The following is a 245,547-nucleotide window of genomic DNA, read 5'->3' as shown; positions in this document are numbered from 1 at the left end:
TTGTTTTTGTTTTTGTTTTTGTTTTTGTTTTTGTTTTTGTTTTTGTTTTTGTTTTTGTTTTTGTTTTTGTTTTTGTTTTTGTTTTTGTTTTTGTTTTTGTTTTTGTTTTTGTTTTTGTTTTTGTTTTTGTTTTTGTTTTTGTTTTTGTTTTTGTTTTTGTTTTTGTTTTTGTTTTTGTTTTGTTTTTGTTTTTGTTTTTGTTTTTGTTTTTGTTTTTGTTTTTGTTTTTGTTTTTGTTTTTGTTTTTGTTTTTGTTTTTGTTTTTGTTTTTGTTTTTGTTTTTGTTTTTGTTTTTGTTTTTGTTTTTGTTTTTGTTTTTGTTTTTGTTTTTGTTTTTGTTTTTGTTTTTGTTTTTGTTTTTGTTTTTGTTTTTGTTTTTGTTTTTGTTTTTGTTTTTGTTTTTGTTTTTGTTTTTGTTTTTGTTTTTGTTTTTGTTTTTGTTTTTGTTTTTGTTTTTGTTTTTGTTTTTGTTTTTGTTTTTGTTTTTGTTTTTGTTTTGTTTTTGTTTTTGTTTTTGTTTTTGTTTTTGTTTTTGTTTTTGTTTTTGTTTTTGTTTTTGTTTTTGTTTTTGTTTTTGTTTTTGTTTTTGTTTTTGTTTTTGTTTTTGTTTTTGTTTTTGTTTTTGTTTTTGTTTTTGTTTTTGTTTTTGTTTTTGTTTTTGTTTTTGTTTTTGTTTTTGTTTTTGTTTTTGTTTTTGTTTTTGTTTTTGTTTTTGTTTTTGTTTTTGTTTTTGTTTTTGTTTTTGTTTTTGTTTTTGTTTTTGTTTTTGTTTTTGTTTTTGTTTTTGTTTTTGTTTTTGTTTTTGTTTTTGTTTTTGTTTTTGTTTTTGTTTTTGTTTTTGTTTTTGTTTTTGTTTTTGTTTTTGTTTTTGTTTTTGTTTTTGTTTTTGTTTTTGTTTTTGTTTTTGTTTTTGTTTTTGTTTTTGTTTTTGTTTTTGTTTTTGTTTTTGTTTTTGTTTTTGTTTTTGTTTTTGTTTTTGTTTTTGTTTTTGTTTTTGTTTTTGTTTTTGTTTTTGTTTTTGTTTTTGTTTTTGTTTTTGTTTTTGTTTTTGTTTTTGTTTTTGTTTTTGTTTTTGTTTTTGTTTTTGTTTTTGTTTTTGTTTTTGTTTTTGTTTTTGTTTTTGTTTTTGTTTTTGTTTTTGTTTTTGTTTTTGTTTTTGTTTTTGTTTTTGTTTTTGTTTTTGTTTTTGTTTTTGTTTTTGTTTTTGTTTTTGTTTTTGTTTTTGTTTTTGTTTTTGTTTTTGTTTTTGTTTTTGTTTTTGTTTTTGTTTTTGTTTTTGTTTTTGTTTTTGTTTTTGTTTTTGTTTTTGTTTTTGTTTTTGTTTTTGTTTTTGTTTTTGTTTTTGTTTTTGTTTTTGTTTTTGTTTTTGTTTTTGTTTTTGTTTTTGTTTTTGTTTTTGTTTTTGTTTTTGTTTTTGTTTTTGTTTTTGTTTTTGTTTTTATTTTAGATAGAGGAAATGAGGAATTAGAACCTAGAAATCCAACATAAAAAATGGAACTGGGAGAAATTTGAGTAATTATTTTTATTAAAAATCGTTCAATCAAGAGTTTATTTTTGTTAAATCAACATACGACTTCCGTTCAACGTTTCGTCATTGAAAATCTAGAACGAAAAGTTGAAATTGAACAATCAACTTCTAACAAAGCTTCCTGTACCAGGAATCGGGACGTGTTCTTTTCCGAAGCGTTTTCAAGTTTTCCAAGTTGTCTCACAGTTTTCTTTTCTTGTCTCCATTTATTTTCAGCAGCCAGGTCATGTCTTAACGAGAGCTACAGTTGTGTCCTGTACGTTCAAAGTTTTCCCACCAACGACGACGACGGCTTCGTCGCACGCATCGGTCTTTCTTCCTCGGCCTTTTTCCATTGCCGTTATGTAACGTGACTTGCGAGGAGGCGGCAGAAGAGAGATAAACAAAAGTCTAATTTCCGGATGTTCGCCCACCAACCAGCAGCTGCTGGGTCACTCACGTCGTCCCGGATCTCAGTAGAGCAGCCAGCAGATGTCGACTTTCTTTGTTTTGACAGCTGCGCGAGTTCCCGTGAAACGGTGAAACGGTCGACATGCGCACTGCTCACGTGACAAGCAGAACAAGTGAGCACCCCGTTCGTTATGGCAACCACCACCGCCGCCAAGAGCCGGAGAGGCAGCCGCGACAGAATTCGAGCAGTTGAGAGTCGGTCCGAAGTGCGGTGGTTCGGGTTTGCGAGTTTAGCTAAAAAATCACGGCCAGCCACCGGACGTATCTCAGTTCCGCGTTATCCTCGTTCGTGTGTGCTCTTCGCAAAGTCAGAAAGCAACGGATTTTTTTTTGGTGTGTTGTTGCTCTTGTGTATTTCTGATACCCAATCGACCGACCGACCGACCCGCTGGAGTATGATGTGCATGGTCAGTGCCAGTTTGTAGGATGTGGATTCCGTTTTATTGACTCGCTTTGGGCGTACGGCAAACAAGCAAGCAGGCAAGCAAAAAAAATTGGCTACTGAAATGTGGAGGTTCGAAGTAATTGAGTCGATGATTAGCCGCGAGTAGGGTGGGTGGATTTAGGACGACGGCCAAGCTCGGCTTCTGGTGCACTGGGTTACGGTGTTAGTAAGGTCGGAGGATTCTAACTCATCGTTCGATCGTTTCAACGGAAGTGGATTAAGTAATTATCGCTCTTGGCGGTGTGAAGCACTGGAACATGAACAGAGACCGCGTAGCGTAGCGAAGGCCCTGATTGGTGAAGTAGGAAATTAATGATAATGATGATGTGTGGCGTGATTTAATGCCGGTGCTGGTGTTGGTGCTGCTGCTGCAATCGAAGGAAATATGTAATTGCATTTCCGTCATTTAATTCCCTTCGACGTTGCCACCAACCGGATGCAACACCTTCCCCTCCCTTTCCCGTCGTCAAACCAACCAAACCAAACCAAAGCGAGCAATCCGTGAATAGTCCGAATAAAGACGAAATTTGCATATAATTATAGCCGTGTGTCTATGTGGGAGTGTGGAAGTGTGGGCTGGTTGTGAAAATGGCACAAAAATGAATAAAATTCTGAAACGTCGACAATTACGTAAAGTGCTAGCCGTCACAAGTTGCGGTGGCGGCGGCAGTCCTACGGGAAAATAATCGCATCGCATCGCAAACAATAACGGTTCGATTTGCTTTAACGAATCTCAGTAGGCGGATGCGACGACTATACAAATATCGACAATATTCCGGAAAAGGTAGAGACAGTAGTTTCTGACAGACGAGAGAAAACGGAACCAGAACGAACGAAGGAAGAGTGCGAAACACACAATTGAAATTCATTAGTGCCGGGGGTTGTGTGTGTGTGTGTGTGTGGCGGTTTGTCTTCCTGCAAGAGCCGATAGTGGTGTATCCGTCAAGACAAGGCTATCAAACTGTTTTGGGGCCGGCCGAAGAATGGCGAAATGACGGAAGAATCAGAGAAGATTCTTGGATTAACAGCAAATAGTGCGCGAATAGAAGGACGAGGTGGTCGAAAAGACGCGGTAGTGGCGGTCGTGCAGGAGTCGGTAGTGTTTGTGATTGTTTGCAATACGACAGGCTAGAGGACCGACGGCCGGATCGTTCTCGTCGTCGTCGTCGTCATCGTCATCATCATCATTCAAGTAGGCGGTGGTTGAGAGGTTGAGCCTGAAGGGATTGGCTTTAGCGCAGTGTTTTGTGTGAAAGAGGAGGAAATCATCAAGAATTAGCTGCTAGTGGGTTTTGGCTGGTGGTGGTGCTAGTAGCAGTAGTAGTAGTAGTAGTAGTAATCGTACCAGGCAGTGATAGAAGCATCGTGTGAAGCTGAAAGCAATAACAAAGGAAGAAAACCTATAGAGAAAAGAAGCAGCATGATGAGCTTCCGTAGAGCCAGCGCTAATCTGGGATTCATTTTCTGTGGATTAATTTTCGCGTCGTTCGACGGCTGTTCGTGCACCAGAATTTTCGGTAAGTGAATACAACGAGTATTGTTCGGTGAATAGAAAGTCTACAAAAGAGTAATTATTTACTCGGGGTGAACGAGAGTGGGAGGGAACAAAAAGAAAGATACACGAAAACGTAGAGGAGGGGGGAGGTAGGGGTTTTGTCATGAAACTGGTTTTTGGGTGCAGCAGACAGATAAGCGCCGTTCATTTCGGCGTTGCTGCAAGTGGATAAAGTTTGGGTTTTTACGGCTTCAAAAGATGGCACTGGTAGTTCATATAAATAATTCAAAACGAAGAAACTGCACCGGCAGCTAGTGGTGACCCATTTTTTAGGAATGCCGTTGTTACAAATTATGCTCTTCTTCAACTGTCTTTTCATGATTACGAAATTTGTGAACTACTCTCATTCGGTCGTTAAACTCTTCAGTTTATACTCCGACGGAAGCTTCATATGATTTGATTCACTAGAACATTAACTAATCATCAACTTAGTTAACAGTTCGGCTGAAAAGTTCGTATCGTTTAATAGAAACACACATTTTTTTTTGCCAAAATTCGTTTTTATTATTCAACATAATTCCCATCAGAGTGAGTGAAGTGATGGAGCCATGTTTCGTCCATTGTTTTATATCGACGAAAAAAATCGGTTTTATTTCGATATAACAGCTCCAAACACTGCTCAGAATCATCAATTCGTTGTTGTTTTTGATCGATTGTGAGCTCACGCGGCACCCATTTTGCACAAAGCTTTCTCATATCCAAATATTCGTGAATAAAATGTCCAACACGTTCCTTTGATATCTTTAGGGTGTCAGCTATCTCGATCAACTTCACTTTACGGTCATTGAAAATCATTCTGTGGAATTTTTTCACGTTTTCACGCCTCTTTTGGACGTCCACTGCGTTCATCGTCTTCGGTGCTCATATGACCAGTACGAAATTTTGCAAACCACTTACGAATTGTTGCTTCGCCCGGTGCAGAGTCTGGATAACACTCATCAAGCCATTTTTTGGTATCGGCGGCACTTTTTTTCATCAAAAAGTAGTGTTTCATCAACACACGAAATTCCTTTTTTTCCATTTTTTTTCACAATAACAAAAGTAGCTTCACTCAAAATGCAATATCTCACAAACTAATAATCAGACAGCTGTCAAATTTATACACGTATCTTTTGGAGGTTGGTACTAACTGAAAATGGTATGGATTTAATTCTAGTGGCGCCCTCTCATAGAAACGATACGAACTTTTCAGCCGATCTGTTAAGTGTTCCGAGATCCATCGACCAGCCCCGCCTAAATGCAATGTTTGCATCAAATGGATTCAAACATGCCGGAAAGACTTTCGATCCCTTGCTGGATTTGCAAGCAATCGATGCGTTTTTTCATTTTCCAGTTTTATCAATACTCGAGTGAGTTGGCATTCAATGTTTCATTTCTTACCGTATCGAATCCTTCCAAACCGTCAGTCTTCTGAACCAGTCAATTTCACCCTTGGAACATAGTGTGTGGTTGTACACTTCTGAATATTTTTTTTCTGTACGCGCTTCTGCATAAAACACTAACAATAAGAATAGAATTATTATTTATACATAAAAAATTATTCTCCTTTTGTTTAATGCGTCAAATTATAAAATAATTACCCGGGTTGGTGGTTCAATGCATAGGGCGCTGGTCTTACAAGCCTAGTTGTCGTATGTTCGAGCCCCGACCTGGAAGGATTCCTAGTGTCAGTAGGATCGTAGTACCGGTCATGCAATGATTCTGTACGCTATAAATTTCTTGTGCACAATAGCTAGTTGCTTGCTGGGGAATAGCTAGTAAATCTAACCTGGAAGGAGTTGAAAGTTTAACAAAATCGTTTCCTTAGAACTGTTCTAGGACACTATAGCTTACACCCAGGACCTCCGAGAGAAAAAAAAAACAGCTCCGGGAGGAATGTAATACGGGCCCCGTTTGCCTAGTGACCAACGGGAAAAAGACTACTCCATCTGCAGATTGAACTAGCAAAAGATAAAAATAAGAAACACTTTTCAGTCGGTGTTGAACAGTCGTTCGCACCGCACGCGTATAGCTCTTGGCTCCTGGAATTTTTTTCTGGCTACCTAGAGTTTCATTGATTCAAGGCTTCAGTCTTTTTCAAGGCTACCTGAATCACTAACTAAGTGATTAAGTGATACAAAGAGTGATATTAGAGTGACTAAGTGATATTAGAGTGACTAAGAAATTAATCAGCCTTTTTTAAGGCTAGCTAGGAGTCTAATCGAAGACTAATTTAGCCTAGTTAATTTAATTTAAAATTTCATTAATTTCAAAAATGCCTGCGTCCAACCGGAAAGGCAACAAGCCTAAGGCTAAAAATAATTCAATACGGAATAAATCACAATCCGTTATTCAACATTTTTCTAATAACATTCACGATCTTATAGAATCTGAATGTAAAAATAAAAGACAACGGACGGATTTCCCTTCCGTTGATCCTATGCCGTCTAACAATATTTACGAGATTCTTCCTGAATCCGATTGTAGTGACATAGAAGAAAATTCTTCAAAAATTCCCAAAATGGACGCTTGTCGTTCTGGGAAGAAACATCAATCTATGCCACCAGTGACGGTGATGATTTCCGACTTCAAAGCATTCCGTACTGAGCTTTCTACTTTTCTCCCGGAAGTAAAAGTCTCATTTCAAATCGGACGAAGAGGAGAATGTCGAGTCTTGGTGGATGGATTGGAAGATTACGAACGTCTTATTCGATATTTGTCCGAAAAACTTCATAAATTTTATTCATATGATATAAAATCAGACAGACCCTTCAAGGCTGTCTTGAAAGGATTATCAAATGATCAAAGTATTGATGAAATTAAAAATGAACTAAAAGAATTGCTTGGTTTTGCCCCTTCCCAAGTAATACTTATGAAAAAAAGAGCGAATGGTACTTCTAAACCACGCTCTGGAATTTCCCATGAACTTTACCTAATACACTTCAATCGAAGTGATGTAAACAATTTGAAAACTTTAGAAAAAGTACGTTTCATTTCCCACATTAAAATTCATTGGGAACATTATAAACGGCATAATCGTATTGCTAACTTAACGCAATGTCGTCGTTGCCAAGGCTTCGGTCATGGAACCAAAAATTGTCATATGGATATACGGTGTTTGAATTGTGGTGAATCGCATTCGAAAGACGTTTGTCCAATGAATGAAACCACTGATAAATTTTCATGTTCAAATTGCAATGGAAATCATAAATCCAATTATTTGAAATGTCCTGTCAGGGAAAAAATTTTAAACGCTCGTTCGCTTAGACAACAAGTCAAATCAACGACCTTAAATTTACAGAATATACCTGAAAATTCTTCTAAGGCACCTGCCAATTCGTCTTCTAACGAAAACAATTTATTGACAGGTAGATCGACCTCGTCATCATCTTCTTCTAATGTCAGTTATGCTGGTATATTAGGTAGAAATCTATCTCCTATTTCTTCTAATGTAAATAATCAAAACACAGGACCGCCTTGCAGTTCTTCTTCTAACGAAAACAATTTATTAATAGGTAGACCGGCCAAATCATCTTCTTCTAATGGCAGTCTACCTACAAATATTCCTTCAATGCCATTCGCTTCTTTAAATGAAGTCGATTTAGGCGATATAACTGAAAATAAAATGATCTACCTACAAGATCAACTTTTTCAAATGATCATCCAAATGAATTCGACTTCATCACTTTTTGAAGCATTTCAAATCGGATGGAAATTTGCAAATAATATTATAATGAATTTAAAATTTAACAGTGATGTTAAATAATTATTTGAATATTTTAAATTGGAATGCTCGATCTTTGAAATCGAGTGAAGATGAATTTTATAATTTTCTCAAAGTTCACAAAATTCATATTGCCATTGTGACAGAAACTTTTCTTAAACCAAATGTAAAATTGAAAAGTAATCCACATTATGTGGTTCATCGATTTGACAGGTTTACTGGAATTGGTGGTGGAGTTGCCATTTTTGTCCAACGGCAAATTAAACATCGAATTTTACCTTCTTTCAATACTAAAGTTATTGAAAGCTTGGGAATCGAAGTTGAAACCATTCATGGAATTTATTTCATCGCTGGAGCATATTTGCCATTCCAATGCACCGGCGAACAATTAAATTTCTTTAAAGGCGATTTGCAAAAACTTACAAGATATCGATCGAAATTTTTCGTAATAGGGGACTTAAATGCTAAGCATGTCCAGTGGAATTGTAGGCAAAATAACAGTAATGGTAAAATACTTCATAATCAACTCTCAGCTGGTTACTTTACAGTTCTTCATCCCAGTAATCCTACTTGTTTCTCTTCCGTGAAAAACCCGTCTACAATTGATCTGGTTCTAACAGATCAAAGTCACATTTGTAGTGAACCGATTACACATGCTGACTTTGACTCAGATCATCTTCCTGTAACATTCAGACTTTCCAACGAAGCTATAATTAATCCAATTAGTTCTATTTTCAACTATCATAGAGCTAATTGGTTGGATTACAGATCTCACATTGAAAATCACGTGGATCATGAAACTATTTTAGAAAATTCTGCGGACATCGACACAGCAATTGATAATTTGAATCATTATATTATCGAAGCTAGAAATCTTTCAGTTCCCAAAGCTCAAACTAAATTAAATTCTCCTATCATCGATGACAATCTTCAACTGCTCATTCGGTTGAAGAATGTTCGTCGACGACAATATCAACGTTCTCGTGATCCTGCTATGAAAAACATAGTTAAGGATTTACAAAAAGAAATTAAACATAGATTTACTCTTTTGCGAAATGAAAATTTCGCTAAAGAAGTTGAACAAATTAAACCATATTCTAAACCTTTCTGGAAACTTTCTAAGGTTCTTAAGAAACCTCAGAAACCAATTCCTGCTCTCAAGGAAGGAAATCAAATACTTCTTACAAATGGTGAAAAAGCTCAAAAACTAGCTCAGCAGTTCGAGAGTGTCCACAATTTTAATTTAAACGTTGTGAGTCCTATTGAAAATGAAGTCTCACTGAAGTATGATCATATTTCAACCCAAGTGTTATCACACGATGACATTATTGAGACGAATTTTGATGAAATTAAATCAATTATTAGGAAACTCAAAAACATGAAGGCTCCTGGTAATGATGGAATTTTTAATATTCTTATTAAAAATCTTCCCGATGTTGCCTTGAGACTCCTGGTTAAAATTTTCAACAAGTGTTTTTCATTAGCTTACTTCCCAAAAAGATGGAAAAACGCTAAAGTAATTCCTATCCTAAAACCTGATAAAAACCCAGCAGAAACATCAAGTTATCGCCCAATTAGCTTACTTTCTTCTATCAGTAAACTTTTTGAAAAAACTATCTTGTTAAGAATGATGACTCATATTAATGAGAATTCAATTTTTTTACCAGAGCAGTTTGGATTTCGTCATGAACATTCAACTACTCATCAACTTGTCAGAGTAACAAACATGATAAAATCAAATAAATCTTCTGGGTTATCCACTGGAGTTGCTCTTCTAGACATAGAAAAAGCATTCGACAGTGTTTGGCACAAAGGTTTAATAGCAAAAATGTCTGATTTCCAGTTTCCTATTTATTTGATCAAAATGATTCAAAATTATTTAACTGATCGTACTCTTCAGGTTAGCTATCAGAATTGTAAATCTGAATTGCTACCCGTACGAGCCGGTGTTCCGCAGGGTTCGAGTGTAGCTCCAATCTTGTATAATATTTTCACTTCTGATCTTCCAAATCTACCCGTTGGTTGTCAGAAATCGCTATTCTGTGACGACACAAGTCTGTTAGCCACAGGTAGAAATCTAAGAGTGATCTGCAGTCGCCTACAAAGAAGTTTAAATATTTTCAGTGATTATCTGTCAAAATGGAAAATTAAACCAAATGCAGCAAAAACGCAATTAATTATCTTTCCTCACAAGCCAAGAGCTTCTTTTCTAAAACCAAACAATAATCACATTCTCAAATTGAATGGCTTGGAATTGACATGGTCTGATCAAGCTAAATACTTAGGTTTAACGTATGACAAAAAACTCACTTTCAAGGATCACATTGAAGGAATCCAGGCAAAGTGTAATAAATATATTAAATGTTTATATCCTCTTATAAACAGAAATTCTAAGCTCTGTCTAAAAAACAAATTGTTAATTTATAAACAAATTTTCAGACCAGCCATGCTTTATGCGGTACCAATTTGGTCAAGCTGTTGTTCCACCAGGAAGAAAACGCTTCAAAGGATTCAGAATAAAATTCTGAAAATGATTCTGAAGCGTCCTCCCTGGTTTAGTACAAATGAGTTACACAGACTCACAAATATAGAACCATTAGATGTAATGTCACATAATATTATAAGCAAATTCCGACAAAAATCGATGCAATCTTCAATTGAATCGATTCGCTCTCTGTATTAGTTAGTAAGTTAGTATATAAGTTCCTTTTCCCCATTACACAATACAAGTAGGTTTAGAATTTTCCCTACACAAAAATCTCAGAATTGCGGAAGCAAATGATGTCTTCATGGTAATAACCAAATCATATATATAACAGGGCTGAAAAGTCACCACATGTGGCTGAACACCCAATTTAAATCTTAATAATTTAATTTTAACTCATATTCCAATAAATAGTTATTTAAAAAAAAAAAAAAAAAAAAAGAAACACTTTTAAATCTTCGAATTTCCGGGCTCCCTGAAAAAGCCCGGGGGGACTCCCTCCTTTCCTTTTTATGATATTTGATAACAAATAAACTGATATGATATTTGTTTCTATACAAAACTTGAGCATTCCATCTGGATCTAACTTCTGATTCCAGATAAAGAGTGTTGAACATTTCAAGCAGTTATACATAGTGGTCACAAACTCACTTTTCTCATCGATGGCTTGACCGATTTTTACGAACTTAGGTTCGAATGAAAGACCTTATGATTCCACACACAACTTGCGAATTTTACCAGGATCTGATTTTCGGTTCCGAAATTACAAAGTGATGTATGTCAAAAAATTCAAACCGCCTAATGAAACGCACAAGGTCGGAAGAAAAAAGGAAACACAACACCGTCTCTACGAACGAAGCTCGCAGTGTGTGGTGTTCGATTTCAAACACGTGGCAAAAAAACGAAAACCAACACTGAAGCTCGTTTTCGAAAATCCAAGCAAGTCCATCGGCACCGAGTACACATGAGCAAGAATTTTAAAACCGTTTAAAAAAAAGTCGGATGGGTAATGTCAGAGACATTACTGGATGTCGTGAATACGAAAACAACTGACATGTTCCTTCCTATTATTTGTCAGATGAATTATTTTCAACAACTAAACAAACACTTCCGAGTATTAATTAGTTGATCATTTGTATGAATTATGCAAGCATTCCTTTTTTTCACATTTTTCGCTAAAACAAAAAAGGCTTCAGTTGATCTAGATTACTGTGAATTTCACACAGCGAAAAGTGCACGAATCAAATCAAACAGTTCTAGATTTGCACTAAACTGAGGATATTAACCTTGGATTTGCGAACAACATATCCTAATAGTTTTTGAGAAACTTTTAGAGCCATTAGAACGGCTGATTTAGTGTGATGCTCTCCACCGTTGTCCTCTTTTCGTTGTTTTTTCACGAATGCAAACGACTGGCAGCTGTGACGTAATCGCTCTTGTCGGAAGCGAAATTAGCTTTGCAAACGATACACAACACATCTGCTAGCAATGGCGATAGAATCCAAACTGAACAAATTTTTGTTAAGAGGTTTCTTCTTACGTGATTTCGTCTGTAGCTTTTTCACTAATGGCTATAAAAATAGCAGCACATAGAAATTTAATTTCGATTATTTCATTTCGGATTTGCATTTCATTGGGAGAAACTATCAGGATGCTGTACGGGATTCGATCCTGCCTTTCAGAAGGACCAAATTGTGGAACTCACTACGATATTAAACATTGTTCGGAACTGCTCGAACGATTTGTTGTACAGCAGCAGATATTTTGTTCTCTTCCTCAGAACGCGTTCTGATTGGCTGGCGTTGACATGGGTCAAATGAGACAGGTTTTTCAATAGTATACTATTGAAATACTTCAATGCTGTTGCTATACACGTTTAAGTTGAAAAATTCCGACTCTATTGGTAGTTAAATTATATAAATCCTTTCACAGATCACTGAGCTATGAGCTTTAAAAATACGAGAAAGGCAAACGCGCCTTATGAATTATCCCCTTTGATACTCGTTTATACCAAACATTTCAGAAAAGTTTAATTTTGAATTATTCGAGATTATGTCACACAACTGAATATTTTATCATAAAATTGTGATCATATTTCCGATGGCATGTAGCAAAAATTATGTTGATTCGTTAGATACAACAAGAGATATTCACGATCAAAAATTCATCACTCTCTTAGAGGATAAATTTTGAAAAGGCATCCCATAGTAAAGTAAGTCGTATTCACGACAAAAATCAGAATTACGATGCAGGCACGAATGTCTGTTACCGGTGTGTGATTTTCGTTGAATACGGTGTTGAGAAAGACACAAATCATAGCCACTTTACGAGATATACGCTCTAAAGAAAGAGAAAATGAGTTTCAGTTGATTCAAGTTAATTTGAAAATATATTCGTATCGGATTTACTTGCTTCGTGATGTGATACGAATTTTTTACAGCCGCTCAGTAATCACTAATAACGTACTGGTGGAGCAGTGATATCAATGAAAACTGCAAATAATATTTCGACATAACACATGGGCTGAAAAGTTCCAAGCCTAACAAAGAGAACACGATTTTTTCGGCTCTAAATTAACTTTTTTCATCAACGTGATCTCCATCAAGAGCAACGCAATCATTCCAGCACCGCTCTAACATTTCAATACCACTTTTGTGGAACGATTTATCTTTTGCCTCACAATAGGCCTCCGTTTCAGCGATAACCTCTTCATTCGTGCGAAATTTCTTACCGGTGAACGTTTTTTCAGGTTTGCGGACAACCAGTAGTCGCGGGGAGCCAAATCTGGTGAATACGGGGGATGTGGGAGCAATTCGAAGTTGAACTCATGTAGCTTTGTCATTGTTTCAATTGACTTGTGACATGGCGCGTTGTATTGGTAAAAAAATTATTATTTGCCATTTCAGCCTTCAAATACTTCAATAACGCTGTATAATATTCACTGTTAATGGTATTTCCTTTTTCAGGATAGTCGATAAATATAACACTACGCACATCCCAAAATATCAAGGCCATAATCTTTCCAGCCGATTGTTGTGCTTCCGGACGGTTTGGACGAGATTCACCAGTTGCTGTCCACTCAGATGACGATCGTTTTGATTTCGGAGTGAAGTGATGAATCCATGTTTCATCCATTGTAACATATCGACGCAAAAAATTCCGGTTTGTTACGTTTAAACATGGCCAAACACTACTCAGAATCATCAACACGTTCTTGTTTTTTGGTCAACAGTGAGCAAACGCGGCACCCACTTTGAACAGAGCTTACCCCCAGCCAAATGCTCATGCAATATAAAGCCAACCGTTTCTTTTGATATCTTTAAGATGTCTGGTGTTTCTGGTGTTACCGCCTCATTTGGACGTCCACTGCGTTCTGCATCATCGATGTCTCTACGACTACGTTAGAAGTCAGCAGCCCAACGTTTTATTATTGTTTCTGATGGAGCGGAGTCTACATAACACTTTTCAAGGCATTGCTTCGCTTGAGGGGTATTTTTTCCCATCAAGAAGCAGTGTAAAATTAAAACACGAAAGTAGCGTCACTCTTAGCACAATAGCAAACTAATGAATAGAATATCATGAAATTTAAACAGCAGTCTTTTAAAGGTTAGTATTAACTGAAAAAAGGTGATTGCAATAAAGCTAGTGCCATCTATGTGTTAGGCTCGGGACTTTTCAGTGTTACATGCTGTGACCAAAACTGATTTAAAATCGAATCGCAAAAAATGTGTAATGCAGCTGATTCAAAGATATTACCATGTTTAGCTAGAATTTCATATATCAGGTGTACAACTTTGCTTCTGCCGTTTTTTTCCAAAATTAAAATCTTTATTGCGAAAAAGTGCTTACAGATGTATTATTCAAAGTATTGTCCGTCGCTAGCGACAACTTTCTCCCATCTTTCCGGCAATTTTCGGATCCCGGCTCGAAAAAATGAGTCCTCTTTTGGCGCTATCCATGAAGCAATCCATTTTTCCAACTCTTCGAAGGATTGAAAATGTTGATCTGCCAGGCCGTGTGCCATCGAACGGAATAGGTGGAAGTCAGAAGAGGCGACATCTGAGGAATACGGTGGGTGGGGCCAGACTTCCCATTTCAGCGTTTCCAGGTACTTTTTGACCACTTTTGCGACGTGAGGCCGAGCATTGTCGTGTTGGAGGATGACTTTGTCAAGTCGCTCTTGATATTGTGGCCGCTTTTCTTCAGGCGCGCGACTAAGGCGCATCAGTTGCGTTCGGTAGCGATCTCCTGTGATGGTTTTACCCGGGTTTTAAGAGCTCGTAGTAAATCACACCGAGCTGATCCCACCAAATACAAATCATAACCTTGGCGCCGTGAATATTCGGTTTTGCCTTCGACGAAGTAGCATGCGCGGGCTTTCCCCATGATTTTCTGCAATTAGGATTATCGTATCGAACCCACTTTTCATCACCGGTTACGATTCGATGTGAAAATCCCTTACGATTTTGTCTTTGAAGCAGTTGCTCACATACACATACCTTATGATCAAAAAAGAACCGGAATTTTATTAAAAAAAAACGCAAAATTTCAATTTTTAATAAATTTCTTTATTATCACCTTCAAAGTACTCTCCTCCTGCGGCAATACATGCATGCCAACGCTTGATCCAATTTTCCATACAAGTTTTATAGGCCGCCGAAGGTATGGCCATTAGTTCACGCAGCGAATTCTTTTTTATGGTCTCTATGGTCTCAAAACGCGTTCCCCGCAATGGCAATTTGAGTCTGGGGAAAAGGGAAAAAGTCACACGGGGCCATATCTGGAGAGTACGGTGCTTGGTTGAGTTTTTGGCCAAAAACTGCGAAACAATCAACGCTGTTTTTGAATGAAATTCAGCTTTTTTGGCACCAGCCGAGAAGCGACGGGTTTCAAACCCAAAACATCAGTTAAAATGTGTTCGGCTGATCCATAAGAGATGCCCAACAACACAGCAATCTCTCTAATCGGTACAGAACGATTTTGCAACACGATTTGCTTCGCCGATTCAATGTTTTCTTCAGTAGCAGATGTTGTTGGGCGGCAAGGGATCTCATCATGATCCAAGCTTGTACGACCACCTTTGAAGCGTTTATACCACTCGTATGCCTGTGTTTTTCCTAGACACGATTCACCAAAGGCCTTTTCTAACATTTTCAACGTTTCGGAACACTTAAATCCATTTGCAACACAAAATTTGATGCACGCACGTTGTTCTAAATTTTCATCCATTATAAAAATCGCCACACGAAAATTTTTCAACTTCTTTGTATAGACGCCAAACAAAAACTAATCGTACGATATGCTTAAAAATTTGACAGAATGTGCATAAAAGTGTTGCCAACGTTGAGAGAATAAAAGTTTACCGATTGGACAAGCGCGGGAATTTTGAAATGAAAATTCCGGTTCTTTTTTGATCATAAGGTAGACGGCGCTCGATGTGCCTCGGTTTCAACTCGTACGGCACCCAGTTTCCTTCTTTCTGAATCATGCCCAGGGCCTTGAGACGTTTTGAAACGGCTTGCAGACTCACTCTCAACGATTCGGCAGGCTCTTCTTGGGTTTGGCACGAATCTTCATCAAGCAATGTTTCTAGTTGTTCATCTTTGAAGATTTGTTCTGTTCCACCACCATGTTTGTCTTCGACATCGAAATCACCTTTTTTAAAACGTCGAAACCACTCCCGACACGTTCTTTTACTGAGAGCAGCATCACCGTAATTGTAACAGAAAAGTAAAACATCCCTGAAATGGCGAGAATTGGGCACATAAACCGACATTTTCGAGCGTGAATAATTCGAAAACAAGAACAACTGTCACTGAAACGGCGGTGACAATGCGTTAGACACTGTGCACACTCACTTTAAAGGCATTATCACCTGATAGAAAAGTAACAGAAGTGCAAGATTTCGCTTGGACCGTTTGTTTTGGAATAATTGGTAACATTGGAATAAAACATGAGAGGTAATTCAAACAACTGGAATTAAAACAAATCCTCAAAAATAGCCCGTAAATTCTTCTAGTATGCAGGTCTTATTAGCTTATAATCAAACAAACTTATCCTGACTGAACCGGGCGAACGTCGATTCAAACAAATGTCTTATTATCCTATTGAATGAGGTTGAATTTTATCCGGATCCGACTTCCACGAAAATGAAAGATAAAAATGTCTATCCTTTCATATAGTTGACGAAACAAAAAAGTACGATATTTTTAAAGCAGATTGTGAAACTATTTGAACTTTTAAGTCTAGTTATTTAATGGCCCTGAAAATTTACTGCAACTGCGCGACAGTCTCCAGATTCCGGTTCCGGAAATGTTAATGAGAAAGGCACCTTTACATAACTAGGTGGATTAAAACAGTTTTTATTTTTCCTGCAATTCTGTTAACTTTTTTCTAGAGAAAGGCAAAATTGTACCTGCAGGGCCACATTCAACCAAGAAGCGTGGTTGTGGACTCTGAAATGACACCAAATTGACGCTAAAACTGACCGAGAGAACCACCCTTCGGACTACTCTGATCATCAAACAAACACTGCGTAAGTTAACAAGTGTCGAAAAAAACGCTGTTGGTAACCATGCGTTTACGTATGATTTCCATCCACGCCTGCTAGATCGTGCAAAATGAATTGTCAATAAGTTACCATGCGTCTGCAGGATTCTCCAGTCAAAAAAAGCAAACGCCCGGTAGATTGTGACGAAAAGATGGTGTTCCTTGCTTGGGTAATTGGATTTTCATGGTTTCACTAAATTTGTTCGGAAACGGTATTTTGTTTTTATTCATTCTCCAATTGAATGTAATTCAAACGATGACTGAGGATGGTCGAACCGAATCATCTGGGAGTACCGTTCCGACTGACTGTGTTTTCAAAATCAATCCTACTATTTGAGAACTGTAAACAAATCGTTCGACGGCAGGCTGATTGATGTATCGACGAAAACCGGGTCTTTCAATCCTGGGTTGGTGTTCCTAAAAAAAAATCATTCGACTGGTTCAGGCTCATTTCCTGGGAAATGAAAAAAAAGAAACCTTCGACGAATCGATTACAGTCGAAAGAAATAATCGCTTCCAGCGTTTCCGATTTAATGGGACGGCGCATGAATCTTGATTCGAGACTACCGAAACAATCGTAATTGGATTGGCTTTGAGTGCCGCCGGCAGCGGAGGCGTGTCGGTTGTTCGATTCCGGAAGTCTTTCTGGTTTTCTAGTCATAATCCATTAAGCTTCGTTCCCCCAAAGTCCCACTCCGACTATTAAAAAGTTCTGCACAGAGTGGCTCACACTCTGCTCCTGGCATTCGGGAATAATTTCATTTTGAAGCTATCGAAGATCTCTCGCTCCGGTTTGGGATTGTTTCCCCTTAATCATCGACGGCTTAGCATCCAGAGGAGCAGCCCCGACAGCAGCAGAGCTGAAACAAAATCGTTTATTGCATTTCACACTCCCTCCCCTCTTCTACACTACACTGGAACGGGCAGATCGAATTGTGCAAAATTTGTCAGAATGAATCATTTGAAGTGCCGGTGATTTTTTGTTGCTTCCGATTCCTCCGGGTGAGCTTCGGATTCGTTTCGGGAAAATCATTAATTTCCACAATGGTTGGCCGGCTTCTTCCTTATCCGGTCCGCGTATCAACCCGGAATACCGTGAGAGTGCACGTGTCACGCCTAAACAGCACCTCTCCCTCTTCGGCCTGTATCTCCGTATGTGACCAATGTGTGGCCACCGGGCCGACTGGTTTTAGATGATAAAAATTGCTTTTCTCCGACCGAACGCCTCACCCCACTCCAAATGCAAGAGCAGCTAGCCTAGGCCAGTCGTTGTTATCGATCCAATTCCCGATGGTGGCCTTTGATGCTGATGGCAGCAACAAGCATCGGCCCACAAACATTCTACCTACCGTGGCTAGAAAGTAGGAATCGAGCAAATAGAGACACCGGTCGGAATCGGAACACACCACCGGGAACACGAACCACCAGTTCACGGCACGTACTCCGGACTCTCGGATCCGGAACACCAAGAACACGGGTTACCTCGAATGAATGTGATTCGGTTTTGTAAATACAAAAATAGATACCGAGAGAGAGAAAAAATAGTATTACCTCTTTCGTGTCGGTATCTTAGTCAAAGATTCAAATTTTGATTCTGCCGAGTATCGCACAGGAGGACTTCGGAAGAGGTTTTATTTGTACACACACACACACACACTTGTGGCACCACTTAGTTTTCTGGCAAAGAGGCACGATTTAATGGGAAATTGCTCTTAATAGGTAGCTCGGTTTTTATACCCTTGAGTTTGCTACTTTCGAGTTCCAGCAGAAAGGCTCTTATTTTCCTGTAGATGCCATAACCGATTACGATTGTATTAAGTTGTTCATTTTTCCTTTATTTTATTTGATTATATTTAATTTATTGAAAAATAAAGCACAGCTGCTTTGTGTAATGTATCGAAGCTGTTTGAAATTATAGTTCTGGATGTTATAACATATCTGAGACTCAGCTGCGTTCGACAAAGTCAAACATCACATAACGATCTCCAAGTTAAGTAGATTTGGGATTTAACGAATCCTTTTTTAATTGGCAGCGATCATATCTAACTGTTCATGAAAAAAATAGGAGAAATAGGTGAATAGGAGACTGCACAACCTCACCATTTGCTGTTACGTCTGGAGTTCCTCAAGGAAGTCACCTTGGACCGTTTGTATTTTTATTGTATCTCAACGATCTAAATTTTTTCGTTCAGGTGTACGAAACTATCGTTCGACGATGACTTTGAAATATTTCTCATAATCAAATCTGCTGCTGACTCAGAGTTTACAGGGTGCGGCACTCGAAGTGTAACCAATTAAAAAGGCCATAAATTCAGTTTGGAAAATTACTTTTACCTAATTCAAAGTACAAAACGTGTAAAAATAATACAAAATTCAGAATCAATTCACTTTTGCTCAATATGACCACCTTTTGCCTTGACTATGGCCTTGAGACGGTCAAAAAACGAATCGCAAGCTGCCCGAATGTGACTTGCAGGTGTATTTTGGCCCACTCGCGGACAATAACTTTTTTCAGCGCCTCGAGACTGGTGTATCTTTTAGTTCGGACTTTGCTCTCCAAAATGGCCCAAAGAGAATAATCCATTGGATTCGCATCTGGTGAATTCGAGAGCCATTGTGTGGACGTGATGAAGTTCGGAACGTTGTTTTTCAGCCATTCTTGGTTCACTCGAGCTTTGTGAGACGGTGCCGAGTCCTGCTGAAACGTCCATGGTCTGCCACCGAAATGTTTGTCTGCCCACGGCTTCAAAGCAACCTCCAGAATACTTTCCCGATAATATATCGCATTTACCTTGACGCCAGGCTCGATGAAAACGAGTTGGTTACACTTCGAGTGCCGGACCCTGTATACAGGAAATAGTTGTATAATTTAACTAATTGGTGTAACATCAACAAAATGGTTTTGAATGCCCCTAAATGTTCCGTCATCTTTTTCAGTCGCAAGTGACGTCTGTATTCAAGTTCGACTATAATATTTCACGAACAGTTCTCGAACACGCATCGTCTTTGTTTGTTTTTCTGGATTCCAAGTTAAATTTTAAGGAGCACATAGAGTTTACTATTTTCAAAGCCAGTGAAGTCTCGTGCCAAAATTTTCGGGTTTTGCACAGAATGTGTAATATGATACAGATGTAATAGCCCGTTGTAAGTGAAAACTAAAAAATTAGGAATGCATATTCACTTGTGTTTGTCAAATAACAATATGCACTGAAGTCTTTTTTATGCGAGGTTACGTACCGCATAAAAACCGCATTTTTTTGATGAAAAAAAGTGCCGCCGATACCAAAAAATGGCTTGATGAGTGTTATCCAGACTCTGCACCGGGCGAAGCAACAATTCGTAAGTGGTTTGCAAAATTTCGTACTGGTCATATGAGCACCGAAGACGATGAACGCAGTGGACGTCCAAAAGAGGCTGTTACCGATGAAAACGTGAAAAAAAATCCACAAAATGATTTTCAATGACCGTAAAGTGCAGTTGATCGAGATAGCTGACACCCTAAAGATATCAAAGGAACGTGTTGGACATATTATTCACGAATATTTGGATATGAAAAAGCTTTGTGCAAAATGGGTGCCGCGTGAGCTCACAATCGATCAAAAACAACAACGAATTGATGATTCTGAGCAGTGTTTGGAGCTGTTATATCGAAATTAAACCGATTTTTTTCGTCGATATATAACAATGGACGAAACATGGCTCCATCACTTCACTCCGGAGTCCAATCGACAGTCAGCTGAGTGGACTGCACGCGATGAACCGAACCCAAAGCGTGGAAAGACTCAACAATCGGCCGGTAAGGTTATGGCGTCTGTATTTTGGGATTCGCATGGTATAATTTTCATCGACTACCTTGAAAAGGGAAAACCATCAGCAGTGACTATTATATAGCGTTATTAGAGCGTTTGAAGGACGAAATTTAAAAAAAACGGCCTCATTTGAAGAAGAAAAAAGTTTTGTTTCATCAAGACAATGCACCGTGTCACAAGTCGATGAAAACCATGCTGAAATTGAACGAATTGGGCTTCGAATTGCTCCCTCATCTACCGTATTCTCCAGATTTGGCCCCCAGTGACTTTTTCCTGTTCTCAGACCTCAAGAGAATGCTCGCTGGTAAAAAATTTAGAAGCAATGAAGAGGTAATCGCTGAAACTGAGGCCTATTTTGAGGCAAAGGACAAATCGTACTACAAAAATGGTATCGAAAAGTTGGAAGATCGCTATAATCGCTGTATCGCCTCTGATGGCAATTATGTTGAATAATAAAAACGAATTTTGGCAAAAAAATGTGTGTTTCTATTAAACGATACGAACTTTTCAGCCGAACTTACCGATGACTTTCATATTTCATATTTCAAAATAGTTTTAAATGCTACTAAATGCTCTGTCATCTCTTTTATCAACAAAAAGTCTGTATTCAAGTCCGACTATAATATTTCACAAACTGTTCTCGAACACGCATCGTTTGTTAAGGACCTGGGTGTTCTTCTGGATTCAAGTTAAATTTTAAAGAGCACATAGAGCTTACTATGTTCTAAACCTCTAAGCTATTAGGATTCATTATTCGCGTTACTAAAAAAAATCTCTGATGTACATTGCTTGTAAGCTCCGTATTGCGCTTTAGTTCACTGAACTGGAATATGCTGCGGTTATCGGGTCACCTTATTACCAAAACGATATCCAACGTATTGAAACGATTCAACGCAAATTTGTCCGATTAGCTCTCCTACGTCTTCCATGGAGATATCCTTTAAACTTACCGAGTTATCATGACCGCTGCAAACTGATTGGTAATACGTTTATTTCTTAAGGCAGTTTACATAAGTTTTTCTTCGCCGTAGCATCACTTTTACATAAAATTCTTATCCTAATTTAATTCTAACATAGTCACAACGATTTGAATTTATTAAAACATATTCCTCTTATTACTTAAACATCATGTTAGGTAACTCGTCATTAATTATGAAATCTACTCGGAAATATTATTTGAACCAAACGATTAACTTCTATAAATTATAAAATAAGCTGATATTTTCAGACATTTTGTTGATAATTTCATAAACTGTTTCGAGTTTGTTTGTATCATTACATAATTTTTATTCTAATTTAGCTATTGGTTGAACTCATGGACGCAGCTGGAATCAGAACTAAGTCTTAAAAGGGGCCTTTATCAAATTGAAACTCCAATTTTCTTTATGAAATGATAAATAAGTTTCATGTACGAAAGGTCACGACAAGCAAGTATGTCTCGAACTGGGACATTGGATAGTCTACGATTTATTATTTGTCATTCGATATGTTTGTAAGGCTAGTTTTGTGGCAGACCTACTTCAGTCGCAGATCGATTGCTCCGAGTAATTGCAATTGTTACAATTTGTCATTCGATGTCGTAATCTTCGATCCTATTTTTTTTCTTCGGATTCCCTATGTTAGAACTAATTATGCATATAACGAGCACATTGCTAGCATGTGCCGCATATTTAAAAACTGATTCAATTCTTTCGACTTTCATTTATCAGGAAATGTTATCAAGAAACCGTTTCTTATGTTACTGTCTCATTAGATTTAGTTACTATAGAAGCACTAGATTTAAGGAAATGTATTATTTGGATGATTTTAATCTATTAATGCAAAAGATGAGGAGGTTTTATGCCTGCTGGAGAACAGATACTAATTCCAGTGGGCTTTTTCCTGATCCAAATAAAAGAGCAAAAGATGAGGAGGAACAGAAAGACATTCAGAGTAAAATCTGACAACAGGAGAAGGCTCTATTATAATTGAAACTGAAAGTAAAAAGATGTGGTCTACTTAAAAATTCTTCTTACCAAGAAGGAAACGCTGGCCGAGCAAGATGTTGAAGCAAAAAAAATGTCTTCGTTGAAATCTGTCTAACTTCTTTCAATATTACAATTGTAAGCATTTTTTTTAAATAATTAACTAAGAACATCGAAAAAGCTGTAGAATAAAAATGCAATCATTTTCATGGGATCTCTCGAAGTGACGTGTTGTATGCGGACTTATTTATTGCGTTCATATGACAAACTTATGCAGATTTTTAAATTATATTTAGGTGAATTTTCAGGTTCTGCGGAAATTATCACTTGCATAAAAATAGTTGTCTAACGCTTCACTCTAATATCGCGATTTTCAGTTTTCAATTTTGCGCAGATTTAGCGCGTTTTAGTTTTTGACCTCGCGCGGATTTCGCGCGTTTTGATTTTGAATTTTTTCGTAACAACCCAGATCGTCTTTGTTCGTTTTTCTGGATTCCAAGTTAAATTTTAAGGAGCACATAGAGTTTACTATCTTCAAAGCCAGTGAAGTCTCGTGCCGAAAATGTGCACAGAATGTGTAATATGATACAGATGTAATAGTCCGTTGTAAGTGAAAACTAAAAAATTAGGAATGCATATTCACTTGTGTTTGTCAAATAACACTGAAGTCTTTTTTTATGCGAGTTTACTTACGTACCGCATAAAAAAACCGCATAAATGAAAATCCGCATAAAAAACGCATGTAAAAAACCGCATGAAAAAAGACCGCATAAAAAAAGATTTTAGTGTACTTTTGGAAGGGATTTTTTTTTATTCAACCTATTTCGTATCATCGATACAATAAATGAATTCGACGTGACATTTCAGAAAGTCACCTAAATCAATGAGAATTTCTCTCTTTGTTTACTTTATTTTCTTTTAATAACTCCTTAGTTTTCAAGTTGACTTACAAAATATTCGTGTAGAATGATACCAACAATACCAGATATGTAACGTATATTTTGTAATAATGCAGATATAGTTGAAAAAGAAAATAAACAAAAATATTCTGTCAATGGCTCACAGGCCCTTTTGAAATGTTTACGTCGAATTCGGTGCGCTCCATGTCAAGCAAATCTGTGAGAAATGATTGAACGTACTTGTTAGTTGTTACTTCCAAAATACCATTTACCAACGAGTCCCTTGTATCGTGTCGGCCATTGTATATTTTGTGGGTAAGAGAATTTTACGACCACGGCGTTTTTCGCTGGGTCACCGGAAAGTGCAAGTGCTGACATTTTAGTTGGCTTCACGTAGGTAATGTTTTTATTTTTTTTTGTAGGTTTCTAAGTTTTCGTGGAAGGGTGCTTTTACGGAATTTTTTTAAGTGCGTGTGGTCTGTGAAAGATTTAGTCTTAAATATTCATATTACATGGCCTGGGATGCGTGAGGAGATTTAGTCTTAAAGGCTAATATTACACCTGTCAATAACTCCACCGATAAAACCGCTTCGAGGTTGCAACTGAGATAGCAATTTGTATTCTACTGCCATAAGCATAAGCCAAGGATGCCAGGTTTTTTTTTCAAAAATCTGACTCGCTACTTTCAAACGCTTAGCCGGAAATATAATTTTCACTTCTCTCTCTACATTCTACAAAGGAATCATTTTGTAATTGCTGGTGGACCTTAATTGATATGGTTTTCAAAAACTAATCCAAAAAAATTGTAAGGAGCTAAACTGAATAAAAAAAATATCACTTATAGATATCGGGTGTTTTTCTCAAAGTTATTCAAAGTCAACATACCGACATAAAAGATGAAGCACCCTGTAGCTAGTTCTGAGTGTTGCCCAATCGCCATTTGAAAAATATATGCGATTTTCTGACAAAAAGTTGTGCGAATAATTATTTACAACCGCTGGAAATCCATGTTGGTGGAGCTTGTCTGAAAGAACATCAATGGAAACTGATTCAATGAATGTACCTTTAATGTCCAAAAATACAGATGCCATTTGTTGTTTTTGAGCGAAAGCAATTTGGATGTCAGACGAAAGCAATGCAAGGCAATTATTCGTCCCTCTATTTCTACGGAAACTAAACTGAGTATCTGACAAACCGTTCGTCTCGAATAATTTTATCGAACAATTTTCTGATGCAGGACACAACATTGCGCGCTGGGCCTATATGAGTTGAAATTGGAAGCTCGTTTCCCCGGCTTTTGAATGTCGATAACTTCCACTTGCATCCAGTCAATTTTTGCTCAAGAAACTTGTTGAACAATTTCAAAAAACGTCTTTTTGCAAGGTCGGTCAAATTCTTCACCAAGTTGAATTTAATTCTGTCCAACCCAGGAGCGTTATTGTTACAAGACAAGAGTGCTATAGAAAATTCTATCATTGAAAAGGGGCTATCAAGAGAATCATTATTTGGGATAGACTACCGAATAATGCTTTGCGTAGGAAAAGAATCTGGGCAAACTTTACCAGCAAAGTAAAGGAAAAATCGTAAACCTACTTGTAATGTGTAATGGAGTAAAAGAACTTACACACTAGTTCACTAATTAATACAGAGTGCGAATCGATTCAATTTTAGATTGTATCGATTTTTGTCGGAGTTTACTTATAATATTTTGTGAGTCTGTGTAACTCACCTATACTAAACCAGGGAGGACGCTTGAAAATCATTTTCAGAATTTTGTTCTGAATCCTTTGAAGCGTTTTCTTCCTGATGGAACAATAACTTAACCAAATTGGTTCTGCACGGCAGCATGGCTGGTTTGAAAATTTGTTCATAAATCAATAATTTGTTCCTAAGACAGAGCTAAGAATTTCTGTTTATAAGAGATGAAAATATTATTAATGAAATTCTAAAAATTTGTATGGGACCGACCATAAGACCTAAGTTTGTGAATATCGAAACCCTGTAACTCCGGAACTGAAATTTTGAAATTTTTTATGTCATCTTAAGATCTTTTTTTTTTATTCTAAAGTTGAGAGAATCGGGTCGGCCATCTCCGAGAAAAGACATTTTGCGTACTCAACGAATGGTATATGACAATCGGTCCACCGGGTCTCGGTACAAAGATCAATTCATTGACATTCTTCTATTCTTTCGGTCGCAATTATCGCAAAATAGTTCAGATCTGGTGTAATCCCTTGGACTTGGAAAAATTTGGAGATTTCCGATATCGAAAATAATGCCAAATGTCTTAGAAATGCATGAAACGTTGAGATCTTGTGTAAGCAAATTTTTTTTTTTTGAGAATCGAAAATTGTTTATGTGTCAGAGTTGAAGCAATCCGCATAGGAACCAGTTCAGCTGCGGGACGTTCGCAGTGCGAGTTTCGCTTCATACAAAAGCGCGATTTCATCATCTATGCATGCATTTTTTTAATTTCTGGTTTTCTTTCCAAATGTTCAATCTTATTGTCAATACAATTTTGGGAAACTTTGTTCCAATGTGCCTATTACAGGGTTGTTACGGTCGCGCGGATTTCGCGGTTTTAGCGGATTTCGCGATTTTCGCAGATTTAGCGCGGTTTCTGCTCAGATTTTAATGCGATGGCGCGGATTTCGCACGAATTTCAAGAAACAACATTTCACATTTGTGAATCATTTGTTCGAAGAAAAAAAAAGTTCTTTATAAATTTTTGAAGCTTGTGAGTTTTAAGAAACCCAACAAAATTAAAGATGAGCGAACGTTTCAGCAATTGGTCGAGCTGGCCGAAATGGTGAATTTTCACCTTGATAAAATCAAAATTTACGAGAAGGCGGTTCTAGAAAATGTTCTCTTCAGAGGACAAAATTTTGAAATTCTAGTTCTGGATTTTATAACACATAATTGCTCTGACTACATGTCTGAGAGTCAGCATGGATTCAAGCCAAATCGTTCAACTTCCACAAATTAAGTAACCTACACTTCTTTCATCATACCTTCTTCACAAGTATGACTACAAGTAGATTCTATATACCCTGATTTCGCTGATGCGTTCGACGAAATCTTTCATCACATAACGATCTCCAAGTTAAGTAGACTGGGATTGAACGGATAATTTTTGAATTGGCTTCGATCATATCTAACTAGTCATGAAATGATAGTGAAAATATAAGACTGTACAACATCATCATTTGCTGTTACCTCTGGAGTTCCTCAAGGAAGTCACCTTGGACCGTTTATAATTTTATTGTATGTCAACAATCTAATTTTTTCGATCAAGTCTATGAAACTATCGTTCGTTTTTGATTTTAAATAATTTCATACAATCACATCTGCAGCTGACTCAGAGCTTCTACAAGAACAGTTGGTGTAACATCAACAAAATGGAAACATACTAAATGCCACTAAATGCTCCGTCAGCTCTTTTTGATTTCACAAACTGTTCTCGAACGCACATCGTCTGTTAAGGACCTGGATTCCAAGTTAAATTTTAAGAAGCGCATAGAGTTTAGTATCACCAAATCCTCTAAGCTATTCGGATTTATTTTCCGCGTTACTAAAATATTCTCTGTCGTACATGTTTGAAAGCTCCGTATTTCACTTTAGTTCGCTCAACTCTTAAATATGCTGCTGTTATCTGGTCACCTTATTACCAAAAGGATATCCAACGCATTGAAGCGACTCAAAATCGTTCCTCATGTTATTGTCTCATTGGATTTAGTTACTATAGAAGAACTAGATTTAAGGGAATGTATCATTTGGATGATTGTAATCTGTTGATGCAAAAGATGAGGAGGTTTTATGCCTGCTGGAGAGCAACGCTGTACAGTCAGCGCAAAGTGACGTGTTGTATGCGGACTTATTTATTGTGTTTATATGAGAAACTTATGCAGATTTTTAAATTATATGTAAGTGGATTTTAAAGTTCTGCGGAAAGACTCACCTGGATTAAAAATAGTAGTGTAATGCTTCGCACGAATATCGCGCGTTTTAGCCTTCCACTTTGCGCGGATTTCGTGCGTTTTGATTTTGAAATTTTTCATAACAACCCTGCTATTAATAACACCACCCAGTGTTTAGTAATTAATTTAAATTAGGAATGCGCAGTCTTCAAGTTTCCTAATTTTCATGCATGAGAAACAAAAACCCACTCGTGTCGCTGCCAGCAAGAACCCTTGGTAAGTCCCAAGCAAAATGCAGTCTTTCCGCGTGAGCTGGTATCTCTAATTAATCTTCTTAAAAGTATCAAAAAAAAAAAAAAGCAAGCAACGACCGTCAAGACAAAGCAAGCACAAGAAAGCACAGGGAAAAAACCGGTCCCGTCGAGTACGGCTTCACTCATTTCCGGTGGTGGGTCCCGAATTTAAAACCTTTATCGACGACCAGCTTCCGAGTAGGGTTGCGTCTTCGTGTTCTAGCGACGTACCGACCGTTTGTACCGCAAATGCATCTCCTCGGTTCGGTGTTGCACCTGTCAAAGTTCTCTCTGTATGCCTCCTCTTCCTCCTCACTTCTGGAGGTGCTTTTGACGACGCCATTGCTTCTATTGAACAAAGAAGGCACAAAGGTCAACGAAACACGGAACGATGAAAGATGATGGTCTGGGCGACCACCGGAAAACAGCGGGAACGGGAAGAAGAAAATATATTTCCATAAATCTTCCAGTTTATTGTCTGCTGTCGTCTGTTTTGCGCCGGAGGAAGATTTTCCGAGGGAAATTTTATTCTATTTGCTTTAATTGAGATGCATGCCCGAAACGTAGGCGTAGGCGTCGAAGCGGACGACGACGACGACGATCGGAAACTGGGAGTTCTGATTCGTTAATTCGGGTGACTGATTTGACAGTATTGACAGTAATTTGACAGTATCAAGTGAGATTCACAGTTGGCTGGTTCGAATCTGCCCGAAAATTTGCTTTGACACATTGATATTGATAGCGGGCGCCAATGGGAAAAGCCGTCGGTAGGCTTGACAACCGATTCGATTCGATTCCAGTCGATTCGGAGTCTCCTTGGAAGGCTTCCGCCGACGCTACGAGTTCTGATGTTTCCGAAATAACCGTCAATCCAAGTGAAACCAAAAAAAAAAAACAACAACAAAATTCCGCGCAACGAATCCAAGAAAATAGCTTCACTTCAAACAAATCAACGCTTCGGTAACCATCCAAGCAGGCATCGAAGTAGCTTCGGTGTGTGTGTGTTGATTTTAGGTGCGACCCCGACCGAGAAGCAACCGCTTGCTTTGATAGCTCGTTGGTTACCTGGTCGTAAATAATGTGTTTGTTTTGGTGCGGTTCGGCACGCTCTTTCCTGCGATCTTTCTTGATGTCGCGCGTTTTCTGTGTCCGATCCGCGGTGCGTTCCTCTTTTCCTTACAAAAAAGGGGAAGCTGTGGTGGTGACGGCAACCAGAAGTAGAAAGTTGCGCTTGATGAAAATTTAATCAATTACGTGCTGCCAATGCTGAAAACACACCCCGACAGACCCAGCAGCCCCCCGCTGCAAGACAGTTCGTTTGTTTGTTGTTGGCCGCGAAAACCCGAAAAACCCTGAACGCCCGCGAATGGCAACTCCGCGTGAGCAGAATTTATTCGTTTAACGTGATTATGCGCTGTGGTTTTTCGTTTTGCCGGCGGAATATTACAGGAAGCACAGAACGTGTGATTCTATTCGCAGAAAACGTTGGAAAAAAAATTCGGAATTCGGAATTCGGAATTAGATTTTTCGTTTTGTTGCCCCGCGTGCCAAACAAAGCTCGCATCATTTTCGGGGAGCACCGTTTCCGACTTTCGTTCTTTGATCGTGTCCACTGTCAATTGGTGCCGAATGAACAATGAACATTCTTCAGCAGTTTTCACTCGGTGTCTGCTTATCAATTTTTTTGCTCGGGGTTTTTTTGACGTTGGACTACGTCTACGAAAAATAGTGGTCTGGTTTTGCACTCGTACTCGTGAACAGATTTTTAAGTAGTGACTACATGGAATGTGAAATTCCAGGCCTAACAAAGAAAACAGTCGATTTTTAAACGTGAAAAATTTATTATGCAGTATAATTTCTATCTAGAGCGATACACTTATAATTGTTATAAATATCTGTGCGATTACGAAAAAATTCGAAATATTTTCCCTTAAATTCCTGTTTCCAAACATTTACTAAACACTAAACTTTTTCTCATTATCAATCGAGTTCATCTTATATAAATTAGAAATAAGTTTAAGCACTCAAAATTTACCCTAGAGTTGTTTCAGGCAAAACGACATAATATGGAATTTCACCTGAGCTTGCATAACACAAGATCAGAGCATACCAATTAAAGCTTCAAATCACTTTTTGTCTTGCTGTCTAGCAACAACCTACCTATAGCATGCTACGCGTAGGACTAAAACGTTAGCTATCATTTTGCTTCTATTTATAGATTCGCGTGGTTCCAACAGCTTCGCTTTTGGCATCGTTTGACTAATCAGAGCGATGCTTTCCCATTGATATATCGCCTACTCCTTCGAAACCGTCGTCTATGGCAGGGAAATCCTCTATGCCGGAGATTTTTAGCAGACAAAATAGGACATTGCTCGCTACTAATCAAAAATTCAATCATATATATTTCAAAATATGAGGCTTGATACATTCAAATCGAAACTTAGAAATATTTCCAATCAAATGATGAAATAATTTTAATAATTGATACAAAATAGACTGAGCCGTAAGTGTTTCAAACCTGACCACATTTCTACGTGTATTTCTCCTTGAGTTTCTGATTTGCACCCCTGTATAGAATATAAAGATGTGTTCCACATCAAAAGTACCTGTGTCAAGTTTGGTGGCAATCCGTTCAATAGTTCCAGAGTTATGGCGCTACAAACATACAAACTTACATTAATTTTTTTAAATATAGATTCAACAAATTTTATACTTTAAACTGAGATCCTTCACTTATCTGAGAATTCGACTAAATTAAAACAGTTTCGTTTGGATTCCTGCCACCTTGGCACCACTGTGCGCTGGGTAAAGATATGTGAGATTTTATTGAGTCTTACAATTTCCACTTTGGTACACCAACTTCCCCATCAACTTGATGATCACACTGCTGGCATGTAGAAGTTTAGATTTTACATTAAAAAAAACCTGTTTTAATCCACCTATGTAATGTGTAATGATGCCTTTTTCATATCAATCATACCATCATATATAATACTGTGATATTGTTCGAAATATTTTTTTTAAATTCTTGAAAAAATAACCGAAATCAGTTTGTTTGACCGTCCACTGATAAGAACTATCAATTGGAGAAGATTTGAGATCGATTTAGAAAATTTCACGGTTTTTCGCCCTTTTCAGTGATAATATAAAATTTTAACTACACCCTTTATTTCCGGATCCGGAAGTCGGATCCGAATGAATTGCAGGAATTTTGTATAGGTCCACAGGACTTTTCATTTGAACCTAAGTTTGTCGCGCCATCTATGAGAAAAGTTAGAACACATATTTTAATTTTTTTTGCACATTTTACCCCATAACTCCGGAACCGGAAGTCGGATCCAAATAATATTCAGGAACTTTGTATGGGTCCACAAGACCTTTCATTTGAATCTAAGTTTGTGAAAATCGGTTCAGCCATTTCCGAAAAAAGTTAGTGCAAAAAATAAAAGGTGGGTGGGTAATGTCAGAGACATAACTGGATGTCGTGAATACGAAAAAACTGACACGCTCCCATCACTTTTCCGAATATCAGTTAGTTGACTGATGGTCCCGGGTTGGCAGTTCAATGCATAGGGCGCTGGTCTTACAAACCAGTTGTCGTATGTTCGAGCCCCGACCTGGAAGGATTCGTAGTGTCAGTAGAATCGTAGCACTAGCCATGCAATGGTTCTGTATACTCTGAATCGGCTGCGAAGTCTGTTGAAACAGAAGGTCAAATTCCACTACATGAATGTAATACCAAGGCTTTGCTTTGATTGATTGTAGGAATTGTGCAAGCTTTCTCCTTTTTCACTAATAGAATTTGAAGCGATGCACCTACATTAAGGTAGTTTTTAGTTACATGAAACAGCTACTATTCTACAACTATATATTCCAAACTTGAAACAATTCCTTTTTAATTTGCTGTATTTTTTTTATTGAAGCTATGAAGTTCGAAGATATCAGATTCTTTTCGAAATTTCAGTACGAGACAATTGCAATGGCCTGGTCTGAAATGTATCGACGATCTTCAGTATGCAAGAGTAATTTTAATACTAATAATGATAATAATAATAATAATAATTATAATAATAAAGATTAATCTGTATATATGGCAACCCTGTTTCGCATGGCATATTTTCACAAGACCCCATACTAGTATGAATATGTGTTCAACATCATCACTTTCGCTTTCGCATTGTCGTTCGTAATTGAAGGTGTTAGTGACGGTACAAATCTGCCTTTCTACCGGTTTTTGGTGCCATCGTGCTGACGGTGTATCGTACGTTCAGAGTAGCTGCTTTAACTTAAATGACGCTATTTCTCACATCACATTTCATTTTATACCTGCTACTGGTAGCGGTGTACGGACAGCCCCTTTTCCTGTTCGCAGAACGGGAAACAGTGAGACGACAGATCCTCGATGTTGCTCTCGCTTGTCTTGTTTCGGGAACAGTTGGTCAGCAAATGGTAGGAAAAATGAACCACTCAACTTTTTTATGGATGCTCTTGTATTGATGCAGACATCTCGCGTTCTGATTGGCTGGTGCTGTCATGGGTTAAATCAAACAGGTTTTTCAATAGTGTACTATTGAAAAACTTCAATGTTGTTGCAATACACGTTCAAGTTGAAAATTTTCGATTCTATTGGTAGTTAGATTATATAAATCTTTTCACAGATCACTGGGATATGAGCTTTCAAAATACGAGAAAAGCAAACGCGCCTTATGAATTATCTTCTTTGATACTCGTTTATACCAAACATTCCAGAAAAGTTTAGTTTTGAATTATTTGAGATTATGTCACACAACTGAAAATTTTATCTTAAAATTGTGATCATATTTCCGATGGCATGTAGCAAGAATTATGTTAACTCGTTAGATACAACAAGAGATATTCACGATCAAAAACTTATCACTCTCTCAGAGGGTAAATTTTGAAAAGGCGCCCCATAGTAAAGTAAGTCGTATTCACGACAAAACGTTACATACACACATACACACACAGACATTTTGCGTACTCAACGAACTGAGTCGGTTCAAAAGTCGGTTTTCACAGTGATTGCATAACCTTTCTATACGAGAAAGGCAAAAACGGATTAAATTTACGTTTCGGTCCTCTTCAAAAAAAAAGGGTTCCTCATCAGCATCAACTTGAAACTATCCGGAACAGTAACCTGCCTACCGAATGAAACTAATTTCCGTGCATCTCAATCGCAGTAATTCAACCCCTCAGCCTCACGCGTTAGGTCATTTCTCAACCTGATTCCAACAGCTGAAATCCATCATCCGGCCTGGCAGGCCAATATTTCCCACTGGCACGATAAACACATACACCTGGCCTGACCGCACCGCTTCAATTCGCAGCCAGCCGTATCGGCCGGGGTGGAGGAAATCTGCCAGGTCCAGAAAACAAAGAGAACAGCGTATTGTTGTCGCGAGGAATGCAATCTATGCAAATGTTGCGAGTTCCGATGCACCAGAATGCATCTCCCGGCACTGAGTAGTAATAGTAGCTCGGGATCAGGATCAGGATCAGGCGGTGGCACCACCGCAGCCGAAGCGTGCTAATCTCCCGTATAGTAATTAAAATTTAACCCCGCACACATCATCCGGGTGGTGGACTTACCGGGCGTAGATTAGATCCAACGGCTTCAACGGTGCCCGTTCCCGTTCGGATTTGCGTTCCGGAATCGGTAGTGCACAATTTACATATTAACGCTTCGTTTGCGCGTAGGGAGGCGGCACTGTGAAAAGTAAACCCGTGAGTTCTTCCGAGTGGCGGTTGGCGTTTCTGACGATTGATTCCTCACAGTGCTTTTCGGACCGATCGGACGACCGACGAGCCAACGATTACGATAAACTGCCTCTCGATAGTTTGTGACCGCAGGAGCTATCCAACCCCGCCACACACACACACACAACACGCGGTGCTCATTCCCGGATATAATGAGCAAATGGGCTTGGCACCTCCTTTGGCAAAGTGGCACTAAAGCTCGGTTGGCATGAGAGATACCGATGCACCGCACCGGGTGTTGTCAGACCTCCGTGGGGTCTGAGATAATAGAACCCTTCTTCGGCCCTTCGGTTGGCTATTGTTTTCCGTCTGCAATCAATCCCGTTTGCTTGTGCTGATGTCAAATAATATTGAATGAAATTAACGCAAGCACAAACGGAGGAAAGGACATTCCGACACGGTCCCCCGGACGGACAAAGCAACGTTTGTTTTGGGTGGTCGATTTTCGGAACGATTGAGACCGTTTCGTTTCACATGGCAGCAGCTTTGTTGTCAATTAGTTGGCACCGGTACCGGAAGTGGATCCGACCGCATTTCCGGTACGGACCAAACTGTGATCCCTCGATTCTCATCACCCTTCTCCACCTGCGGGGGGATTACAAAGCGCTTCAACATCAGCGGCAGTGTCAACGAATATAATTGCACTTGAAAATGGCTTCGCGAACAACTTTTGCTATTCATTGAAAAGTTTTCCTGTGCTCACACACACACACACACACGCGAACACAAAAAGCACCAACCGAACCGAAGCGCGGCTTTTCTTCCAACAAACTAGCGAGAAACTAGAAATCGGGGATAAAAGAAAACAAAGGTCCTTTTCTGTGAAGGCAAAGTCTGCGACAGAAAACTTTATCAAACACAAACAGAAATAAACTTAAATTAATGCGAAGTTTCAATTAGAGCTCAACCGAAATGTGCCGATTTCAGTGTGTGTGTGCTGGTATGTGATGTACTTTTCCCGCGGGTGCTGCAGCTCTGCTGGTGCTGGTCCTGCTACGGCAAGCGTCTCCTCTCGATCGGAGAGGGCGGCGGCGGCGGGAAAGTTTGGTTTGCCTTTGGAAGGTGTCTTTGTTTGGTTGTACTTTTCTGTAGAACGAAGGTGAAGGAAGGGGGCAAAGAGGATGCTGGCGATGAATAGTTTTGGGAGTAATTAAACAGCATCTCACGGGGTAAAATAGTACCGGGGAGTTGGTATGTTTCTGTCATGCTGAGAACTGAAGCTCCATGCTAATTGGTTAATGATTCATGGCAGCTATCGCGTGTAGAAGTTGTTTTCCTAAAGCCCCTGAATTGTGGGTTTTAATTGGTTAGTGAAATTCAAGCACAAAGTTTTCAGAAAACTAGTGTTGTTGTCACAAACGCCACCGTTCGTTCGGTTCGGTGTGCTAAATTCAGGAATGATTTTTAGCATTTCCAAAAAATGTGTAACAAGTCATCGGACTTCACACACTGCTGTTTGAATCAATCATTGTACACGTCTTCAGTATGGCAAACCATTTGTTTTGCACGGATGAAGAGACCAATTCGACTCAAGCCCAGTTATTGGAAAGGTCGGATGTATTTTGTTTATTTGTTTATTTGGATCAGGGAAAAGTCCGGTGGAGTTAGTTTTGGGTCAAACTTGTTCTCCAACGGGCATAAAACCTCCTCATCTTTTGCATCAACAGATTACAATCATCCAAATGATACATTTCAGTTAAACATAGTATTTCTAAACTTACTAAAACTAAAACTAATTAGATAGTAACCCTAGGAACAATTTCTGGACGCGATAGATTAAAGTCGAATGAATTGGAACAGTGGTTGAATGCTCGGCACATGCTGGCAAAAGGCTCAATACCCGATATTAGTTCTAGCATAGGGGATCCTAAGAAAAGAATAAAGACTGTCCCAGAATGTATGGACGCAACCAAAAACCGCTGCCATTTCGCAATGGTTCAGAATCTGTCAATTTTTATGGCTGCGTCCTGTTGTTTACAATCTTCTCTAACCACTTGTGCAGTTGTTTATTCGTTTTCATTAGTTTGTTTCGAAATGCGTAGACTTTCAGCAGAGCAACGTCGAAAAATTGTGTACAAATGGTGCACAGAACGCGGACTGTCACTGAGAAAGATAGCAAAATTGGAAGGAGTAAGTGAAAAAGTCGTGTGAAATGCAATCAGGAAGTTCGGTGAGGATAACACCTTTGAGGATAAACCGAAAACGGGTCGAAAAAAAGGTCCTGCTAACCCTCAGTTGAATTAACGTATACTGAAGGCGTTCGAGCAAACGAAGGAGGTGTCAGTTCGGGATGTGGCCAACAAAGTGAGCACTTCGAAGTCAAATGTTCTTCGTGCTAAAGAACGTTTGAATCTTTAAAACCTAGAGGAAGCAGAAACAACCAAAACGTAGTCCGAAACAAGAAGCATCGATCAGGCCGAGGGTTCGAAAGCTGTACAATACGATTCTTGCTTGAAATTTGAACTGCATAATCATGGACGACGAAACCTACGTGAAACTCGATTACAAATCCTTGCCGGGACCACAATATTGTACGATGCGAGAAGGGCAAGTGTTAAACCAGTCCGAGACATCGATTGAAGTCGAAAAATTTGGTAAGAGCCATGGTCTGGCAAGCAATTTGTAGCTGCGGTAAGATTTCGAAACCTTTCATCACCACTGCTTCAATGAACAGCGAAATATACATCAAGAAATGTTTACAAAAATCACTTCTACCCATGATTCGAAGCCACAAGGATCCTGTTGTCTTCTGGTTAGATCTTGCTTCTTGCCACTACTCGAAATCAACGGTAGAATGGTATACTACAAAAATGTCACTTTCGTCCCAAAAGTCATGAATCCAAATTGCCCACAACTTCGACCAATTGAGGAATTTTGGGCATTACCGAAGGGACATCTTAGGAAACATGTCTCGGCAGCCGAAACTATTCAACAGTTCGGAAAGGATTGGAAAAAAGTGTCAAAACTTGTCGCCAAAAAGTCTGTACGAAATTTAATGAGGAACGTCTGCAAGAAGGTGCGCCAGCTAGTCTACAATGGCTAAGTAGCAAATTTTGAGAATAATATTCTGTTGTTGTAGTCGTCGTTAAAGGGTTATTATTTCTCACCGAAAAGAATCAATAAAACAACAAAATTTAACGAAGTTGCCGTTGACTTTAAAGAAGATAAGATTTAAACATTAAATAAAACAAAAATTAGGAGAACTGAATTAATCAAAAAAGTGAGGGGAAACAAAAGAAATAAGAATATTGAAAATGTTAATAAGACTGAAAGAAAAGGAAACATTGAAAAAGATTTGAGTAATCAAAAAAAATGAAATATATTGAGTAAGCTGCGAATTCAAAATAGTTTAGTAGTTAAAAATGTTAAAACATATGCAAATATTCCGGGAATTGAAAAAATTTTCTAATAAAATGAAGAATTGAATGATTTGAAGAATAAAAAATAATTGAATATTTAAAAAAATATGGAAAGGAAGAAACGTGATTCAATTGACAGCATCGAAAATATAGAAAATAAACAAGACAAATTAAAAGAATTTAAACAACAGTGCATGTTTTAAATTTTTGTGCAGCTGAACATGAACCGCTAAGCAGAAGTAAAGCTATTGCTATTTACATTATATTTAAAGAAATGGAAAGTATCGACAACATTAAAAGGGTGATAACACTACAAAAAATAATACTGTAAAAAATAATAATGCTAAAAAAAATTGGAAAAAAATCTGAAAAGTTTTTGGATTTGAAATTAATATAATAAATTATCATAAAAAATAAATTCAAAAATTGAAAAAAGGATGAAATAATAAAATTAGAATAAATTTATAAAAATTGAAAAAAAATGGAAAAACTGAACATCGATCTGGAAACCCAATTGGAAAAGAATTAACTGTATATCAGAAATGAAAATCGCCAAAAAAAAAAAAAATAATCTCAGAAACCGGACTTGAACCCGTAACTTTTCCCATCCGAGGAAGTTACGTATTCGAGTCCCGGGGTTTGTAGTTATTTTGTAGGGAATGTCCACCTCGGATTCTACACCGTTTGGACTGCCCCGTTCTCTACCAGCCACCATGTACTTAGTCTTGGTAGAGTTTATCGTCAACCCTATTCTCGAAGTTTCTTTCTTGACGGGGAACGAAAACCTCTTCCACAGCTCTACGATCCACAGCAATAATATCAACGTCGTCCGCAAACCCAAGAATCCAATATTTTTTTTAAGCAATCGACTTTCTGGTACATGAGATTTCCAAAATCGAGAAAATAATCTTTATGCCAAATACCTTAGAATTGTTTGAAACGTCGAGATCCAGTCATTTTGAGATTTCCGAAACAAAAAAAAATGGGTTTTGATGTCATATGTCTTAGAACTATATCAAACGTCAAAATTTTGTGTGATTTCGAAAAAAAGGTTTGTTTTGAAAAATTGCGACTTTGGGACTTGAGAATTTTGAGATTTTTAAATCGAAAAAAATCAATTTTTTTTTCCCTGGCGAAGTAGTAGCTCACTCCTCGCGGCTCAAAGGAGTGAGCTCCAGACCTGTCGAATTGATTTTTATTTTGAAGATTACACTTGATCTCGACGTGCCGTGCATTTCTAAAACGAAATAAAAAAAAAACCGCATAAAAAAAGAGCGATTGTGTATTAGCCTTTGCCGCACAGTATCATGACAAAAAGGCGGGGCTTACGCGAAGAAAATTATAAAAAATCACTATTACTGGATTCATTGTTTTACTGCCAATTCATTCATTGCAATTGAAGATAATATCCTACTTACAGTTGCAGAAGATCACAACAACCTGCCAGGATAATACTTAATTCTGGGAATCCTACTCTTCTAGCCAGAGGGAAAAAATATATATAATCTTATTTGCCCTCTCGTAAAATATCTTGTTCATGTTTCTGTTTCGCCTTCGTCTCAGTTGATAAACTGTGGTCATTAAACTTTCGGGGGCAAAAAAAAAAACTGCAATCTATTCGAAACCGATTCCTGCACGAGTTTGAGTACGGTCACGGAAGCCACAGCCACAGAGCACGACGGGAAGAAAAAGCACGAATGATAGTCCTTCTTTTCATTCCAAATCGAATGAAAAGCTTCTCGATCTTGAAATGTTTCTGCACTTTAAAGCAGGGAAGCGCAAGAGTTCGGAGTTTCATTTGGTAAAATCGTAATTCTTTTTTATTTTTGTTATTTGCTCTGTTTCTGTTCCACCGGTTGACTCGGATCTTTGCCATCCCTTTTGGCATCGGGACCAATCCGAACAACACAAGATATGGCACAGTGCATTTATCTTAGAAACCCCCCTCCATTCCTCTACCCCCCTCCCTTTCCATCCTTCCGTTCGGTCAGAGGATACAAAACGAAGGCCAGAAAAGGTTGTTTGATTTTTCTTTTCTTTGCCCAACCATTATTTGAAATGGATTTGTTGCAGCTGGCTTCGTCTTGATGGATTCAAATATGCATGAAATATGGGATTACGGTAACAAGGAAATGGTTTAAATTGAATTGAATCGGAACGAGTTGTTGAAAAACCCGGCTAGTGATCCGATCCGGAATCGGATTATGTTGGCAGCCGGGAGGACGACGTTGTTTAAGCAACCTAGAGATCTCTCATGTCCGAACATTGTTCGACAATCGGAGACAGTCCTGGAGAAAGTCGTGAACATGGGAACGTAACACAGCCAGCTTGTTGAACTATTCAAGTACATTTCCCAAACAAGATGGTAAAGATTTGAGTCTAGCAAAAGATAAAAAAAATGGGGAGCATATTTTCAGTTAAGCAAAAATTCCAAATTCTCAACAAATTTGCAGCAATTTAGGTTGAATATTTTAATGAAGTCCTATTCCTAGCATCCAACAGCCGTAGTTTAATGAGGAAAGTTAAAACTAGCTCGTGAAGTGAAAGCTTATTATTATTATTATTGCTACTGACATCACTACACCACCGTCACGGTGGTATTACTGCACTACCGACTGCGTAAATTGCATATTTTTGCAAATAAATTTCAATTCATTGACATTCTTTTATTCTTTCGATCGCACTTATCATAAAAAAGCTACAATTTTTAAGCACCGTCTTTTACCAATATCACACACTAGTAGCAGACATCCGTAACCGTTTCGTTTTCTTTATAGCGTGTACAAAATAGAAAAACCAGTTTCATTCCACCTAGTGGTGATGCCTTTCTCATATCAATCATACTATCAAATATAATACTGTGGTATTCTTCAAAATAATTTTCTTCGATTCTTAAAACAATAACCGAAATCGGTCTGATTTTCTCAGGAACGGTAACGAATATAAAAAAAAAACAACTAACAATCTCTTAGAAAATTAGTTTAGTTTAGGGGTTGTCGCGATAAAAATGAAGTGAATGTTATTTTAGTGAAGGTAAGTCGCACCATTTTTTCTGCTCTTGTTTGTTAGCAACGTGACGAAACATGAGAGAGAAATAAAATCGGCTCAGAAAGGCTGCCAAACAAGCGGTAGCTTTATTGGATTTTATGTGATGTAGTCAAACTTGTAATCGAAAATATCAAAATTTTCTTGGCCACCCGGCCACATCGAGAATCATTTTGCACATTTGCGAGAGAGCATGGAGAAAAATGTATTGTCCCGGGTTGGCGGTTCAATGCATAGGGCGCTGGTCTTACAAACCAGTTGTCGTATGTTCGAGCCCCGACCTGGAAGGATTCGTAGTGTCAGTAGAATCGTAGCACTAGCCAGGCACTGGTTCTGTACACTCTGAATCGGCTGCGAAGTCTGTTGAAACAGAAGGTCAAATTCCACTACAGGAATGTAATACCCAAAACTTTGCTTTATGGAGAAAAATGTAATACGCAGAGCGAACCACGTGGCTATACGCGACCTACTGGCCTCAGCCCTTAACACGCTTTAGTTCTGGAACCGGAAGTCTGATCCGGATAAAATGTTCTGGCAATTTATAGAAAACTATAAGACCGTTAATTTAAATCTTAGTTTGTGAAAATCAGTTTAGCCGTTTCAAAGAAAAATTAGTGCACACTTTTTCTCTGATTTTTACAAATTATCATGCAACTCCGGAACCGGTAGTTGGATCCAAATGAAATACAATAGCAGGCTAAAACCTTTTATTTGAATCTTAGTTTGTGAAAATCGGTTAAGCCATCTCTGAAAAAAGTGAGTACATATTTTTGTTACACACACATACACACACACACACAGAGAGAGAAAGAGAGAGAGAGAGAGAGAGAGAGAGAACGTTTGCTCATTTCGTCGAGCTGATTCGAATGGTATATGATCCTCCGGGCCTCGGTTAAGTTAAAAAGTCGGTTTTCACAGTGATTGCATAGCCTTTCTATATCAGAACGGCAAAAACTAAACAGAGACGATTTAAGCCTATTCCAAGAACCGGGAATTTTTATCTTGCAAACCGGGAAATTGAAATCGACAATTCACTCGCCCCACCATGTTATTTTATAGTAATTTCTGTTGTTAAAATCAACTAATTCCTAAAACAGCAATACGAATTAGGCGCAGAGCGAATTTCGGACTTTTCTAAAAAATGAACGAAAAGGAGTTATTTTGAGAGGCTATTGAAAAACACACCGCACTCAAGAATGTGGAAGAACATAAACCTAACACATGGATCAATAAGTTCCTGATTCCTGAACAATGGAAACAACATTTTTTTTGCAAAATTTTTTTTATTCATCAACATAATCACCTTTTGGGTGATACAATGGTTCCAACGTTTTTCCAATTTTTCAATACCATGTTTATAAAAAAATTTATCTTTCGCTTCAAAATAAGCTTCAATTTCAGCGATGACCTCCTCATTTGAGCCAAATCTTTTTCCCTGGAGCATTTTTTTAAGATCAGCAAAGAGCCAGTACTCACTGGGGGCTAAATCTGGCGAGTATGGGGGGGGGGGACCTTTTTCACTTGGAAAAAACCTTTTTCATGCTCAATTTTTCATGAAGGATAGTAAATACACTTCCATATGATATCTGTGTCATCTCAGCAATCTCACGGAGCTTCACTTTACGATCTTTCATTATGATTTTTGTCACTTCACTCACATTTTCCGGTGTAACGGCTTCCACAGGTCTACCCGAGCGTTCCGCGTCATTTGTGTCGGTACGACCACGTTTAAACTCGGCGAACCACCGACAAATCGTTGCTTTTGATGGACAAGAGTCCGGATAACATTTTTCAATCCATTGTTTCGCTTGCACGGTGTTTTTACCCAATAAAAAACAATGTTTTATCAAAACACGAAACTCGGTTTTTTCCATTTTTTAAACAAACTACAAAACGACTTTACTCCAACCTCGATAACTCAGCTGTTTCTGGTCGGATCGACTTAAAATTTTGACCCGTTTCAAGCAAAGGTTAGTACTCTAGAAAGACGTGGTTTATGGTTTACTACGAGCGCCATCTCTGCTTTAGTCCTGGCCCTGATCTTATTCCAGCAAAAATAATAAAAAAAACAATGCCGAATCCTTTTCTCGGATCTTATCTGACTCATTTAACTTGATGATACAAGGAGGATTCTACACAGACTGCCCTAAAGTTGCTAAAGTTGTTCCAATTCTAAAATCTGGTGACTCTGCAATACCCGATAATTATCGACCTATAGCGACACTTTCAGTTTTTAACAAAATTGCTGATAAGTCGTATAGGTTGTTTCCTAGAATATCACAAAATACTCTATAGCATGCAATATGGTTTCCGAAGCGGAAGTAGCACAACCGTTGCTATAACTGAGCTCATAGATACTATTCTAGAAATAACGGACTCCAGAAGATATGTGGGTGCTTTATTTTTAGACTTAAAAGAGGCCTTCGACACTCTGAACCATGAAATACTACTCCGTAAACTGGACAAGTATGGAATTAGAGGGATTGCTAATAACATAATCCGAAGCTATTTAGAAAACAGAATCCAATATGGTGCAATCGATGGAGAAAGCAAGTTCTTCAAAACTAGTAAGCATTGGCGTACCACAGGGAAGTAGTATCGGGCCCTTACTGTTCTTGCTATATGTTAACGATATATGCAAGATTAATCTCTCTGGTATTGTTTTATCCGAATGCCAATACAAGTTCTATTATAACAAACATGAATAACGACTTGCTAATTTTAAAACAATACTTCTCCAAAAATCTGTTCTCTTCGAATCTACAAAAAACTAAATATGTCATGTTCCGATCACCTAGGATTGTTCCAACTTAATTATTGAAGAAAATGTTATAGAAAGAGTAGAAGTTTTTAAATATTTGGGCATCTATCTGGATTCTACGTTGTCTTGGGAACATCATGTAAAAGAAATCAAAAAAAAATCTCATTATTGTGTGTAATTTTAAAACGTGTATGTCATTCTCTACCACGGAAGACACTTATTCTGTTCTATATCGCTCATATTCATCCTCGCAAGTCAAAATTGCAAATATTGCAAAATCGTTCTATCAGAATAATATTCGATCTACCGTTTCTATTTCCTACAGTTTAGCTTTATACAGATCTTCGTCATAAAATCTTACCCATTCTAGGTATCTGCGATGAGCAAACATTAATCTTAATCCACAACATAATACATAATCCGGAGACTTTTCACAATATAACAATAAATACAATACCTCGAATGGACAACATAAGGCAAGTTAATCATCTAGCGCAATCCCGTGCATTTTTAAATTTTGGTCAGAAACGAATTACATTCATTGGTCCAGCAATATATAACAAACTGCCCAGAGAAATACAGAACATTACACATCGTCACTCATTCAAATCCAGCATCAAAAACTACTTAGGAACTCGTATACGCCAATTACCAATCTAAGTTACTTATGTATTCCTGTCAAGAGTTCAGATCTATAACCCAGGACCAAAATGCAGGCTTAAAATTCGGATCCCGGTAAAAAATTGCTGTCAATAATGTTGGTCCAGAATCTGAATCCAACTTCAGAATTCAGATCCAGAATAAGAATTCCGGTCCAGAATCGAAGTGCCGATTTTATGTTCAGAGGTTAGGTCAAGTTACTCAATTCTGGTTGTGAGTTCCAATTATAGTGCGGAATCCTGGTCTGGAATTCAGATCTTGGCTTAGAATCCATGTACAGAATCCAGGTCCAGATTCAGAATCCAAATAAAGAATTCTGTATCAGTTTCAGAAAACAGAATCAGGATCCAAGGTCGGAATGCAGGTTCGGAACTCAGATCCAGAAACCAGGTCCTCAATCATCTAGTACTGAATTCTGCTTCAAGTTCAGAATCGATATTCGGATAAAGAATCTATTTCACGAATCCTTCAGTTCAGATTCTCCAGTATTCTGATCCAGAAATCTTGTTCGATAGTTCAATATTCTAATCCAGTGTTCAGGACCTGAATCCAGATCTAGATATCGCTTGGTTATTACTGGGTGAGTTTTTCTAACAATCATAGAACCAAATACTAACAAGTGTAATAAACACAATGGTCGCTTTAGAGTCACAAATAAACTGTTTGACCTCAAATAAACTGTTTGATTTAAAACTGTTTTCGTTTTTGTCTCTCACACAAGAAGTAAAACCAGAACTGGAAATGACTCGAAAAGTTACTTGTGAGTGAGCTTTTAAAAAAATCATAGTGTTGTCCACACACGCCACAAAAAAAAACACTGTAATCAATTACTGGTATGGCAAGCAATATGTTCCTGTGGTTTGAAGTAGAGATGGTCGGGTATCGGGTATTTTACCCGAAACCCGACCCGTAGCCGTACCCGACGGGTTTTTGGTCGGGTACGGGTAAAAATTTTTATTTTCAAACGGGTACGGGTCGGGTACGGGTAAAAAAATTTACTGCTTACTCGGGTACGGGTCGGGTATGGGTAAAAAAATTTACTTCTCACTCGGGTACGGGTAATTTTTTTCTCTGATCGATTGCTCGACCATTTGTACTTCACATAAATATGTTTACACGTAGACGAGAATTTTTTCCGAAAAATAAACAATTTGATTCAAGGGGTTTGTAGTAAAATTTTGCTTTGTAGTAAAAAATTGTAACCAAAAAAAATTTCTCACGAATGTTCAAACTACTTACACTTGAAGGACTCACTGTTCACCATTTTTAAAATTGAATTTTTCACACCGGGAATACACGTACATCATTTGATGTTTGGTCAATTCACGTAAACGAACCGATGATGCTCTATTCATTCTAGAAGATGTTCGAATAACATTAATTTTCGTCACGTAAAAAAATCAATTTGACATTTGGAACCGTTTTACGTGATTTTTCAAGTGATTCGAATGTGGATTTTTTTTTGTGTGTGTCAAGCTAATGAGCACGCTTACTTGTAGTTCTAAAGAATTGGATCAAAAGTCGCACTGTTTCGTAAAAACCATACCTACCCAAAATAGAATACAGCGGGTATTACGGCATTTTGGATAAATATGCTTCTCGAAAAATTTGAGTAGATATTACTCCCTTTTGTTGACATTTGTAAATGAGTATAAAGTACCAAAGACATTGGCAAATCTATTCATGCTTCACAGTGTATTTATATGTTTAAATGTAAACAAGCATTTTAATGTATTTTACTTACCAACTAGAGCCTGATACGGCTCGCTATCTAAAAAACATTATTTTCTCCATCCTGAATTTTGGTAAAATTTTTACTACTCATTCGGGTCGGGTACGGGTACAGGTAATTTTTTTTTTATTTTTCATCGGGTACGGGTCGGGTACGAGCAGTTTTTTTAATTTTTAATCGGGTACGGGTCGGGTTCGGGTATAAGATTTTCTATATCCGACCATCTCTAGTTTGAAGTCAACCATTTTTTACACTACAGGAACTATACACGCAGCAATCTATCGAACTGAGTGCCTCCAGAAGAGATTGCTGCCTTGATATAAGAAGCATAGTACACCTCCACTGTTTTGGTCGGATTTAGCGTCGGCTCACTAAGCCAAAACCACTCTCAATTGGCTTTCGGAAAAGGGCATGATAGAAAAAAAAAATAGTTGGGCTATTTTGAAATAAAACTGGCTAAAATCCAGCGAAGAGTTCATCATGCAGAACTCGTAATTTCTTCTTCTGATTACTCCACGAGTGATGCCTAGCATTTGGAATCTTGTTAGGTAAAAATGGATCGATATCTTGTAAAATGGTGCATTTCAAAAATGGGAAGAGTAATCATGTGCCATTATGCCGTTTGTAATTTTTCCATCGAACTGAAATTTGCACGTTTCTCTTCCGGAAGGAACGAAACGAAACCTTAGTACGAAATGTTTTGAACTTGCAGGCATAGATTGTTGTTGGTTTTCTAGGGTGACAAGCGTTCATTTGAGGGATTGTTGTTCCTTGTTGATTTATTTCCATGTGCGCTCGGAAGAAATTCGTTACGTGTGACCAAAAGGCCTAGATGACTAGAAAAATGCCGAAAAATTGAAATCTGCAATTCACTTGCCACCCTGTAATTTAATAGTTAAATTTGTTGTTAAAATCAACTAATTCCTAAAGCAGTAATACGAATTAGACGCAGAACTAATTTCGGTCTTTCCGTGCAGCGGAAGCGATCAAAGCATGCCACCGCAACGAGTGCTTCTTCTCTGTTGCTGTTTTTCCCTTGGCGTCGTTTTTTCAATGCCTCCTGCGATTTTTCAGTTTCTTGAAAGTTGCCTAAATTGATTCGGTAAAATATATACTACGTATATTTAAGCTTTCACCGGCGCTGATTTCGATCGGAACTCGATTTGTTTCGATGGTAGAGAGATTGGGGTTTTTTTTTTATCCTAGGATTTTAGTTTTGCGAGGTCACATCACACCAACAACCTACCAACCGAATTAATCTTCAATCTGGTGGCTTTGGCGTTCGCGGAAGCAGAATTCTATCAAATCCAATGAATTTTGCAGAGGCAGCTACATTTCTGCTATTCGTTGCAAAGAGAGGATTCATCAGAAACTAATAAACAAACGAAAACAAAAAAAAATCCCCATCCTGGAAGCTTTTTCCCCGGCACATTAACTTACCCCGGATCAGCAACCGCAACCGGAGTTCGGATGCCCGTCGTCGTCCTCGTTGCTGTTGCCGTTGCACATCTGAGCGGGTTGCGATGTGTGGGTGTGTGTGCCCGTATGTGTTCCCATTTCGTTCAGTGCGAAGTTCTGCAATGACCAAAATAAACCCGACCATAATTGGATCATGTATTCGCCATACTACTCTATGGCATGAAAGCGGCCCGAACCGAAAATGCATTTTCTCCACCACCACCACCATGTCAGTGTCGATTCCAGGAGGGGGTTCGTTTCGTCGTCGTCCAGTGAAACGTGAGTTTCTGGGTATTATATCTCGTTCGGGAGGGTTTTTTTTCCCAACCCGGACCGTTCCGGTAAATATATAGTGAATATCCTGCTGGCGAATGGAAAATAAACGCATAGTGCAGCAAAAGGATGGCTTTTAGAAAGTTTGTTGTGTGTGTGTGTGTTCATTTTTTTTCTTCTTGGATGATCTATTTTTAATGGGAATGTTTCGACAGAAGAGGCCGTTCGGTGGTAATCTGTTGAATGCAATTTCCATTTTAACTCACCTGCTGATGCAGAAATGAACGCCGTCAAAATCGGAAAAGTTTTTAATTAGTAAACAGAAATCTGTTCGGGGCAATTTGTAGTTGCCCTGTCAGTTGCCAGATTAGAATTTTCTGTGTCCATTTTTACTGACATTCCACGAATTTGATGGTAATGATGGTAATCAGTGGAGGAACACAATTGCACGGCGGCACCAACCGCTCTGTAATGAGTTTTTTCTTCGGGCATTTTACGCTTTGAGTTGTCGGTAAATAATCAATGTTCATGTTGACCCATTTTGCAGACAAATTCCACGAATTTCTTCGTAAGCCTGAATCGCGTCAACAAATCACGCGGAGAGCTAGCTAGCGCCCTTCGCCCGTCATCATCCCTCAATTCCATTACAGCTGAAATTGATTGCATAACCGCGGGCGCACGCCGTCGCCCGCCTCCCCCATCATTCCAACATTCGCCCAATTTACGAACTGGAAACTGGCAGCACAGGTAAACAGATTGCGAAAATAGACAAAACAGAAAAAAGCGATGTTTGCTTGGATGCGAAATCATGCACAGTGGGTCTGCTGTACGGAAAAAACAGAACAAACCAAAAAAAAGCTTTCAACCAGGGATCAAAGAAAATCAATCAAAGTGAGATCGATCAGGTGACACTACCGGCGGCGGCAGCAGCAGTGTCCGTTTGTCTGTGCTGTCGCCTGTGACACACCGAACTCACGCGTTCATTTCGTTCTGCTGGTGCGTTTCACGTTCCGATTGCGATTTCCGCTTCCGCCAGCACACAAATGTTGGTCGTGCTATATTTCGAAAGTTGATTAAACTTTTAGCTCACTTCTCAACGAACGGCCTCGTATTCGTTCGTTCGTTCGTTCGTACACAAAAACAGCCCGCATCTGCCAGTATTTGATTGCTGGCTGTAAATATGCTGTCAGTGTCACGCAAAACTGGTGGAAACGATGACAATCGTGATCGAATGAAACACCCGTTTCACTTCGTGAGAAAATCGATACTGGGTAGGTGAGTAAATGTTCTGTCAATCTGTCTCTGTCAACACCGAGAAAACACTTAAACCAACAGTATGTCAAACAAAGAATCTGACCTTGATCTTCCCCGTCTTCTTCTTCATCTGCTCTCATCGGTGCGGGAAATTCCGGTGCAAGCGCCCTCCTAATGTGTATGTGTGTGTGTGTCATTATTTCACGAGTCATATGCCACCCGAAGTGGTGCGCTTTTTATCCCGGCTTTGTGCTTCCTTCACATTTTGCATGGTGGCCGGATATTTTTACTTTTCTCAGTAAGGAAAGGTTATACAACGACCGGAACGATGGTTTGTTTCATACGCCAAAATCGCATTTAAAAAAGGGACTAGTAGTTTCACATAATACATGGACTGAAAAGTCCCGGGTAGAAAACATAGATGGCGCTAGTTTTATTGCGGTTATTTTTTTTCAGTTAGTTAATACTAACCTTTAAAAGACAGCCGTTAAAATTGCATGATATTCTATTCATTAGATTGTGAGTTATTGTGCTAAAAGTGACGCTACTTTAGTTTTTTGTTTTAATTTGACACTGGTTCTTGAATGAAAAAAAAATACCGTTCAAGCGAAACAATGGCTTGAAAAGGCAATAAAACGTTGGTTTGCTGACTTCAAACGCAGAGGGACGACATCCAAATGAGGCGGTGGTAACACCAGAAAAATTTAAAAAAATCCACAAAATCGAAAAGTGAAGTTGCGAGAGTTAGCAGCTGACATCGTAAAGATATCCAAAGAACGTGTTGACATTATACTTATGTTCAAAGTTGGTGCCGCGTTTGCGCACTGTTGACCAGAAACGAGAACGTGTTGATGATTCTGAGAAGTGTTTGGCCACGTTTAAACGCAATAAAGCGGAATTTTTGCGTCGATATGTGACAATGGATGAAACATGGATTCATCACTTCACTCTGGAATCAAAACGGTCGTCCTCTGAGTGGACAACAACTGGCGAAACTCGTCCAAAGCGTCCAACAATCGGCTGCAAAGGTTATGTCATCGATATTTTGAAATGTGCGTGGTGTAATGTTTATCGACTATCTTGAGAAAGAAAATACCATAAACAATGAATTAATATAGTGTTACTAGAGCGTTTGAGGGCTCAAATTTCAAAGAAACGACCGCATATGGCAAAGAAATGTTTTTTGACAATGCACCATGTCACAAGTCAATCAAGATAATGGCAAAACTACATCAATTGAACTTAGAATTGCTCCCACAACCATCGTATTCGTGAGATTTGGCTCCCAGCGACTATCTAAAAAAAACTGGCCGGTGAGACATTTCGCACGAATGCAGAGGTTATCGTTGAAACAGAGGCCTATTTTGAAGCAAAAAAATGAATCGTTCTACAAAAGCGGTTTTGTGGTGCTGGAATGATTGCGTTGCTCTTGCTGGAGATTACGTTGATGAATAGAGTTCATTTTGAACCAAAAAAAAATCGGGTTCTCTTTGTTAGACCCGGGACTTTTCAGCCCATGTGTTATTTCTTTTTTTTAAAGATATTGATACTTAAATAACAGATCGGCTGAAAAGTTCGTATCGTTTCTATGAGAGGGCGCCACTAGAATTAAATCCATATCATTTTCAGTTAGTACCAACCTTCAAAAGATACGTGTATAAATTTGACAGCTGTCTGATTATTAGTTTGTGAGATATTGCATTCTGAGTGAAGCTACTTTTGTTATTGTGAAAAAAATGGAAAAAAGGAATTTCGTGTGTTGTTGAAACACTACTTTTTGATGAAAAAAAGTGCCGCCTATACCAAAAAATGGCTTGATGAGTGTTATCCAGACTCTGCACTGGGCGAAGCAACAATTCGTAAGTGGTTTGCAAAATTTCGTACTGGTCATATGAGCACCGAAGACGATGAACGCAGTGGACGTCCAAAAGAGGCTGTTACCGATGAAAACGTGAAAAAAAATCCACAAAATGATTTTCAATGACCGTAAAGTGAAGTTGATCGAGATAGTTGACACCCTAAAGATATCAAAGGAACGTGTTGGATATATTATTCACGAATATTTGGATATGAGAAAGCTTTGTGCAAAATGGGTGCTGTGTGAGCTCACAATCGATCAAAAACAACAACGAATTGTTGATTCTGAGCAGTGTTTGGAGCTGTTATATCGAAATAAAACCGATTTTTTTCGTCGATATATAACAATGGACGAAACATGGCTCCATCACTTCACTCCGGAGTTCAATCGACAGTCAGCTGAGTGGACTGCACGCGATGAACCGAACCCAAAGCGTGGAAAGACTCAACAATCGGCCGGTAAGGTTATGGCGTCTGTATTTTGGGATTCGCATGGTATAATTTTCATCGACCACCTTGAAAAGGGAAAAACCATCAACAGTGACTATTATATAGCGTTATTAGAGCGTTTGAAGGACGAAATTTAAAAAAACGGCCTCATTTGAAGAAGAAAAAAGTTTTGTTTCATCAAGACAATGCACCGTGTCACAAGTCGATGAAAACCATGCTGAAATTTAACGAATTGGGCTTCGAATTGCTCCCTCATCCATCGTATTCTCCAGATTTGGCCCCCAGTGACTTTTTCCTGTTCTCAGACCTCAAGAGAATGCTCGCTGGTAAAAAATTTAGAAGCAATGAAGAGGTAATCGCTGAAACTGAGACCTATTTTGAGGCAAAGGGCAAATCGTACTACAAAAATGGTATCGAAAAGTTGGAAGATCGCTATAATCGCTGTATCGCCTCTGATGGCAAATATGTTGAATAATAAAAACGAATTTTGGCAAAAAAATGTGTGTTTCTATTAAACGATACGAACTTTTCAGCCGAACTGTTATGCAGTCTTTTGTAATTATTTTTGTTCAAAATATGCAACATTTGACAAAAAAAAGGTATTTTGATAGTTAAATTACATTTGTAGAACATTTGAAAATTCTAAAAATTCACTGAAAAAAGTTCTGGTTAACAAGTGGGTACAAATAAAATAAAAGAAAATTTCAAGTATGGTAATCACTACAAATGGCTTCATCAGTTCGCTTTCACATCTCATCCAAGTCAGTCGATAAAACAAAACCGCTTACGTCCGGGACGGAAGAAACCAAGTACAGTGTTGTGTAGTGAACAATAGAACGACCTCGAAATGAGTGAACTAAACGAACAAAAGCTACCGCCGCTACGAAAGAATACAATTATTGTTGACTCCAGGCGGTGCAAAATTCGACCTTCGATACGAGAACTTGAACATTAAACGTGTGCATTTACTTCAATGCAGTAAAACAAATAATGTTGTTTACATTCAGTTTTATAAAGAGTTGGATGCAATTCAATACGCAAAAGATAATAACATTCCAGTATATATGGACGATACTGCTATAAAAGTGCGTGTGCATGATCTACTCTCAAGCATCTCCGATCCTTATATTCGCAAAACTATGTCCCAACACGAAGAGAGATTTTCTCTATCGAAAAAGAAAAGTGGAAGAACTTTTTCCCCGGTATTCTAAATGGCATAAGTTTATTACGCATGCGCTTGAAGAGGCCTATACCTTCTTATGTAACTTTCGGTCAGGATACAAGAATCCCGTGCAAATCACTTTGACAATCAGATGGCCACATGTCAATATTGCCAAAAAGCTGTTCACTACGGTAAGCCATGTGAAAAACTGGACAAGAAGACATCTACATCAAAGGACAACGGTGCTTCCTTCATACCAACCCCAAGCGACCCCAGTACACCTGTGACAGCCACCAACAACAATGAACCATCCTCCTCAATAAAACCGTCAGTCGTATCTCATGCAGAACAAGGTATGCTGCAGCGGCAGCTAACAACGTACCCAACACCTGAGCTAATAGAAGTAATAACAACGATTCCGCCAACAACAGTGATACCCGTACCAATGGACGGGAACGTGAATAGCGAACCACTGTTCCCCCTTCTTTCATAGCGATGAAAACGCGTCTCTTCCAAGGAAGAAGATGACTACTAGATCCAGCTGTAAGAAAAAAAAATTAACTTTTTTTTATTGCTGTAGAACGGCCACGTTGAGCATAAGTGCGTATGAGCCGAAATAAAAATCTTTATGAATAATTTTATAAGATTTTCATATACAGAGTTTTAATACAGAATTTTTAGTCTCCCGATACAGATTTTCCTTCTAAAAAATATAGATTTGATTTTGACAACCCTGAACGCTGTACGAAATTGAATAAAGCACGCTGCGTGCTTCGTTCGCAAAGGCGGTGGTGTTTTTTTCTTTCGTACCAGCACATAGCCATGCGTACCGGTTTTCCATCGTCATTTTGTATGACGGTTTGAAAGTTTTGACACTCATCGTCCTATAATTTCGGAATCGGAAGTCCGATCTGGGTGAAATTGCATAGTATGTTTTTGAGGTTTCAATTTGAATCCTGATTTGTGAACATCGGTTTAACCGTTGCTGAGAGAACGAAGTGAGTTTCGTTTTTGGAGTTTTCTCCACTATTATCGGTATTATCGGTCGGAAACCCTCGGACTAGTAGTCTCAAAGTAGGTTTATATATCTACTAACTAACAAGGTCTGCTAACTAGATGAATTTCCCAGTAGGTTGTATAAAAAATTGCACCTCGTTTCGCCAGCAATAATAAATAATAAATAATAATCAGAAATTTAACATTTTTCAATTATCGCACTGTAATACCGGAACCGGAAGTCAAATCCGGATCAACTTTTCGGTAACATTTTGAAGAATTTTAAGACCTTTCATTTGAATCTGAGTTTGTGAAAATCGGTTCAGCTATCTCTGAGAAAATTGAGTGACATTATTTGTCACATACATACAGCCATACATAAACACAGACATTTTGTGATCTCGACGAACTGAGTCGAATGATATATGACACTCGGTTGTAAAGTCGATTTTCACAGTGCACAGTGGTCTGAAACGGGAAATTAGCGTGACAAAAATATTTTTACTATTAAATATTAGTTTTTTGTAGTTAGCGTCTTCACAAAAGTTGTATGTAATCAAATGTCGCTCTTTTTGATGAAAAAAAACTACTAGGGTGGTTCTTATTTAAATTTTAATCTAAAATCTTACTTTCTTAAGTGAACTCAAATATGATTTTGTTGTACAATAAAGTTGTAGGAAATTTTATTTTGAGCAACTTTGCTGAAAAAAAGCACTTCTCTAGCTTTTCATTTGATCGAGTTACATGAATTTTCCCGAGTAAACGTAGTAGGGTGGCTCCTGAAAATCACTTCTTTTGTTCTAACTTTTTTGTGAAACGTTCTATGGAAAAGTTGTCTTCAAAAGAGTTGTTCAACTAATTATTGCGCACAATTTTGCTGAACCAAGCTTTTTCATATGAGCTACCAGTAAAAAGTTATGGCAAAACTTTTGAAATTCGCATTAAAATCGCATAAAAAGGGCTTAGGTATATGAAATTAAAATGTGCTCTCGGTTTCCACTAATATGAATGGCCTGTCATAGCCTGCTATCATATTTTATCCAGATCCGACTTCTGGTTCCGGAATAACGAGGTAAATTGTGCAAAAAAATGGAAAATAAGAAGTTTTCTCGTAGAGCACTCAACACATTTACAAAAATTATAGTTTATAACTGGATAAGCATGTGAAATCATGTTTCGGTTTCATATTTCGACCATAATATTCGATTTTTTTTCTAAAAAAAAATTAATCAACCATGCTTTTCCATTCAAACACTATTAGAACAAAACGGCTGGGGCTTAGTTCCAGTATTTATGCCCCTTGCGTTTGCTTCTAATAGAGAATGGAGACGCATTGTTGAGTGTAGATTTTTAAAAAAAGTAAAAAATTGTGTTTTTCCACGTTATTGAAGAATAAGCACTTCAGCGTGTCCAAAAATTATTTATGTATCACTAAAACAAAATCGAAAGTGTAAAATAATAAGTTTCAACATTTTTAAGTATTTTTAATGTAAAATATAATATATTCCAAATAAATAGAAAAAACTGAAAACCTTTCCGACAATACCTAAAATATCTTCGTTTTTTTCAATTTCTTCAAAAAAAAAACAAATAAAAAAGATCAATAAAACCGGTCCAGTTACTTCAATTGTGTGAAAATCGTCTCCAGTTCAAGCTCTTTCAAACGTGGTATAACAATATGAGTACCCTTACCGATCAACGTATCGTATCTGAGCTATTTCTCTTTTTGATACTTGTTAGAAAATTTTAATACTTTAACTATTAACAAGACCCGACTTATATCAGCACATGCTGCGAAAACATTTTTTTTGTTATAAACTTGTTAGGTCTTGATGATCGGGTTTTGGGAACAATTTTCCCATACTTACCCGGCTATAGTCTTTTGTCCAAATCTGATTTTCGGTTCCGGAGTAATGTGCTATGAAATTTAAAATAATAAAAAAAACAATTTCTCGTTCTTAGAGACCGCTGGATCAATTTTCATAACTTAGATTCGAATCAAAGGTTTCATTGTCGTCTCAGATGCCTCAAAGCCCTGTATTGAATTTTATCCAGATTTGACTTCCGGTTCCGGAGTAACGAGGTAAATTGCGCAAAAATTTAAAATTAAATGCACTCGATTTTCTCTCTCTTTGTGCGGTGTTTTATGAGACTTTTTTTGTGAATTTTCAAAGGCATGCGTTTTTTTCATGCGAATTTCGAAAATTGTGCAAGATTCGTGAAACGTTGCAATCTTGTGGAACCACTAGAACATATTACTTTCTTATTATCGACTCTTCGGGGACTCTTTGAGAAGTCCAAAATTGAAATCTATTGTTTGATGTCAGACATTTTGGAAGTGCGTGAAACGTCGAGATTTGGTGTACACTCGAAAAAAAAATCATTCGACTTGAGTAGGACTTTTTTGATTCATAATTAGTTTGAAAAAAAATTTCTTTTTCAACAAGTAATTTTTTTTCTGGATTTCATGCATTTCAAAAACATCGGGCATCAAAAACAAATTTCGATTTTGGAAACCTTAGAAAGTCCCGAAGAATCAGCATGGAAAAACAAATTTTTCTATTATTTTTTACGTTTCGTCTTCGACTCGTCAGTGCAGAGCAGTTCAAATTGAACTGCTTACTGCAAAATCTTAAACAGCTCAATTTGAACCGCTAAGCAGACGGAAAGTTAATACTTTTTTATAGTGCGCCGAAGCGCAGTGTCCTTTCTGACGTCCCGAGCGAAAAAAAAATTATTTTGAAAAAATTATATCGTTTAAATTTTGAAAAAATCTTTCTTGGACTTTTGAGAAATCCAAAATCGAGTTTTTATGCCAAATGCTTTAAAATTATCTGAAACGTCGAGAACAATTTTTTTTTAAATTCGACTGAGAATTATTTTTTGAAAAAATTTACTGGGACTTTTTTTTTTGTTTCAATAATAGAGGTTATAACCTTAAGGTCATTCGCCTCTTCGGATCAGAAATGTTTCCTGACCCTATATGCGGGGTTGGGAATCGAACCCAGCTGGGCTGCGTGAAAGGCATCGACTATCCTATTACGCTATACCCGTCCCCTCTGGGACTTTTGAGGTTTTCGAAATCGAAAAATTATTTTTGTTGCCAATTGTCTTGGAGTTACATGAAACGTCAAGATTTTGTGTTATCTCGAATAAAAAAAAAATTTTTTTTTTGAGAAATCTCGACTCTGAGACCCATTGATTTTGAAAAATCTTGATTCTAAGACTTTCGACTTGAAAAAAAAATTTTTTTTCGATTTTGGAAATCTCAAAAGTTTCAGAAAGTCGACTAAAAAAATTTCCCGAATCGAATTTAAAGAAAAATCGAGATGACATCAGATTTCAACGACTACAGAGAGAGAAACAAAAAACCAAAATCTCATATCAGTGACTGGCGGCAAAGCAGAATAGCGAGGATTGACTTGTGACGCAGCGTGTGTTTGTTTTCCATAGATATAGAACCATAATTGAATACTGTGATGGCCAAGTAAAGCGTACCACACTTGGTTCTTCTAGTAAATTAGGATTTCTCTTCATAAGTTTAAATTTAGAACTAACTCAGCACGGCTCTACGTTTTAACAAGACTAAAACAAATCGATAAAAAATTGCATTTTTAATGTCATCATGATCGGTCGTGCCTCGTAAAACCCTTAAACCCTTTTTAAAACGATACATAGTTGGAATCAGTTAGGTGAAGTATTGTCACCATGTCAAAGATTTTGATCTGTAACAAAGAATAAATAATTTCGCTAGAGGCGAGAAACTAATTATAAGAGCGTTTTGGATATAAATTGACCGTCTCAAACAAACATGCACAAATATGTTTTCCTCATAATACTCACGAATCATAGATCTTTATGGCCAAACTCATCGGTTTTGGTTTTGCGGATCCCCGGTTTCCGGTTCCAATAGTACCAAAAATTTTACCCTAAAACTCTAAAAAACGGTACTCGGAAATATTCCGGGTAGTTGAATCCATTTTTTACACACTTGAGCTATTATGAGAAAGGCATCATCACCCGGCTAGGTGAATTAAAGCAGATTTTTTTCTACCGTTTCCATTTGTTCAAGCTTCACATCAGCGAGAATGTGGATAAAATTTGGACAATTTAATTTTTTCAAATGAGTGAATTTGCTTGCCGTTTGAAGTGGCTCCTGATGGCGGTTTCCGCTTGGAGAAGCACAATCCGTAGAGCACCGTCCCAGTTCCAGTCACTGGTGAATTAGGCTAGGACAGTAGCAAACAAAACAAAAAAGAAAAATACATCAAATCCCTCCTCCTCCTCATGCTGACCTAGTTCTCTCCTGGTGCGTGTCACACTGAAAACGCCCCTTCAATCACCGTGCAGTCCCGTGACGAAGGATGAATAGACCTCGAAAGTCGCCGTCACCAGCGTCATTAGAAACAATAGGCCGACAGAAGAAGAAGAAGAAACCCAAGTTGACAAGAAGAGGGCAAAAGTCAAATCTCATTACCCGGCTACTGCCGCCTACCGGTGGACTGACGGACTGACTGACTGAGGCACAAGAATGACAGTTTTGTACTACCTACGGTCATGGGCACGGACGGGTGACGCATGTCGCACCGCGTTTTTCCGTCTGGCATGGCCTACTACTGGTTGGGAAGGTTGACGTTGAGCGCTCGCCCACAAACGAATTTCCAGACATGACAGTCACGAACTTTTTTTGGCGCACATCTACGGTCCTCCGTGAAACTGGCATCAATAGTGATAAATTGGTTGCACTGCTGAGTTCCCATCATACATTCATAATGCAAATGTCAAACCGTGAGAACCCTTTCGATTCGGTAGCTCATTTGTATATATTGAGATTTTATGGCACACTTTGATTGAAATGATAACAATGCAATTAATCTCGCGCTCCACCAAGTGGTGAGTGCGGTCATTTCAGAAGGTACCGGGAACGAACCACATTTTTTAAAAATATTTATATGCACGTACATGTCTTTATTATTTATCTTTGGCTCGCCGTCGCATAAGGACGGATCAGTAATGAGTTTCCTAGCACATTGGCGGTTCATTTTGGGGTGGATTGTTTTTTCTTCGTTTTTTTTTTCGTTTTGCCCATGATGATGGGAAATACAAGGGATCCAAAGAGTTTCAGTTCGGTAGAATTGTTTCGTGTTCTGTGCTGTGGAAATGTGTTTCATCTAATCTGACAATGACAGGTCCTTCAGTCTTTGTACGTCGTCGGGGTTCATTTCGGTTTCTTGCCTGCTGCTGCTGCTGTAGTCACATTTTTAAATCAGTCCGTAACCTGCCACTCGGTCGGAAACAATACAGTGTAAGTGAAACGTGACTTGATTGAAAAGAGTACATCTTAAGAGGAGGGAAGTAAAACCATTCTTCGGCCCAGCAGTGATCGATTTCAAAAGAAAATGCAGTTTTCCTGTACATCAGTTTCTATTCTTATTTATGCCATTTCTGGTGTGACTGACAGTTTAACAGAGCTAAATAAATTTGTCAGAACCAATCCCGATTTAGCCAACTGATTTATTCAATTGAGTATGAATAAAAGTTTTGAAAAATTCGCCCATGTTCAATGAATCAACGTAACACTTTTCTTTCAGTGTATGGTTTTGCTGTCAGCAAGTTTCTACATACAAAAAATCTCGCCTAGATGATAGAGTACTAAACAAAATGAACCCGAAAGCTAAATGATTCGTTGTTAACAAACCTGCAGGTTACGTCGTAAAGGACGATGAAACATGCGTGAAAGATGACTTTTTGTAAAACTCTGGTAATAAATTCAACACTACCAAAGGCAAAAGAAGTCTAGATTTTTAATTTAAAGAAAAGAGGGAAAGAAAATTTACACAAACGTAATTGTTTGGCAAGCTATCTGTACAAGCCGTCGAACCAGCGGCGTTTGTTCCGTCTAGTAGAATAATATAACTCAAATATTAATAACTCGTACTGTAATGTTGTAACAAATTTTTCACTGGGTTTCGATGCTCATCTAAGAGAGGTGCTTCGTTAACTTCATAATTGAGCATAATGAAGCATTCCGAAAAATTATAAAAAAAGGCGAATGGGTTATGTCAGTAGCATAACTGAAAGACGCGAATGCGAACAAAACTGACATGTTTCCTCCATACTTCCAAATACCAATAATCGTTCATATTTGTTGATTAGTTGTGTGAATTTGGCAAACTTTTAATACGTCAAACGGAGACCTGCAAGCTGCAAAATACGAATCGAAAACCTAACTGAAATCTGAGATCCGAAACGATAAAAAAAAATCAAAATTTTTAAATGAAAAGTGAAAAGTAAAAAAAACATCAGAAGTATTGAAAAAAAAGGAAAACTGTACCTTTTTTTTTACCTGGCTGTAAAACACAAAAACTGAAAATCAAAAAAAAAAGGTTAAGAAATAAAAATCTTTAACTGGAATCAGAAAACTAAAATATAAATAAATCAAAACTCAAGACCAGAAATCTTAAAATGGAAGCTAAAAAACGAATCGGAACTGAAATCTGAGATCCGAAAGTATAAAAAAGAAAGCAAAATTTTAAAACGGAAAGTGAAAGGATAAAGGAAACTCTAAAAACTGGAATAAAAAATACCAAAACATTCGAGAACTCAAAGAATTGAAAATAAAAAATTGAAAATATAAAACCTAAAGGCAAAACTGTACTTCGAAACTGTAAAACAAAAACTGGAAACTGAAAACGAAAATTGAAAATCAAAAAAAAAACTAAAGAAAAAAATTCTAAATAATTGAAAACCTAATAAAAAATGAAAATAAAAGGTGATTTTTTTGAGGTTAGGATTTTCATGCATTAGTATTTGCTCAGATTTTTTGAGGTTATGATTTTCATGCATTATTATTTGCTCAGTATGCTCTGACATTTCATCATGAATAGACTTACTAACGAGCAACGCTTGCAAATCATTGAATTTTATTACCAAAATCAGTGTTCGGTTCGAAATGTGTTTCGCGCTTTACGCCCGATTTATGGTCTACATAATCGACCAAGTGAGCAAACAATTAATGCGATTGTGACCAAGTTTCGCACTCAGTTTACTTTATTGGACATTAAACCAACCACACGAATGCGTACAGTGCGTACAGAAGAGAATATTGCGTCTGTTTCTGAGAGTGTTGCTGAAGACCGTGAAATGTCTATTCGTCGCCGTTCGCAGCAATTGGGTTTGTGTTATTCGACCATATGGAAGATTTTACGCAAAGATCTTGGTGTAAAACCGTATAAAATACAGCTCCTGCAAGAACTGAAGCCGAACGATCTGCCACAACGTCGAATTTTCAGTGAATGGGCCCTAGAAAAGTTGGCAGAAAATCCGCTTTTTTATCGACAAATTTTGTTCAGCGATGAGGCTCATTTCTGGTTGAATGGCTACGTAAATAAGCAAAATTGCCGCATTTGGAGTGAAGAGCAACCAGAAGCCGTTCAAGAACTGCCCATGCATCCCGAAAAATGCACTGTTTGGTGTGGTTTGTACGCTGGTGGAATCATTGGACCGTATTTTTTCAAAGATGCTGTTGGACGCAACGTTACAGTGAATGGCGATCGCTATCGTTCGATGCTAACAAACTTTTTGTTGCCAAAAATGGAAGAACTGAACTTGGTTGACATGTGGTTTCAACAAGATGGCGCTACATGCCACACAGCTCGCGATTCTATGGCCATTTTGAGGGAAAACTTCGGAGAACAATTCATCTCAAGAAATGGACCGGTAAGTTGGCCACCAAGATCATGCGATTTGACGCCTTTAGACTATTTTTTGTGGGGCTACGTCAAGTCTAAAGTCTACAGAAATAAGCCAGTAACTATTCCAGCATTGGAAGACAACATTTCCGAAGAAATTTGGGCTATTCCGGCCGAAATGCTCGAAAAAGTTGCCCAAAATTGGACTTTCCGAATGGACCACCTAAGACGCAGCCGCGGTCAACATTTAAATGAAATTATCTTCAAAAAGTAAATGTCATGTACCAATCTAACGTTTAAAATAAAGAACCGATGAGATTTTGCAAATTTTTTGCGTTTTATTGTTTAAAAAAGTTCTCAAGCTCTTAAAAAATCACCCTGTATGAAACTGCAAGCAGAAATCTTAAAGTGGTAGTTGAAAAATGCGAATTACAAACGGAACTGAGATCTGAGATCTGATTGTATGAAAAAATGTTAAATTTGAAACTGGAAAGTGGAAAACGAATAATAACAGCTGAAAACTGAGATCTAAGATCCGAAAGCATAAGAATTTATAAACGAAAATTGAAAAAGAAAAATAAACATTAAAAACTAGAATAAAAAATACCAAAACTTAAAGAAAAGAAAATTTAAAAAATTGAAAACATCAAACTTGATAGCAAAACTGTATCTCGAAACTGTAAAACAAAAAGCTGGAAACTAAAAACGGAAATTGAAAATCAATAAAAAAAAAACTAAAGCGAAAAATTCTGAATAGAAAATTGTAAATTAAAAAAAAATTCAGAATCATGAATCTTAAAGTAGAAGCAGAAAAAATGCGAATTGAAAACGGAACTGAGATCTGAGATCAATAGCAAAAAATTCTAAATAGAAAATTTTAAACTGGAAGTAGAAAACTAAAATTTATCAAAAACTGGAATTTCAAGGTCAGAAATCTTGGAGTGGAAGCTGAAGAATGCGAATTGAAAACAGAACTGGGATCCGAAAGTATAGAACAAATGGTAAATTTGGAACTGAAAAGTGAAAATGAAAAAATGTTAAATTTTAAACTCAAAAGTGATACTAAACATTGAAAACTGAGATCAGAGATCCGAAATCATAATAATTTATAAACTAAAAGTAAAAAGGAAAAATAAACGGTAAAAACTAGGATAACAAATACCAAAACTCAAAAAACTGAAAATTGAAAAAATTGAAAACATAAAACCTGAGGGCAAAACTGTTACACGAAACTGTAAAACAAAAACTGGAAACTGAAAACGGAAATTGAAAATAAAAAAAAAACTGAAGCAAAAAATTCTAAATAGAAAATCGAAAACCTAATAAAAAATGAAAATCTGAAATTGCAAGCAGAAATCTTAAAGTGGAAGCTGAAAAATGCGAATTGAACTGAGATCTGAGATCTGATAGTATGAAAAATGTTAAATTTGAAACTGGAAAGTGGAAAACTAATACTAAAAACTGAAAACTGAGATTCAAGATCCGAAAGCATAAAAATTTATAAACGAAAAGTGAAAAAGAAAAATAAACAATAAAAACTAGAATAAAAAAATACCAAAACTTAAAGAGTAGAAAATTTAAAAAATTTAAAACATCAAACTTGAAAACAAAACTGTATCTCGAAACTGTAAAACAAAAGCTGGAAACTAAAAACGGAAATTGAAAATCAATAAAAAAAAACTAAAGCGACAAATTCTGAATAGAAAATTGTAAACTCAAAAAAATTCAGAACCAGGAATCTTAAAGTAGAAGCCGAAAAATGCGAATTGAAAACGGAACTGAGATCTGAGATCCGATTGTATAAAAAAATGTTAAATTTGAAACTGGAAAGTGAAAAACGAATACTAAACATTGAAAGCTTAAAGAATTAAAATTTAAAAAACTCGATAAATTGAAAATTAAAAAAATTGGGAATAAAATACCTGAAAACAATAAAGTAGTATCTCGAAACAGGAAAATAAGAACAAAAACAGAAAATCGAGAGAAAAGCTATAAAACAAAAATTCTGAGCAGAAATTGAATATCTTATTTCTCATAAATTTATCGCCCCAATTAAATGCTTCACTATGCATAAAATATTTGCCACTAATTGATTGGCTTGATCTCGGATTGGATTTAATAATAATTATTTGTAAATTTCCCCATATGTCTAACTAAACTGGTCAAGAATAGCATTTGCTCTGAGACTTTCTCGGATAGTTTTTTTTCTCAAGTGGCTTGGTCTATTATTTACGATTGATTGGTAATCGGTTAATCGCAATGCGGGAAACATGAAAGCAGATGCTCAGTTGGAAGTTGGGAAGGCTTCTACGAATGACCATAATTAGTCTGAAGCCTGGTCAAAATAAACGATATAATATAAAAAATAATTTGTTTTTCGAGGGCAATTTACCAAAAGTTACTTGGTGTGGAAGGCGATCTGTTGGTGCGGCAAATTCAGAAAGCCGAACATAATGACCAGATGGCTAAATATATGAAGAAGAAGGTACACTACTGTTGTTCCTTCAGGTCCCACGAAGGTGATACCCTGATTTGTTGGGATTTGGCATCGTGCCATTACGTGAAACCGGAAATAGAGTGGTACTCGCCTCAACTTCATCCAAAAGAAAAATTTACGAGCGATTATGAAAGGAATGCTTCGGAAAACAGGGAAGATCTTTAAAAAATAACAAGAATTTGAAAAATCTGTGAATGAAAGTGTGTAAAACAAGGTGGGAGGGTAATGTCAGAGACATAACTAGATAGCGTGGATACGAGTAAACCTGACATACTTTTTCCACACACCCGAATATCCAGTTGATTGATTGAGTGAATTTCGCCAACTTTCAATGCGTCACTTGCAAAATTGTAACGTCACAATTATAAAAATACGGGGATGTGTAGAAGACAAGACCGATTAAATCAAAAACTGAAATGTTCAAACTGATTCATAAATTGATAAATCCATAGCAAATCGTAGCATCCACAATACATAGTACTTTTAACCTAATACATTTCGAATACAGTCACCATGGTTAATATTAAAAAAAACATATTATTACACTGAAGTCTTTTTTTATGCGAGTTTACGTACTGCATACAAAAAACGCATAACTCTGAAAATTCACATAAAAAAGACGCATAAAAAACCGCATAAAAAAGACCTTAGTGTATATTACTACCGGTTTTCTGAAGTATCATATTATTATGTCGGAATTCATTAGTTAATCTAAATACTGTTTTTATCAAGCGATGTGCATCTAACGTGTAGTGATTGCACATGAGTCTGGACATTACACGAATGAAGTCCCTACTCACGTCCGGCCTCCTGAAGCATGCCTCTGTCGATATTTTAGGAATAATTGAGTGCATCCACCGTCCCAGATCATCTTTATCCCAAGAAGCTTGCCAGCTGGCAAGTGTTCTTTGGCGAGACGCGCTATAGAGTTCGTTGAAAGCAATCGTTCGCTCATAAATTTCACCCTCAATAGCACCACATTTGGCTAAATTATCGGCTTTGTCATTGCTTTGAATAAAGCAATGAGCCTGGACCCAAACTATTGTGATTTAATCATTATTATTCAATATGTCGTTTAGGTATTGTTTTATTTTGCCCAAGAAAAACGGTTTATTTTTGCGTTTGAGCGAATGGCTTCAATTGCACTCAGACTATCTGTGAAGAGAAAATAATGGTTTGGAGATAATGTGACGATTACACTCAAACTATAATGAACTGCTGCTAACTCTGCTATATAAACAGATGCAGGTTCTTGAAGCCTAAATGAGGCCGAAACATTATTGTTGAATATACCAAACCCAGTAGCCTCTTCAATTCGTGATCCGTCCGTGTAAAATATTTTCTCAGAGTCAATATGCCTGAACTTACTTGTAAATAATTTTGGGATTTCCATCGGGCGTAGGTGTTCCGGGATTCCACGCACTTCGCGCTGCATGGATGTGTCGAAAAATAAAGTTGAATCAGGAACATTTAGGAGGCTGACACAGATAGGAATATACCTTGAAGGGTTTATTTCCTGTGACATGTGGTTAAAATATACTGTCATGAATCTTGTTTTATGATTGAAGCTCAACTAGCCTTTCGAAGTTATTAATAACCAGAGGATTCAGTACCTCACATCTTATTAGCAGTCGCGATGAAAGCTCCCAAAACGATCTTTCAATGGAAGAACTCCCGCCAGAACTTCAAGACTCATTGTATGTGTCGAATGCATGCAGCCTAAGGCAATTCGCAAACAATGATACTGAATTCGCTCAAGTTTGATAATATGAGAGTTTGCAGCGGAACAAAAGCAAACGCATCCCTATTCCATCACTGAAAGTATCGTTGTCTGATACAATTTTGTTAAATCTTCCGGATGAGCACCCCACCAAGATCCGGTTATTGTTCGAAGAAAATTTACTCTTTGTTAGCATTTTGTTATCGGATACTATTTGGAATCAATTTTGAAAGTCAAAACCTGCGTGATAATTTTTCTCATCATATGAAACTGAAACTGCGCGAGATCGTGCTTTCTTGAAAAGACAACCAGCTTTGTTTTCTTCGCAGAGAATTCGATACCCAGATGAACAGCCCAAACGGACAAGTTATCTAAGGTTGCAATGGTTTTTGCAGATCAATAGCTTCGGGTCCAGTACTGGTTACTAGACAGCTGTCAATGTCGTTTACATAGAAATTATACAGGAGCGGACTGAGGCATGAGCCTTGCGGGAGATCCATGTAGCTAATTCTGAATGTTGCCAAATCGCCATGTGAAAAATACATGCGTTTCTCTGACAAAAGGTTGTGCAAATAATTATTTATAACCGCTGGGAGTCCATGTTGGTGGAGATTGTCTGAAAGAACATCAATGGAAACTGAATCAAATGCTCCTTTAATGTCTAAAAATACAGATGCCATTTGTTGTGTTTTGAGCGAAGGCCTTTATTTCTACGGAAACCAAACTGAGTATCTGAAAAAAGCCGTTCGTCTTGATCCAGAACAATTTTCTGATGCAGGACAACATTGCAATGGGTCTATATGAGTTGTGATTGGAATCTGGTTTCCCTGGCTTTTGGCGATGGCGATAACTTTCACTTGCCTCCAGTCAGGTGGGACCGTATTTTGCTCAAGAAACTTGTTGAACAATTCCAACAAACGTATTTTTGCAAGGTCGGGCAGATTCTTTACCAAGTTGAATTGAACTCTGTCCAACCCAGGAGCGTTATTGTTACAAATGAAGAGTGCAATAGAAAATTCCATCATTGAAAAGGGGCTATCAATGGAACCATTATTTGGAATAGACTCCCGAATAATGCTCGCTCTATGCTTTGGAAAAGTTAAAGAAACTAACATAACATTGAAAATATCAGAATCAAAATATTTGGTTCTCAGTTGGATATTTCCTCGATCGAGTCGAAAAAAACCAAGTCACTCCAGCATCGATTTCTCTGTGCGGCGCAAATTTCCGCCGAACAAGCAAACATCAAGAACTCAAATTCCCTCCTCCCCCCACCAAAATGGCCCAAATGGAAAACCCTTCCGAACTCTGTTTATCGCAAAAGGGCGAAACAATAGCATTATGCAAGCAATAAATTTCTTTATTACCGGCAATAGTCGCAAACGGTAATGGGACTGCCGGTTCTGTTGTCGACGCCGGTGGAGTCCAAAGGCACCGTCACCGCCATTTACGGTGTAACGTCTCACGTAGCCGCCAGCTGACTGGCTGACGTCGAACAGAACGAAAAACCGAAAGTGTCCAAGTCATCAAAAGCTCTTTTCTGCTACTGCTCTGGTAGATGCCGACACCAACCACCAGAAGAAAAAGAATAACCCCGAACGATGCGATGATGATTTGAATGGGCCCGGAGGAGGCACGTAGCATAAATAACACGAATGTTTGCGGGTTTCCTCGCCTCCCTACCTCACCCCATCTCGGTTGTTTCGAAGCCATCAGCCATCAACGAATAGAGGGGGGAAGGTGTAGCAGACCACCAGCGCGCGTTGTCCGAGAAATCGGTCTCAGGTAGTCCGTCGTCGTAGTAGTGCGACGTGTTTCGGGGCAAGCTCAAGCTCCTAGAGTAACTTTTTATGCTGTAATGATGCCTATCTGAATATATTATTGCGAAATCGATTCGGACGCTGTCGGCTGTTTGGGGTGTTTTTTTCTTCTTGTTTCGTTTGCTAGGAGAATGAGTGAGAAGGAAGCTGGAAGGTGTAACCTTGGAAGTGAGTTTCACACTTCATTCGTCTTCCGGTTGGGGGCCAGCAGCAGCAGTTGGAAAATTGTTCTTCTGCCTGAGGCCAGCTGATCATGACTTTGATGGATAACGGCGGAACGAGGAGGAGAGAGAAAGAGAGAGGGAGAGGGGATTAAACTTCCGGAGGCTGCAAGAGTCCGGTAGCAACTCAGCAGATGTTAATAATGAGGACTATCCTCCCGTTGTTGCGAAATGTGAGCTGCTAGTTGTTTTGGGACGCGTGTTGAATTGCGTTTCGGAGGAGTTTCTTCCGAAAATTGATTGACGCAGGTCGTGAAAGTTTTAGCATGCTAAACCCGAAGTCTAGTGTTTCAGCGAGCGAGCCCAGGAAACATAAAAACAGTTGCCTACCATCTTGTATTGGAACGATTAGTTTCCATTTTTCCGAGCTGTCAACTTTGGAATTTCCTCAGCGTCGTCAACTATCAGAAAGATGACATCCAGGTGACCGGATTCCTACGAACTGATTTCCCTCCGGTATCATTTTCTCACAGTTTTCAGTGTAAAACTTGGAATGCCTCAGCCATCAAATTCTTAACGATGATCAATCGATTTAGTTACCGTTCCATTGAATTATTTGTCACACATCCGGGCTGTAGTAGTGCATCTTTTGCGAGCTTCGGACCGGGTTTTTCTTCGCCTTTGGCCTAGAATTTTCCTCCCCAGCAGTAGAGGCAGCCGTCACAGTCGATTTTCTATTTTGTCGACTTGAATCAGTGGTGGAACCCGTTTCGAAATCCGAAATCCGGCCGCATTTCGCCCGTGTCCCCGTCGTCGAAACGGGGGAACAATTTATGGCTCGGTTTTATGGCCGGTGGCAGTTTTAGGTTGCCTGCTGCCATACGGAGTTATCGGTCTCGGCATATGGGTCACTAATGTGAGCAACGGAAGCGAACAGAAAAATACAGACAAGAAAAAAAATGCCCGTGAAGAAAGAGAAGAAGAAAAAATAATGCACTGGGATTTACGTTCGTGTCAGACGCTCATTTTTTTATTGGATTTCAAAGCGTTTCCTGTTTTTGTTCCAGTTTTCATTTTTCTCGTCACTTCTTCGAAAAGCTCCGGGAAATGGCCGATGAGTTGGGCCGATAAGCTCCGGTTGGTTTGCGAGTGTTGTTTGCATTTTTTTCTTTTCCATCAGACACGCAGTTGGTTTAGGACGGAATTTGCTTTCGAGCGTTATGCAATTTGGACGTGGCTTTCGAACACATTATGATTCACAAAGGTGGGTGGGTAATGTCAGAGCCATATCGGATTGATGAGAGTGTGAATGAGGCTAACACGTTTTTTTTTGTTTTTCAGATTGCACGTCGACCAATAAGTTCTCGGTCTAACAAGCAGATACTCATTTACAAAAAAAAATCCTCTAGCGACATCCCTCAGATGTTATCTGTCAAAATTTTATGGTATTCGGTTCATCAATATATTTAGTAGTTATTGTGCTTTCAGTAAAGACTGTTCCAGAAAGTATGGACGCACTTTGATTTCGCTGTAAATATTAATAATAGTAATAGTGCTAGATATTCAAATTTTATTCGATATACTGATAATATTAGACTACAACAACAGAATATTATTCTCAACATTTTCTACTTAGCCATTGTAGACTAGCTGGCGCTCCTTCTTGCGAACGTTTCTCATTAAATTCCGTACAGACTTCTTGGCGACAAGTTTTGACACTTTTTTCCAATCTTTTTCGAACTGTTGAAGACATGTTTCCTAAGATGTGCCTTCGTTAATGCCCATAATTCCTCAATTGGTCGAAGTTGTGGGCAATTTAGTGGATTCATGTCTTTCGGGACGAAAGTGACATTTTTGGTAGTATGCCATTCTACCGTTGATTTCGAGTAGTGGCAAGAAGCAAGATCTAACCAGAAGACAACAGGATCCTTGTGACTTCGAATTATGGGTAGAAGTCATTTTTGTAAACATTCCTTGATGTATATTTCGCTGTTCATTGAAGCATTGGTGATTAAAGGGTTTCGAAATCATACCGCAGCAACAAATTGCTTGCCAGATCATAGCTTTCTTACCAAATTTGTCGACTTCAATCAATGTCTCGGACTGGTATAACACTTGTCCTTCTCGCACCGTATAATATTGTGGTCCCGGCAAGGATTTGTAATCTAGTTTCACATAGGTTTCGTCGTCCATGATTATGCAGTTTAAATTTCCAGCAAGAATCGTATTGTACAGCTTTCGAACCCTCGGCCTGATCGACTACGTTTCGGACTACGTTTTGGTTTTTTCTGCTTCTTTTAGGTTCGAAGATTCAAACGTTATTTAGTATGAAGAACATTTGACTTCTAAGTGCCCACTTTTTTGGCCACATCCCGAACTGAAACCTCCTTCTTTTGCTCAAACGCCTTCAGTATACGTTTATCCAACTAAGGGTTAGCAGGACCTTTTTTCGACCCGTTTTAGTTATCCTCACCGAACTTCCTGATTGCATTTCGCACGGCTATCTTTCTCAGTGACAGTCCGCGTTCGGTGCACCATTTTTACACAATTTTTCGACGTTGTTCTGCTGAAAGTCCACGCATATCGAAACAAACTAATGAAAACGAATAAACAACTGCACAAGTGGTTAGAGAAAGGTGTAAACAACAGGAGGCAGCTATAAAAATTGACAGATTCTGAACCATTGCGAAATGGCAGCGGTTCTTGGTTGCGTCCATACTTTCTGGGACAGACTTTAACGTTACTTTTCGGAAAATTAGAAAACAATTGAATCTCGTGTGTTGATAAAACACTGAATGAAATTTCTTTCCGAAATTGAAAACTTGTTTTTGATGCCAAAAGTCTTGGAATTTCATAAAACGTCAAGATTTACTGTCAGCTCAAAAAAAAAATCTGATTTGGTAAGCGATTTGCAGTTGCGGACATAAAAGTCTCAAAACCCCGGTTAAGTTTTGGCGAGATTTTGTTCATAAGGCGGTACTGTTCAAAGATTTAAACACCTCAAAAAAGTAAATTTTGAGCTAAATCAGATATGGGTAAGTGTTGTTGAGTGTTAAAGTTTGATTATTTTCTTTTTTGAAAAATCACCATAGGGGGGGGGGGGGAGGGGGGTTGCTTTACAGCATTTTCGGCAGCCGACTGCCGAATTTATGACATCTTGCATTCAACGGTTCAATTTTTTCTCTTTCTGATCACTTTCCCGGCTGCTCGATCATCAATGGAAATTGATCTTAGATGTCAATTTCTCTTTCTAAGCAGCCTAGATAACCGGTGTAGTGTCGGTAGCGGTTCTCAACTGGCTAAGAATAACACTACGATCCACCTGCCTCTGTATTATAAGTCCACCAAACAGATGAGCCGTGGAATTGACCCACTGGTTTCCTGTTCCATGTCGTAAAAGGCCACTAAAAAAAAGGAGCTCGCAAGTCAAGGTGTATTTCGGTGCCGATTACTCAATGACTGCTGGAGCATAAAAAAGGCAGTCGTTCACAGAACATTTGTGAGCTTTGCCCTTGCGGAGCTGAACTCTCCGTGGCAAAGTTAGACTGACTAAATGAAGGCAAAGACAGAACATATTATTGTGCTTTCAGTGACGCTACTTTTGGAAAATTAGAATACAATTGAATCTCGTGTTTTGATAAAATTAAATGATTTTTTTTAATAAAATGAGCCACTTTTTAAACCACCTTTCTTTTGTCATTCAAACAGCCGTATTAAAATATATATTTTCTCGTTAAGATAATTCCAGCCACGAATTTGTTCTGATTTCTGACACAAATTCATTCAAATTGATTCGGGTAATGCACAAATGCGTGCTTCAGCGTTTATGTCACATATTTGGCTACATTTCTTCAGACCAAGCATATTTGCTATACTACATTTGAACGTGATTATTAGGGTGCCACACTAATTTCGTCAACCGATTGTGCTCTAAATCAGCTTTTTTTCGATCTTGAAAAATCATGCAAAAAAATCATGTTAATGCCGAAAGACTTAGATTTGCATGAAATGTAGAGATTTTGTGTCATTAAAAAAAACATTTTTTAATGAATAAAAAAAACATTTTTTTTAATTGACTTTTTTGACATCGAAAAATTTTGAGATTTCCAGAATCGAAAAAAAAAATTTGTGGATACCGAATGTCTTAGAATTATGTAAAACTTCAAGATTTTGTGTTATCTCTGAAAAATAAATCTTCAATTTCGACTCGGGACTTCAGGGACAAATTTTGAGATAACCATAATTGGAAAAAAAATTGTGGCATAAGACTTAGAATTGCCCAAAACGTCGAGATTTGGTGTCATCTCGAAAAAGAATTTTTTTGAAGAAATCGATTTCCTGGGATTTAGATTTCTGAAATCGATTTTTTTCTTGTCTCAAAATTGCATAAAATTTTTTTTATGATGACACAAGGAATCTCCACGTTTCATGCAATTCTAAGACATTTGACTTTAAAAAATTTTGTTTTTGGAAATTTCAAAATTTTCGAAGTCTCAGGAAGTCGATTTAAAAAAAAATCTTGACCCTACCCTGCAACTTTATCGTAATCTCGAAAAAATATTTTTTTTTTTAAATGAACTTCCTGGGAAAAGTTCTAAGATATTCAAAATTTGAAAAAATCATGTCAAAAGACTTAGATTTGTATGAAATGTCGAGATTTGGTGTCATCTCAAAAAAACTGTTTTTTTTTTTTAAATTGACTTTTGGGAACATCGAAAAAATTTTCTATAATCGAAAATTTTTTTTGTCCAAATGTCTTAGAACTATACAAAGCGTCAAGATTTATTGTTATCTCTAATTTTTTTTCATTTCGACTCTGGGACTTTAGGTGTCATCTCGAAAAAAAGATTATTTTGAAAAAATCGACTGAAATAAAATTGATGCTATACGACTTAGATTTGCATGAAATGTTGAGATTAAGTGTCATCTCAAAAAAAACTTTTTTAAATCGATTTTTGCGACTTTTTGAGATTTTCATAATCGAGTTTTTTAAATGCCAAATATTTTAGAATTATACAAAACGTCAAAATTTTGTGTTATCTCGAAAAACGAAATTCGATCTCGACACTAGGACTCGAGAAACATATTTTGTTTTGAAAAAATCGACTTCCTGGAGAAAAATTTGAGATCTTCAAAATTTGAAAATCATTTTTTTTTTGATGTCAAATATCTTAGAATTGCAAAAAACGTCAAGATTTTGTGCTATCTCTAAAAAAATAACCCGTTCTTAACCTCAGCGTCATCTCGAAAATATTTTTTTCAAATCCTGGGAAAAGTTTTGAGATTTCCAAAATCGAAACAAAAATTGATGCAAAATGTATTAGAATTGCATGAAATGACGAGGTTTAGTCTAAGCTCGAATAATTTTTTTTTAATAAATCGACTTTCTGGAATTACATAAAACGTCAAGATTTTGTGTTATATCGAGAAAAATTTCGATCTCGGCTCTGGGACTTGAGTGTCATCTAAAAAAAATATTTTTCGTTTTTAAATCAACTTGCTTGGAAAAATTTTGAAATGACCAAAAAGGGAAAAAATAATTTTGTTGCTAAAAGTCTTAGAACTGCGCGAAACGTCGAGATTTGGTGTCATCTCGAAAAAGATTTTTTTTTTGAAAAAATCGATTTTTTGGAATTTTTTTTAAATCGATTTTTTGGGATTTATTTTGAAAAAATCGATTTTTTTGGGAAAACTTAGATTTCCGACATCTACTTTTGTTGTTGACGAATGTCTTAACATTGAATGCAATTTATTTTATGATAACACAAGATCTTCACGTTTCATGCAATTCTAAGACTTTAAAAATTTCGATTTTGGAAATCTCCAAACTTTCGAAGTCCCAGAAAGTCGATTTTTTTCAAAAAAGAGATTTCCGCAATCGAAATTTTTTTTAGTGTCATTTATCTTAGAATTAAATGAAATTTTCAGATTTTGTGTTATCCCAAAAAGAAATTTTGTTTGATCTCGACTCTGCAACTTCGGTGTCATCTCGAAAAAAATTTTTATATGAAAAAATTGACTTTCTGGGATATTTTTGGGATTTCCGTAATCAAAAATTTTGTTTTAATGCTAAAAGTCTTGAAACGTCGAGATTTAGTGTCATCTTTCTAAGGACGTCGAAAATTTTGGAGATTTCCACAATCGACATTTTTTTTGGATTGATGCCAAACTTTTTTCCGAAATCGACTTTTTTTTATTGACGATTGTCTTAAAATTGCATGAATTGTTTTTTAGATAACACCAGATCTCCACGTTTCAAGCAACTCTAAGATACTTGACTTTAAAAATATTTCGATTTTGGAAATGTTAAAAGTCACAAAAAAGGCGATTTTTTCCGAAATCGAAGTTTTTTTATTGTTGATGCCGAATGTCTTAGAATTACATGATTTTTTGATTTTGTGCTATCTCTAAACTTTTTTTTTTTCATGATCAGCCTCTGCAACTTCAGTATCATCTCGAGAAAAAAAAACTTTTTTTGAAAAAATCAACTTCCAGAGAAAAATTTTGAGATTTCCAGAATCGAAAAAAAAATTGATGCCAAAAGTATTAGAATTGGATGAAACGTCGAGATTTAGTGTTATCTTGAAGAAAATATTTTTCGAAAAACTCGACTTTCTGGGACTTTTTTGTTTTGTTCGACTGTTTTTTGTTGTCGAAATCGACTTTTTTGTTGTCGAATGTCTTAAAATTGCATGATATTTTTTCGAGATAACACCAGATTCTCAACTGTCCCAGAAAGACGATTTTTTCCCAGAGATTTCAGAAATTGAAGTTTGTTTTTTGATGTCGAATGTCTTAGAATTACACGAAACGTCAAGATTTTGTGCTATCCCTATAAAAAATGTGCAACTTCAGTGTCATCTCGAACATAATTTTTTTTTTGGAATAAATCGACTTTATGGGATTGCATAAGAACGCAGGTTCGAGTCCTGCCTCTGAGCATATCTTTTTTTTATTCATTTTTTTTCTGTGAACTTCTCATTTATTTAATTTAATAGCGATGCTCATATGCTTCAAGTAGGATCATTTCACTGCGATTTCGTTCTTCAATCGCTCCATTAATGCACGCTAATACTTGCTTTTCTGATTTTTAAAGGAATTTTCAATAGAAGTATAACATGACAATCCCAGAAATCTTGGCGACCCATTAAATCTTTTTTTAGGCACTCGTTCCAACTTCAGTCCATTGTCGGATAAACATTCTGTTCCCTGATCCATCCCTGATGTATCCAGCCAAACATGTAGTCGAAGTGCGCTTGCGTTCGTATTATTAGTCCTAGTCAAATTCCATTTTTTTTTCTTTTTTTTTATGCCAAATGTCTTAGAAATGCATGAAACGTCCAGATCTGGTGTAATCTGAATTTCGGGATAACACCACATCTCGAAGTTACATGCATTTCTAAGACAAAACAAAAAACACCACGTAGCTTAGGGAATCCGCGTAAATAAACTGCGTAATTTCGGAAAATCGGCGTAAAAAAGAACCGCATAAAAAGAGCCGCGTAAAAAGAAACCGCGTTAAAAAGGCCCCAGTGTATGTAGTTTTGACACTGTCAGGGGCAATGGAATTTCGACCATCACGAAACTCTTAAAATCACTATTTTACGGTATAATCATCAGGATCAACAGCTCCATAATTTTCAATTGACCTTTTTTTCTGATTTCGGCAGCGGCCAGGGTTTCCACTCTGGGTACGTGCCTGATTATGCCAGGTATATCATGGAAAGTTCGTAATTCCATCAAAACCAAAACGAAATGAGACGGACGATTTATTCCCTGAAAGTGTGAACCAAGTGATAAAAAGTTAAGTAAATGAATCAAATTTTCGGTACTATCAATCTCTCGGCAGCCGACTGCTCAGAGGCAATGAAGCAAAAGAAAAATTGTTTTTTTCTCATGACATCTCGCATTCAGAGGTTAAATTTTTGCCCTTTCTGATCACTAATCACGCGGTACTAATGAAAGAGTCAGATGGGTGGTTGTCCTTCCGTTAAGTGGGTACAAGTGTGTTTTGTAGACATCTTGTACTGTGAAATTTTCGAAAACAACATCAAATTTAAACACTTCGGGGAGCTTCGAATGTGTCCCAAATCACAAAATTTCCTAGCCTTGCGAAACAAATAATCCTCTTCATGTCGAACATATTTCGCCTACCGATTGCTGCCACATAAGTAGCGTTTTATTCATGAGCAGTGTGGAAAACAAGTCCTCCTCCGCACTTCAACCATCTCGCTAACGTCACCCGACTAGCGAATCAACGGAAAGAGGGGTCGAGAGAGACGGAACCTAACTAACAACTCAACTGTGAATTAATGCGTGACACTAAATTCGAGGGAAAAGGTGACCGTTTCATTAGGGCGCCGTAGCTTCTGGAGCGGGGAACAAAACTTTCACCTGAATGTTTAATGAAATTAATAAAAATACTGCTCCTCGTTAAATTTTCATTACAACTTTGTGAAGCAGCAAACTTTTGTTGTCGCTTCTTCGGTTGTTTTGCGCGCGTGGATCGGCTCGGTTTCGGTTCGGCTACCAGGACCTGGCCATCTGCCAGCAAAACCCTGCCAGAAGAAGCAGCTATTAAACGCCGCAGCCCGGGGGGTGTATTTCAGGTAACGCTCAAGGGTGAGAAGCTTGTTTACAGCGATACCGAGAAGAGCTAAGTTTGATGGAGACAAATTGGGCATTGTTAAACTTGGCGCTTCCTGACACCGACCGAACAAACCACCACCGGTCCCGGTCTGCCGGGGAGCAAACAAATATGATTTGTTTGAAGCTTGTTTGTTGTTGTCAGTGTCATGAGGGGAACGAGCAGTAGACGACGATTTATGCTGGTTAAGTGTGATGAACTTGGCCCGGGAAATTTCGAGTTGTTTCAAACATTGTTTGTCGGGAAATGGAAATTAATTCCGACCCACTTTGCCCCGGCAATCAAAACCTCGCTTGTAAATCATTTAATTCAAGAGCCGGGACAACCTCTCTAATTAAATATTATTCACAACTGAAAATTGAACAATAATAATTATAATAATCCGGTATCCCGGTGTGTTATCCAAGTCCCCTCCCCAGTTTGTCCATCACTTCCGAAACAACCAAAAAAGTGATTTAGTTAAACGACTAGCTCATTCATATGAAACAAAGGACACATTTGAAGCTAGCACCAGTAGCCAGCCAGGCCAGCCAGCAGTTCCCTCCTCCGGCTACTGCTGCCCAATTCGTAGACGGGGACTCATTAGTTTCTATTTAGTGTAGCAATTTAGCTGACCACACACTAGAACACTCCTCCGGCCTCCGGTGAGAGGGGTATGATCCAGGGGCGGAGAGGTGTGTGTGTGTGTGATTGAAGAGGGGTGAGTTTCGCACGATACAACAGGACGCATTCGGATATGAAGTTGCCCGGGTAGGTCCCCTAGTGTCAGTGGCGTGATAAAAATTAATGAACACAGCAAGCGCCTCGGTCGCCGTTCGGAATCGCTGCTGTTGGCAACCACGTTCGGTCAGTCTCCTACGAGTACACATTTAGGGATGTCCGAATAATTGGCCCAGAAAACCAAATGAAATCTAATCGATTAGAGTATGTTGTGATTTGTAATTCTCTTCGTTTAAACCTGCCCAAAACAAAGGAAGAATGGGACATACCTGGATATGTGGTTTAGAACAAGACGGTGCCACATCCCACACGGCACGCGAAACAATGACCAAATCAATTGGTCGCCTAGATCGTGTGATTTAACGCCTTTGGACTATTCCGTGTGGGGTCATGTTTGCGCTCATGTCAACAAGGATAGACCAGCAATGATTAACGTACTAATAGAAGCATTTAGTTGAGAAATACCGGCCGATATGTTGCAGAGAATGTGCCAAAATTGGACCTTGCGCATGGGCTATCTAAGGCGGAGCCGAGGCCAGCATTTGCATGAAATCATCTTCAAACATGAAATTATATTGATCGTTCTATCCAATTGAAAATCAAATCCTACATCTCTTAAAAAATTACCCTTTATGTGGCTGTAATTTACAGAGAACTCAACTGGGTGCATTTTCAAAATTTCACACTTCGAAAGCGTTACGAAAATTTCCCAGACTTGATTTGAGTTTTTCTTCAATTTTTTCATTAAACGAACGGAATAAGCTGTAAAATTGTTGTTAATATCCGGTTTATTAGGAAAACGTTGTTTAGATAGTGAAAAGATAGTTCCAAACACAAAACCAAATCTATTTATAGACCTTGCTGTTGCACGTTCGCTAGCTTTAGTGTATGATAATCCACGGAAAAAAAAACACATCGAGTGCGCCGTCCGCCATCTACGTCAAGACAATGGAACTACACCTGGCATTATTCAACTGATGCTTCTCCAATCATTGTGCGAATATGAGATTCCGTTCCACAAACCTAAACGCAGAAAACGCACAGAAACAACCGATTATGCTGTGAGCAATTCTGCTGCGGGGCAGTCTCAGTCTTGCTTAAAACAGGAACGATTACATCATCATCCAGCTGCTGGTCGTTTGCAATCCACGGAGTCATTTGCCCGAATCAGCCCTTCGAAGGCCTATGAATGTTTATTCAACTGTTAAAATTTTCGAATCGGAAGTAAAAATTATTTTAGTGCATCGTTCGCAGTACGAACTTAACATCTAACAAATCACCATCAAGCTGCTTTGCGCTACAGCAAAATGCACCGGACAGTGTTCAAATATCGTAGAGAAATTTCACCATCCGACCCTTCCGGAAGCCTGAAATGACAAATTCGAAAATTATTTCTTCAAAATTCAGTATGTTACTATTTTTGCAGCAGTTAGTATCGCTCATTTGTCGAAAAGTTGCAAACGAAATTACGTAAAAAAGAAACCTCTGACAAAATTGTTTCAGTATTGAATCAATCCACACTACGAGCAGTTCTCCTGCGGGACGGATGAGGAAAGTGAACTGTAAGCATTTTCCTGCGTTAGTAGAAATCGGTCGATTGGAATTTGCTTTGTTCACTTCAGGGTGCTTCAGAGCGATTAGATCCATCGTTCAGCTGCTAGTCGTTTGCATTCGGGTAAAATTAATCGAAATGTGATCAAAAAACGGGAAAAAAAATCAATTAATCGGCCCTTATAAAGGCCACAAAACTTTCCCAAAGAGCTATAATAAGAGATATTCTGCCATTGAAATATGTATGCAAATTTGAAGTTTAGTGTGTTTAGCTTAGTGCAAATCCATTACAACATTATCAGTTTAGTGCGCCGTTCGCAATGCGAACTTCGCATCAAACAAAATCATAAAACATGTCTTCTCATGAAATGTGGTGAGGAAAACGATTGAAGTCATCAAAAATCATTTTGCTCATGAAATCAAGAATAATAAAGCATGTTACTGCAGTGTGTTTTAAACTCTGCTTCTGACATGCAATAAAAAAGCTCCGATGTGAGACAGAATAAAAGAAAATTTAATTTTTCAAGAAATTTCACCAAACCTGAAAACGGAAGTCCGCGTAAAAAAACGCGTAACTTCGAAAATCCGCGTTGAAAACACCCGCAAAACTAAAGATATCTTTCTTAAACTCCAAATGTTATAGAAATGCATTTTTCTCTTCGACTCCAAATGTATTAGAAATGCATGAAACGAAATCTCAAAATAAAGTTTTGATAAATATCGACTTTGGGACTTGAAATAGTTTCTAAATTTATGAAATCGATTTTTGTTCGATTTTAAATGTCTTAGAAATTCATAATACGTCGAGATCTGGTGTAATCTGAAAAAAATTGATAACAATCGGCTTAGAGACTTGGAATAACTTTTAGATTTTCGAAATCGAAACTTTTTTTCGATTCCAAATGTCTTCGAAATGCATAAAACATTGAGAGATCTGAAGTAATCTCACAATTTTTTTGCAAAAAACTGGTGTTGGGACTTTTAATTTAATTTAATTTAATAATTTTGGAAATTTATGAAATCGATTTTTTTTCGATTTTAATGTCTTAAAAGTTCATGAAGCGTCGAGATCTACTGTAGTCTAACAATTTTTTTAAATAAAAATCGGCTTTGGGAAAATGAATATTTTCAACTGTGCTTCTAACATGCAACAAAAAAGCTCCGAGGTGCGACAGAATAAAATTTATTTTTTCGAAAAATTTCACCACATCTGTTGAACGAAGGTCAATAAATTTACACTGAGGTCTTTTTTTACGCGAGAAATATGTACCGCGTAAAAACACCGCGCCAGAGAAAACCGCGTAGAAAAAAACACAAACCTGAAAAAAACCTTGTTTGTTTAATGCCAAATGTCTTAGAAATGCGTGGAACGTCCAGATCTGATGTAATCTCAAAAAAAACAGTTTTGAAAGACATCGACTTTGGGACTTGAAATAATTTTGAAATTCATGAAATCGATTTTTCTAAGATCTTAGAAATTCATGAAACGTCGAGATCTAGTGTAATCTGGAACAATTTTTTTTGGAAACAATCGGCTTTGGAAAAATTAATATTTTTAACTCTGCTTCTAACATGCAACAAAAAAGCTCCGAGGTAAGACAGAAAAAATAAATGAATTTTTCGAAAAATTTCACAAAACCTGAAAATGAACAAAAATGAATTTACATTGAGGTTTCTTTTTCGCTGCGGTAACTTAGGAAAACTAAAGTAATTTATTGTTGATGCCAATAGTCTTAGAAATGTATGAAACGTCGAGATAGATTATAGATAATTATAGACGATTATTCAATCAAATGGATAGATGTGTGACAATGATATTCGACTATTGAATAATTCAAATAAATACGACATCCCTACACATTCTTGGCTCTGCTGGGCAAGCGATTTTCCACTTGCTGCAGTTCGAATTTGTGTGTCTGTGTATGTACACACACACACACACACACACACACACACACACACACACATATATATATATATATCTCATCAGTGCCAGCAGGAGGAATGATTTTCCCAAGTGAATATTTTACTATTCCTGACCCCCCTCCCTCTTCGTACCTCTTCCCAGCCTAAACGGTAAAGCGATATACGGACAAGTTTGGGAGGGGAGTCGATCCAGGCCTGCTGTGGTTGCACTCCGGATTGCATGCATTCAACAACCGACGTCCGATGTCCGGTGCGTTGTTGGGCCGTGTTAAAAATACGCTCCCGTCGTTCGTCCGATTGAAGCTCGATGAAAAGTGTTTTGATTTCCTATGTCCGCGACGTTGAAAACGGTTCAGCCTGTCGGAGTTCAGTTGAATCGGAAATCGGAAATATTCTTCGAACTGAAGCGAGATTTTTCAAACAATTACATAAGAGAATTGGCAGTTCCGCCTACTATTCCTACTGAATTCGAACGATTTCCTAGAGTGGAAAAAAACCCCTTTATTATTTTACCACTTTAATTAGTTCGCTGATAACTTCGACCGAAAAAGCCAAGCCCCGTCTAGTTTGATAAAGTTCGGACGTAATTAGGAGTTTGCTGAAAGTTTTCGGCTAGAATATCAATGAGGCCCCGAAGCTGAAACATTAGAGCCCGGACACAACGAAAGTGATCTCGATTATGCTTCCACTAATTAAAACAGAAATTCAAATTTTCCTATCTGCCCGTCAGGTATTCGGGTTTTCTGCGAAGGGAGGGAGGGAGGCGGGGGAGGGGAGAGTTTTCCGTTCACGGTAAGAATATTACCGCGCCGAAGTCTGTCACCGGATCGCAAATCGGTCCTGCCTCTGTCTGATTGGTCGGCCAAAACCAAAGCGCGCTGACTGCTTTGCTTCATTTTGAGGAGATGGCGTGAATCCAATTAGCAGTGCCCGGATCCGCCTACTACCACCCACCACACACACACACACACTACCCAAGCTCAGACGACACGCGGAGGAGGTGGTGGGGGAATGTGTTTAATTGACAATGGCATTATTCATGCGGTCACATGATTATTCACATAAAACTATCAAAGTTATTTCCCGGCTAGTGGGGTTCTTGCTATCCTGGCTTGGCGCGGGCTGGCTGGGGAACACCGGAAAGTGATAGCAGATGGTTTTCAGGAGAAGGGGAGGGGATCGGTGGTTGGGAGCTACAGCGGAAGCAGAAGTAGTTTGTTTAATAAAACATAAAACGGTAGAATGATAGAATCAAGCGGTTGCAGTCTATTGAGCTGGCGGCTGATTGACAGATGTCAAAACGTTTAACGGCTGAAGTGTGAAGTAGGTAATTGAACAAAAACAACAGCTAATCGCTAGCTTGCTTTGATGTCAATTTCAAACTGGAATTCTGATCAGCTATCAATTTTTACTTTTTTTTACGTTTCGTCTTAGACTCATCAGTGTAGAGCAGTTCAAATTGAACTGCTTAGTGCAAACTTAAACAGTTCAATTTGAACCGCTAAGCAGACGTAAAGTTAATGCTACATGCAAAACACTTTTTCAATTGGCACCGAAGTGCCATGTCTTTTCTGACGTGCCGAACGAAAACGTCTTTTTCGACTAATACTGGCCAATTGAAAAAGTGTTTAGCAAGTAGCATTAACTTTACGTCTGCTTAGCGGTTCAAATTGAACTGTTTAAGTTTGCACTAAGCAGTTCAATTTGAACTGCTCTGCACTGACGAGTCTAAGACGAAACGTAAAGAAAAGTAAAAACGGTTATGTGCCCAAAGCACAAACATAGGATAACCCCTAAATGATATCAATTTTTGTTAGTTTTTTGACGTGGGGTATTACTTTCGAGGATATCTCTCAGATGTTGATCAATTTAGAGTAAAATGTTAAATTTTCTATACTGATTTAAGCTCTGAACACCATCTATCCACAAAAATGGTTGGGTAATAACAACGACATAACCGGACTGACATCGACACTTTCAATAAGGAAAAAACCTGTTTTAATCCACCTAGTGATGAAATAATACCTTTCCCATCTTTCCTCAATCGCACAGAGGGAGATATAAAGGATTACGTCTTTTGCATAGTCCTTCTGAATGATGATCTTGAAAACACTTTACCCTGTAACTCCCTAGATGGTAATCGGTTTGGATATTCAATATTACCCTATGGCGGCACTATAAAACCAGTCCAACCATCTTTGAGAAAATGAAATGAGTGTGGAACAGAGAGCCAAGTAATATTATAGCGTTCGATTCAGTTCGTCGAATACGATAAATTTCGGGTGCTGGTCGGGTTTGGGCTCAGAAAAAAGATGATTGTCGGGTTCGGATCGAGTACGGGTGACGATTTGTTTTTTTTTTAATTATCAACGGGTATGGGTCGGGTTCGTGCTCAAAAATTTGATCGGGCTTCGAATATTTGAACCCGAATACTTGATTTTCTTTCGGGTTCGGGTCGAGTTCGGTTTATGAAGAAAAATTATACACTGATATCTTGTTTTACGCGTTTTTTTATGCACTTTTTTGTGCCTTTTGACGTGAATTTGCAAAATTATCCAGTGTTCTTGTTTTGTCTTAGAAATGCATGAAATTTTCTTCAGTTTTGCGGTTTTTTACGGTTCGGGTCGAGTACGGGTAAAAGTTTTTTATTTTCGATCGGGCACCGGTCGGGTTCGGGTTTACGAAATTCCTCATTATCTCTAGTGTGTGTGTGTGTGTGTTTTACAAGGTGAAATACCTTATGTACTTTCCCAGCTCACGCGCTCGGTAGTTGTCAAGCTACCGCTATTATGAACCAGCGAGTGGGACTGGCTGAACCTTACCCATGCACTTCTTCGTTTGGGTGAAAATGAGCTCCTGCGTTTCTCTCTTTATCCATCTCGATCCACCTTTGGCGCCTCGACGACCCAATGCCGCTACGTCGCGCCACACTACTCGACTGATCCCCGACGATGGATCTAGCCTACACCGACGGAGAGTTTCTCCTTTTACGCCACGCGGGACATCCGAAGGAGTGCCGAGGTCGGCTCCGCGATTCCGGTTGGAGCATGGCGTCCGGTTCGCTGATGCCCCGACGACTCGAATCGGTGTTGTGGCGTCTACTCGACTAGTCCCCGGTAATGGATCTAGCCTACACCAACAGAGAGTTCCCCGACGATGGAAGTTCTCCCGAAACCGACGTTTTCGATACCCGTCCACGGTCGGGCGACCGTAAGGATGCCTGGGTCGATCCAATGATGCCGGTTGGAGGATGGCTTCCGGTTCACTGGTGCCCCGACTATCTTAACGGTGCTACGCCACGATCTACTCGTCTAATCCCCGATGAAAGATCTAGACTACACCGACGGAGAGTTCCCCGGCGAAAGAGGCTCTCCCGAAACCGAGTCCCCTGTTACAGCACACGGGACACACGAGAGAGTGCCGAGGTCGGTCCGGCGGTTCCAGTTGGAGCATAGCTTCTGGTTCGCTGGCGCCCCGACGACACAAGTCGGTGTTGTGGTGGCTACTCGACTAGTCCCCGCCGAAGGATCTAGCCAACCGCGACAGAGAGTTCCCCGACGCTGGAGGTTCTCTCGAAACCGACGTTTTCGATACCCGTATACGACCCGACCGAAAGGATGCCAAGGTCGGTCCAGTGGTTCCGGTTGGAAGATGGCGTCCGGTTCCACGACGATCCTTACGATGCTTTGACGTAGTCATCTTGTCCCCGACGACGGATCAAGACTACACCGACACAGTGTGTGTGTGTGTGTGTGTGTGTGTGTGTGTGTGTGTGTGTGTGTGTGTGTGTGTGTGTGTGTGTGTGTGTGTGTGTGTGTGTGTGACAAACACAATCACTCGATTTTCTCGGAGCTTAAATTTCATTCAAATCAAGAAGCAGTGCTTTTTGTAATTTGATTTTAAATTTTAAAATTCGATTTCATTTAGAGGGGTAGAACTCGATATGAAATTTTGTCAATATTGAAAATTTTGCTGATTTTGTAAACATAAATAGTACAATGGGTTTTTTTTCATACGTTTTTTATGCGGATTTCCGAAGTTATGCAGTTTTTGACGTAGGACTACGTCTTACTTTACAATGCTCATCTGGCTGCATTTTCAAAATTTCACAACACGAAAGTGTAACGAAATTACTCTAGATTTGATTTCCTCATAACTTTTTGCCTGTTTGAGTATTTTCTCTGATTCTTTTAAGAAGGTGTAAGATTATGGTTAACATCACGTTTATTACGTAAGCACAATGGCGTCTCGTGAAAAAATTTACCGGTTGATTACGTGGTATGACATATGATACGGTTTTTTTCAATTAAAGCTCATTTTTGTCAATAATAATATGAATTAATAATCGATACAATAGAAGAATTCGGCACTCTGACGTCGAGCAAATCTGTCAAAAACTTCATCAAAAAATCGCTTCGACGTTGCAACTGAAGCAGCAATTTGTTTTCAACTGCCATAAGCATAAGACACTGAACCATCTCCTGAAGGTGTCCAAACAAGTTTTCACAGAGTCAAACGTGACAGAGAGCATCAAATCTCAGAACAGAACTAAGTAATTCCGTGTGTTTTTGAATCTGAACAGTAACTCATGTGTACGGAGGTATAAAGTTAATTTCTTCAATTTGTCCGGTTGTGCAGTTCACGAGGTGCCCATAAGGATGGGACACCCCTGCGTAAACATTGTTTGAATAGTGACGAAATAGGTCCAAACACGAAACATCAAAATCAACCGAATCTATAAATAGACCATGTTTGCTAGCTTGCTAGTTCCGGCGGTTGGCGGTTCAATGCATAGGACTCTGGTTTTACAAGCCAGTTTATGTTATGTTCGAGCACCGTCAAGACAATGAGACTACACCCGACATTATTTAACTGGTGCTTCAGTCAAAAGGCGAATATGAGGTTCCGTTCCTTAAGCCTAAAAACAGATAAACAATCGCAGTTTGAGTTTCGCTTCAAAAAAGAGCGATTGCGTCATCCAGCTACTGATCGTCTGCATTGGAGAAAAAAAAACGAAAAGTGGACAACGATGGGGAACATTATACAATATCAGCCATTCTAATGGCTCTCAATGTTATCTGAAGAACTATTGAGATTACTTCTTTGCAAATTGGACGTAGAAATCATCAGTTTAGTGCAAATCTTGAATAATTTGATTAGCTTTGCGCTATTTTCGCAGTGCGAAATTTGCATCAAAAGAACGTTTCATGTAATGATTTCCTCTGGGTCAAGGCTCATACTTACAACTGACTTTGACTGGCGCCCTTCTTCCTAGAATACACACGCAATCTTCAACCCGAAACCGAATGGTTCTTTTCAGCACTACAAAATCCTCAACGGTATCAAATCAGTTAATATCGATACACATCTCGAATGCAGTCCTACGTCTTTATCACCTCTAGCACCGGATCACTCGAAAGTGCTAGAGTATTTTTCTCCGATATTGAGCACTATTCGGTGCATTTTTATCAAACGCACAGCAATTGAATGTTGATGATCAAAATTCATGAAATCATTAAACATAACTTCTTATGAAATCATGCTTTATTATTCATGATTTCATGAGCAACATGATTTTTGTTGACACCAATCTTTTTCCTCACTACATTTCATGAGAAGACATGTTTTATGATTTTGCTTGATGCGAAGTTTGCATACATATTTCAATGGCAGAATATCTCTTATAGCTCTTTAGGAAAGTTTTGTGACCTTTAGAAGGGCCGATTAATTGATTTCTTTCCCGTTTCTGATCACATTTCGATTAATTTTACCCAAATGCAAACGACTAGCAGCTGAAAGATGGATCTAATCGCCATGAAGCACTCTGAAGTGAACAAAGCAGATTCCAATCGACCGATTTTTACTAACGCAGGAAAGTGCTTACAGTTCACTTTTCTTATCCGTCCCGCAGCAGAACTGCTCGCAGTGTGGATTGATTCAATACTGAAACAATTTTGTCAGAGGCTTCCTTTTTACGTGATTTCGTTTGCAGCTTTTTGACAAATGAGCGACCGTAACGGTTGCAATAATAGTAACATACTGTATTTTGAAAGGATAATTTTCGAATTTGTCTGTTTCAACAATTTCATAATGCTATATGGGGTTCATTTCAGGCCTCCGGAAGGGTGCATTTTGCTGTAGCGCAAAGCAGCTGAATGTTGGTTTGTTTGGTGTAAAGTTCGCACTGCGAACGATGCACTAAAATAATGATTTTCACTTCCGATCCGAAAATTTTAACACTTGAATAAACTTTTAAAGCCCTTAGAAGGACTGATTCGGGCAAATTTCTCCGTTCCACTTTTTACAGTACTTATATTTTGCTTCTGTCTGTATTCTGTATTCTTCTGTCTCACCTCGGAGCTTTTTTGTTGCATGAAAGAAAAGCAGAGTTTGAAATATTCAAATTGTAAACTTTCATTGACTTAATATTCTGCACCGTCGTCATTGGAATAGGTAACTAGAAATCACTTCTGTGAAATTCATTGATTATTACGATGCAAATTTTAAGTTAGAACGGATAGTCAGTTTCATTCCGCACGGGTAAATTTTAAATTTAAGTTCTTCGAGCAGTCATTTTCGATCACTTCTTTGAGCAATTTTTTCGATCAGTTCTTCGAGCAGTTTTTCCGATCAGTTTTTCGAGCAGTTTTTTTCGAACAGTTCTTTGAGCAATTTTTTTAACAGTTCTTTGAGCAGTTTTTTCGATCAGTACTTAGAGAATTTCTTTTCGAACAGTTCTTTGAGCAATTTTTTCGAACAGTTCTGCGAGCAATTTTTTCTATCAGTTCTTCGAGTAATTTCCAAGCAGACATTCGATTTTTCCAGTAGTTTTTCGAGCAATTTTCAGATTTTTCGAGCAGTTTTTTTTTCAAGTAGTTTTCTCGAGCACTTTTTCAAGCGGTTCGTTAGATTAGTTTTTCGGGTAGTTTTGTTTGTTGTTCAAAGTTGAAAATTTAATCTTCAGATTTTAAAGCTTGGATTTTTAATTTTAGATCGCAGTTCTTAAGCTGATATTTGAATTTTGTGGTTTGAATTTCGGCTTTTGCAATTGGCGTTAAAAGTTTGTTCTCCATTTTTTAGAGTTTGAACTTTGAAGCTAGACGATTCTGAAAGTGAATTTTGAATCTGAATTCTGAATCTGGATTCTGTTCCTGAAAGCTGGATTCTGGACCTGAACCCAAATTCTGACTGGTTCCTGGACCTTGATTATGAACCCGGGATTGTGGACTTTGCAGCTAAATTTTGAATTTGAATTTTGGACCTTGCTTCTGAACCTGGAATTTTTATGGTTTCGTCCTGTCGGGGAAACGGGGTACCACGTCAAGTGCCACGATCGGTTCCCTCGAATCGGACAGAAACTGGGATAATTTGCGGGATAAACTAAACGTATTCTATTCGTTTAATTGCAATTACTTTCTGAAGTTTTTTTCATTACGAGAACTGTATTCAGACGGTGCAGAACTCGGTTTTTGCGCTGAGTTTTGCAACCATGGACAAGTTTCAGCAGGCAAAACATTCTTCATCTCATCATCATCGTGTTTGTCGTCCTCCGCCACTTGAATAATCTAATTTATGTTTATTTCATTCATCGTAAAATTTTTACTTCATCATTTACATTCAACACTACGCAGTTAAAGTGTTTTTTTTTCTTCAAAGCTGCTCTATCAATGCAAGTTTGTGTGCAGCAGCATCAGGTGGATGTATGGGGGAGTATACGAATGTGAGTGTGTGTGTCAATTTGTACTCCAGTGCCGCTACCGAGCGACGTTAGCCTTTTCAATCCGTCTTTCAATGGAACTGAAAAAAAACGTACAGAGGACTTTTGTTTCTTCTGAATGGGAAGAATGGGAGGAAAACACGCCACTGCTGAGCGAAAGATGGCGTGACGGAGCACCATAAAAGCTCTCGTTCCACGCCAACCGGCAGCCAGGCCGGCAGTAGTGAGTGGCTTTCGTCCATGGTGACGAGGACGAAACGACGAATGGTTCTGTGTCTGTGCACAAAAAGTTTATTTCGTTGGTTGTCAAAGAGCTGTGTACAGTCGAGAGAGAGAGAGAAAGAGATGACGGACCAACGACGGAATCTGGGAATCCGGGCTGGATAGTGGCCGGATGCTCAACATGAAAGATACGGATCGACGGAGATTCTGTTTTTTTTATTTTGATGGGTTTGCAACTGCTGCCCTGTGGATTTGTCGAGGCGTTTCAGGAGCAAGCCAGGGTCGAACCGTGGGATGTGATTGGAAATGTTCCTCAGTTTCAAAGACACAGGACCCAATTCCCAGCCGACCAGTCCGGCTCTGCCCCCTGGATCATTGTGTTCCGACAGCACGCCTCACAACGATGAGCTTCAAATTGGCCCAATAAAACTGTGCTTGTGTGTCTGTCTCTGAAAACACGTTCCTCTCTATTACCGAGTGGACACAGGAGTAGTACCGGAGCCAGTAGCCCATCAGTCTATTCGTCGTCGCTGTATCGCACAACCGTCCGGGGCGACACGGGAAAGCATGCCAAGGGATTCTTTTTCTCTACGCTATGGACAGACAACAACAAAAAAAAAACGAGCGTTCCAATTTCCTGGCAGTCACCAGTCAGTAGTCTCGTTTGCACTTAATTCGAGTAAATCAAGTTTCCCATATGGTTTCACACACCGGAGAAGGACCGCTCACTGCTCCGGGCTAGATTATATTCCGTCCGGGGAAGCGAAGGGATTCTTTGTCCCGATGAAGGACCCGTGTTCCCCTGGCCGTCTCGTGGATCCCCCGGTTTTTATTGGCTCTTTAAAATGGCCTATTAACGGTCGAGGAGCGAATGGTGCTGTGGAAAATTATGGCCAAGTCATTTATTTTGGTTGTTTTTATATATACCATTCCCTCTTGCCCGCCAAGGTCGTTCCCGGTCGCGTTCTCAGCACAAACCGACGGCTGTGAGGCGGTAAGAAATATGGTCTCGGACCAAATGGCGGCGCAACCATTTCGGCAAAGAAAAGGATTTGGAATGGTTTATGGGTTTGCGAATGCTGGCGCTAGACAAATGTCGTAATAAATTGATTCGTGTGAGGTTTAATGGAGGTTGTATTGATTTGTTCTGTTGAACTTGGCCCTGGAAATTGAGTTCACAATACAGTTGACAGAGCCGATGTGATTTGCAGTACAATGTACGCGTATTTTACATCTGTGCTGTGTAAATAGCACGAAATTTAAGATACGAGCATGAAAGTCAAAACTACATCCTTCAACTTTAAAACCTTTTTAAATTTCAACCTTAAGATTAAATCCCAAAATTCATAGCTTACTTCTAACTGTTTCTATATTTCGTACTTTTAATTCCAAACATCCAACTTCAAAGTTCAAACTCTAAAAAATGGAGAACAAATTTTTAACGCCAATTGTAAAAGCCGAAATTCAAACCACAAAATTCAAATTTCAGCTTAAGAACTGCGATCTAAGATTAAAAATCCAAGCTTTAAAATCTGAAGACTAAATTTTCAACTTCGAACAACAAACAAAACTACCCGAAAAACTACTCTTACGAACCGCTTGAAAAAGTGCTCGAGAAAACTATCTGAAAAAAAAACTGCTCAAAAAACTACTGGAAAAATCGGATGTCTGCTATTCGAAGAATTGATAGAAAAAATTGCTCGCAGAACTGTTCGAAAAAATTGCTCAAAGAACTAATCGAAAAAAAAACTGCTCGAAGAACTGATCGAAAAAAAAACTGCTCAAAGAACTGTTCGAAAAAATTGCTCAAAGAACTGTCGAAAAAACTGCTTGAAGAACTGATTGAAAAAACTGCTCAAAGAACTTCGAAAAAATTGCTCAAACACTGATCGAAACAAAATTGCTCGAAGAACTATTCGAAAAAAACTGCTCAAAGAACTGTTCGAAGTACTGATCGAAAAAACTGCTCAAAGAACTGTTCGAAAAACTGATCGAAAAAATTGCTCAAAGAACTGTTCAAAAAAATTGCTCAAAGAAGTGATCGAAAAAAACTGCTCGAAGAACTGATCAAAAAAACTGCTCAAAGAATTGTTCGAAAAAATTGCTCAAAGAACTGTTCGAAAAAACTGCTCGAAGAACTGATTGAAAAAACTGCTCGAAGAATTGTTCGAAAAAATTGCTCAAAGAACTGTTCGAAAAAACTGCTCGAAAAACTGATCGAAAAGAAAACGAAGAACTGATTCAAAAAACTGCTCAAAGAACTGTTCGAAAAAAAAACTGCTCGAAGAACTGATCGAAAAAAACTGCTCGAAGAACTGATTGAAAAAACTGCTCAAAGAACTTCGAAAAAATTGCTCAAAAACTGATTGAAACAAAACTGCTCGAAGAACTATTCGAAAAAACTGCTCAAAGAACTGTTCGAAAAAGCTGCTCGAAGAACTGATCAAAAAAACTGATTGAAAAAAACTGCTCGAAGAACTAATCGAAAAAAATTGCTCAAAAAACTGATCGAAAAAAACTGCTCGAAGACCTGTCCGAAAAAAACTGCTCAAAGAACTGATCGAAAAAATTGCTCAAAGAACTTTGTCGAAAAAACTGCTCGAAGAACTGATTATCGAAAAAATTGCCTATTAAACGCTTGAAAAACTGATTGAAAAAACTTTGCTCGAAAATCTATTTGAAAAAAAACTGATGGAAAACCCGTACCAAAAAATTTCTCGATATACAGCAAAATTGTTTGAAAAAAATGTAAGAAAAACCTCTCGAAAAAACAGCTGGGAAAATTTCTCGCAGAACGAAGATCGAGAAAACTGCTAAAAAACCGTTTGAAAAAATTCTTCAAAAGTATTCTAAAAACTGCTGAAAGCATCCGCTCGAAAAACTGCTTGAAAGCAACTCAAAGAACTGATCGAAAAAACTACTCGAAAAAATTCGGATATGGTTCGATAAACTGCTTGAAAACTATTCGAAAAGCTGATCGAAAAAAACCACCACTAAAAACCGTTTGAAAACTACAGAAAAAAATCACTCGAAAAACTGCTTGAAAGCAACTCGAACTGATCGAAAAAACTGCTTGAAAATTTTCGAACATGGTTCGATACACTGCTTGAAAACTATTCAAAGAACTGATCGAAAAAACTTCTAAAAACCGTTTGAAAAACTGCTAGGAAAAAATCGATCGAAAAAACTGCTTGAAAAACTGCTCGAAAAAATTCGAACACTTCAACTGCTTGAAAACTATTCGAAAAGCTGATCGAAAAAAACCGTTTGAAAAACAAAAAAATCACTCGAAAAACTGCTTGAAGGCAACTCGAACTGATCGAAAAAACTGCTCGGAAAAATTCGACCATGGTTCGATAAACTGCTTCAAAACTATTCGAAGAACTGATCGGAAAAAACTTCTAAAAATCGTTTGTAAAACTGCTAAGAATAAATCGATCGAAAAAACTGCTTGAAAAACTGCTCGAAAAAATTCGAACATGGTTCGATAAACTGCTTGAAAACTATTCGAAAAGCTGATCGAAAAAAAAACGGTTGAAAAATTACTGAAAAAAATCACTCGAAAAACTGCTTGAAAGCAACTCAAAGAACTGATCGAAAAAACTGCTCGGAAAAATCCGAACATGGTTCGATAAACTGCTTGAAAACTATTCGAAGAACTGATCGAAACTTCTAAAAACCGTTTGAAAAACTGCTAAGAAAAAATCGATCGAAGAACTGCCTGAAAATTACTAGGATCGCGGAAAAAAACATCATAAACTGCTTGAAAAGAAGTATATTTAAGGTGTTTTTTTATGCGGTCTTTTTCATGCGGTTTTTTTATACGACTTTTTTATGCGAATTTTCCGAGTTATGCGGTTTTTTTATGCGGTACGTAAACTCGCTTAAAAAAAAACTTCAGCGTACTTGAAAAACTGCTGGAAACATTCGCTTGAAAAAAACACTGCTTGAAAAAACTGTTCGAAACCAAATCTGTCGATAAAATCCGCTCACAATAAACTGTCTGAAAATAATAGTTTTGTTGTAATTTGAAGACAAAAGACTGCTTGGGTAAACTGCTCAAAGAGCTGCTGGAAAAAACTGCTGGTAAAACACTTAAACGTCCGAAAAAACTAATCGAAAAACTGCCTGGAAAAATCGCTCGAAAAATTGTTTAGAACCTATTAGAAACTGGACTGGAAAAAAATCGCTACTGGAAAGTCATTCGAAAAACCGCTCGAAAAAATTACTCAAAGGGTTGGATAACTGATTTAAACCCGCTCGAAAAACAACTTCAAAACTACTCGAGAATGATAAAAAAATTGTTTTTTAAACCTCTAAAAATATGACTGTCTAAAAACCGCCTGAAAAAACTACTTGAAATCACCACTTAAAAAACTGCTTGAAAATTACTCGAACGACGAACTACTTGAAACTGTTAGCAAGTATCTCGAAAAACTGCTTGAAAATCGACTCCACAACATTGTTTGAAAAACTGCTGAAAAACATCGTATGAAAACCTGCTTTAAAACTACACTAAGAACATTTTCAAATATCTTTGAAAAAAACCATCACCTGCTGAAAAAAAACCGATCGAAAAAACTACTTAAGAAAAAATCGCTTGAAAAACCAGTTTGAAGTATGCTTGAACACTGCTTCAAGAATTAATCGAAAAAAGTGTTTGAAAATTGCTCGAAAAGGTACTGAAAAAAACTTCTCGAAAAGCATTCGACAAAATTGCTTACTGCTTGTATAACTGATTGAAAAAACTTTGCTCGAAGAATTGCGCGAAAAAAACTGATGGAAAAAACCGCCCCAAAAAATTCCTCGATAAACTGCTAAAAAAAGCCTTAAGAAAAACTGATTAAAAAACTGCTGGGAAAATCCCTCGAAGAACTGATCGACAAAACTGCAAAAAAACATTTGAAAAGTTGCTGAAAAAATTGCCCGAAAAACTGTCTAAAAATTACTCGGATCGATAAAAAAAACTTACTAAACTGCTTGAAAAGTATTCCAAAAACTGCTAGAAACATCCGCTCGAAAAAAACTGTTTGAAAGTTATCTTCTAAAAAAAACACAATGAATTGCTTGATAAGCCGCTCGAATAACTACTTGAAAAAACCGCTCAAAAAACTGCACAAATAAACTGCTTGGAAAAGCTCGAAGAATTGCTCGAAAAAACTGCTCGAGTAAACCGGTCAAAGACTTGTTGGAAAAAGTCCCTCGAAAAACTGCTTGAAAACTACTCAAAGAACAGATCGAAAAAGCTGCTAAAAACTGCTGGAAAATCAACTGCTGCTGATCGAGAAAAAAAAACTGCTTGAAAAGAAGTACTCGAAAAACTGCTGAAAACATCTGCTTTAAGAAAAAAAAACTGTGAAACAAAATCTGTTCGATAAAACCAGCTCAATAAACTGATTGAAAGAGCAGCTCCAAAATCTGCTCGAAAAAGCTACTTGAAAATAATGGTTTTGTTGTAATTTGAAGAGATAAACCGCTTAAAAACTGCACGAAAAAGCTCAAAGAGGTGATCGAAATAGAGCTGCTGGAAAAAAAACTGCAGCTGAAACACTGGAAACCGCCGGAAAAAACTACTTTCAAACTACTTACTCGAATAACTGCTTGAAAAAATCACTCGAAAAATTGTTTAAAACCTGTAAGAACCTGGACTGGAAAAAAAAATCGCTCGAAAAACTACTGGAAAAAGTCATTCGAAAAACTGCTCAAAAATATATATTCGATAAAATGTTCGAAAAATTGATCGAGTAAATTTGAAACAAAAAACGTGTTTAATCCACCTAGCAGTGAGATGATACCTATTTTTATCAAACCGCATGTGTTTTTTGCATGAATATTCTTCGGTGTTTAAGTTTTCATGACATTATTTTAATGACCCTCGTTTTAAGCGACAATTTGAGATTTTAATCACTCATTACTCTGTAATGTCGAAACTGCAAATCGGATCGAATTTGAATCTAGAAGTGTGATAATCGATTAAACATGCCATGATATGTAAGTTCCACTCTAGAGTTTACGGTAATTCAAGGTACTTCCAGAGCCGGTATTCAGGAACCAGCATAACCCAAACCGATTCGTATGGCCATATGACGAATAAATTACAACAGTTTTGAGTTCAACTTTGAAGCTTTTCGGGATTGTCATCTTCTATATCGGTTTGAATTTTAAAAATTCATCATCATGTAATTCGAGAACCGGAAGTCATAATTGGATAAAATAATTAATTTTTGTATATAAGTTTGCTTTAATTAAAATTTTTGTTTCTGAAATTTGATTAGGCTTTTTTTGAGAAAACGATTGAGCTTTGAGAAACGATTTTATACTGGAACCGGAATTCTAAAAGCGGTATGGCCGAAGTCAGATAAATTCACCTGAGTAGCTGTATAGTTTACATTTGTTTCAAAATATTTGAAATCCAGTGAAGACATCTTTGAGAAATCATAGCATGAATTAAATTTTTAGGTGCCTTCTGAATCGACAACTGAATACCACTAAAACTGAAAAAATTTAATTTTTTTTATCGACTATCCAAATATGCTAACCCGATAAACCTGATTAATTTATGTGGAATAGACATTTTTATACAATCCCCGAAACCAGAAGTTGGATCTGACTGAAAAGCAAGATGTTTTATAGAACTTTGAAACTTTTCATTTGAATCTTAGATGATTCTTAGATTTCATTTGCATCTTAGATCGGTTCAGCCATCTTCAAGAAAAATGAGTTACACAATTTTGATTTCGTTTCACATATCATCCTGTAGTTCCGAAACCAGAGGTCGGAACCAAACATAATGCAGGAACTTTGTTTGGGAGCATACGACTTTTCGTATGAATCTGAATTTGTAGAAAAGAAATTTTCCGAGAAAATTAATTGAAGTTATTTGTCACACACGCATTTGCTGATCTCGACGAACTGATTCGAATGGTATATGGATGTTATGTTGTTCCAGCATTTATTGCTGTAAGTAGTTTAAAACAAAATAATTAAAAAAAATTCTGCCATCATCTGGTTTATATATGTCATATTCGAACGATTATGTTGCCAAAAACGAGCCGTGCCAAAATCGGTCCGAGGCTAAATGTCATGAAAAAGAATGCTGTACACAATCCTTTTGGTTCTTAGAAAAAATTGTATGTAACAGTATAAAAAATCGTGTTTTCCGTTGCTCCCAAGCATTTCTTTGTCATACAGCGCTCAAAACTCCTACTGCTGGAATAGGGGGAAAAGTCGCTTACAGAAAAATTTCGATATCTCCGTTAAAAATGGACGGATTTTAACAATCTATGGCTTGTTGGATAGGTATTACCGTGCGGAATCTAAGTCTGAAAACATATTCTGTTTTCAAGGTCAATTGTGACAGATACTGTCGAAAAACTGAAAATTTTGACATAAAACTTTGTATAACTCAAAAAGTAAACATCCGATCTCAAAACCATTCAATAGCGTTTTGGGTGACGGGGAGACCTTTCATTTGCGACTAGTTTGATGAAAATCGGTCCAGCCATCTCTGAGATCTCGACCTCTTAGTTGACAACACACATACGGACACACACACACACACACACACACACACACACACACAGACATTTGCTCAGTTCGTCGAGCTGAATCGATTGGTATATGTCATTCGGCCCTCCGGGCCTCGGAAAAATTTTCGAAAGTTTGAGCGAATTCTATACCTATTTTTTATATATATAAAAATAGGTAAAAAGAGAAACGAATTAAGAGCCAACCAAAAATCGAGATTCAATCTTTCAGCTACATAATGAAAAATCCTTTTACCTCTTAACTCCAAGCTGGTTCTTGGAGTCGAAAATATGAATCCCAGGGTTGTTACGGTCGCGCGGATTTCGCGATTTTCGCGGACTTGGCGCAGTTTCTGCTAAGATTTTGATGCTATGGCGCGGATTTCGCGTGAATTTCAAAAAACATCATTCCACAAAATTCTTTGCAAATTTTTGAAGCTTGTGAGTTTTATGAAACCCTAAAAAATTAAAAATGGGCGAACGTTTCAGCAATTGGTCGAGATGGCCGAATTTTCACCTTGATAAAACTAAAATTTACTAGAAGACGGTTCTAGCCAATGTTTCCTTCAGTGGACAAAATTTCGATTTTATGTTTTTCGATCTCGAGTGATTCAAGTTGCTATTTCAACATTTTGCACTCAAGGATATTGAGATAATTTACACGACATGCTTACGAAGCGAAGTCTGACAATAAAAGAAACGAAGAAGTTCTGAGATTCCATCCATGGTGATAGGAAAGTGTTCTAATAGCTTGTTGGTTCCACTATCCAACATTTTCAATTGTTCTTTGCGTTCTGGAATTTTTCCTGAAATATGGAAGAAATCCTAGGTGAACAAGGGCATAGTATCCAACTACCGTGGAATTGTTTCTTTGTGCGCTGTATCGAAGCTGTTTGAAATTATAGTTCTGGATTTTATAACAGATAGTTGCTCTGACTAGATACTACATATCAGAGACTCAGCTTGGATCCATGCCAAAGCTTTAAACTTCCCCTGCTGCGTTCGACGAATCAATCATCACATAACGATCTCCAAGTTAAGTAGACTGGGATTAAATGGATCATTTTTTAATTGGCTTCGATGATATCTAACTGGTAATGAAATGATAGTGAAAATAGGAGCCTGTATAACCTCATCATGCGCTGTTACATCTGGAGTTCGTCAAAGAAGTACCCTTGGACCGTTCATAATTTTATTGTATCTCAACGATCTAAATTTTTCGATCAAGTGTATGAAACTATCCTTTGCCGATGACTTTCGTATTTCATATTTCAAAATGGTTTAAATGCCACTAAATGTTCCGTCGTCTATTTTTGTAGCAAAAAGTCTGTATTCTAGTTCGACTATAATATGCCACAAACTGTTCTCGAACGCGCATTGTCTGTTAAGGACCTGGGAGTTCTGGAAACCAAGTTAAATTTTAAAGAGCACATAGAGCTTTCAATTGTTACAAGTTGACATTCGACATCGTAGTTTTCCTATTTTTTTCTTCGGATTCCCTATGTTAGAACTAATTATGGATATAACGAGCCCATTGCTAGCATGTGCCGCATATTTAACAAATGTTTCAATTCTTTCGATTTTCATTTATCACGTAATCAAGAAATCGTTTTCTATGTTACTGTCTCATTAGATTTAGTTACTATAGAAGCACTAGATTTAAGGAAATGTATCATTTGGACGATTTTGATCTATTGATGCAAAAGATGAGGAGGTTTTATGCCTACTGGAGAACAAGTTTGACAGAAGGTCGTCAAATGGTGAGATAACTTAGTCCTCACAAGTCCCTATCTCATGCCTCCCCGAGCGTCTATGATGACATTTGGTCAATAGAACGGCGTCGACTGGGTGCTATCGCCTTCTGCGTTAGTAGCAGAATGAGAGGGTGCGAAATGGCTTGTAGGTTGAAGCCCATCCTAAAATGCAGTGTTTATCATAGTATATTACAACATATAATTCTGTTGTTTATTACATCATGTATTATTATTATTATTATTATTATTATTATTAGAAGAGCGTAACTTACACTGCGACATTAACTGTTATATTGTATCATAGCATATTATTTCATATATTATCGTCTTACACTATTTTATGTTATTATATACTATGTTGTATGGTATTATACTGCATTGCATTATATCACATTATATTGTATTATATTATAATATATTTTATTATATTATATTATATTGTATTCTATTATATTATGTTATATTGTATTGCATTATGTTGTATTATATTATATTATATTGTAGGGTTTATTATGAGTAGTACTACGTACCTCTGCGCAAAATATAAATTTGTTTTCCTTATAAGTTATCATTTTTAAAGTAACTCAATTAAATATCAAGGTCGTCACAAGGTGAGCTTGGTTCTCACTGGTTCCTGTGTCATGCCTACACGTGTGTCTGTGGTGACAAATGGTCTATGGAAGGCATTGATGGCAGAATGAGAGGATGAGAAATGACATATAAATTCAAGTAATATAATATCATAGCATATCGCAACATATCATTTTATTTGTTCTATTATTTGTTACATAATTCATTGTACTATATTATATTGTTTTTTTATTGTTATTTTCATAATTATATTTATTGTTATTATTATTAATTTGTCATCAATAATAATAATATATATTATTTTTATAGATGTAGAGATTATTATTGTTATTAGAAGAGAAATATTCTACTTCCTGCAGTATTGCGAAGATAGAAGAGCATAACTGACACTCTACATTGACTGTTATTTTATATCGTGTTTTGTAATATATTATATTATATTGTATGACATTGTATTATATTATAATTAATTAAAATATATTATATTATATTATGTAATATTATATTATTTTGTAATCTATTATATCATTTTATGTTATATTAATTTCATTACACTATGTTTCATTGTATTTATCAATATAAAATATTTTGCACGGGGGCGTAAAGAGGAGGGAGCATCAGGGCATCGGACGAATTGATGACTGGACGAGGGATTGTGGATAGCCAGCCCAAGTCACTTGAAGGAAACTTGTTTCCTTCTGAAGGTTTGACATGAGTCTGACGCGCCCTTCTCAAACAAACCATCAGGCGGGTTCAAGCATGTATAGCGATATGCTTCATCCATGCACTGGATATTATGGTTGGAAGAGCATCTTTTACTCCCGCGGAATACGAGTAAGTGACTCTACTTACGTATCCGCCCAACCCTTTTTGTTCGCTTTTCGGTAACAGCTATAGTAAGAAGGTGAATGGATGAGTCATATCGGGGCTACTGTAAGTCTACCCGCATCCACTGGCAAGTCCTTGAACTGATGGTGGCTTCACTTCACATCACATCACATCACATCACTGGAGAACAAGTTTGACAGAAATTAATTCCAGTGGGCTTTTCCCTGATCCAAATAAAAGAATAAAAGATGAGGAGGAAAAGAAAGACATTCAGAGTATAATCTGACAACGGAAGAAAGCGCTATTATCAGTGGCGTCCCGTCCTTATGTGCACCTCGTGCACTGCACAACCAATCAAATTGAAGAAATTAACTGCATCTCTATTCCTCCGTACAAATGAGTTACTGCACGGATTCAAATACAGACGGAATTACTCAGCTCAGCTCTGAGTTTTGTTGCTCTCTCTCACGTTTGACTCTGTAAGAACTTGTTTGCGCACCTTAAGGAGAGGCTTTAGTGGCTTATGCTTATGGCAGTTGAAAACAAATTGCTGTTTCAGTTACGACGTCCAAGCGATTTTTTGATGATGTTTGTGACAGATTTTCTCGACGTGCAGAGTGACGAATTCTATTATTGACAAAAATGAGCTTTATTGAAAAAAGGTATCCAAAAGTTATTGTTATTTCGTTGTATTGAAAAACACAATCGAGTAGATATTCCTCGATTTTTAGTTTTCACTTAAAACGAACTGTTACATCATATGTCATTTCACATAATCAGTGCACAACGCCACTGGCTATTATAATTGAAACAGAAATTAAAAAGAGTGAATCAGATCATCCTGATGTGGTCTACCTTAAAATTCTTCTTACCAAGAAGGAAATGTTTGCCGAGCAAAAAGATGTCGAAGCAAAAAAAAAAATATCTTCGATGAAATCTGTTTAACTTCTTTCAAAATCACAATTGTAAGCATTTTTATTTTTACTGTAACATTTTCCGTACATCAGAGAGTATTAATTAAGGATCAATAGTAAACCAAGTTAACTTGTGTTGGTAATTTGTGTATTACGTACATTTTATTCAGTACGTATGTCATAGATTGATATATGCAGTGTAACAAGTTTATTAAAGTGACTTGCAGGATTGAGTTTCAAACAAACCTTTTTAACAATAATTTATTCTCAAATGAATGTTTAGCCTGACATTTTGTATAAAATATCAATAATTGAACAATTTTTCACTAACGTTTGATGGAAAATTGCTTACATTTTATGAATGTAGATTTTAATAATAAAAAAAAAGTTGGCAACACTGCTTCAAAGCGTTTGTGTTAGATTGCGCTACAAAAAACAAGTAAAACTAAATATTTTCTGTTACAAAAGTAGTTTTCCGGAAAAATAAATAGATTTACGACAACATGCCATTTCCATTGTATTTCGCGTGTTAAATTGAAGGTTCCTATTTTACGGGTTTACTTATAGAAGCTACGAAAAAAAAATTCTGCAAGAGAAAATCCATATAGGAATGTGTTTTTTTTTTTGCCTTAAAAATAGTTGTCTAACGCTTCACTCGAATATTGCGCGTTTTAGTTTTCGACTTCGCGCGTTTTGATTTTGAAATTTTTCGTAACAACCCTGGCAATCCGAATTCCGCACTTCAAACACAAAAATCCAAACATCTTATGAACATTTTAAGTGCATTATTCCCTTTTCTAACTGCTAGTGAATGCCAATTAAATGGAAAATGGGTTTCCGTTTGCATCTGATTGACGAAAGTCTTTACTAGCACATGTGAAAAAAGAGAGAGCGCCCCATTCTGATCAGATTGAGAAGTTTGTAAGTAATAGCACAATTCTTTGCCATTGATTGTGTGTGTGTATTCAATGCACAACTTTTCTAGCTCATGCAAATAATGACTGTTCCAATCGTTCGGGAAGCAAAATGGAATAAACAAGCAGGCGGCTGATCCGGCTGTACCACCGGTCCCATGACAACCGGGGGAGATTTAGATAATAAATAGAGAAAAAAAGTAACATTCCGTTCAAACACGAACGGAGTTTCATGCACAATCAAAACCGACTGATTTCGTATAACGACTTTTGGTGCTGTTCCGTTTTTTTTTTCTCTTCATTTACTTCCGCACCGGGGTCTGGGATTCGTTCGCACACAAAACATTCTCCTCCAGTTTGGTCACGAACCGAAAGTCCTTTCAAAAAATTGAAACTTTTAGAAAGTTCTTAATTCGGATTTTCACTTGGCATACAGAAAAAAAGCGTAAAACTTTCCGTCGAAAAGCGTAAGTGGATTTGGTTCGTTTCTGATTCTCTATCAAAGGCCTGTCTGCCTGTCTGCCTGCCTGCCGGCCGGTTATGCCACCAGATTTCGGAGTTGGAACGATGGCGCACAGGCGAAAAAAAAGAAACTTTCCTGATTTTTAGTTTGAAGACGATTTCGCACTGATTACATTGGTTCCGACACTTGCCTTCTTTATGCGCGCCTTTGGTGAAAAAAAAAAGAGTTCATCCGATCCACCTGCCAGTGTGTGACATCGGGGCGTAGCGCGCCCGGGCCCCCGGAAACTATCTTCTTCGGGTGCTTCGGGCGCTGTTCCCTTCGGAAAAACTGTTCGTTGAAACTGTTTCAAAAACCCAAGCAGGCGGTGAATTAATGTTTTCAACCGATTGCGTGGTATTTCTGTGGGCATGCAAAAACAAAAAAAAAACTCAAAGGTTACTGTGTGCAGGTAACAAACGGAGAGCACTTTCTTCATGGCAAAGTGCCACCATCGAATCCTGGAATGTGAATGGACGGGAATTGAAGGGCGAAGGAAATCTCGTTGATTGTAGAACTTTCGCTGAACCGTGTCGGTTTTGAGGAAAACGGGGGACACCGAGGGGGCACTTCAAAGGCGGCGGCGTCGGTGGGCAAGGCAAAACTTTACACCGGGTCTCACCCCGTCCATCCAGATTCGTTCGCGTTCCGTTGGTTGGTTGGATGTTCGCTCTTGTTTGCTAATCGAAAAGTTCAATAGAAGAAAATTTATCCACTCTCGTTTCACGCCGGTTGATTGCAAACAGCCTGCACTGTGCGAGTAATTCTCGGTCTGTGGTTCCTGGGTTCCGGGATCCGGTTTTGTTCACTTGCCACATGGGGGCACACGCAGCAACAAACTTGTTCTCTTCTAGAAAAAGTTCCGTCCCGCTTGGTCTTCACGCATTCACGCTTCCACGGAAACGCTATTCGAGCGGCGAGTTTTAATTGTGTGACAAAGGACAAAGGGACCAGGAAGCAGAGGGGGGAGGAGAGGAGAGAAGAGGTAAACGGATCACTCCGGGAATAGTTGAGAAAGGTGTAGCAGCATCGTCGCCTTCGCCACTCGAAGAACCGCTTCAGTGGTTGTGTCACGGGATCTGAAGTTTGCGATGATTGGAAGTGCACCGAAGCGGAAGACTTTTGAAGCCTTTGAAGAAAGTCACAGTTGGTCAATTTAGTACTTCGTGGAACAGACGTTTTTCATCTCAACAAACACACACACTCACGCAGAGGGTTCACTGGTAATGTTCGGACTTCATTTCATGTTCCGAACTACAGTCAGCACGAAAAAAACCCTCAATTTCTCCCGTTGTGGAAGCGACTCCATAAGCTAAGCAACATTCAAATAATTTATGCTTTTAATTTCCTTCGAATTCCTGCGCATTTATAAACATAACAAATCATTTCATCGTTGGGTCTTGCTGACGAATAAATTTGCGAAACGTTACAATCTGAATCCCGAATCAAAATCAACATACCACGTCGACCAATAAGTTCCCAATCTTACAGATAGATGGCGCCTCTAATTAAAATCATAACATTTGATTCGCAAGAGTGTCAGTTAGTTTAGTTACGCCTCTTTTTGAAATAATAGAAACAATGGAGAAAACAATTTTCGCATGTTTGAGCGGCCGTGAATGCAATGGTCGTCCAAATGAGGCTGTCGTTCCGGAAAACGTTTCAAAAGTTAAGAAAAAAAACTGATGGATAAAACCACTCCAAAAAAATACTTGATAAACTCGAATCGCTCGAAGAACTGCCTAAAAACTACTCGAGAACTGGTCGGAAAAAAATCATGAAAAACCCGATCGAAAAACTGCTTGAAATTTTCTCTATAAACTGCTTGAAAATTACTCGAAGAATTGATAAAAAATCTCCTGGAAAAAAGCTACTTGAAAAACCGCTTGAAAAACTATTTGAAAATTGCTCGAAAAATTGATGGAAAAAATCGCTCGATAAAATATTTTTAAAAGACTCGCAACTGATCGAAAAAACTGCTTGAAGAAAAGTGCTCGAAAAATTGCTGGAAACCCAGCTCGAAGTATTCGAGATGATCATACTACTTGAAAAAATCGTTCGTTAAACTGCTTGGATACTGCTGGAAAAACTGGTTGAATAAAAGAAACGCACAAAAACACCGATAAAAAAATCGCTTGGAAAATTGTTTGATTAAAAATCTCCAGCAAAAACCTTTCTAAAAAAAACGACTATTAATAATCGCTGAAAAAAAGCTACTTGATGGAAAAAATCGCTCGAAAAACTGTTTGAAAACAACTCGAAAACAGAAAAATTTCTGAAAAACTAGTTCGAAGATCATCTTGAATACTACTTGAAAAAACCGCTTGAAAAAATCGCTCGAGAAACTGTTTGGAGATTGCTAAAAAAAAATGCTCGAAAAAAAAATCGCACGAAAAACTGCTCGAAGAATTGATAAAAAAATGTGATTGAAAACCCGATCCAAAAAAGCACTCGAAGAACTACTGGAAAAAACACTCGAAAAATTACTTTAAAAAATCACTTGAAAAACTGCTTGAATAAAAATCTGCAGCAAAAAACTCTAAAAAAATGGCTGTTGAAAATCGCTGGAAAAAACCTACTTGAAAACTGCTCGAAAAATTGATGGAAAAAGTCGCTCGAAAAACTGTTTGAAAACAACTCGAAAACTGCTTGAAGTAAAGTGCTCGAAAAATTGCTGGAAAACCAGCTCGAATACTACTTTAAAAAACCGCTTGAAAAAATCGCTCGAGAAACTGCTTGGAGATTGCTGGAAATACTGCTTGAAAAAAATCGCACGAAAAACGGCTCGAGGAATTTACCATAAAATATGCTTGAAAAAACCGATAAAAAAAATCATTCGAAGAACTGCTGAAAAAAACACTCGAAAAATTACTTTACAAAATCTCTTGAAAAACTGCAGCAAAAACATCTAAAAAATCGCTGGAAAAAAGCTGCTTGAAAACTGCTCTAAAAATCGATGGAAAAAATCACTCGAAAAACGAAACGACTCGAAGAACTGATCGAAAACGACTCGAAGAACTGATCGAAAAAACTGTTTGAAGAAAAGTGCTCGAAAAATTGTTAGAAGATCAGCTCGAAGATCATCCCGAATACTACTTCAAAAACCCGTTTGAAAAAATCGCTCGAGAAACTGTTTGGAGACTGCTCGAAGAAATTACCATAAAATGTGCTTGAAAAAACCGATAAAAAAATCACTCGAAGAACTGCTGAAAAAAAACACTCGAAACATTACTTTAAAAAAATCGCTTGAAAAACTGCTTGATTAAAAATCTCCTGCAAAAACCTAGAAAAACGGCTGTTCAAAATCGCTAGAAAAAAAATCTACTTGAAAATTGCTCGAAGACTGATCGAAAATACTCGAAGAACTGATCGAAAAAACTGTTTGAATAAAAGTGCTCGATAAATTGTTAGAAAACCAGCTCGAAGAGCATCCCGAATACTACTTGAAAAAACCGCTTGAAAAAATCGCTCGAGAAACTGCTTGGAGACCGCTGGAAAAACTGCTTGAATAAAAAATTGCACCAGAAACTGCTCGAGGAATTTACCATAAAATGTGGTTGAACAAACCGATAAAAAAAACCACCCGCAGAACTTCTGAAAAAAAAACACTCGAAAGATTACTTGAAAATTGCTTGAAAAACTGCTTGATTAAAAATCTGCAGCAAAAACCTCTCAAAAATATGGCTGCTGAAAATCGCTGGAAAAAAGCTACTTGAAAACTGCTCGAAAAATTGAGGGAAAAAATCGCTCGAAAAACTGTTTGAAAATAACTCGAAAAACTGTTTGAAAACAACTCGAATAACTGCTTGAAGAAAACTGCTCGAAAAATTGTTGGAAAACCAGTTCGTCGAAGATCATCTTGAATACTACTTGAAAAATCCGCTTGTAAAAATCGCTGAAGAATTTACCGTATAATGTGCCTGAAAAACCAATAAAATCACTCGAAGAACTGCTGGAAAAAAAACATTTAAAAAATCGCTTGAAAGATTGCTTGATTAAAAATCTGCAAAAACCTCTAGAGAACGGCTGTTGAAAATCACTGAAAAAAGCTACTTGAAAATTACTCGAAAAATTGATGGAATTAATCGCTCGAAAAACGGTTTGAAAACGACTCGGAAAAACTGTTTGAAGAAAAGTGCTCGAAAAACTGCTAGAAAATCAGCTCGAAGATCATCCCAAATACTGCATAAAAAACCGCTTGAAAAAATCACTCGAGAAACTGCTTGAAAAAAATCGCACGAAAAACTGCTCGAAGAATTTACCATAAAATGTGCTTGAAAAAAACGATCAAAAAATCACTCGAAGAACTGTTTGAAAAACACTCGGAACATTACTTTAAAAAAATCGCTTGAAAAACTGCTTGATTAAAAATCTTCTGCAAAAAACTCTAAAAAAAACGACTTCTGAAAATCGCTGGAAAAAAAGCTACTTGAAAATCGATGGAAAAAACGACTCGATGAACTGATCGAAGAAAACAACTCGAAAAATTGCTAGATAACCAGCTCGAAGATCATCTCGATTACTACTTGAAAAACCCGCTTGAAAAAATCGCTCGAGAAACTGTTTGGAGATTGCTAAAAAAATGCTCGAAAAAAAAATCGCACGAGAAACTGCTCGAAGAATTTATCAAAAAATGTGATTGAAAACCCGATCCAAAAAAGCACTCGAAGAACTACTGGAAAAAACACTCGAAAAATTACTTTAAAAAATCACTTGAAAAACTGCTTGATTAAAAATCTCCTGCAAAAACTTCACAAAATAACGGCTGTTGTAAATCGCTGGAAAAAAGCTGCTTGAAAACTGCTCGTGAAATTGATGGAAAAAATCGCTCGAGAACGGTTTGAAAACAACTCGAAGAACTGATCGAAGAAAACAACTCGTAGAAGTGCTCGAAAAATTGCTGGAATACCAGCTCGAAGATCATCTCGAATATTACTTGCAAAAACCGTTTGAAAAAATCGCTCGAAGAACTGCTTAAAAACTACTCGAGAACAGGTCGGAAAAATTTCATGGAAAACCCGATTGAAAAACTGCTTGAAAATTACTCGAAGAATTGATTACAAATCGCCTGCAAAAACCTCTAAAAAACGGCTGTTGAAAATCGCTGAAAAAAAAGCTACTTGAAAAAACCGCTTGAAAAACTATTTGAAAATTGATGGAAAAAATCGCTAGAAAAAATGTTTTTAAAAGACTCCCAGAACTGATCCAAAATACTGCTTAAAGAAAAGTGCTCGAAAAATTGCTGGAAAACCAGCTCGAAGTATTCAACCAGCGTATTGATCATACTACTTGAAAAAATCATTCGATAAACTGCTTGGAGACGGCTGGAGAAACTACTTGAAAAAAAAATCGCACGAAAAACTGCTCAAAGAATTTCTCATGAAATGTGCTTGAAAAACCGATAAAAAAAATCACTCGAAGAACTGCTGGAAAAAAACTCGAAAAATTACTTTAAAAAGTCGCTTGAAAAACTGCTTGATTAAAAATCTCCTGCAAAAACGGCTGTTGAAAATCGCTGGAAAAAAGCTACTTGAAAATTGTTCGAAAAATTGATGGAAAAAATCGCTGGAAAAACTGTTTGAAAACGACTCGAAGAACTGATTGAAAAAACTGTTTGAAGTGCTCGAAAAATTGCTGGAAAACCAGCTCGAAGATCATCTCGAATACTACTTGAAAAAATCGCTCGAGAAACTGCTGGAAAAAAAACACTCGAAAAATTACTTTAAAAAATCACTAGAAAAACTGCTTGATTTAAAATCACCTGCAAAAACCTCTCAAAAAACGGCTGCTGAATATCGCTGGAAAAAACCTACTTGAAAATTGCTCGAAAAATGGATGGAATTAATCGCTCAAACGACTGAAAACGACTCGAAATACTACTGATCGAAAAAACTGTTTGAAGAAAAGTGCTCGAAAAATTGCTGGAAAACCAGTTCGAAGATCTCTACTACTTGAAAAAATCGCTCGAAAAACTGCTTGGAGACTGCCGGAAAAACTGCTTGAAAAAAAGAAACGCACGAAAAACTGCTCGAAGAATTTACCATAAAATGTACTTGAAAAACCGATTTAAAAATTCACTCGAAAATCACTGCTGGAAAAAAACACTCGAAAAATTTCTTGAAAAATTGTTTGATTAAAATCTCCTGCGAAAACCTCTTAAAAACGGCTATTGAAAATCAATGGAAAAAAGCTACTTAAAAATTACTCGAAAAATTGATAGAAAAAATCGCTCGAAAAACTGTTCAAAAAAACTGTTCGAAGCAAAGTGCTAGAAAAATTTCTGGAAAACCAGTTCGAAGATCTGTACTACTTGAAAAAACCGTGTGAAAAAATCTCTCGAGAAACTGCTTAGAGACTTCTGAAAAAACTGCTTGAAAAAAAGAAACGCACGAAAAACTGCTCGAAGAATTTACCATAAAATGTGCTTGAAAAACCTATCAAAAAATCATTCGAAGAACTGCTGGAAAAAATCTCGAAAAATTACCTTGAAAAATTGCTTGATTGAAAATCTGCAAAAACCTCTAAAAAAAAACGGCTGTTGAAAATCGCTGGAAAAAAGGTACTTGAAAATTGCTCGAAAAATTTAAGGAAAAAATTGCTGGAAAACCAGCTTGAAGATCATCTCGAATACTACTTGAAAAAAAAAATTTATCAAAAAAATCACTGGATGAACTGCTAGAAAACAACACTCGATAAATTTCTTCAAAAATCGCCTAAAAACTGCTTGAAAAAAAAACCTTTGAAACTTGCTTGAACAGTGATCAAAGAACTAATGGAAAAACTTGCTTGAAAATCGCTTGAAAAAAATTTCACGGAAAATTAGCCCCGAAAAATTACTCGATAAACTACTTAAAAAAGCTATTCGAAAAAATGCTTGAAAAAAAAATGAGAAAACCGCTCGAACAAACTACTGGGAAAATCGCTCGAAGAACTGCTTGGAGACTGCTCGAAAAACAAACTACTCGAAAAACTGCTTGAAAACAAATCGCAAAACTGGTCAAAGAATTTATTATAAAATTTGCATGAAAAACCGATAAAAAAAAATCACTCGAAAAACTGCTGGAAAAAAACACTCGGAAAAACTATTTGAAAAAATCGCTTCAAAAACTGCTTGAAAAAAACCGTTTGAAAACTGCCTGCACACTGCTTCAAGAACTAATAGAAAAAATTACTTCAAAATCGCATCAAAACAAATTCTCAAAAAATTAGCTCCAAGAAATTACTCGATAAACTACTTGAGAAGGCCATTCGTAAAACTGCTTTAAAAAAAAAGAGAAACCGCTCGAAAAATCTGCTAGGAAAATCGGTCGAAAAACTGCTTTGAAACTTCTCGAAAACTAATAAAAAACTACATGATAACTGCTTGAAAATCATTCGATAAACTGCTTGAAAACTACTCGAGAAAGTGGTCGACAAAACTGCTTAAAACACCGTTTGAAAACTGCTGAAAAAATCGCTCGAAATACTACCTGAAAATTACTCGGATCGAAGAAAAAACTTCCAAAACTGCTTGAAAATTCCAATTACTTACTCAGTTTGCTCAGAGATGGCGTAACCGATTTTTACAAACTTAGATTCTAATGAATGGTTTTATGGTTCTATACAAAACTTCTGAATTCCATCTGGATCAGACTGCCGGAATTACAGGATAAAGAGTGTTGAACATTTTAAGCAGTCATACGGAGCAGTGATCCAAGAACACGGCAAAAAGGGGTTACAGAAGGCTCAAATCAGTTTCAATCGATAGGCCGTGTCAGTTGACTGCCAAAGCAAGCACCAGAAGTAGTGGTCACAAAATCTGAAATGTAACGACCTCACTTTTCTCAGCGATGGTTTGGCCGATTTTTACAAACTCAGGTCAAATTAACGGTCTTATAATTCCATTCATCCAGAATTTCAAGGTGATGAATGTTCATAAATTCAAACCGTTCAAAGTGATACGGAAGAAAAAAAAACACAACACCGCCTCTACGAACGAAGCACACAGCGTGCGAAAACCAGTACTGAAGCTCGATTTTAGCAACACAAACAAGTCCATCGACACCGGGCATACATGAGAATGAGTTTTCAACAGTTTTGAAGAAAACAGAATCACGGCGTAAGGTAAAAACAGATTGTAAAACTATTCGAACTTTTTCTGTTAGTTATGAATATTCTTTTTTTGTTGTAGTACTCCTGGTCCCGGAACTTCTACTGGTTTTATTTTAAAAAAAATAACAGTAAACTGCAATCAACTTACGGAAATCACTTTAAAGTAATTAAACGCCACCTGAGGAGAACCGACAGGTTCGCGCAAGAAACTAGCACACCACAACGTTCAAACACTAATCGATCCCAAATGGCGAACGAACTAACATGCTGTACAAGAAACGACAAAGTTTAACTGCCATCTGGGATCCGGTGGGAGCGCTGTGAACACGACACCCCATCCCGGGGTGGTCATGTCCCGGTCAATACAAATAGTTACCCCCTACAAACCCGGCCTCGGACTACTGGTCAGTGCTTCCGAAGAACTCCCATTCCATCCTGAGCTGTTTGCTTCCTTGTTCGTTGTTCTGTTCGTTGGGAACTGGACAAAATGTGAATATTAGACAGCAAAGTGATATCCTGGATCCAATGGGAGTCGTCCCCCGTCGTCCTGTCTGTGCGGAGTGGAGATATGGCAATGCACGGAACAAATGCATGGTTTCAAGAAATCGAAACAGTTCTTTTTCCGTGTCCGGGTCCGGGTCCAGAGCAAATCTCGAAAGCAGGGTGTTGTAAATGGAAAACATGCAACATGAAAGCAAATGGTTTTTGTGTAGCCTTTTGAGCTTCGGGTAGTTCATCGATCCATCGGGAGAACCGAATTGAGAGGACGAGTCAGGCAAAATTTATTGTTTCGATTTGTAATTCCGACGCAAACAAGTTTCCATCGAGGTTAGAATATCTCAGCGCACTTCAAAATTACTGTCGGAAAAATATCACTGTCACTGTCAGCAGTCTGGAGTATCATCGTCTTTATCACCTTTCCAAACAACCGGACCAAAAAAAGTCCTAACTGACGGTATTCAATTACCTTTGCCAACGCAGAAAAACCATTTCCCACAAGGGGCCTGCTCCTCCCGGCCACGACGGTACTCGTCAAGTGGAAAATTTAATAAAACAACACCTCTCCACCTCTGCGCGCACCCCCCGGAACGTAACGCATCCGAAAAGCACAAAAAGGTAATCCGTAATTACCGTTCCGCTGTAAAACCGACCGACCGAATGGACCTGGCCCAAACCTGGCCAGAATGAACCAACTCGAACCGAAAGAAAAGATGGAACAGCGGAGGGAAATATTTTTTACACAACCGGAGCACCACCACAAGGGTCTCAACTCGGCAGCTAATTGATGACGGATCTGTTTACTGCGGCTATTATCCAATTCGGCCGGAAAGTCCGTTGAATAGAGGAGAACAGATGGAACCCCGAACTGCTCGTACATGCGGAAATTACTGGCTGGCGGGTCAGTTAATTCGATTCGTTGCGAACCTCGTTGCGCTCCGTTGGTTTCGGGTTTTGTTTTAACTCAATTACGTAATCTGCAATAAGCGAATTAAAAAATATGCAACAATCCGTTCCAGGCTAGGAGGCTAGGCCAAAATGGGCCACTTTTTGCACTTGACAACCACGTCGAGTTTTCCGCTATCCACTCGGGAGCTCCTGGGATTCAATTCGCCGTACTCGAAAATGTCACTTCTAGCAAGCACTTGACATGTGTTTGCAAAGGAAACGACGCCGTCGTCGCGATCAAAGCAGCCCACTTCAAATAATTGAAACCGAAACCAATCAACCGAGTAGGCTTGGGGCACGGAATTACTCTGCCGGAGCCGAGCCGAGCAGAGCAGCCATCGTCTAACGGCTTTTTTTTTTCTTATTTCGTTTTTTTTTCACGCGTGTCAAACGCTCCGATTGCTTTCGAAGGACTGCGGATGCGATGCTAGAATTGCCTTTGATCCTTCAAACTCAGCGATGTTGCTGCTCAGGTGAGTGGGACCGATTTCCTAAAGCCCGCAGCAAACCGTTGAATGCGCACGGGTCTAAAGGAAATACAGCCACGTATCCGGTTTGGCCGTGTTCCTGTAACCATTCCTCTCATTTTCGTCGTCTATCGTCGACTTTCGCATTCGTTTTAGGTCTTTGGTCTCTTGTGTTAAACCTTTCGACTTCCGCCTTCTATCGTCCATATTTTTACGTTTCGTCTTCGATTCATCACTGCATAGGCAGTTTATGCTGAACTAGGGTAACAATCTGATGACGGCCAAAAAGCCGTCACTCGATTTCGTTCAGTACGTCAGCAAAGACTTTGGACTACGGTGCAAGATTTGTTTTTGAATTTTGAAGTCTTCTGCCAACTAACAATTTTGTGCCTTAGTTCAGCGGTTTTTATGCGAATTTTTGGTGAATTTTTTATTTTTGGTGAAAATTGTAATTTATAGTAAAATTCGTAATATTTAGTAAAATTGTAATATTCTATAAAATTTGCAATTTTTAGCAAAATTTCTAATGTTTAGTAAAATTTGTAATTTTTAATAAAATTTGTACATTTTAGTACAATTTGTATATTAGTAGAATTAGTAATTTTTGATAAAATTTGTAATGTTTAGTAAAATTTGTAAATTTGTAATTTATAGTAAAATTTGTAATTTTTAGTAAAATTTGTATTTTTTAGTAAAATTTGTAATTTTTAGTAAAATTTGTAATTTTTAGTAAAATTTGTAATTGTTAGTAAAGTTTGTAATTTTTAGTGACATTTGTAATTTTTAATAAATTTTCAATTTTTAGTAAAATTTGTAATTTTAGTGAAATTTGTAATTATTAGTAAAATTTGTAATTTTTAGTAAAGTTTGTAAATTTTAGTGAAATTTGTAATTTTTAATAAAATTTGTATATTTTAGTACAATTTGTATTTTAGTAAAATTAGTAATTTTTGATAAAATTTGTGATGTTTAGTAAAATTTGTAATATTTAGTAAAATTTGTAATTTTTAGTAAAATTTGTAATATTTAGTGAAATTTGTTATTTCTAGTAAAATTAGTAATATTTAGTAAAATTTGTAATTTTTAGTAAAATTTGTAATTGTTAGTAAAGTTTGTAATTTTTAGTGACATTTGTAATTTTTAATTTTTAGTAAAATTTGTAATTTTTAGTGAAATTTGTAATTTTTAGTAAAATATGTAATTTTTATTAAAGTTTGTAATTTTTAGTGAAATTTGTAATTTTTAATAAATTTTCAATTGTTATTAAAATTTGTAATTTTTAGTGAAATTTGTACATATTAGTAAAATTAATAATTCTTAATAAAATTTGTAATTTTTAATAAAATTTGTAATTTTTAGTAATATTTGTAATTTTTAGCAAAATCTGTAATTTTAAGTAAAATTTGTGATTCTTAGTAAAATTTGTGATTCTTAGTAAAATTTGTACATTTTAGTAAAATTAGTAATTTTTAGTAAATTTTGTAATTTTTAGCAAAATTTGTAAATTTTTAGAACTCGCACGAACTTTTCGGGTAAAATGAAACTTCACGAAGAACTGCTCGAAAAACTACTACAAAATCTGCTCATTTGAACTGCTCGGAATACTGTTCCAGAAATCTATTTCAAAAACAGTTAAAAAAAAACTGCTCTAAAAACTGCTTGAAAACTGCTCAAAAAACTACTCAAAACACTGCTCGAAAGAAATGCTCGATAGAACTGTTAGAATAACTGTAAGTATAACAGATTTTAAAACTACTGCAAAGTAAACTGCTCGAAAAATTTCACTAAACTACCCAAATAAACTGCTCTAAAAGTGCACGTAAATCCGCTTGAAAAACTGCAATATAAACTGCTCGAAATATTGCACCTAAACATTGCTAACTGTTCGATAAACTGCACGTAAACCTGCTCGAAACAAAAAACTACTGCTTAAATAAAAACGTGGAAAATACTGAAAAACTTAAAAAAACTGCTCGAAAACACTACTTGAAAAGATATTCGCATGAGCTTCCCGAAAAAAAAGTTCTAATAAACTGCTTGAAAAACTAAAACTGCTAACTATGAAAATAGCTAAAAAAAACTAGTCAACAAACTGCATGAAAACTACTAAAAAGCTACTCAGTTCGAAAGAACTGCTCGACAAACCTCAGGTAAAACTAATCGAAAAACTGCACGTAAATCTGTTTAAGAAAAACAATACAAAAAACTGCTCGAAAAAATTGCTTAAAAACTTGGAGAGAAAAAGCTTAAACATCTATCCAAAAAGTGCACGTAGACCTGCTAAAAAAATTGCTACAATATAAACTGGTCGAAAAACTACTATAAAAGTTGCTAAAACAAGCTGCTCGAAAAAACTTTGAAAACCACTAAAAAATACTCGAAAAACTGCTTATTTGGTTATTTGTTTATTTTGGGGAGCAGGGAAAAGCCCGATGGAGATGAAATATAGCAATTTCTCTCTCCAGCAGGCATAAAACCTCCTCATCTTTTGTATCAACAGATTACAATGATCCAACAGATACATTTGCGTTTAAAACTAACAATTAAAACTAACAGTTAAAGCTAAACCACTAACTATATAACTAGTTGATGACACAATATTACAGCATTACAGAGCAGCTTCCTTGAAAGGCGGGATAGAAGAGAAAAGTGGATATAAAGATGGAAGAAGAAGGTTAGTTGAGGGAGCAATGAGTGAGCGTGGACGAACGACGGGGTTAGAACCGGCATGTAGATCTAATTAGTGAACAAAAAGATGGTGGAAGACGGAGAAAATGAGAGGGAGGACGAACAGGTTAGTTTCGGCGAATCTGATTAGTTTCCAATGAAGATGGTGAACAATTATTTACTGGATAGTTAAGGAATCGTTGAATAAGCGTTTCATCGCATTACGCGAGAGATGAAAATCAAAGACCTGCGAGCAACTGTTAAATAAACGACACATACTGAGAAACGGTTCATTATAACCGTAGTTAGTTCTAGCACGAGGGATTCGTAATTTCCAAGAAGGATTTCTGTTTGAAAAATTGATAAAAAAAACTACTCCGATACTGTTCGAAAGATCTGTTCGAACAACTGCATGCAAAACTGATCAAAAAACTGCTCGTAAATCTTAAAAAAACAACTCAAAAAACTGCCTAAAAAAACTAATGCAAAAAACTTGAAAAAACACTGCATGGAAAAGTGCACGTATAACTAGAAAACACTACTAAAATGCTACTCGCATGAACTTTACGGATAACTTGCATCGATAAAGTGCATGTAAAACTTAACGCAAAACTGCTCCTAAAACTGTACTTAAACCTGCTTAAAAAAACTGCTGCAATATAAACTGTTCGAAAAATTGCACGTAAAACTGCTATAAAAGCTGCTTGAAATAACTGAAAGCTTCTTGGAAACTGCTTAAAAAATTACTCAGTTACTGCTCGAAAGAACGAACTAAAAACAACTCGAAAAACTGCTCGTAAAAACTGCTTAGAGAAGTGCTCGTATAACTACTCGAAAACACTAATGCCGTTTTTCATTGAAAAACACTGGTGGCGTGGATTGCTCTGGTTTTGCACTTTAGAGCAGAAATGCAACATTCTGACAGTGTTTCATTGCCATTTCTGCTCGAAAGTGCAAAACCAGAGCAATCCACTCCACCAGTGTTTTTCAATGAAAAACGATATAAATTGTTCCATTAAAATGCTTGTAAACTACTCGAAAAACTGTACATAAACCTACTAAAAACTACTGCAATATAAACTGCTCGAAAAACTATAAAAATTGCTCAAATAAAAACAACACGAAAAACTGCTCGTTAAAACTGTTTGAAATAAACTATTGAAAAAAACTATTGAAAAAAACTATTGAAAAAAACTTCTCGTAGAATTGCACATATACCTGTTCGAATAAACAACTCGAAAAACTGCTCGAAAAAACTGCAAATAAAACTGATCGAAAAACTACACGTTAACCTGCTCGAAAAAAACAACTTTAATAATACTCGGAAAGACTGCTTGAAATAAAACTTACAACTACTCGAAAACACTCCTCAAAAAGCTGCTCGCATGAACTTCTCGAATAAAATGCTTCAATCAACTGCTTGCAAAACTTCACGTGAAACTGTTCGAAAAACTGCTGAAATAATCTGCTTGACATAACTGAAAACAGCTACTACTCGAAAAACTGCTTGAAAACTGCATTAGAAACTGCTAAAAAACACTACTCAGATACTGTTCGAAAGAACTGCTCGAAGAACTGCAGGTAAAACCTAAACCTGCTAAAAAAACTCGCAAACTGCTCCGAAAAACTATTGCACAAAACTGTCCAAAAACTGTTTGGAAAAGTGGTTACTGAAATGCTTCTCACATAAACTTTTCGGATAAATTGATACATTAAACTGCTTGTAAAGCTTAACGTAAAACTGCTCGAAAAGCTGTGCGTGAACCTGCTAAAAAATTACTGTAATACAAACTGATGGAAAAATAGAACGTAAAACCGCTCGAAAAACTACTGTGAAAACTGCTCAAATAAATTGAAATAACTCTTAAAACATCTAAAAAAACTGCTCAAAAAATTGTTTTAAAACTGCATCAAAAACCTGCTAAAAACTGCTCAGATACTATTCGAAACAACTGCACAAAAAACGGCAAGCAAAACTGCTTGTAAAACTGCTCTAAAAACTGTACGTAAATGCTCGAAAAAATCAGGTGAAACTACTATAAAATCTGCTGAAATGAACTGCACGAAATAGCATTGAAAATAGTTTAAAAACTGCTCAAAACAACTGCTAGAGAAAAATTATTGGAAAAAAACTGATCGAAAAACTGTACTTTTCGGATAAAATTCTTCAATAAACTGCTTGTAAAATTTAATGTAAAATTACTCGAAAACTACGTAAATCTGCCAAAAAACTGCTGCAATATGAACTGATCGAAAAATTGCACGTAAAACTGTTTCAATAAACTGCTTGAAATAGCTTTGTCGTCAGTTTAAAAACTGTTTGAAAATTTCATAAAAACTGATTAAAAAGCTTCTGTTACTGTAAAAAGAAAACTCGAAAAACGGCTTGATAAAAACTATTCGAAAAAACTGCTAAAAATCTGTCAAAAAACTGCTAGAAAAAGTGCACGTATAACTACTCGAAAACACTAAACACTACTCGAAAAGCTGCTCAAATAACCTGTTCCAACAAATTCTCGAATTTTTGCTCCAATAAACTAGTGGAAAAACTTTACGTAAACTGTTCGAAAAATTGCATGTAAACCTGGTCAACTCGAAAAAACAGCTCTATCATGAACTGCTCGAAAAAGTACATGAAAACTACTCAAAAACTTTTATGTAGAACAGTTCGAAGAACTACATTTTTTTGGTCGAAGCTGGGTTGGTTTCGACTCCATGCGGAGAACAAAACAATACTCAGTTTCGATATTTCCAGCATTTTCGTGCTGGATTGTAGTTTTAACGATGAATTTTGGATTCAGTTCTAGGAATTAGAATGTAGAGTTTGACATTTGAAAATTCGAAATTTATAGTTTTTTGGTTCGAAGTGAGGAGTTTAAAATTTGGAGTTTTGATTTCACATTCTGGTTTTTGGAGCATGGAAATTAAATTCTGAAGTTGTGAAGTGCTGAGTTTATTTTTACTTAGAATTTGTAAATCGAATTTCATCTCCGATCTTGCAAAGAAAACAATATTCTTTTTTCAAATTTCACTTTTTTATTCATCAATGTATTCTTCTTCAAGAGCAATACAATTGTTCCATCAGCATTCCTACATTTCTGCACTCCTTTTATACTACAACTTCACCTTGGCCTTGGAAAATGCTTCCCTCTCATCGATGACGTAAATCATTTTGCAAGCTTCCTTTTTAAAATTCAAGAACAAAAATAGTCATTGGGAGCTAAACCGGGTGAATATGGTGGATTCTAAATTTCATTGATTAGAATTCAGCCAACAAAACGATCGATCAGCTGTTTTTTTTATCAATTCGACGAAAAGGCCTTCGTCGAAACGGCTTCCCATAATTTTCTTGTTGGGTAGTAGAGATACATATCAAATAGATAGCAATGAAACTCGGGACGTCTTTACCAGGGAGTACGATAGAAAAGAAATAATTCAATGAATCAACCGAAACTATGAACGGCTAAATCGAAAACCGATAAACAAATTACGGCTGTCCAATTTTAAACCGTCCATTACCAAACCCCGTTAGAACAAATACCGCGCGAAGTGGAAAACAAAGCTGTTGTACATTTTCGGAGATATTATCTACCGAAACCGTGAAGCAAACTTTCCCGTTTTTTGCGAGAGCGCGCACCATCCAAGCTTTCATTCCTGCCCGGTAGAAGAGTGTCTGCCCGGTGCAAAACGGTGCAATCTGGATCGAAAGTTTGTTTTGTCGGAAATATTGGCAGCTTTCAGCGTTTTCAGCCACAACGGCGGGATCGGAACCGAATTGGATGGAAGGCAGTGAAAGTAGATAAATTTTAATAAATGCCATCAGCAATAAGTTTCAATTGAAGTTTCCTTGCCAACTTGGCTGCTAGGTTTCCTACTGTGAAAGAACCGAAAGTCTCGGATCGGTTGGGAATGGCTGGCTGTCGATTATCGGTACTGGTGGCTATACTGGAACTGAGAATGCGAGAAGTTGTTGTTGTTGTTATTTTCAAACGGTAATTAGCTGCAATGGGTTGTTGCCGAAAAATAAAACGAAGTTCGACAATTGATCGCGTTCGATTTTTTTTCTGTTCATTGAACCTGAAGAGGCGCAGTTTTTCGTAAAATTTATTATTTTTAATTTTTCGGTTTTTTAACGATATTAAACTAACTAGAGATTATAAGAGGAGAAAGAATATGAAATCATAGAGCCATAGTACTCAAGGAAGAGCAAGGATGTGAAGAATAAAGTGCGGAAAAGTGAGACGTGACAAGGGTCATTTAAGTAAGCAGAAGGCTTCTCGTATCTAAACTTTTACCTTCTACCAGAGGAGTCGAACTTAGGCATCTTAGCGATACGAGTTATCCGAGTCTCTGATATGTCAGAAAGTAAAGGCAAAGGTCGTTTGCCATTTACTGTCCGAACCGGCAAAAGTAAAGTTACGAGAAGTTGTCACATTCTGCCCACGACGGTTTCTCACACAATGTGTTTCATTGTGTTGATATTTTCTCATACAGTTAGTTATAACACCGGAATGGAAGATTTATCCGAAACTATTGCTTGAGTGCCTGGAGTTGTAGCGTATGGCTATGCGTCCCAGGGTGCAAGCGGCGCACGGACAGCGCTCCATTCATCGCTGTGTGTGATGGAATACCATCAATCTTTGTTTTCTATTTTCTTTTTAATCTTTGTTTTCTATATAGGAGTCAATACTCAAAATACGAAAAATAAAACCGGTAAACAGTTCTTTTAAGAACCTTAACATAATTCCCAAAGTACAAATTACGATATTTTCTCCAACAAACTAATGGTCATTTTCGGCGCAATCCAAATTTTAGCTTTTTTTTCTCGAAATGAAAATATGTGACTAATAATAATGTTAGATCTAGTTTTAGTCGCAACCACCAATTTGAATTCAAACAGTGGAAATTAGATCCACAATTTCATTAACGCTGAGGGATTGCGTATTGATAACGCATAATTGAACTTCCCACATTTTTCTTTGTTATCTCTCTCAGTTGTTATCTCGTTCTCTTTTACCAACGGTAGCCGGATGATATAGTCGCCTAATTCCAGTTTAGTTCCGCATAATAAATAATCGTTTAACCGTACGAAAAATAAAGTTTTGATGCAGCAATAAAGTGAAATGTTTAACTCCAACCAATAAACGCTCCTCCAACAAAAACTAGACGAATCAAATAATAATAATTTGTAATTTGTAGCGAAATTGGTGAGTTGTAGTAAAATTTGTACATTTTTGTAAAATTTGTACATTTTAGTAAAATTTGTATTTTTTTTGGCAAAATTGAAATTTTTAGTACATTTTGTGCACTTAATAATATTTGTAATTTTAAGTCAAAGTTGTAATTTCTTGTAAAAGTTGTAATTTATAGTAAAATTAGTAATTTCAAGTAAAATTTGTAATTTCAAATAAAATTTGTAATTTCAAGTAAAATTTGTAACTTTAAATAAAATTTGTAACATTTTATAATATTTATAAATTTGTAATTTTCAGTAAAATTTTTATTTTCTAGCAAAATTTGTTATTTTTAGTGAAATTCGTAGTTAGTCAAATTTGTAATTTTCAATTAAATTTGTAATTTTAGGTCAAATTCGTAATTTTTAGTCAAATTTGTAATTTCTTGTAAAAATTGTAATTTATAGTAAAATTTGTAATTTCAAGTAAAATTTGTAACTTTAATCAAAATTTGTAAATTGTAGTCAAATTTATAATATTTATAAATTTGTTATTTTTATTAAAATTTGCATTTTTTTGAAAAATTGCTATTTGTAGTAAAATTCGTAAATTTTTGGTAATTTTTAGTAAAATTTGTAATTTATTGTAAAATTTGTAATTTTTAGTACAATTTGTAATTTTTAGTAAAATTTGTAATTTTTAGTAAAATTTTTATTTAATAACAAAATTTTTAATTTTTAGTAAAATTCGCACTTAGTAAAATGTGTAATTTTCAATTAAACTTGTAATTTTAAGTAAAATTCTTAATTTTCAGTCAAATTTGGAATTTCTTGTAAAAATTGTAATTTATAGTTAAACTTGTAATTTCAAGTAAAATTTGTAACTTTAATTAAAATGTGTAAATTTAAGACCATTTTATAATATTTATAAATTTGTAATATTTAGCAAAATTGTTATTTTTAGTCAAATTCGCAGTTAGTCAAATTTTGAATTTTGGAAAATTTTTTAAATTTTTAGAAAAATTCGAAATTTATTGTAAAATTTGTAATATTTAGTAAAATTTGTAATTTTTAGTAAAATTTTTATGTTTTAGAAAAATTTGTTATTTTTAGTAGAATTCGCAGTTAGTCAAATTTGTAATTTTCAATTCAATTTGTAATTTTATGTCAAATTCGTAATTTTTAGTCAAATTTGTAATTTCTTGTAAAAATTGTAATTTATAGTAAAATTTGTAATTTCAAATAAAATTTGTATCTCTAATTAAAATTTGTAAATTTAAGAACATTTTATAATGTTTATAAATTTGTAATTTTTAGTAAAATTTGTATTTTTTAGCAAAATTTGTTATTTTTAGTGAAATTTGTAAATTTGGTAGTTTTTAGAAAAATTCGTAATTATTGTAAAATTTGTAATATTTAGTAAAATTTGAAATTTTTAGTAAAATTTGTAATTTTTAGTAAATCTTGTAATTTTTAGTAAAATTGGTAATTTTTAGTAAAATTTGTAATTTTTAGTGAAATTTGCAATCTTTAGTAAAATTTATTGTTTAGAAAAATTTGTATTATATAACAAAATTTTTGATTTTTAGTAAAATTCGCACTTGGTAAAATGTGCAATTTTCAATTAAATTTTTTAATTTTAAGTTAAATTCGTAATATTTAGTCAAATTTGTAATTTCTTGTAAAAATTGTAAATTTGTAATTTCAAGTAAAATTTGTAACTTTAATTAAAATTTGTAAATTTAAGAACATTTTATAATATTTATAAATTTGTAACTTTTAGTAAAATTTGAAATTTATTGTCTGTAAAATTTACAATTTCTGCAAAAATTTGTCATATAGTAAAATTTGCATTTATTAGTAAAATGTATAATTTTTATTAAACATTATTTAATTATTATTTATTATCCAAATATTATTATTGATAATTATTTAATAATTATTCTAATGAAACATTTCAAGAATGTTTTGTCAAGTTTTGAAGTCAATCGAAGTAGAACTCTTGGGCCTGTGCGCCGAGTTCTTGCTTCTTCGCAGTATAAGATAAGAAGATATGAAGGTCCATTACTTCCAGAGTTTTGTTCCGATTGGCTTGAAAATTTGACAAAACATTCTTGAAATGAACGCCTTTTGAAGCAAACCATACACACAATTTTTAATTTCTTTGCTGGAAGTGCTGCTCAGCCAATGCGTGACCCATCTATGCAAGCAAATGATAGTTGTATGCGTTTTTGAAGCAAAATTTTACAAGTGTTCTTTAGGTTTTCCATCTGTCTTTCATTCAATTCATGTGGCACCCATTTTCCACACTTTTGGACGGGAAACCGTAGCTTCCTAAACGGCCAGAAATTATTTGTTGTGTACCTTTTTAACATTGCTGCCATTCGCTTTGACTGACAGGAGGTATTGCTTGCAATTCGACGTCTTCAATTTTGTTATGGCCGTCTACGTTGACTTGATGTATTTTCAATAGGTTTATGAACACCAAGTGTTTATTATCGACACATTTATACCTTAAAGTTTTACTTAAAATTTTAGGAAAACAGCCATTGTTGAGAAACGTGAAAGCAGTTTTCTCCGCCATTGCTTGATGAATCGTCAAGAAAAAAACATCAGTTTGTTTGGTGCTGTTTTTCTAAACAAACTGATGTTTTTTAATGACTGCTTTCGCGTTTTTCAACAATGGCTGTTTTTTTTTCTTCTGAGATTGTAAGTAGAACCAGAACGCTTAATATCAATCACTGTGCCAAACTGGGCCGTTCAGGCCTAAAAGCAAGTATTAGGCGAGCTTACGTTCGGATGTAAGAACCCGAGTGTAATTACAATGTTTGCACTCTGATCGTCAGACTGAAATGTTTGAATGTTTGTTGTTATACTGCAGAACAATTCGGAATTTGCCAGCCTGTGTTTTCGAATGAACTTCCCGGAATGGCACCGTCGGTGCTCTTTTCACCGACGGTAATTTGTTCATCGTATGCGACTGAAGTTTCTTGAGTGGTATCATTGACCGAGAGTAAATACAGGCAACTGTTTTGATTTAAACTACATTTTAGCCATCCAAAAGATTGGAATACAAATTGCAATCTTTTCAGCACATTTTCGACTCGATTGCCGTTTTTTTTTCTTCTCCCTAACTGTACTTGGGTAGCAACGATCACGAACACAAAAACATTCGAGCAAATTTGATAAAGACACTTTTTTTCCAGTTAAAGTTATTCAACCCCCCTCATTCATTGACCGACTGGGCCCTGCTCGGATCACAGTACCCGGTCCTTCACAGCCACCCTCCCATCAGTTCTAGCCGGATAGCTTTCCATCAAAATCGTCCCACCCTTCCTGCGTTCTCATTCTCTCTCTCGCTTCGGAAGCAGCTTCTCATTCCAGGCAGCATTCAGTACCGAAAGCGTTCTAACACCAGAAACAAACTCCAATTCCGGTGAAAACTTCCATTTTATGGCCAGCTTTTTTTTTACCCAACCCGTTTCCGACTAGAAAATCGAGTAGAGGCAGAAAAAAAAACAAACCGAAACGAACGGATGAATAGTTGATGAAATGTTAATTTTTTACGACCATTGACCAGACCGGAGCGAACGGACCGTGAACCAGTCCGTTCTCGTTTTTTTTGTCGTCGTTGTCCTCGTCGCCATCCTCGTCGACGGGAATCAGTTGAGTTGTATTTTTTTTTCAAATTTTATTTCTACTCTTCATTATTTTTGACCCATTCGCGAAAACATTTACTTCCAAAATGCCACGGTCACCGGGCTCGGCCGGGACCTGTAAAATTACTGGCTGATTTGGCTTTTGTTGTACATCGATGCAGGCCGGGACCAGCCGGACTTTCGTCGGCTTCGGCTACCGGAGTCGATTTAGGGAGTTGTTTATTTAGGCCCGGGCAAACAAACAAAAGCCACCGGTTCTTCGGTTGGGGCTTTTCAACTCAACGGGTGGTTGTGTTGTGTTGTGTTTGTTGGCCGTTTGCGTCCTTTGTGCGAACAATTCAAACAAAGGGGTAAATTATTGATGCCGTGGTCGTGGCCTGGTGCCATTTTCTGTCGCTTCTGTTAAGTGCTTGCTATTTCGATCGACTCTTGAGTTTGAGCTTCTTGCTGATAGTTTGGGCTTTCTAATCGATGGAAATGTTTTGCAATTGTTGCTTTCACTCAAATCCTTCATTGGAATCTCGTATCGAAAGTGGTTCAAGTTGAACTACTAAGTGTGCTAGCAAATCAATTTGAACGGCTATCCTCGGATGACTCGAAGACGAAAAGTGGAGCAAAATGAAAATTATTACAATAACAAAAACCCTTCAATATTCATTCCATCAAGATTGCCATCGTTAAAACCGGAACCTTGCCCGCATGTAAGCGACAACCTACAAGAATGCAAAACGACACCCTGTCAGCTTTTCTGGAAACGGTCATCAAACGGCTTCTGATTATGGCCCTCGAACCGAAGGGGATCCGATCCAATCCATAACTCATGCAACAATTTCTTCGGCTGACCCTCATTGTTATCTCGCCAATGAACCAAATAAAATCCTTCTTTTCAAGAAACCGAAAAAAATACATCCCACCAGACAGTAACGAAGGATAACACACCAGGCGATAGGTCAGCAGTAGCCGCCGCATCCTCACTGTGATAAGGACCAAAATAACTACCTGCCTGTGCGCCCTTTTTGTCATATTTGTTCGAAACAGGTTGTCCCCTCGTTCCACCCTCGGTTGACCCGAAAAACACTGGTCGCACCGAAACACAATGGTCGAATAAAAACGGTGTCACCACACCCCATTCGAATCCTTGTCCGGACGAATCTCGATCTCGGAATGGGGAAAGAATTTTCAGATTTTTCGATAGCATCTTGGAACAAACAAAGAAAGTATCGGACGATGTCGTCACACATTGTTTTCGGTGCTTTTCAGCCTCGATCAAAGCCGCAGTGTGTTGTCAGTCGGCACCCGATTGATATCGTTTTACTACTGATTCTTTTTTATCGGCGCCGCTCTGAAAACGGACGATACAATTGTTGCGAACCAGGCCACCCCCTTTATTTTTATCGCTTCGAATGATTCAGCTGCAATCATCATTTTCTCTAATCACGAGGTAATTTTTATTGTCTTTTCAACAGAATAATGCTTAGCTACTATCGAAACCAATGTCTTTTGAACGAAAATCTAGATGAAGCGGTTTCAGATTTTCCTACATATACAGATGCCCTGCTAAACTGAGCATTTGTGAGGGGTTTTGGATTTACTTGAGTGGAACTGTTCTAGGATGCAGTATCACAGAACGTTTGTAAGTGAGACATGTCCAAACTTCGGTACTCAACAAGAAACAGAATGATAAGGAGACAAGAATAGCGTGATTCCGACTGTTTTCAATGATTAAGATTAATTTCACGAGAAATTGAGAATGAAAATGGCTAAAGGAAGTAACAAAAATAAACGAATCTTGAACTTCAGTAAACGTTAAGGACTTTTTAAATAGTCTAGCATTTTAAGATAACCATTCCCCGAGGAATCTGGTAAATAACCTGGCAAACCAATTTTTAATACACTGGGGTCTCTTTTTACGCGGTTTTTTTTATCCGGTTTCTTTTTACGCAGATTTCCGAAGTTACGCGGTTTTTTTTGCGCGTTTTTTTACGCGGTACGTATCCCCCGCGAAAAAGAGACCTCAGTGTAAACTCAGATCATGTACGAACATTCGAAGATCACAAACAAGAGAACACATCTAAATTAGAGAGCATCGAAATGAATTCAAAAGAACACGAAAAAAGAGTAAGTTAACCAGCAGAGTCCTGAAATCCGCCGGCATGCTCTGACTTCAAATCAATGAAATGCAGAGAATTTAGCCGAATTTTGAATAAATTCAAACATTCTATGAATTTTTTCCTTACGATCAGTCACAATTTCAACAATAAAATTTCTACCAACTTGAGAAGGTATAAACATTTCATAAACTTTATAAAACAGAAATTTTTTGCAAAAACTCGGTGTTTCACAAAAATTTAAACAAAAATTTGCCTATGTAAAAGTTGTAGCAAATTATAAAAACCAAAACTTGAAAAAAAAAACCATAAATTGTAAGTTTTGCTACTTTTATAGCAGCTCAAAATTTCTACAAAGAATTCGACATTTTGTAGAACATTTCGAAATTTTTCAAAATATTTGAAATTTTATAAAAACTTTAAAAAAACAAAAACTTAGGAACTCCAAAAAATAAGAAACTACAAAATTTTTAACAATGACTGAGTAGAAACACTTATTGAAGAAGCTCAGAGGCAGGACTCGAACCTGCGTTCTTATACAATCCGTTCATACGCGTTTACCATTTCCGCCACCCTGATCAATGGTAGACACAGTTCTACAACAGCACCGAGGTTGGTAACCCGATCCGATAGGAATAACAGAATTAGAACAACTGAAGTGATTTATTTCAGAAATATTTTGTAACAAATTTTGAAATATTTCTGGCTGGTAAGCTGTTAAAATAACAAAAATCATAACAAAAAAGACTCTAGCGGGAACAAAATCGTAACAGATTTTGAAACGTTTGTATCACAATTATTATTGAATTTGATATAACTACAGAAGTCCGAAAGCAGGAATTTATAACATTGTAATAAATTGGATATCAAATTTAACACAGAAAAACTATATCACAGCCAACTGTTAGCATCGTTTCAATCCAAAATTGTTGAATGATTTTTTTTATTAAATGAATAATTTATTTAGTGATCCGATTGCTTCTTTTAGTTTTTTGAAATTCTGATCATTATTGTTCGATATAAAGCAACGGAAGAACTCATTTTTCTTCTAATAATGAACGTTGTCATGAGTCTTGTAAATGAAAATAAAACATCATAACTGATTTTGTTATTATATTGTTTTCATAAGTTTTAACTTTCAACAGTTTTCATTTGTTAAATATCTCAAAATAACACAAATTGTTATACATATCAACTGTTGATATTGTACTTGTGTAATGATTTAGTTATGTGCATCCTATCGGGAAGCGTACATCGAACAATGATCTAAATCCAACCTAATTACATCATTACACTTTACATCAAGCCAATTAAAAATTAATAAATCGTTAAAAACAATTGCGGTTTAGTTTTCCGTAGCAATCTGCTTCTGGTAGTATCAAAACAGTCTTCAAAGGGTCTGTCGCTGACGATAGCCAGGCAGTGACTGGCACAGCAGAGAAGACAAAAGGCGATTCTAAATATACTATCCTATCTAGTGCTTGAGCAGAAAACAGGTATAGAGCGAGAGGACTAAGGAGTGTAACGAAAATAAGCTATCCACATACATTTGTGCTGTACGCATGTTTTTGTGATGGTTTTTTATGCTCAGATCACAGCATGCTGTGCGTTTGATTGTCAGCTTTCGTTTGTTTACTTGTTTGAGCGGTTGAAATTCTGCGTTTTCAAAATGTCGCGCATTGAAAAGGAAGTGATAATTAAGGTTCTGGACACATGGCTAAGTGAGAAGAGGATTACTATGCGAAAATTGGCGAAGCGGTTTGGAATTCATCATGTCAGTGTTGAAACCATCATTAATAAGCTACCACGAAGAGGCAAAAAACCCGGTTCTTCCAACCCGAAACTGGATCAAAAAGTGGTATCTCTAATCATGAAGAACAAATCAGTGTTCAGTACGTGATTTGGCCAAAAAAGCAGGAACGAGTGTCGGAATGATCCAGCATAGCAAGAGGGGGGGCCCGGAAATTGTATTCGCGTCTTTTGCAGTATCCGGATGCATGCGTTTTGATGGACGATGAGACTTATGTAAAGCAGGACTCAAAACCTCTTCCAGGTCCACAATACTTTACTGTCGTCGTTGGGGAGGATGTGAGCGATGCGGACAGGTCGATTCAAGTGGAGAAACTCGGTCGAAAGGTGCTGGTATGGCAAGCAATATGTTCCTGTGGTTTGAAGTCAACCATTGTTTACACTACCGGAACTATAAATGCATAAATCTATCGATCTGAGTGTCTCCAGAAGAGATTGCTGCCTTCATATAAGTAGCATAGTACACCTCCATTGTTTTGGCCGGATTTAGCGTCGGCTCACTATGCCCAAACCACTCTTATTTGGATTGTGGAAAAGAGTTTAAATTTCGTTGAGAAAAATATCAATTCATCAAACTGCCCCCAGCTTCGACCCATCAAACGTCGAACGGTCTTCAATGAGACTGGTAAGGCAGCTGGGAACATGCAGAAGTTAAAAAAAGGGCTTATGCGTCCAAAAGCTGCGATGTAATACTTGTCCGGAACTTGATGAAGAGCGTTCGATCAAAAGTTCGAAAATTCGTGAAGGAATAACATGAATTTCATCCGGTTTTCATTATGCTCAAGTTTAACCTCGTACGATAATGGACCAATTTTTGTTCGAATAAAATATCGTTTTTTATCATTATTTGAAAGAAAAATGTTCTAATAACTTATTTTCGATACACTACCACACACACACACACACACACACACACACACACACACACACACACACACACCAACATTTGCTCAGTTCGTCTAAATGATATCGCCCTTATTCTGAATAACGACGTATTGATTTTTCGATCGAAGCTACCTTTGATTTGCTAGCGTTATGAGGAATACAAATGAAATACGAGCGAAAAAACGATACGACGTTATTCAGAATAAGGGCGTATATATATCTGAGAAAGGCAAAAAACAACTGGAAATTCTTCAAATTTCAGAACAATACCTCAATTCCACATTCTTAAAATCATCATCATCAACGCTAATAATTAAAAAAGCTCTAGTTTACCTTAGAAATGTCAGATTTTTTCGCGAATCTGGTAGCACTGTAGAACAAACGAATCAGCGAAATTGGCTTTCTTAGTCGAGTAGTTGGTGGTCTGGTGGCCAAGTTGCATTTTCAAATTTACATACCATAAGAATGAAACAAAATGTAGATTTATGTAAATTTAGCCTCCACCCAACGGTTTTCAACAACTTCGGATGGGGATACTTCAGCGGGTTTCATTTGACACAAAGCTTCCGCGCTTGGTACTCTCTATCGGTGGGAAACCATGGAAACGCGTGGTTGCTTGTTAGCTGCTGGCGAAAGCAACAATCAAATAATGAAAACAAAGTACTTCTCCATCCTGGACAAGGACTGCGGAAACGAAACGATCGGAAATCAATCGTCAGTTTGTAACGTATCGCGATACTTCATCCGTCATACTTGCGGTGCTTGCTTTTTTTCTTCTTCTTTCTTTCCTTTCCTTTCACCAATGCGCCCGTTTATTTGCGTTACAAAATAGGGCTTCATTGTAGGGTACCGGTTTCCACTGCTCACCCAATTTGAAAAGCAAATATGCCAGCCGTTTTCCCTGCTGATTGCAAACGAAAACAACGACGCGTAGACGACGGTGGAGGTGGTGGTGGTGGTGGTGAAGAAAAACGCCACCGCGCTGGGATCTGAATTAAATAAATGTTATTTCAAATATGTAAATTTCCTAACGAGAAGAAAATCGAACGTTTTTGAGCTTCGGGAATCCTTTTCGTTTTTTTTTTTCTGTTTGTCTCACTCACTCACTCAATCATTCATTATTTATAACGAACGATTCTAATGTTGATGTTTTCTTTCCATCTTTCCATGGCCGGGCCTCTTCCCGTCGGCGGAATCGTACGCGTTCGTACATACGAAAAACCATGCACGCACAGATATCGAAAGCATTCCGTTGGTGCGGTACGTGGCAGTGGCAGGACGAAACGTGATTCTCAGCTGTCCGGGAGTGAACGAGCATTCGCTGGTCGATTCGCTGATCTGGAGGACGACCCAGACGGTGGCGGAGTACATGAACGGGGTGCCGCTGGTTAGCAATCAGAGGGTGAGTATTTTCTTCAAAAAAAAAAAATGATTGGTTTGAGCTGGAAAGAACGAAGAAAGGAGGCGGGGTACGAATTCGATGAATGCGACCGGCAGTGGTTTAATTTTTCCGGACGGTTTCCAATGTATGGGAAAAAGATAGCGAAAAAGGGGATGTGGTGGAGATGGAAATGGTTAACTGTACAACTATTTAAATTCTGTTGCCAATAAAACAAAGTAAAAAAAAAACGAAGATCCTTGCGAATTGATATTACCAAATTTTATACTCCAGAATTCAGAATTTTTACTCCAGAATTCAGATCCAGAATCCACCCCGGTGAACTATCAAAAGGTTAAAACCGAGGTAATACAAATTATATAAATCATTATAATAAGATCTAGAATCCAAGTTCAAGCCCAGAACCCACATCTGGAATTTTCAGTTTCAAAATTCAGAACTCGAAACTAGATCCATGGTCCCGGTTCAGATGCATAATCTAGGTTTAGAAATCCAGTCGTATTCCAGGATATGATAAATCGGTTCAGAATCCATGTTCCGAATTCTGTGTTAGGTTCAGTATTCAAGTCCTGAATTGAAAATTAGAGTTTAGATACAGAATCCAGGCTTATAATTCTCATTGAGAATCACATGTCCTGGTTCAAAATTAAGGTCTAAAATCTAAATTCATAATCTCGCTTCAGAATCCCGGTCGAAATCCTGAAAGCAGCCACAGAGTTCAGCTTCAAAACTCAGACTCAGATTCGGAATTCTTGTTCAGAAATCCGATCCAGATTCGAAATCTAGAATCCCGAATTCATATCTCGAATTCAAGTCCAGAATATAGGTCTAGAATCCAATTCCACAATTCAGATCCAGAATCCAGGTACTAGAACCAATCACAGAATTCAGCAAAATTCAAATCAAAGCCCATAATGCAGGTTCAAAATCCAAGTCCAGAACTCAGGTATAGGTTCAGAGTTCAAATTCAGAGTGCAAGTTCCGAATTCGCATTAGGAATCTTGATTCAGGGTCCTTGTCCCGAATCCAATTCAGACATATGGTCCGGAATTCAGGTACGAAATTCCGATGTAGAATCCAAGCTCAGAATTCATACTCAGAATCCTGGTCTAGAAAAAAAAATCTTAGAATCCCAGTTTAGAATCCGTGTCAAAATCCCGGCCCAGAATCTAGCTCCAAAACCCAAGAACCGAATTCAGGACCAGGTCAAAAACTCAGTACTAGATCTAGAATTCCTCAGAATCCCGGCTCCGAATTCCGGGTCAGATCTAGAATTTGGGTTCAGAATTCAGATCCAGAATCTAAGTCCAGAACTTATGTCTAGATACAAAATCCCGTTCCAGATCTAGAATCCAGCTTCAGAAATCAGGTGCAGAATCTAGGTTACAAGTCCCGAATTCAGGTCTAGGTTCAGAACTCATGTCTAGAATCCCAGTTCAGTGTCAGAGTTCATGTTTAGATTCAGAATCCAGAATCAGCATTCAGACACAGAATCCAGGTTCAGAATCCCAATCTTAATCTGTAATTCAAGTTTAAAATACCGATTCTGTTTCAAAATTTAGGTTAGGGAACTCATGTTCAGAATCCCATATCAATTTCAGTTCGAATATGCCGATTCTGAACAGAGAATTCAGAAACAAAATTCCTAAATCTATGTTTGAAATCCAAATCCCGAATTCAGTTCTAGGTCAGAATTCATGTCCGGAACCCAATTTCACATTCAGAATCCCGGTTCAAATTTAGAATACTCAGATCTAGAGTACAAGTCCAAGGGGCTGGGGTCCACTAGAGAAATTGATAGTACCTATTAGCTCTCTCCGGACAGTACCAGACTAGATGCCGTGTGGAATCCGGCGGAAAAAAATTAACCAAGAATAGATCCACTGGGTTCCTGCTTCCATGTCGTAAAAGGCGACAATTGCAGGAGTTTATTTTTCCTTTCAGTTATCAGATATTTTCAATGTTTCACTTCTGATTACTCTATTTTACTAAATTATCTCTTCATTCAACCTATCAATTTCCGTCTAGCTTCGGAGAAAAATTTTATTTCGAATGTTCTATGTTATTGATTGTCTTTCAGGATTATAAATTGAATGATAAAAATCAACTATTGCGCAAATCCGCAATTGATATTACAAAGTAAATAACAAAGATAACATATATCGGTGTATTGAATACATAGTAAAAAACACTTGATATTAATATTTAAAACAATAAATTAAAATTTTTCTCGGTAGCCGGCTGCCCAGATCAACCAATATAACTAACTTGACCTTTATTTGGCGATGTAAAATGATTTTATAACAACTGTTTAGAATATGTCAATGCAATGAATCAACTATTTTGTCTAAATCCTATTCACTCGTTTATTTTGTATCAAGTTTGTATTCTTCAATATAGGATATTGTTGAAACGTTCACTCGGGAAGTCAGTGAGTTTAGTGGTGCATCCGAGCATCTTGAAACCGGAACATACTGAGTCGCGCGCGAATAATACCAATACTGAAATTTTTACTAACAAATACCCTTCTCCCGTGACACTTGTGGAGTGCGCAGTAGTATATACGGCCTCTAGTAACAACAAGTGTTGGACTAACATCCCTTCACATTCTTTAGACGATCTACGTTCGGGCCTGGCCGGCGCCGGCACTGATCAAAGAATTCTGGGATTACCAGAAGATATACATTGAAGGATGATTTACCAGTCCCAGGTCGGATCATCTAGAAAATCCCTGTACAATTTCAGCTAATTCCGATCAGTAACGGAGTAGCAACCAGGGGTGGTCGCTCAAGCTCAAGCTCAAGCTCAGATCTAGAGTACAAGTCCAAGTTCTGAACTCTGGATCAAAACTCTGATCCTGAGTCTCATTTCCTGGTTCCAAATCCAGGCCCAACATCCAGATCCAAAGTTCTGATTCAGAATCCAGGTCCTAAAACAGAATTCAAGAAACTCAAGTCCAGAATCTAAGCTCCAGTTTAGAATTCATGTCCAAAATCTAGATCTCTGATTCTGGATCCAGAATCCAAGTCCAGGTTCAGAATCCCGGTCCAGAATCCAGGTTTAGAATTCTGGTTCAGATTTTTGGTTCTGGTCCAGAATCAACAATCACCACAGAATCCAGATTCAGAATTCCAATCTAAATCTAGACTTTAAGTTGAAAATACCAATTCTGATTAAAAATTTAGGTCCTGAATTCGAATCTATGCTCAAAATCCATGGTACCGAATCTAGGTTTAAAATCCAAATGCCGAATTCAGTTCTAGCTCAGAATTCACGTCCAGAAACCAATTTCACATTCAGAATCTCGATTCAAATTTAGAATACTGGTTCAGCACTCAGACCTAGAGTTCAAGTCCAAATTCAGATCCTGAATCTCAGTTCAGTAGCCAGATCCTAGCTTTAAATTCAGACCCAGAAGTAAGGTGCAAAGTTCAGTTTCAGAACTCAAGTCCAGAATCCAAGTGCTGATTGAGAATTCATGTCCAAAATCTAGATCTAGAATCTCGGTTCAAAAAACCAGGTCGAAGACCAGCCAAAAATTCAGGTCCAGGTTAAGAACTCTGATTCAGGATTTACGGTCAGAATCTACAGTTCACAATCAAAGTTCAGAGCTCAGGTGCAGAATCTAGGTGCAAATTTGGAAGCCAGCCACAGATTTCAGACTCAGAGACAATTTCAGGCCTAGAATTTAGGTCCAGAAATTTGATTCAGGTCCAGAAATTAGTTTGACCTCAGGACTAGATTCAGAATTCATGCCAAATCCAAGCTGAGAGCCCAAGATCAGCATTCTGGTTCAGTAATTCGGCCAAGGCTTAAAAGACTGTTTCAGATCTGAAATCCAGCTCCGGACTTCAATCCATATTCCGAAAATTCAAAAAGTTTAGGTTTAACATTCAAGCTTTAGATTACATAAAGTCCAGTCCAGAGCTCAGGGTCGAGTTTAGAATTCTGACTCAGAATTAAGGTCCAGAATCCAATTGAAGGTTTCGAATCCGTGTAAAAATAATCGCGTAACTTCGGAAATCGTAGTAAAAAATATCGCATAACTTCGGAAATCCGAATAAAAAAAATCGCGTAATTTCGAAAGTTCGAATAAAAAAAATCGCGTGGTTTCGAAAGTTTGAGTAAAAAAAAATCGCGTAACTTCGGAAATCCGAGTAAAGAAATTCGCGTAACTTCGGAAATGCGAGTAAAAAAAATCGCGTAACTTCGGAAGCTCGAGTAAAAAAAATCGCGTAACTTCGGAAGTTCGAGTAAAAAAAATCGCGTAATTTCGAAAATTCGATTAAAAAAAATCGCGTAATTTCGAAAGTTCGAATAAAAAAATCGCGTAACTTCGAAAGTTCGAATAAAAAAAATCGCGTAACTTCGGAAGTTCGAATAAAAAAAAATCGAGTGACTTCGGGAGTTTGAGTGAAAAAATCGCGTAATCTCGGAAATCCGAGTAAAAAAAATCGCGTAACTTCGGAAATGAGAGTAAAAAAAATCGCGTAACTTCGGAAGTTCGAGTAAAAAAAAAATCGCGTAATTTCGACAGTTCGAATAAAAAAAATCGCGTAAATTCGGAAATGCGAATAAAAAAATCGCGTAGCTTCGAAAATCCGAGTAAAAAAAAGCGTAATTTCGGAAATCCGAGTAAAAAAAATCGCGTAACTTCGGAAGTTCGAGTAAAAAAAATCGCGTAACTTCGAAAATCCGAGTAAAAAAAATCGCGTAATTTCGGAAATCCGAGTAAAATAAATCGTGTAACTTCGAGTTACGAGAAGTTCGAATAAAAAAAATCGTGTAGCTTCGAAAGTTCGAATAAAAAAAAATCGCGTAACTTCGGAAATTCGAGTAAAAAAATCGCGTAACTTCGGAAGTTCGAGTAAAAAAAATCGCGTAACTTCGGAAGTCCGACTAAAAAAAAACCCGTGTAACTTCAGAAGTTAGAGTAAAAAAATCGCGTAACTTCAGAAATAACTTCGGAAGTTAGAGTAAAAAAATCGCGTAACTTCGGAAATCCGAGTAAAAAAAAATCGCGTAACTTCGGAAATCCGAGTAAAAAAAAATCCCGTAACTTCGGAAGACTGACTAAAAAAAAACGCTTAACTTCGGAAGTCCGATTAAAAAAAACGCGTAACTTCGAAAATCTGAGTAAAAAAATTGCAAAACTTTAGAATTTTTTTTATGATGCCAAATATCTTAGAAATGCATGAAACATCGTCCAGATCTGGGGTGGCATTATGTATCTCGATTCGACTGAAATTTCATCTAATCGACCTTGTTTCGTATTATGGTTCTCGATTCGAAGTCGATCATCGAGCTTCGTTCGACTTCACTCGAAGAAGTATTAGATTATCGAGAAGTTTTGGCATTATAGAACCAAAACAATCGAGCTCGTAAACGACTGAACTCGATAAGAAATGGTCGAAAGCCTTATTATTATCGACTATGAGTTTTCGAATACGTTTCTTTTTTATTTAGGTAGTTATCGATGACATCCTAGATTTTCATAAACATATTAGTATTGATAATCTTTATTTTAATGCATTGTTTTGTATATCGTTATATATATTTTGTGTGTTTGGCATATTATGTAAAAGTCGAACTGTTTAGAAAGCATATTAATTGAAAGCTGCGTGGTGTTTACTTAAAATAACAAAAGTAAGTCGTAACTAACCTATGCCCAGTAACTGTAGTTTGTAATAAAATTTCTGAATCCTGTGGAATGAAAACGTCGCTCAAACGGATTGTAGGAAAAAGCTTATTCGCTCGATAACAATGAGCAAATAATGTTTTTACCCATATATCTAACTCAAGTAAATTGAAAAATTTTTTCAAACACCTTGAAAGTATTTAGAATATGCCAAAAGCATCACAATCTCGTGCTATTAGCGTGTATTTGACTCTTCAATAGTATCTAAATAGATTATGAATACTACAAAGGATGGGTTGCTCCTGGTATATTAGCTAAAGCAATGTCTCCTATGATAAAATACTACAAAGAAAGCTGCAAAACCTAAAAGCTTTTGATTAAAACTACACATATGGATGACGTAAGTTGTATTAGACTTGAAACAATACATGAAAAATACAGATTTTTTTTTATTATAATTTCAAAAGTTCATCAATAAATTGTGTACAAAAACACGCTTGAAAAAATTCTTTACGTTTTCAAATGAAGTGGAAACGAATCTGCTTCTTGATTTAAATTTCAGAAATGTGTTCATGTTAATTTCGTGCGGCAACTTAAAACCGCAGTATTACAAACAGTTTACTTCTTTTCAGTACTTGAAACAATAATTCAGTTTGATTTTTTTCATGATTGCAATGTATATGGGTTTGTTTACCTATGTATGTTATGACCAGAGATGCCAGATATTTTCATAGAAAATCTGTATTGATTCGTATAAAATATCTGTATTTATCTGTATTCGCTAATAAAATGAAATGTCTACAATACAATTATGTTAAAAGGTGTCATTCCAATAGATTATGGTTATAGAGTGGTAGATTAAATTTCATATCTTATATTATATTCATCGACGAAATTTTATAGTTTTTTCCTATCAACAACAATTGAATTATGGTGCTATATACTTGTCTATTTTGAAAATGTTCACTTCATAAGTTGAGATGGATTTCCAAAACCCAATATGCAACGTTAAGTCAGGTAATACAACTGTCAGTCTGGGAATAATGTTTCATGATGCCAAGACTTGTCTAACTTTTAAGTTCAATTTAGTTACAAATTTTAATATAAATGGATTTCAGTGTTCTTCATCAAATATCTGCACAAAAAATATATATTTTAAAAAGTGATTTGTACGTTGATTCCTAAACGTTTATCTCGTCATTGCAATCAAATACTAATAGATAGCTCAAATACTAATAGATAGTTTAATTTTTTCCTTAATACTTTTGGTGAAATCTGTATAAATCTGTATTAAATTTAAGAAATTTGTACTCTGTATTAAATCTGTATGCGCATGTAAAAATCTGTATAATACAGATAAATCTGTATAAATGGCATCTCTGGTTATGACAGTTCGAGCAGCGTCAGTCGAAATCTAGTACCACATTGTTAGGATCTCGATCACGAGGTCGAAAGCGATACGTAATGCCTCAGTTCAGTCGAATCGACTTCAAAAATAATCGTTTCGAGCAACTCGATTCGAGATGCATAATGTCAGCCCTGATGTAACCTCAAAACAAAATTTTCTTGAAAAAAATCGACTGAGATTGAGATTTGATTTTTTTAATCTAAATTTATTAGAAATGCATGACTCGTTGAGATATGGTGTGATCTCAAAAAAAATATTGGGAGAAAACATCTTTGGGAGTTAGAAATGTCTTAGAAATGACATTAGACTTTTGGACTTAAAATTTTATTTGAGAATTCCGAAATCGAAAATTTTGTTTTTTGATATTAACTGTCTTAGAAATGCATGAAACGCTAAGAAACGATGGTATAATCTCAAGAAATAAAATTTTCTCAAAAGAACGATTTTGGGACTTAAACCGCGTAACTTCGGAAATCCGCACAGAAAAAAGAATCGCAAAATTAAAGAAAGGGACTTGGAATAATTTTGAAATTTCCGAGATCTAACATTTTTTTTTTGAGGCCGAAAGCCTTAGAATTGCTTGAAACATAAAGATCTGGTGTAATTAAAATTCTGCAAAGAGTTGACTTAAAAAAAAATTTACGGACATCGCCAGATCTCGACTTTTCATGTTTCTCTAAAACAAAACAAGAAAACCAGATAACTTTGAAAATTCGTGAAAAAAACCGCGTAATTTCGGAAATTTTTGTAGCTTCTGAGATCCGCGTGAAAAAAAAGCACATAAAAAATCACGTAAAAAAGATCTAAGTGTATTTTTCAAACTGCCCGACGTTTCGGCTGTTTTTGGTGGCCTTTTCCAGGGGAAATTTAGTCTCGTACTTCGCTTTCTATGCGCACAATTTCCTCCGAGATGGCTCAACGAATTTCGATCAAGTTAGGTTGGTTAAAAATTCCAATTTTAAGTCAATGTTTCCGGAATGCAAATTTTATTTCGTATTTCGGTCACTACCTATAATACGTAAGTAATGGCTGAAATACGTAAATTGTGAAAGACCGATCTTAAAAAGTTTCCGACCGTTCCAAAAGCCTCAGAAACGTAACTAAAGCTAAATAAAGGGCGCTCCGATCGAGTTTAAATTGTTCTTTCGAGATAAGTTTGTTTGCAGTTTACTCACCAGATCTAGCCCTTACAGATTATCATCGATTTGCGTTGATGCGATTTGGAATCTGAATTTCTATTTTTTTCCCAGATTTTCCCAAAATTAATTGTATACAAAACAGCAATAATGTAGTTTAGCCAACTTGGAATGTTAGTTCCCATGAGTTGACTTCGGTGATTTATCACCAACTAAAAGAAGGGGAAATATTGGTAGCATCGGGAGTAGAGTTCATTATCGGCAAGTAAACTGTCGCAATGTCGAACAGCTTTGAGGGAACGTTGCCGCAAAATGCAATCTTTCTCACTGCAATTAAGTACGTGTCTGGTTGGCTGGTTGGCTGGCTGTCTGGCCGGGCACAGAACCTGAATTCAGTCCGCGCCATTGATCGTTTCGGTTCGGTTCGGGCCGAGGTAGAGCAAGTTATGAAACCGACTAATAAATTACTATCACTGTCGCACATCGAGGTTCATCGAAGCCCACCATTCATCGTTCAAAAAGAGCCGTCCGTACGTCGTCTACTAATTACCTTTTTCTGTGTTGAATATTTTCTCCCAACCTCGACTCAACTCGACTTGACTCGACGCAGATAACGCTGCTACCTGACAATTTTAGTCTCCACATCAGGCCAACCACGGCCTCGGATACGGCCGAGTACAGCTGCCTGGTGAACGACCGGCACAGCCCGGAAGCCATCGTAGATTTATTAGTCCAAGGTGGGTACTTCACTGTGCTAGCTAGCTAGCTAGCTAGCCACAAACCCTTCGATGAATGACGCCAGGTCCGGTGCCGATACATTCCGAAGCACTAACGTTTCCCTTTCTGTTTTTCTCTCTCTCTCTCTTTCCCGCAACATCATCACGAGCAGACGTTCCGGAACCGCCGGGTCGGCCGCTTGTGCTGAGCTTCACGTCACGTTCGGTCCATTTATCGTGGGCCCACTCACAGGATCCGAGGAATGCACCCGTTGCCAATTTTATCATCGAAACAAGGTAAGAGCCTGGCATGGCCCGGAGAACGGCGACACGGGCCCCCAGGTCCGGTGTCATCCGGTGTCCGCCGTTTTGTGTGGCGTTTGAAACCTCCGATAGTGTTTAAATTGATTTTCGTCCACTGTTTCTCCTGACCAATTGATTTACACATCCGAACCCTTCCGACTGGCCTCTGGACTGGACTGGCATCCAGTCCGGAATGGTTTTCGTTCGATTGACCACCACCAGCACCACCACAGTGCGTTTCGTTTTTGCTACCAGTGACTTATTTTTTTCACTTTTGTTTACTTTGTATCCAGTCGCAACCATGGCAACCCTAACCCTTGCCCGTGGCAAAGGCTACTGTAATCATAATGATTTATTCAACAGCAGGTGTCGCATAAACACCTTTCAGCAAGAAACGGAAAAGGGGCAAAATATTCCATTGCAACGTGTTTTTGCTTGCACAGACCGACACCCGGTTCTCGGTTTTCCTGTTTGATGTTCGACATTAATCTAATTACAAACACTGCAAATGGTCTTCTTTCATCTTGGTCCTAACCTCATCATCAATGCATGGAAAATCTTGCCATCTTTCTGGAGTGGCTCATTCATTACGTACGCATGTCGACTGTGTTTTTATGGGGGGAGGGCTGTCACGCATACACTTCAAGACGTCGCACTCTGGAAGCCGAGTTTCTCCTCCCTGGGTCATTAATTTACTGTTACAACTCACAGAAAGAAAACTATCTCCGTTGGACTCGAGACTCCAACCATCAAACGAAAACGTCGAAGGGCCTTCCCTTACTGTCTGCTACCACAAGCCCAGAACATTACCATCCATCACCGAGCCAAGGAACCGACCGGAATGTCATACAGCACTTCCGAGGGGTTCACCCATTATTGAGTAGTTGAATTGATAGCTTGCACTTCCCATTTACCGACACTCGTCTTCTTCCTCTCGACTCGGGCAACTGTCTAAACAAACACGTGGCCCTACCGACATCAAAACCTCGTCCGAACAAAGACAAAGAATGGGGCTGCATCAGCAAAAGTTGATTTTCGTTCCAAACCAATCTCCTCCGTCTCGAGCAAGTGTTTGTTATGCCCTTTCAATTTATGAGGCTGCAAAATAAACATTACAATGAATGTGGGGACATACCCCCCCCCCCAACCCTCCAACGACGACGACGCCTCTTGACGAAAGGTAGAAAGGAAAGGAAAGGAAAGGAACGGATCCGGTCACGTCCGTTCAGTTGCTCACATTTCACTCAAGTGTTTACGGGGGCGGGAGGGGGCACACGCTTCGGCAGCTGTCTTGGCTTGGAGTTCAGTGCATTGCTACTTTCTCTATTGGATGCTGAATTATTTACCGCATCCGTATTCACTGTACTGTACTTGTACTGCACAACAGGTCGTGTGTCTTGGTTTTGACATTTTCCGGTCATATTTGCTTCCGAGTTTCGGGATCAGGGCTGCGCTCTTCGGATGTAGCGAGACATCCATTCACCGGAACTTTATTCGTCTAGTCTAGTCTAGCCGAGTAAATATTCGATTGAATCCGATTTATACAAAGTAGGGATTAGTTTTCTCTACATAAATTTGGATTTTATAACTAATCGCGCCACTGTATCTCGGTCACTACTCATGATTTACATCGGTATTTAACGATTCAATGATGATTTCAATTGTTGTCTAATCATGTATTTCTCAATCCACTTAGATCAAAATTTCGAGATCTTCGGAGCTGCTCAGGTGACGTTGTCAGTTCCACCGAAACTGCTAATGCACTGAGTAATCGAAGACGAAACGTTCATAAGAAAACTGAGCACAAAGTGGTACCCCAAGGATACCCAAACTTCTAAATGACTTTTTCGCTAAGTTTTCTAAGTTTTTTCTTCACAATTATCCACACCTACGATTCGACGAGGTTCGGCGCATTCAAGACATCCGGCGGAAAAATCTACGTTACATCGATTCGATACAATTGAAATCCATGGCAATATTGTGAGTACAGCTGAATATCAGCAAATGAAAGCCGTAGTCTATTCCGAGCACAACTCACATCGTTGATGTACTGTAAAATTATCAGCGGTTCTAGATGACTTCTTTGTGGGATTCCTGCTAGAGCACGAAACTCTTCACATATACAATCACTGTTTCTCAAAAGTTTCTCAGACGACAACTTTGATAATTTCTGCATTGCCTATTAAGTAGGTAAAAGTTGGAACTGAATTCTGAATTGAATCTTGGACCTGAATTCGGAAGCTGAATTCTGGACTTGAATTCTTCCACAGTTTCTGGAATTTAATCTTGAAACTACATTTTAAGCTGAATTCCTAACCTTGAGAGGAGAAGTGCAGAAGTGTTACCTTCGAAAAAAGGCAGATTTCAATGTGTATCAAATAATTTATAGTGAAGCAATTGGTCGATTTAGGTGTTGGTTAGTGAAAAGTGTTGATATTCGCGAAACAAGAAAAATATTCAAGCGACGGATACTGCGAATTTACCGCCCAAAATTAAGCGATGTCAGCCGATCGAAACGCCATCTGTATATCATTGCCGGTGTTATCAGATTTACAGCTGTTGAGAAGCTACACGAGAAATGCTCAAAACTGATTGTCCAATTTTGAAAATGTCCCAAATGGTGCAAATAAACAAGATAACATAATAAAAAATACTACAAAACTGTTAAAAAAACTTGAAAATGTTCAAAAAACAATTAAAAATACTACTCTAAATAACTAGTTGAAAAACTGTTTGAAGACATCACATCTCGAAAAAGTGCTCTAAGATTGCTCGAAAAGCTGTTAAAAAGAAGAAGAACGCTGAAAAAAGCTGCTGGAACCAAACATAAAATTTCAAAAAAAAAAAACAAACAAAATCGTCCTAAAACTGCCTAAAAACCATTCGGAAAATGCCTAAAAACTGAACAAGAAACTGTGAAATAACACTTCGAAAGCTTTTAAAAACCTACTTGACAAATGCTAAAAAAAAACAGCTTCACAAACTTTAGAAATGCTTTATTTGATTTGATTAAAACACTATTCTAAATAAATTGTTTGAAACGCTACTATAAATCTGCTCGGAAAAATAGTTAAAAATTGTTCGACAAACTTGACAAATGCTAATAAAATAGTCAAATAACTGCCCGGAAAACTGTTTGAAGACATCTGGAACAAGTGCCCTGAAACTGTTAAAAAAAACTGCCAAAAATCTACCCGAAGAATGCTCAGAAAAGCTCCTGAAACTGAACGATTAAAAATTCGAAAGTTATCCAAAAACTGAACTACTCGAAAAAATGCTCAAAAATTGTACAGAAAACTACGAGAAAAAACTATTTGTTGAAAATTGTTAGAATGCTCGACAAACCATAAAAAAAAACTCGAAATGTCACAAAAACTACTCCGAATAAACTGTTTGAAAAGCTGTTATAAATCTGCTCGAAAAAATAGTTAAAAACAGCACGAAATAAATGCTTGAAAATGCTAATGAAATAGTCAAAATACTACTAAAATAACTGCTTTAAAAACTGTCCAAAATTCAGTTGCAGAATGCAGCTCTTGAATCCCGGTTTAGAATTCAAATTCAGAATTTAATTCCAGTATAATGGTCCAGAAATCCGTTCAAGACTTTAGTTCGCAAATAAACAGAAAACAGTTTCCGAATCCAGGTCCAGAATTTTTTTCCCCGAATCAAGGTCCAGAATTTTGATTCAGTTGCAAAGTCTGATTTCGAAAATAAGGCCCGGCGAACGACCGTAACTATGTTAAAGCCGGGTATAAATAAACGATATAAATTAAACTAATTGGTTATAAAATTTTAGTCTTTGAATTCATAATTCCCTGAAATCAAATTCATAATCAGAAATCAGGTCCTGAATCGAGGCTCAGAATTTATTTATTTATTTATTTATTTATTTATTTGTCGTCAAACTATAGTAGACCATTACATTGTATTGATTACATTTTAACACGTGTGATATTTTCTAAAATAAACATTAATGTGCATTATGTTCTAGGACCTAGGTCGTATTGAATTAAAATATTGTTTGAGCTGGGCTGTTGTCATTGTAAAGTCAATTGCTCCGCAATGCTTATTATAAGTTGACATCATTTGATTTAATGGACCAAATTTAGCATAGTTGGTACGATAATGACTTATATAGAATATAGCTCGGTTTCGTAATTGTCGGGAAGGTATATAAAAATTAAGTTTAGACAGAAGTAAAGATGAATCAACCCGATGTGTAACGATGTTATGTATGAATGAAACCATTAATTGTTCTCGACGCTCTTCTAATGTGTGGATGTCAATGAGCATGCAACGAGCTTTGTATGATGGTAGAGGAAATCTTGCCCAACCTAACTTACGGAGTGCAAATAATAGGAATTGCTTTTGAACTGATTCTATACGTTCCTTGTGAGTGATTGAGAATGGGGACCAAACAATGCTACAATATTCAAGTATAGACCTTACGTAGGCAATATATAATGTTTTAATCGTGTAAGGATCGCAAAAATTATAGCTGAAGCGTTTTATAAATGCAAGCATGTTATTAGCTTTGCCTATTATCGTATTATAGTGATCGATGAAAGTCAACTTTTTATCTAAAATTACTCCTAGATCTCTAATTCTAATACATCTTTCTACTGTTTGATCGCCTAGTTTAATTGTGATATCTGGTGTGTTTTGTTTCCTACTGAAAGCTATTACTTTACATTTATTGACGTTTAGTTTCAAAAGGCTTTTGTTACACCAGACATGGAACGTTTGCACTTCATCTTGAAATACCACCTTGTCTACATCACTTTTTATTTCTAGGAAGAGCTTCATGTCATCGGCATAAATTAACACTTTTATATGCCATTGCCGTTTCAACCTTCCGAGCGAACAGACGTGATTTGGATTTACTGCGAAAGCATTGAAAACCAGTTGTGTGTGTGTGATAAAGTGGTCGGACGATATTGTGTGATAGACAATAGTGCTTTTTCCTCTGAGAGGTTTTTTTTCGCATTATATAATAGAACAGTGCCTTATTGTGAGCGGTCGATCGAAACGGTACCGTTAGCCGGTTATTGTTCCGCCGATCAAGGCCAAGTGTGCGGATTATAAACAAGCGGCCATTGTTCCCTGTGTCGATTGTGATCGAACATTGAAGTGAAGTGATACCGTTAGTCCATACAAACTATAAACAATTTATTTGTGCCTTTTCCTCGGTGAGGTTTTTTGCACCTTCGCACCGAACCGTTAGCTGGTGCTTTGTGCTTTTCCTCGTAGAGGTTTTTTGGCGACCGTTCCTTGCAACTGTACAACAAGCTAAGTATTGCTTTTTTCTTTATTCTGCCCTTATTACAGTTTATTGTTGCATCCCTCTTATAATTTACCACTTGCCTAAATATAACCTCGTGCTACAGTAAGCACAATGAGTCCTCCCCCTCCAGACGAAGAAATGAAGACAGATCCTAATCCGCCTGTTGTTGACAGTAATAAAACCCCCCGGATTAAGGAATATTCCGATGAACCCTCGCTATCGACCGGTCCATATGTGGTGTACTTCCGGACCAAATCTAAAGATAAAGCATTGAATTTATTGACATTAAATAAGAACCTGACGTCACATTACCCGACTATCACACAAATAGTAAAAATGCGCTCCGACAAACTCAGGGTCTCGTTGACCAGCTTAAAGCAGGCTAATGAGATCGTTCGAAATGAGCTCTTTACGCGGGATTATCGCGTATATGTACCAGCCCGCGAAGTCGAAATAGACGGCGTGGTCACAGATGCAGGTTTGACTTGCGCAGATATTCTTGAGCACGGGGTTGGCGGTTTCAAAAACCCCTTACTCAAGAATCTGAAGATACCGGATTGCAAACGCTTGCATTCAGTATCGATCGCCGAGGATGGGTCAAAATCTTATCCTCAATCGAACTCGTATCGTGTGACCTTCGCTGGTTCGGCTTTGCCAAATTATGTCCTTCTGGACAGGGTTCGTCTACCCGTACGTCTCTTCGTGCCGCGGGTTATGAACTGTACTAATTGCCAGCAATTAGGACACACAGCCTCCCATTGTGCGAATCAGCCCCGTTGTTCGAAGTGTGGAGAGCGTCATGCGGATGGCTCTTGCGGAAGAGACATTGAAAAGTGTCTCTACTGCAGTGAGGGTCCGCATGATCTCTCAGCATGTCCCACCTACAAATTGCGTGGAGATAAGCTAAAGCACTCTTTGAGGGAACGCTCCAAGCGCACATTTGCAGAAATGCTAAAGAGTGCTACACCACCAAGCCCATCTGCAAATCCCTATGCTTGCTTGTCAACAGACGAGTGCGATTCAGACGACCCTCTCGAAGGCACATCTTCGGCCATCCCTCGTAGCAACAGGAAAAGGAGAAATATTTCCTCTCATAAGCTACCTAGTAAGGGTTCGAAGGTGGCCCTTGAGGGGCCTCCAAAAGTAACAGCTAATGGTAGTGTTAGTAAAACACCGAAGCAAAGAATAGCTCCTGATCTAGAAAAACTGAGATCTGATAAGGAGTTTCCAACACTTCCTAAGACAAACAAAAACTCAATTGCCCCTAAAGACCAGTCAAAGAATCAACCAAATGCTGGATTTATTAAATTCTCTGATATAGTGGACTGGATTTTTAAAACTTTCAATATCTCTGACCCCTTGAAAGGTATTTTGATGACCTTTGTACCCGTAGCTGAGACGTTTTTGAAACAGTTGACTGTAAAATGGCCCCTTCTTTCAGCGATTGTATCCTTCGATGGCTAATTTATCCAATGAGGTCAAGGATTTGATCACTGTTTTACAATGGAATTGCAGAAGTATCATCCCAAAAATTGATTCCTTCAAACATTTATTATATACCACGAATTGCGATGCATTTGCATTGTGCGAAACTTGGTTAACTTCTGAAATATCTCTCAACTTCCACAATTTTAATATTATTCGTTTGGATCGAGAAACCCCCTATGGAGGAGTACTTTTGGGAATCAAAAAGTGCTATTCCTTTTATCGAATTAACCTCCTCTCGATACCAGGTATTGAAGTTGTCGCATGTCATGTTACAATCAAAGGTAAGGACCTTTGTATTGCTTCCATCTACATTCCCCCTAGAGCCTCGATTGGGCATCAGCGGCTCAGTGATATCATAGAACTCCTTCCCGCACCAACGTTGGTTTTAGGAGACTTTAACTCACACGGTACGGGATGGGGTTGTCTTCATGACGATAACAGATCAGCTATGATCCATGATATTTGTGACAACTTCAATATGACAATATTGAATACGGGAGAAATGACACGGATTCCTGCACCACCAGCAAGACCAAGTGCGCTGGATTTATCCCTTTGCTCGACATCGCTACGGTTGGATTGCAAGTGGAAGGTAATCCCCGATCCCCACGGTAGCGATCATTTACCTATCGTAATTTCAATCGCCAACGGATTAAGACCATCGGAGACAATCAATGTTTCGTATGACCTCACACGAAATATTGATTGGAAATATTACGCAAATTCGATGTCTGAGAAACTGGAAACAACACAAGAACTTCCTCCGGAGGAACAGTACACGCTTTTGGCTGGCTTGATTCTCGACTCCGCGATTCAAGCTCAGACGAAACGTGTACCCGGCGCGAAAACTAACATCCTTCCCCCCAATCCGTGGTGGGACAAAGAGTGCTCATCACTGAACGCGGAAAGATCTTTAGCATTCAAAAAGTTCAGAAAATATGGAACACCTGATAATTATAGAAATTACGCAGCGCTAGATAAGCAAATGAAGAACTTAGTTAAAGCAAAGAAACTAGGTTACTGGCGACGGTTTGTTGACGGATTAACCAAAGAAACATCGATGAGCACTCTTTGGAACACAGCCCGACGAATGCGAAACCAAAACACCACGAACGAAAGCGACGAATATTCCAACCGTTGGATATTCGATTTCGCTAAAAAAGTATGTCCAGACTCTGTTCCGGCACAGAAGATCTCCCGCGCCGCGACATCAAATACAAACGAAACACCGTTTTCGATGGTAGAGTTCTCACTTGCGCTCTTGTCATGTAACAATAAGGCCCCGGGATTAGACAGAATCAAATTCAACTTGTTGAAGAATCTGCCTGACACCGCCAAAAGACGCTTGCTGAATTTATTCAACAAGTTCCTCGAGGGTAATATTGTCCCACACGACTGGAGACAAGTGAGAGTTATCGCCATTCAAAAACCTGGGAAACCAGCCTCCGAACACAATTCGTATCGGCCGATTGCTATGCTTTCCTGTATCCGGAAGTTGTTCGAAAAAATGATTCTCTTCCGTCTAGACAATTGGGTCGAAACTAATGGCTTTCTTTCAGATACACAATTTGGTTTCCGCAGGGGTAAAGGAACGAACGATTGTCTTGCGTTGCTCTCAACAGAAATTCAAATGGCATTTGCTCGTAAAGAACAAATGGCATCAGTATTTCTAGACATCAAGGGGGCTTTTGATTCAGTTTCTATAAATATCCTATCTAAGAAGCTGCACCAGCATGGTCTTTCGCCGGTTTTGAACACCTTTTTATATAATCTATTGTCCGAGAAACACATGTATTTCGCACATGGTGATTTGTCGACAATACGATTTAGCTACATGGGTCTTCCTCAGGGCTCATGCTTAAGCCCCCTTTTATACAATTTTTACGTAAAAGATATCGATGAATATATCAACACATCTTGCACGCTAAGACAACTTGCCGACGACAGCGTTGTGTCCATTATAGGATCCAAAACTGCCGATCTGCAAGGACCATTACAAGATACACTCCACAACTTGTCCACGTGGGCTCTTCAACTTGGTATCGACTTCTCTACGGAGAAAACTGAGCTGGTTGTATTTTCAAGGAAGCGAGAACCAGCACAACCACAGCTTCAACTAAGGGGTGAAACCATAGCTCAGGTCTTCACATTCAAATATCTCGGGGTCTGGTTCGACTCCAAAGGCACCTGGGGATGTCATATTAGGTATCTGAAACAAAAATGCCAACAGAGAATTAACTTTCTTCGTACAATAACCGGATCATGGTGGGGTGCCCACCCAGGAGACCTGATCAGGCTGTACCAAACAACGATATTGTCCGTAATGGAATATGGATGCTTCTGCTTCCGATCCGCCGCGAACACCCATTTCATTAAACTGGAAAGAATTCAGTATCGTTGTTTGCGTATTGCCTTAGGTTGCATGCAGTCGACTCATACGATGAGTCTCGAAGTGCTTGCTGGCGTCTTACCGTTGAAAAATCGATTCTGGGATCTCTCATATCGATTGCTAATCCGATGCGATATCTTAAATCCGATGGTGATTGAAAACTTCGAAAGGCTTGTCGAGCTCAATTCTCAGACCCGTTTTATGTCCTTGTATTTTGATTACATGGCTCAGAATATTAATCCTTCTTCGTTTATTTCCAACCGTGCTCATTTGTTGGATACTTCTGATTCTACTGTGTTTTTCGACACATCCATGAGAGAAGAGATTCGTGGAATTCCGGAACACGTGCGCCCTCAAGTGGCCCCAAATATTTTTTATAATAAATTTAGAACAGTCAACTGTGAAAAGATGTTTTACACTGACGGATCAAACATCAACGAGTCCACAGGCTTCGGCATCTTCAATCAGAACATCACCGCTTCGTACAAACTCAGTGATCCGGCTTCAGTTTACGTCGCAGAATTAGCTGCTATTCAGTACACCCTCGAGATCATTGAAACGTTGCCCAAAGACCATTACTTCATTGTCACGGACAGTCTAAGCTCAATAGAAGCTCTCCGGGCAATGAAGCCAGGAAAGTATCCCCCATATTTCCTGGGGAAAATACGGGAACACTTGCGAACTTTATCTGAACGGTCTTATTCAATATCGTTAGTCTGGGTCCCTTCACATTGTTCCATTCCGGGAAATGAAAAGGCAGACTCATTGGCTAAAGTGGGCGCATTAGAAGGTGATATTTATGAAAGACCAATCTGCTTCAATGAATTTTTCAGTATTTCTCGTCGAAGAGCACTTGAAAGTTGGCAAACTTCATGGAGTAATGACGAACTGGGACGATGGCTACATTCCATTATCCCTAGGGTATCGACGAAACCTTGGTTCAGGAGGATGAACGTGAGTCGCGATTTCATTCGTGTTATGTCTCGGCTCATGTCTAATCACTACACATTCAACGCACATCTTCGGCGTATTGGGGTCATGGAGAGCGGTCTCTGCACCTGTGGCAACGGTTATCAGGACATCGAGCATGTCGTATGGTCATGTGTGGGGTATTGTGACGCCAGGTCTGTTTTAAAGGACTCCCTCAGGGCCCGAGGTAGACCACCTGATGTTCCGGTTCGAGATGTGTTGGCGAGTCGGGATATATCATATATGTTACTCATATATAAATTCCTTAAACACATTAATATACAAGTGTAATCTGCGTTAGTTACCCCTGTTCCTCGACTGATGCTAAGAAGAAACTCCACCCACAGGTTCGACACTAACATCCGCCCGAATCTCCCCATCCCTCGTCTGTCCACCATCTTCATTGGAACTAACAAGATCTTTCTGCTGTCACTAAATTTTCTGCTTCCCCCTCCCACGTTTTTTCACCATCTCGATGTCAACTAATTAGATCTTTGTCGTTCTTAGTCATTTTGTTCCCATATCCCCTTTTTACTCTGTTCTCCGTAATATTTACTTCTCTGTATATTTTTTTTTTTTTTCATTTTCCTCCGTAACATCATCATCATTGCCCACGGACGGCCGCTGTAGTCTATGAGATGAATATGGGCCACCCGCCTGGTATTCGTAGCCTGGGGGTGTTCCCCGCGAACCCACACGGACAGAAAAAAGCGGCTAATACCAAGATACTTACCAACGTGTTACATTCAGTACGCCGGCCGGTGCCGATTGCCAGCTGAAGGCGGGATCTGCCAAAGTCATTACATTATCTTAATATACTATCCTAGTTTTAAGTTATTTGTCAATTAAAATTAGAAAAAGCCCTTGGCATCTTAGAGCTTAAGCAGTGTGCCTTAATAAATTATATAATTGAAAAAAAAAAAAAAAAAACACTTTTATGTGTTTTAAAATAAGAGATATATCGTTTACAAATAAAATGAATAAGAGAGGGCCTAGATGAGAACCTTGTGGAACTCCTGAGGTTACTAGGACATGGCTGGATATCCTCCCTTTAAATCGAACCATTTGCTGACGATCAGTCAGATACGACTCAAGCCATTTGAGTAGTTCAGGACCAGTTCCTATTTTTTGTAGTTTGAATAATAACATAGGTATATCAATGCGATCAAATGCTTTGCTGAAGTCAGTATAGAGAGCTTCTATGTAATTACCCTTATCCATAGCAGCCAGTGAGTAATTAACAAATTCGAGTAAATTTGTATTAGTCGAGCGACCCTTAAAAAATCCATGCTGCATATTAGTGATTCTATTTTTAACTTGATAAAACATTTTTTCATTGATTATCGCTTCTAAAAGTTTAGGAATGCAGGAGATAATTGCAATTCCTCGATAATTACACACATCTGATTTTTTTCCACTTTTGTAAATCGGTACCAAATAGGAGTCCTTCCATATTTTAGGAAAAATACCGGTCATGAGTGATTTATTGAAAAGCCAAAACAAGGGTGTGGCTAGTTCTAACGATAGTTTTTTCATGAATATGGGAGGAATTCCATCAGGTCCGGGACCTTTAGAGATATCTAATTTATTGAGCGTTTGCATAATATCTTGGACGCTAATGTGATGAATATTGATGTCACAAGCATGTTCAGGGAAGAAATTAAAATATTCACGGTCTCGATCCTCTTCGGAAAATGTAGTATAGGTTTCTTGGAAGTAATTTGCAAATAGTGTACAAATATCTTCCGAATTGTCAGCAGTTTTACCCTTGAAAAACATTTTTGAGGGAAAATTATTAGATTTCAGTTTATGTTTTACGTAATTGAAGAAATTCTTCGGGCAAGATTTAATTTCACTCTCCGTTTTTGAATAGTACTCCTCGGAAGCGATTTCAATTGCCAGATTCAATTGATCACAAGTTTGTAAGTAATTTCCTAAGTTGACGCTACTACTGTCTCTTTTATATTTTTTATGGGCCTTCTGTTTTCGATTTTTCAGATTTTTAATGTTATCATTATACCATATTGGCTATTTATAGTTAAGTCGTCGTGTGATTCTCTTAAAAGGTACCTGATCATTAATAGTATCAAATAAAATCTTATAAAACATTTCCACAGAAGTTTCAACATTAGACTGCCTGAAAATGGTTTGCCAATCAATGTTACTTAATTTTAACTTTATGCTATCATAATTTGCCAAGTCTTACTGAAAGACATCGTCATACTCATATTCATCGGGTCTATTATACTCATGAACAAATATGGACAACTCAATTGCAGTGTGAAATCTTTCATTTTTCCATAAGGGGGTAAGGGATTCGGTAAGACAGAAGTCTTCTTGTGAATTTGTTAGTAAAAAATCTAAGTAACAGTTTTGCTGATTTTTAACGTGATAATTTGGTTGAGTCCTAAGCATGCAACTTGATCAAAGATATATTGGAGAGTTTCATTCTCTCCTACCACTGGTAGTAGGATGCTCTCATTTTCAGAGTCTGGGAAAAAGTCAATGTCACGTTGATTGAAGTCACCATAAATGTGTACTTTCACTTCGGAAGGAAGGTTAGTTATGATTTCTTCAGCAATCTGGAAAAACTTTTCATATATGTACTTCTTTACGGGTGTTGTTTGGGGGAAAATACACTAAGCAGAAAATATGTGTTTCCTCTGCCAGACGAGTTTTCACCCATACGTGCTCGAATTCTTTAATTTTTCTAGTGGTTATGATCTCAGCATTAAATTTTGTAGAAATAGCAATTAGTACTCCACCACCCGATCTCTTATCAGACATTTGTAAATTGCGATCATCTCTGAACACATTGTAATTATTGCCGAAGACTTCTTCACTCCTAACACTTTCATCCCAGCTTGTTTCTGTAGCTAAGATTATTGCATAAGAACTACTTAATATTTTATTACAAATTTCAGTCATTTTCAACGCACTTTTCATTCTATTAAAATTCTGGCCATAAACTTTGACCTCCAATGATGACTTATTAAATTGTGCATCGTTGCGGCGATCGTCGTGAGTCATTCGCTGGATATGGATTCAATATCTCACCTCTTTGGAATTGAATGGTTGGTCTATTGTTTGCTAACGGTCTAGAAAAGCGGTCTTTCGCAGCAGCAAGAAGCACTCTGTCTGGTGGGAGGATGCTGTTGGGTTGTCTTCGTATTAGATGATCATTACTAGGATAACATGAGCCACGAATATTGCAATTCTCATTGTAATTACTATGATTTCTTAAATTGTTGCTGCAGTTGTTTACAGTGTTGTTCATTTTCAAATTCTTGAATAACTTTTTCTGCTTTTTGTGACTTCTAGCTTTTGCAGCTTGTTTCTGCTGATGTAGTCTTCTAGATTCTCGCGCATCGTAGTCACTCCAGTCCTATTTCCATACTTTTTTTGCGCCAAGAAAGCGCCATCCAGAATTATCTACTTTGCATAATTCTGCCGCCAAACTGAGGCTTGAGGCATTGGACACTGGTATTTGCACAGGTTTCTTCGCTGCTACCAAATGTGCTGACAAAGACTTGATTTCGCCAAGAATGTCAATTGCCAATGTCGAACCTACGTTCATGGTGCAGCTGGCCGCAGTATCAAGAGAAAGCTGGTTGATATGGTTTAGCTCGTTATTCATATCACGTAACTCAGATGATAATTCGGAAGTCAGTTTTTTTTTAAGTCATTGTACACGTTTTCCTTCATTGCTGACATTGCTGTATCGAACAATGAGGTGACATGGTTTTTAATGGCAACAACACTGCCGGTCAAGCTGCTATTTTTGTTTATTGAAATTAATTCATTTTTTATAGTCGTAAGCAATATTTCTTGGGCATCTATAGCCTCATGAACTAAGCTTGGCTTCTCTTGTTGCATCGAAAGTTTATGCACAACTTCCGTGTTTGAATGGAGTTGACGTTCAAGAAGCTTTTGTTGTTCAACTAGTTTATGTTTCAAAATTCAAATCAAATGCAGCTATTTATTGATTCCAGGGTCAGGTTTTAGACTTCATTTTGAGAATCTAGATCCAGAACCTAGCGCATAAATTTAGTTCCAAAATTAGGTTTTAGAAAAAATCCAGAGTTAACGTACAGAATTAAGAATTTGGTTACAGAATCCATTCCCTGAGCTAAGTTCCAAAACCCAATTACAGAATAGTGATTCGGAATTCAGTTCCTAAATTCAGTTACAGAATCCAAATTTGGAATTGAGGTTCCGAATTCAGATTCGCAATTCAAGTACAAAATCCAGATGTACAATTCCTGAAATCAGTCAGAATTCAGTTTCGTAATATAGTTATTGAATCAAGGTTTAGCTCTGGGATTCAATTCGAGAAACCAGATTCAAGATTAAGTTCAGAATTAAGGTCAGATCAAAAACTCCATTTTATAATCCAGCTGCAGAATCAAGTTTTAGAATCCAGACCCAGAACTAATTTTCTGAATCAAGTTCCCGAATCCAGGTTTTGAATTCAGATTTTTTATTCAGTTCTGGAATCCAGGTTCAGGATTGAGGCTCGAACTCAGTTACAGAATCCAGATCCAGAGTTCAATTGCAGAATCCAAATCCAGAATTCAGTTCCAGAACTTAGGTTCAAAAATAACTTCAAAATTTAGTTTTAGAATCCAAATCCCGAATTCAGATTCAGATCTCAGTTTCAGAATCCAGGTCCTGAATCGAGGCTCAGAACTTAGTTCAAGAATTTAGTTTCAGAATTCAGTTCCTAAAATTATGTTTCACAATTCGAGTACAGAATCCAGGTCCACAATTCAGTTTTAGAATCCAGGATAAGTTCTAGAATTCAATTCAAGAAATCTAAGATTCAGTTCAAAATTCTGGCCAGATCAAAAAATCAGTTTTGAATGTAGCTCCAGAACCAAGTTTTAGAATCCAGAGCTCATTTCATGAATCAAGTTCCCGAATCCAGGTCTCGAATTCAGACTCCGATTTCAGTTACCAAACACAGTTCAGGAATCCAGGTTCGGAATTGAGGTTCAGAACTCAGTCGCGGAACTCAAGTACAAAATCCAAATCCAGAATTCAGTTGCAAATTCCAGGTAAAAAATCATTTCCTGAATTCAGTTCCAGAATTAAGTTTTAGAATCCAGAACTTGAATTCGTTTTCTGAATTAAGTTCCAGAAATCAGGTTTAGAATTGAGGCCCAGAATTTAGTTCCAGAATTCAAGTACAGGCTACTCCAGCTCCTTTATTGAGTTATTGAATCCATTTTCAGAGTTTAGTTCAAGAATTCGATTCGAAAATTCAAATCCAAGATTCAGTTCGTTTAGGACCAGATTTAAATCTCAGTTTTAGTATCATGTCTCAGTATCCAAGTCCTGAATTCATTTCATAAATTGAGTTATTGAGTCCAAATCCCAAATTCAGATTCAGTTCCAGTAACCAAGTTCAGAACAGAAGCCCAGACTTTAGTTTCAGAATTCAGTTCCTAAAATTAAGCTCCAGAATTTAAATGCAGAACCCAGCTCCACAATTTTCTAGATCCTGAATCCAGCGCATGGTTCAGATTTCAAACTCAGTTTCAGAATCCAGGTCCAAAATCAAGTTTTAGAATCCAGGCCCAGTCACTCATTTCCTGAAATAAGTTCCCGTATCCAGGTCTTGGATTCAGATTTAGGATTCAGTTCCGGAGCTTCAGAATTGAGGTTCCGAATTCGGTTACAGAATTCGAGCACAGAATTCAGATCCAGAATGGAATTTCAGAGTTTAGTTCAAGAAGTTAGTTTCAGAATTCAGTTCCGGGAAAGTAAAATTTTCCAATATTTTTATTCGACTACTACACGAATATTATTATTACAACAGGATTTTTCGTTTTTCCACTGTAGCCATCTGAAAAAAAATAGGTGAAAAAAGTTTAGTGCCTTCTCAAGAGACAGTTTAGATCAATTTTTGTAACGAAGTCAACACGTTCAAATAATTTCATTGTAATCAGAAGAAACCTTATGCAGCCGATCGCGATCAAAAATTTGAACAGCAATCAAGACCAGGGCGAAGACAAGAACAGTGAACTAGTCGAGCCCTAACCGTCACTGAACTCAAATGAAAGAAGTCTAACAAAAAACCAAATTAAGAAAAACCATACCAGAAAAAGTTGCTCGAAAAAAAAAATCTGTTCGTATAAAAATGGCTCGAAAACTAACAGCACAGCTCGTTAGAAATGCTTGAAAAAAAACTACCCAAATTTTAATGCCCGAAGCAACAGCTCGACAAAAAATGATCGAAAAAAACTGCTGTGTTCAATATGTATGGCTTGAGAAAACTATTGAAAAATAAGAGCTCGAAAAATCTTATAACAAAAACTGGCCGTAAAACTGTTGAAAAAACTGGTCGAAAAATACTGCACAATTCGAATAAAATTGCTCGAAAAAACGCTTGAAAAACTGGCCAAACAATTACTCGAAAGAAATTGTTTGTACAAAAACTACATGGAAAACAACTTGAGAACAACTTTGAAATAAACAACTTGACAAAACTACTCGACAAACACTGCTCGACAAAAACTGCTAGATATAATCGGCTCAAGGAAACTATTCGAAAATAAGAATTCAAAAAATCTTACGGAAAATCTGACTGTAAAACTGCTAAAAAAAACTGCCCGAATAATATTGCACGGAAAAAAGCCCAAATAAAATTGCACAAAAAAATGCTTGAAGCACTGCGCTCGACAAAGAAAATTACTCGTGCCAAAACTACAGGCAAAACTGATTGAGAAAAACTTCCAAAAAAAGCTGCTTGGAAAAACTTTACGAAAAAACCGTTTAACTAAACTACTCAACAAAAACTGCTCGATATAATCTGCTCGTAAAAAAATAACTACTCGAAAATAACTGCTTGAAAAATCTTAACTGTTAGTTAAACTGTTTAAAAAGTTACTCAAAACAGCTATCCGAATAAAATTGCTCGAAAAAAATTGCTAGAAAAAAAAACTTCACAAACCATTACTCGAAAAAAATCGTTCATACAAGAAAAAGCTGCGTGAATGATTCTGTTCGAATAAAAATAGCTCGAAAAATGAACAACAACTCGTCAGAAATGCTCGAAAAAACTAACTAAATGTTAATGCCCGAAGCAACTGCTCGACAAAAACTGATTAAAAAACTGCTAGATATAATCGGCTTGGGAAAACTATTCGAAAATAAGAACTCAAAAAATTTTATGAAAAATCTGGCTGTAAAATTGTTAAAAAAAACTGCTCGCAAAATACTGCACGGAAAAAACAGCCCGAAATGAATTGCTCAGAAAAATGCCTGCCAAACTGCACAAATAATTACGCGAAAGAAGTTGTTCGTTTAAAAACTACCTAAAAATTGCTTGAGAAGAACTTCGAAATAACTGCTCGGAAAAAAATTACTCAAAAATATCTGCTTGAAAAATCTTTAAAATTTTTTTTTCGTAAAACCGTTTGAAAAGCTACTCGAAAAAGCTCGACAATGCTGCACGAAAAAACAGTTCGAATAAAATTGCTCGAAACAATGCTTGAAAAACTGCCCAAACAATTACTCGAAAGAAACTGTTTGTACAAAAACTACATGAAAAACTGCTTAAGTACTTCGAAATAACTGCTCGGAAAAACTGCTTGACAAAACTACTCGACAAAAACTGTTATATAAATTGCTCGGAAAAAACTACTCGATGATAATTGTTTGATTTTTTTATTAAATAAAACTGTTTGAAAAGCTACTCGAAAACATCTATCCAAATTAAACTGCTAGAAAATCATTGCTTGAAAAACTCCACAATTACTCGAAAAAAATCGTTCATGCAAGAAAAAGCTACTCGAAAACAAAGTGCGTGAATGAATCTGTTCGTATAAAAATAAACAGCTCAGCTCGTTAGATATGCTCGAAAATCCTAACCAAATGTTAATGCCCGAAACAACTTCTCCACCAAAACTGATCGAAAAAACTGCTAGATATAATCTTGGAAAAACTATTTGAAAATAAGAGCTTGAAAAATCTAAAAAAACTGACTGTAAAACTGTTAAAAAACTGACCGCAAAACTGTTAAAAAACTGCTCGAAAATACTGCACGAAAAAAACAGTTCGAATAAAATTGCTCGAAAAATGCCTGAGAAGAACTTTGAAATAACTGTTCCGAAAAACTGCTAGATATAATCGGCTTGGAGAAACTATTCGAAAATAAGAATTCAAAAAATCTTATGAAAAATCTAGTCGTAAAACTGTTAAAGAAACTGCTCGAATAATATTACACGGAAAAAAGTCCAAATAAAATTACTCAAAATATTCTTGAAAAACTGCAGAAGTAATTACCCGAAAAAAAATTGCTCGTGTAAACTGCCTGGAAAACCTTCGAAAAAAACTGCTTGAAAAAACTGTACGAAAAAACCGCTTGACAAAACTGTTCGACAAAAACTGATCGAAAAAAAAACTGCTCGATATAATCTGCTCGGAAAAAACTACTCAAAAATAACTGCTTGGAAAATCTAAAAAAAATCTCCGTAAAACTGTTTCGATAAGTTACTCGAAAAAGCTATCCGAATAAAACTGCTCGAAAAAAAATTTATTAGAAAAAAACTTCACAAACAATTACTCGAAAAAATCGTTCATACAATAAAAAGTTGCTCGAAAAAAACTGCGTGAATGATTTTGTTCGAATAAAAAAAGTTCGAAAAATAAACACCTCGTAAGAAATTCTCGAAAAACTAACCAAATGTAATGCCCGAAGCAATTGCTCGACAAAAACTGATAAAAAAACTGCTAGAAATAATCGGCTTGGAAAAACTATTCGAAAATAATTACTCGAAAAAAAATCGCTCGTGCAAAAACGACAGGAAAACTGCTAGAGAAGAGCTTGGAAATAACTGCTCGGAGAAAACTACTCGATGATAATTGGTTGAAAATTTTTTAAACAAAACTGTTAGTAAAACTGCTTGAAAAGTTACTCGAAAACAGCTATCCGATTAAAACCGCTCGAAAAAAAAATGCCAGAAAAAAACTTCACAAACAATTGCTCGAAAAAATCGTTCATACAAGAAAAAGCTGCTCGAATAAAAATAAACAGCTCAGCTCGTTAGAAATGCTACAAAAAATTAACCAAATGTTAATGCTCGAAATAACTGCTCGACAAAAACTGATCGAAAAATACTGCTAGATATAATCTTGGAAAAAGTATTCAAAAATGAAAGCTCGAAACAAATTAAAAAAGGTTGGCCGTGAAACTGTAAAAAAAAACTGTTCGAAAAATACTGCACGGAAAAAGAGCCCAAAAAAAAAATGCTTGAAAAACTGCACATATAATTACTCGAAAAAAATTGCTCGTGCAAAAACCACAGGAAAAACTTCGAAAGAACTGAACGAAAAAAAGCCGTTTGACAGAACAAAGAGCTCGAAAAATCTTTAAAAAAGTCTGGTCGTAAAACTGCACGGAAAAAAAACATTCCGAATAAAATTACTCAGAAAAATGTTACCTGAAAAACTGCAAAAATAATCACTCGAAAAAAAATTGCTCGTGCAAAAACTACAGGAAAAACTTCGAAAGAACTGCACGAAAAAACCGTTTGACAAAACAAAGAGCTCGAAAAATCTTAAAAAAAGACTGGTCGTAAAACTGCACGGAAAAAAAACATCCCGAATAAAATTACTCAGAAAAATGTTGCCTGAAAAACGGCACAAATAATTACTCGAAAAAAATTGCTCATGCAAAAACCACAGGAAAAACTCCGAAAGAACTACACGAAAAAAGCCGTTTGACAAAACAAAGGTCTAAAAAAATCTTTAAAAAAGTCTGGTCGTAAAACTGCACGAAAAAAAAACATCCCGAATAAAATTACTCAGAAAAATGTTACCTGAAAAACTGCAAAAATAATCACTCGAAAAAAAATTGCTCGTGCAAAAACTACAGGAAAAACTTCGAAAGAACTGCACGAAAAAACCGTTTGACAAAACAAAGAGCTCGACAAATCTTAAAAAAAGACTGGTCGTAAAACTGCACGGAAAAAAAACATCCCGAATAAAATTACTCAGAAAAATGTTACCTGAAAAACTGCAAAAATAATCACTCGAAAAAAAATTGCTCGTGCAAAAACGGCAGGAAAAACTTCGAAAGAACTGCACGAAAAAACCGTTTGACAAAACAAAGTGCTCGAAAAATCTTTAAAAAAGATTGGTCGTAAAACTGCACGGAAAACAAACATCCCGAATAAAATTACTCAGAAAAATGTTGCCTGAAAAACGGCACAAATAATTACTCGAAAAAAATTGCTCATGCAAAAACCACAGGAAAAACTCCGAAAGAACTACACGAAAAAAGCCGTTTGACAAAACAAAGGTCTAAAAAAATCTTTAAAAAAGTCTGGTCGTAAAACTGCACGAAAAAAAAACATCCCGAATAAAATTACTCAGAAAAATGTTACCTGAAAAACTGCAAAAATAATCACTCGAAAAAAAATTGCTCGTGCAAAAACTACAGGAAAAACTTCGAAAGAACTGCACGAAAAAACCGTTTGACAAAACAAAGAGCTCGACAAATCTTAAAAAAAGACTGGTCGTAAAACTGCACGGAAAAAAAACATCCCGAATAAAATTACTCAGAAAAATGTTACCTGAAAAACTGCAAAAATAATCACTCGAAAAAAAATTGCTCGTGCAAAAACGGCAGGAAAAACTTCGAAAGAACTGCACGAAAAAACCGTTTGACAAAACAAAGTGCTCGAAAAATCTTTAAAAAAGATTGGTCGTAAAACTGCACGGAAAACAAACATCCCGAATAAAATTACTCAGAAAAATGTTGCCTGAAAAACGGCACAAATAATTACTCGAAAAAAATTGCTCATGCAAAAACCACAGGAAAAACTCCGAAAGAACTACACGAAAAAAGCCGTTTGACAAAACAAAGGTCTAAAAAAATCTTTAAAAAAGTCTGGTCGTAAAACTGCACGAAAAAAAAACATCCCGAATAAAATTACTCAGAAAAATGTTACCTGAAAAACTGCAAAAATAATCACTCGAAAAAAAATTGCTCGTGCAAAAACTACAGGAAAAACTTCGAAAGAACTGCACGAAAAAACCGTTTGACAAAACAAAGAGCTCGACAAATCTTAAAAAAAGACTGGTCGTAAAACTGCACGGAAAAAAAACATCCCGAATAAAATTACTCAGAAAAATGTTACCTGAAAAACTGCAAAAATAATCACTCGAAAAAAAATTGCTCGTGCAAAAACTACAGGAAAAACTTCGAAAGAACTGCACGAAAAAACCGTTTGACAAAACAAAGAGCTCGAAAAATCTTAAAAAAAGACTGGTCGTAAAACTGCACGGAAAAAAAACATCCCGAATAAAATTACTCAGAAAAATGTTACCTGAAAAACTGCAAAAATAATCACTCGAAAAAAAATTGCTCGTGCAAAAACTACAGGAAAAACTTCGAAAGAACTGCATGAAAAAAGCGGTTTGACAAAACAAAGAGCTCGAAAAATCTTAAAAAAAGACTGGTCGTAAAACTGCACGGAAAAAAACATCCCGAATAAAATTACTCAGAAAAATGTTGCCTGAAAAACTGCAAAAATAATCACTCGAAAAAAAATTGCTCGTGCAAAAACTACAGGAAAAACTTCGAAAGAACTGCACGAAAAAACCGATTGACAGAACAAAGAGCTCGAAAAATCTTAAAAAAAGACTGGTCGTAAAACTGCACGGAAAAAAAACATCCCGAATAAAATTACTCAGAAAAATGTTACCTGAAAAACTGCAAAAATAATCACTCGAAAAAAAATTGCTCGTGCAAAAACTACAGGAAAAACTTCGAAAGAACTGCACGAAAAAACCGTTTGACAAAACAAAGAGCTCGACAAATCTTAAAAAAAGACTGGTCGTAAAACTGCACGGAAAAAAAACATCCCGAATAAAATTACTCAGAAAAATGTTACCTGAAAAACTGCAAAAATAATCACTCGAAAAAAAATTGCTCGTGCAAAAACTACAGGAAAAACTTCGAAAGAACTGCACGAAAAAACCGTTTGACAAAACAAAGCGCTCGAAAAATCTTAAAAAAAGACTGGTCGTAAAACTGCACGGAAAAAAAACATCCCGAATAAAATTACTCAGAAAAATGTTACCTGAAAAACTGCAAAAATAATCACTCAAAAAAAAATTGCTCGTGCAAAAACCACAGGAAAAACTCCGAAAGAACTACACGAAAAAAGCCGTTTGACAAAACAAAGGTCTAAAAAAATCTTTAAAAAAGTCTGGTCGTAAAACTGCACGAAAAAAAAACATCCCGAATAAAATTACTCAGAAAAATGTTACCTGAAAAACTGCAAAAATAATCACTCGAAAAAAAATTGCTCGTGCAAAAACTACAGGAAAAACTTCGAAAGAACTGCACGAAAAAACCGTTTGACAAAACAAAGCGCTCGAAAAATCTTAAAAAAAGACTGGTCGTAAAACTGCACGGAAAAAAAACATCCCGAATAAAATTACTCAGAAAAATGTTACCCGAAAAACTGCAAAAATAATCACTCAAAAAAAAATTGCTCGTGCAAAAACCACAGGAAAAACTCCGAAAGAACTACACGAAAAAAGCCGTTTGACAAAACAAAGGTCTAAAAAAATCTTTAAAAAAGTCTGGTCGTAAAACTGCACGAAAAAAAAACATCCCGAATAAAATTACTCAGAAAAATGTTACCTGAAAAACTGCAAAAATAATCACTCGAAAAAAAATTGCTCGTGCAAAAACTACAGGAAAAACTTCGAAAGAACTGCACGAAAAAACCGTTTGACAAAACAAAGAGCTCGACAAATCTTAAAAAAAGACTGGTCGTAAAACTGCACGGAAAAAAAACATCCCGAATAAAATTACTCAGAAAAATGTTACCTGAAAAACTGCAAAAATAATCACTCGAAAAAAAATTGCTCGTGCAAAAACTACAGGAAAAACTTCGAAAGAACTGCACGAAAAAACCGTTTGACAAAACAAAGAGCTCGAAAAATCTTAAAAAAAGACTGGTCGTAAAACTGCACGGAAAAAAAACATCCCGAATAAAATTACTCAGAAAAATGTTACCTGAAAAACTGCAAAAATAATCACTCGAAAAAAAATTGCTCGTGCAAAAACTACAGGAAAAACTTCGAAAGAACTGCATGAAAAAAGCGGTTTGACAAAACAAAGAGCTCGAAAAATCTTAAAAAAAGACTGGTCGTAAAACTGCACGGAAAAAAACATCCCGAATAAAATTACTCAGAAAAATGTTGCCTGAAAAACTGCAAAAATAATCACTCGAAAAAAAATTGCTCGTGCAAAAACTACAGGAAAAACTTCGAAAGAACTGCACGAAAAAACCGATTGACAGAACAAAGAGCTCGAAAAATCTTAAAAAAAGACTGGTCGTAAAACTGCACGGAAAAAAAACATCCCGAATAAAATTACTCAGAAAAATGTTACCTGAAAAACTGCAAAAATAATCACTCGAAAAAAAATTGCTCGTGCAAAAACTACAGGAAAAACTTCGAAAGAACTGCACGAAAAAACCGTTTGACAAAACAAAGCGCTCGAAAAATCTTAAAAAAAGACTGGTCGTAAAACTGCACGGAAAAAAAACATCCCGAATAAAATTACTCAGAAAAATGTTGCCTGAAAAACGGCACAAATAATTACTCGAAAAAAATTGCTCATGCAAAAACCACAGGAAAAACTTCGAAAGAACTACACGAAAAAAGCCGTTTGACAAAACAAAGGTCTAAAAAAATCTTTAAAAAAGTCTGGTCGTAAAACTGCACGAAAAAAAAACATCCCGAATAAAATTACTCAGAAAAATGTTACCTGAAAAACTGCAAAAATAATCACTCGAAAAAAAATTGCTCGTGCAAAAACTACAGGAAAAACTTCGAAAGAACTGCACGAAAAAACCGTTTGACAAAACAAAGAGCTCGACAAATCTTAAAAAAAGACTGGTCGTAAAACTGCACGGAAAAAAAACATCCCGAATAAAATTACTCAGAAAAATGTTACCTGAAAAACTGCAAAAATAATCACTCGAAAAAAAATGTTACCTGAAAAACTGCAAAAATAATCACTCGAAAAAAAATTGCTCGTGCAAAAACTACAGGAAAAACTTCGAAAGAACTGCACGAAAAAACCGTTTGACAAAACAAAGCGCTCGAAAAATCTTAAAAAAAGACTGGTCGTAAAACTGCACGGAAAAAAAACATCCCGAATAAAATTACTCAGAAAAATGTTGCCTGAAAAACGGCACAAATAATTACTCGAAAAAAATTGCTCATGCAAAAACCACAGGAAAAACTTCGAAAGAACTACACGAAAAAAGCCGTTTGACAAAACAAAGGTCTAAAAAAATCTTTAAAAAAGTCTGGTCGTAAAACTGCACGAAAAAAAAAACATCCCGAATAAAATTACTCAGAAAAATGATACCTGAAAAACTGCAAAAATAATCACTCGAAAAAAAATTGCTCGTGCAAAAACTACAGGAAAAACTTCGAAAGAACTGCACGAAAAAACCGTTTGACAAAACAAAGAGCTCGAAAAATCTTAAAAAAAGACTGGTCGTAAAACTGCACGGAAAAAAAACATCCCGAATAAAATTACTCAGAAAAATGTTACCTGAAAAACTGCAAAAATAATCACTCGAAAAAAAATTGCTCGTGCAAAAACTACAGGAAAAACTTCGAAAGAACTGCACGAAAAAAACGTTTGACAAAACAAAGAGCTCGAAAAATCTTAAAAAAAGACTGGTCGCGAAACTGCACGGAAAAAAAACATCCCGAATAAAATTACTCAGAAAAATGTTGCCTGAAAAACGGCACAAATAATTACTCGAAAAAAATTGCTCATGCAAAAACCACAGGAAAAACTTCGAAAGAACTACACGAAAAAAGCCGTTTGACAAAACAAAGGTCTAAAAAAATCTTTAAAAAAGTCTGGTCGTAAAACTGCACGAAAAAAAAACATCCCGAATAAAATTACTCAGAAAAATGTTACCTGAAAAACTGCAAAAATAATCACTCGAGAAAAAAATTGCTCGTGCAAAAACTACAGGAAAAACTTCGAAAGAACTGCACGAAAAAACCGTTTGACAAAACAAAGAGCTCGAAAAATCTTAAAAAAAACTGGTCGTAAAACTGCACGGAAAAAAAACATCCCGAATAAAATTACTCAGAAAAATGTTGCCTGAAAAACTGCAAAAATAATCACTCGAAAAAAAATTGCTCGTGCAAAAACTACAGGAAAAACTTCGAAAGAACTGCATGAAAAAAGCGGTTTGACAAAACAAAGAGCTCAAAAAATAGACTGGTCGTAAAACTGCGGGGACAAAACATCCCGAATAAAATTACTCAGAAAAATGTTGCCTGAAAAACTGCAAAAATAATTACTCGAAAAAAATTGTTCATGCAAAAACTACATGAAAAAACTGTTCGGAAAAAATGAACTAGAAACTGCACTAGGAAACCGCTTGACAGAACTGCTCGAAAATAACTCCTTGAAAAATCTTGAAAAATCTGTCGATTGAAGCTTCAGAACGATGAAAAAAACCTATTTGTAATGGGTGTTTTTTTTTTCAATTTCCAAAAAAGTGTCCGATTTAGCCCCAGTTTCCCCTAATCAAAGCTTAAAGTAGATTGGGAAAAATGACGAATGTTGCTACTGCTCAAAATTAGATTTTACTCCGCATCAAGAGTTATTTTTAAGTCTGCAACAGAAGAAGACAAAAAACACGGTGAAAATTTAAATCCACTTCCCGGTTGAAAGTTCTCCGAGATGATCGGAGCAGCGTCGCAATCTACTTTTGCCAAGGTTAATCCTACCAAAGCCACCGTCAAAATCAGGTGGTAAATTGGTTTACTGCTGCAGTACGGAGGAGACACAGGAAGAAAAAAAAACCCGCTCCAATTCCGGTGGGAAAACTTCCATCGATGAAGAGGTGAAAAAAAGCCACCATTGATGGCATGTGGAGGAGGCTGCGAGATGAAAGCTGTTTGTTCTTTTTTTTATTTTGGTTCTAAATTTCAAACCACACGTACAATTCAACTCACGTACCTCCTACATGCATACAGTCGCTCATTGTGTCAACTTTGCGATTGTTTCTAGTACTACTACTACTACTACTCATTCTACTACTACTACTGGAAAGGGGTTCCCGAAAGGAGGTGGCAAAAGGGAATAATGGAACAACTCGGCTTCAAACAGTTTTTAGCACTTTGGGGCCAAACATTTTTCAACCGGAATGTTCGCTGACATTTGCAATGCTCTTGAATGTGATGTTTCACTTTGTTTAGGAACTTGCCTGGCTGGTTGGTTAACCCTGTACCGGTCCTGTGGTTTTCGGTTGGTTTGACATTTTCCGGTTTCCCGCATCGTGTCTTGGTTAGTTGATTTTTTTTTCAAATGTAATAAAATGTTGCTTCGAAAAATGGATGGTGATTTCTTCTGCTCTCTTGGAATGTTGAAACACTGTTTTGTTTCAGTGTAGCGAAAGAAGGCATATGAGAAATTTATTCATTCCTCGGTCGGAAAGGCCACAGAAAAAAAGCCACATCGCTTACAGCGCCCAGTGTCAGTTAGACTGTGAATAGAGAAGCAGGCCAGGCTCCCGGCCGTTGAAGTGGTTGTTTGCCACTAGAGCTTGAAGTGTTGCCAGACATTGTTTCGTTCGGGGCTTCACAGGTGCAAACAAACTCCGGGTGCTTAATTTTTGAATGGACTTTTGTTTTGTGTGTTTCCGTTTGCTAAGTTGAAAGGATTTGCGAAGCAAGCCAGCAAGTCATCGGCCGGAAACCCTGCTATAGAAGGGGAGGAGAAGGTCTTAAATCCCGTGATAAAAACATTCAATTTAATGGGTTCGGGTTTCCTCCAATGAAAGTAAGCAAACCAACCGATTCCAATATGGCTTCTTAGGTTGCAGCAACAACAACAATAACGACGGAAACGAAGCAACGAACTTACCACAGTTGGCCTTTGCAAAATGAATCTCGAGTTGTGGTGGCATAAATCTAGTAGCCCGGACGGACCTGCAAACCGGTCCCATTTATTACAAGCTTGTTGACATCTCCTTCGGGATGAGAGAGAGAGAGAGAGAGAGAAACCTTCGGGCTTTGGTGGTGTCCAGTGTTTGTTGTAAGTCGGGTACGGTAATAATTAATATTCTAATCAATGCCGAGACTTTTCCAAGCCAGGCCCCAGGAACAGGAGCCACAACCGAAGGGCGTTGATTGCAACAATTCCGTTCGTTTGGCTTTTGTGTAAACTTGTGTGTGATAATTTCTGCGTGCGTTTGTGTGTGTGTGAGAGATAGTGTTTGAATATAGGTTACAACTAATTGCCATTTTCGCTTTTGTTTCCCCACTTCCGCAAACAACAACAACAGAGTCGGCGAGAACGGAGACTGGGACGAGGTGGCTCCAATCAAAACCAAGGACAATAGCACCTCGTATCAGGTGAGCGGTCTGTTGCCGTTCACCGTGTACAGCTTCCGAGTGATTGCGATCAACGAACTGGGCCGGAGCCCACCGTCCAAGGAGTCGTACTATTTTGTCACACTGCGAGAAGGTGAGTAGCAGTTAACGGCGGGAGAAGAGACGCGGTTTATTTGACCGACATTTAGTTTAGGTTCGTTGAGTTCCGCGGAGACATGACCAATGTCCTGAAAGCCAATCTGAAAGGAACAAACGGATCAACATTGATCTCGATGGAATTTCGGTAGGATGGGAAAAGTCGTCTTGATATTAATCATCAAATGCGAGTGAATACATTTTCACAAAACTAAACCTAACTAATGAATAAAGTTACATAAAATGGTGAGTGTTTAGCTTTCCGGCAAATGTTTCTGAAAAGTGATACTCTCTTCGACACTAAGAATTTTTTTGTTGCCGGAGACTAGTTTTTTGACCGAAACCTAGATTATTGACCGCAGGTTTGGTTTATAGCCGAAGGCTAGTTTTTTTTAGCCGAAGGCTACTTTTTGACCGAAGGATAATTCTTTGGTCGAGGACTAGTTTTTTAGCCGAAGGTTAGATTTTTAACCGAAGGCTAGTTTTTGTCCAAAACCTAGTGCCCAAAGGATTATCTTTTGCTTAAAGGTTATTTTTTGGCCGAAGAAAAATTTTACTTGAAGGCTAGTTTTGACTGAAGATTAGTTTTGACCGAAAGCTAATTTTATCCGAAGACTAGTTTTTTATCCAAAAACTTTTTATCGCCGAAGGCTTTTTATTGTCCGAAAGCTAGTTTTGGCCGAAGGTTATTTTTTCCCAGACTATTTTTTGCTCAGTCTATTTTACAGAATGCTAGTTTTAACCAAAGAATAATTTTAATCGCAGGCTAGATTTGACCGAAGGCTAGTTTTAACCGAAGACTAGATTTGACCGAAAACTAATTTTTAACCGAAGGCCAATTTTGGCCGAATGCTAGTTTTCCTCGAAAGTTATTTTTGGCCGAAGACTAATTTTAACCGAAGGTTAGTTTTGGCTAGAGGCTAGTTTTGGTTGATGGTTAATTTTGGCCGAAGGCTAGTTGTGGCCCAAGGCTAGTTTTGGTACAAGGCAAATTTGAACCGAAATCTAGTTTTGGTCGAAGCCTAGTTTTGACCGAAGGTTTGTTTTGGCCAAATGCTGGTTTTGATCGAAGGCTAATTTTAACCGAAGGCTAGTTTTGACCGAATTCTATTTTTAGCCGAAGGTTAGTTTTGACCGAAGGATAATTTTGACCGAAGACTGATTTAAACCGAAGACTAATATTAACCGAAAGTTAGTTTTGGCCAAAGGCTAGTTTTTGCCGAAAGTTAATTATGGCCAGACTCGTTTTGGCCGAAGGCTAGTTTTGACCGAGAACTAATTTTGGCCGTAGGCTAGTTGGGTCGATGGCTAGTTTTAACCGAAGGCTATTTACGGTCAAAGTCTATTTTTGGTCGAAGGTTAGTTTTGACCGAGAACTAGTTTTGGCCGAATACTAGTTTTGGCTGAAGGCTAAATCTGACAGAAGGCCAATTTTGGCCGGAAGCTAGTTTAGGTCGAAGGCTAGTTTTAACCGAAGGCTTTTTTGGCCGAAGACTAATTTTAACCGAAGGTTAGTTTTGGCCAAAGGCTATTTTTGGCGAAGGTTAATTTTGGCCAGACTCGTTTTGGCCGAAGGCTAGTTTTGACAGAGAACTAGTTTTGGCCGAAGGCTATTTTCGGTCGAAATCTATTTTTGGTCGAAGGTTAGTTTTGGCCGAGAATTAATTATGTCCGAATACTAGTTTTGAACGACGAAAACTAGTTTTATCCGAAGGATTTTTTGCCGCAAGCTAGTTTCGACCGAAGGCTAGTTTTGGCTGAAGGCTAGTTTTGACCGGAAGCCAGTTTTGGCCGGAAGCTAGTTTTGGCCGAAGGTTATTTTTGACCGAAGACTAGTTTTGACCGGAAGCCAGTTTAGGTCGAAGGCTATTTTTGACCGAAGACTAATTTTAACCGAAGGCTAGTTTTGACCGGAGGCCAGTTTTGACCGAAGGTTAGTTTTGGCCGAAGGATAGCTCTGACCGAAAGCTAGTTTAGATTGAAGGCTAGTTCTGACCGAAGGCTAATTTTAACCGAAGGCTATTTTTGGCCGAAGGCTAGTTTCGACCGAGCTATTTTCTGTCGAAGTTTATTTTTGACCGAAGGCTATTTTTGGCCAAAGACTAATTTTAACCTAAGGCCAGTTTTTGGCCGAAAGCTAGTTTTGGTCGAATACTAGCTTTCAACCAGTTTTTACCGAATGCTAGGCTACTGTTTTGGCCGAAAGATAATTTTTTAGTCGAAGACTAGTTTTTGAACCGAAGGATTGATTTTTAGTCGAAGGCTAGTTTCTACCGAAAGGTTATTTTTTGCCCAAAACCTATTTTTTGTCGAAAAGCTATTTTTGGCCGAATGGTAATTTTTTGACTGAAGGCTATTTTTTGGATGGAGGCTAGTTTTTTGCCGAATGCTAGTTCTTGCTCAAACACTATTCATTGCTCAATGACTATTTTTTGTCCAAAGGCTGTTTGTCCAAAGGCTTTTTTCCCAAAGGCTATTTTTTACCCAAAGGTAATTTTTTCCCAAACAATGTCTTTGGCACATATGCTATTAGATTAGTTTGATCGAAAGCTAGTTGTAACAGAAAACTAGTTTTATCCGAAGACTAGTTTTTTTGCCCAAAGACTTTTTATCGCCGATGGCGATTTGGTTTCGAGGCTATTTATTGACCGAAGGGCAGTTTTTTTTCTCAAAGCCTATTTTTTGCCCAAAGGTAATTTTTTGCTAAAAAAAGTACGGGTGTGTAATGTCAGAAACATAACTGGATGTCGTGAATACGAATAAAACTGACGCTCTTTTTTTATACTTTCAAATATCAATTAGTTGATCGATTATGTGCATTGTGCAAGCTTTCCTCTTTTTCACTACTAGAATTTGAAACGATACTCCTAAACTAAAGTACAGATTAGTTACATTAAACATTCTGACACACAATCAAATATTACGAAATAACCAGTATAGTTCTTTATGATAAAATAATTGTGGAAGAACTATATTCAGAACTTAGAACAGACTCAGAATTCAGTTGGATTTTAGTAGACTAAAATTTCAAAACTGAAATCATTTCCGCGAATAAGAGTTGCTAACTGAGCGCTTGAGGTTTTAACCACGCAGAAGGTACACTCTCTGTCGCTGTTGGTTGATGATATCGCTCCCTCGACGACCGGAAAGCAAATGATAAATCATTCTCACGACGTCTGCTTCCATCCAACACACAAGAAGAAATGATCGATTTTCGACCACGGTTCCCCTTTTATACGCATTCAGATGAAGATATGTGCCTGACTACCTCAAAATCGTCGTCCTTGCGCGAAAAAACCAAGCAAAAGTAAAGAGTTTACCGCGATGTTCTCAAAGTTTTAGAAAACTTCATTTTTGAATTGTTTGAGGTTATCTCACACTGTTCAAAATAATATCCTAAATTCCTGATCATATTTTTGATGAAATAGCGAAAGAATTATGTTGCTGCCCTTAATACAAGTCGAGATATTCACGATTAAGTTCTGCCCATTTTTCCATATGGCTAATTTTGAAAAGGCGCCCCATAGTAAAGTAAGTCGTATTCACGACAAAATGATTTTGCCCATGGCTAGTTTTGATCGGAGGCTTCTTGTTGGCTGAAGGCTATTTTTTGGTCGAATGCTATTTTTTACCGAAAACTATTGTTTCCCAGAGCTTTTTTTTCGCCGAAGGCTAATTTTCATCGAAAGCTAGTTTTAGCCGAAGGCTAGTTTTGATCGAAGGCTAATTTTAACCGAATGCTAGTTTTGGCCGAAAGCTAATTTTGGTCGCAAATTAGTTTAGGTCGAAGGCTAGTTTTGACCGAAGGCTATTTTTGACCGAATACTAATTTTTGCCAAAGGCTAATTTTGATCGGAGGCTAATTTAAATTTTTTAATTTTTTTTAAGTTTTGGCCAAAAGCTAGTTTGGATCGAAGGCTAGTTTTGTTTAAGCTGAAGGTTAATTTTAACCGAAGTCTAGTTTTGGCCGAAGGCTAATTTTTGTCGAAGGCTTTTTTTGACCAAAGACTAATTTAAATCGAAGGCTATTTTCGGTCAAAGTCTATTCTTGACCGGAGCCTAATTTTAACCGAAGTTTTTTTTTGACTGAAAACTATTTTTGGCCGAAGGCTATTTTTGGCCGGTCTATTTTTGGTCGAACACTAGTTTTGACCGAGAACTTATTTTGGACGAAAACTATTTTTGAACGAAGGCTATTTATGGTTGAAGGCTAGTTTTGACCAAAGACTAATTTTGGTCGAAAGCTAGTTTAGGTCGAAGGCTAGCTTTGTCCGAAAGCTTTTTTTGGCGGAAACTAGTTTTGACCGAAGGCTAGTTTTGACCGATAGCTAATTTTAACCGAAAGCTAGCTTTGGTCTAATGTTAGTTTAGTTTTTTGGCCGAAGGACTGTTTTTGGACAAAGGTCATTGTTTCCCAGACTTTTGTTTGCTCAAAGGCATTTTTCGCCCAAATACTATATTTGGCCGAAGGCTAGTTTGTGTCGAAGGTTATTTGTTGGCCGAAGGTTAATTTTTGGCTTAAGGTTAATTTTTGGCTTAAGGTTATTTTTTTACCAAAGACTATTGTTTGACCGAAGGCCATTTTTTCGCCGAAGGTTTTTTTTTGGCGAATGCTTCTTTTGGCCGAAGGCTATCTTATGTCTGAGATTTTTTGCGAGAAGTAATTTGACCGAATTTTTTAGGTTATATTTTCGAAGTGTATTTTGAACTTGATTATATTTCAAAGCTTATTTTTTCAAAGCAAATTTTGGCCAAAGGTTTTTTTTGCCTGAAGGTTTATTTTGGCCGAAGGCTAATTTGAACCGAAGGCTGGTTTAGATCGAAGGCTATTTTTGGTCGAAGGCTAGTTTTGGCCGAAGGTTATTTTTGATCGAAGGCTGGTTTTTACCGAAAGCTTTTTTTGACCGAAGACTAATTTTAACCGAAGGCTAGTTTTGACCGGAGGCCAGTTTTGACCGAAAGTTAGTTTTGGCCGAAGGCTAGTTTTGACCAAAAGCTAGTTTAGATCGACGACGGCTTGTTTTGACCGAAAGCTAGTTTTTACCGAAGGCTAATTTTGGCCGAAGGCTAATTTTTGTCGAAGGATTTTTTGACCGAAGACTAATTTTTGTCGAAGGCTTTTTTTACCGAAGACTAATTTTGACCGGAGCCTTGCTTTGGTCGAAGGCTTATTTTAATCGAATTTGGCCGGTCTATTTTTAGCCGAAAGCTAGTTTTGACCGGAGGCTAGAATTTTTTTTGGATATATTTTCAAAGTTCATTTTGAACTAGATTTTTTTGCCCAAAGGCTATTTTTTATTTTTGCAGGTCATATTTTCCTAAAGACTGTCTAGTACAAAGGCTTTTTTTTGCCCAAAAGACCGTTTTTTAACCGAAGACTATTTTTTAGCCGAAGGCTATTTTTTTGTCAAACGCTATTTTTTACCGGCTGCTAATTTTTTGGCCGAAGGCTAGTTAACCGACTGCTAAATTGACTCGAAGGCTAATTTTGACCAAATGCTAGTTTTGGTCGAATGTTAGTGTAGTTTTTTTGGCAGAAGGATTTTTTCGGCCAATGGTAAATTTTTCCCAATTTTTTTTTGCCCAAAGGTTTTTTTTTACCCAAAGACTATTTCGCCGAAGGCTAGTTTGTATCGAAGGCTATTTGTTGGCCGAAGGTTATTTTTTGGCCGGATTCTATTTTTTTGGCCGAAGACTATTGTTTCACCGAAGGCTATTTTTTCGCCGAAGGCTATTTTTTGGGGAAGGTTTTTTCTTTTTGGACGGAGGCTAGTTTTGGTGGAAGATTACACTCCAAATTGAATTTTACAGGTGACTTAATCCCTCATACGATGTAATTCATAAAGACCTAATTTGTCAAATGACGGAAAAATTTATTTGTAATGACTTAATGTTAGATGAGCTTGAATTTTACTGGTTTCGACTGTAACTTGCGTTCCGCTAGCAGGTGCGACTGTACGAATTTAAATGCACCTTTTACCAGCCAAGCAGATGCATGCTTCTGTGGCTCAGTCAAATAACAGACGTACTTGCGATCCAATGATTCTCGGTTCAATTCGTGGCGGTTGCTATCAGCATTCTTTTTTTTATTTCAATGAATTTCATGGCGTGGAATTTTAGACACAATATTAAATGTTCTTCGACGTAAATTTGCGTGATCTGCGACGCTCCATTCATGTGCATCTAATAAGATGTAAAATCACAGGGTTTTTTTAGGTGTGTAGTTTTGACCGAAGGCTAGTTTTAGTCAAAGGCTATTTTATGGCTAAGGATTTTTGCGGAAGGTAATTTTACCGAAGCCTATATTTTCGAAGTGCAATCTAGTCTGAGTCTAAGTCTATTCTTGAAAACGGCACTCTAGATACAGAGAAGTCAGCATGGTCGTACATTGCACATCGCTCTAATCGGTTCACCAGCCAGTTGCCAATGCTTAAACGACGTTTTACGCTGTTTCGGAAGGTAGGCAATTGGGTGCCGTATGAATTGAAAGCAAAGGGACGTCGAACGCCGTTTCACCTTGTACTAACAACTGGCACAACGACACAAAAGAAAAGGTTTTTTGCATCGAATTGTTACTGACGATCAAAAATCGGTCCATTACGATAATTCAAAACGCTAGGCAAAGCATCATTATCGAGGGCTGTTAGGAATATTTATAGCCTGAACGCAATACTCGGGGCCAAATAATTCATGCCGAATAAGCGTTTTTTTCCTTTTCCTATAGCGATGACTGGAAAAACCGCTGAAACTATCAAAGTCATTGACAGTTCAGTATTATGAATTTTTTTTTGAAAGCACATTTAAATAGACCAAGAAAGATTCTTGGATCTCGTGACGTTTTGAGCTTGTCCGAGTCTACAGTTCAGTACCTAAGAAGTAGTGGTAGCTTTCAAAGTTTTTAACTTTAGAGCTCGGATTTTCAGTCTTAACTTTTGACTTAACAATGGAAGAGCCCAAGGGGTTTAGCAAAGATTACAAGAATTTGAGTGCCAAGAATCCATCCTTGGAGTTCAGTATTTTCTTTAGAGCTCAGATCAAATGTCCAAAAGTTTAAAACCTGATTCTAATCATACAAAATCTTAAAATATCGTAGAATTTAAGATTTAGAAAAATCCAACTCAATAAAACTTCCATGCTATGTGTGGTTATGGTCTTATGTCCGTTCCCAGGATCCTTCTAGGAAAATTGATTTATTTGTTCCGTAAAGTATAAATAAATGTTTTCGGCTGTGAGCAAAATGTGAAAAATTGTTAGCGCTGGATTGATTGAGGCTCGAAGAAATTATTATGTAAATAAATATGAGACTAGGACTAGAATGGTCCCAAAGCACAGACCGAACCCGGTCGATCCGCCAACAGATCATCATCATCGAACAAAGCACGACAGACAATCCACCACTCATCAAACCGACATTCTAATCAAAGTTTCACTTTTTTCTCCATTGTTCCATTCCACTGCAGCACCAACGGGCAAACCGGTGACGACCATCGCCCACAACACGAGCGCCTCGTCGCTGTACATCTCGTGGAAGCCACCGCCACCGGATACCATCCTGGGGGAATTTCTCGGCTATCGGATCACGTACCGTACCCGGGACCGCAATCCAGACGACGTCAAGGAAATTTACATCCGCGACAGCTCCGTAGAGGTAAGAGTTTCCTCATGATTTTTATCGGGGTGGGGTTCCGCGGTTCAACCGATTGACAGCAGATTAATCTGTCTGTGTGGCGGCCGACCGGAGGAACCGTAGGAACCGGAACCGGTGTTTAGTGAGAACAAGCGCGGTGTTTTCCCTCTGTGTGACACCCCTTCTGTCGAGACGAGTCGAAGCCTGCTTTGGTTTACGCTTTTTGCCAGCATGTGCTGCGCGGAAAGGTGAATCAATTTGTCGGTTAATGGTCCGTCGTTTTTTGTTCGGAGGTTACTTTGATTTTGATGGATCGGATGACAGGTCGGACTGCGGCGTGTCTGTTGGTTGACGTTTATTTGTGCGTACAAGTTTCGGTTGCTTAAGATTAGCGAAATAGTGTTCCGTTTCATCAAAATTAACGCAATGCTGCTACTCAAATCAATTCCGGTCGAACGGGCACTTTACATCAATCCGGTAGTCATCTGAAACAAACGCACCGCCCCATAATCCCGATGACGTGAGGAGCGAGCCTTTTCTCCCATCATAATCAGCCTCGCCATCGCCACCTACCTGTCACTAATTAGATCTTTGCTAAGCAGGATAATAAGTCTAATTGAGCAGACATGGAATGAAAATTGCCTCACTACTGCGGTGGAAAACGAGTAGCAGCAACAGCAGCAGCAGCAGCAGCAGCAGAAGCAGAAGCAGAGCGTCGGATTTCTTTTTGATCCTTTCAGTTTTCCCCATCAGCATTCCACCTGCGCGTACGTGAGCGTATTTTCAAAGGAAGCGGAAAGATTAAATGCTCACAAGGCGTGATGAACACATCAAACATTAAATTCCATCACTACCACCATCGGAGGAGGAGAAAAGGCCGTTGCTAGGCGAAGCAATGACAAACTATCGACGGGACGACGGCCTGCCGACGAACTGTGGGGAGAGGCGAAAATCCGGCGGCTTTGAATATGAACCTGACAAGAGGAGTAGGCCATGCGTTTGACGGATATTCGCTGGGGCGTCATTTTCTTGGTTACCATCGAATTCTAAAATCAAGCAATTTTCTCATCCGGACTTTTTCTTTTTTCAGTTATAAATTTTCATCTTCTAACCAGAGAGGGCGGCACCACCGTTTTTTTTTGGCCGGGTGCGAGTGACATTAGTTCCAACTAACAGCGGCGTCGTGCCACGAATATAAACTAAACTGGCTTCTCGTCGCATCGTCGAAAGCAATCTTATCGCAATCGGAGTGAAGTGATTCAACCCAACGGACGGCGATCAGGCAGTTGTGCTTTTTGGTGGAGAACATCCCGGAGTTCGTGCGTGGCCGACAGTAATATCAATTTCCTAAATCGAAAAGGGGCTTGTTTTTTTTTGGCAAGCAAAACCCTTCCCCCCATAATATCTCCAACGGCCTGTTGATATTAACCAGGCAGGCCAGAAGAGGCCACCAAACCGAAGGGAAAGAAGGAAAGTAGCAGCCAAAAAAGAAAAAAAAACACGTAACTATTCAGAAGAGCCCCTATAAGTAGCCTATCGAGTGGCGGCGGTTATCGCGAACCGGAATCCGGATTCGACCGGGAGAGAATTTCTATTAGTTTTGATGGGATTTTTTTATTGAGCTGCTGGAGTTGGAGGCCCGACGAGCTCCTCCGGAACACGGTTTACCATCGCGATGTTTACAGTGGCAATTGAATGGGTCGTTGACATGAAATCATTCCTCCTCCCCTAGCGATTAGAGAGAGAGAGAGAGAGAGAGAGAGAGAGAGAGGCAGCGGTTCTCACGTATTATCCTCTATTTTCCGAACGGCTTAACGGGGATCGTTTGTCCGATAGTGATCGGTGTAATTTATTGGTTTTTGTCAGTCATTCTGTTTGACAAAGCAACCGGTATTCCGGTAGTCAGCCGGCCAGCCAGCCAGCCCCTCTTTTCGGTACCTGTGTCGTCGATTGGTTCGATACTATCTTTGCGGTTTTAGTGGTTGTTACATGGCACGTGATTTGAGTTTTCATCGGTTGGAAGCGTGGTCCCGCGCTTATCTCGGAAAGGATTGTGTGGGATTTTATGCCGCTAAACAATCATTATGCATTCCCCCCCGCTATCGGAAAGTGGAATCGATTTAATGGGAAATTTAAACAGTGTTTATTTTCGTCAATAGAAGAAGAAACTGTTGATTTGGTCCTCGGTATCGATTTCAATCACCACCCTGATATCCCCACCGGATTGGACTGACAGTTTTAACAAGGATTTCAGCGTGCTTCAAATTGTAAAGAGCTTCATGACGACCCTGACATTTTCGATAAGGTTCGATGTCGGGAGATTGGTACGGCGAGTCCAAGTTGGTGATTCTATTTTCCATCTTCCAGGCCACATAAAAGCGGTCCATGCCAAAATATACCTTCGTATAGTGAAAAGGAAACCACGAGTGGATAGTTCAAACTTTCAACGGGATTCCACACCGGTCTGTAAGCGAAGTGGCGAAAAAACGGTCATTTGAATTCTGAAACTGAATCTACATTCTGTGCCTAAATTCTTAACCTAAACCTGACTTCTCAACCTGAATTCTGATCTTGAATCTGAATTTTGGAATCTAGACGGAAATTCGTGATCTGGATTTGAACTCAGGACCTGGACACTAAACCTGAATTCTGTATCAGAGTTCTAGGACTGGATTGTGGACTTGAATTCTGGATTCTGAACCAGGATTTGCATTCTTCATCTGAATTCAGGTGCGGAAGCCTGGATCTGAACTCTGGATGTAGATTCGGGACTGTAGATTTGGATTCTGGGCCTTAATTTGGACTCTGGATCTGAATTGGGACTTCACATCTTGGCCTGGACTAAGATTTTGGATTCGAAACCTGAATCCTGTTTATGGATTCTGAGCCAAAATTTGGATTTTGGATCGGGACTTGGTTTTTCGATCTGGATTCTGGACCTGAATTCGTGACCTGGATTCTGAACATGAACTCTAGATCTGAATTTGGTTTTTAATCTGGATTCCGGACGTTGATTTGGATTGTGGTTCTGGACTTGAACACCTGGTCTGGACTTGGATTTGGATTCTGGAGTTGGATCTGAACTTCAATTCTAGACCAGAACATAAATTTTGGATTCTGGTACCGAGTTCTGGATTCTAATTCTTGGCCTGGATCTGAACTCTGGATGTAAATTCTGCACCTCGATTCGGATTTTAGATCTTGACTTAAATTCTTGGTCTGGGCTTGGATTTTGGCCCTGGATTCTGGACCTGTGTTCTGGATCTGGACTTGAATTCTGAGCCTAGATCTAAACTCTGGATGCGGATTGTGGACCTTGATTTGGATTTGAATGGTTTTGGATCGGGATTCTGGGTCTGACTTCTGAACCTAGATTTGGATTCTGGATGCAAATTGGGACTTCACATCTAGGCCTGTACTTGAATATTAGATTTGCATTTGGACTGTAGACCTGAATTCTGGAACTGGATTCTAGATCTGGACTTCAATTCTAGACCAGATTCTAGATTTTGGATTCTGATCGTAAGTTCTGGACTCGAATTCTGAGCCTGGATCATCTGAACTCGGTGTGGATTCTTGACCTTGTTTTGGATTTTGGAATAGAACTCTTGGCCTGGACTTGATTTTGTATCTGGATTCTGAACTCGATTTCTGAACTGAAACTGAATTCTCGATGAGGATTCTGAACCAAGATGTGCACTTCAATACTTGGCCTGGACTTAGACATTCGATTCGGATTACAGTCTTGAGTTCTGAACTCGAATTCTGGATCTGGACTTGAATTCTGGGCCGGGACGAAGGTTCTGAGCAGGATCCTGGACCTGATTTTTGAAGCTCGATTTGGATTTTTGGTCTTGATTCTGACCTTTAAGTCTGTTGTTGGACTTAGATATTGACCTAGATTTTGAATCTGGATTCTGGACTTGAATTCTGAGCCTAGATTTAAACTCTGGATGCGAATTCTGGACCTTGATTTGGATTTGAATGGTTTTTGGATCGGGATTCTTGGCCTGACTTCTGAACCTAGATTTGGATTCTGGATGCAAATTGGGACTTCACATCTAGGCCTGTACTTGAATATTAGATTTGGATTCGGAACCTGAATCCAGGATGTGCATTCTGGATGGAATTTAAGATCTGGATTTGGATTCTGAAACCGAATTCTGGACCTGAATTCTAGGTTCGAATTCTGAGTCGGAAACTGAATTCTGGACTCCGATTTTGGATATAGACTTCAATACTAGGTACTGGACTTGGATATGGGATTTGAAATCTGATCCAAGAGTCGAATTTTGGGTCTGGACCTGAACTCTGGACCTTGATTTGGATTTTGTATATGAACTTGAACTCTTGGTTTAAATTTGGTTTTTGGATCTGGACCTGCATTATAGGTCTGGATTCTGAGCTAAGAACTTGGATTCTGGATCTGAACACTAGATCTGGACTTGGATTCTGAATCCGGACTCTGAACTCGAATTCTGGGCCTGAAACTGAGTTCTGAAAGGGGATTCTAAACCTGGATTTGGACTTTGGATGTAGATATAAATGACACCAGCAGAGAAATACTGAGATGCGCAGCGAGCAAGGTGGATCGATCAAGTGGAGGGTGATCTCAGAAGCGTCCGTGCCTTGAGTGGCTGGCGACGAGCAGCCATGAACCGAGTTATGTGGAGTCGTATTCTTGATACAGTAAAGGACACCCTAGGCCTATAGCTGTTAGGTAAGGTTAGGTATGTGGATTTCAAACTAGACCTGGACGTTGATATTAGATTTGCATTTGGATTCTAGACCTGAATTCTGGAGCTGGATTCTAGATCTGGACTCGAATGCATGGCCTGAGTTTGAACTCTGGATGTGGATTCTGGATCCGGATTTAGGTTTTGGATCTGGACTTTAACTCTAGGCCTGGACTTGGATTTTGGATCCGAATTCTGGACCTGAATTCTGTACTCGAATTCTGGGCCTGAAACTGAGTTCTGGAAGAGGATTCTAAACCTGGATTTGGACTTTAGATGTGGATTTCAATACTAGGTCTGGACTTTTATTCTGGTCCTGGATTTTGGATTCAAATTCTGAGCCACGACCTGAATTCTGGATCTTGATTTGGATGTTGGTTTTGACCTTGAACTTCACATCTTGGCCTGGACTAAGATTTTGGATTCGAAACCTGAATCCTGGTTATGGATTCAGTGCCAAAATTTGGATTTTGGATCTGGATTCAGGACCTGCACTTCGATTCTAGACCTGAATTCTGGATGTGGACTTCAATTCTAGACCAGAACTTAGATAGTGGATTCTGATCGTGAGTTCTGGACTGGAATTTTCTGAGCCTGGATCTGAACTCTGGATGTGAATTCTGGACTTGGATTTGGATTTTGGATCTGGAACTCTTGGTTTGGACTTGATTTTTGAATTTGGATACTGAACCTGAATTCTGGAGTTGGATTTCGAATCTGGACTTATATATTGGATTTTGATTACAGTCCTGAATTCCGAACTCGGATTCTTGACCTTGAATTGAATTTTGGATCTAGACTTGAATTCTTGCTCTGGGTTTGGATTTTGATCCTGGATTCGGGATCTGTATTCTGTATCTGGACTTGAATTCAGGGCCGAAACGTAGATTCTGGAGCAGGATTCTGGACCTGATTTGTTAAGTTTGATTTGCATTTTTGGTCTTGATTCTGATCTTCAGCTCTGTTGTTGGACTTGGATATGGACCTAGATTTTGAATCTGTATTCTGGGCTCGAGTTCTGTATCGGGACATAAACTCTGGAAGCGGATTCTGAACCTTGATTTGGATTTGAATGGTTTTTTGGATCTGGATTCTGGTCCTGATTTCTGAACCTGGATTTTGATTCTGGATCCGAATAGGGACTTCAAATCTAGGCCAGGACTTTATTTTTGACCTGAATCCTGGATGTGGATTCTGGATCAGGGTTTTGGATCTCGACTTAAGCTTGATTTTTCGATCTGGATTCTGGCCATGAATTCAGGGCCTGAATTCTGAACTGCGGACTTTGGTTCTGGACCTGCATTCTAGATCTAAATTAGGATTTTGAATCCGGATTCTGGACCTGAATTCTGGACTCGAATTCTGGGCCTGAAACTGGATTTGAATTTTGGTTTTGGACTTGAATTTTTGACCTGGACTTGGTTTTTCGATCCGGACTCTGGACATGAATGCTAGGTTTGGATCTGAATTCTGGTACTGGGTTTGATGTTGATTCTGGATTTTGGACTTAAATTCTGGGAATGGATTTCAATTTGAATGGTTTTTGGATCGGGATTATGGGCCTTGATTATCAACCTAGATTTGGATTCTGGACCTTAATTTTCAACCTCGATTTGAATACTGAATCTAAATTGGGATTTCAGATCTAGGCCTGCACCTTACATTTGACCTTGAACTCTTGGCCTGAACTTGGTTTTTGAATCTGGATTCAGGACCTGCATTTGGATTCTAGACCTGAATTCTGGATCTGGCCTTCAATTCTAGACCAGAACTTATATTTTGGATTCTGATCGTGAGTTCTGGACTCGAATTCTAAGCCTGGATCTTAACTCTGGATGCGGATGGTGAACCTTGATTTGGATTTTAAATCTGAAACTCCTGGCATGGATTTGGTTTTTGAATTTAGAACCTGAATTCTGGAGTTGGATTCTTAATCTAGACTTATAAATTTAATTTTGATTCCAGTCCTGAATTCCGGAATCGGACTCTTGACCTTGATTTGAATTTTGGATCTGGACTTGAATTCTGGGCCGGAACGTGGATTCTGGACCTGATTGTTTAACCTCGATTTGTATTTTTGATCTTGATTCTGAACCTTAATTTTGTTGTTGGGCTTGGATATGGGCCTAGATTCAAATTCAATTTGGATTCTGGACTCGAATTCTGGGAGTAGATTTAAACTCTCCATGGGGATTCTGGACCTTGACTTGGATTTGAATGGTTTTTAGGATCTGGATTCTGATGTCGAAAGCTGAACTTGTATTTTGATTCTGGATTCGAATTGGGACTTCAAATCTTGGCCAGGACTTGTACTTTTGCATTCTGGGACTGGACCTGAATCTTGGATGTGGACTGGACCAAGGTTTTGGATCTCGACTTGAACTCTTGTCCTGAACTTGGTTTTTCGATCTGGATTCTGGACCTGAATTCGGTGCCTAGATTCTGAACTATGAACTATGGATTTTGAACCTGAATTCTAGATCTGAACTTGGATTTTGAATCCAGATTCTGGACCTGAATTTTGGATAAGGATTCTGAGACAGAATTCGGACTTTGAATGTAGACTTCAATACTAGGCCTGGACATAGATATTGAATTTGAGTTCTGGACCTGAATTCCGGACCTTGATTTGTATTTTGGATTCGGAAAGATTTTGAATCTAGATCTGAACTCTGGATGCGGATTCTGAGCCTGGATTTGGATTCTGGATCCGAATTGGGACCTCACATCTAGGCCTGGACTTAGATTTTAGATTTGGATTCGGAATCTGAATCCTGGATGTGGATTCTGGAGATATGAACTTGAACCCTTTGTCTGAATTTGGTTTTTGGATCTGGACCTGGAATATGGGCCTGGGTTCTGAACTATGAATTGGGATTCTAGATGTGATTTCTGGAGCTGGATTCTGGATCTGGACTTCAATTTTAGGCCTGGACTTGTATTTTCGAATTCTAGGACTGATCCTGATTTCTGGATGTGGATTCTAGGCCTTGATTTGGAATTTTGTTCTAGACCTGGATTCTGGATGAGATTTCTGAACTTGGATTTGGACTTCAATACATGGCTTAGATATTGGGTTTAGCTTCTGGTCTTGGATTCTGGATTCGCGTCCTGGACTTGAATTCTGAATTTGAATCTTGGATCTGAACTTGAATTCTCGGCATGGACTTGGTTTTTTGATCTGGACTTGGATTCTGGACGCGAATTCTGGACTCGAATTCTTGGCCTGAACCTGGATTCTGGATGGTTCTGAACCTGGATTTAGACTTTGAATGCGGACTTCAATAGTAGGCATGGATCTGAACGCTGAGTGTGGATTCTGGACCTGGATTTGGATTTTGGATCTGGATTTGAACACTTGGTTTTTGGAGGCCTGGATCCTAAACTATGGACTTGTTTTTTGGAACTGTATTCTAGAACTAGACTTGGATTATTGGCTAGAACGTGAATTCTGGACCTGATTTCCTAACCTTGATTTGGATTTATGACCATCATTTTGTACTTTGACTCTGCACTCTAAAAAAATTTGAATTTTACAGGTGACTTAATTCCTCATACGATGTAATTCATAAATACCCGAGGGGGACGACACTAGAAAACTGCACTTCGCTTCGATTAGGCTTTTTCACGCTGCATACGATTATGCACACTTTCATTCTCTTTGCTACACATAGTAGCGGTTGAATATGGATCGATCGTCTTTTCTTGGATTTTTGCTGGTTAACAACATAATCATTGAGATATGATGTATCGTAATAGGCCATGAAACCTGAAAGTTACAAATGTCACATGAAGATGCCAGATGCAGACAGTTCGGAGAGTTGTGAACTATCGTCCTGTAAAATCAGTTTTGTTATATTCTGGTGCATAGCTAACCCACACACCGAGAGCGGAATGTTGGCCATTCTCGTTTAATATCTGCGTCATTTTCCACAGTTTCTATATTCAACTCGAACCAAAAATTATTCCGAATTTCATCTACATCGTACACTGTGTGGTTTCTCTTGTAGAGACGTTCCATTGTCTGATTTTTTTTAACGTCTGCAAACCTTCAAAATATGCTAGAAGGGAAATCGTGAAGTAAACAAGTATATAGTTTGCTGTTAATCTGTATTAAAGTAAAAAAAAATGAATTGTTATCCTTTCTATAAGATTTTCAATAACATATTAAACACAGCTTTATTCAGTTTTGGCTTCAGTATTAATGAAAAACGTTTTTAAACATAAAAATTGCAAGTCTTAGCATCTAACAAAATATAAAACCAGTTTAATATCACAGACAGAGATATCTTTGGGTAAACCTTCAAAGGGCTACAATAAATTGAAATATATTCCATCTTCATGCTCCCAGCTACTAAGAGAAAAAAATTTCAATGTTGTTTAACCCTAATTTCATTTTACCAATCTGCTGACGAATCAATGTTGACACTCAGTGAATGTCAAGACCAGTAACAGAAACTTTTTAAGAGATCATATGTTCTTTGACTTTCTTTTACACGGTTAGAAACGCTTTCAAACGGATCGATCTAGATGTTTGGATAGATGTAGTTTTTTTCGCTTTCCATTTACTTTTTGTATTTTATTTGAAAAAACCAGATCTGTCGTCCCCCTCGTAAATACCTAATTTGTCAAATGACGGAAAATTTTATTTGTAATGACTTAATGTTAGAATAGCTTGAATTTTACTGATTTCGACTGTAACTTGCATTTTGCTAGCAGGTGCGACTGTATGAATTTAAATGCACCTTTTACCGGCGAAGCAGATGTATGCTTCTGTGGCTCAGTCGATTAACAGACGTACTTGCGATACAATGATTCTCGGTTCAAGTCGCGGCGGTTGCTATCAATATTCTTTTTTTACTTCAACGAATTTCATGCATGGAGTTTTAGACACAATATTAAATGTTTTTCGACGTAAATTTGCGTAAACTGCGACGCTCCATTTATGTGCACCTAATAAGATGTAAAATCACAGGGTTTTTTTTAAGTGTGTGTGCTTGGACATGAATTCTGCACTTGGACATGGGCTGGAATCTGATTCCAGGACATCATCACCTAAGTCTGAGTTAACACATGGGCTGAAAAGTCCCGGGCGTAACACAGATGGCGCTAGTTTTATTGCTGTCACACTTTTTTCAGTTAATGCTAAACCTTAAAAGACAGCTGTTAAAATTTCATGATATTCTATTCATTAGTTTGTGAGTTATTGTGCTAAGAGTGACGCAAGTTTTATTATTTTCAGAACAATGAATCAAAGGCAATTTTGTGTTTAAATTTTACACTGCTTCTTGAGGGGAAAAAATACCGTCCAGGGAAGCAATGGTTTGAAAAGTGTTCATGGAGACTCCGCTCCATCAGAAACAACAATAAAACGTTGGCCAGCAAGCTTCGAACGTGTTGATGATTCTTAGCAGTGTTTGGCCATGTTTCATGGTGTCACAAGTCAATCAAAACAATGAAAAAACTACATGAATTGAACTACGAATAGCTCCCATATCCACCATACTCGCCAGATTTGGCTCCCAGCGACTACTGGCTGTTCGCAGACCTGAAAAAAATGCTCGCCGTAAGGAATTTCGCACCAATGAAGAGGTTATCACTGAAACTGAGGCCTGTTTTCAGGCAAAAGATAAATCGTTCTACAAAAGTGGTATTGAAATGTTAGAGCGGCGCTGGAATGATTGCCTCTGCTCGTGATGGAGATCGTGTTCTCTTAGCTAGGCTCGGAACTTTTTAGCGCATGTGTCATCGGCTTGGATTTTAATCATTTATTCTGAACCTACAGAACCCCCAGAATTATGAACCTAATTTTTAAGAAAATGAAGTAATGCAATATTTGTTTAATGACATAAACTCTACCGTAAATGGAAATCTATACAGAACCATGATTTTTGATGAATTTTTGCTGTCAAATGGATGTGGATGTGGACGAAATGTGGTTTCAACAGGATGGTGCCACTTGTCATACTGCAGCCATTCGAACATTTCAACGACAATTATATCTTGTGCTTCGGAAACTAATGTTCAACATGTCATTGCTAAAATACGCCTTCAAATGGTTGAAAAAGCGGTCGAAAATTGGACCTCCTGAATGACCTTTGTGAAAAACATTCGAAGCGGCCCGAAAGCATATTTAAATGTTAAATGCCAAAAAAGTGTCCCAGTAATTAATGAAAAAGAAGCCTTTAGAAGCTAGAAGCTGTTAATTTTCTTCAATAATTTTCGTCTTTCGTGCCAGCAACGTTTCAATCTGATTGAGATGATAGTCACTCTCATACCAGTCAGTCCAACTTTGCAACATATCTTTCGAGAAAAAAAAGGATGCCAATCAGTTCCGTTTCCAATAAAAAAAACCGATTAAATCTAATCCGACAAATATTGTCGGATATGAATTGGTATCACCAAACCAGAGGCCCGTTTCTAATCAAAGCTCGAAGGCGTAACGAAAAAATCAAACTACAATAAAAAAAATAAAATCTACCTTCCTTCTCTACCGTTTGCTTTTTTTGCAGAGCCACGAAATTCACAACCTCGAAACGTACACCCAGTATCTGGTTTCGATCCAAGTGTTCAATCCGGAAGGACTGGGCCCGCCAACCACGGTTCTCGTTATGACGGACGAGGGAGGTAAGCGCGTCGTTCGCCATGTAATCCCTGGTGCTAATCTTCCTCTTATCTTCCTCTTACCGGCCATCCCCACCAATCCATCCCCGTACGGAATTCGATTCCATTTTGTAATTTTCTTTTGATTTATACCTCGGAAAGATCTCATCACGCACCGATTCATCCTTTCGCTCGTATCCTTCCTCCTCCCGGATTGTCAACCCGGGACGAAAATTAATTATCTGATAAAGCACTCGTCCATCATTGACGGTTCTTCCACCGCTCCACGCTTCCCACTCCCCCATAGCGCGTTATCCATTTTGGCTAATTTGTCGAAAGAGTCGAACGGGGCCGCTCTTCTATCATCCAAATTAATACCCATTTCGCTGTGCTGCGAAGGCCAGTGATTATTTACATTTGCATAGATAAAACCCACTCGCTTCACACTTTGGATTGGTGGTTCATTAAAATTCATCACCACAAAGCATGGAGGCTTTTGTATTTATGGTGGTTTTATTTTTGTGTTTCTTCCCTCAACAGTTCCCAGTAGACCACGCAATCTCAGCATTCTGGAGGTGACTTCCACCACGATTCGCATCAGCTGGCAGGAACCGGAACGTAAGAATGGTGTAATCCACGGCTATCGGGTTTACTACGTGTACCAAAACCAGACACTGTTGCACCTGCCGATTCTGAAGAGTGATGCCCTGCAGAACTCGGCCTACCACTACATCCTGTCCACATTGAGTAAGTTGAGATCCCGCCATCCGGAACAAAAAAAAAACAAAATTTAATCACGGCTTCACACTTCTTCCTTCCACAGAACCATTCACCGATTACCGTATCATAGTGGCCGCGTTCAGTTTGAAGTACGACGGTGAACCGGCCGAGGTCACCATCCGAACCGACATCGCCGGTCCCAGCGCTCCGCGGTTCATCAATTTGACCTGCTACTCCGAGGATGCCCTGTTTCTGGCTTGGCGCATCCCGCAGCACTTTTACAATTCCGTCAATCATTACATCGTTAGCTACCGGAACATGGACTACACCCGGTCCCGTGAGATTCGCATTTCCGCCAACGCATCCATCATGGAAACGTCCGTGGTGCTGCAGAATTTGACCACGGATTCCAGCTACGAGCTGAAGGTTCGGGCAGCTTCCATCAGTGTCATCAATCCGAACAAGGTTATTCTGGGTCCGTATTCGGACTTGAGAAAGGTAAGTGGTTCTCATCCAGAGGAAGTCTTCCGAAAATTTTATGCTGCGTTCTTCCAGATTATGCTCCATGCCAACTGCGATCAGCAGCAACCTCCCTCACTTTATCACAACTACGCCGACTACGATCTGATCGTGCTGGCCGGAGCTGTCATCTGTTGTTTCGGTCTACTGTTGATCATCTTGGCCATCGTCCTCTGGAAGTAAGTAGTGACTATCATCTCGCTAATCATAATCCTATTACCATGCTAAAAAAATGTTTCAGAAAATGTTTCAACACCAACTACACCCACGAGACGGATCCGGTGCACGGCGATCAGAAGGCAGCCCAGCAGCAGACGCAGACGCAGATCGACTGGAAGGACACCAACGGGGTCATCCAGACGACGGTGCCGGTGACGAAGATCCTGCAGAACGGTAACCATCGCCATCTGGCCATCGACGGGGACTGATAAAGGGCCACCGGGGGCACCACCGACGACTGCAACAACGGGATGGGTGCTGAATGGTGGCCGCTAGAACAGCTCCGACTGCCTCCGGATGTTGCGTCCCACCATCGGTCCGGCCGTTCCGTGCTGTTCCACGTTCCGGACCTGGAAGTGATGATCAACCCGGAGGCCTGAGTGCGAGGCCCCGATTAGGATGGGGTCCCCACTTTGTTTCTGTTTTCCTCCATTTGTACAGTGTAGTGAAATATTGCGCCCAATACTGAAAAAACCAATGATGATGATGTGCGTGTGTGTGAGAGAGAGAGAGAGAATCTTCTGGCTTACGTGTAAAACAAACCAAAAAAAAAATTGTGTAGCATTCCCGGAAGCGAAATCGTTGCTAGTGGAGCTGGCTAACGCCAATACTTTTTATTTTAGAAAATTTCAAAGATGGCAGGCACGACCCAGCAGGCTTTGACTTCCGGAACCCAGACGGAAGACAACAGAACGAAAAGACAGAGACAAGCAAAAAAAAACGGAAGATGTGTGATATTTTTATACATATTTTCGGGGGTGTTAGGGGAAAATTTCAAGAGAAAAAGAAACTGATGCTAACTTGAAACTGAACATAAATTTTAAACCAATGAAACAGTTTGTCGTTGGTGATTTCGACTAAATGATCCGAAATGTCACTTTCAGAGCAAATCCACCGAGCAGCACCCCCGCCCAAATTCAGCGTTTATCTCTAATGGATTCAATTGCAGTACAACTAAAGATTACTCAACGCGTATTTTGTTAAATTATTCAAGCTCTATTTGGTTCAACTATTACTACTATTAAATTAGGAATGAGATCAATTTAAATAAGGTTCTATATTTTATACTGATTTATAGATTCTGATTTACAACTAACAGATTTGATATAAGTACAATTCCTAAGTAAACTTTTCCTTGTTGGTGTCTTCTGCAAAATTTTTGTTTCTAATTTTTTTCACATTAATTCTAGAGAAATGGTTTGGTCAACAAAGTGGTGGGTTTTGTGAAAATACCAGTTGGAATCAGAAGACAAAAAGAAGTCGCATGAATGCATCTTTCTTGGTTAAACATTTTTACGTTTTGTTTGTATGATAATAAAATTCTAAGCTTTGTTATGAGACTCTTGTTTACTTCGAGAAAGTTGGCATCAGAAATGTTTTAATCACTTGCACTCCATGGAATACAATTTCCACCTTAAAGTTTGTGAGGTAAAATTTCTGACATAAAATTTAGTGCCGTAAAATACGATGTAAAAATTTTTGACGTAAAATTCCCACATAAAAACTTGAGGTTAACGTTCTGAAACATTTTCTTACGCATAATTTCTGAAGTAAAAATTTCGGATATAAAAAAATTTGTGACGAGAAAATTTGTGATGTAAAATATCTGACGTAAAATTTCAACGTACAAGCATTTGTGAGGTGAAAGTATTTTCTGACGCAAAATTTTTGGTGTGAAAATATTTGATGTAAAATTTCGTACGTTAACATTTTACGTAACGTTAACATTTTACGTTAAAAATTGGGAGGTAAAATTTCTGACGCAAAATTTCTGGCGTAAAAATTTCTAACGCGAAATATCCACGGAATTTCTGACGCAAAAATTTGGAGGTAATCACCCCTATTCTGTATTCCGATCGAGTCGGTATATTTCGAACGAATACAAAAATTTTGCATTCTGTAATTCGATCGAGTAATGCGATCGCAATAATTCGCAATAATTCGATTCGAATGAAATACAGAATTGGGGTGAATATTTCTGACATGAAAATTTTTTATGTTAAATTTCTGAGGTAAAAATTTGTGACGTAAAATTTCTGACGTAAATTTCCACATAAAAACTTGAGGTCAAAGTTCTGAAACATTTTCTGACGCATAATGTCTGAAGTAAAAATTTGTGATATAAAATTTCCACGCAAAAATAACTGACGTAAAATATCTGATGTAAAATTTCAACTTGAAAAATTTTTTGAGGTAAAAGTATTATCTGACGCAAAATTTTTGATGTGAAAATTTGTGAAGTAAAGTTTTTACGTTAAAAATTGTGAAATAGAATTTCTGGCACAAAATTTCAGACGTTAGAATTTCTAAAGTGAAATTTCCACGGAAACTTTGGAAAGTCAATTTCCTGACAAAAAATTGTACCAGAAAATTTGAAGCAAATAATTCTGACGTAAAATTTGTGAGGAAATATTTCTGACATGAAAATTGGTGACGTAAAGTTTTTGACGTACAAATTCATGAATTTATGCAAATTTCTGGCGCAAAATTTCTGACGTGAAAATTTCTGACATGAAAATTTCTGATGTGAAAATTTGCGACGTAAAAGTTTTCGACGGGAAATTCCTACGGTAAAAGGTAAAATTTCAGATGTATATTTCGTAAAATTCACGCGATAGCATTTGAGAGTTAAAATTCTGACGTGAAAACTTGACATAAAATTTTTTACGTAAAAATTTGTGATGGTTAATTTCCTCGTAGCAAATTCTGACGTTAAAATTTCTTACGTAAGAACTTTGACGCATATTTTATGTCTTATTTTCCACACAAAAATTATGAGGTAGAAGCTCTTTCATATTTTCTAACGCAAAAATTTTTATGTGAAAACTTGTAACGTGAAATTTCTGACGTGAAATCTCCATGTAAAAATAAAGGGTGATTTTTTAAGAGCTTGAGAACTTTTTTAAACAATAAAACGCATAAAATTTGCAAAATCTCATCGGTTCTTTATTTTAAACGTTAGATTGGTACATGATATTTACTTTTTGAAGATAATTTCATTTAAATGTTGACCGCGGCTGCGTCTTAGGTGGTCCATTCGGAAAATCCGCTTTTTTATCGACAAACTTTGTTCAGCGATGAGGCTCATTTCTGGTTGAATGGCTACGTAAATAAGCAAAATTGCCGCATTTGGAGTGAAGAGCAACCAGAAGCCGTTCAAGAACTGCCCATGCATCCCGAAAAATGCACTGTTTGGTGTGGTTTGTACGCTGGTGGAATCATTGGACCGTATTTTTTCAAAGATGCTGTTGGACGCAACGTTACAGTGAATGGCGATCGCTATCGTTCGATGCTAACAAACTTTTTGTTGCCAAAAATGGAAGAACTGAACTTGGTAGACATGTGGTTTCAACAAGATGGCGCTACATGCCACACAGCTCGCGATTCTATGGCCATTTTGAGGGAAAACTTCGGAGAACAATTCATCTCAAGAAATGGACCGGTAAGTTGGCCACCAAGATCATGCGATTTGACGCCTTTAGACTATTTTTTGTGGGGCTACGTCAAGTCTAAAGTCTACAGAAATAAGCCAGTAACTATTCCAGCTTTGGAAGACAACATTTCCGAAGAAATTCGGGCTATTCCGGCCGAAATGCTCGAAAAAGTTGCCCAAAATTGGACTTTCCGAATGGACCACCTAAGACGCAGCCGCGGTCAACATTTAAATGAAATTATCTTCAAAAAGTAAATGTCATGTACCAATCTAACGTTTAAAATAAAGAACCGATGAGATTTTGCAAATTTTATGCGTTTTATTGTTTAAAAAAGTTCTCAAGCTCTTAAAAAATCACCCTATATGTGAGGTAAATCTCTTAAGTGAAAATTTGTGACGGAAGATATTAGGCGTAGAAATTTGTAACGTGAAAATTCAGTGACTTCGCAAAATTTCGACGAAAAAGTTGGTGATGTAAAATTTCTGACGTGAAAAATTGTGAAGTTTAAATTTCTACCTCAGACATTTTCATCTGAGGTAAACTTTCTGACGTAAAAATTTGCGGGACAAAAATTTCTGACGATTTCTTGTGCAAAATTTCTGACGTGAAAATTTGTGACAAAGAATTTTCTAACGTGAATAATTTGTAACATAAAATTTCTGATGTAAAATTTTCACGTAAAAAATTGTGAGGTGAAAATTTGTGACGTGGAAATTCTAACGTAAAAATTTCTCAAGAAAAATTTTCGGATGTGAAATTTCTATGTAAAATTTTGTGAGGTAAAAAGTAGGATATTTTTTAACAAAAAATTTCTGACATGAAATTTCTGATGTAGACATTTCTGACGTGAAATGTCCTTGTAAAAATTTGTGAAGTGAAAAATGGCATTTTTCGATGCAAAATTTGTAACTTAAAAATTTTACGTTAAATTTTTGACAAATATTGTTGACGCAAAATTTCCACATAATAATTAAGAAATTGGTAACGTTATATATCTTATGTGAAATTTCGACCTAAAAATTGATCATGTAAAATTTCTGACGTTTTCTGGCGCAAAATTTCAGACGTGATAATTGATGACGTTAAATTTCTGACGAAAAATTGTCTTGTATAAAATTGAAGTAAAATTTCTGATGTAGAAATTTCTGACGTAAAAATTTGTTAGGTAAAAGTTTGAAATATTTTTTGAGGCAAATTCTGTGACGTAAAAGTTTCTGATGTAAACTTTCCACGAAGAATTTTTTTAGGTAAACGTTGACATTTTTTGACGCAAAATTTAAATTTCTGAAGTAGAATTTCTGACGTTTTGTAGTGCAAAATTTCTGAAGTGAAAATATGATACAAAAAATTTTACACGTGAAAATTTGTAACGTTAAATTTCTAATGTAAAATGTTCACGTAAAAAAATGTCAGGTGAAAATTTGTGACGTGAAAATTCTGACGTAAAATTTGCATGTAAAATTCGGTGAGGTAAAAGTTATGACTTTTTTGACGCAAAATTTGTGACGTAAAATTGCCACGTAAAAATTTGTGAATTAAAATTTCTGACGTATTAAAATATCCTTGTAAAAAATTATGAGGTGAAAATTTGTGACTTGAAAATTCTGACGTAAAAATTTCTCATGAAAAATTTTTGACGTAAAATTTCCATGTAAAATTTGGTGAGATAAAAGGTAGGACATTTTTTGACGCAAAATTGCCATTTTGTGACGTAAAATTGCCACGTAAAAATTTGTAAATTAAAATTTCTGACGTATATTTTCTGATGTAGACATTTAGAGTTCTGAAATATTTTTTGACACAAAATTTGTGACGTTCCGACGTAAAAATCTGACGTAAAACTTTGTGAGGTAAAATTTGTGACGTGGAATTCGAGACGTAAAATTTGACGTAAAAATTTCTGACCTAAACATTCCTTCGTAACAATTTGTCAGGCCCCATATAGTGAAGGGTAAGGCAAGAGACTTGAGAGTGTATTCAAAATATGGCATAGACTGATTTCGTTTTGGAATATTATTGCGTCGTTGACATTTGCAATGTTCATGAATAGTTGCATATCTTTTGAAATTATAATCACTTTTTTTAGGTATTAAAGTGTGGCGGAATTGTAGTTTACGAGCACGACGAAAAGAAGAGGGTCTAGATGAGAGCCCTGGATGACCCTGGATTTGTCTTGGGAAGCAAAACTACTTGGCACACGTTTTTCGTTAAATATTCGATTCGATCCATTTCAGAAGAATGAACGGCAACTACCTCTGACCATTCCGTTCTCAGACCATAAAGGAATTTAAATACGTACGAATGGTGCAACGATCGCTCACTTGCATCGGTTCACTTAGCCCAAACGCAAAATTTATGACGAGCCCTTTGTCCCTCGGTGTCAAATCGCACCGGTTTTTGCGAACGAAAGACTATTAAAGCGAATGGAAATTTTACGAGTGTGGGATCCAGTTTATTTCCTGTCCGGGTCCTTCCCGAACCAAGTGCGAGATGATTATTATTTGTGTGTGACCTCGCACTAAACGACGAACCTCGAGGAATGGTTCCGGGGAAGTCCGGGCCCTGAGTCGAGAAGATAATTTCAGTCATGATGAGCACAGAGATGAATAATTACTGTGTCACAAAGAAGTGCTAAAAGTAGGTGGTGCAAAATGGTGACTTTCCTGGGCGCCTTACATTTCCAAGAGATAATTATGTGTACATCCATTTCCGGGCGGGTGTCACATCTTTAAGGATGTTACACACAATTACCCAGGAGGACTCTAACAAGAGGGTAGGTGGTAGGGTAGTGCTGTTTTGTACGCGGGATTGACTAGATTGGCTGCTTGCAAACATAAAGTTCGCTTTCCGGTGAAACAAGGCAGTGAATTGTTAATGACCAGAAGCTCAGAATTGTACTTCCCCTATCGAAGTAGTCATTCCGAACCAGAAACGAAGGGTATTATCATTATTATTATTATTATTATTTTCGTTCTCCAAACGACCCTCCAAGCGCCAATAATCCTGCTCAGCTAATCCGTTACTTTACACTAACTAACCGGAAACCGTGGCCGGTGCCGCCGAGCACGGAGCATAATAATTGGGAAATCGGTAAATACGAAAGCAACAGATTTTTTTCTTCTTCGCTTACCATTCTGCCAGTTTCGCTGGCCAGAAGAACGCAAACAAATTCCCTCCATCGTTAATGTCGTCATCCAGAAACGGGGACGGGGGGAGGGAAATCGAGGTTCAGGAGGATGATGATGACGGTAGATTAAATAAATAATGAAACTGCCATGAGAAATGACTTCTGCCGGGGGGGTGCACGGTGTGCGAGGCGGCGGCACATACAGAAGCTGAAAACTGAAAATCAGTAATCCGAAATTATCCCGAAACAAAAGTGAGGAAAGTGCTTTCCGCGCAATTTCGCTCGTCGTTTTCGCTGCACTTACCGGGGTTTGCAATCTTCGATCTGTGGTCGGGTCTGTCTCTGTCCACGCGGCACTCGGGTTTGTATTTTCGGGAGGAGATTAATTCTTCCTGCTAGGGGATGGAAGGCACTATTTCATCTTTCGTTCTTTTTCACTGATTTCGTTTATTCGGGATTTTGGAGCGGCTACAGCAGCAGCAGCTGCAGGAAAACTTATTTAGTGCAATCTCATCATGTTTTCATTTGCTTTTCCGGCAGTCGAAAGAACAGTAGTTTATTAATGTCCGAATTGATGCATTACTGGTAGCTGCAACTGGTGAGATGGGAGAGAAAGAGAGAGCTGTGAAGGTAAATTGCATTCTGGTGAAAAATGATTCGGGAAGCGAGGAGGTAGAACACAGCATTTTGATTAAAACTGATGACAGCGTAAATTAATTGTTTCGATATTCCGCGGAAGGAATGAACAATGAAAAGTGACACACTCCTCTAGCTCTACAATTCTCCGGAAAGATAATTATAGCTACTTGTTTTGTACTAGTTTAAAACGAAAGCAATGAGATCATTTACTATTCTACTAACCTTAAACTGCGCATTTTCAATGCATGGAAAACATCGTCATCTGTCGAAGCGCCGAACTTTCCACGCTAGAAGTAAGTCGAAAGTCTTCCTTCCAGAAGTAAAAACTCCACTTTTCCGTACTCCTCGATGATTGATGCCGCCGCCACCACCACCACCACCTGGAAGCAAAAGAGATACGCGTGGTTTTTAGTTCCACGCCAACTTTGATGACCCTTGAGCCGAAGTTTTTCACCTGGAAAGTTATTGCAATGCGGAAAGCGAGAAGAGCTTTGCGTGTCTCTCTCTCACTCAATCTCTTCGGATCCTAATGGATGAAATGATCGAAGCAAGCGACAAAAGTGTTTGTGACATCGCAACTTTTTATTTCCAAACGTCAAATTTTCATGATTTCCTTACTAACAGGTAACGTAATAACGACGACACGACCTGCCACTCGTCTATTAAAACTGTATCGCAAATCTGACTACCCCTCAGTAACTCGAAATGTCAAAATAAAATATCTTGAAAATTTGTTAAAACTGGCAACTCGATATGATAAATTATTGATTTCGAATAACAGAAACCTTGGATACTGTTGTTCAAAGGCATGTTTGTGTAGATAAACAAAACTAACTCCGACGGGGACGGGCATAGCGTGATGGGTAAGTCGATACTTTTCACGCAGCCCGCCTGGGTTCGATTCCCAACCCCGCACATAGGGTCAGAAAGTTTTTCTGGTCCGAAGAGGCGAATGACCTTAAGGTTAAAACCTCTATAATCAAAAAAAAAAAAAAAAAACTAACTCCGAGTCGATATGCCAGTCGGGCATTTTACCACTGTACCTAAGAACAAGAATCGGCCCTTAAAAGTTAATTGAAGCGCTATGTTTTTGCGATACCGATAAGTTATATCATTTTATTTGCACTACCAGTAATTGTATTCACCGAAAATTTGATAGCATAGCAGTTACCAATCAACTACATCAGCATCTCACACCATCTCTATTAGAAAAATTCAATAATGAATTGAAACTATTGCATAGTTTTCATAAAATATTCGAACTATGCGACTAAGAATTTCTTCTAAGTAGATCGTATCATCAGCATTACTATTTTTTAACGCCATTGAGATAAACTTTTGTTTTATGACTTTTGCTAGCCATACAATAGTTTTAGTATGACATCTGGATAATTCTTGGAAAGTTCTCTTGAGAAGACTTGAAACGCATCTCCAATAAAGATCTTCATGGATAACAATCAAGCTTTTTAGCATGATTTAGCAGAGAAATAACATAAATAAATGCATTTTTTGTTACTGATTCAAAGCATAAAGGATCTTTGAAAATAGCTTAAATTTAATAATGATGTTTCAAATCGACATCACAGAACGCAGCAATTTTATTATCGTTCTTTTCCCATTGATTTAAACTTCTGTGAGGGTTCTTATAGTGTTACGAAATAATGTTTTTGGTCTTAATTGAATACACAATAGACAAAATAAACATCTTGCTCCACGTTTTTTCGAGTTCTGAAAACAGTAAATTTACTTGATTAATAGCAAATACACATGATTGTAAATTCAGTTTCCTCTTGTGTTGCAACCGATTTTGAAATACATGACTGCACACAAGAGAATATATCGCTTTATTTCGAATTTGATCCTTTTTTGCTTGCGTTTTCGTGGCTACTGACAATGGATCGGGATACTTTTCCTATTTGTTTGTTTATTTCTACAATTGCGGTTCCTTGACAAATAACGTATAGCAACGAGAACAGTGCTGCCTAAAAAGATTAATTTTATCATTATCAAGGGGTCGCTAAATTTGTGGTAACTGACGGAAAATCACTCACAGACACTTTCTACTCCGATTTTTCTTCGGAGTGCCTGGTCGTGTCGTCGGTAATAACTTTCAAAATTAAAGTTTTCTTTGAAATAATGTTGATTCTGATGAACCAATAATTGGTGAAAGCAGAGCAAGGGTAGAAGTTTTTAGCTAAATCATGAAGTCATTTTGGTATAGATGCTGGTCGAAAAGTTTACTGTTTACCGAATCTGAATTGAGTGAATTGAATCAACCTAATTTTTTTGAAGTGATACCTTCATACTGACCAAAATAGCTCCTTGTCCTGGATATAATGAGTGTATCGGAAATAAGCTATCCACATACATTGGTGTTGTAGGCATGTATTTGTGATGGTTTTTTATGCTCAGATCACAGCATGCTGTGCGTTTGGCTGTCAGCTTTCGTTTGTTTACTTGTTTGTGCGGTTGAATTTTCTGCGTTTACAAAATGTCGCGTAATGAAAAGGAAGTGAACACTAAGGTTTTGGACACATGGCTAAGTGAGAAGGCTATTTACTACTATGCGACAATTGGCGAAGCGGTTTGGAATTTATCATGCCAGTGTTACATCCATCATTAATAAGTTTGGGGAACACTATTCTTTGGAGGCAGAAACCCCGGTTCTTCCAAGCCGAAACTGGACCAGAAAGTGGTATCTCTAATCATGAAGAACAAATTAATGTCAATACGCGATTTGACCAAAAAAGCAGGAACGAGTGTCGGAATGATCCAGCGTATCAAGAGACGAAATCACCTGAAGACCTACAAGAAGCAGAAAATCTCGAAACAAAGTGTAGAACAGAAGAAACGAGCAGCAACAAGAGCCCGGAAGGCCATCCGCTGGGCTTTCGTAGCCTGGGGGTGTTTCCCGCGGACCCACACGGACCGAAGGATGCGGCCAGCGCTAAATATTTACCAACGCTATCTGGAAGACTCGTGCAATATTGAATTCATCGACCATTGCCGATCGCCAGCTGAATGCTGGATTTTCGAGAAGCTAAGATCACATATTCTATTGATACTATTCTAGTTTTAAGTTAATCGTTAATTAAGACTAAAAAATAACCTTGGCATCTTAGAGCTTAAGCAGTGTGCCTAAACATATATTGTTATATTGAAAAAAAGGGCCCGGAAATTATATTCGCGTCTTTTGCAGTGTCCGGATGCATGCGTTTTGATGGACGATGAGACTTATGTAGAAGAGGGACTCAAAAACCCTTCCAGGTCCACAATACTTTACTGTCGTCGTTGGGGAGGATGTGAGCGATGCGGACAGGTCGATTTAAGTGGAGAAATTCGGTCGAAAGGTACTGGTATGGCAAGCAATATGTTCCTGTGGTTTGAAGTCAATCATTTTTTACACTACCGGACCTACAAATGCAGAAATCTATCGATCTGAGTGTCTCCAGAAGAGATTGCTGCCTTTATATTAGAAGCATAGTACACCTCCACTGTTTTGGCCGGATTTAGCGTCGGCTCACTATGCCAAAACCAATCAATTGGCGGAATAGGGCATAAATTTCTTTGAGAAAAATATCAATCCACTAAATTGCCCTCAGCTTCGACCCATCGAACGTTACTGGGCAATCGTGAAGAGGGTCTTCCAGAAGACTGGCAACTGGGAACATGCAGGAGTTCAAAAATATTGGGCTCAAGCGTCCAAAACATGCGATGCAACACATGTACGGAACTTGATGAAGAGCGTTCGATCAAAAGTTCGAAAATTCGTGAAGAAATAACTGAAATTTCATCCGGCTTTCATTATGCTCAAGTTCAACCTCGTACAATAAAGGATTAATTTTTAGTTTGAATAAAATATCGTTTTTTATCATAATTTGAAAGAAAAATTTGTTGATAGCTTATTTCCGATACACTCCTTAATATTTCGGTGAGCTCTTTGCATGTAATTTATACGCTTGAACATTTTTTGATGTTTACTGCGAAAAATGTTCATTTTTTCCTTTCTCATATAGAAAGGTTATGCAATCTCTGTGAAAACCGACTTTTGAAGCAAGGCCGTGAGGTCCGAGTGTCATGCACCATTCGACTCAGTTCGTCGAGATCACAAAATGTCTTTCTCAGAGATGGCTGAACCGATTTTCACAAACTCAGATTCAATTGAAAGCTCTTATGGTTCCATACAATTTTCCTGAATTTAATTTAGAGCCGACTCCCGATTCCGGAATTACAATGAATTATGTGCAAATTTATGAAAAAAGCGCACTCAATTTTATCGGAAATGTCTGGACCGATTTTCACAAACTAATCCAGATCCGACTTCCGAATCCGGTATTACAGTGCGATTAGTGAAAATTTTCAATTTCATGAGTATTTTTTCAAGAGCGATTGCGAAACAAGGTGCACATTTTTATGAAATTTTCTGCTAAATTCATCTAGTTGGCAGAAATTGTTAGTCAGTGAATATATAATACTACTTTGGGACTACTAGTGTCCGATTTCCGCTTCCGAAAGCACGGAAGAAAAGCCCCAATACCGGAATTCACTTCGATTTCTCAGCAACGGTTAAACCGGTTTTCACGAATCATGCTCCAAATTGAAGCGCTCATTGTTTTTAAATATATTGTGCAATTTCATCCAGATCCGACTGCCGGTTCCGAAATTATAGGGTGATGAGTATCAAAACATTCAAGTTGTCATTCAAAATGACGATGAAAAACTGATACGCGACGGTAACGTGCGGCTTTGCTCCGTTCGCAGCGTGCTTTGTTCAATTTCGTATAGCGTGCAGGGTTCCCACATTTAAATCTATATTGTTCAGATTAAAAATATGAAAATTAATAATTCTTTTATTCAATGTGTACCATTTTGTTAGTGTTATTACAAGATCATGATAACGATACTTTTCTATAAAAGTGCACTTATAGTTTATACAATCACTTTAAAACTGACTAGTGAAAATTGTCCCGGAAGGCTAAGTGTGTATGTATGTGTGTGAGAATGTGTCAAATAATGTCACTCATAAAATAAAAAATCTCGTAGTCCCATAGGTTGGTATTGAATTTCACCATGCTTTCAAAGGGTAAAGTGTGTTTAAAATTGCACACCGTATTTTAGAGCGATTTGGCTTAAAACGGCTATACTGGTTCAAAGTTCCCGGTTCCAGAGGTACCGGAAATGGTGGTCAAAAAGTCTACACTCTTACCAGCCGCTACCTAATTTTTGGTCAAAACCTACCCAAATTTTTTAGGTAACGAGTGATACATCATTTGCTGTTAGTTCTGGAGTGCCTCAAGGAAGTCATTTAGAACCGTTTATATTCTTACTGTATTTAAACGATCTCAACTTTCCGGTAAAATGTTTGAAGCTATTTGCAAGGTCAATTGGATGATGGATTCGTAAAATGGTGTCAACAGAATGGTACTGAATGCCTCTAAATGTTCCGTTATATCCTTCTCTCGAAAGTGCTCAACAATTCTTCATGACTGCAACCTCCCGCAAAAGCTTTCTAAACGTGAACCGTTTGTGAAAGCCTTAGGAGTTATGTTAGCCCCACAAACTTGATTTCAAGAATCTCGTCGATTACGTAATTTCAAAGGCTTCCAAACTTTCGAAAGGTTTTATCTTTCGAATCGCTTGAAAGGTGTATCATAACTGAGTTGTGCGAAAAGAATCTATGGTCTCCCATGACCTCCCCTGTTAAGGACACTTGTTTCACATCCCCCCTCAAAATTTAGGTAAATGTAAGTGTACCCAAAGTAATATGCCATAACAAAACACGCTACCCATTTTTTACGATCAAGTCAAAGTTTGAGTAGATAACGACCTAATTTTGGGTAGCTTATAGAAGAGCTCGACAATGAGTGATTTCTACTCAAATAATAGGTAAATTTGATTTTTAGTGTAAAACGAGACTCACTCAATTTTCTCGGAGGTGATTAACTCGATTTCCACAAATTTAGGCTCAAATAAAAGTTCCTATAATCGTATAGGTTGCTGTTTAGTTTCATCCGGGGCCGACTCCCGATTCCAGAGCCATAGGGTAAAGTGTGTTTAATCATTTAGTGCGACGATGCAAAATAAAAAAAAACATTCTTATTAACTTGTTTATTCTTGTTCCGACTTCCGGTTCTGGAATTAACAGGGTGATTGGTGTAAGAATTTCGATTAAAAATTACTTACTTTTCCCAGCTATGGCTTGATCGTATTTCCCTAACTTAGGTTTAAATTAACGGTCTTATGATTCCATAAATAATTTCTTCTGGATCTCACTTGCGGTTCCGAAATTACAAGGTGATGTGTGGCGATAAATTCAAACCGCTTTACGAAACGCACCGGTACTTATATGCGATGGCACGAAAGAAACAAAACACAACACCGCCTCTACGAACGAAGCACGTTGTGTGTAGTGTTCGATTTCATACACGCAGTAAGGATAACGAAAACCAAAACCGAAGCTCGATTTAAAAAATTTTAACATGCTGTGACCAAAATTGATTAAAAATCCAATCACAAAACATGTTTTATGCAGCTGATTAAAAAATAATACCTTGTTCAGCTAGAATTTCATATAGAAAAGTATCAGAAGTGCAACTTTTTGAACCTTTTGTTTTTGAAATAATTGGTTCAATTGGAATAAAACATGAGAGCTAATTCAAACAACTGGAATTAAAGCAAAGGTTTTGTCTCTATAATCAATACTAAGAACGAAATATTTTTCTCATTTATTTTTTTGTTAGTGGGTATTGAAAATGAAACAAATTCCATAAAAATGGCCAGTCAATTCTTATAGCATGCAGGTCTTATTAGCTTATAACCAAACAAACTAACCGTGACTGAACCGGTCGAACTTTGATTCAAATAATTGTCTTATGACCCGCTGATTGACCCTACTAGCTGAATGACCCGGCTTTGCTCAGAAATGTTTCCGTGAAGGCAAGACCGCAAAACCGATTTTCACACTAATCATTCACGGATGCTTTGCCTCGTGCCAGACATGATTTTCATGATTAGGAAATCATAAAAATCATGTCTGTGAAAATAGAAAACAGAATAACAACATCATTAGCTGTTAGTTCTGGAGTGTCTCAAGGAAGTCATTTAGAACCGTTTATATTCTTACAGTATTTCAACAATCTCAACTTCACTGTAAAATGTTTTAAGCTAAGCTAAACAAAATTTGCAACAGAATGGTACAGGATGCCTCTAAATGTTCCGATATATCCTTCTCTCGAAAGCGCTCAACAATTCTACAAGACTACAACCTCTCGCAAAACGTTCCTAAACGTGAACCGTTTGTGAAAGACTTAGGAATCTGTTCGAAGAAATGTTTACAAGGCAGTTTTCGTTTACATCCGTTTCCTGGAATTCCCACTGCTAGAACCAGCTACAAATACAATGAACCTTTTTCTAGCATGTGTCGTTTATTTAATAGTTGCTATGATGATTTTGATTTTTGATCTCTCCCGAAATGCAGTAAAGCTATTGTTCCGTGATTTCTTATCTATCTAGTTGTAGAGCTAGGGCAATTTTACAAACAAATACTGTTCAACTAATTTGTAGTGTAATTTAGTTAAAACTTAATTTTTTATTGTACCGTTTGGATATTACTAATCTGTTGGTATTGGTGTTGGTTGGTGTTGGATGAGGGAGTTTTATGCCTTTTGGAGAAAGGGATAATAAATGTTATCTCCAGAAGACGTTCCTTTGTTCCCAAATAAATAAAAAAATAAATCATATCTAAGCTGTGCGAAAAGAATCTATGGTCTGTCCCATAACCCTCCCCTGTTAAGGACACTTGTTGCAAACTCCATTAACCCCCAATACAATACAAACCTAACAATATTCATATGACTAGCTCTGAAGAGCAAGAAGTAGCTGTATTAAGTTTGAAAACAATACATCCCCCCTACATCCAGCCCCCACGCATACCCTTATAATCATATCTAAGTTATGCAAAAAGTATCTATAGTCTTCAAAATGTATCGACTCTCGTCAAATTAGACAAAAAAAACAGAAAACAGCTGTTCAAGCTCGTTCGATTTGTTGGTGGGTGTCATCAACTCTGGGAAACTAAGAAACTAAGAATGTTACTTTCTCAAAGATTCTACTGTCTATTCTGCATTCTGTTGAAACAAACAAATTTTTGTTCTTAAAACAATTTCTATCCGGCTTCTATTCATCACCTCCTGCATCGAACACACTGAAATTGAAGACATCATTTTTTTTCACAACACTCATCCGCCATGACCTACTGCGGTAAAGTAGATCCGCTTCGATGCTTCCTAACACTCAATAAATTTGACACAAATACTTCTGCTCCGCACACCGCCTACTGCTTCGACCGTACAAAACTTGATCGAACATATTGCGCTTGCAATATGCCTTTGAAAGGAACTTCGTTAAAGAGTATTTAGTTCTAATGAAAAATTCAGTTGTTCAAACTGAGTGGAACCCCTTACGTCTCTAGCGGATCAATTTGAAGTGCTTTGCAGTGATGGTTTGAAGACGAAACTATTTTCTGTCCATTTTTCACCAACTTTTCGAATATTCTGTTCACGATCAGAAATTGTTCGGTGAAATAGTACTGAAAATGATGCGAACACAATTTAATGAAGTTAATCTCTGTAGCAACGCCCCCGGAAACCGGATTGGGCCATTTCCAATCGCACAGACACAAACTTTCATCGCCAATGTTTTACGTCGACGGTACACTAAACGGCCATTATCAGACAATAAATGGCCTTTTGTTGGAAGCTTTACGGAATGAAATCCGAACCAGACCGGCAAAACTGTTATGGAAGAACTAATGAATGAAAATTAAGAACTACGGGCGCAAGAATTAAAGTTTGCCATTGTCAGGGTGGTCATTGTGAAACCGACGGCGGCGGTGATGTAAATAACCTTTTGCACCCATGGCCGTCAGGAATCATTCGAATCGTTCGGCACCGGAAACGGAATTCAAAAGGACCGGTCCTTGTCGGTTCTGAATACAAAAAAAAATGAATGCCCAAAAATTAGGGACTGGGTCCTTTCGGTTACAGTTAAAACTTCGCACTGACGAAAAGCTAATTTGCAAAACATTACCCATCCCATCGTCTCAGATAATTTTTACTGTGTAACGCCTGCCGGCAAACCTCTCACCACCGAGAGTCCCCTCGCCCAAGGGGAGAGATTTAATGGCGCTAGTTTAGCGGAGAAATGAGAATAATTTCCAATAAGCGGCACTGGCCGGCATGGAAAATGGTTGTTACAAGTATCGTGTAATTTAATGCCTAATCAGAACCAATGGCTTTCGAATTGGATCGAACAAGATGACGATGACGACACCGAGAACGATGAGCGAAATTGGTTCCGTCTGCCGCGGATTTTGAATAAATTGATTCCAACGGAGCGTTGCCCCGTCAGCAGAAAATTGACTCGAACGATACGTTGCCCATATTATTTGATTTTTTTTTATGTTTCAAGTAATGTTCGAGTTTCAATATTTGTAACACAAATAATTTCGGTATGATGGTCCGAATTTGTTTGGAGATGATGAAATACGCCACAAGTGAATAACAACTCTCGATTAACATTAGATTAGCTTCCAAGTGCAAATGACAGATTCTCTTTCGATCATTATGGTACTCTTAGCAATCCTTCTCGATAACTACTAGCACTAAAGAAATTATCGAAAAATACAGAAGAAAGAGCAAGTATACAAAGAGAAATTGTCACTTGTCAACCCAACTTAATTTTTATCGAGAATTGAAGAAATTCGACTATTTAAATTTCTGGCATATTAAATCATACAATAATTGTAATATGGGACTTGTATGTCTAGTTACGTTCCCAGTTTGGAACCAATTAAGTTGTATTTTATTTCGATAGCAAGACTCTAAAACTGTTATTTTTACTACAGTTTTTTTTTTTCTAAAACCACAGTTTTTTTTATCAATATTAACTATAGCTATAGGCAAATTAAACAATCTCTTTGCAGCAGAATCTTTGCTGTCGTGTTTATCACTATACACACTTAAAACCAATTCTCGAGTTCGTTATAGTACATATAGTGGCGAGACAGATTGGCCTTTGCATTAAAACAATGGACTTTTTTCGAATGGTGATGGTTTTTGACAAATTTCGCAAACTTTCAAAACTCGCAAAACAAAAATTCGACGCCCTTGCAAGCTGCTTTCCGGTAGCCGACCGTAACATTCGCCATGGCGGACGAAAACATGCGTGTTGGCATGTTTTTGAGTTGTTTATTCGTTTTATTTATCAATTCCTCTTCAGTTTTCGCGACAAAATTGTTGAAGTAGATCTTACGCTTCAGAATGATCCAGAAATTCTCAATGGGACGCAGCTGGGGAACGTTGGACGGGTTCGTCGACTTGGGTACCACATCGATATTCAGTCGCGCCATCTCCTCCAACGATCGCTTCGAGTAGTGGACCGAAGCCAGATCCGACCAAAACACCGCGTCTTCACGCTTATGGTATTACTTGATGAACGGCGCAACTTCAGGTAGGCATTTCGTACTACTAGGTTCAAATGATCTCTCATTGTGGTCTCATACGGGATTCCTGAATTTCATCCGAATCCGACTTCCGGTTCCGGAATTATACGGTAAAATGTATGAAAAATAGTATACCGTCACTTGAACCAGCGAAAAATAGACGTAAAATATTTTCTAGACTTGGAGCCCAGTCTCTCCAATCGGTAATCATTGTCAGTTGACGGCCAAACCAACCGACTCCGGCTATCCTGGTTTCCGGTTTTCGATTAACGAACTCACTTTTCTCAGAGATGGCAGAACCGATATTCCCAGCATTAAGTTCAAATGAAATACTAGTTTCTGTGAAACGCTCGCACTTTGGACTTGACATTCTTCATTAAATTCTTTACAGTTACTTTTGTGACTTTCTTGGTGGCAGCTGTCCAGTTTTTTTTTTGGACTCCTGCATTTTTTTGGGACACTGTACCTTCCTTCCGAATGTGCCGCTTGACAATTTCTCAATACCTTTCAATTGGCCGAAGATCCCGGGCAGTTCGATGGGTTGATGTCCTTTTCCACGAATTGTACATTATTTTTTGACAACCACTGTAGAATGGAGTTGGCGTAGTGGGCTGAAGCCAAATCCGGCCAGAAGAGAGGAGGAGCCTTATGCTTTCTGTACAGTGGCAGCATTCTCCTCTTCAAACACCTCGTACACCTTGGCGTTAATTGTGCCCTTCGTGAAGAAAATCGACGACTGCAAACCACAGGTACAAATTGCTTGCCACCTTCTGCCCAAACTTTTCTATCGCCACCGTGGTGTCAGCGTCGTCCAGGTCCTGGTACACCGATTTCGTATAATATTGCGGTCCGGACAGCGTTCGAGAGTCTTCCTTGGCGTAGGTTTCGTCGTCGATCAGGATGCATCCGTCTTTATTCTGTAGAATCCGGTTATACAGTTTTCGCGCTCTTGTTTTGGCCTGAACTTGCTGTACCAGGGACTTTTTCGGCACCTTCTGTTTCTTGTACGTTTTCAGGGAGTTCCGAACTTTGATCCGTTGAATCATCCCGATGCGCCTGATGTACTCAACCACTTTTAAGTCCCAGCCGGGCTGGCAGGATCCTGCCTCCAGATGGTGGTCAGCAGTAGCTGGTGATTTGGAACTCATTCAGGTGACATTGATAGATATCGATGAAATTTTTATACTTTCAAACCGTAAATCTGGAACCGGACGTCGGATCAGAATAAAATGCATAGGGTCTTTCCTTTGAAACTGAGTCTCTGAGAAAATCGATTGCACTTTTTTTTTTAATTTCTTTTTATCGAGTAACGGGGTGTAGCATGATAATATTGACCCGACTAACCCACATTCCAGCATTCACACGATCTCTAACCAATCATTCTCTGATCACAGATCATAAACTAAAACCGAACATGCACTAAAATCCCAAACACCAAATTAGTAACAGGTCGTAAAAACACTTGACGATCGTTACATTTCCCAAGAGCCAACACTAAGTTCCCATGCTAGCCGGCCGTGTTGCAACATATGCTGCACACAGCAAGCTAAGTAAGCTTCCCACACTATCCGCCTATGCGACATTTCTTTCCCTTGCGTAATGCGCTATAGGTTCAATCGCTTTTTTTTGCATTGATGCACCAATCGATATTCTCTCTCTTTCTCCTCTCTCCCGCAAGCAATTTATTTAACGAAAGAATTGTAACTGGCTCCTCCCACCTTTATGTACATCGTAGAACAGGCAGTAGGTTAGTCTAAGTTTGAAACATTTGAATAAAATCAATTTAAGATGAACAACCAAACATGAAGGTTCTTTCAATATTTTAATAGTGAACATAAAAGGAATATTTTAATAGTGCACAAATAGAAATCGCACAGGGGTAACCTTTACTCTCGAACCGGAAATTCGATCCGGGTGAAATTCAATTCAAGTATATTTTTCTATTGGCTCTCGTTAGCGTCCTTCTTCTTGGGAGCGAGGAGCTTCCATTGCCATTCAGCGAGGATTGAAGAACACTTTGTTCGCGGCTCATCTTATCATCCATTGCACATTGGGGGAAAAATGATCAAAAACGTGACTTTTATAAACACTTAAGCTTTTTTTTAAAGTTTGTATTTCTTATGCAAAAGTTACCGTAGAATCGATTGATGATAGTTAGAAGATCCGCAAAATTTACTATCACGCCCGTTTTGCTCCAACTTTACTTCGAAGATGAACTGTAAAACTCTGAAAAAAATGCATTCGACTAATCGGAAGATACTCCTGACAAGTTCTCAGTTTCGATAAATGGATTGTTTTTAATAAGATCGACCGTAAATAACTATAGTCTGTTTTGCCTCAAATCATCTTCTTCCATGAATTTACAGAAAAAAAAAATTCTACTGGTCGATGTTTGGACCAATTATGGTAAAACAAGACAGTCCTATGTTTCGCTATAATCTCAGAATATAATAAACAGATAGATTCCCCGATCGCATGAATCGTGCTACATCGTTTAACACCAATTTATTCACTAACATAATTTCATGTTGAATTCAGATTTACAATTCCGAAGCAGATCCAATATGACCTACAGTCTGTTACATAAGAGCGTGGTCACGATTACTCGGGATCGGTAATGTGGAATGGTGTGATATTTTTTTTAACACAGAGGGCAGTAACGTCCTTGATGCAATGCGAGAATAAATCAGCTGACTATTGTTTACAATTCGATTTCAGCATTTTTCCAAAATGACTACCGCGTACGCTACGCGTTTCGAAGCAGTTTTTTTGTGCTCGCACCCGAAAGGTCCAAAAATGGCCCAAGCTGCCGCGGCGAAATACATGAAAAAGTCGAAACAGTTTGTGAGTAAGTGGGTGAATCGTTTTAAAGAGGTGAAAAATGTCGACGACTTTCCAAATCACGGTTCTGTCGGTGTGTTGTCAGAAAAAGACGAAAAAGTGATTTGTGACCTGTTTTTGAAGAATCCGACATTGACTCTTCGCGAACGTGCTTCAAAATTGATTCTCTGCCATCACGCCATCTCTGAGAAAAGTGAGGAAGTAATTTGAAAGAAGATTTTTTTCCCTAACCACAACCCCAACTCCGGAATCGAAAGTCGGATCAAAATAAAATTCAGGAACTTTGTGTAGGACAATTGTAGCTTTCATTTGAATTCAAGTTTGTGAAAATCGGTTCAGCCATTTCCGAGAAAAGTGAGTGCAAAAAAATGTTACATACATATATACATACATACACACACATACAGACATTTTGCGTACTCGACGAACTTACTCGAATGGTATATGACACTTCAAAAGGGCGGTTTTCACAGTGATTGCATAACCTTTTTATATGCGAAAGGCAAAAATAGGTATAGAATTCGATCAAACTTTAGAAAAATTTGTCATTTACCAATCGATTCAGCTCGATGAACTGAGCAAATGTCCGTGTGTGTTGTCAACAAAGAGGTCGAGATCTCAGAGATGACTGATTTTGATTGAACTAGTCGCTATTGAAAGGTTTTGAGATCGGATATTTACTTTTTGAGTTATACAAAGTTTTATGTCAGCATTTTCAGTTTTTTGACAGTAACAGTTCGGCTTAAAAGTTCGCATCGTTTAATAGAAACACACATTCTTTTGCCAAAATTCGTTTTTATTATTCAAGATAATTGCCATCAGAGGCGATACAGCGATTATAGCGATCTTCCAACTTTTCGATACCATTTTTGTAGTACGATTTGTCCTTTGCCTCAAAATAGGCTTCAGTTTCAGCGATTACCTCTTCATTGCTTCTAAATTTTTTACCAGCGAGCATTCTCTTGAGGTCTGAGAACAGAAAAAAGTCACTGGGGGCCAAATCTGGAGAATACGGTGGATGAGGGAGCTATTCGAATCCCAATTGGTTCAATTTCAGCATGGTTTTCATCGACTTGTGACACGGTGCATTGTCTTGATGAAACAAAACTTTTTTCTTCTTCAAATGAGGCCGTTTTTTTAAATTTCGTCCTTCAAACGCTCTAATAACGCTATATAATAGTCACTGTTGATGGTTTTTCCCTTTTCAAGGTGGTCGATGAAAATTATACCATGCGAATCCCAAAATACAGACGCCATAACCTTACCGGCCAATTGTTGAGTCTTCCACGCTTTGGGTTCGGTTCATCGCGTGCAGTCCACTCAGCTGACTGTCGATTGGACTCCGGAGTGAAGTGATGGAGCCATGTTTCGTCCATTGTTATATATCGACGAAAAAAATCGGTTTTATTTCGATATAACAGCTCCAAACACTGCTCAGAATCATCAATTCGTTGTTGTTTTTGATCGATTGTGAGCTCACGCGGCACCCATTTTGCACAAAGCTTTCTCATATCCAAATATTCGTGAATAATATGTCCAACACGTTCCTTTGATATCCTTAGGGTGTCAGCTATCTCGATCAACTTCACTTTACGGTCATTGAAAATCATTTTGTGGATTTTTTTCACGTTTTCATCGGTAACAGCCTCTTTTGGACGTCCACTGCGTTCATCGTCTTCGGTGCTCATATGACCAGTACGAAATTTTGCAAACCACTTACGAATTGTTGCTTCGCCCAGTGCAGAGTCTGGATAACACTCATCAAGCCATTTTTTGGTATCGGCGGCACTTTTTTTCATCAAAAAGTAGTGTTTCAACAACACACGAAATTCCTTTTTTTCCATTTTTTTTCACAATAACAAAAGTAGCTTCACTCAAAATGCAATATCTCACAAACTAATAATCAGACAGCTGTCAAATTTATACACGTATCTTTTGAAGGTTGGTACTAACTGAAAATGGTATGGATTTAATTCTAGTGGCGCCCTCTCATAGAAACGATACGAACTTTTCAGCCGATCTGTTATCTGTCACACTTAACCTTGGAAACAAACGCACGGTAATAATTATCTAACAAGCCAATTGTTTTTGATCACTGCATGACACATGTTATAAAATGATTTTCAATATATCACCATTTTCAGTGGAAATCGCTGTAGGGCTGATAATCGTGAGAATGATTTAGAATGAGTAATGATCGTGTGAGTTTATGGAACATCACTATAGTGATATTGAACGGGGTGAGATTTTGTCCATACTCTCTTCGAGTGATCATAATTATCGTTGGCTTTGTGGATAGTGATAATTGATCGATAAAATCAGGCATGTTTTTTTCAGTTTCTTCTGCCGAACAGGCGGTAAACTTTTTGTTGACGATTTCGGTAATAACTTCAGAAATCGTTGGTCGTACTGCGTTCCGAATTAATTTTCCTCTACGTCCGAGATACCAGGTGGCAACCCGTACAAATGAACCAATTTCTCCGGACAGCTCGTTCCCGAACATCCAAATCTACATCAACCGGAGCTGGAACCATAATTTAATCACTTTTGGTAATCGAATATATTTCGAAATACAAATTGGCTTCCGAGGTTGGAGAGGTTGACCGAAAAAAGAGCTAAGGGGCGGTAGCAGCAGATAAGTGGAAAGATCAAAACCCATCCTGTCGGGGCTTAGACGATGGTTTAATTTACATCAGAAGCCTCAAGAAACCGTGGGAGGAGGAGGAGGAGGATGATGCTCTTTGCTGTCGTCAGTTGACGTTAACACACTCAACTCATCATGGTTTCAGTTTCGGAACTAATCCGAAGAATAAACAATTTTGTCTGCTTCCCCCGGCAGGCGGATTCCGGAATTCCACAGTCGCAGTCACAGTCTCAGGTGGAAGTCTGTTTGTGTTTTACGTTTGATGAGGATGTTTTTAGAAGATTTGAGAAATGGATCATTTGCCGAAAACGATGATACACACTTAATTAGGGAAATAGTGCCAGAAGCGTGATCAAAATGATGGGTAAATGTTTGCGGTTGAGCGTTCTGGTCTTAGAAATATTCTGGCTTTGAATGATTTGAAGCAATAATTTGAGCGCTTCACAATGATGACAGTTGGCAGTTTTCTAGGCTATCAACGGAAAACGAGGTACGATATGGCGGTACGGTAAACTGACGAACCGACTGATGAAACAAGAGTAAGAAACGTTGAGATTAAATTGTCGCAAAATACAATTTGAATCTAATTTACCAACATAACCGTTTACCATAAACATACTTTCGCTTCTAACAGGCAGAGCCAGCGCGAGACAAGGATCCTTGCCGTTTCATTCCGTTTTCCATCCGGTTGTCCTATTTCCATCTGCCAAATGGACTAGGAAGCAGGGAGCAGTTAAATTTACATACTGCCTCACGAGACTATTCCGGATAAATAGTCTCTAAATATCTTCGCCGGAACAGTCACAGCTTCTTGATAGTTTCCTGTTCGCTGTCTCTTTCTTCCCTCGGTTGCGCTCCACCTTTCTCATTCGCACTTAGATCCTACCTCGGACCATACCCAAAGTGCCTGCTGCTATGCAGTTTGGTCAGAAGGCCCCATTTTTAGCATTGACAATATTCCGTTTCTGTTGGGGTGTGGGAGGGGTGGGGCGAAGGGGTTCGCAACGGGGCGGCACCATCGTCTTCGTTACTACTATTATCACCGTCATCTACTTGCCTATGGAATCTGCATCTAATCTTCCTGGAATGTGGAAGGCAATTTTTCCTTATGCCGGTGAGTATCCCAATCCTAAGTCCATTTTCGGACGAAATTGAGGAAGCCCAAAGTTTTTAAAGGCCGAATTTCACTGCGCTTTTGCTGAATCAACTTCCAAAATGTTCTTCGTTCCCTAGCAGCCACTTTGTACTTTGCGTTCAGGGTCAATCTCATTCAAACAGGTTTCCTCTGGGAACGAAAACCTCTTCCACTATTCTACGATCAACACCACTAACATCAATATCACTCGCAAAACCCAAAACAACTATTCTCCTTCCCGGATCTTTTTCAAATTACACGTTCGAACGAATATGACCCTTTTTGCCTTTCTTATATAGAAAAGCTAGGCCCGACTGTAAAAACCGACTCTTGAACAAGGTAATATGTGCAAATCGATAAGAAAATGCACACTCAATTTTCTCGGAAATTTCTTAACCGATTTTTAAAAAACTTAGGTGCAAATGAAAGGTCTTGAAATTCTTTAAAAAGTTCCTGAAAAGTTGATCCAGATTCAACTTCCGGTTCCGAAAATATATGGTGATAAGTGTCAAAACTTTCAAACCGTCATACAAAATGACGATACAAAACCGCTACGTGCTGGTACGGAAGAAGAAAACACCACCGACTTTCGAACGAAACAAACAACGTGCTTTGTTCAATTTCGTATAGCACGCATCGTTGCCACATTTAAATTTATATTTTTAGGGAGAAAAATCTGTAAATGTGTATCGGAAATTATGGAAATTCTGTATTTAATATCTGTATATGGAAATAACAAGGAATTAAAGCGCAACAAAGGAAAACTTCATTACATCGAATCTGAAAATGACAGCTACTTTTCTGTTTAGAGATAGAGTTTATTGTAATGTACTTGACAATCATGACTACAGAAAAGGCCCGGCCCTAACACATAGATGGCGCTAGCTTTAAACCTTTTTTTCAGGTAATACTAACCATTAAAAAACAACTGTTAAAATTTCATGATACTCTATTCATTAGTTTGAAAAGTTATTGTGCTAAGAGTGATGCTACTTTTGTTATTTACAGAACACTTTCGTGTTTTAGTTTTACACTGTTTCTTGATGGAAAAAAATACCGTTCAAGCGAAGCAATGGCTTGAAAAGTGTTATGTCTATCAGAAACAACAATGAAACACTGACTTCAAACGTTGACTGTAACTTCGTAGAGACACCGATAATGCAGAACGCAGTGAACGTCCAAATTGGGCGGTAACACCAGAAACACAAGACATCATAAAGATATCAAAATAACGTGTTGGCTTTATATTGCATGAGCATTTGACTGTGAGGAAGCTCTGTTCAAAGTAGGTGCCGCGTTTGCTCACTGTTGACCAAAAACGAGAACATGTTGATGATTCTGAGCAGTTTTTGACCATGTTTAAACATAACAAACCGGAATTTTTGCATCAATATGTGACAATGGATGAAATATGGATTCATCATTTCACTCCGGAAACAAAACGATCGTCGTCTGAGTGAACAGCAACTGGTGAATCTCGTCCAAAGCGTCCAACAATCGGTGGCCCAAGGTGATGGCCTCGGTATTTTTTGGGATGTGCGTTGTGTAATATTTATCGACTATCTTGAGAAAGGAAATACCATTAACAGTGAATGTTATATTGGAGCGTTTGAAGGCTGAAACTGCACCGCTACTATTTTGTTTCATTAAGACAACGCACCATGTCACAAGTCAATCAAAACAATGGCAAAACTACATGGATTGAACTTCGAATTGCTCCCACATCCACCGTATTCGCTAGATTTGGCTCCGAGTGACTACTGACTGTATGGTGTATCATTTGAAATAGTTGGTTGAAAAACGGCTACTCTACAAAAAGCACTTCTCACGCACATCGACTGATTGATCCCTGAAGATGAAGGTATAAACTTTTCTAGCACTTCTAGTAATGGTCTGTATCGTAATGGTATAATGGTAATAATAATAACAATAATAATTTTTTAAATAGGTTTGCCTTTCGGTTACTTGTGACGCATGAAATCTTAACCGGGCTTTTTCTGATTTGGAAATTTTTTTACATACTTATCTTATTTGTGTTATTTCTGCATTATTCGTGTGCTTCTTTTCTTTATTTTTTTTTTGATATTCTCCATCATTCTTCTTCAAGTGTTAGAGCTTTTCTCAGTTCGAAAACAGCACAACCTTACTGAATAAACTGGTTGAACATCGTTTGGCAGCTATCAGTGGTTTGCTCACATGTTCATTCAAAGTTTTTATTCTTTTTCACAATTTTCCATCTTATTCCACAGTATTCTATGGTACTCATACTACCAATAAACATCAAAGATGAAAGATGATTTACCGTTCATCTGTTGTCATCATGTGAAACCCAATTGGTATACGTTCACTTCACCTAACTTTCACCTCATACTGGTAAAAAGGGCCGATAGTATGGAAATCAAGCATAAAACAAAGCTCAGTTAAGCCCTACTGGCCATTCCAACCCTGGATATTGAAGTGTAACGTAATAAACATCTTATTTAAGTTGTTCCATTCCGTTCCGTTCTCATTAACTACATTCAATAATGAAGTTAAAAGTTGTAACATATATCTATATTAACTTGTAACGCTAATTAATCGTATCTGATTATGTTTGCAATACCGTCGAGCCCACCAAACAAGGGAGGGATAACGATTCTATAGAAGTATACTTTTCACCTTTTTCATATAGAAAGGTTATGCAGTCATTTGAAAAATGACTATTAAAAATTGGCCTGGAGTGTGTGTCTGTGTGTGTGATCTTATAGTCTCATAGGTTGCAATTGAATTTCATTCGGATTCAACTTCTGGTTCCGGAATTACAGGGTAAAGTGTGTTTAAAATTGCACTCCATCATTTAGTGCAATGATGCAAAATAAAGAAAAATTCTCATTAACTTCACATAACTGTTTACAAATTGAGGAGGCCATGTTAGTTTATACCCAAGTTTGGTTTCAAATTTTATTCAGGTTCGAAAAAAACATAAAATCTTGATAACACATGGATCAATAAGTCACTTCACTCACATTTTCCGGTGTAACGGCTTCCACAGGTCTACCCGAGCGTTCCGCGTCATTTGTGTCGGTACGACCACGTTTAAACTCGGCGAACCACCGACAAATCGTTGCCTTTGATGGACAAAAGTCCGGATAACATTTTTCAATCCATTGTTTCGCTTGCACGGTGTTTTTACCCATTATAAAACAATGTTTTATCAAAACACGAAACTCGGTTTTTCCATTTTTTAAACAAACTACAAAACGACTTTACTCCAACCTCGATAACTCAGCTGTTTCTGGTCGGATCGACTTAAAGTTTTGACTTGTTTCAAGCAAAGGTTAGTACTCTATAAAGACGTGGTTACTGGTTTACTACGAGCGCCATCTCTGCTTTAGTCTCGGGACTTATTGATCCATGTGTTATTTTTGAAAATATGAGAAAGCCATCATTACACCCCTAGCTTTATTAAAACAGGTTTTTTCAATGGTTATAGTCGAAATAATAAAAATCCTACTCTAGTCAAAATCTCGAAAAAACATTGCAAAAAAATCTATCAAATACTACACTAAAACTAAGTTTTTTTTTTGTTTCAATTATAGAGGCTTTAACATCTTAGGTCATTCGCCTCTTCGGACCAGAAAATCTTTCTGACCCTATGTGCGGGGTTGGGAATCGAACCCAGGCGGGCTGCGTGAAAGGCATCGACTATCCCATCACGCTATACCCGTCCCCTAAAAAAAAACTAGGTTAAATAATTTAGTATCGATTCACAGAAAAAAAAATTGTTCAAAATAAATCAATTCTAGTGTTGTTTCATCGAAATCCAAACTAAACTACACTGAATCATTTCAGAAACCAACGATGATTACCTTCAATTCTGCTTAGTTTTCACTAAAAAAAATCACTTTAGACAAAAAAAGGCGGGAGGGTAGTGCCGAAGACATAACCGGATGTCGTGAATATGAATAAAACAGATGGTTCAGTTTATTTCTTGTTATAGAATCTGAATTCTGAAACTTAATTTTAATGCTAGGTTCTGGAAGCTCAGAAATTCAGTTCTTGAATCCAGATCCGGAATTTCGTTCGGAAACCCTCAGAATCTAGTTCTTGGTTTCAGTTGCACTGCTAAAATTGTGCAACTGAATTTTGCAACCAAATTCTAGAGCTGCATTCTGGAACTGAATTCTAAGAGTTCGGAGCTGAATTCTTATGCTTTTGGTCTGAAGTTCCGCAACTTCAGGTTAAAAGGTTTGTTTCAGAATTTTGAAACTGAATCCTAAATCTGAATTCCGGACAAGAATTTTGTAACTGAGTTCTGATCTGAACACTGATGTCAGTTTCAAAATTCAGCTCCAAGTTTAGAATTCATTTCCAAAATTTTGTTCCAAAGTCTCGGTTTCGATCTCGATGTCAGTTCCAGATTTTGGTTCCAAAATCGAGGCTGAGCATCAAGTTCTGAAATTCGGAATTCGATTTAAGCCTTGAATCCTGTGGCTTTATATTGATTTGCTTATCGCACGATCTGCTATATTTTCAGTTCGATACACGGTTGTAGACGACGTTTCTTGGATGCTGAAGTTGAGATTCCGCTTGTAACAGATGACCACTCTTCTCGACGTTTTTGCGACATACGGCTTTCGATTCCTCCCCGATCTCCGAATACCTTGGTTACAACATTAGAAAGCGTTAATATAGCCGCATTCATCAATTTCGACAACTTTGCGAGAGAGTAGTATGGATTTTCGCGGTGCACAAGCAAAATTTTGACGGTTAGCGACCGACTCTTGTTTAGATGCCATTTCTACAACCGAGAAAATGAGCAAAGTTTCGGCATTACATGACTTTGGTGGAATTTTACCTCTCTGTTTCAACAGAACTCGCAGTCGATTCTTAGCGTACAGATTCATTGCCTGGCTGGTACTACGATCCACTACCGAGAAGCGAATATGAGATGCCGGAAGAGTGTACATTGGGCCGAGAGTTGAACACGGTTAATAATTTCGGTAAATACTCGTTCCAAACGACAAATTTTTTGACCAAGTTTTGTAACTGACTGAGTAAGTAATTATGTGTTGGAGCCAACACCATGCAATGCAAAATTATTATGCTTTGAAGAGCTTTTTCCATATAATGAGTGGATTCGAGATAATTGTTAATAAATATCTTCATCCATAAATCGGTTCAATTGCAAAGTAAACTCCGCCTCCGATTTGACACGAAATGACAAGAACTATTTGAGGAACGTCAACTCTTGTTTCTCCATTTTCTGTTCAACTTTCGACGAATCAAAATCTTCGCAATAATTAAACAGACAATTACAACCGGGAACCCATTATTGGCCATTTCGAAAATGGGCCCGTAAAAAAGTAGGCCGTTTATTCTCTCGAAAACATAATCACCCGGGACAAAACAAGAAGAGGAAAAACAAAATGCTTACCCTTTTATTATTTGCTCAGATTTTTTTCCCCCCATCGCAGGATTTGCTCTTGTTATTCGGCAAGTTGATTGGACTCTTGGTTCACCGAACGGGGGGTAAGCCGATTCTATAATCCAAACAGCACCTACTTAATAATTTCGACGACTACCGACGCTTAGATGGCTAATGGTCTGATAAAGTACGGTTCGGTTTTTCTTTTGGGTTCGGCTCGCTCGGTCACAAAGAAACTACCGGGCGAAATTCTACTCGCGTTCCGGTCGTCCTCTCTACATGAAAGTATGAATGAGTTGAGGGCAAACTGCAGAAAAAAAAAGAAGAAAAGAACGCAAGGTGAATTCAACGGGACAAAGACGGGTGGGACCCGTTTTTAAATTCGATGATATGAGATAGTGCTTGTCCTTGGGGTTGGGGCATGAACGGGTGAACCGTGGAGAGATAGGAACCGAGAGCAAGGGGTCGACTGGGGAGGGGAAGGAGCGCAGAATTTGAAAAGCTCCCTGATGAATTATTCGAACGCTTTTGCAGAAAGGATAAAGATCGAAAGATATATAAACTGAGAGAGAAAGAGAGAGAGTGTGAACACAATGCAGGTATTCACGTGTGATATTTGAAAAGGGGATGGTCCAGATTCCGATAACAATACTTGCTGGGGTTCTTTCGTACTCCATCGATGATAGGCCTTTCGTCTGGATAACAATGCCGGCTCGTTTGATGTGTCAGTGGGAGTGTTTCAACACGATAAGAAAGGTTGGAAAACCTTGATGCCTTTCCATTGAAGCTGTACGCTCTGTTGTAAAGCAACTTAGTTTCAATGCACAGAAGGATCGTAAAATTTGGTTCCAAAACTTTTCGATACCGTAAAGTGATAACCCTAAACAAAAGACATATTCATTGTCACCACTATTCCGGTTATCAACAAGAATTCGAATATTTCGGAATCAAGCTACTGGTTTCATTCGAAACATTCTTGTTAACATTGTAATGAATTAATATAGGCTTTGTGAAAATGAACATGGGTACAGACAGACTTACCACTCGTGTTTTGTGTTGCCAGGAGAGTCTCCATGTTTGTGTGTTATCGATTGAAAAATATTGTTTCAGATTCTATAGGCTTTTCCTTACAGTTTCGACGTAAATTTCAGACAGGCCACCTCTCGAATAGTGATTGACTCTATCTTTTCCTTGCTATCGGTTTGACACTTCCTTCCGGGTCAACAACATTCGGACCCAGCCTACTGCGATCGTGTGCATGGACTACAAAAATGTACACTGCTAAAAAGCAACACATGTTTCTCTACGTGAATTTCATGTTTCTAGTCGCACTAAGAAATCAAGAACGAATCACTCACTTAGTCAACTTTATTTAACAATGAAAATGTTTTTACATATCGAAACTTAAACATCGGATTACCGATTCTCTGAAAAATTACTTTCTGTTACTGCGTTACCTTCGGGTACTGATGTCAACAAATACTTCTTTTGGCACTAGAATTGATATTTTTGGCAGTTCGGCTTTCGAAAACTTGTCAAAAGATGAAAAAATTACTGAACCAAATCAAGTGTGTACAGAATATATAATTAAAAAAATCATTAAGGAATTAAAATGCAAAAAAATGAAATAATGGTGATGGGAACAAGATTAGGAACAAGAGTAAAATCGACGACACGACCTGCCACTCGTCTATTGAAACTGTATCGCAAATCTGACTACCCCTCAGTAACTCGAAATATCAGAACGAAATTACTTGAAAATTTGTTAAAACTGGCAACTCGATTTGATAAATTATTGATTTCGAATAACAGATACCTTGGATACTGTTATTCAAAAACATGTTTATGTAGATAAACAAAACTAACTCCGAATCGATATATACCAGTCGCGCATTTTACTACTGTGCCTAAAAACAAGAATCGGCCCTTAAAGTTAAGTGAAGCGCTTTGTTTTTGCGATTCGGATATGTTATATTATTTTATTTGCACCACCAGTAATTGTATGCACCGGAAATTTGATACCAAAGCAGTTACCAATCAATTACATCAGCATCTCACACCATTAGAAAAATTCAAAAATGAATTGACACCATTGTATAGTTTTCATAAAATCTTCAAATTATGCGACTAAGAATTTCTTCTAAAATCGTATCATTAGCATTACTATTTTTTCGTGCCATTGAGACAAACTTTTGTTTTATGACTTTTGCTAACCCTAGAATAGTTTTAGTATGACATCTGGATAATTCTTGGAAAGTTCTCTTGAGAAGACTTGAAACGCATCTCCAATAAAGATCTTCATGGAAAACAATCAATCTTTTTAGCATGATTTAGCAGATAAATGACATAGATAAATGCATTTTATTGTTACTGACTCAATGTATAAAGGATCTTTGAAAATAGCTTAAATTTAATACTGGTGTTTCAAATCGACATCACAGAACGCAGCAATTTCATTATCGTTCTTTTCCCATTGATTTAAACTTCTGTAAGGGTTCTTCTAGTGTTACGAAAAAATGGTTTTGGTCTCAATTGAATGCATAATAAACAAAATAAACATCCTGCTCCGCGTTTTTGGCATTAAAAATGCCTTACTCTTCACTATATGGGGCCGGGTGTCAATTAAAAGTTTCAAAAATAGTCGCGTAACCTTTTTGTGTCATAATTTTGAACGTTAATAACTCGGTCATTTGTTGATGGATTGTTATAATTTAACAACCAATCGATTCGGAAACTTTTAACTTAAACATGTATGACGACGTCGTTTCAGTATTTCAATAGTATACTATTGAAAAAATGGTTGGAATCGACCTATGTTTTCATCCACCAATCCCTGTTGTTCAAAATGACGTCAACTTCTTGTTCGGCATAGGAGGCTTTGCGTCATGCATAAAAAACACCGTATCGTTCTGCGTAGTATGAATAGAAATCTATAAATATAGGCTGCACAATATTTCTTTGCTTAGTTGATGTTTGACTGTGAATGAAACAAGTAGCTTGTCCAGTGAGGTGATGACTGGATTGTATATGCGTTCACTTGCTGGATTGTCGCTTTTGCATTATTTGTTGGTGAAATTTCCTGTTGTCTGCGCAACACCGTGTTCGCTTGAGTATCTTATATATCATCTAGCTATTGAAGAACCGAATCAGCGTGGTTATCGATTCTTTTGAAATATCCCATGTATTTAGCAAATTTTTGGTCGATTTTGTCATTAAAAATGCCTTACACTTCGCTTCCCGAGGCTGAGTGTCAATTTAAAACATGCAAAAATAATCGAGTAACATTTTTCTGTCATAATTTTGAACGCTTATAACTCAGTCATTTGTTGATGGATTTATATAACTCAACAAACAATCGATTCGGAAACATTTAACTTAAACTTATGAGACAACGTCATTTGAATATTTCAATTGCATACCATTGAAAAATTGGTGTGAATTGAGTATTTTATTTTGGTTCTCTGGTAACTATCAGGCCAATTTAGAATCGGCGATAGATTTTTCGGATCTAATTTGCAGCGCTTGTTGTTCGATGATTTGTTAATGGATTTTCCTAATTTGAATGATTCCAAAGTTTCAATATTGTAAGATTAAAAATGTTTTAATTTGTCAACGGATCGGTTTGCATACTTAAATCTAAAATTCGCATACGAACAAAACGTGACAATGTGACTGAACAAGTTGTTGTCCCACCAAAAATTAAACGCTTCAAAAGATTCAAAATTAAACTTTGAAACTTATTTAAAAGCGGTCTCCTCGGTTTAGTAGTATAAATGAGTTCCACAGGCTCACATATACAGTACAATTAGATGCAATATCATATGGTATCAAAGATAAACTCAAGGTAAGTTTACCTGCGATTTTACATGTATCGTTTGAATAGGAACCCTCGTAGAATTTGGTTAACCGCCAGTTTCAGTTCAATTATTATTTGCTTCAAAACAATAAGCGTCTGATGGCTACACGCGTTGTAACTATGACAATGTTCATTCATGTGTTAATAACATCAAGTTACAATATGAACAAAATTTCGGAATTTTGTTGCGTATCCATTCCGTATATTCCTAATATGCAAAAACGAAAATCAATGTAAGTAACTAAATATTTTATGCGAACTGTTTCACATGTTTTCTTCCTCGTATTGTTGCCATATTATTTACCGACACTTTCCGAAGATTATCGACGATTTTGAGGAAGGATTAATAAAAATACACAATTACTGAGTTTACTGGTAGAACATTTTTCATACAAATATATAAAATTTTCTCTTGGGTCGATTAACTGTTTATAAAATTGTTTGTTTATAAGTTTGTACGTTTCTCGAAAATTATCATCATAAAATAAAATAGTTTCATTTGTTCAGGTTTAAATCTTTAGGTTGTTTGTATCTAAAATTGAGCTTTCAAGTAACTTTGAAGTGTAGTGAAGTTTAGTGTATCATCATCAATATCATCTTTATTTTGTATTTATTATGAAGACCCTAGAAACGTTTCATTTTTAATGTTATTGTGTTCGGTCGTGTCTTGAATACAACCCTCTAATTTTTTTTTTTGAGAAACAGTAATTTTACTTGATTATTAGCAAATACACATTATAATAAATTCAGTTTCGTCTTGTGTCCATTTTATTGCAACAGATTTGGAAATATGTGGCCGCACACAAGAGAATAGATCGCTTTATTCCGAAATTAATCCTTTTTTCTTGCATTTTCGTGGCAATGGAACGGGATAGTTTTCCAGTTTGTTTGTTTATTTCTATAATTGCGGTTCCTTGACAAATAACGCATAGCAACCAGAACAGTGTTGCCTAAAAAGAATAATTTTATCATTATCAAGGGGCCGCTATATTTGTGGTAACTGACGGAAATCACTCACAGACACTTTTTATTTAGATTTTTTCTTCGGAGTGCCTGGTCGTGTCGTCGGTAAAATGTAAGAGTAAAATGAGAACAAAACTAATAACGGCAATGGGGATAGCAAATGCAATCTAAAGTAAAGATGACAGTAAGACCGAGAACAGGAATAGCATCGAAAACAAGAACGATAATGATAATGAGAACGATATTGAAAGCCACAATGAAAACGATAATTAGTGATAAAGTGAATAAAACGAGTTCAAGACTGAAAACGAGAATAAGAATCAAAATAATGAAAGAGAACTCTTATTAGAATGAGAACAAAAACGAAATCAAGAACAAGAATGAGAACAAAATGAAAATAGAAGCGAAAATGCAAACGAAAATTTTAGAGAGCATGAAGTTGAGAATGCAAACGAGAATGAAAACGGAATTACCCAAGTAAATGAGAACAAACAAATGCGATAATTGACACAAGCGGAAAATACAGTGAGAACGAAACGAGCGAACAAACATGAATACGGGAGTTAGAACGAGACTAGTAACGAGAGTGAGAACTAACATAAAATAACAAAACATGAATCACGATGAGAACGAGAATGACAGTGGAGAAAAGACGAAAATGAAATCGAAAGTTAGAAAGATAATAATACCGAAAATAGGAATGAAAATTAAATCTAAAATGAGAATGAAAAAAAAAACGAAAGCGAGAATGAAGGTGAAAATTAAAACGATAATGAAATGGATGAAGATTAAGAACTAGCAGCAGAAAGATCCAGCATATGAATGGTAATGGAAACTAGAAAGAAATTGGGAAGAAGATTTTAGAATTTGTAGCCACTGTTTCCGGTGAAAAAATAAAACAAAATACTCGCGGATGGGTTTGCTGCAGATCAATTTTAGATTTTCAGCTTGATTAACACGATTGACTCGCAAATTTTCACATAAAGACTGTTCCAGAAAGTATGGACGCAAAAAAAACCGCTGCCATTTCGCAATGGTTTAGAATCTGTCAATTTTTATGGCTGCGTCCTGTTGTTTACACCCTTCTCTAAACACTTCTGCAGTTGTTTATTCGTTTTCATCAGTTTGTTTCGAAATGCGTGGACTTTCAGCAGAACAACATCGACAAATTGTGTACAAATGGCGCACAGAACGCTGACTGTCACTGAGAAAGATAGCAAAAATGGAAGGAGTAAGTGAAAAAACCGTGCGAAATGCAATCAGGAAGTTCGGTGAGGATAACACCTTTGAGGATAAACCGAAAACGGGTCGAAAAAAGGTCCTGCTAAGCCTCAGTTGGATAAACGTATACTGAAGGCGTTCGAGCAAAAGAAGGAGGTTTCAGTTCGGGATGTGGCTAAAAAAGTGGGCACTTCGAAGTCAAATGTTCTTCGTGCTAAAGAACGTTTGAATCATCGAACCTGTAAAAAGCAGAAACAAACAAAACGTAGTCCGAAACAAGAAGCATCGATCAAGCCGAGGGTTCGAAAGCTGTACAACGCGATTCTTGCTGGAAATTTGAACAGAATAATCGTGGACGACGAAACCTACCTTGCCGGGACCACAATATTATACGGTGCGAGAAGGGCAAGTGTTAAACCAGTCCGAGACATCGATTGAAGTCGAAAAATTGGGTAAGAAAGCTATGGTCTGGCAAGCAATTTGTAGCTGCGGTAAGATTTCGATAACCTTCATCACCACTGTTTCAATGAACAGCGAAATATACATCAAGGAATGTTTACAAAAACGACTTCTACCCATGATTCGAAGCCACAAGGATCCTGTTGTCCTCTGGCCAGATCTTGCTTCTTGCCACTACTCGAAATCAACGGTAGAATGGTATACTATCAAAAATGTCACTTTCGTCCCAAAAGACATGAATCCACAAAATTGCCCACAACTTCGACCAATTGAGGAATTTTGGGCATTAACGAAGGCACATCTTAGGAAACACGTCTCGGCAGCCGGAACCATTCAACAGTTCGAAAAAGATAGGAAAAAAGTGTCAAAACTTGTCGCCAAAAAGTCTGTACGGAATTTAATGAGGAACGTTCGCAAGAAGGTGCGCCAGCTAGTCTACAATGGCTAAGTAGCAAATGTTAAGATTAATATTCTGTTGTTGTAGTCTAATATTACCCATACTTTTTGGGACAGTCTTTAGTGCGACCATGCCCAAAAGTGGAAAATTGTACTAAATTTCGTTCAAGACTATTTCAAAGTGTAAAGGCTGATTTTTGAAGGAGGTAGAGAAATTGATTTTCAAAACAAAGATTTAGAAAATTGAAGAAATCTTTATTGGAATCGATAGATAGATGGCCAATGCGCAAGGTCCAATTTTGGCAACATATCGGCCGTTATTTCACGAATAATGCCACCGGCCCATAATCCACACCAAACAGTAACTTTTTTGGCAAGCCTTGGTAGCTCTTCTTGCTTCTATCTGGTCTTCACTCCAGATACGACAATTTTGCTTCTTGACACATCCATTCAACCAGAAATGAGCTTCGTCGCTGAAAACAATTTTTCGATAAAAAAAAAGTGGATCTTCCTCCAACTTTGCCAGTTTGCCGTTTATGATTAAATTATAGACCAAACTGAACAAGTTTGACAACGACACAGGACACGATTCACGCGTGATCTGTCAAAAACAGTGTTGCCAAAAAGATACCAGCAAGGAAAATCACCCTTTAGTTTATGCCTGTTCGCGCCCGAACAAACTTCTTGTTTTATTTCAGATTACAAAGTAATATTTATGAAAATTTGAGTGAAATGAGAAAGACATCATTAATTTGGAGGAGGTGAAACTTTCATCCTAAATGGCTCATGTTGCCGATATTTAACTTTGAACACTAAAACCCCCAAATCAATGAAATTTACTTTTGATCTTGTCTTTTAATTAGACATCTGATTATCAGTTCTCTCATCAATGCCTTATCTTAAATGCTAATTCAGTCGTTATCAGATTTATCTCTCGTTAGAGGCTCTTATTTTGCGCGTGACTACATCAGCTATAGGGCAAACATGAAGCCCCGGGTTTGCTTACGAAGAAACAATCAAACGTCCGAGCCGAGAAATTACTTCAACTTGGCCGGACCCATTCCCATTCTTGAGCGGCTACTAGCGCTTAGAGATCAAAGCTCTGAGTTTACGGAATATCTCGACCGGTCTTCCCGGAAGGCAATTCAATCACTCCCCCGTCGTCAGATGGCGGGCGAGCTGCTGAATTCTACAATTTTATTTTTTTTTGCCATCACGATTGCCATTATCAAATTGATTTCTGATTGAGTATCCTGGAAAATTGGGCAGCGGATTGGTTGAGCGTCCGGGTAACGGCCAAATTCCTTGACATGATCTTGTCTTCAATTATTTAATTGAAAATATCCCGGTCTGTTTACGCTCAAGATTCCCATTCTTCGCTTTACGCTTGAAATTGATTTTTCTATTGCCAACCCCCCCTACCTTCTCGGTTCACATTCGTTCGGCTTTCGATATCGATGGTAGACCAAGTGGCTGAAGTTGTGTTTAAAAAAAAGGTTCTTTAACGTCGTCAACCAACGAACCAGCAAGTATCGAAATTTCGGTTTTCGACCTGACAGAAGACTGCTTTGGCGGCGGGTGGCTTGCAGTTGACTTTCCTGTCACGTTTCGGGGCTGATCCTGTTGGCTGGCTGCTGGTGAAATATCTTTTGATCCCGTATAGCAACCGGTCCGTCCGTCCGACCGGTGGTCATCCGCTTCAATCTGAACGATTAGACGATGAACGCTCTTTTGGTGGCACGACGACGGCAGCCAGGGGGATATTTTGGGTGATAAATTGGTAAATATTAGCCATATTAAGGCATCGTTACCGAGTGGGGATTTTCGGCTACTTGTTGACCTGATTGTTTCGGAGTGGAAATTTAATTCACTAACGATGCTTTTCCATGCGGATCTTCGGGGGAGCAAGTTGAGTTTAATTTCCGACCGACCGATTCGGACACTGCAGCTTGGGAATGAGGTCCCTCGCAAACAACCGAAGGTTTCATCAGCTCAAGTGAAGTCCCTCGGCGAGGCGATGTGATTTGGAAGACTGGCTGTCAGCTTCAAGTGAATAAATGCATGACTCGAGTGTCACCAGTGATAATGATCTACTCGGCTGACAGCGACAGTGAGCAACTCTGGCGTGAGGGCAACATACCTTATAAGGAGCTACCATTTTACCACCGGTGAGTGACAGCCAAAGAAGTAAATATTGTTTGAATTTTTTTTACATAATTTTGAGTTGCTTCGAATCTTATCTTTCATTTGCTCTCTCCATTGTTTTAAAAACACAAGGAGTACATATAAATCACTTTTCATTGATAACAATTGTTTTCAAATAATTCAAACCTTTTATTTGAAGCTAGTTTCGATCCTACACGGAACCACCCGCGATCATGAAACAACTAAAATATTAGTTGATTTTCTGAATTCGATTGGTTAAAATTTGGTACAACGAATCGATTGTTGTTTTAACTAAACTGTCATTTTTGTTTTTCGATTAGCTGAAACGATGGTTGAAACAACTAATTTAACTGTTTGAAAAAAATGCAGTCAATTAGTGAGGACACATACCTTTCAATTTCAACAAATATTTTAGTTAAAATAATTGGTGTTGTTATTGAAACAAAATTCTGTTAGTTGAAAAATAAATCGGTTTTATTTGTTTTAGACATTGCAAATAGTTGAATCAACTCGAACAATGTTATTGATTTGCGAAAATAATCAATTGTTAAAATATAAACAGTATATAAATTATCATTACGAAATCAGAACTTATCTGATCTCTAAGTGATTTTGATTTTTGTATGATCATGATCAGGTCAAGTCGAGATCAGTAGATCTAAATTCTAAAAAATACTACTGATTCGATCGGAAATGATTGATGTTGAAACACGTTTTTATCAGCAAAAGTGCCCGGATGGGCGAGTAAATTAGGCTTGTGTTTGAAATCCTTCGCTCCTGTTACTTTTATAAATTAAATTCATGTCAAAAAGCGTTTTATTGCTAATGCATGAACATCATCATCGGTATCAAACAGCTGGAAGTAAAACAGTCTGCTGGAAGTAAATCAATGATCGAATATGAAGCATAAAATTTTTGCGCATACCTGAAAGATTACGAGATGATCATTCATTTCTAATTTCTAATTTCATTTTCTAATTTGTCACCAAATCTTTTTCATCTTAAACAAGGTTAACTTTATCACAACACCGCTGTTAGAAAAACACTTGTTACCATAAATTTCTCAAATCGAATGAACACAATTTCACCAAACGCTTCAACCATCGATGTTGTTTTCATTGACATTTTGAAGCGACGCGAACAGATTTCAACTAAAAAAGTTGTTGATTTTGCGTTGCGAATAATGTTTTGCTTTCAACTGTCTCCGGCATTTGACAGCATTCAAAACAACATATTTTTCAACTACTTGAATATATGCAAATCAAAAACCATATTGGTTGAATCAAAAAGAAATTAGTTAAATCAACTATCGCAAAAATCAAAAACTGCGATATCGCAATTTTATGATCGAAGGATTCTCCGTGTAGTTTCAACGTTGTTGAGCTGAAAATCGAGTCTCGAGTTTCGAGCCTGGTTTTTATATCAGGTTTGCTCAAACCCCCGTTGCCTAAGTACGGCCTAATTGCCAGTGTTATCAGATTTATATGGAACTAGCTGACCCGTCGAACTTCGTCTCTCCCAAAAATTATTTGTTCGAATTTATGTTTTCGGACAGCAGAATTGTCAAACGACTAAGTAGTTAAAGTATATCTCCATTATTTTTCTGATTATTTAACCTACAACCAACGGAATTCGACACACGTACGCTTTAGCTTAAAAAGCAATATCACCATAAATTAATGTGAAAATGTGAAATACTTATGTTAAGAAAAAATTGAGCAAATGCACATATTGTCATCTCATCTTTTGAGTCAATAAATAATCTCTCTAATGGCTTCGACATAATAGATATAAGGTGTCACGCTTTCTCTTCCAGATGTGATTCTTGCTTTCGGTAAGGGATAAAAATGGTCACTAACCAGAATTTTGTATTGAGAAACTTAACAAATACATACAAAGCATACAAACCATTCAAAACAGTCCGTTTTAAAGAATCACTCATACTTGAACGTTCACCCGACGCAACAGAATAAACTTTGAAGCAGTTCCTTGTACAGTTTTTAAGCAGCGAGAAAGTTTTCTAAGAACTTGTTCTGTATACTCAAGTTGCCAAAAAGTGCCACGCGTACTTTAGGGCTCTAATAATGTTGTTCTCCCCCACCTCTCCACCAATGGAAGATTTTTCAACATTAGTTTCCATGAACAATAGAGTTCCTATTATATAAAATTGCAAATAACTTGACTTTTCCTTCAAATTTGTGCGCCTTCCTCACCCTTGAATCTCCACCCTCCTTGAACACCCCCCCCCCCCTTGAACACCTGCTCCCCTTCTTTTGAACCCTCTCTTGAAACCCCATACGGACCTGTCAGGTACTGTGGAACTTCTGGTTGCTTAGAGAGACGTCGCTTGAATTTAATATGATATTGATCTTTTAAATTTGAACATTCTCCTCAGAATATGAAATATAAAATGGTAGTATAAATCCTTTATGATAATCATATTGAACATTGATATCTAATGGCCACTTATTGTGAGCGCTAAATCATTATTAGTTTGACATTAGCGCTTTTACAGAACAATCTTTTTATTGATTCAATCAAAAATTTTCTGATTTGTTAAACTTGCGTTCACGATGACCAATATCATTTATCTAACTCCATTACACACAATCCATCAACTGGTAAACGATATCAGAACTTTTTCTCCTGCCTACAGCGGTTTTCAAGAACGGTCATATGTATTCCGTTATTGAGTCATTTGGCAAGCAATAATGTTGATACCCATTTAAGCACGTGGTTTGAAATGACGAATCACATCCATCAAGTATGCATGTGCAATCTCCACACAAAATATCTCGTTGCGCGCCAAACAATTTTTTCAACGATCTAGTAACATATTCTTTCCTTCGACGGCCAAGCACTTATGCAACTCGTTGCGCGCCAAACAGCAATCATAGATCTAGCAAGCATAGACGACTTTTTCAACGGAAAATTCCATTGTCCATACAAAATAATTTTATTGATTTTTCCCACTTTGCCGGCAAGTTTTCCTAATTCTTTTGATGTACGAACCCGGTGGGGGTTAAAACTGATCCAGCAAAAAAAGAATCATGTAAATTAATCCATCCGTTCTAACGTGATGCGATTACATAGGATGATCTCTGCATTTTTATATATTTAGATAAAGACTGTCCCAAAAAGTATGGACGCACTTTGATTTCGCTGTAAATAACTCACAAGTGATAGATATTCATATTTTATTCGATATACTGATAATATTAGACTACAACAACAGAATATTATTCTCAACATTAGCTACTTAGCCATTGTAGACTAGCTGGCGCATCTTCTTGCGAACGTTGAATGTTTCGGCTGCCGAGACATGTTTCCTAAGATGTCCCTTCGTTAATGCCCAAAATTTCTCAATTGGTCGAAGTTGGGGCAACTTGGTGGATTCATGTCTTTTGGAACGAAAGTGACATTTTTGGTAGTATACCATTCTACCGTTGATTTCGAGTAGTGGCAAGAAGCAAGATCTGGCCAGAGGACAACAGGATCCTTGTGGCTTCGAATCATGGGTAGAAGTCGTTTTTGTAAACATTCCTTGATGTATATTTCGCTGTTCATTGAACCAGTGGTGACGAAGGGTTTCGAAATCTTACCGCAGCTACAAATTGCTTGCCAAACCATAGCTTTCTTACCAAATTTTTCGACTTCAATCGATGTCTCGGACTGGTTTAACACTTGCCTTTCGCGCACCGTATACTATTGTGGTCCCGGCAAGGATTTGCAATCGAGTTTCACGTAGGTTTCGTCGTCCATGATTATGCAGTTCAAATTTCCAACAAGAATCGTATTGTACAGCTTTCGAAATCCTCGGCCTGATCGATGCTTCTTGTGTCGGACTACGTTTTGTTTGTTTCTGCTTTTTACAGGTTCGATGATTCAAACGTTCTTTAGCACGAAGAACATTTGACTTCGAAGTGCCCACTTTTCTGGCCACATCCCGAACTGAAACCTCCACAGATCGAAAAAGTCTTGTGATTTTACATCTTATAAGATGCACATAAATGGAGCGTCATATTTCACACAAATTTAAATTCAAGAGCATGTGAAATTGTGTGATTTGAAAATTACATGGCTTGAAATCGAATGAAATAAAAAAACAAAAGACCGTTAGTAACAGTGCGACTTGACCCGAGAAACATTAGATCACAAAGCACGTTAGTTAATTGACTGAGTCACAGAAGCACATATCTTCATGATGAATAAATGATACATATAAATTCAAACAGCGGCAATTGCAAATAACACTCGGATCCTGTGAAATTCTGTTCGAATGGAATATTCTGTCATTTGACACGTTAAGTAGTTATAAATTATATCGTTTGTAGAATTATGTCACCTGTAGAATTCATAATTTCTTTCTGTGTCCTTCTTTTGCTCGAACGCCTTCGGTATACGTTTATCCAACTGAGGGTTAGCATGACCTTTTTTGACCCGTTTTCCGTTTATTCTCAAAGGTTCCTGATTGCATTTCGCACGGCTTTTTCACTTACTCCTGCCATTTTTGCTATCTTTCTCAGTGACAGTCCGCGTTCTGTGCGCCATTTATACACAATTTTTCGACGTTGTTCTGTTGAAAGTACACGCATTTCGAAACAAACTAATGAAAACGAATAAACAACTGCACAAGTGGTTAGAGAAGAGTGTAAACAACAGGACGCAGCCATAAAAATTGACAGATTCTGAACCATTGCGAAATGGCAGGGGATTTTGGTTGCGTCCATACTTCCTGGGACAGTCTTTAAGTTAAGAAAAAGTGTTATGCCATATAAAAAAGCACGCTACCCAGTTTTACCGATATTCTTCGGTGTTTAAGTTTTCATGACATTATTTTAATGATCGTCATTTTAAGCGACAATTTGAGATTTTAATCACTCATTACTCTGTAATGTCGAAACTGCAAATCGGATCGAATTTGAATCTAGAAGTGTGATAATCGATTAAACATGCCATGATATGTAAGTTTAGAGTTTACGGTAATTTAAGGTACTTCCAGAGCCGGTATTCAGGAACCAGCATAAGCCAAACCGATTTGTATGGCCATATTACGAATAAATTACAACAGTTTTGAGTCCAACTTTGAAGCTTTTCGGGATTGTCATCTTCTATATCGGTTTGAATTTTAAAAATTCATCATCATGTAATTCGAGAACCAGAAGTCATAATTGGATAAAATTCATTAATTTTGTATATAAGTTTTTTTTAATTTGAATTTTTGTTTCTGAAATTTGATTAGGCTTTTTTTGAGAAAACGATTGAGCTTTGAGAAACGATTTTATACTGGAACCGGAATTCTAAAATCGGTAAGGCCGAAGCTGTATAGTTTACATTTGTTTCAAAATATTTGAAAATCAGTGAAGACATCTTTGAGAAATCATAGCACGAATTAAATTTTTAGGTGCCTTCTGAATCGACAACTGAATACCACTAAAACTGACAAAAGTTCATTTTTTTATCGACTATCCAAATCTGCTAACCCGATAAACCTGATTAATTTATGTGGAATAGACATTTTTATACCAATTACCCTGTATCTCCGAAACCGGAAGTTGGATCTGACTGAAGAGCAAGATATTTTATAGAATCTTGAAACTTTTCATTTGAATCTTAGACCGGTTCAGCAATCTACGAGAAGAATGAGTTACACAATTTTGATTTCGTTTCACATATCATCCTGTAGTTCCGGAACCAGAGGTCGGAACCAAACATAATTCAGGAACTTTGTTTGGGAGCATACGACTTTTCGTATGAATCTGAATTTGTAGAAAAGAAAGTTTCCGAGAAAATTGAGTGAAATTATTTGTCAGACACGCATTTGCTGATCTCGACGAACTGATTCGAATGGTATATGGATGTTATGTTCTTCCAGCATTTATTGCTGTAAGTAGTTTAAAACAACATAATTTGAAAAAAATCTGCCATCATCTGGTTTATATATGTCATATTCGAACGATTATATTGCCAAAAACGAGCCGTGCTAAAATCGGTTCGAGGCAAATGGTCATGAAAAAGGATGCTGTACACAGTATTTTTGGTACTTAGAAACAATTGTATGTAACAGTATAAAAAATCGTGTTTTACGTTGCTCCCAAGCATTTCTTTGCCAGACAGCGCTCAAAATTCCTACTGATGGAATAGGGGGAAAAGTCGATTATACAAAAATATCGATATCTCCGTTAAAAATGGACGGATTTTAACAATCTATGGCTTGTTGGATAGGTATTACCGTGCGGAATCTAAATCTGAAAATATATTCTGTTTTCAAGGTCAATTGTGACAGATATTGTCAAACAAAATTTTGACATAAAACTTCGTATAACTCTGAAAGTAAACATCCGATCTCAAAACCATTCAATAGCGTTTTGGGTGCTGGGGAGACCTTCATTTGCGACTAGTTTGATCAAAATCGGCCCAGCCATCTCTGAGATCTCGACCTCTTAGTTGACAACACACACACGGACATTTGCTCAGTTCGTCGAGCTGAATCGATTGGTATGTCATTCGGCCCTCCGGGCCTCGGAAAAATTTTCTAAAGTTTTATCGAATTCTATACCTATTTTGTTATACATAAAAAAAAGATAAAAATAGGTAAAAATGATTTTCAGTGTAGAAACGTACATTAACCCAAACTAAAAGGCATCACCGAGCGGAGGGAGACGGGGAAAAAGCTATTCAATCGTTCGAAGTGAAATCGAAAGATTCAAGGGACGTTTCCGGCCCTAAAGGTTCAATTTCAAACGGCTCGAGCAATGCGACAGACTTCACAAACGAATTCACTAAATTACGTTAAATCGTTGAACCTGCTTTCGCTCTCTTGCTCTATATTTACATCCCTGTGGGATAGAACTCGACAACCCTCGGTTTCCTGCACTCAACTCAGCCCCACAAGATTATAATTCAACAATTTAATCGAAATCTGATAAATCTGATTAAATTGTTTACATATGTGCTCCACTTGCCTGGGTCCATAAATTTGCCCGCATCGATGATGCCGGAAGGGAATAGCGATATGTGTGTTGGCTAATATGTGCATGGTAAGGGGCCAAGAAGGGGATGACTGTGGCAAACGGGAGTGCGAGGGGCCTGCCTTTGTGCCACAATGAGGAAATCTCTCCACTTCGGAAGTAAGCCCTGGCAGGGAATAAATATTTACCATCGGTGTGTACTCAAACCGATAAGAGCGGCAAACAGATAAAGCTCAATGCTCCATTTATTTGATTCGTTATCCTAATGGCGATATGTGTTCCAGGTAGTGTAAAAGGTAGTCCGATACAGAACATCGCAGTACACTCATCAAGTAATGTGAGAAGTTATACGAGTGACGAGATCTTATCGGCTTCGGGTTAAATGCCGTTAAGCAGCTGCTACAGCTATTTGGAGTCATTCAACTTCAATTTATTAGGATTGGCTTTCGAGTGAAGCCGATTCAATCGATTTTAAATTTGCCGAGATGATCCATGGAAGACAGAACCGTATTCGACTGATGTCAATCGATATTTTGAATTTGTATGGCTTCAGAAATAGTTCACTGATGTGACGATCGCAATGAAATAATGAGATAAAATCGATTCCATATTGGTTTCCGGGTTTCACTAAATTAAATGGTGAGTAAATTTGTTTTATTTTTCGAAAAATTGTAAAAATTCATCTCTACATTTAAGGAATAACTCAACGACAATTGGTTGTATATGACCGCAAACCATCGATTTTTAGGTTGGGATATCCGCTATAAATAATTTTCCATTTACATGCAGAGAAAAAAATTGTATTGTATTGAAATAATGGCAATAGAAAATGACAAATATTGCTGTCTGAAATTGAACTTTAAACCAAAGATAAACTTAAGATAGAGTCGTCTGCGATTTCTTATGTATCATTTGAATAGGACCCCTCGATGAGCTCGGTTTACTGTCAGTTTCAGTCTTTGGAAGCAAAACAACAAGCGTCTGATCACTAGATGTGTCGTAGCTATGACCAGCGATGTTAGATCTACGGGAATCTCCATAGATCTACGGATTCGAACATCTTTTACAGATCTACGGATCCGTAGACAAAATCTACGGAAATTGGATTTTGTCTACGGAAATCTACGGAAATTTAAATTGATCAACGGAGAACTACACGGAAACTAGTCTTGTCTGACCAAAAAAAAAAGCTTTTTAACGCGAGAGCTTCCGAGAAAAATGCCAATCTACGGAAATGACACTACTGCTATCTGGCATCGCTGGCTATGACTATGATTGTTTATGTTTGGAAAAATATCAAATTACAGTATGAACGATATTGAACAATTTTGCCTTATATCCAGTGATTCCTACAATAAGAAAATGAAAACTACTTAGAACCATTAGTTAGAATTTATTAAGTTCGTTATTGCCTCATCCCATGAAGCATTAAAGTCAGTTGAGACAAGAAATCATTATGTGCTGAATGTAAACATATGTTTGCTTCTTTCCTAACTTGTATTGTTTCCATGGCATTTTGTCGGAACTAGTCGACGCTTATTAACGGAGGGTCAATAAAATTACATTATTACTGAACCAACATTTTTCTATGGATCGTATGGGACATTGTAATTTTGAGTTTATCTTTGTTGAAACGACTAATTATTTCAACTAATTTCCAACATTATTTTTGAAACTGCTCTTTTTTTTTTCGATTTATATACGTTTTTAAATACCTAAAAACCCAAAATTTTGATTGTTCTTGGAAACTGTAAAGACATTTATATCAGGGCCAGTGTAGTAAAATTTCATTGAATTCCATTGAAACCTCTCTCTACTACAGTAAACTTCACACTCTGTCACACACAACGTTCGCTGACGTATCGAGCCGGCAGCATTCCGTTCTTCAATCGATTATCTTCAAATCAAAGCCCAGTTCAACCACCGTCAGTTGGTCTTTCGAAGTAACAAAATATCTCTTTCAATGGTGTGAAAGCGGCCTTCAAATGAGGTTTATGTAAACATGCGAATTGGTGCAAGCTAGAATAGATGACAGACAAACCAGCTAGCTGAAATATCAATTGAGGAATACACATAAATGAATAGTTTCCTAATTCAATTTTCAATTTTGTATACTTTACTCCATTTGTAAATCTATTCATTCGAACTTGCTCACTACCAACAGCGAAGCCAACGGGACGATTATTCAACTGACGATGAATTCTGGGAGCTTCACTTGAAAATGACAGCAAAAGTCATACGAATTTGTATCGATATGCTGACGATCAGTGGCCATAAATTTCATTTTCATCTGATATCATGCAATTGAAAATGACCGCACTGATCAGGGCACCGTAATAATCGCAAGAATAAACCAACAGATACTATCATTTGCAGTTAGGCCCTTTTGTTACAGTACGATAGAGTTATTCAAATACCCCAATCACGCCCTAGTATTTTTATTTTTATCATATCCAATGATTCGGTGCTCCATCCGATCGATTAAAAAAGCAATACTGCGAAGTGTTATAAAAGAAAACGTGTTGTTAACCTGTATAACACTGCATACATGTTTTAAGCATATTATAAATTACCAAAACATGAGCTTGAATTTTTAGAAAGCTTCTACCAACTTGTACGTGGTGGGCAGATTTCTCCTTAGACGGCTGGCTGTGTTCGCCAACCATTTAGCTGGCATTCTGCCAGAATTCCGTTAAGAATCTAGCAACAATCGTTTCCTGCAGAGAATTTTGCCTGGCGGTTATTAACCGTTCGGCTTCTTGCCATACAAGATTGGCAGACCCGTTTTGAGTCGTTACTACATTTTTGGTGTGTTTGTTTAATTTTTTTTAATAAAAAGTACATATGAAGAGCAATAATTTATTGCCCTTCATATATATTTATTATGGAAAATGTTCATGCTTTCTCACTACCAAACATACTCATGTTTCACTTTCATTTACCTTGTTTCAAGATTTGTTTTTTTCTGTTTGTATTTACATGCAGGATTGACGAATATCAAATGAAGTAGAACAAAAAAAAGAAGGGAGAGCGAAATAAGCAAGTCACATACGACGAGAGAATGAGGCAATTTCACCCGGGAAATTTTGACAGCAGCCGGAACGCAACCAGGCTTCTGCCGGATGCCATAATTATCCACAAGCGGGTAGAAAATTAAGTAAGGATATAAAATTTTGCTTATGAAATGCATTCAAACTTTGTCCGAGGGTGGGTAATGTCACAGACATAACTGGAGGACGTGAGAACGAATGAAAATGTACTTTCCTTCCGAAAGTGCCGCTTGACAATTGCCCAATACCTTTCAATTAGCCGAAGATCCGGCAGTTCGGTGTGTTGATGTCCTTTTCCACGAATTGTACATTATTTTTCGACAACCACTGTAGAACGGAGTTGGCGTAGTGGGCTGAAGCCAAATCCGGCCAGAAGAGAGGAGGAGCCTTATGCTTTCTGTACAGTGGCAGCATTCTCCTCTTCAAACACCTCGTACACCTTGGCGTTAATTGTGCCCTTCGTGAAGAAAATCGACGACTGCAAACCACAGGTACAAATTGCTTGCCACCTTCTGCCCAAACTTTTTCATCGCCACCGTGGTGTCAGCGTCGTCCAGGTCCTGGTACACCGATTTCGTATAATATTGCGGTCCGGGCAGCGCTCAAGAATCTTCCTTGGCGTAGGTTTCGTCGTCGATCTGGATGCATCTGTCTTTATTCCGTAGAATCCGGTTATACAGTTTTCGCGCTTTTGTTTTGGCCTGAACTTGCTGTACCAGGGACTTTTTCGGCACCTTCTGTTTCTTGTACGTTTTCTTGGAGTTCCGAACTTTGATCCGTTGAATCATCGACGATGCTGGTGTTGAACTGCTTGGCCAAATCCCGCGTCGACGCCGATGGGGTTTTCCTGATGTACTCAACCACTTTTAAGTCCCGGCCGAGCTGGCTGGGACCCGTTTTCCTACCGGATCGGGGCAAATCCTTCATGGAAAGGGTCTTACCGAACTTCTCGATAATATTTTTGACACTGGTGTGATGCACTTTCACCCGTTTTGCAATTTCGTTGTACGTGACACCACTTTCTGAGCACCAAGTGTGCAGAATTTTCTTTCGCGTTTCCGGATCAATTCGACTCATCATTGAAACGATAAACCGTATCGAAACCAATCGATTGCGCAGCTGTTATTGACATGTAAACAAACAAGTCACCGCAAAACACGCTGCAAAAAATTAAGTCATTTCAGAGTAAGCAAAAAATAAGGCAATTTCAGAGTAAGTTTGAATGTTGCTAACTACTTATCGATACACTCCTTAGTTGATTGTGTGAATTTTTCAACTTTTACTGCTTCGCTTTCAGAACTGTAACGGTGCATTTATTTTAAAGATTGATTGACGACAAATATGACTATTATTTCACTTCGTATTCGCATATTTCAGTGAGAGAAACTATACAAATTCCGTACGGGACTCATTTCTAGCACTCAGAAGGTCCAAGTTGAGGAATTCTCTACGATAATAAACACTGTTCTCGAACGCGAAACAGTCAAATGCTGGCTTTATTCGCACTCGTTTGGTGCGACTTTTGCACTGCGAAAAGTGCACAAAGCTAATCAAATTATTCCAAATTTTCATCTCCATTTTGCAAAGAAGTTTATAGTTCTAGATAGATAGCATTTGAAGTCATCCAAAGGACTGATTTTGCATAATGATGTCGTTCATAATAAATCATGCAGAAATAATATCAAATTGTGTGGGATATCAAGTTATGTGGCACGTGATATCATTAAGGATCAGGTATATCTGTATATCACAGACTCGTACCCAGGATTTCGTTTCAGGAGGAGCCCACAGAAGAATAATAGGACGTCTGACCTATGATTCTTTATGGATCTAGTTGTAGGGGTTCTTAAAAAATCTTTTTTTTTTCGTGGAATCGGGAGTGCAGATTCACAATTACAAAACAAATAGAAGGAATTTCCAAACTCGCATAAATTATAATTTGAAATTTAAGTAAATAGCCACACATTATGGATGGGAATATGGAGGATTGAAGCAAGAAATTCTATGTGTTAAGGGGAAGAGATCGATTCTTACATTTCGTCTATCATATTGTCCCACAAACCAGTTTCACAGAGTGACGGGGGTAAAACCTTCAATTTTAAGAATGTGTTTTTATTAGTGACGATTGAAAAAGAAGCAAATACATTTAAACTGTTCAGTAAGCCCTTCTATTTTGCAAATTTTTGAGTGATTATTTGTCTATCAAATTGATTTCAAATAAGGCGGAAGATAGAAAAATGCGATGAACAGATTTCAATAAACTTATATTCAAATAAAGAGTCCTAGTCCTAGTTCCATACTGCCGGGCAGCGTTGCCAGGTATACCGATTTGTCAAACCTGCTTCCGGGTCTGGAAAACAGGGTGACGAGTATGAAAAATTTCAGTTCGTCATCAGAAGTGATGATTACCAACAGGAAAATCTTCTTAGTGGCGATCAAAAACTCCAAAATTGAGCCTACCACAGATAACTAGGACGATTTTCATAAACGATAGAATGTATTCAAATGAAAGATCTTAAGGTTTCATAGATTTCTACGCTGTTCCAACCGTATTGTATGTGATCCTCTCAATGTTCATTCGCAGAGCACTACGATCCACAAGGCTAGCGATGCCACGATATTTGTTGTTATCATCTGCATACAGTACTCCAAATGATGACAATTCACTGCACAGATCATTCACGAACAGCACTAGAAGGAGTGATCCGAGGTGGCTCCCTTGTTTCGATTCGCGAAGAACAGAAAAAGTCTTTTTAACACGTATCAAAACTATTCCAACTTCTAGATCTGAATCGGCTGCGAAGTCTGTTGAAACAGAAAGACCAAATTCCACCCAAGATTCGGCTTTTCACGTGGAAGCGGTTCGGCAATCAATAAAACGCATTATAAACCAAGGGTTACTTTTTGTTTGCAACCAAGCGAAAAAATTTCCGAGATTTTGATTTTCCCAGATCCCAGTATAATTTCACCGCCAACCAAATTGGCAATCGTAGAAAACACGTTTTGTTCGACAGAGAAAACATGCCACTTGAAAACAGCGTCATAAACGGAAAGCATTCCTGCGCCACTGCTGTCTTCCACGAAGAAAACTCCGGAAAATCGCCGAAGTTATAATGAGAATATAAATTGAAACAGATAAGCAGCAGCTAGACGGTTACCGACTTTCGCGCGATAGTTGATAACAATTTCTCTTTTTGGGCGTGCAAATGATTCCGTACTTAGATTTGTCAAGCTCTTCCAGTTATGAAAACGTTTTCGTTTAGAAATTTATGAGTAAACAAGTTAGGCAAGCTTAAAGTCTATTATTGCGAAGGAAGTTGAAAGCTGAACGAGTGGATTGGCGGAAAGCTGTAAATTCCTAATATTAACTGGATTTTCCGAATGTTTGCTTGAACGAAACGATCAAGATGCTAGGTTTTTGGTATTTATTATTCTTGTACTTGTTTTTACCGGGAAAAATATCTAGCATCATGTATTTCCTTCGAACACAATTTCAATGGAGACGCATGGTTGGCCGAGAAAAAAAACCCGTGTAGTTAAACTCTGTTTTCTTTAGTCTACGCTTGCCTATGTTTGTTTTTTTAAATGAGGTTTAACTGGGTTCTATTTAAATAGAAAAAATGACATTCAGCTAATTGCTTTCCAATTTTCGTCCATGTCCAATCATTATTCGAAACAAGTATTCATTCGAATACAATCAAAGAAGGCTTTGCGATATTTTCCTGTTTCCGTTGGTCGTCATTGGATACCGTCGGGTGCAGCTTTCACATAGTATGGAGAATACTCGAAAGTAAAATATTTTCATTCGCGGACCACCCCCCTAGAAAGGAAGTAAGTGGTGTCCCCAAAGGAACGCACATCGCATAACATAAATCGCTTCCGTATCGGTATCGGTGGACCTCTGGAGCTCTAGACGCTATGCTGAAGGTGCTAATACATAAATGGGCACCGAGAGCGATAGACACATAAGTAAACTTTGAGAAGACGGTAAACATGTCAAATTTATCGAAATTCGAGTCGACGAGACGAGGCGATAGAAGGTCATTAGGGAGTTATGGTAGAAGTTTCACTTGTTAGGTGAGTAGCGCGAATGTTCGGTATTGGATTTCAATTTACGCCATGGAACACCGAAACGTAGGATCAAATGTACTACCTATGAATATAGATCACTTTGACAATGTATAGCCGCTGTAATCTAATACTTCTAAGACTGCTCCCAAAATAAACCACAATTTCCATAGTCTAAATTTCAACCCACTTGCCGTTCAACTTTCAAATTACTGCGATTCACATGTTCTCGAAGGTATGGATTCGGCAAATGGCTTTCTGACAGCTGTCAGAACCTATCTCGGGGTCTAGCGGAATTCCTATCAAGCGGGTACCGTTCATTTCAGTTACACACGAAAAAAAATCAGTGAAAACAAAACCTAATATCGTCTCATTCCAACGTTATTACTCTAATTAATCTGGATTTCGTTGCGCATATTTTCTTAATCTCTTGCAAAAAATCAATTATAAGAATATCGAACTCATAAAGGCAAAAACTAATGTCCAACTTCGATTCCGGCCTGCTGCGACCGGGTTTGGACGAAAGTTCCTAATTCAATTATCCAGCCTCCTTTGGTTTTGTTTACCGCAACATTTTCAGCACATTTTCGTGGAACGATTTCGTATTTTAGATCTACATGTAATCCCCGTGGGAATTGAAAGCACTTCAAGACAATCGCTAAATCTTACAACTGATGCAAAAAATCACGCTACCGAAAATTGAGCCGCAAATCGACGATTAAAACAGAATTTTGCTGACTGCCGATGTCGGTAATTGCCACAAAGCCACTCGATGGAGCAGCAAATATTCACTGTCGGATTTTGTGTTCTTTTCACCGGCAGCCCAGATAGCGATGATTGGTCTCCAAACATGGGCAAACACCGCAGCAATAACTCGATTGCCGACCGACATGTCGTTTAATGAACCGTTGGTTAAAATAAATTATTCTATTAACAGCCCGTTGCGCACGGCTCAAATTCAATTAAATTTAAATTTACTCGAAAGCACTGCACCTGTTTGCTTATTGATTGGCACACCGCTTAAAGGATTAATAATCGGTGCATCAAAGTTTCGATCCATCGATTCACTTCCGTTTATTTCGTGAATCGTTTTTCTATAGTAAATATGAATTGTAGTCAATTGACAAACAATTTTGCTTATATCATCCTTTATTACCTTTTTCCACTGTAACGAAAGTCTGCAAAAAAACTCGATTTTCAAAAATCTGCAACAAACAATGTCTGCAGTACTGTATAAGAAATCTGCAGATTTGCGGACAAATCGGCAGACCTGGCATCTCTGTTTAACCCTGCACTTCCACACCAGCTTACACGCTAACCAAATAATACAGAAACTCATTGTGCGGATCACATAACTGTCGGGCCTTATGAGCAAGTGACAGTTTCTCTTTGTGTAATTTATCTTTTAATAATTACTGAGCGGTTTCCATATTGCATAAAATGATACCCGAAACCTTCGACAGAATTGTAAAAAACTTTCATAATCGCGTCACAATAATTGAAACAGACAGCAAACAAACAGAAACTGTCACTTGCTCATACGGGCCCTTTGAAAAATCATCCACACCACAAAACGGATTGCTCGAATTCTGCATTCTATAACAGAATACTTGACCTGAATCCCGAACCTGGAATTGTGAATTCCGAAACTGGATTCTGGATATGGAAACGAACTGAACTTGATTCTCAAACTAGATTTTGGAGCTGAATTCCAAATTTGATTCTGAACCTAAAATTTTAAGCCTGCAATTCTAAACGACATTCTGTATTTTCTGGATTCTGAAAATGAATTCTGAAATTGTTTCAAGACGTGTATTTTGGAACTGAATTCAAGACTTAGATTCTGGAATTGATTTCCGGAGCTGGATTATGAGAATGAGTGCAAAACTTTATCCTGGAACTGGACTCTGGAACTGAATTTTGAAACTGAAGACTCTTGGCCCGGATTCTGTGCCTGCATTCAGCTCCAGAATTCTGGGTCTTGTTCCAGAAACTAAAATTTAGGTATTTCTTCGCGTTTCGCCTTCGGCTCGTCAGTGCTTAAAGCAGTTCAAATTGAACTGCCATCTCGTGCCTAGCAGTTCAACTTAAACCGCTAAGCAGACGCAAAGTTTGCACTACTTATGCAACCCTCAAATAATATTGCACAAGTGCTATATTATTTCTGACGTCTCAGGCGTAAACGAGTGACGGCTTATTACTGGCTGTCGCAGAATGTGAACATTTAGGGGTTTTGTTGGTTTGTGCAAAAAGCACATATTTTGTTTCTATTTCTTCGCGTTTCGCCTTCGGCTCGTCAGCGCTTTGCTTTGCACAAACCAACAAAACCCCTAAATGTTCACATTCTGCGACGGCCAGTAATAAGCCGTCACTCGTTTACGCCTGAGACGTCAGAAATAATATAACACTTGTGCGATATTATTTGAGGGTTGCATAAGTAGTGCAAACTTTGCGTCTGCTTAGCGGTTTAAGTTGAACTGCTAGGCACGAGATGGCAGTTCAATTTGAACTGCTTTAAGCACTGACGAGCCGAAGACGAAACGCGAAGAAATAGAAATAAAATATTTGCTTTTTGCACAAACCAACAAAACCCCTAAATGTTAAAATTTAGGTTCAATTCAACTTAATGTACAGAATCCAGGTCAAATGTTTTTTACTCATGATCCAGTTCCAGAATCAACGTTCAAAATCCTGAAACTTGGTACTAAAGCCGGACTCTGGACCAAAATGTTGGGATAGAATTCAAGACCTGGACTTTCATTGAGGTTTAGGTTTAAGTTTCAAAATTCAGATGCAGAATCCAGATTATTTGGTTCTAGAATTCATTTCTAAAATTCAGTTCCCGGAATCAGCTTCGGAATCATGTTCCTTGCTCCTGCTTCCTACTCCAGAATTCAGTTTCAAAATCCAGATCATGAATTCTGTTCTTTTGAAAGTTTAAATCTAGAATCCAGTTCCAGATTTCAGGTTCAGAACTCAGTTTCAAAAGTTTAAAGATTCAGCTCTCGAATTCAGCTCCTGGAACCAGCTTCACACTGTCGATCCTGAATCCATATCCAGAATTTTGGTTCAGTTCCAGAATTCTGGGTCAGGATTCTGAAATTGACCTCTAAAACTAGAACCGAGTTCCAGCGCTGAATTCTGGAATTGCATTCTAAAACTAAATTCTGAATCTAGATCCTGGAGCAGAATTCTGGACCGGAATTCTGGAACCGGGTTTTGAACCTGGATTTTAGACCTAAACTTTAAAACTGAATTCTAGAGCTGGACTCTGAAACTGAATTCTGGAGCTGGATTCTGCATATACCTTCTGGAATCGACACCTAAAACAGGATTCTGGAACTGAATTCTGAACCTGGATGAAGGATCTGCTTTGCGGAAATGGTTTCAGGTACTAGATTCAGGAACTGAGTTCTGCACTTGAAATCTGAGGGGGTGTTATAACTAAATTTTGAAGTTGCATTCTGCACTTGACATCTACAACTGGATTCTGAAACAGAATCTATGACCTGGATTTTGGAACTGATTTCAAGACCAATTGTGAAACTGGTCCAAAGATAAAGATTCTGGAACTAAGTTAGATTCCTGTCCTGAATTCAGGAACCATGCTCAAGATCTGGAAGTTCTGGAGTTGAATTCTGGACCTGTATTCTAAACAGAATTCTAAACCTTAATTCTGTACCTCAGTTCTGAGAAAGGATATTGATTCTGAACTTGATTCGGTACCAGAATTTTGTAACGAAATTCTTGATTTGGATTCTCGGACGGAATTCTAAACCAAAATTCTGATTCTGGGTTTGGGACTTGCATTCTGGAAATGGAGATGAATTCTGTACTTGGTTCCGAATCAGGATTTAGGACCTGAATTCTGATTCTGGATTTTGAATTTGGATTCTTGAACTGAGCTAGATTCCGGCCTGGGTTCAGGAATCATATTCGAGAACTGAAAGTTCTGGAGTTGAGTTCTGCAACTGAATTCCGGAACTGGTTTCTGGACCTGGTCATGGATTCTGAGTCTGGATTCTGAGCCAGTACTCTTGTTTCAGACCACGATTTTGAGCTTGGACTTGGATCCGAATCGAAAACCTATATCTGAATTTTGAGCTTGAATACTGGATCTGGACTTGGATTTTGGACCTAGTTTCTGATCCTGGACCTAGATGTAGAACTGATGAGGATTCTAGACCTGAAGTTAAAAGCAGCAAAAGATTTTGTTGATTAACTACAAAGATGGTGAAGAGTGGAGTATAAAGGAAACAAAAAGAACAGTGACATCATAAAGATCGAATTGTTCGAGCTGTTGACGTACTACACAAGTATTGTCAAAACCATTCCTAAACTTTTGATTTGAATGTTTAGGCAGCAGCAGTTTTATTTGTTCACCATAAAAACTTATTTGTGTCTTGCGATAAAAGTTTTCAAAACTGTAATTTGTAATACTAAGTAAGAAGTTAGTCCTTGTTTTATTACGTGATAGATTGAAGTCGAACTCAGATTACACTCGATTGAACGACCGTTGTAAACCCATAACAGCACCGTTTAGTTCGTAGTTGGTGCGGCGTAAAGAAAGTCGAAGAAAAGCGTTGCTGCGGAGAGCTCGAGAACGAACATTAAGGAGTGCAATTCGGAGGATTGATATTTTTCTCAACGAAATTTATACCCTTTTCCGTAAGAGTGGTTTTGGCATAGTGAGCCGACGCTAAATCCCGCTAAAATAGTGCAGGTGTACTATGCTTCTTATATAAAGGTAGCAATCTTTTCTGGAGACACTCAGATCGGTAGATTTCTGCATTTATAGTTCCGGTAGTGTACAAAATGGTTGACTTCAAACCACAGGAACATATTGCCTGTCATACCAGTACCTTTCGACCGAATTTCTCCACTTGAATCGACATGTCCGCATCGCTCACATCCTCCGCAACGACGACAGTAAAGTATTGTGGACCTGGAAGGGTTTTTGAGTCCTCCTTTACATAAGTCTCATCGTCCATTAAAACGCATGCATCCGGACACTGCAAAAGACGCGAATACAATTTCCGGGCCCTTGTTTCGAGCTTTTCTACTTCTTGTAGGTCTTCAAGAGATTTCGCCTCTTGATACGCTGGATCATTCCGACGCTCGTTCCAGCTTTTTTTGACCAAATTACGTATTGACATTGGTTTGTTCTTCATGATTAGAAATACCCCTTTCTGGTCCAGTTTCGGGTTGGAAGAACCGGGTTTTCTGCCTCTTCCTGGTAGCTCATCCAAAGAATAGTGTTCCCCAAACTTCGCTTCGCTGATTTTCGCATAGTAATACCCTTATCACTTAGCCATGTGTCCAGAACCTTAATTTTCACTTCCTTTTCAATACGCGACATTTTGAAAACGCAGAATGTCAACCGCACAAACAAGTAAACAAACGAAAGCTGACAGCCAAACGCACAGCATGAAGTGATCTGAGCGTAAAAAAGCATCACAAATACATGCGTACTACACAAATTTATGCGGATAGCTTATTTTCGATACAATCTTTAGCCTACTAAGTTAGAGGTAAGATTGCTAATTGACAATGTGATCTGATAAAGAAAGGCAGCTACGTTCGTGCACATCTCCGTTTTGTACCCTGGATTCTAGACCTGAATTCTGCACTCGGTTTCTGAATTTTGGTCATGGATTCTGAATTTCCAATTAGATTATGGATCTAAGCCTACGGACTGATTTTGACAAACCCGATGCTACCGGAAGAAGAACACTTAACCTGTGCATAATTTCAACTATTTTATTTCACGTCACCACCAAATTCTATGCACAGGATTTGCTTACAGTCCCCATATCGAGGAGTTGCCTGACCTACATACATAACTGGTGGATCGAACATATTTAACCAGAAGCCAGAACTACTTCAACGAATCGGCCCGACCCTAATTAGTAGCGACCTGTTGAAACTCACCACCACGGCAAAACCGGAACTTGGTCCGACTCGTTTGTCACGATAGCACCCGTGGCCTTCTTGCTTCTGGAATCATCCGGTTCTCCTCCTCCTCCTCCTCCTCCTCCTCCTCCTCCTCCTCCTCTTCACAGTTTCCATAGAAAAGTATTCTATTTATAGAGGGGCGCAATTTAAAAAAAAACGTAATTCCAATATGTGTACCATGTTTTGTAATTAAAATGTTAATTATTACGAACGGTGTTTGTATCAACAAACTTCTTTCCCTCCTCTCTAGCCGGACCGAGAACCGCCGGAACCGTCGTCTGGTGGTGGAGGTGGCGGCTAATTGGCCGCGGGAAAGCGAGAATTTCCAAACTTATTGCTTCCTGGTTGTTGTTTTTTTCTGGCATCGGAACTGTGTCATGTGTCACGGGAAGGGAGATTTATTTAACTTTGGTCAGAAACCGGAGCCCCGATCGACTAGGAGGAGGGAGGAGTGTGGTGAGTTGTGGATAGCACGGAATTTCAAGTGTCGCGTGCGGATAAGCTCGATAATGACTCTAATGATGGGTAATTATTATGGGGGCCCGCTTCGGACCAAGGAAGCCTACGGTGTAGCTAGCAGAATTCATTTCGGTAAAGTGTTGATTAATAAGCGGATTAAACAGTGCAAGTGTAGTAATTATAGTGCTTTGGAGTCGAATTTCAAAAACGAACTAACACACTCACACACACACGTGAGTGCTTTCCCAGCAGCTGAACCTGGAACTGACTGCTATTCATTTTCCGGTTGGAAAAAGAAAGTACCGTGCTTGTTAATCAATTTACTTCAAAGCATCCCTTATCGGAAATAGAATCGTTCCCATTAGCATTTAGCCAATTTCTTAAAAGGCAACTTCAGACGCATCCTGAAGAAAAACACGAAGAGAGCTCAAAGTCATTTGCAGGAGTGATCAACCTTTGACCGTTTTCTGTTGAACAGTGGATTTCTTAAAACAGCTGCTGCTGCTGCTTCTGCTGCTACTTGAGATTAGTGAGTGACTCCGCCGCCCTTCCCCATCCGAGCGGCACAGATGGCAGGTTGAAAGGAATCGGAGATAGTGTTTTCCCACTATCTCCCACCAGTGGCGCACAGTGGTCCGAAACTGCTAAATGAACGGCCAAAAATTTGTACTTACTTTACTTTAATGGTGCACATCCCGTTTCCGGAACATGACGGGAACGAATTGTAGATTTCCAGAATACTAGATCTTGAGCCGCCGTTTTCCAGTCGCTCTGTACTTCCGCTGCGTGTGCATCCTCTTCGATTGCGCACAGCCAGCGAGTGCGAGGTCTACCTCGCAGTCGACGACCTCTCCCAGGTTCTCTGCTGAACATTACGTAGGCCATTCTCTCTAGTCCGGCATTCTTGCTACATGTCCAGCCCACTGTAGTCTGTCGTGTTTTATAAGCCTTCCAATGTCCGCATCTTTGTATACTTGGTACAGCTCTTGGTTCACGCGTCTGCGCCATTCTCTTCTTTGCCGCCGAGTACTCGAACATCTGTCTCCTTCAACGACCATGCTTCGTGGCCGTATTGGACAACAGGTAGTATCAACGACTTCTATGTAGCAAGTTTGGTGCGTGTGTGCAAGCTACGAAACTTTAGCTGGTTACGGAGCCCGTAGAAAGCCCTATTA

At 37.8% G+C, this 245,547-nt stretch overlaps 1 protein-coding gene across 1 annotated transcript; it reads left to right on the top strand.

Annotated features, from left to right (window-relative positions):
• Positions 1-2,241: 2,241 nt before the first annotated feature.
• Positions 2,242-185,914, top strand: LOC131434389 (protein sidekick-2-like). Its single transcript, XM_058601060.1, has 11 exons — positions 2,242-3,940; positions 127,621-127,787; positions 136,577-136,703; positions 136,856-136,979; positions 164,473-164,654; positions 172,117-172,304; positions 183,532-183,646; positions 184,163-184,369; positions 184,446-184,840; positions 184,898-185,040; positions 185,103-185,914. The coding sequence occupies exons 1-11, from the start codon at positions 3,844-3,846 to the stop codon at positions 185,287-185,289; spliced, it is 1,932 nt and encodes a 643-aa protein (XP_058457043.1). The 5' UTR covers positions 2,242-3,843; the 3' UTR covers positions 185,290-185,914.
• Positions 185,915-245,547: the final 59,633 nt, after the last annotated feature.

Source organism: Malaya genurostris, chromosome 1, assembly GCF_030247185.1.
Source record: "Malaya genurostris strain Urasoe2022 chromosome 1, Malgen_1.1, whole genome shotgun sequence".
NCBI classification, from domain to species: domain Eukaryota; kingdom Metazoa; phylum Arthropoda; class Insecta; order Diptera; family Culicidae; genus Malaya; species Malaya genurostris.
This window is presented reverse-complemented; position numbering and strand designations above follow the sequence as displayed.

Coding starts and splice junctions, on each gene's coding strand:
- LOC131434389 (XM_058601060.1), top strand. CDS start 3,844: ATGATGAGCTTCCGTAGAGCCAGCGCTAATCTGGGATTCATTTTCTGT. Junction 164,655..172,116: donor TTTTGTCACACTGCGAGAAG/GTGAGTAGCAGT, acceptor ATTCCACTGCAG/CACCAACGGGCAAACCGGTG. Junction 184,370..184,445: donor CTACATCCTGTCCACATTGA/GTAAGTTGAGAT, acceptor TTCCTTCCACAG/AACCATTCACCGATTACCGT.